This window comes from Chlorocebus sabaeus, chromosome 8, assembly GCF_047675955.1.
Source record: "Chlorocebus sabaeus isolate Y175 chromosome 8, mChlSab1.0.hap1, whole genome shotgun sequence".
Classification (NCBI taxonomy): Eukaryota; Metazoa; Chordata; class Mammalia; order Primates; family Cercopithecidae; genus Chlorocebus; species Chlorocebus sabaeus.
In genome coordinates this window covers 25,398,127-25,686,484 of record NC_132911.1, presented here as the reverse complement: position 1 = coordinate 25,686,484, position 288,358 = coordinate 25,398,127, and the positions used below count along the sequence as shown (strand labels likewise).

Sequence of the window (288,358 nt, the reverse complement as noted above, 5' to 3'; positions counted from 1 at the left end):
TGAATTGGGTTATTTTTGTGATTTTTGTTGAGTTGTTTATATAGTCTGGAAATTAATACTATATCTGATAAAACATTTCCTCCCATTCAGTAGATTGTCTTTTTTGCTTTCTTGATAGTATCTTTTGATGCACAAAACTTTTTAACTTAATTGAAGTCCAGTTTATCTATTTTTTCTTTTGTTGCCTGTGCTTTTGGTGTCATATCTAAGAATCCACTGCGAAATTCAAGGTCATGATGATTTACTCTGTGTTTTCTTCTAAGAGTCTTATAGTTTTAACTCTTAATTTTAGGTCTGTGATTCATTCTGGATTGTTTTTTATGTGTGGTGTCAAGTAAGAATCCAATTTCCTTATTTTGCATATGGATATCTAGTTTTCCCAACACCCCTTGTTCGAAAGATTGTCCTACCCCATTAAATGGTTTAGACATCCTTGTTGAACATCAGTGAACATATATGTGAGGGCTTATTTCTGGGCTGTTTTGTTCTATTGGTCCATGTGTCTGTCCTTATGCCACTGTTACATAGTTTTAATTACTGTAGCTTTGTAATAATTTTTGAACAGAAAGTGTGCGCTTTCCAACTCTATCTTCTTTTTTAGGATTGTTTTGGCTATTTGAGACTTCTTGTAAATTGTCTCTTTTAAATCATTAAACCAACCTTGCATTCCTGAAATAAATGTTATTTACTCATAACATATTCTTGTAATATATTGCTGGCCTTGTTTTCTTGGATTTTTTTTTTTTTTGCATATTTTATTGATGATTTTGCATCTAAGTTAATGAGGGATAAGCTGTAGTTTCCTAGTGTTATGAAATATTTGTCAGATTTTGGTATATGGTGATACTATCCTTATTGAATGATTAGGATATATCTGCTTTTCTTCTATTGCCTAGAAAAGCCTATGAAAGATTGGCATTATTTCTTCTGTAAATGTTTAAAATAATTCACCAAGGAAGCCATGCAAGCCTGAAGTTTTCTTTGTAATTTTAAAATTTTGAATTCAATTTCTTTTATATATAGTGCTATACAGATACTCTATTTCCATTTGAAACAGTTTTGATAATTTTTGTCTTTTAAGAAATTTGTTCCATTTTTCTAAGTTGAATTTATTAAGTTATTATCCTTTCTATACTTTTAATTTTTGTATGTGATTTATCAACTTTATTGAGCTTATAAAAGAGAATCAGTTTTGCTTTTATTGATTTTTTTTCTGTATTATTCTTCTGCTTCTATTTCATTGATTTCTGCTTTTTTATATTCTATTCCTTATACTTACTTTGGGTTGAATTTGTTCTTCTTTTTCTAGCTTTTTAAGATGGAAGCTTAGACCATTGATCATATTACTTTTTTTGCCTTCTAAATTAGCATTTAAAGTTTCAAAACTCCCTTGGAGCACTGCTTTAGATGCATCCCACAAGTTTCGTGTCTTGTGATTTCATTTTCATTTAGTTCATTTACTGTGCATTTGAGATTTAGAAGATATCTTCCTGTTACTGATTTTCATTTTCTTTTCTGTCATGGTTAGAGAATATATTCAGTATGGTTTTAATCTTTAAAATTTGTTGAGACTTATATTATAGCCCACATATGTTCTATCTTGGTGAATGTTTCAGGTGCACTTAAACAAAAATGTATGTTCTTTTGTGGTTGGGTGAAATATTGTATAAATGTAGATTGATGAAATTGCTTCATAGTGTTGTTCCAGTCTTTTATTTCCTCACTAATTTTTCCATGAAGTTGCTCTATTAATGACTGAAGAAGAAATAATCAACTCGTTTTCTCTAATTGTGGATTTCTTCTTTCAATCTTTTTTTGTTTGTTTGTTTCATTTATTTTGAAATATCTCTTTAGTGCAAACACATTTAAGTTTTTTTTTTTTTTTTTACAACTGATTGATAAATAGTTCTCTTTATTTAATATGAATTTTCTCTTTTTCCTTCTAGTAATAGTCCTTGTTCTGAAATCTACCATTATTTTACTGTAGCCATTCCAAGTTTCTTTTGTTTCATGTTTGTATGATATCTCCTTTATCCTTATGTGAAGGAGTATATTAATTTTTGAATGTGAAACTTCTTTATGTTCCTGGGATAAACCCTACTTGGTCATGAGGTATTATCCTTTTCTTATATTTCTGTCTTCTATTTGCTAGTGTCTAAAAAATCCTGGTCTGTAATTTTATTTTCTTGGAATGTATGTTGGATATTAGCCTATGGTTTTCTTTGCTTTCAATGACTTTTTTTTAGGTTTTAGTATCAGTGCTATGCTGGTTTCACCAAATGTATTGTGAAGTGTTCCCTCTGGCTGGAAAAGGTATTAAAACTAGTATTAATTGCTCGAGTTTACCAAATTATCTGGGCCTAGAGTTTTCTTTGTAGAAATAATTTTCATCACAATTTCAATTTCAGTGATACCAGGCCATTCTTTCTATATCTTCTTGTGTCTGTTTTGGCGAGTCATATTTTTCAAGGAATTTGTCCATTTCATATAACTTGTCAAATTTGTTGTCATTTAGCCATTAATAATATTTTCTTATTATCACTTTATTATCTCTGAAATCTTATCGTGTCCTCTCTTTTTTCATTGCTGGTAGTAACTTGTGTCTTTTTTCTAATTTTCTTAATCAATCTTGATAGAGATTTATTAATTTTATTGATGTTTCAAATAACCAAATTTTGGCTTCCTTTTTTTCATTTCATTAATTTCTACTCTTTATTATTTCCAGATTTATACTTGTTGTATTCGTCTGTTCTCATGCTGCTAATAAAGACATACCTGAGACTGACTGATTTATAAAGAAAAAGAGGTTCAATAGACTCACAGTTCCACATGTTTAGGGAGGCCTCACAATCATTGTGGAAGGCAAAGGAGGAGCAAAGTCACGTCTTAAATGGTGGCAGGCAAATGAGTGTGTGCAGGCAAACTGAACTTTATAAAACCATTAAATCTCATGAGACTTACTCACTTTGAGAACAGCATAGGAAAGACCCACCCTGATGATTCAGTTACTTCCCACTGGGTCCCTACCACACGTGGGGATTATGGGAGCTACAATTCAAGATGAGATTTAGGTGGGAACATAGCCAAACTATATCACTTGTTTTGCATTTAATTTGCTCTTCTAGCTTCTGAGGATGGAAACATAGCTCATTGATTTTAACTTTTCTTGTTTTCTAATATAAGTCTTTAAATTTCCCAGGAATCAGTGCTTTAGCTATATCTCACAAGTTTTTATATGTTGTATTTTCATTATCATTTAGTTAAAAGTTTTTAAAACTTATTTCATTATCTTATTTGGTCATTGAGAATATGCTGTTTAATTTCCGACACTTAGGAATTTTCTAGATATCTCATTGTTATTTATTCCTAATTTTAATTTCATTGTGGTCATAGAACATGTTCTGTATTTCAATCTTTTGAAACTATTGACACTTATTTTATGGCCCAGTAAGTGTTCTACCTTAACATTCCACATGCACTTGACAAATACATATATAAATCAAGTGGTTATAAGGTATATGCTTCTATAAATGTCAATTAAGTCAAATTGGTTGATAGTGCTGTTCAAATCTAAATCCTTACTAAACTTTTGTCTGCTGCTTCTGTCTATTACTAAGAGATTGGTATTAAAATCTCCAACTATGATTATGGATTTGTCTGTTTCTTCCTTTGGTTCTGTTAGATGTAGCTTATTTTAATTTTAAGATCTGACATAGATACATACATATTTAGGATTGTTTGTGGTCTTGATGAACAGAACCTTTCATCATTATGAAATGACCTCCCTATCCCTGACAATATTCCTTGTCTTAAAGCCTACTTTATTTTGTAACAATATAGCCTCATCATCTTTTGCTTTCTGGTTACATGTTCCTTTTTCTCTATCTTTTTACTTTTAATTTGCTGTATGGTGACCTCATGGAGGGCAGGATTAACTTCGCCCCTCAAAATAGGTTTGGATGTCAAGACTGATGAAGCCATTCATATCAAGAGGGTATGAAAAAATTTATTACTTGCATAATGGGACTTTTTCAGGAGAGCAGGGTAGGTACAAAGGGGTCAAGAATGGCTTGAGCCAAGAGGGTGAATGGGACAAGCGAATTTGGTTTATGTTGTGGCTGGGGGTGGGCCAGTGTAGGAGACTTGTGTGGTTTGAACTTTCAGTATCAAGGGGACAGAGGAGAGCCTGTGGGCTTTCTTCCTGGTTTGCCTGTATGTGGGACAAAAGGGGCAAGGGTGGGGCTTGTAAGCTGTCAGCAGTCAAACATCAAGAATGGAGTCAAGGCTGAGTGTGGTGGCTCACACCTGTAATCCCAGAACTTTGAGAGGCTGAGATGGGCGGATAAGTCAAGCCAAGGATTTTGAGACCAGCCTGGGCAACATGGCGAAACTCCATCTCTAGAAAAAAATACAAAAATTAGCCAGGCATGGTGGTGTGCACCTGTAGTCCCAGCTACTCAGGAGGCTGAGGTGGGAGGATTGATTGAGCCCAGGAGGTCGAGGCTGCAGTGAGACATACGTGACCATGCCACTGCACTCCATGCTGGGTGAGAGAGTGAGACCATGTCTCCAAACACACACACACACACGGAGTAAAGACAGTTCATTGCAGGATCTAAGCGTTATATTTAAAACTTGTCTCTTGTAAAGAGTTTATAGTTGAGTTCTGATTTAAAAAAAATTTTGTCTGGCAATCTCTGACTTTTAATTACATTGTTTATTTACAGTTAATAGAATTATTGATATGGTTGGATTGAAGTTTACCAACTTGCTATTTCTTTTCTTTTTTTTCAATCTATTATTGCTTCTTTTATTCTTCCTTTTCTGTCTGCTTTAGGTGAATCAAATTTTGTTTAGCATTCCATTTTACTAACTTGAATAGGTTTTGTTGTATTTCTTTGTTTTTTTTTTAGTGTTTAAGGATTAAACTATGCATCATTATTTATTGCATAGTTTATTGCATAGTTTATTTATTGCATAGTTATTTATTAGAGCTACTATAATTCTCTTTAAAACTCTGTGGGCTTGCTATGAATTTATTAGGGATCCCATTGTTATACGAAAGTGATAATCCCAAATTTCCTCAAGATAAGATCCCCCTCCTCTCTTTTGTAGAGAGGGATCTTGCTATATTTCCCAGGCTAGTTTCAAACTCCTGGCTTCGAGTGATCTTCTTACTTTGACCCTGCAAGGTGCTGGGATTATAGTTGTGAGCCGCTGTGCTGAGCCAAGATAAGCCCTTCTCTATCATGAGATTTTTGGAAGGCCGTTGAGGGTCAAAACCCTTACAATTCTTAGAACCTCTGTTGTCAGAGAAGAGGCTGTCTGTGACATGCTAAAATCCTTAAAGAGCTTTTGGTCCAACTGAACAGTTCTTGGAGGTGCCTGTTAAAATCTTTCTGAGGTCTAAACAGACCTCAGAAATGACCATAGAATCCCATAGTAGATTTGGTCTTTGCTCTGAGGGCATTTTTAGATTTGAGAATTTTGGAAAGATTGGGAATAAAAAACAGATATTTTTAACCCAAGAATTTCCAGCTACTTGATATTTTCTATAAACTTTTAAATGGAATAATTTATTTTTTGGCTCATGTTTCTTCTTTTCCACTTTGCTATCTGGAGCTAGAGAATCCAGGCAGTACCTTCAAAACTCTTATTTGGAATTCTCCTTAGATAAATCAGCCAGATTACTAGGTACAATTTATAATTTTACACATTATCACAGATAACATTTTGCAAAATATTCTACCAATATGTAACAAAGCTTCCTTTCTTCGATTTTCAATAATATTTCCTTCACTTTTCCTTAAGCTCATACTGACAATTCCTCAAGTAATTTGGCTTGTGCTAACAGTTGTTTTAAAGCCTTTCACACTTTCATTATTAACACTTTTTTTTTTGAGACAGGGCCTCGCTGTGTTGCCCAGTCTAGAGTGCAGTGGCATGTCCATAGCTCACTGCAACCTCCAACCCCTGGGCTCAAGCAATCTTCCAACCTTAACCTCCCAAGCACCTAGGACTACAAGCATGCACTGCCATACCCAGCTAATTTTTTTGTTTTAATTTTTTATAGACATGGTGTCTCACTGTTTTGCCTGGGCTGGTCTCAAACTCTTGGCCTCAAGCGATCTTCCCAACTTGGCCTCCCAAAGTAGTGGGATTAACACTCTTTAAAAGGTTATTCCAACTTCTCTACCCACTTCCTGGTTCCAAAGTCATTTCCACGTGTTTTAGGTTTTTTTTTGTTGTTGTTGTTTTTGCTTTTGTTGTCACAAAGAACCCCACTCTCTGTTCCAGCCTGTATGGTTGCGTACATAACAAATTAACCCAACATTTAGTAGCCTAAGCAACCATTCATTATGCTCATAAATTCTGTGGGTCAGGAACTTGGACAGAACACAGTAGAGACAGCTTGTTCTTGCTTTTGGTATTAGGAACTCAGCTGAAAGACTTCAAAGCTGGGGTCTGGAAACATCCAAAAGACTGTTCATTCAAATGTCTTGCAGTACATGCTGGCTTTTGGCTAAAATGTTAACTGAGGCTGTTAGCTGGAGTCTTTACATGTGTGCTCTCCAAGTGGCCTGGCTTTCTTTACAGCATGGTTTCAAGGGTTTAAGAATAAGCATCCTGAAGAGACAGTGAGAGAGAGAACCAGGTGAAATTTCTATTGCACTTTATGATCTAGCTTTGATTGGTTTGCAGCAAGTCTTTTGCTACATTCTACTCATTGAGGAAATCATAAAGGGCAAATCACAAGGGTTTCGTCATAATTAGACTCCAACTTTTGAAGGAAGTACAATCTATTATACCTATCCTTTTTGCTATTGTTGTTGAGTATTTTACATATATATATTATAAACCCCACACAGTACTATGCTATTATTTTTGCTTTAAAGAGTCAATTATCAGAAGTCTAGCTAGAGCAACCAGACAAGAGGAAGAAACAAAGAGCATCCAAATTGGAAAGGAAGAAGTCAAATTATTCTTGTTTGCAGATGATATAACCTTATATTTGGAAAAACCTAAAGACTCCAACAAAATACTATTGGAACTGATAAACAAATGCAGTAAAGAATACAACATCAACATATAAAAATCAGTAGCATTTCTGTGTGCCAACAGCAAACAATTTGAAAAAAAAAATCAGACTCTTACTAGGTGTTTGGGGATCTAAATTAGGATCTTCTTTTTTGGACAAGACCATTTAAAAATCCTTGTGATGGCAGTGAAACAGAAGGTACTAGACACTGGAGACTTGCCTTTTATTCCTGTTGTATACCATGCCAGATACGAGCTACATTTCTTCTGGTTCTTTGTTTGTGAGTAGTAGTCTACCCTCATTCAAATAGTTTCTGAGCCCACAACAGGTAGGAAACATTGATTTTGTGATTGGGAAAGCAGGTGAAGGGTTTTATCCCAAATCTTGACCTTTATATGTATGACAGGTGACTGTTCTGAGATCAGGAGAGATCTTGAAATTTTTTTTCATTTCACTTATGGCAAAAATTAAGGGCCTATTTATTAACCTAATTATGATCTCCTTTAATCTTATTTGAAATGCTGACAAAAACTTTTCCTCCAATCTCTCATATAAACTATATGTATATACCCAGTAATGTTTTATTCATTCTATCACCCTTCCTTCCTTCCTTCCTTCCTTCCTTCCTTCCTTCCTTCCTTCCTTCCTTCCTTCCTTTCTTCCTTCCTTCATTCCTTTCCTTCTTTCCTTCCTTCCTTTCCTTCTTTCTTTTTTCTCTTTTCTTTTCTGTTTCCTTCCTTCCTTCCTTCCTTCCCTCCCTTCCTCCCTCCCTTCCTCCCTCCTTCCTTCCCTCATTCCTTCCCTCCTTCCTTCCTTCTCTCCTTCCTTCCTTCCTTCTTTCTCTTTCTTTCTCTTTCTTTCCTTTCTCTCTTTCTGCTTTCTTGCTTGCCTTCCTTCCTTCCTTCCTTCCTTCCTTCCTTCCTTCCTTCCTTCCTTCTTTCTTTCTCTTTCTTTCTCTCTCTTTCTTTCTCTCTCTTTCTTTCTTTTCTTTCTCTCTTTCTCTCTTTTCTTTCTCTCTTTCTCTCTTTTCTTTCTCTCTTTCTCTCTCTCTTTCTTTCCTTCTATCTATCTATCTATCTATCTATCTATCTATCTATCTATCTAGAAAGGGCCCAAGGCCATCTTGGCTTTCTGGTTTAAGAATGAGCTTAATAACTTAGTTACTGATTGCCTTATCTTCCTTCCTTCTCCCCCAAGAATTTGGGTTTCAAGATCTCAGTCCAAATGCCCTGGAGAACATGGACCTGGCTTTCTTATTATTTCCCACTTTGCATCACATCACCATAAATATATTTCTGCATCACTGTTAACAAAGTGAGTTGGTTTCTTGAAAATAATTATGCTCCTTTAAATAAAGAATGTGAACAATAAATAGAGATATGGTGAACAAAAGACAACATTCAAAGTCTTATATCAATTTTGTTTGATTCTCATGAGAAGAAAAGATGCTTCTGTGTTGGAGTTGAGGTTGGGGGAAGATCATACTCTACGTGGAGGTAATTTTCCTGAGGGCCTCCCCAATTCCAGGTTATCAAAATCCTTTCTTAAACATTATTTGAAGTGACCATATGGAATATCTATAGATGCACTAGAATTTACTTAATTCATCCATTAATAATGAACATTTAAATAGCTTGCTTTTGTTTGTTTATTTTGGATTTATATATATATTGCTTAGATGAACACCTTCTGGCAAGGGAGGCAGGAAAATGTAGTTTCCAACATTCTAATCTCTGGTCTACAGGAGGCACCGTGGGAGGTGGGAGACCATGCTGGGCAGTTAAACCTGAGTGTTTCCACCCCTGTACATCTCCTTTGCCTGATTATCTGTTCTAGGCATGGAAGGCTTTGATCCTTTGATTATGGTCATTCTACCTTTGTCGTAATTGTTGTAAATATATTTCCCAGTTTGCAACTCGCCTTTTAGAGTTTTGAAAAGTCAAATGATGAATTTTTTTTTCACCATTTGACAAAATGAAATTGGGATTTCTTTTTAATTGCTTTTATGCGTAGAAAGTTCTTCCTCATTCAGAAATAAGATATTCTCTCTCTGTCTCTTTCCATATATATATATATATGTCTGTCTCTCTCTGTCTCTCTCTTTCTCTTTAGTTTTTAGAGGATTTTTAGGTTCATAGCAAAATTAAGTGGAGGGTACAGACGTTTTTCATATACTCCTCTACCCCCACATGGGTACAGCCTCCCCTACTGTCAATATCTCCCACCAGAGTAATACATTTGTTATAATGAATGAACAATTAATTGACACATCATTGTTACCCAAAGTCCATAGCTTACATTAGGGTTCACTCTTGGTGTTGTACATTCTATAGATTGAGGAAAATGTATAATGACTTACATTCACCATTATAGCAGCATACAGAGTAATTTCAGTGCCCTTAAATTCCTCTGTGCTCTACCTGTTCATCCCTCCCTTCCCGGTAACCCCTGGCAACTGCTAATCTTTTTACTGTCTCCTTAATTTTGCCTTTTTCAGAATGTCATATAGTTGGAATCATATAGCATGTAGCCTTTTCACATTGGCTTCTGCTGCTTAGTGATATACATTTAAGTTTCCTCCATGAAATATGCATTTCAGTTCACTTTCTTTCTCTCTTTCTTTCTCTTTCCTTCCAAAACATTTAACTCTTTAATCTTTACAGAATTGATTCTGGTTTATGATATAAGAGAAAGGGTTATATGAGTTTTTATTTTTGTTAACCAAACAATATCTTAGCAACTTTTATTGAATAATTAAAATCCTTAAAAGATGAACTTTTTTCAAAGAGCAGTTTCTGGTTCATGGCTCTTGACAACTGGTATTCTCAGGTTAAACAGAGTGTTCAAAGATTAGTTTCAATTTTTCAAAAGACCTATCAGAAAACAGTGCATCCATTAAAAAAGTTTATTTATGATAAAACTCAAAGGAATAACTACCTTTTTTTGCTTTTGATTAGAATTTGATCAACTCAATTCCATGTAATCAAATATTTATTGAACACCTGCCATGTAACATGTTCTATGCAAAGTCCTGGATTCTTCATGGCAGTAACATTGGTTAGCTCTTGGAAAAATAGAGAATAAGCAACAATTGAAGTTTTATGAGTAACTTCTTTCAAGACACAAGGTCTATGGAGGAAAAGTAATAAAATGAGAGAACATTATGAGGTTTCTTGAAATCGTGGACTATTGAAGCAGTGTAGGGTCAATGAAGCAGTCTCCTTGTCCGAGGTGTTAACTGAGCTCTTTGTCTCATGACCAAGAAAATTAAGGAGCGTGGACACCAAGAGTGAGGTTGGAGTGAAATTTTAATAAACAAAAAAGGAAAGATCTCTGCAGTGGACAGGGGGCCTGAGAGGGTTGTCAGCTATGAGGCTGAGTCTGGGATTTTTATGGACTGGAAGGGAAGGAGTGTGCTGACTGGTCTGCAGGCCATCTTGGAGAAAGCACCACTCAGAAAGAGGTATGATAGTGTGAAGAACCAACTGGAGGCAGAGGTGAAGTCTTGGCCCAGGACCTTGGCCCAGGACCAATCAGGCTGAAGTGATGATTCACCCTATGTAAATGAAAACTTAGCCCCAGACAGTTACAAAAAGGTAGGCATATGTAAAATCGGTGAAAAGTAAGAGAACAGTAGGTGAAAAGTAAGAGACTAAGATGTGCCGAGGAGAGAGAAATGTGTCCAAAAAGGGATGGAATTTGTTCATCTGGGTTCACAGAGTAAGCATTTCCATTCAAGGATGGATGTGGGCTCTTTCTTTCTTTCTTTTTTTTTTTTTTGAGATGGAGTTTTGCTCTTGTTGCCCAGGCTAGAGTGCAATGGCATGATGTTGACTCACTGTAACTTCCACCTCCCAGGTTCAAGCAATTCTCCTGCCTCAGCCCCCTGAGTAGCTGGGATTACAGGCACCTACCACCACGCCTAGCTAATTTTTGTATTTTTAGTAAAGATGGGGTTCCACCATGTTGGTCATGCTGGTCTTGAACTCCTGAACTCAGGTGATCCACCCGCCTCAGCCTCCCAAAGTGCTGGGATTGCAGGCGTGACCCACTGCACCTGGCCAGCAGGCCCTTTCTTATCTAGGGACTGCAGTTCGATTGTCAGGCTCTTCTTTGTTGAAGGAATTTTGTCAAGGACCCACCTTAGTTGCCTGCCTGACCGGTTTCTTACTTTCTTCTCTCTCATTATGTCTATTTATTTTTGTGCACTCAGCACGTAACTCAGTGCCTGGCACCTGGCAAGCATTCCAGTGATTTAAGGAATAAAATTGAATTGAAAAGAAATTCTGCATGATGAAAAGGCTATGACCCTCAGCATTACCTACACCCTTTCTCCAGTGATAGAGTTTTTAAGCTTTTTGGGGGAGACAGTGAACCAAAATGTTGTATATTTGAGCATATTTTTCTAGAGAGAGGATCCATATTTTGTATCACACTCTTAGAAGATTCTAAAACCTGCACTCTTCTTAATGAAGAAACACTGCCTTTACTCAAATGTACTCCTGTGAATAGGATTTTGCAAGAAAACCCCCGCATTTTATTCACTGAATTACTCCTGAAGACATAGATTCAGGAAGGCAAGAGGGTATATTTTTCAGAGAAATATCACCTGGTTCTTTTCAGAGGTTCACAAAAGTGCTTACTCCCTTCCCAAGTGCTTCAGAGGTTATTGGTATGAAAAGTACCCCAGATGGAGAATCTGTGCTAATAAAATTCACCACATTGATTAACCAGCAAGAGGTATCGCCTATTCCCCAGTGTTCTGAATGTTCACATTGTAATTCACAGTACACTGTATTCGCTGCCATGGTAGTCTAGAAATGTCTGGAAACTTCCCTCTGAGGTGACATACCTCTGTGAAAACAGTCCCTGGCAGTGCCACAACCACTGCAGGGGATACATGAGCCTCTGGAAAGATCCAACTAGGTCCATGTCAGCACTGGCTTGAGAAAATGAAACACATCCCAGCATCCCAGCCCCCACGCTCGGGTGGGACAGCCGCCATCCTGGGTGGGCTGTCTTAGGGTGGTCCGGTTTGCACGAGCTGCTCTGGGCGCCGTAGCCTCCTGGTCACGCTGCCATCTGTGCACATGCACACCCGGAGCTGCTTGGCAACTGCTGTACTAGGAACAATGGGCACTTCTTGTAAAAAAAATACATAAAAACTCAGGAGTTAGAGCTCATAACTGAAGTTTTAAGGACAGCAAGTCCAAATGGTCTAGGTTATGCAGCTACATCTTCAAAGTTATGAAAAGAAATACTAGAATGGGCTTTCCTATGAAAATCAGTTTTTACCGCAAAAGCACCTCCTGGAAAAACAGAGACTGAGCAGGCCATCTTGCGTTCAGGGTCGGGCTGGGCTCTGCGGCGCGACCGAGGATGTGGAAATGGCCACTAGATGGCGCCCCAATCCAGGCAAATTATCTCCAATCTTGGCAAAGGGACAGATTTTGGTATTAATGCCAATATCCCGGAGGCAAATTAACACAAGCCCTATTGATTCTTCACCTAGATATTTCAGTTTCTACTAGAATAATTCCCGTCTCTCTGACACCCTCTACTTAGCTTTTTTTCCCCCTCAAACAGGCAGCGAAAAAGAAACACCTACATTCCCTCATTTATTTCACGTTTAACTGTGTTCCTAAAAAGATGTGTATAAAGTCATTTAAATTAATTACAGCACATTTAGGGAAATTATTTTTACATTATTGGCAGTGATTCCTACCATGTTAGCTGTGGAGTAGAAACAGCCCTGAGTTAGGGTTCGGAAAAGCTGTTTGGGGACTTGGTTCTTCCCATACTCTGACATTAGCCAGGTCTTGGGAAGGTTCAGGGAAGGTGGTCTCAGTTTCTTCACTAAAGTTAATAGTAACAGTACCTCATTAGCTTTAAAAAAAAAAAAAAAACATGCAAACAAAAAACTCTCATTAGCTAGTGACACAGGCTGAAATAATGACTAGTGAAACAAGATGTGGAATTTATGTTTTAAAATTCCAGGAAAAAAAGGGGATGAAAGAAAAATTAGCAAAGTTTTAAAGATGAGTAAAGGTTTATTATCCTATGGAGACTACTTTTGTGTATGTTTAAAAGAGTCTGTAATAAAAAGTTAAATACTTCTACTGTAAGCTTGTTGTTTTAAGTATTAAACAATTACTTAAATAATAACAATAAGTTACTGTTCATCTTCTCTGACTTCAGTAGTCTGCAAAATGAGGGGTTTGGACTAAGTGAACTGTAATACCCTTTGGCCATGTAATTTTTGTGAATTTCTACTCTCAGCCTGTCTTGTAAGGGATGCACCAGTCAATACAGATCCTCCGGGTCAGGCCTCAGCTGTTCTTGGAGAGGGCTCGTTTGACCACCCTGTCTAAACCCTTGTCCCATGACCTCACTATTGATCTTGTATTTATTTTATCGTAATGTTTATCACTACCAGCGTTATGGACCGAACTGTGTCATGCACTTTCCCCCTCCAACTTCACGTCATATGTTGAAGCCCTAACCCTCAATGTGACTTGCATTGGAAGTAGGGTTTTTTTTTTTTTTTTAGGCGGAGTCTTGCTCTGCCGTCTGGGCTGGTGGAGTACAGTGGCACCATCTCAGCTCACTGCAGCCTCTGCCTCCCAGGTTCAAGCAATTCTCCTGCCTCAGCCTCCAGAGTAGCTGTGATTACAGGTGTGCACCACCATGCCTGGCTACTTTTTGTATTTTTAGTAGAGATGGGGTTTCATTGCATTGGCCAGGCTGGGAACTCCTGACCTCAAGTGATCTGCCCGCCTCAGCCTCCCAAAGTGCCAGGATTACAGGCATGAGCCACCGTGCCTGTCCAGAAATAGCGTCTTTAAGGAAGTAATTAAGGGTACATAAGATTGTAATGGTATGGCCCTAATCTTGTAAGACCGGCACCGTTCTAAAAAGAGGGAGAAATACCAGGGGTACACACACAGAGGGAGGACCATGGGAGGACACAGCAAGAAGGTGACCATCTGCTAGCCAAGGAAAGATGCCTTGAAAGAAGCCAACCCTGCTGACATCTTGGTCTTGGACTTCAGCCTCCAGACTGTGAGAAAATAAATTTCTGTTGTTGAAGCTGCGTAGTCTGTGGTATGTTGTTCTGGTGGCCCTAGCAGACTAATATAACCAGAAATTATCTTCCTTGTTTATTTCTTTTAAATCCAACTCCCCAACCAGAATGTAGAGGCTGTGTGTCAATGCCTGGCACATGGTAGATTGCCAATGCACATATGCTAAATGCATACATGAATGACCTTTCGAATGCATTACAAGCACTCATTCTACACGTATTTATTTTGCAAAGAAAAGTCCTTTTGCCAATTAGAATGATCCTCCTTGAACAGTGAATTTTATAAATGCTAAGTAGAGAGTCTTAAGTCAGAAGGCATATATGCGGGAGGGGACAGTGCCACTACAGACGGTCCCCAACCATCCTACTTATCGGCCTCTCCTCACGAGAGGCACCTTGAGTCATTTAAACAGCTCAGCTCTGCTTTAGAAACCAGGATATTCTTCTCTGGGGACGATGCCAGGCTGCAAATACATGCTCTAGCAAGGCTGAGCTCCTATCCTGTTTGTTATAACCTACTAGATACTTTCATTAAGAATTTACATTATCTGAAGCTAAAAGTGAAACAATTCAAAACCAGGACAATCCTGTTCACACTGCTGCCAGGGTGTTAGAGGAGAGTTCCCTAGGACCCCAGAATGGTCTCCTCTGGAAAAAAACAAAACAAAACAAAAACGTTAATTACAGTTGCCATTTTCAGAATTAAAAACCAAAACAAAACTGCTTACCATCACATTTTATGTTTTCTTCTACATCTTGATTTTTATTTTTATTTCGGGGGTTTCGCCATGTTGGCTAGGTTGACCTCGAACTCCGACCTCAGGTGATCCATCTGCCTTGGCTTCCCAAAGTGCTGGGATTACAGGTGTGAGTCACTGCGCCTGGCCTATTTTATATAGTTTTTGAGATAATATCTCACTCTATCGCCCAGGCTGGAGTGCAATGACATGATCTCGGCTCACTGCAACCTCTGCCTCCCAGGCTCAAGCAATTCTCCTGCCTCAGCCTCCCGAGTAGCTGGGGCTACAGGTGCACAGCACTGCACCCAGTTAATTTTTTTTTTGTAGAGATGGGGTTTCAACATGTTGGCCAGGCTGAATTCAGGTGATCCGCCAGCCTTGGCCTCCCAAAGTGCTGGGATTACAGACATGAGCCATCATGCCTGGTCTATTTTTATTTTGTTTGAAAATAGGATCTCACTGTGTTTCCCAGGCTAGTCTTGAACTCCTGATCTCAAGCCATCCTCCTGCCTCAGCCTCCTGAGTAGCTGGGATTACAAGAGTGAACCACCATGTCCAGTTATCTTGTTTTTTTTTAAATAAAGTTTTTATGTTGGATTAACCCGAGATTTACAGAAAAGCTACAATGACAGCAGAGAGTTCCCATGTACCCTTTGCCCATTTTCACTAATGTTATCATCTTGCGTGGCCATGATACCTTTGCCAAAACTGAGAAACCAACATTGACGGATTACCATTAACTGAACTTCAGACTTTGGACTTCACCAGTTTTTCCATTTGTGTCCTCTTTCTGTTCCATGATCCAGTCCAGGGGACCACCTTGCATTTATTCATCACGTCTCCTTGGTCTCCGTTGGGATGTGACAGCTTCTCAATCTTTCCTTGTTTTTCTTGACCTTGATGTTCTTGAGGAGTACTGGTCAGGCATTTTGTAGAATGTTCCCGTATCTGCGTTGTTGTAGGCTTTTGTCATTATTCAGCTGGGGTTATGAGATTTTGAAAAGGATACTGCTGAGGTGAAGCACCGTTCTCAGTATATCGGGGGTGTGTGATGGCCACACAACATCACAGGTGATGCTAATAGGATCATTTGATTAAAGTCACATTTGCAAGTTTCTCTCCCGTCACATTACTCTTTCCTCCTTTTCTTCAGAAGTTAGTCACTAATTCCAGCCCATCCTCAAAATCATGGAGAGTTAAGCTCTACTTCCTAGAGGTGGTGGCGTCCACGTGTGTTATTTGGAATTCTTCTGTAAGGAGAATTTTTTCTTTCTCATGTACTTCTTTATTGAATCATTTATTTATATCAGTACAAGCTTATGTAAAAAAGAACTATTTTAAACCATTGGCACGATCCTATCCACATGTAAACAGATGCTGATTTACTAAGTGGTTAAGAACTAAGCATTAACTGAAATGCTTCTTAAGGTGAGAGCAGGACCAGTCTGGCTGTCCCAGGGGGTTCCAGGCCTCAGCAGGGCTGCCCTCTGCACTCTGCTCCTGGGGCCTTGGGGCTGAGCTCTCAGTGGCCCCCTTTGCTACACATCCTGGCCCAGCTGATCTTATATCCTATGATGTGATTTAATGCTACCCTGCCCTCACTGGGGGTCCCCAATCTGCCCTCCTTTCTGATTCTCTTAAGTTAAACTTTGTAGGGGGTTAATTTTAGATTTACGGAAAAGTTGCAAAGATAGTAGTGAGTTCCATTGTATTTCTTCCGCGATGCCAGTGTCTCCCATTGCTGTCATCTTACATTATTCTGCATATTTGTGAAAACTAAGAAGCAAGAGATACAGACGCCCAAAGGATGGGCCCTACGTGAGTACCCCAACAAGTTTCATGTTCAGACAGGAGCTGGTCCCAAGAGACAACCATCACAAGGGGCTAACGATTGTGCCCCAGATACTCTTTAGGTTTAAGGAAGTGCTTCCTACTTTAATACTTTTTTCAATGAGGAAAAATTGATTTTAATAATTTAGATGCTTCAAAACATCAACCCTCTTAATAGATATCTGCATTCTTGGATAACATTTACCTTTAATCCAGGACAGATTTCCATTCTCCAAGATCCTGACACTGCTTCCTTTTCTGATTTTTAATATTTTAATGAACACACACACACACACACACACATATATATATATATATATATATTTTTTTTTTTGGATGGAGTCTCACTGTGTCACCCAGGCTAGAGTGCAGTGGCACGATCTCAGCTCACTGCAAGCTCCGATTCCCAGGTTCAGGCCATTCTCCTGCTTCAACCTCCCGAGTAACTGGGACTACAGGCACTCACCACCACTCCCAGCTAATTTTTTGTATTTTTAGTAGAGACGGGGTTTTGCCATGTTAGCCAGGATGGTCTGGATCTCCTGACCTTGTGATCCACCTGCCTTGGCCTCCCAAAGTGCTGGGATTACTGTTGTGAGCCACCGCACCTGGCCACAAATATGTTCCTTTAAGTTACTCTTGCCCTTTTTGGCTTTATAGTCTATAATCATAGAGTTATTAGCTTTCATTTTTCAGAATACAGTGATTAAAGATATTTTATTTCCCAAATTCAGTACTACTAACATTTATTAATTACTGCACCTGCTCTACCCTCCACATTAGGTCAAACATTACAGGGGCTTAATAAAAAGGCATAGACCCATGTACAAGAAAGTTAAAACCAAATAGGAGGGATGTTTCAAGAATGATAAACTGACCCTGCCACTTTTCAGTAAAGCCCTTTAGTGACTTCCAATTACTGTCGAGATTAAAATAATGTCCTTAGCATGCTTTCCAAAGTCCTTCGTGCTCTGAGTTTTCTTATTGTTGTCCCTCTCTTCTTCTTCTTCTTCTTCTTCTTCTTCTTCTTCTTCTTCTTCTTCTTCTTCTTCTTCTTCTTCTTCTTCTTCTTCTTCTTCTTCTTCTTTTCTTTTTGGAGGCAGAGTCTCGCTCTGTCACCCAGGCTGGAGTGCAGTGGCATGATCTCAGCTCACTGCAACCTCTGCCTCCTCTGAGTTCAAGCAATTCTCCTGCCTCAGCCTCCCGAGTAGCTGGGATTACAGGTGCGCCCCACCATGACTGGATTTTTTGGGTATTTTTAGTAGAGACAGAGTTTCACCATGTTGGCCAGGCTGGTCTCGAACTCCTGACCTCAGGTGATCCACCCACTTCGGCCTCCCAAAGTGCTAGGCTTATAGGTGTTAGCCACTGCGTCCAGCCTGGTCCCTCTCATCTATTGTGTACCAGCCGTGGAGAACCTTCTTCAGACCCTTGAACGATGACCCGCCTTATCACGTGTCATCTGGGTCTCAGGGTAGTGACGCTTCTTCAGGGAGCTGCTCCTGGACCTGGGCCAGGTTAGACCCCTCCTGCACATCCTCTCCAAGCTTCCTGGAGTTCTCCTTTGCTAACTCTCAACCCATTTTTATGGTGCTGGCATTGAGTGCCTACACTCCCTGGGTGTCTCCAAGCTCCCTCCTCCTGGCAGGGGCTCCATGCCTTGTTCTCTGTGGTGTCTCTGGTGCCCAGCGGGGACCCTGGGCCAGTGTGTGCCTTTAAGAAATATTGTGGACTGACTGACCGAATGAATGAGTGAGTGAATGAATGGATAAATAGACTTAGGGATATGTAGATAAGGAGTATAAACGAAGAAGTTCTTGGAGGTTTCAAAAGAGAAGGAAGGCATTTAGTTGGAGAGAATGGGAAAATCCCAGGTAGAGCTGGTGTCTGCACTGTCTGGAGGGAAGAAAAGGCTGAGCTGAGGATCCAAGATACTGCTGATGAGAATCAGCACGAGTGTGAGTGCGAAAGCAGGAGGGGAGGGACGGTTTCAGGCAACAGTGAGGAACCATTGAGGCTGAAGTCCAGGAAAGATGTGAAGGAGAAGAGGAAAACCAGACCACATTACGCCAAGGGACCCTGGTTTACAGGACCAATGGGAGATGAACATAATAACCAGTTAATAACTATGTTAATTTAAAAAATAATTTAAAATTTTTTAATAGAGATGAAGTCTCACAATGTTGCCCAGGGTGGTCTCAAGCTCCTGAGCTCAAGTGATCCTCCCACCTCAGCCTCCCAAGGTGCTGGAATTACAGGCATGAGCCACCAGACTCGGCCCAATTAATAGCTATTTTAAAATGGAACACGACACCTCATGAAAAAGTGAGCTTCCCATCAGCACAGACATGTAAGCAAAGACTTGATGACAAGCTGTCCAAAAATATTGTGATGGGCACTGCTACATTGGATCAGAGTTTCAACAAGATAAGAATCCTAAAGTCTCCTTCCAACTTCAGGTTCCCAGACTCCGCAATCCCATTCTGTTCTGTGGGCGACAGGAGGAGCTGCAGGTCACTGAGCACGAGGGGAACGTGATGAAACTCACCTGCAGGGAGGCACCAGTGCGGTGGCTTCGGGAAGGAAGGTGCTAGGCTCCATATTTGGGGCCGGGGATGGAGGTCAGACCGGAGGTATGAGCAGGGCACCATCTTCCTAGGGAGAAGAGAGTGGAACCTGTGGATTCCATGGAGAGGGGAAGAGGGTTGAGGGTGGGAAGAGGAGGTGCTTCCCTGAAGGCACCTGCGGAGGAAGGAGAGGAGCAGGCCGGGAGAACGGAGGCATGTTCGAGGGGCGCGGAGAACCATGGCCACACGGGCAGCGGGGAGAGCTGCTCACCAAGGGATGTCATTCCTAGGGGTCAGGTCCTGGGGAACAGGCAGGTGGGTTGCAATGAGATGACGTGCCTTTCTGAAAGCAGTCCCAGGAGAGCTATAGGTGAGAGGCCAGATTGAAGGCAATAAGGAAGGGAGGGGGCATGGAGGGTGATTCACTTCTGGAAGCTGAATGGGAAAGAGCAGAAGCTGGAAGAAGCGCAGGAAAGGAAAGAGGAAGCCTGCTCCTGTGTAGATACGCAGTGAAGCAGGTGGAATCAGGCAAGGGGAGGCACAGGGGGCAGGGCAGAGAGTTAACAGCTCGCGAGGTCCCAGAGGAGGGGAAGTGCTGGATGAGGGTTGGTTTTGGCAAAGGGGATGCTGGCATCTTGGTCACGTCTGCCAGGCTAGAAGAGGATGCAGGAATTGGAGGGTAAAGATTCGGGGACTGGAGGGAGGAGGGAGGAAGGCAAGACTCATCTATCTCAATGAAATAGAAGAGGAAGTTATTCCTAAGGGTGAGGCCAGGTGCCTCTGGAGGAGGGGACAGGGTCTGAAAGAGTTTAATAGTCAGCAAGAAATGAATGAAAGAACTACCGAGCATCACTGAGAGCTTGGCTGAAGTGAGCATGGCCTGGGAGTGGACGCGGCGGCAGGGTTTAGTGGCATTTCCTCGACAGTGAGAGGCAGCCAGGGAAGGAGATGAAATAAGTCTCCAGAGGCTTTCCCTGGGTTGGGAGTCATCAAAAAGGAAGGGAGAGGTACAGACATGAGTGAGTTCAGGAGACAAGTGAGTTCAGGAGGGATTGGAATCTGCAAGGAGGAAGACAGTGCACTCACAGGGTGGAAAGCAGGAAAGGGCATGGCCATGGAGTGGCACCTGCAGCACTGAGTCTGGGGCGATGCAGCCACACAGGCCAGCGCTCTCCATCCCAGCATGGGGACTCCCCAGCACGCTCAGCAGTGGATGGACACTAGGACTTGGGTGGTGACAGGGAAGATGGTAGATGCCACGAGGATGGTCTGCAGGGTGCAGGTAAGCCACATTTTGAGGGGATCTCTGAACTATTTGGGGAAGGTGGTATCTGGGATTCACAGTGAGGCTGAAGTCAGGGATGACAATCTTCTAAGAGTTTAATTGTGACTATTTTTATTGCCTCGCCGGTGTGGCCTGGAGGATATAGAAAACAGTGACCTTGCCGAGGAACTGCCATGACAGTTAGTATGAGAACATGGGTGAAGCATTCACCTGGTGTCGGACTCATGGTGGATGCTCTGTAGATATCAGTTTTCTTTCTACCATGTGGTCAGCATCACACTAGATCTCATAGAGAAACAAAAGAAAGCATACAGCTGGTGCAGTGGCTCACACCTGTAGCCCCAGCACTTTGGGAAGCCAAGGAAGGAAGATTGCTTGAGGCGGGGTTGGAGACCAGCTTGGGCAAGATAGCAAGACTCTGTCTCTACAAAACGTTTTGAAAACAGCTGGGCCTACTAGTGCACATCTGTGGTCTTAGCTGCTTGGGAGGCTGAGGTGGGAGGATCACTTGAGCCCAGGAGTTTGAGGCTACAGTGAGCTATGATGGCACCACTGCAGCCGGCCAACAGAGTGAGACTCTCTCTCTAAAAAAAAGTAATCAATTGGTTTTTAAAAATAAAAGAACAAGTGGGCTCTGCTTTCATCAGATGCTCACATTCTAGCTGGGAAGAGAAAGCCCGGGTGGAACACACAGGACGATCCCACAAGGCAGAGAAGGCTGTGCTGTGTCCAGCTCTACATCCGTGAGCAACAGCCCGGGTCAGCGTGGTTATATCACAGTTGTATGCCACACAGGTAACACTAGGACACAGGGGAGGACGAGAGTTCAGCAGAGAGAGGTTGGCGAGGGCACAGTGATTCTCAAGGGCTTCTGGGGTGGTTTGATCTGAGGTGGGCCCTGTAAGAGGGAGGTGGAACTTAGCTAAAGCGAATGATGGTGTGTGTGCACAGCCAGAGGATTGGAACTGGTCAACATGCAGTCTGTTTTGATGCATCAATGTGTATTTAACAGCAATAATCATCATAATACTGAAGACAATGATGATGGGCAGGTACCCAGTGCTTCCCACGTGCTCTGTGTGCGCAATTACACCTCCCAGCAATCCTGGGACATGAATCACTGGGGTTCTTTGGTTGCAAGTAACAGAAACCTTACTCAAGTCAGTTGGAAAATAAAGCTTTATTCCGGCTTGCAGGGCAAAGACTTGCTGAAGAGTGGGATCCTCGGGCAGAAAAACCAGGAGGATGAGGAAGGGGGGAAGGAAGACACCAATGCCACCCCCATAGATGGCTCTCCCATTGACTCCTTTATGTGAACATCCATAAGCCTATGAATCTAGGGCCTGTCTATTCCTGGGAACCTCCAGAACTGGCAGGGGCCAGCTGCATTTGGCAAAGGCGCGTGCCTCTGGCAGCAGAAATTCACAAGCTCAGTGGCACTGACCCAGGGCCGGGCTCCCTCCCAGGATGCCCCGTTACTGGCACACGCTCGCAGCCTTGCCAGTTGTCAGTCTCCCCAGGAGAACCAGGCATAAACACAGGCTTTGGCTGAGGGGACCTGCTTTCTGAGCTGAGGTTTGTGGCCTTTGGTTTTTGTGTTTTCCCGGTTTGCATGTCTGTAGTCTTAGCCTGGCCGCCTTCTTTCATTTCCTTTCCACAAGTAAGTACAAGCCTCTCCTGCGTGTCCAGCCACATGCAAAGTGCTGGGAACTGGCAGAGAGGAGCCTAGAGTGGGCAGTGCAGCATCCCTCACCCCTCCCTCTCCGGGCAGGCGATTCAACTGGGAGACTTGTGTGTTCTGGTGTCGGCTGGAAGAAAATCAAGATACAAATAATCCAGTTTCTTACTGTTCTGTCTTTGGACTCTGGCTAATGGTTCCAGAAGCTCTTATAGCTACTGAACCAGTTTTTTTTTTTTAAATTTAAATTTTATTTTTAGAGTTATGTTCTTGCTCTGTTGCCCAGGCTGGGCTGGAGTGTAGTGGCATAATCATGATTCACTGCAGCCTCAAGCTTGAGCTCCAGCAATCCTCCTGTTTCAGCCTCCTGAGTAGCTGGGACTACAGGTGTGGGCCATTACACCTGGCTAATTTTTAATTTTTTTTGTAGAGATAGGCTCTCACTATGTTGCCTAGGCTGGTCTCAAACTCCTGGCCTCAAGTGATCCTCCTACCCAGGCCTCCCAAAGTGCTGAAAGTACACGCACGAGCCACCAGTCCTGGCCAAACTACTGAAGTTTTTGATAAGCCACAACCTAGCTACTTTTGAGCAGTTGATCTACTACCCTCACTCCAAAGTAGCTGTATTTGTCTTTTGTAGTTTTGCACTGTTGCATTGAGACATTCTCCAGAGCAAAAGGAAAGTGGGGCCTGGTGGCAGGAGGTGGGACAGAGCAGGGGGCAGGGTGTCACAGAGCAGTGAGGATAGTGGGGGCTGTCGCAGAGCAGGGGGCAGGGTGTCACACAGCAGTGAGGATAGTGGGGGCTGTCGCAGAGCAGGGGGCAGCGTATCATAAAGCAGTAAAGGTGCTGGATGCCGCCCCCATGCCCATCTCTGGTTTCCTGAAGTCCAAGTTCCAGGACTGTTAAGAGTGGCCTCCCTAGACCCCTGCATCACACACCCTGCTTGTCCCTTGGCCCAACGGACAGGCTGGGGCTAATTACCTCTGCCCCACACATGCTGCATGACCTTGAGGGAAGCATTTGACCTCTCTGGGGCTCTTCCACTCTCTGTAAAATGGGGTTAATAGCATTGACCCATCTCAGAGAGTTAGCACAGGAGGCATCACTAATAAAACTTGTCATAAAAGCCTTTGTTCCCCCAAGGCTCAGCAGTTCGGGAAGGAGCCTGGAGGCTTGAACAGCAGCCCAGGGGAGAGGGGGCTGCTTGGAGAGCAGAGGTTCACTCTGTGAGCCACAGAGCAGGGAATGAAGTCCTCCACTGCCACACAGCCTGCACCGAGCGCTCCTCCCTTAGGGCTGCACAGAGAGGGACAGGGTGGCTCCGGCCTCTGACAGTGGCTGGTGCCGATGACCCACACTTGGTACCTCTGCAGCACTCACAGGGGAGGTGATATGAGCTTCTCACACTTGCTGTCTGTCAAGTCCAAGAGTCTGTCCAACAACATTCAGCTGGAAGTTACGTGCACGAAAGAAAGGCCAAACTTGTCCGGGAGTTTGTTTTTGTACAGAGAACAATGATCAGAGAATGCTGAGCTCTGTGGTGAGCGACTGAGCTGACCACAGCTCCCTACAGAAGGCTGACCTGCATTAGAATTGTGTGTGTGTGCATGTGTGCGAGTGTGTACATATGTATGCATGTGCATGTATGTGTGTAGGTGTTTTGTGTACATGTTGTCTGCATGTGGTTTATATGTATGTATGTATGTGTGTGTGTGTGCGCGCGTGCATGTGTATGCGTGTATATCTACGTGTGTGTTTGTGTGTGCACGGGGATGGCTAGAGGGAGCATATGTTTGCATACCCTATCTCAGGCCTTCGCAGGGTTGTGTCCAAGTCAGTAAAAGCTCCCACGACTCTTCCCCAGCAAATGTTGCTGACTCTGAGATGCGGGCAGTGGGTACAGGGGTATGTGTGCTGGGATGGTGTGGAGAGAGGTTGCCACTCGTGAGTCAGAGCCCTGCGATCCCTTCCCCAGAAGACTGCTGGACAAGCCATTCCATGCTCATAAGCCAACAGTTGCCCATGCTGGTCACCTTTTGATGCTAAGATTTTAGACATGCCACAAGTGTGCCGGAACACATCTTAGTTTGTGTTTTATATTTATGAAAACTAGGAAAATCTTTCGAGTTGCATTTTATCAAGATAGTTTTTCAAAATACGTATTTCAGAGTAGCCTTTTGAATCTTTCCTCACATTTCCAGCCAATAGACACGTTGTCTTCCTTGCTACTTTTTCTAGTATTATTAATTGAAATTCAGTGGATGAAGCCCAGGACTAAAAGTTGGCGGGCTTCGGAATGCGGTCCCTGAGCCAGACAGCTGTGTTTGAATCTAACAGGGTGCGTGCGTATCTGCATGCCTTATCTCAGGCCTTCGCAGGGTTGTGTCCAAGTCAGTAAAAGCTCCCACGACGCGTGCCCAGCAAACGTTGCTGACTCTGTTTGGCCATGGGGAGGTTACTTGGCTGTTCTAAGTCTTCATTTTCTCATCTACAGAATGGGGGTGCCTCATAGGATTGTCATGAGGATTAAATGAGTTGTTGCAGAGCTTCCCAGCCTATGTGCTGATGTGCAGTTTACGGTGAAATATGCACGCCCTCCAAGGGGACAGGGTCTGCTACAAGGCCTCAGCTACCAGTTTTAGGTGGTGAGCAGTGCTGGGAGGGCTGGCTACATAACCTATGGAGCCAAGTGTGAAAAGTAAATGCAGGGTCTCTTGTTAAAAAATCATTAGGAATTTCAAGTCGGTGACAACCGAGACAACAGAGCATTAAATAACTGCAAGGCCCTTCTGAGCACGTGGCCCTCTGCAGTCACACTGGTTGCAAGCCCACGAAGCCAGCCCTGCCTGCAGGTACTGAGCATGGCGAGTGACACTGGCTTCGTTGCAATGTGCTGAGGGTAGTCCTGCAGGCTGAAGTCCTGAAATCAATGACAACAGCTGGTACTGAATGCTCCTCTGCCCCTTCTAGCCAAGGGTCCCAGGGGCCACATGGCATTTGTGCTTTAGGTGCCCAAGGTACAGGCAGGGGACGCAGGTGTCCTGCAGGTAGCCTGGCAGGGGACACAGGTATCCCTGGTATGCCCAGTTCTAGGTGAGAGTCAAAATTTTCTGCCTTGGCTGGGCAATGATGACATACATTTGTAGCCCCAGCTTCTCAGAAGGCTGAGGCAGGCAGTTTGCTTGAGCCCAGCAGTTGGAGGCTGTAGTGAGCTATGATTGCTCCACTGTACTCCAGCCTGGGTGACACAGCGAGACCTTGACTCCAAAAACAAAACAAAACAAAACAAACAAACAAAACCTCTGCCTTTGCAAATCAGATGCTTATCTGTCTGTGGTCTTTGTGCCCTTTTAAAATGTCATCTAAGCGAGCTGCAGGGTAACCACCCTGCAAATGCACATACGTTCTACAAATTACAGTTTCATCATGAAGTTTTTCTTTGAGAAAAGTTTGATGGAATTCTGCTGCTCATAAGCCAAAAATCACCAACACTGGTGGCCTTTTCATGCTTCATATTTTATAGATGCCACGAATGTGCCAGAGCATGTTTTAGTTTGTACCTTATATTTACGAAAACTAGGAAAGTCTTTTGAGTTTCATCTTACCAAGATAGGTTTTCAAAATATGTATTTCAGAGTAGCTTGTTGAATCTTTTCTTACATTTCCAGCTGATAAATATGTTGCATGTATAGACCTGTCATTTGTGTATGGTTTGTTCGGCCTCACCAAGTCTCATGTGGAAATTTGATCCCTAGTGTTGGAAGTGGAGTCAACGGGGAGGTGTTTGGGTCATGAGGGCAGATCCCTCATGAACTGCTCAATGCCATTCTCGTAAGTTCTCATCATTTAGCTCCCACTTATAAGTGAGAACATGTGGTATTTGGTTTTCTGTTCCTGCATTAATTTGCTTAGGATAATGGCCTCCAGTTCATTCATGTTCCTGCAAGAGCATGATCTCATTCTTTTTTATGACTCTTTAGTATTCTATGGTGTATATGTACCGTATTTTGTTTATCCAGTCTACCATTGATAGGCATTTATGTTGATTCCATGTCTTTGCTATTGTGAATAGTGCTATGGCGTAGGTCAGGGAATGAGTGAGTTCTCACTCTTCGTTGTTGAAAGGAGCCTGGCATCTCCCCCTGTCTCTTTGCGTCCTCTCTTGCCACATGGTCTGCACACACCACCTCCCTTTACCTTCCGCCATGAGTGGAAGCAGCCTGAGGTCCTCACCAGCAGCAGATGCAGGCATGGTGCTTCCTGTACAGCTTGCAGAACTGTGAGCCAAATAAAACTCTTTTCTCTATAAATAACCTAGCCTTGGGTATTCCTTTATAGCAATGCAAACAGACAAACACAGCCAACATTATTACAAAAATCCCAGTGTTAAGGCCAGGCACGGTGGCTCACGCCTGTAATCCCAGCACTTTGGGAGGCCGAGGTAGGTGGATCACAAGGTCAGGAGATCGAGATCATCCTGGTTAACACAGTGAAACCCGTCTCTACTAAAAAATACAAAAAGTTCCAGCTACTCGGGAGGCTGAGGCGGAGAATGGCATGAACCTGGGAGGTGGAGGTTGCAGTGAGGTGAGATCGCATCACTGCACTTCAGCCTGGGCGGGCAACAGAGTAAGATGCCGTCTCAAAAAAAAAAAAAAAAAAAAAAAAAAAAAAAATTCAGTGTTATATTTGTCAGTTCAAGACTTTATGGATTCTTTAGCTATACTTTATTAGATTATTATTTCAACGTGTACATTTCTGAATGGTTGTAAAAATGGCATAAAACTTGTTACCTATTTGAGTGAACAAAATTTCTCCCCAAAGGTGAACATCAAGAATTCCAGTGATCATCCTTAAGAACAATTGGGTCAGGGATTGTGCATAGCCAATTCTTTTTTCTTTTTTCTTTTCTTTTCTTTTTTCTTTCTTTCTTTCTTTTGAGACAGAACCTCTGTCTGTCACCTAGACTGGAGTGCAGTGGCGCGATCTCAGCTTACTGCAACCTCCGCCTCCCAGGTTCGAGTGATTCTTATGCCTCACCCTCCTGAGTAGCCGAGATTACAGGCACTTGCCACCACGCCTGGCCAATTTTTGTATTTTTAGTAGAGATGAGGTTTCACCATGTTGGCCAGGCTGGTCTCAAACTCCTGACCTTAAGTGATCCACCTACCTTGGCCTCCCAAAGTGCTGGGATTACAGGCGTGAGCCACCGTGCCTGGCCGTGCACAGCCATTTCCAGCATAAAATGTAACATTAAAAAGATATGGTAAAAGAAGCAAGCTCCAGTTTGAAACATTTGAAAGTTTTATACAACGTCAACATTGAATATCTACCCTGTTACTCTGCATTTTATTTTTGTCTTAATTATAAAATGTAAATTGAGTGTAATGGATTGTTTCAGATGGCACACTGGAGGGGAATAGTTTACCCCAGCTTACCCTGGTGTGCCGTATCTCTGGTTTCATTTTCTTTGAGTGCCACAAAGTGGAAACGGCTGGGAAGCACAGAACCACAGATGTAACGAGCTTCCTCGTGTATAGCAAGCAGTCCATAATATTAATTATGCCGTTAATGCATTATTGTCATCATTATTATACAGATAGCATGGATAAAGCTCTGAGCGGGTTGTCAGAAATTGTGAGTTGGAGGCATGCTTTTCTCATAAACTACCTAATGACTATAAATGAGTCCGTTTATCTTCTTTATGTCTGCTTAAAATGCAGATAATATTGCCTGCTCATCCTGCCCAACTTGTGATGTTATGAGACTCAAATGAGAAACTCTACATCAAAGATCTCTGAGAAATATGAACTGTTTTGCTGGTTCTGTTATTTCTCTTTTTCAAACTCAGTGCTATCCCATCACAGATGTCTATTTAAATTTAAATGGATGAAAATGAAATAAGACTGAAATTCAGTTTCTCAGTTGTGTGAGCCACATGCCAAATGCTCAAAGCCACATATAGCTGATGGCTACTATGTTGGACAACGTGGCTTAACTACTCATTGCCCCTTAATGCACAGTGGTCACCCCTATGTTTCTACTTCCTGCCCATCTTGTGAATCAGATAGGGAAGATTTAAGTTCTTATATAGTCTCAACCTACAATAGGTATAAAGTATTAAAGATCCTGACCTCTGTCACAGCACATGTCATGCATGCACAGTCATGCAATTGTCTATTCACAATTGCATAGACATGGAATCAACCTAAATGCCTATCAACTGTAGACTGGAAAAAGGAAATGTGGTACATATACACCATGGAATACTAAACAGCCATAAAAAAGGATGAGATCCTATCTTTTGCAGGAACATGGATGGAGCTGGAGGCCATTATCCTAAGCAAATTAATGGAGGAACAGAAACCCAAACATTGCACGTTCTCACTTATAAGTGGGAGTTACATGATGAGAACTCATGAACACAAAGAAGAGAACAACAGACACTGGGGTCTACTTGAGAGTGGAGGATTGGGAGGAGGGGGAGGACTGAAAAACTAACTATAGGCTGGACATGGTGGCTTACACTTGTAATCCCAGCACTTTGGGAGGTGGAGGTGGGCAGATCACTTGAGCTCAGGATTTCAAGACCAGCCTGGCCAACATGGTGAAAACCCATCTCTACAAAAACATACAAAAATTAGCTAGGTATGATGGCATGCACTTGTAGTCCCCGCTCCTTGGGAGGCTGCAGTGGGAGGATCTCTTGAGCCTAGGAGGTGGAGGTTGCAGTGAGCCTAGATCACGCCACTGTACTCCAGCCTGGGTGACAGAGTCAGACCCTGTCGCCAAAAAAAAAAAAAAAAAAAAAAACAACAAAAAGCCACAAACAAGCAAGAACAACAACAACAACAAAACCGAAAACAAAAATAACTATGCTTATTACCTGGGTGATGAAGTAATCTGTACAGCAAACTCTCAAGACACACAATTTACCTGTGTAACAAATCAGCACATGTACCTAAAATAAAAGTTAAAAAATTTGATCTCTGCTTCCTGTGGTATGGGAAGATGCCATTGCTAGCAGGATGTGCACCTTGATGGGTTTGTTTTGACTTCCCTGGCACCTCTTGCCCAGATACTTGGCATTTTCAGGTGGCAGAAGGGCTGGAGAGTTATCAGCAATATTAGTGGAAAAGAAAACTACCAGGTACAGTGAGGATTAAATCCAGGACTGTGGTCTCCTTGCTTGTGATGTTTTAACCATCTTGACTGCCGTCTGATCTTTACCATGACTAAATGTCACCGTCAAACTTTTTATTTAAATAACTCTCAAGGACTCTGATTTTTTCACACTAGTTAAATAAATACCAAATGATGGTAGTTCAAAATGATTACCATCCATCCCCCTACCCACACCTAGAATTGGGCATCTGTTACCCAAACTATATGTGAGAACTACTTTGCTGAAATTTTGGAACATAAGGTGGCTAGCCAATCGATTTTTGGAGTCTGCTAGAGTCATGACTGTTGCTACAAGGACCCAGTGGAGAAGAAATATGGGACAAATACTGTGTAGTGCCTTCAACTGTGGGTAAAATATATTTGTGTCACTTCCCTATTTCCTCTAGGACATATCATTGTGGGCCAGGGTGTATTCGCATGACTGCCTTGAGGGGAATCTTTTCCCTGATCCATTCTGGAAGAAAATTGTGTTTCTTTTGGCTGTCAGTTATTAGTCAAATCTGCTGGGGCAGTTTGGAGAAATGCTGACTTTCCTCATTACCTTTGGAAAAGGCTCAAAATAGAATCATAGACTCCATGAACTCCCAATGACCACATTTTCTTTTACATACAGACAGCAGTTGCAAAGACAGAAGTGACACAGTGCAGGTAACTACATAACCGAAAGTTCTCTTGCTGCTTTTTAAAAATCATGGGTTAGCAATATTTGCTACAGACAAAAATTTGACTCATAAGCTTTTTTAAAGTTTAGTAATGTTTAGAAATCAAAGCTGACTTGGATAGTATTGTTTAAACATCAAACATACCTTTTGGTATACCTTTTGCCACAGACAAAAATTTGACACATAAGCCTTTTAAAAGCCTGGTCAATATGGTGAAACTGCGTCTCTACTGAAAATACAAAATTACCTGGGCATGGTGGTGCATGCCTATAATCCCAGCTACTTGGGAGGCTGAGGCAGGAGAATCGCTTGAACCCAGGAGGCCAAGGTTGCAGTGAGCGGAGATCTCGCCACTGCACTCCAGCCTGGTTGGCAAGAGTGAAACTCTGTCTCAAAAAAAAAAAAAAAAAAAAAAAAAAATAGCTCAGTAACATTTAGAAATAAAAACTGGCTTAGATATATGTTTTAGGAAATCATAGATTTAGAAAAATTAGCAATTCTCTTCTTACCTTTCTAACTGACATCTATTAGGTTGACAGAAAGCACAAACTTTTTGTTTGTTTGTTTGTTTGTTTTGTTTTTGAGACGGAGTATTGCTCTGTTGCCCAGGCTGGAGTGCAGTGGCGTGATCTCGGCTCACTGAAACCTTTGCCTCCTAGGTTCAAGCGATTCTCCTGGTCTCAACCTCCTGGGTAGCTGGGACTACAGGTGCGCACCACCACGCCCACCTAATTTTTTGTATTTTTAGTAGAGACAGACTTTCACTGTGTTAGCCAGGATGGTCTTGATCTCCTGAGCTCATGATCCACCTGCCTTGGCCTCCCAAGCTGCTGGGATTACAGGCGTGAGCCACCACACCCGGCCCAGAAAGCACAAACATTTTAACATGAATCCCGGAAGTCATTATTTCATAATACAATGTGTTGTGATCCATTGTTGGGGTGTAGAATTGCTGGTCTAAAAGACAGTTCAACTCTTTCAGCATACTTCTGCTAGTTGTTTAGGTTTGACATACCCTTTTAATTTCTTTATGATCCAGTGTTTCATTTGCTAAATGGAAATCATTCTTCCTTCTGTAAGTTATGTGGCTACTGTGAAGTCAAGATGGGATAATAGATGAAAAAGTGAAGTGCTCTGCCAACATTACAACCCACAACCCACATACAACTTAAGTTTGTTCTCAATTTTCTGTGCTTTGCAATATCACCCATTTTTCTTGGTTACTTAATAAATAGGGATCTAAGAAGTGGTTCTTTCTGTCACTGGAATGTGGCTTTGTTTTACTTGGAGAAGCTGGAGAGGGTGGAAAAGACAGTATCTGAGGTGATGCCAGTGCCTTCTCATTCCCACAGTGAAGAGCTCGTGCTGGCTCTCGACTTCATAGAACCCCTGCCCCCAATGCCACCCACTTAATGGTGGAGAGAGTTGAGGAACTTGGTGGGCAGACAAACTCCACACTTACTGCTGTCTGAGGACTCAGTTCTCCAAGGTAGTAACATGCTGGCAACAGATGTCTTGATAAGAGGGAGTTGTGTGCAATGGCCCATGCCTGTAATCCAAGCACTTTGGGAGGCTGAGGCAGGAGGATCACTTGAGCCCAGGAGTTCAAGACCAGCCTGGGCCACATAGTGAGATCTTGTCTTTACTTAAAAAAAAAAAAGGCTGGGTGAGGTGGCTCGTGCCTGTAATCCCAGCACTTTGGGAGGCTAAGGCGGGTGGATCACTTGAGGTCAGGAGTTCAAGACCAGCCTGGCCAATGTAGTGAAACCTCATCTCTACTAAAAATACAAAAATTAGCCGGGTGTGGTGGCATGAACCTGTAATCCCAGCTACTCAGGAGGCTGAGGCGGGAGACTTGCTTGAACCTGGGAGGTGGAGGTTGCAATGAGCCGAGATCGCATCACTGCACTCTAGCCTGGGCAACAGTGCAAGACTCCTCCTCAAAAAAATAAGAAAGAGAGAGAGGGAGAGAGAGTTGGATGAGTGTGAAGGCCCTGCCCTGCCCTTCCTTCTCTCTCTTTTGCATAAATCTTTGCATTCTTGAGGGTCCCACAGCTCACACAGCACTAAGGAGCGTGAGAATATCCCAGAGTGATGCCCCACAGGCTCACTCGGGAGCCTACTCTATCAAACACACCCTGGGCACAGTTACCTATTACTCTGCATTTCAAACCAGACAAGTAAAATTGAGGATGTTGCGCTCCTCCTTCTGGTTTTGATAGAGCCACTCACTGGGGGAACATCCCAATCTGTTCCCCTCCTCACTCTCTACATTGACTTTATTTTCTTGCTGCAATCTTGCTGTACTCATTTCCTGTGGGTGCCATAAAAAAAGTACCATGCTGCTGGCTCATACAGCAGAAATGTACTGTCTAGAATGTATTGGCTGGAAGTCTAAGATCGAGGAATCGGCAGGGCTGATTCCTTCTGAGGTCTGGGGAGAATCTGTTCAGTGCCTCCCGCCTGGCTTCTGGCAGTTGCTGGCAGTCCTTGGTGTTTCTTGGCTTGCAGAAGCACCACTCTGCTCTTGCCCTCATCTTCACATGGCGTTCTCCCTGTGTTTGTGTGCATCTCGGTGTCTACATTTCTTTCCTTTATTTGTAAGGACATCAGCCATATTGGATTGGGGCCTACCCCAGTGATCTTACTTTAATTACATCTGCAAAGGCCTTATTTCGAAATAAGGCCACATTCTGAGATACTAGGGATTTAGACATTCACCATGTTGTGGAGTGGGGCAGGGGAGTCAAATGCAACCCGTAACACTTGTCTTTAACCAAATAATGTTTATTAGGAGCAAGGGTGTGAGAGGGTTAAAAAAAAAAAGGGAAGAGATGAGGAATAAGGCTGAGGAATATGTGGAAGAGAAGTGGTATAGCCAAAGGAAATTAGAAGAAAGAGATACAAACAGGATAACTACTCAAGGGCAGGGTTAGTGCTCTTTTTTTTTTTCCAGATAGGGCCTTGCCCTGTCACCCAGGCTAAAGTTCAGTGGCTCATAGCTCACTGCAGTCTAGAACTCCTGGGCTCAAGAGATCCTCTAGCCCAGGGGTGTGCAATCTTTTAGCTTCCCTGGGCCACATTGGAAGAATTGTCTTGGGCCACACATAACATACACTAACACCAATAATAGCTAATAAGCTAAAAAAAAATTGCAAAAAAGAAAAGAATCATAATGTTTTAAGAAAGTTTACGAATTTGTGTTGGGCTACATTCAAACCCATCCTGGGCTGCATGTGGCCTATGGGCCACTGGTTACACAAGCTTGCTCTAGCCTTCCCCTCTCTAGTAGCTGGGACTACAGGCATGCACCACCATACCTTGGCTAATTTTAAAGTATTTTTGTAGAGATGTGGTCTGGCTATGTTGCCCAGGCTCGTCTTGAACACCTGACCTCAAGCAATCTTCCTGCCTGGGCCTCCCAAAGTGCTGCTCTTATAGGATTATAGGTGTGATAGGTGATTACAGGTGTCCCTGCCATCCCCCTGACCAGCAGGAACGTTTTTATCTCTTTTTTTTTTTTTTTGAGATGGAGTTTTGTTCTTGTTGCCCAGGCTAGAGTGCAATGGTGCGATCTCAGCTCATTGCAATCTCCGCCTCCCAGGTCCAAGTGATTCTCCTGCCTCAGTCTCCCAAGAAGCTGGGATTACAGGCATGTGCCACCATGTCTGGCTAATTTTGTATTTTTAGTAGAAATGGGATTTCATTCACCATGGTCAGGCTAGTCTCGAACTCCAGACCTCAAGTGAGACATCCACCTTGGCCTCCCAAAGTGCTGGGATTAGAAATGTTATTTGAGGGTGGAGGGAGCATAGAATGGAGGGAGATGATGTGTGTCAGTTGTTGCCTTGAGACCAGCCGTAGCAGCAGACCTATCGTTTGGCTCATTCCTCTTCTTTCTGTGTTTCCCTTGAGAAGGAGACCATTCCAAATCCCAGAATGGTGGGGGGGGATCTTGCTCCATGAGAGAGGTAATCGAACGGCACAAGGAGTGGACAGTAGTGGACACTTTAGTAGGCCCTCCCAATGCTCCTTTGGGACCCCAGCACTCATTGTTCCAGGTGCTGGGTGTGTTGGCTGTTGAAGGTCTGCAGCTGCCTCCCTATGAGGGAACTGACCTCCATGGAAGGAGGCTGCCTCACCCAGGGTTAAGCTGCCTTCTCCTGGTCAGCTCACATTCTGTGACCAGTTGATGCAGGAGTACAAAGGTCTAGGCTTTTTGCCTTGATTTGGAATTTCATTGCAGGGTCATCCCCATTTCAGTTTTCTTTGGCCCATCACAGTTAACTTCTCCCTGTGCCCAACCTGACTTCTCTCACTCTCTCTTATTTACTGTTGACAAGAGCAGTCCACAGTAAACTTCCTGCATGCCAGTCTCTGGCTCTGAGGTTTCCCAGGGAATCCAGGCATGGTATTATTGTTATTATTATTTTGAGACAGAGTCTTGCTCTGTTGTCCAGGCTGGGGTGCAGTAGCATGATCTTGGATCACTGCAACCTCTGCCTCCCAGGGTCACGCAATTCTCCTGCCTCAGCCTCCCAAGTAGCTGGGTTTACAGGCGCATGCCACCACACCCAGCTAATTTTTGTATTTTTAGTAGAGACAGGGTTTCACTATGTGGGCCAGGATGGTCTCGAACTCCTGACCTCAAGTTATCCACCCACCTCGGCCTCCCAAAATGCTGGGGTTACAGATGTGAGCCACTGCACCTGGCTGAGGCATATTTTTTCTCTATCATTCTTTCGCCCTATCACTTCTCTTTCTTCTCCGTTTCCCTATGCATAGGGTGATGATATATCCTGGTTTTCTGGACTGTCCTGTTTTACTCCTGTTAATCTGTTGACCCACCTGGCCAATAGCCCCTTTCATTCTCAAAAGGGTCCTGATTTTGACTATAAATTATGTGACCATCCTACTAATTCATCTCTTCATCACAGATGTTTTCTTTATACTTGCTGCATTTTACTAGGTGCTGGGAATACAGAGTTGAATATGAGATTCCAATCCTCTGAGCCCATGCTCGAAATTCCTGTTGAAATTGCCAAAAGAATGTAATTTTAAAAAGTCTATTATTGCTGGAAACTAGAGAAAGGTGCCATTCTCAAATCATAAACTTCAAGCAATTTCTCCAAGACATATTATAGGCATGAATGAATGAAGGAGAGGGTCTGCCTAGACAGGTGTTTCCTTTGCTTCATTTCACGCATTTTCTACAGATGAGAAGCTACCCAGGGACCAGTGGGAGTCACTCCACCAGCATGCCCTAACTCAGAGCAGACGGACCTGGAGATGGCATGGGGAGCTGAGTTCTACCTGTGCCTCCCAGCTGTGCACTGGGCATAGGGAGAAGCTCAGGGTGAGGGCCTACCCTGATATGCATAATATTCATCTGTTTGGGGATGTATCCTAAACACGGTATGGGTGCTACAGAGATTGGCCCTAAGGAGGGCAGAGGAACCCTAAATAAAACAACACTGTTCCAGTTAACATTAGGTTGCCCTAAAAAACATAAAGACAAAACTCTCAGACATGGGCTGGGCATGGTGGCTCATGCCTGTAATCCCAGCACTTTGGGATGCTGAGGCAGGTGGATCACCTGAAGTCTGGAGTCCTAGACTAGCCTGGCTAACATGGTGAAACCCCGTCTCTACTAAAAATACAAAAATTAGTCTGGCATGGTGGTGCACACCTGTAGTCCCAGTTACTTGGGAGGCTAAGGCATGAGAATCACTTGAACCTGGGAGGCGGAGGTTGCAGTGAGTAGAGATTGAGCCACTGCACTCCACTCTGGGTGACAGAGTGAGACTCCATCTCAAAACAAACAAACAAATGAACAAACAACAACCAAAAAACCCAAAACCCTCAGACATGAAGATGAAGCTCCTTGGTACAGCTGCTTGTAGTTGTAGCTGCCTTCCCGTTCTCCATAGGCCATTGGAGCTTAAATCTAGAAAAGTAAAATGCATAATAACCTAAAGCTTCCTATCCTTTTTTCATTAAGGCCTGGAGGATCTGAATAAAAATCCATCTGGGACTCAATCTCAACTCCCGTTACCTGAAAAACAATAAAAAATTGCTAAAATATATCATCATCATGTTTTATAGATGAAAACAGTGAAGCATGCAGATGTTAAGTAGCTCACCCCTAATATTCAAATTCACTCCCTTCTGTAGGAAGACCACTGAATATGCAAAGTCCTTAGATGTAGAAAGAGAATTGGCAGTTTAAAGAAAGAGATCAATTTTATGAACCATTGTAGAACTACTGGAAAATAACACTTTAAACAACTTAAATTGTCATTTCAATGAGAGCAAAAATACTGGTAATTAATACTTAAAGATTCTAGACAATTCTTGGGAATTTTTACCAAACAGAACTATAATGGAGGCAGTGATACTGTTGTAAAAAATGATAATATCCACGTCATTTCCAAGAAACTTCTCAAATACTGAGAAATATAATTTTTAAAAGCCCATTATTGCTGGAAACTAGACAGAGGTGCTATTCTCATATAATAAACAAGGAATTTCTCTAAGACGTATTACAGGCATAAGTGGATGGAGGGGAGGGTTCATCCATACAGTCTTCAGTTCTGTCTAGAAGAAGAGCGGAAGGCTATGTAGGCTGTTGTTAAAGCACCCTTTCCGAAAAAATTATCACAAGCTCATGTCAAAGCTTTATTTCAGATTTGCCCTGGGGAAAGAAGGTCCTGAGCCATCCATTGCAGATTTTTTTCTTGGAAGAGGAGTTTGTAGAAAAATACAAGGCAGTGCCAGTTATTATTATCAGACCCTTCTCAAGACTGACAGTTTAGCAGAAGATGCTCTTGAGTTCTATAAAGTCTACCAAAAAATCACACAAGAATGCTAATTATTTCCCAGAAGGAATTATAAATTATATCACATACATAAAGAAAATTCTGTCCCAGACCATATTTGAGACAATTTTCTTTCCTGCCATGCTATAAAGCATTTGGTGGTATAATAGTTCAATTATAGCTCATTTAATGGAAAAAACAGAATCTGGACCACTATTTTAGACAATGTTGCAAGTTAATCTCATGTGCATGAAATTAAACGTGTGGATGTAAAAGATGAAATTAAAAGTGTAGGATATTTTGTGTGATTTTGAGGTGTAGAAAAACTTCTTAAGTAAGATTCCAAAGCACAAAAGTGGACGGAATTGATCAGATAAAAATAAAGCATTGCTAATCAGCAGAGAACAGCACTGACCAAGTTATAGACAAATGACAGATTGAGAGATATCTGTAACATCTAAAACTGACAATTAACATGTAAACATATAAAATCCTTCTGCCAATCATCAATATCAATAGCAGCAGAAGCAGCAGCAACAACCATCTCCAAGGCTGAAAATCCAGTGGAAAAATGCTATCAGTAAGTGGTTAATTGGAGGGAGAGCAAAATGGTTAAAAAGCGTCTACAGAGATGCTCAGCTTCACCAGCAATCAAAGAAATGCACATTAAAACAACAGCAAGATACATCTTTATTCCCATCAGATCTGCCAAAATTAGAAAGTCAGATAATACCAAAGTTTCTGGTGCACTGTTGATAGGAGTATAAATTAGATAAGTCTGGAAGAAAAAAAATAAAACAGGACATTTAGGTTGGTTCCAAGTCCATTGGGGGGTGGAAGGCTAGGGAAGGGATAACATTAGGAGAAATACCTAATGTAAGTGACAGATTGATGGGTGCAGCAAACCACCATGGCACATGTATACCTATGTAACAAAACTGCACATTCTGCACATATAACCCAGAACTTAAAGTATTAAAAATAAATAAATAAAACAGGATGCAAAATGAAAATATTCAACTCTGGCAATGGGAAAAATTGTTTCAGATACAGAAAATTAAAGTTACAGCAGAATGCAAGGTACAGCTCTAGGTAATGCATTTAAAAATATTAATGATATAGATTGTTTTATATAAGAATAAAAATTATCCAAATATACTCAGTGATAGAAAACCTGAATAAATCATTAACCATCAAATAAATTAGATAATTTATCAAAGGCTCCATGGGAAAGTTCTGTTAATTTTTTTTTTTTTAATAGAGACTGGTGGGGGGGGCGGTCTTTCTATATTGACCAGGCTGGTCTCGAACTCTTGGTCTCTAGAGATCCTCCCATCTCGGCTTCCCAAAGTGCTAGGATTACAGGTGTGAGCCACTGTGCCTGGCCAAGTTCTGTTAATTTAAAGAAAATATAGATCCTATGCTATTTAAACTAAACTTGTATATTACAAAAATTATAGAAATTATTTTTACAGAGCTTGTATAACCCCGATACCTAAATCTGATGCGCTAGTTCGAGTTTGGCATAAGAAATAGAAACTCTTCCAAACATCATAGAAGAAGAGATTTTAAAAAGGGGGGCTGGAGTTTGTAAAATTGTTGGAAGAGTTGGAGAGGCAAACTTCAAGAAGGGCCTTCGAAAATGATCCACAGAACACCAAAGAAGTAAATCTCCAGGACAGAAAGGCACAGAAGAGGAGATGAGAATAAATGACGGATGTCAGGTGAATAAATACACAACACACCTACAAAGACAGAATTAACATGAGAAAACTGCAGATCAATCATTTTTTCCTTGGAATATAAATTTCTTAGGGGTGTGGACTTGGTGTTGTTTACCACAGTGTCCCTGGTGAGTGTCTGATAAATTTGTAATGAATGCATAAATGGTTAAATGACCATGTTGGGCTTATTATAGAAATTCAAAAATATGTCAATATTAAATATATTAATATCATTAATAACAATAATAGAAAGATGAGGAAAAGTCTATAATCACCCTAATAAGTGCTAAGAATATATTTGATACAATTCAACATCTATTTGTAATCAAAGTTCTCAGTAACCTGAGATAAATCTGTACTTTATAATATCAGACACCAATCATCAACAACACATTATAAAAATATCCACAATATGCAGACACAAAATAAAGTGTATCTCTGATACTTCTACTCTTCGCCATTGTATTAGAGATCCTAGCCAATGAAACTAAACAGGTAAAATAAATCAGGTTTACTTTACTAGAAAGAAAAAGACCAAACTATCATTAAGTAGGTGATATAATTGTCTACTTGGAAAGTCTAACTGAATCAATTAAGAAACTAGGACAACTAATAAGAGCTAAGAAAAATGTCTGTGTGTGTAATAAATGAACAAATTCTCCATATTTCAGTAATAATCAGGAACTATAATAGAAAAAAATACTCACAAACTACCTAGGAATAACTCAAACAAAATTTGTGGTGGACCTATATGAATAAACTACAGGGTTTATTTATTATTTTTATTATTTTTATTTTTTATGTGGGACACGCTTTCACGATGTTGTCCTGGCTGGTTTTGAACTCCTGGGCTCAAGCAATCCTCTTGCATTTGGCCTCCCAAAGTGCTAGGATTACAGACATCAGCCACCAAGACTAGCCAATACTTCAAGTTTTACTGCAGGACATAAAATAAAATGTATAAACTAAAAAGCATGTGGTTTTTCTAGTTTCTAACTGAGTCATAAATTTTCTGTTCTAATTTAAAAATCTCTATATATATAATGTGTGTGTATGTGTGTGTGTGTATATATATACACACACATATATATACATATATATAGAGAAATTAAGGATTATTTAATAAATGCTATTGGTACAACTAAGAGTTTAGTGACAGAAGTTTGATTTCCACCTCTTAATGTAAATGGAAATAAATTTCAGATGAACTATAGTTGATAAACAAACATAAAATATTTTGAATAAAAAGGGGCCGGGGGTGGTGGCTCATGCCTATAATCTCAGCACTTTGGGAGGCAAGCGGATCACTTGAGGCCAGGAGTTCAAGACCAGCCTGGCCAACATGGTGAAACCCCGTGTTTCTACTAAAAATAAAAAATTTAACTGGGTGGTGATGCATGCCTGTAATCCCAGCCATTCAGGAGGCTGAAGCACGAGAATCGCTTAAACCTAGGAGGTGGAGGCCGCAGTGAGCCAAGATTGGCAACAGAACAAGAATCTGTCTCAAAAATAAAATAAAATAAAATAAAATAAAAGATTTTGATTTTTCAGTATCTACAGCTAATCTATTTAAATTAGCCTTCTAAAACTTAGTCTTTATTGTTGAAAAGGGAACCAACCAAGACCGTAATGAACAAATCTATTTACTTAGGGCAAAAATTTTAATGAAAATAGAGAAATAAGAAAATATACATCAATATTTAATTTATCTTGGAATGGGGAAGGATTACCTGTGAACAACACAAAAGGAACACATTATGCTTTAAAATTTTTTATTTTTAATTATGGGTACATAACAGGTGCTAAATTTATTTTTATACACAAAAGATATTATAAAGAAAAACATGGGTGGAGTTGACTACATACAAGTTAAAGACCTATTGCAGGACATAAAATGGGCTTGTCTAAGGCAGGCACGGTGACTCATGCCTGTAATTCCAGTACTTTGGGAGGCTGAGGCGAGCGGATCACTTGAGGTCCGGAGTTCGAGACCAGCCTGGCCAACATGGTGAAATCTCATCTCTACTAAAAAAAAGTGCAAAAATTACCCAGGCATGGTGGCACACGACTATAATCCCAGCTACTCAGGAGGCTGAGGCAGGAGAATCGCTTGAACCCCGGAGGTGGAGGTTGCAGTGAGCTGAGATGGCACCACTGCACTCCAGTCTGGGTGACAGAGCAAGATTCTGTAAAAAAAAAAAAAAAAAAAAAAAAAAAAAAAAAAAAAAAAAAAAAATTGGGGGGAGGGGAGCTTGTCTATTTGCCTAATCCAACTGCCATTCTCAACCCACCCTGAAGTGCCTCACAAAGGAGGCACTTGCTTTCCCAGATAAACGTCTGACTATGGATGGCCACATGACTCAGTTATGGCAAAGGAGGCATAAGGACTGCTTCTGGAAAAGCTTCTACTTTGCAATCCACTGGGACAAACCTGCTGGTGGCTCTGTTCCTCTTGCTTCCTGCCTTGAATGTGCGCCACTATTGCTGCTGTATCCTCCGCTAGGAGGCAGTGAGGGTGAGATTGAAGCTCAACATGCGAAGCAAATGAACCGGGTTTGTTTGTGGCAACCTAACTTGGGGCCATCTACCTCCAGGCTCCTTGGTATGTGAGACAATTAAATGATTTTATTGCTTAAATTGCTGTTAGTCGCTTATTTTGGTACTTGCAGACGAAAACATTGTAACTAAAGTACATCTATATTTCTGCCACCAAAAAATTATAAATAAAATTACCAACAAGCAAAGATGGAAAAAAATATTTTCAACATACATGATAAATTAAAATTCAACGTCCTTAATAAAATAATGTTTAACTCCCCAAAGATGTACACTGGCCAAATAGTGTACAAAAAACAATTTCCCCTTACTGGAAATTCACTAAATATAAACGAAATACAAATACCAAAGGACATTTCCAATCTATCAAACTGGGAAATTTTTAAAATAAGACTATAACTTCAAAGATTCAGGAAGGTTGAGGGGTGAAGGCAGAAGGGGTAACCTCAGGTATCGCTGGCAAAACTGTACATTTAGTCTTTCAAGAGACCAAATTGTCAATCTGTATCAAGGTGTAAAAACATGCAAAGTGTTTGATTTTGCAATTTCACTTCTAGGACTTTATCTGAAGGAAAGAATCATAGTTATTGAAAAAACTAAGCTACAAGGATGTTCATCATAGTGTTGTTTATAACAGTGAAGAATTAGGAGCAACTTAAATGTCGAATCCAATAGACTGGTCAAACAATTTGTGGTATGGATCGTGAAATACTATGCAAATATTAAATGTTACTGTAGAAAAATATTTAATGGCATAGGGAAATATGCTATATTAAGTGAGCCAACAGGTTACAAGTCGCCATATAGTCTATGCTCCCATTTAGAGAACTGTATATAGAAATCTGTTTAAAAGAAAGGCTGGGAGAAAACCCATCCAAATATTAGCAATAGCTGTTTATGTTGATGCCATTGGAGTCGGTTATAAATTTCTTTTGTTTTTATTTGTATATATTTTTCTGCAATAAACATGCATTGCCTTTGCATAAAAGATGGTGCAAGTTTTAAAGGGGGTTCTAGTTCTGCGGAATGGAAAAGTTTGGAACCTCACCCCTTAACACCATCCCCCCTCTGCCGCGCGCCGCAGCCTCCAGTTAGCCACCTCCTCGCTGACAGTGTCTCGGTTCTTCCGCCCGTCAGCTTTCCTTCCTCCCAGCTTCGTTTAATGCGGGCTCAGGAAAGCGCCGCTCGGGGAGCTCGGCTCTCGGGAGACAGAGACCGGTAGTGTCAGGCGAGCGGTGTCTCTTCCTAAGGAGGGCGCAGGGCGGGGAGGGGCTCCCTGAGCTCTCTGTGAACCACTCATCGACGGGTTTGTCGTAGAAACAGAAGACCCATTCCAGAGCTCCTCGCGATCTTCTTCAATTATCTAGTGAGTTCCGCGATCCATCCCGGCATGCGGCCGCGCAGCGAACCGCACTTGTGTTCGGGGTGCGCCCTACCCAGTGCCACGCGCACCGCGGAGCCCCCAGCGCAGCCTCCTACAAATGAAGTCGCATTCCCTCCGTGGGTAAGACCCCGCTCGGTGACCGACGGTGCCTTCTGACGCCTGTGTGCACCAAACAGCTTCCAAAGCAAACAAAAAGCTGAGCACCCACTGTGCGATCCAGTCCCTGTGGCAGGCAAAGGAGCTGCAAAGACAAGCGAGTCAGAATCCCTGCCTCAGGAGCGTATAGGTCGGGGGAGAGGAAACCCATCCCCATAGGAGACTCAGGACCCAGTGAATTCCATAAGCAGATGTGATCATCCTCATCTTACACCTGCAGATGCTGGAGGAAAGCAAGCGTTTATTGAACACTTACTGCGTGCCAGACACTTTCACCTAAGCTGTCTTATCCGTAAGGCAAGCAAAGCTCTGGGGAATAAATATTCCCATTTTACCAGTAAGGGAGCTGAAATTCAGAGGAATAACATTCCCATTTAACTGGCTAGGAAACAGGTTCAGAGGAGTAAGATCAAATGCCAGAGACCTTATAAGTAAATACCAGCCTCTAACCTGGGTCTGCGGAAAAGTGGACCTCACGGCTTGTGAGGGTTTCTGGGCGTTTAGTCCAGCGATCCCTACGCGGCGAGGCCAGCATTGCCCTATAAACGTTGCTCTAAGTACTTCCCTCGCGGAGGGACTGTCTGAAAGCGGTGACCCCAAGCCCCGTGACCCCCGTCTGCTCTCCTTTGGGAGAAAAGAGTAAGTGGAAGTTGTGTTACCCCTTCGAGGGCGGTAGGGAGCTGCCTGGCCAGGAGAGTGATCTCTGTTTTCCCAGCTGGCTCTGAAAGTTTCCGCGGGTGCCACGTCCCGTGCGCCCTGGACCCACTCGCCCCGAGATGATTGCCCGGCTGCTGGCAGGTGAGGGGGGGTGGGGATGGAAGGTTCCGTGAGTCAGAAATGGAATTTCTAGGCCTTGGGCTGTGTTTGGGGAGATCCCATGATTAGAAGTCCAGTTTGCACCCTCAAAGACGTCTTGAAACCGGTGCACTCTATGCAAATGACTTTCCTGGATTTTCTCTCTTGCCACCTGAGTGAGGTGTGCCAGTGTGGGTGGAGGTGATCATGGTGGTGTGCGAGTACATGTGTGTGTTGGAGGAGGAGGTTACCTAGTGCTAAATGGAATGAAATTCTAGATGGTACCGTATTTGCAGCTGGCCCCCGCCCCTAAAGTCTCCCCCCTCCTCAGATCCAGGAGGCGGGAGTCGCTGAGACTAGTATATTATGGAAAAGAAAGTTGGATCTGAAAGCCAAGGATGTGTTTGTGGGGGCTTGGAGGAAAAGGCAGCTGCGTTGGCGGGGACGGCAGTGAGTGGGAGCCTTTTGTCACCCCTCCCTTATCCGAGGAGGGCCCCGGGCGCGCGGGGTGCTGCGTGCGTGCGGGCCCGGTGAGCGCTTGTGCATGTGTGTACGTCACTGTACGTGTGAAATGTGCCGGCGCCGGCCGCAGCAGAGTGTGCGCTTGGTAAAAATATGAATAATCAACACATCGCTCACACCTCCGCCGCGAGTCGAGCCGGGAAGGAGCTGGGAGGTCCCTCGGGCTTTCCCCTGCCGGCTGGCGGGCACAGCCAGTAAAAGGGGTGCATTTCAGAGTAGCTCTTCGGTTATCACTGAGCTAAGAAACCAGGGGGAAAAAAAAGAAAAACACTCACATTTAACTTTTTCTTTCTGAAGGCCTTCTGTTGCACCCTATTGTTATTAGAAGTGGAAGACGGGGAGGATCCTTGTTCCCCATTCAGCAGCTGGGATGCCACTTGTCATCTCTCACCCACATTTTGCTCATCTGTAACATGTTGGGGGCAAACAAATCAATAACTTCCACTTGAAGTGTTGCTGTGAAGTTTAAGGGCGAGAAAGGGCTTGGGCAGGTCCTGCCTCTGATCGTTAGTACCTTCCTCTCGGTCTTCCCGTTCACGGAGACCAGCGTGATCAGGCCCTTTAATGCGGGTCAACTTGCCCCCATCACTGCACCTTAAGTAGTGATGACAGATGCCACCGCCTTGGTGCACAGTTCCCTGAAAGGGGCTGCAACCAGCCGATTTACCCCAGCACGGCCCCCAGCAGGGGTTTCACGTGAAAGTCACCCCTCCCACCTGGGAAATCAGGTCCCCAGGTTCCCGTGGAAGCTATCAATCACTTCTCTCTCCAGACAGCCTGCCCCGCAGCATACACACCTCCCAGGCCTCTATTTCCGCGTGGACACCCGCGCTCCCCAAGCTGCTGCTGCGAGAATTTGTTCTCTTGACCTTTCCGCTTTGCTTCCTCGCTCCTTCTGCACGCAGAATAAGGGGATGGGAAAGAGGGATATTTCTGAAGGAGAATACTAGGGGGAGGAGGAGCAGAGGAGAGGAAGACGAGGAGGAAGACTTTCTGGAGTTGCCAAGTGTTAGGGTAGAGTTGAATCTGGTTCCTCCAGTCTATTTTAGGTAAACTCACTGCAGTGCCCCGACTGGCCTCGATACAACCGACATCAAGTGTCTCTAAAACGTTCCTCCACGACTCAGTACGACTCAGTATTTCTGCAGCTGTTCCCGCTCGAATCTCCTTCACTATGTGAAAACAAAAGAAGCGAATCCACTTCTTACGTAAATTGTCCTATAAGAGAGCTGTTTGGTGACGGCGGAGTCCCCCTGAGATATTTGTCGTGCTTTTATGAATAGTTTCTTTTCTCCCACCCTCTCTAGGGAATTCACATTTATAGAACATACAAATCTAGTTACCAGAAGAAAATGCCAAAGTTGCAATTTGGTGTGAGAGTTAATGAAGTTAGATATTTTTTTAAAATCATAAAGAATTGTGAGTTAAATATTTGGCAGATCTCTGATATGTCAAGTAAAGCTATTTCTTTGTAGTCGAACAAAGAGTAAAGGTTCCAGTTTAAAAAATAAAAAACCCAAAATTGTAAAATTCACGTTCGAAGAGAGGCCACGGGGACAGCCACGTTTTCCATTTATAAAACCCAGACTGGCTCTCCCTGTGAATCGAATTCCCCGGTTACTGGTCTGGCTCTGTGCTTCGGCGCAGGGGGTGTGTGTCTGGAAGTGGGGGTGAAGGTCGTATTAGGGGGTGTGTGTCTGGAAGTGGGGGTGAAGGTCGTATTTAGGGGTGTGTTCTGACATCTCTGAATTCACCCCAGCGTCCCGCCAGACAGGAACACAGCCAGGAGAGCAGTTGCTAAGTAAAATTTCCGAACCTCTGATCGGGAGGAGAGACTTGGCGCCCAGATGACTGGACCGGATGAGACTGGGCAAAGGGGCTTAAAATCAATTACGAGGAAATCGAACATATCACACTGGGTTGCAGACAGGTTGAAACAGGAACACGAAAAGAAAAAACGGGGGTGGGGGTCATTTGGGAAGAGTAAATGAAGAAGAGGACAGGGTAAAAGAAAGATACCCCCAGTTTTGTATAAATAGATTGTGAATAATTTTAATCATAGTGTTCTTTTTGGATTTTTCTTGACCAGGGCTAGAGGCAGAACCGAGCTCGTTGGCCGGAGCCTGAGAAGCGCGTGGGCTCCGCAGCCCCGCGGGACTCCGCTTCCCGGGGCCGCAGCTGCGCCTGCCGGGCCCCCGCGCGGCTCGGGGCGGGTTTTGTGTTGCACGATCGAAAAGGAGGTTTGTTTGCGTGTAGCTGGGGGCGAGAGAGATGGGAGCGACCCTCCAGGCGCAGCTGCCGCTGCTCACTCCCCGAACCAACCCATGTTTCGCGCGAGTGACGGGCTCTGCGCCCATTCCTCCCCAAAACCTACACAGACACAATTAAGCCCAACTGGACTGGCCAAAATGCTGCCACGCTGGGCCCAAGGCAGTCCTTGTCCCCTCACGCTCGCGCAGGAACTCCAGCCTGGCCAACAATGAACTTCAGCTCCTTCAGAGAGCCACACAGGGAGCCATCCCTGGAGCTCCCAGCAGCACTGTCGCGGGGGGCGCCCTGAGCGCAGCCTGCGAGTAGTGGTGAGGCCCCACTCTGTCAAAGTTCGGGACCACAGCTCCCCCAAATTGCCTCCCAGCAGAGGAGCACCGTGGCCCTTGAATGTCTGGGAGGAGCGGTTGGCTGGGAGGAGGGGCGCCCGCCAAGCGCGGCCCTTCTGTTTTGGGGCGGGCAGCAGGGAGCTGGGAGAAAGGAACAATTCATTCGCTTCCTGAGGGGGCATAATTTGGGTGGCAGCTGTTACCGCCGAGAAAAGCTGGCGCCCTCGACCCTGACTTTGCCCTTTAACCCCAGCCAACCTGAGCCTGAGGGGTAAACCTGGGGCTCGGCCCAGTCCCACTGCTGACCAGAGGCCTCTCCGGGTGCCCTGCGCACCTTTCCGGGCAACGTGAAGGTGCAGACCATCCAAGGCCCCTTGAAAAAAAAAAAAATCACCGGGCTCATTGGCGTGTCTTGAAGGGCTCACGGCTGTTCCACACTCTCTGCCAAGGAACTCAAGGCTTTGACCCCGCTGGGCGCAGACCCCAGACGAAGGAGGTGGGGAGTTGCTTGAGGTTTGAAGAGATTTATAAAGAGAGACGGTGGAAGACTCCGGGTGGTCAGTTTTTGCTGGGACCGAAATTCTCCTTAAAACCTGCATGTAACATAGAATTGCCGAGTTGAAACAGGGCAGTGAATCTCATCCGTACAAATTTTCCTCCCCGCCCCTTTCTTCCTTTGGACACTCCTGTCTTACTTGGCTTTTTACCAGCCACCCGATCCATTTCCCAATCGCCCAGTATGGCTCTCCCGCCCCTTCTAGTCCAACAGGGAGGACCGAGCCAGAGCTCTGGGGTCCAGGTACCATAGTCAACACAACCCAGAGGCGGGGGTTTTATCTTCTCTACCTTCCCCCAAATCAATGACCCCAGGCCCTGGATCCTGGGGCCTATGCGGAGACGGTCCGTGCACCCGCCCCCCAAACTCCCTACCCCCCTATCGGGTTTCAAGCGAATCTCCGCAGTTCGGACCAGCGCTTCCTAGGCTCAATCCCGGAGGTGGAGGCGCGCACCAGTCCCTTTCTCAAGAGAGCCGAGTTTTCTTGAAGTGCAAGCTTCCTGTCAGCCCAGGCAAACCAGTTGCATGGCGCTGTGTCCTCTAGCGGCAAACTCTAGCAGTTCATTTGCGAGCGCTCACCTACACCTAAGGGATCTGGTCTCTCAAATCTGAGACTTAAGAGGGGAGAAAGTGCCCTGAACGCAGCCCAGGCGCTCGCAAATGCCCTCCCAGTAATGAGGCCGGGAGACTCGGGCGTAATCGCTCGAACTACGAACAGCTGATTGTCTCCTCCACAGCAGATGGTCTTTGAGCACAGATTTGCATTCATTGTCTTCAAATCTGTTTTCGCGCTGGTGTTCTAGATTTCAGCAGCAGATCTATGCACAGATCAGAATACAAAAGGAGAAGCAAGAAAATGACACCCAGCCAGGAGGATGTTTAATAGGCACCTCGAGCAGCCCCGCGCAGCTAAAAAGCCGTCTAGGGTTTCAGCTGTTCGGTGAGGCTGCTGCCACTGCCTCCCGGCCACCAGCCCGCGGCCAGCACCGTAGCGACCGCGCGTGGTGGGCGAAGTTTCCGCGAGTCCCCCGTCCCTTCTCACCCACTCCCGGTAGCTTCGGGAACGGAGAGGTGGGGAGGGAACTGGAGGACCCGCGGGACTACGCCCGGCCGCTTGCGCACTCAGGCCGCCTTGATCTGTCAGCAACCTCTCCTCCACACGGGTGTGACTGCTGCTCGCGCCCGATCGCCCGCGGGTGTTTTCCTTAGCTCCTGGACCGTTTTCCCCCGCATTGTATTTGAGCAGCACTTGCGCCTCGCTTGTCCACCCCACTCCACCTCCCGCCTTCATTCAACTGTTCTCCACTCTCAGCAACGTGCAAGCCACACACATCTGATATCACTATGGAACTCCAGGAGACCTGCGGGAGCCGTTCAGGGAGCTGGGTGCTCTGGGGGACGTTTGCACAAAACATAAGCATATGTGGCCACGCTCACAAGCATGCACACAGATCCGAACCCCGGGAACGAACGTGCCTCCTGGCAGACTACAAAACCCTACATCTAGAGGCAAGATTCAGGGAGGCTTCCCTCAGCCAGGCCGAACCCCTGCGTCCCCAGCCTGCAGAGCCCCGCTACCCTAAGTCAGTGCAGGGTGTGGGGGACCCCCAATCCTGCGCACGCACACGGGGTTCGTGCAAGCACTCGACGCCTGCAGCTTTCTGTCCCCTTTCACCTCCCGGAGTCCCGGCAACGCAGAGCGTGGCGCGCGCCGCCTCAGGACGTCGGCCCGGCTTGCCCGGCGCCGGCCAATCCCGCGCGTCCATGCAAATGAGACTCCTTATCGGACCGCGGCTCCGCCTCCCGCGGCCAGGGCCGTAGTAACCCATTCATGGGGACCGCGCGCGGCTGCAGCCGGGCTCCGTGGCGCTCGCAGCCACCGCCTCCTCTCGGCTCCGGGTCTTCCCCTTCTTTTACAACTGATCCTGTTGGGGATTTTTTTTTTTTTTTTTTCTAAATTGGAACGGTGGGGAGGAGCAGGGAGGGGGGATCTGGAGGAAGGGCAGAGATTAGGCAGCCATCAATTTCTTCCAGTTTCTCGCAGAACAGGTGATGCTTCTAAATTGTGATCACTTTCAGGAGGCAGCGCTGCAGCTGGAAGGATGCGAGCGACCTAGGGTGGAGGGGCTGAGGCAGCAGATCTGAACTTACGGAGGATAAGAACCGGAACTTTGGCTACATCAGTCCGCACCTCTCCAGTGAAGCAAAGGACGGGTTATTTTTATTTTTATTTTTTTCCTAAGACTCAAACTTGGGCACTTGATCCCTTTTCTTGGATTGCTTTGGAGGAGACGATTTGCTGGCAACGTTGGGAACAGTCAGGACTGTGTTGCTGTAACTCTTACTTTTAAAGCGACAGTAGAGGATCAGACTTTTTAAATGTTTGGGATTCAAGATACTTTAGGAAGAGGACCAGCTCTGAAAGAGAAATCGCTGGGCGCCGAGATGGATTCGGTCAGGTCCTGGGTCCGGAATGTCGGAGTGGTGGACGCTAATGTCGCAGCGCAGAGGTAACGACACGGCCGCGCAATTATTATGCTCTCAGTCTCTCGCTCTTACGGTCTGTCTCTCCCTGTGCACCCCCACCCCTGCTCCCCGTGCCTTTCTCTCTCCCTGTCCCCCCATCTGTCTCCCAGGCCCTGCGCTCTGGGGCTCGCCCTCGGGCAAGCAGATCGCTGCAGTCAGGGGAACGCTCACCCGGCAGCCAGCACTCGAGTTTCTGAACTGCCTGGGTCGTAGGCGTTTCTCTCCTACTCCTTTACCGCAGTCCACTCTTTGCAAGGAAAAATAACAAAGTAGCACCCAACATCTCCCAGTTCAACCGCTAGTCTTGCAAGCGGAGCCGGCCTGGCCCCGAGCAGAGCGTGAATACCGGAGATGGCAGTGGCGGCGCGGGAGAAAAGCTGGCTTCCTGGCCGCTCCCGGCTTCGCCACGCCGTCTGCAAGCGCCTGCCTCCCGCATCTTGCTGGGCGATTCCTGGAGCCCGGGAGGCCGGCGGCCAGAGGGTGGCGGCGGGGAGAGGAGCGGGAGAAGCCGGAGCGGCTGCCGGGGAAGGCGAGGCGGCCGGGAGCTCTGGGAGGGGGGACAGGCTGGAGGGTCCCGGCTCAAAGATAAAACCGTGAGCCAGACGAACGGAGCTGGGGAGCTGGAGAAAAGAAGAGATTTAAAAGAAGAGAAAAGACGGAGTCACAGTAGAAAGAGTTGCGGAAGAAGAAAGAGGCGAGAAAAGGCGACCGGCAGCCAGACAGGCTCAGGGATCGCCAGCCTCTGGTTTTGCGGATCCCTGAAGGTGACTTTGTGTCTAGGCGTCTGCGTGCTGGGATAGTAAATACCATGTCCGGGGTGCCACCCTACGAAGACATTACGGTCCCATTCTCTCATTACCACTACTGAGTTGGAATTTGTGGCCTCCAGGTCCTTGTCTGCGAGAAGGCAGCCCTTTTACCCCAAAGAGCCCATGAACTTCTTCCAGGACCCTCGCTTCCCCGGCTGCCCTCCTGGCCACCCACCTTTAAGTGCCAACATCACACGGAGAAATGAGCCCTTTCCCAAACTGGCCAGGTGTCCCGGGTAGAGCGAACTGGCCTCCATCCTTGGAGGAGAGGAAGCAGAAGTCTCATCGCTCCGGGACTTGGGCCGGCGGCCGCTCCCTCCCTCCAGTGGCCCGGGGCGCGCGGATTTCCCTCCGGCAGACCGCACAGCGCAGCGGTGGCCGCAGTTTTCCGCAGCGCTCCGGGACTGGCCCGCCCGCGAGCTGAGGGAAATAAGGCAGCACCGCAGAGTCCGCTGCGCCGCGCATTTCCTTGGACTGACTCCTTAAAGAAGCCTCCCTCGCTTTCCTTCCTTCCCGGCATCGAAAAGTTTGCTGAAGCTGAAACAGGCAGAGTGGGGGAGAGCTTAGCCAAAACATCACTCCTTTCAAAAGAGTGAATGGAGGCGCTTGCGCACCGGCGTTCAACGCTGGGAGACCCCAGCGCCGCAGGGCAGCTCCCGCAATCTGTGTGCTCGCCTGAGCCCTAAGTCTTCGGTGAAATGGGATCTGATGGCCAAGTCGGCTGTGACTGCGACCGGTTGGCTGAAAAGTGTGTGCACACACTTGACACACTCGAGGGCGCCTTCCGGGCCCCCCAACTTGGGTTTCACAGTCACTGGGTTCGACTGGCACCGCCGGAAAAACGCAGCTTGAGTGGGGATCGCGTTGGCCCCAGGAAAGGAGGTTCTCGCCCTTTAACGGTTTGGTTTTTCCCCACCTAGCACCTCTGGGAGCGAGGGTCCCCTATGTTGGTCATCTCATTTGCGGTGGCCAGCGATCCCCGGGGCTGGTCACGAGGATTCCGCCCTCTGTCCCAGGCACAACTTTTCGGAAGAGCGAGGCAAGCAGCCCAAGGACCCAGACTTGGACTCTGTGTTGCTCTCCCTCCTGCCCCTTGGGGTTCTTACCCACTACTTTTCCCAGTTAGCATTTGGGCGTTGTGGGCAGTGGGTTCAGGACGGGTAACTCGAATTAATACGAAATAAAAGGGTCGCTTCTTCCAAAGCAAAGGAGGCACTTATTCCCCTAACCCTGGGCCCCAGCTCTGCATCCTGATACACCCAGCAGTACCACCTGAGGGAATGGATGGAGATAGCCCCACGGTATAGGACGCGAGCCACCTCCTTAGGGGACCACTCTGGGCCTCTGTCGGCAGCCTGGGTCTTTCAGTTTCCACTAAAGACGGGATGGTGAGTGGCCCAGCGGTGGGATGCCGGACCACTGGGTGGTGTCAGAGACCCCAGGCATCAACCCTGCCACCCAACCCCCGTGGCCACGGTGACTCCTTTAAGGAGTCTCCTCTTCCTTATCCGAATTGGAAAAAAGGCCCGAAGGGTTCAGAACTCTGGACCTGGGAAGTGGACGCCTTACCCTTCTGCATGTTGTGGGCGGTTAGTAACATTGCCTTTTTGTCCTTCCCCGTGTCTTGTGTCCCCCGTTTGTCTCCCTGTGCAGTGGGGTCGCCCTGTCCCGGGCCCACTTTGAGAAGCAGCCTCCCTCCAACTTGAGGAAATCCAACTTCTTTCACTTCGTCCTGGCGCTCTATGACAGGCAGGGCCAGCCGGTGGAGATCGAGCGGACTGCTTTCGTGGACTTTGTGGAGAATGACAAAGTAAGCGGAATGTACCCCCCAAACCCCGCAGTCTAATAACTCCCTCTTTGCGAAGCACTAAAGACTCCCTCTGTCACTCTTGCGACACTTTTTCGCTCGCATCACCAGGGATGATAAATCGAGGCTTCTCACCCCCAGCCTCTAAATCAGTCGATTTCCCGAACCTCCTCTCACCCCCACTCCCCCCACCTGGTGCTGGAGGAGCGCTCCCGGCTCTGCGCACCGAGCCCGGCGCCCTTAGTAGCGCCTGGCTGTGGACTGACGGAGGAGCAAACGCCCTTCGAACTAGTTAAAAAGTACACCCAAGGCCGCCGCTCCCCTTCTCTGGGTTAATTTGAATTATTTTGCACCTGTGAGTGCCAGGTGGGCTGAGTTGCAGTACTAAGCGGAAACCGGGAGCCCAGCCTTGGCCCGCCTTCGGGCTGTGCCTTCTCTCCGTTTCTGTTCTCCAAGGCAGCGCCTCCTCCAAACTCAAGCCTGGAACTGGGGCTGGATTCGATCTCAAATGAAGGACAGTTCGCTGAAACTCATGTGTGACCAAAGGAAAATCCCTTGCCCTTTCCGGGTCTCCGTGTCCCCAGCTGTACAATGTGAGCTTTAGAGCAGGCCTTCCCAAAGTCCCTCCTGAACCTGGAACTCAGTCCCTGAGCTCGTGACCCTGCGGGCGCAGTCCTTGCGGGATAGGCCCGAATGCTGCCTTTCCAAATGACAGGTCCTTTCCCTTTTCTGCCAAAGGAAGCCCTGGGGCTTCCTAAGGACAGACAGAGCCCGATGGGTTGGGTGGTGCCTGTTTACAGGCAGCTTTGGCGAGTTATCCGGTTGTCGCAGGCTCAAGGGTCACACTTCTGAGGACATCTTTAAGGGAGACAGAGGGCTGGAAAGGGTCAAGTGGCTTCGAGTCTTGGCAAGTTTCCGGGGGCGGCCAAAGACAGGCAGATGCTCGTGCCCTTTGACCTAGGGCTGAATAGGGGTTGTTCGAAGCTGCCTTTTGATGGGGAGAAGGGATGTGGGGTGGGGATTCACTGTCTCCTCTTTCCCTCATTTTGGGGGACTGGAAGGCAAGGGAATCGAACGCTGCCTGTCTTTTCAGGAACAAGGCAACGAGAAGACCAACAATGGTACTCACTACAAGTTACAGCTCCTCTACAGCAACGGTGAGCTCCTCTACAGCAACGGTGAGCCGGCGCCTAGCAGCCGGCTTCTGGGCCGCACGCGTTGATCTTGCCATGATCACTCAGGAATGGCATGGAGCCCAGGGCGGCGGGAGGCTTGCCTGGGACAGGAGATTGGGAGGTCACCGTCTCCAGGGCGGCTCAGCCTGGAGAGGCTGCTTGGGCCTCAGACTCACAGCAGAGACGGGTTTGGGGTGCTTGGAAGGGGCTCCACGACCCTTGACTCGTGCCTGTCCGGTCCTCGCAGGTGTCCGCACGGAACAGGACCTCTATGTCAGGCTCATCGACTCGGTCACCAAGCAGGTGAGCCCAAGGCCTCTTGGCTTCTCTTCACCTGTCTCTGACTCGTCCCCCCAATCCCCCCAGTTTGTTTCTGACCTGCCCCTCCTCCACTATTTCCTGGATCAGACTCCACAGCCCCCCTCCAAGTTCCCCTCCCAGCACCTTGTCCACTCGGGAATTTTTTTTTTTCTGTCTCACCAAGTGACCTGTTCTGTCTGACTCAGGGAAACCCTGGGGGCAGTAAGAGGCGAAGAAAAAGGATGGAGAGGAAACAATTATTGGGAGATTCAGTTCCCCCAAACATTCCATTTTGCTAAGAATGATGTTCTCACTGGGGCAAACTTCTGTATGCTTTCAGTCGAGTTCAAACTCGGCAACCGCTCAGGTTGTGCGGCGGGCGGGAATTCCTAATGCGGTGGAAGGCAGTGGGAGGGAAAGCGATGTTGTGCTTGTTCTGAAGTCCCTTCTTTCCTTGCCCCCAACCCCTTTCCACATCTTCCTTCCCTGCTACTACCTCCTTCACAGCCCATCGCGTACGAGGGACAGAATAAGAATCCGGAAATGTGCCGAGTTCTCCTGACGCACGAAGTGATGTGTAGGTAAGAACCGCCTTTTCCCAGGTCTTCCTGGAGAGCCCGCAGGTGCTCCAGCCCGGCCTTGGTGCGCCGCGTTCCCGGGACCAACTTTCAGGAGTGAGGGCTCGCAGCTGAGAGGCCTCGTGGGCAGACGGGCGCAGAGTGTAGATCCACGGAAACCCTTTCATGCAAGTGTCTTGAAGCATAGCCGTTAGGACTCAGAACGACTCGGGACTCCACCTCTCTGATGTCGCAGGAGTTTCCTTCGGCCACGTGGAAGGTCTCCACTGTGCCCTGGTCAGTGGTAGTGGTGGAAGCGGGCTGGGCAACCCCGGGCCCGGTTTGGGATCAGCTGGAGTTCCCGCTTGGCCTCTAGTGGTAGATTTCCAGGAGGGTCACTTGTGGAGTTAATGAGTCAAAGCCCTGGAACGACTCCTCATCTGGGCGAGGGACCACCAGAGGGTCCAGCGGCTCATTTCTGGGGTGCTTCCTGGCACCCTGGCACCTGCGGTGATGCGGGGGCGTTTCTTCCTCCCGGGAGGTTGCTCTCTTCGGAGTTCACGTGTTAGGGGAGTTTCTCAGGTCAGAAGGAACTACCTGGAAGAAAGATCCGTCCAGTTCCCACCAGTGCCTTAGGAGGGGCAGGGAGAGGACCCGCTGAGAGATCTGGAGTGTGGAGCAACAGCTGGATTCTGATGTTCACATCTTGAAAGATTCAGTCTACTGGCCTTCCTGCACCTTTCCCATCTTCCTTTCAGAGACCAATCCATTCCACCTTGAGTCCTGTGCATTACTCCCTTTTTTTTTCTGCCTGACTGGAAGAAAATTTAAAAAATCAGAAGAATTGCATCCACCCTTATTATTTCAACAAATGTTTATTGAGTGCCTAGAATGTGCCCGGTATCAGCTGGGTGCTGGGGATCCCACTGCAAACAAGATATAAATAGGAAACTCTGGGAAGAGTGTGGCTATTTTATTATGAAAATTTAAATGTCTATTCCATACATGCTTTTCTTCCTCCAAAAATCTCTGATTGGAGGGAAAACCTCAATTCTTCCTTACTTGGCTATTGCTTTAGTGAATGTCTCCCAACTCCAGACTTACTAGTTTTGGGTAATTGCAGGTTATCTGATTTAGTGTGTACTGTTTTATGGGCAGCTCCCTGAAGCCCTGTCTCCCTCCCCAACCTAGTCAGGAAGAAACCATAACAATCAGACATGTTTGTTTTGGTTTTGACCAAGTATTAAAAAAACAAGCTTTCCAAATGCCAGTGGCTTCAGCTGAAAGCAATGGAAGCTTCCTTGCTGAAGTAGCTGGGGGAAGGCATTGGAAGGAGTAAGAAGATAGATACTCCAGTATGTCAGGGACCGTTGATAGATTTGTTCAGAAAGAAAATACAATTCTGAGATGTGCTTTATATAATACCTAGATTTAAATAGAATGCTTTGATTAGGCTGGTTAGTTGAAGGGAGGTTTTTCTTTTTATGCCTTTGTTTGGAGAGATTACTTTCTGAAAAGGAAAGAAAACAAAACCAAAAACTGATCCATTGTCTAATGAATTATACCTATCATTTTAAATAACACTTGCATGCCCCATCCAGCTGTAGTTAAGACTGACATTTTTATTTTTAAGCCCAATCAAATCTTCCTCATTTTATGCTGTTTAAGTAGCAGCATCAATTTTTAAAGCCTCTAGTTTAGTCTGCATTAGTAACACAATATAAAAATTTAATGTACTGTAACTTCTCTGCGTTGGAGACCTGGGAAGATGCTCTGCTGTTTTCTTCCCAAACTAGAATTTAAAATAAATATTAATTATGTGTAAATAAATGATCCACTGAATGGATACTGTCTGCAGCATATGCATGTGTGTGTACACGTGTGCAGACGAGATATGGGTGATGGCAAATATTAGATGCATCCAAAAGGGAAGTTCTCATTCCATCTGTCAGTTAGAGCTGGTTGATACTTCAGGAAGGGTGAAAAGTTCCTTCTCTTACATTTTAAGAGCCACTTGTAGCAGTCAATGATTGAGAGATGAATCAGGTGCCCTGTTTCCCGAGGGTTATTGCATATACTTAGTTTCATTTGCATAGTGTTATTTGGCATACCTGGGCACTTCCCCGGATGGTTTTATGTTCTGTAATCTTTAGTAAAAGGCTCATAAATCGGTGTTTAGCTTTGAATGGGGAACAAAGCAGAGACAAAATAAATCTCTTTAGGAATAACTTTTTCTCCCTTCCCCAATGGTCTCTGCTCCTCTCTTCCCTGCTTTGGTTCATTTTGCCAATTATTAGCAAGGAGAAATCTAGTTGTTATGGCGCTGCCTGCCACCCCCGAGCCCTCAATGCTCAGAGGGTTAAAAGATATTATAATTTGAACAGAAGTCGTCTCAAGGCCTACAGCTGGCTAATAACAGAGTTGTATTGAGCTCGAGCAAACCCCACAGCTGTGACTTTTCGCCACAAGGCGCAGGCTAGACAGGGCCCTAATCAGATGGGCCAGCCGGGCAGTGGGGCCAGTGTCTTTATCGGCCAGATGGTGTGAATTTAGACACTTTTGTTATGCAATCGCAGGGAGGAGTTGGGGAGAAGAAAACAAAACAAAAGCCACCATGCTGTGCGCTTATTTGAGTTTGAAATTAGAGACAGATTTTTGAAAGTTGAAGGTTGAATTTTAAAAACTATTTTGGAGGGGGTAAGAGACACACTCACTTGCCGTGAGCTGGAGTTTGGCTGACTGGACACCCTCTGTCCAACGCTGGGGCTTTCTCCCCTTCCTCAGCCATCTTTTCTCTTTCCCTTTCTGAAAAATGCAAGTATGATTCAGGATTGTGATAAGAGTTCTCATGTTTCCCCCCCTCCCACTTCTAACTTGTTTTATTTTTTTCTCTCTCCTTCAAAGACTCCGGGTGGAGATGGGGAGAATAAATTGAATGTTTCAAGTAAAACGTTTTCCAAATAAGTACTAGAATAAAATAAACCAAACCACGCCAGAGAGAAACAGTGGAACAGCTTCCATTTTCATTCATTAAGAAAAAAGAGCACCTCTGAGTCTCTCTGGGGTTGTTACGAACACAATCTTAACCTATTGCCAAGCTCAGTTTCCTCTTCTCTTTGTTTTATTATTTTTTATCTTAGGGTCAGTTTTAGAAAACACTTACTGAGAACGTCAGACTTGCTTGTTGAATAATCCTAGCCTTTTAACTAAAGTAGCTGAACCTGAAGTTGGTCACTCAGGCTTTGTCTACACAGCAAAGGGAAGGCAGAATTAAGTTTATCTGAGTAATTCAGGGACCTGGTTTGTTAGCTGTTCCACACTGGGGAGTGTAGGTTCACGAACATCTCAGGTTCTCCACTTCCCATTGCTTGTGCTAATATTGCTGGCGGGAGGACTGAATGCCGTTAAAAACAACGACTAGAACATATTAATGAGAACTTTTCTCTAAAAAAAAAATAATAATTTGCTTTGGCCAACTCACAGACCTAGAAAAATTTTAAGATGGGCTCAAATGGGGCTAATTCAACCAAGTTCTATTATTTTTATACCTTTACTATTATAGTTCAGTGGCCAAGTGAGTGTCTTCTATGTATGTTTTGTGCTGAATATCAACATTAGAGATATCTAAATATGTTGCTGTTGGAAAATGGAGGATTGGATCCTAAAGTTTATCTGCATTTTTCTTTGAATATCATTTCTCCCAAGTTCATTCCCTACGTTATACTACACTGGCACCAGGCTTACATTTTTATCTGTTTTTCTTTTCCTCCAGAGGAAATCCCCACGGAAGGCAGCTGAATTGAGCTGAACAATTTTGCAAACTTACTCAGCCCCCTCAGAATCATTCCTACCCAAACTAAACAGATTGGCACATTCTGACAGTGTGTGCTCTTGTAATTAAATTGTACCCGGCATTGCACACATATTTGGGGTTAGGTTGACATGCTGGTGATGTCAAAGGGGAGAGTCTTGCTTGAAGGTCTGTAGGTAGCTAGCATGTATGGGTCTTTTGAAACTGTGTTGCTAAGAAAAATGGTTTGCCTTAACTGCAAAGGTATTATGTTGACATAAGCAATATTCTAGAAACAGGAAAGGTGGGAGAAATGGGTGGGGGCGTAGGGATTTGGGAAGAGAGACAAGGGCTTTAGGAGGTGGGAGAGCAGCTGGCCTGCATTTTTATTGGTGTTAATCTTGGGATGGATTGAAATTTTAAAAGTTAAGACCTAATATAATTTCAAAGGCCAAATATTATTTCAGAAAGTCCCAGTGGCAAACTCTAGTATTTAAGAAAGTTGAGACCATTTTTCTTTTCCTTCCTACTTATTTGATTGAATTTCTTAAAACCTCATTGTGCCCATTTGCTGCAAATGTTTAAGCATCTCTCAAGTATATTTCACTTTCTGAGGATGGTAGACTTATTCACTGGCGAATCCATACCCATGAAAGAGATGGGTTTAAAAAGTTTTAAGATATTTATGTTTAATTCTTGGAGAACCAGAGAGGGCAAATGAGCTGCAGAGAGCCACAGAGCTAGGACTGGGGCTGGGCATGGTGGCATATGCCTATAATCCTAGCACTTTTGGGGGGCTGAGGTGACCAGATAGCTTGATCCCAGGAGTTCAAGACCAGCCTAGGCAACACAGCAAGACCCTGTCCCTACCAAAATAAAAAATCAAAAATTAGCCGAATGTGGTGGTGTGCACCTGTGGTCTCAGCTACATATGGGAGTCTGAGAAAGGTGGATCATTTAAGCCTGGGAGGTTGAGACTGCAGTGAGTCATGATCATGTCACTGCATTCCAGCCAGAGTAACAAAGGGAAACCCTGTTAAAAAAAAAAAAAAAAAAAAAAAAAAAAAAATCTAAGACTGGGTTGGTGTTAGGCCTTTGGGTTCCTGCTGTCACATGACTTCCCTTTTTTCCTTATGCTATCACCACTTTCAAAGGGTGCTCATGGAATCCCCTAGCGTCATGAACTTAAACCTAGAAGAGACTCGAGAGAGAATCAAATCCAACACTTTCACTTTATTCATAAGAAAGAAAAAGCCCAGAGGGGTTAAAGACATATGACTAAATTTGTGAAGCTGGCTGGTGACAGCTTGGATATCAGAACGCTGATTCTGAGTTCGGCAATCTTCCTAAGGTATCGTGTCAAACTTAGGCTACATAAAAACTACCATGGAAAGGGCAATGCTCACATGTAGTTTGGTTATTGTTAGCGTGCTTACTTCTTAGGCCTATTCTCCAACCAGTACGGATAATAAGGATTTTTTTAAAAAGCCATGTCAAGGCTACATCCTTAGCCAACTATAGTTGATAGTGGATCATGTGCCTGAGATGAGCTGAGAGGTATTCAGAAGTCTGTACCTCTGATAAGCAGCAGATGGGCTACCTGGTTGTAAAGAAGTGAATTCCCAGTGCTTCTTACCAGCAAGCTTTCTTTGCCCTTCTCACATTGGTCTAGGTTTTTTCGAATAGATACCTTTGGATTGCAGTGTTTTGCTCCCCTCTCAGGTCCTAGGGAGTACTTTCTGTTTGTTGTCATTGCCCCAGGGGATCTTCTTTATCTCCGTCTCAGCTAATCCTATCAGCATTTATTGAGGTCTTTCTACCAGGTACTCAGCACAAGGGGGACATCTTGGGAAGCCGAGTTTTCAGAACAGGGACTTACAAACAGTGGGATACCATTTCTGTTTCTGACTTGGTGAAAATTATTGGAACTATCATCCTGCAGCTCCTTGCCTCATTTTCCTCCTATTTTAAAATGTATACCATAGTTCTGGTCTTCCTCTTTAATCTTTGAAAAATGATGGAAATAAGTGAATGAATAAATGTTTATAAAGTATACCAAGATCTCTGGAGAAAGAAGTTATGTAAATAAGGTTTACAGTAATCCAGGCAGCTATTTACAGTCTATTTTATATATTTTCCTTCTTCCCCTTTCTTCAAATATTTATTGAGCCACAAAGACCTAAAATAATCATAAAATCATTGAATATCAATCTGGAAGTGACCTTATTGATCTTAAAATCCAACCTTCTGTGGTTCTGATTACAAATATGGGTCATAGGAAAGTTGAGAATTAGCTTCTAAGTCATAGAGTGAGAATTTGAGTATATTTTGGCTTCGGGTTCAGTGTTTTTAATTTTTTATCTTATAAAACATGGTCACAAATCCTGCCCTCAAGCAGCTTACAGTTGGGAAGCTACCTTAGATTCATTTTGTTTTTCCTTCAACTTTTACTTTAAGTTCAGTGGCCCATGTGCAGGATGTACAGGTTTGTTACATAGGTAAACGTGTGCCATGGTGGTTTGCTGCACAGATCAACCCATCACCCAGGTATTAAGCCCAGCATCCATTAGCTATTCTTCCTGAGGCTCTCCCTCCTGGTACCACCCCTCTGACAGGCCCCAGTGTGTGTTGTTTCCCCCCAAGACAGATTTATCTTTGTGAATGTTCTTGTGGCCAGGTGCTACAGCTTATGCCAGTAATCCCTGCACTTTGGGAGGCCGAAGTGGGCAGATCACCTGAGGACAGGAGTTCAAGACCAGCCTGGCCAACATAGTAAAAACCCATCTCTACTAAAAATAAAAAAATTTAGCCGGGCACGGTAGTGCACACCTGTAATCCCGGTTAGTCAGGAGGCTGAGGCAGGAGAATCGCTTGAACTCAGGAGGCCGAGGTTGCAGTGAGCCAAGACAGAGCCATCGAGTCACTGCACTCCAGCCTGGTGACAGAGCCAGACACTGTCTGGAAAAGAAAAACAAAAACAAAAACAAAAAACCCCAGAATGTTCTTGTCATGTGCTCATTGCATTTTCTTGATGTAATATATTTCTTTCACTCTTTTGGTTCCTTCCCAATCTACAGTCGATGCTGCGAAAAGAAAAGCTGTGGAAACCGAAATGAGACTCCATCGGACCCGGTCATAATTGACAGGTAGGGGGAAAAAGTGATTTTTCAATCATTTGTGGTTCCTTTTCTTCATGAACCTTTTGAGTACTGATCCATGGAGCTTTGCTGTCAGGTTGGTTTCATGTTATTTCAAGACACTAAACTTGTCCAACAAGGGCCTTCTCATGCTGGCCTTTCTTGCAAGAAGCTAGAATCTTCCTTTGGAACACGTTTCTCTAAACCTGTGGCGGAGTCTTTTCCAGGTGCACCAGCTTCAGCCTAAGAAGTAGTATGTGTGGTGCAGGATGTAAGCAATGGCACCTCTCCTCTCGGGCAGGGTATGGTCTCAATCAGTTTTCTAGAAGAGGCAGTGTGCCCCAAGTTAAGTGGCACCCGCTTCATTATTCTCCATGATTGCTGTTTGGCTGGAAGATTATCAATTTAGATTATGGTTTAGGGGATATGACAAGCTTTCTGTTGCGTTGAGGGAGATTCCTCTCTACTACGGAGGATTGCATTCTGGGTTCTATGTTATATTCAGAATGGGAAAGATTCTTTGGGACAAGACACTAATTCACTGAAATGTGATTTAGGCATCCTCAGCTGTCTGTTTTTGTGATTGGAAACAGAACTTACAAACCAACGAAGAAATACCAAATTAACTTCCAGCAATCATGTAATTTTTAAGAAACCCCATATTCCCACCCCTAATTTTTTTCTCTTTCGTTAAAAAACGGAATAATTCCCTATTGCTTCTTTCTTTGGGTTTTCACATTTCTAGCCAGGTCCTGAAATGGATTGGAGAGACCACAGTCTCCAAAGTTGTTATTCCAATATTCCAACGAATTCTCAGTTGGGAGAATGGAACCTTTGGCATTCTTCCCAGAAAGCCTGCTTGCTTTCTTGGTGGAAAGTATAGCATAGCCTAGGAACTGAGGAGGCTGGAACTCTGATCTTGTCCTAGCTTCTGACCTCGGACAAAGCACTCAGCATCTCTGTTCTTCAATAATGTAATGATGGGTTAGGGAGTGCTGTCACAGCTGTAGGCTTCAAGAGGCTACTGAAATATCAGTGGCAGCTTTGCAGTGTTCTCTGAGATGCTTGAAGAGGATGATAGGCAGATATAAAATGTTTGTTGGATGTGTATAGTGTCTTTGCCATTTTAGAAGTTTCCAATGAGCTGCATTTTAGGGAGCTATTGGGGTCGCTCTGGTCTTTTTGAAAGTACAGAGAGGCTTAAATATAGAGAGTTGCAAAGACTATTTGGAGTCAGTCATCTTCCTCATCTTATAGATGAAAAGTCTGAACCCTGAGTGGTGGCATGACTTGCCCGTGGTTGCGCAGCTGGTTGGGCAGAACTGGCATTAGAACACAGCTGTCCTTACTTCCAGGCTGGGTGCCATGGCTCATGCCTGTAATCCCAGCACTTTGGGAGACCGAGGTGGGCAGATCACTTGAGGTTGGAGGCTTGCGACAAGCCTGGTCAACACAATGGAACCCTGTCTTTACTAAAAATACAAAAATTAGCCAGGCATGGTGGCACATGCCTGTAATCCCAGTTATTTGGGAGGCTGAGGCAGGAGAATCGCTTGGACCCAGGAGGCAGAGATTGCAGTGAGCCAAGATCATGCCATTGCACTCCAGCCTGGGTGACAGAGAGAGACAGTGAGACTCTGTCTCAAAAAAAAAAAAAAAAAAAAAAAAAAAAGAATACAGCTAAGCTGTCCTTACTTCCAGACTGTGCTCTCAACATGGCCACAACCTCGTTCTCCCAGCAGTTTTTCTGTCCTGATGAGTTGGATCTGTTCATTTCTGTTTCCCAGGGATTCTCTGGGAGACTAGAGGCATATGAGAGCAGCCTAGACCCTGTCCTTTCCGGCCTGTGGACTGGGCTCACTAATCTTCATCTAGTCTTTTCTGCTATCTTTAGCTTCTCTTTTAAGAAAGTAATCTCATGACTGTTACATCCTTTTTCGCAATAAACACCCTGTAAACCAGCTTTAGAAATGTTTGCAAACCTGTAAATACTCATCTGAACCTTGCTTCTCATAAGTACACACCTTAATGACTCTGCACTAAGCAGGAGCTCCTACTTTAAAGAACTACATCTAACTGCATTCACCGATAAAGTTGAATATGCTCATGTTTTCTTCCTATGTAATACACACACCACATGAACAAAAGAAAGTATCTTTGCATCTATAGAAAGAAAAGATTTTCATATCAGGCGCTTTCATAGTTTGTGCTAGCGTGCTTTAAATTCTTCTGAGAAAGTAGAAATTGTATCTTGGCTGCAGATTACGAGTTTTATGTGACTATGGCCTTTATTTTTACTATCCTATGCACAACAAAATAGCCCAGTGATGTCTCTGCATCACTCGATATATGCGTTACTTCCTAAATGTTGCATGTCTACACATGGAAACATACATACCAAAGGGTACTATAAATTGTCCAGTATCAGGTTTTAAGGAAGCCTACTTTACTATAAACAGTTGCATTTGTTTAGCTTGCTTATGGTAGGGCTTTTGTTTGAAGATAACTGTTCTCTCACTGAAACCTTGTCTTATCGCTCCTGAATGTCTTTTTGGGTTTACCTTAGCCTTCTTGCATTCATTTTCAGAAGTAAAATGGCATGAAGCAACCTGAGCACCGTAGTGGGATCCAATCTTTACAGAAACTAAAAAGGTTAGCCAGGTGTGGTAGTGCACACCTGTGGCCCTAGCTACTCAGAAGGCTGAGGTAGGAGGATCACTTAGGCCCAGGAGGTGGAGGCCGCAGAGAACTTTCATCACGCCACTGCACTCCAGCCTGGATGACAGCGCGAGACCTGTCTCAATAAATAAATAAATAAATAAATAAACAAACAAATAAATAAATAAATAAAAAGAGGTAAAAGGCATGAAGTCAGGTTTCCATTTGTTGAAGGTGGGAATGGTGCTCATAGTATCCACGGGTTTGGATCAGCCTTGCATCTGGTCTCTGCGTCCATCTGCCAACTCAATGAGTTCCCTCACAAGCCCCAAATGGGTGCAAAGTAGTCTATTTTGGATTTCCTCTGTGTAAATATAGAATTCTGTTCTTTGCCCTTGTTCCTATAATGCCAACTAATTATCTCCTCCCCCTTCTCACCTAACCTCACCAGATGCAGTTAATTTACACTGTCTGTCTTTGCATTTTCTCACACAACAGGCACGCTCCACTCTAGCTCAGAAGAAGTCTGTTTATTCCCTTGAAATGTGCATGTTCCGGGGAGAGGGAGAGGATGATTCCCCAACTTTTCACCACCAAGGACCCCTTAAGCTTCCTCCTTGGTGAACACAGGGTTTTGCAGGACTTTGCCTTCCAAACTACTATGGACAAGTAACAATGCAGCTATAATTCCATTTTTATTAATCAAAAACATATAACAAAATGGGAAGGAAAAACATCTCCTCTCAGAAATGCCCTTGATACCATCAGTGGCCAATTAAGCGTTTTCGATTGGGGTGAGATAACCAGGGTAACCACACTGACTTGGGAGGCTTCCAGCTCAAACACAAAACAACTTGACTTTCTGGTGAGGCCATGTGACCATATCCCGGCAGATCTTCTGTTTCCAATAGGCTGTTTGCAATATGAAAAATCACTTTGACTACTTTGTGGCCCTTTAATTGAAAACCATTGGAGTTTACAATAGGAGATCCCCCATTAAGGACTTAGTTCTCCATTTCTCAAGACTTAGCCCCAGACTTGGAGTTTTTTCCCCAATACTACATTTATTTCCTGCCTTAATCTCTCTCTAGAAACATCAATTTATTTTCTATCTTCAGTTTTTTTTTTTTCAGTATGCTTGTGTGAATTCTTGGGCAACTATGCCCCTCTCCAAAAGCCCAGGCCAAAACACAGTACAGCAGGACTTGCTGCTGAATCAAGGGTCTCCTGATTAAGTTTTCGTGTAGAAATCCAAAGTCCCCATCAGGGGAAGAAATCCCCAAAACAGAACAGAACAAGCCAGAAACAATAATGAAACATCATCCTTACTGTGGTCTTCAGCTGAGCTCTTGTCTGTAAAGACCTGTGTGGTGAATGAAAATAAAAGGCTCAAATGGATTTGCATTTGTGTTTTGGAGGGAAGCTCTAATTCAAACTTGGTTGTTATGGACTGTGTTCTCTTCAGACTCTCTTCTCTATCTGGAAGGTTCTCTGATGATCCGGTGAGCCTCTGTGGGGCTCAGGATAATCTGGTGATCTGTGAGAAGAGGACTTTAGGGATACTCTGACTAATGTGGGAGAAGGAAGATGAGTCCCTATTGTTCCTGTCCTTGTCAACCCCATAAAAAGTCAGATGGATAGAGAGGGCAAGAATTTATTTTGAATCTTTGTAGGCTATCCACGTGTGTACTGGTAGGATATTTTCTAGTAAATAAATAAAAAGGAGGCCCAACCTATTTCTCACACACTAAATATCCCAGTCTTTTGTCCCTGGACATTGGTCTCATATATTTCTGAGCTCTGTTCCCAGGAGGACCATTTTAAGCGTTGATGTGTTTTTGTTTATTTTGTTTCTTCAGAAACCAACCAAACAACAGAATGACCTTCATTCAAAAGGTTTATTCAAAAAGATCTGAATAAACTGAGGTTTAGCTGCGCATGAAGGGATTTCCAGACACCATTTTCTTTTTCTTTTGAATTAATTATGGTAAAATACATATAAAATTTACCATCAGTCATTTTAAGTGTATAGTTCAGTGGCATTAAATACATTCACGTTGTTGTGCAACTATCACCACCATTCATTTATATAATTCTTTTCATCTTGCAAAACTAAAACTCTGTACCCACTGAACAATTCCCCACTACCCCTCTCCTACCCCCCCGCCACCCCCAGCAAAAGCACATAGAAACCACCATTGTATTTAATGTCTCTGTGAAGTTGACTACTCTAGACACCTCACGTAAATGGAACCAGGTAGTATTTATCTTTTGGTTTCTGCCTTATTTCACTTAGCATCACCTCAAGGGCTCTCCATGTTGTAGCATGTGTCAATATCCTTGCTTTTAAAGGCTGAATGACATTGCATTGTATGGATGAACCACATTTTGTCTATTCATCTGGCAATGGGTTGCTTTGACCTTTTGGCTACTGGAAATAATGTTGCTGTGGACATGAGTATCTGTTTGAGTCTCTGCTTTCAATTCTTTGGAGAATATACGCAGAAGTGGAATTGCTGGACTATGGTAATTACATTTTCATTTTCAAAAAGAACTTCCATATTGTTTTCTACAGCAGCTGTACTATTTTACGTTGCCACCGGTGTAAAATACCACTGCTATTTTACATTGCTGCCAATGTAAAATAGTACAGTTGCTGTAGAAAACGATATGGAAGTTCCTTATTATTCTTCCATATTGTGCATAAGCACAAGCAAGGCTTCCAAATTCTCCACATCCTTACCAATACTTGCTTTTTTAAAAATTTAAAAATTATTTTTTTGAGAGTAGTCATCCTGACAGGTATGACTCTTGTTTTAATGATGTTTTCCTCTTCCACCATCTTGGTGTGAGCATTGTCATCTGCTGATCTCATCTTTGCTCCAGGCTTGTCACTGGCCCTTCTCCTGCTGTCTAACATAGTCTCTTCCTGCCTCTCTCTGCTTCATGGAGTACCTTGTTCTACTGAAGCACACGTTTGGATCTACTTTCCCCTGGGGCGTACTGGTTCCTCCTCTCTCTCAAGTGTATTTCTTCACTCCAGTGAAGTGCGATTTGTGGGATGGAAACTTTTAGAGAATCACTGCAGAGATGGAATTTTGGTAGTAGTTGGAGGTGAGCTGCAGGTGAGATTTATATCTACAAGGTGACCTACGTCTGCAAGGTGACCATTACCTCCCTTTCCTCCGAAATGGGCAAACCAGATATATCAGTAGTGTTATCTCCTGAATGAAGACTTCTGGCTCTGAGAAGGATAGATAAAACCAATAATAACATTTATCTAACAGTTAATTGGCACTTATTGTATGTTGGGCATTGTGCTATGACATTTGTGCTAGTAAAATAATCTGAATTCTCAAGGTTGATGAAAGTCTAAACTTTGAAGGAAAGATCAGCCTTAAGGAGTTATGTCACTCAGCCAAGGTCACATAGTCAGTTTGCCAGTGAAAGTGGAATTTAGTCAATAGGTAGAAATTACAGAGAGAAAGATTTTGGTATAATAGGAAGAAAAACTGCAGAGTTAAGAGCAGTGAAGATGGTAGGGTCTGGTGGGTGTGATCTGGAAGAACTGATAGGAACACTGGAGGGGGAATCTGTTATTGTAGAAGGAGTGGGCCCTGTTGGCCCCTGAAGTAGCATTTAACTTGAGATTGTGTGAGTCACATTCAATGGTGTGACAGATTTGACAGAATGTCAGTCCTCGGTGTGACTGAGGAGTGGGTAGTGCAGTGCAGCAAAAAGGGCCTTGGATTAGGACCAGGAGACCTGTGTTGGGCCCCAGAACATTCACTAGTTAGCTGTCTAATGTTACAGAGGTCAAGAGTTGCCACTCTGTGCCTCAGTTTTCCTATTTGTAAAATGAAGTGCCTTGGGTTCATGGGTGACTAATATATTACCTTCCAGTTCCACTTTCTCTGATTCTTGCTGAGGCCTCAAGTTTGGGGGTCAGGTGTGCTAATTCATCCCTGCTCCTCAGTAATTTACTGGAGTTATTAATATATATGTCTTCTCTGTCCAGACTCCTCATCTCCAGTATGGGAGAACCCAGTACTGTGAAGAGCCCACAGAAACCTGGCCCCAGGCTATTAAAAAAAATTTTTTTTGAGACAGGGTCTTGCTCCGTTGCCCAGGCTGGAATGCAGTGGTGCAATCATAGCTCACTTCAATCTCAAACTCCTGGGCTTATGTAATCCTCCCGCCTCATCCTCCCAAGTAGCTGGGACTACAGATGTGCCACAATGCCTGGCTATCTTTTAAATTTTATTTTTTTTTATGGAGATAGGGTCTTACTCTGTGCCCAATCTGGTCTCAGGAATTCCTGGCCTCAAATGATGCTACTACCTCAGCCTTCCAAAGTGTTGGGATTACTGGTGTGGGCCGCTGCACGCAACGTATTTTTTTTTTTTTTTTTTTTTTTAAGTGAAAATTTCATTCCCTCAGGAAGGGTTTAGATTTTCTCAATAAAAACCACAGATTATTTATCCAATATGAATGCATCATTCTTCCATGATCTCATTCCGTTGTTTCCTAGCAAAACCATCATTAGTTTCTTGGCCATTTCAGGGAATTACAGGTAAGGTAAAGGACTCTGTAGCTGGGAAAGAGTGTCCCTATGGATTGAAGCTCTTCACTGGAGGACACTGCAGCCAAGTGGTAAAAAAGAAACAAAATTTTGTTTGAGAAAATGACTCTCCTCCCCATGATTGCAGAGGTGGTGCTGCAAAGTTCACTCAAATAATTGGGTTAGTGTTTAAGAATGACACTTATTCTGCTTGCCTGGCCAGCTTCCTGACACTGGAGCTTTAGGATTTGATGCAAACTAGCTTAGTCGTGTATAAATGGGCTCGTTGCCTCATTTATTCACTTGCTAAGTCCTTGTGTTGTTCAGTCATCAGGCAAAAAATATTTGTGAATGGCAGTGAGAGATCAGGGAATACAAGAGGCATGGTTCCCGCTCTTACGGAGCATACAGCATAATAAGCACCCAAATAAATACATGGAGCATACAGCGTAAATAAGTACCCAATAAATACACATTCACAAAATACAAAAAGTGCTCCGAAGACCAAGTCAATGGATGGTAGTTGGGTCCCAACATTCTTTCTCTGTGAATCCCCCTGTCCAGAACACAGATCTTGAATTTTTCCTCTTTTCTCCCTTTGTATACACTATTTCCACCTGGAATACCCACCCCAAGCACTCTGCCAATATAAATGCTATCCCTTTTTCAAGACTTAGTTCAGATTCTACTTCTTCAAAGATATTAATTCTTGTAGTGAAAATCTTTTTCCTTGACCCTTATCACAAATACTTACTGTTGTTCAGGGGTATGGGCATTATTTATTTATTTTACCTATTTCGTGCTTGCTTTACATTTCCAATTGTATTACAATTCTTAGATATCAGACATCACATGCCATTTAAATCTTGACGCCAATATTTATTAGCTTTGCGATGGTGTTAATAATACCTCTCTCCTTGAGGAGTTGTGCTACATACATTAATGTAAGGTGCCCACATAGTGCATGATACAACAGATGCTTTAAAAAAAAGTCAGTGCAATTATCCTGTATCTCATGTTGCATCTTTGCAGTGGCTTGGATGCTACAGACACTCCATAGATATTAATTCACAGATTAATCTCTGACTGCCAAGCATTGAAGAGTTTGGGTGATTGAGTCTACTGCCAGTTCATATAGGACCATTCCTGTGACTTCCTGCATTCTACAGCCTCTTAGGGTCTTATGTCCAGTGGCAGATAGGTATAGAACAGGCCCAAGAACAGGTATCTAGGGTTGTGAAGCAGAGTGAAATTCTTACTTATATTTAGTAAATATTTATTAAAGGCCTATTGTGTCATGGACCTTGCAGGAGGTCTTAGGGATAATAAGATTGAGTAAACAGAAACCTTTCCCATTAAGAGCTTGGGGTTTATATGGAAAAACAAAGGAGGTGCAGATATGAATATGATGCTATGCAAAATGCAAAAAGTACCATAAAAGAGATAAAAGGATAAGCACTCTGGAAGATCTGAAGTGCAGAGATAATTTCCATCATGGCAGAGATAGGTGGGGTGATGGCTATACCTTAAATATTTACAAATTAGAGCAGAATGGCCTTCTAGGAAGAAAGTGTGTTGGAAAAGACACCTGGAAAGGAAAGAATTTCCTAAACCTGCACATAGTTTTAGAGGTACATGGGTACATGTGAAGGGAGATAGTAAGAGAATTTGGAGAGAGTATTTGGGCCCAGATTTTGGAGGACTTTATATGCCCATACAAAAGTATTTTGACATTACTTTGTTGGTGATGGAAGATGTAGAAGGATTTTGAGTTGTGCCATTTCATGATCAGGCTGGTATTTTGGAGAGAGAGAACTCTGAAGATGGATTGGAAAATGGAGAATGAAGTAGGGGAACCTGCTAGAAAGTTTTTTCCCTGCCAGATACTCTGGTATCAGTCACTGGAGGGAAAAGGTCCTTTTTCTCACCTCTTTACACCCTGCTTCCCACCCCCCCCCCCCCCTCCGTGTACACTCACAACTCCAAAGCTTTTGCTGATGTTGCCACTTGTCCCCATGAGTACGCGTCTTCTTTGTTCACTGGGAAGCTCAGATTCGTTGCAGGGAACTGCTGTTATACCATCTGGCAATCTGTGAATTTTTTAGTAGCCTGGATGTTTGTGAGAAAGCAGAAACTCAGGCCAGAATCCAAACCATTTATAAGTAATTCTTTAGAAAAGAGGCAGAAAGATGAAAACCAACTCACCATGACTGGCATTCTCTCATTCAAAGCGCTTGCCCAAGACCTCTGGATCAATTCCCAGTGAAAATCCGAGGACCAATTGGATGTACATCATTATTAGAACAGATGATGCCATGCTTCAACTTCCAGCTTCTTCCTTATAAAATTGTGTGTTGTGATTAAATAGCAGATTTGCTAGGAAGTGGATGAGTCAAGGAACAGAAGAACAGTACTCTAAAATTGTGCTATGCTGGAAATAAGAAGTAGGTATTTCTTTTTAGAAAAGGCATCTCTTTGCAAACTTATCCAGTTGGCTTTAGGAGGAACAAAGGTCCTGGAGCCTGGGAAAGATTAGGATAAGACTATATATTTACCCAAAGAGGACTTCCCAAAACTGCCGGTTATTATCTTTCTTCTTCTATTGGAGTGAACAGGGCTGGATAAGTTCTTTGGGTCTATTTTTGACCCAGCTAAGAGACTGGCATGTCAAATGGTTGGGAAATGAGACCTGTATACCAAGGAGAGAAGGAAGTTATCCACAGATGATTCACAGATTTAGGATTCTACCCACTAGGGATTGACTAGATGATTTGTTTGCAAATTAGAATCTTGTCAGAATTGTTCTCTGTTGCTGTCTTCTACACATTGACCTAGAGTTGCAATTGGAGGGGACATTTGATCAGAAAGAGAAGTAGCTGAGTGATGAGAGGCTCCAAGTTTGTCAGCCAGCCTAGACCAAAGCTTATAAGGAGTCAGCATTTCATCATTCTGGACTGGGTCACTGATGAAATGGTTGTCCTCCAAGAAGTTTTGTTCTAAACTCAAAATTTCCACTGAAGGCAAACTTTCCTGGTCCTCTCGAGACCACCAAGGAGCAGGAGCTGGTGAGAAATGCAGCCGCTGCCCCCATTTAACAAGAGCCTTTGAGAGGGAAATAAGGGGAGAAATTCCTAACTCCACTGACGTGATGACAGAAATGGAGGAATTTGCAGAGATGGAACCAACACTTTGGGACTAGCATCTTAAAAAGCCGCTAAGTAGCCACGACTTTTAAAACAGAGAACTCTCAAGATGGCAATGAGATGAGGGCTGGGGCTCTTTGTCTCTGAATGCTGCTACTTCTATGTAGCCCCTCCAAAAAAGCCCCACGGTGGGTCTCTATGGAGATAAATGGTGAGCTGTTTTGGTGCTTTATGCACAATTGTACAGTACGTTCTTCTAATTAATTGAAAGCGATATGCACAATTCATTTAAGCTAGAGACTGGAAATGCTATCCCACATTACATAGTAGAAAACCCAATTGAAGGTCAACAATTTCAGGAGCTGTGTAGCTGGTCAAAGACTCAGCTAGGATAAGAGACAAGGTCTCCAGCTCCCAGAACAAAACTGGGGTGGTCTCTGCAAGGAAAGGGACAAGAGAAACAGCGGGTTTCACATAGAATAGAGTGTGGCTGAATTACAAGGCTTCTAACTGGACTGAAGGCTTGGAGGATTTACTGAAGGTTTGAGGATTCATTACCTTTCAAGCACATGGCTTGGGGCAAACGGATGGCATTTCACTTTACTACAATCAGTGATTTTATGTAGATCCCATTTCTTACATGCAAAAAGTATTTTCTCACTTCAGAAGATACACACAGGAAATAGATTTCTTACATTTGAACTGAGGACTCAGAGTGGCTGTTGTTCTCATAGTAGATAATAACCACAGTAAAATTTGACATCAGCACTGGTTTGCTCACTCCTCTGTCATTCATTCATTCATTCATTCATTTCTTCCCTTTCATTGAATCTAGAGTTGCCATATTTAGCAAGTAAAAACTAGGATGCTATTTAAATATAAATATCAGATAAACATGAATGATTTTTTTAGTATGTGTATCCAAGTTAAATTTGCATTTCAGATAAACAATGAATCATTTTTCAGCATAAGTCTGTCCCATGCAATATTTGGGATATACTAATACAGAAAAATAATTCGTTGTTTATTTGAAATTTAAAATGAACTGAGCATCTTGTATATTATCTGGCAAACCTATCTGAATCCTAGTTTCTTATGTGAGGAGTTGGAAAGTAATGGTCCTTTCTCAAGTGTGGAAGGGGAAGAGGTGTTGTGTGGCCATAACTGACCTCGGCCAATCAGCATATGCTATGGTTCCTTTATTTTAGTGATTTTTAAATCTTTATCTGGTGCTCATAACCTTCGCCTTCTGATCTATGCAGAAGCTGATTCACACGTAGGAGATTCATTTAAAAGGCAGACAGGTGAGCAGAAAGCATTATTGGGATCCATCAGCATTTCCCTCTCTTCTTTGTCAGTTTCTCCTCACAGACTCACTCCTCATGTTCAGTCTCTTCCCTCCTTTTTTGTCACCTCTCAATGCCTTGGTCTCATGGCCTGTCTAGACCCTGCTTTATGGACTTGTCACCTCCCCTGGATTGCTTTTGCTTAGTGTCCACTGTCCAGCCCCTGTGCACTTTAATTCTGACTTCCCTAAAAGCCTTTGTTTAGCATTCCCCAAGTCTCCTTCTCCAGTGCTTTAAACATGTGGGATTGTTTAGGCTCGAGTGATAAATTGCACAGAGTTAAAGGTGAAGGAGAAGCTCCACTCTCCCTTCTTGGTTGTGGCTGACGCTTGAACAAGAGCCAGACTTTACTTCGATTTAACGCTAACAGTCTGCTTGATGCTTGCCCAAGCAAATATAGAGTGGCTAATGCATTTTATCCTCCAGCTGGCGAGGCACAGGATGAAGAGTAACCACCCTTTAGACCTGTATCTGGATAATGTAGTGAACTGAAGAAAAAAAATCTGACTTTGAAAATGTGATGTCATGTAGATTCAACCTACATAGAAAAGGATGGCACAGTTAACCCTACCCCTGCTTCCTTTACTTGCCTTTAATCCATCACCCTTGTCTCCATCCCCTTTTCTTTCCTTTGTTTACCTTTCCTCTTCCTGCCTTCAGTTTTTGGGCCTCCCTTGCTTTCTATCCATTGCCTTGCATTTCTAGTGGTGTCTAACCTTGATTCCTACTCAGGCAATCAGAAACATTTACCTTAGTGACTTGCACCCCAATGCCTTTCTCCTAAAGAACTCCCTTTCTTCTTTCCATTCCCTGATGAAGAATAAAATGCTAGTTTCACTGTAGGTGTCCCGTTTATAACTCTGGGCTGGCGGTTTTCACTTCAAGTGGCGTCCATTGAGCTTGTAAATTGTATTGGATCAGTGAACCCATAATGAGACCTCCAAACCCAAACACTGAAAGTCTGCTGGGATTTTATTGTTCATAAAGCTTCTTCCCTGGGGAGGGATAGAGTCATTAGGTGTGCACTGTGTTTAATATTTGGTCATGACAGGAAGCAGCAATTTTCTGTTTTTATGGTGGCTTCTGAGTTTTTAAAGCAATTGTCTAATTCCCATCACTGAGACAAGAAGCAAATTAGACAGTGAGGAAAGCCTGAGTGATGGTGGTTTGGGTTGGGGCACATCTTTCTTATCTTTCTCCATCCTGTGCCTGACCTGCTCCACCCCGATGGCCGGCACCTGCCTACACATGGGCCCACCTTATCTTTCGAGCCCCCTGAACTCTTCCTGTCAGGTAGAAACATTCCTTCTCTGCAGAGAAGGTGGAGCTGTGCCTCCCCACTTCTTAACCCCTGGGAAAGTTAGCAGTTTTGAACGTGATGTCCATTCTGAAGATTTTCAACTTAATCCAGCTTAAAGGTAGCTCCAAGTTGCAGTGTAAGGTCTCCCTGCCTCTTGGGGTGGGAGATGGCTTTGGCTTAGAAACTTCTGAAACAGAGACAGATCAGTTGCTCTCAGAAACCAAGCACCCAGAGACGAGGAGAGAAAGAGCTGTTGGTGAGTTTGCGTGGTCACTATCAGTTGACCAGGCTGACCTTGATGCCAGAACAAGAGGTGGGAATTTCTGAGGGCATGGGTTCAGCTGCTGTCTACCCACATCTGTACAGGGTCATAACCAGCAGATGACCCTATAGGTCCTAGGGCCAATGATCTATTGGATTCTGGCTGCTGGCGTACCCTGACTGTGGGATTTGTAGTGCTATGGAACCAAGATTCTATGATGTAATTCCAAGGACAAGGAGGAAGAAGCAGAAGCCCAGTTGCTTGGATTGAGATCTATTCTGTCTGTAGAATATCTTGGTCTCTTCAGAGCGTTTTCCCTAGTAGAAAACTAACATTGAGGCTTCAGAGACCTGCTTCTTTGGGACGCCACAGCCAACCTTTTTTTTTTTTTTTTTGAGTTTTACAGGCTCAGTGGGAACCAGCTGAGCAAAATTATCATGCTGGATCTGGCCCTTAAAGCTGTGGAACTAACTCTTAGCTGTTAATCAAATGGGATGACCTTGAAAAATACTTCCTAAAAACTTCTTGGCATTTGATGCCTAAACTTGTTGCACATTAGAGAATTCCAGGGAAAGTTAAGAAACCTTGGCCTGAAGGCAGAAAGCCTGACCCAGGGAGTAAATGAAAGCCTCTCCTTTCCAAACTGAAAATCATGCATACTTATCCTCTGAAGTACGTTGTCTGCAAAGTGAGAGGATGCCTAATACCTTCACAGTGTTTGGAGGTTCTTTGCCTTTTTTTTTTTTTTTTTTAATTGCCGTAGATCCCATTGATGGTCCAGTGACTCCTATGGACCCATAATACTAATGTGGCTTGTCTACATTTAAAATGGAAGGAAACGGTAAATGTTGGTTGGGGGTCAGTGAAGATAAGATGTAATGTTTATCCAAGTACATGGACCTCTTCACACTCTAAATGCCTGGGAAGTGCTACCAACCATACATCAGCACACGGTGCTCTTTTCCTTCCTATTCCATTCCCAGCCCTTTGTTTCTCTCTCACTTCTTTACAGTCTCTCTACTCCCTTCCACTTACAGGCTTCTCTCTCCTTCCTTTCCTCTCATTTTATGTCTGTCTTTTTTTCTGTCTCTCCTCCCTCTGGCTCCCATCTTCCCCTCCCTAAGTTATCCAGAGCTTCTAGGGGAGCCAACTGACAGCGTGTTTGTCAGTAACTTAGCCTTGGCTGTTCTGTGGCTTTCAGTGGGCCATTTGTTTGCTCCTGCGAAGGGGGGATTAAAAAAAAAAAAAAAAAACTTTTCCAACCTATGAGGTCCGTTGTCTCCCTAGGGATCCTTGTTTGAATCTTTGCTGTAAGATTTTCTTTTTTCCTTCTACGAAGTACCAAAGAAATAATTGCCTTATCGTTAACAAACAGAACCTGGCTTTTATCACCCCATACCCCAGAGCCTTGGTGCGAAAGTTGGGCCGTGCCAAGTGCATGCATTAACCTGATACGCGAAACCCCCTTTCAAAGCCAGTCCTTGGAGGATGCTCATTGAGGGCGTTTTTGTCGAGAGGTGGCACAGTGAAACCACTTATAGCTCTAGGTGCCAAAAGAGATTGGCTGGCGTTTACACCCCTGTTACAACAAAAAAGAGTGTATTTTTCTGGGAGGAACATTTTCGGATTGTTCTAATTGTCACTGGCAGTGAGCAATACTTGGAACTTGAGTCTTGCAGTGGCCTTGCTGGAGTTTCCAAGCATCCTTTGGCACAGGAGATTTTTTTGGTTGTATGGGTATGCTGTGTCTGGTAAAAGCAAACAGATTATAAAAAGGATGAGGCCTGGCTGCCCACGTGGCCCTGTGAGAGGAGGGAACATGCCCTGGAACTCAGACCCAACTGTCAGCATGGTTCTGCGTTTGTTTTGGGATCCCAGAGACGTCCTATGAGGGCTCATGTGCATCTAGGAACAGCCCCTTTGCTCTGACTTGTTCATGGTCTATTTTATCAAAAACAGGGGTGTTCCTCTGGAAACGTTAGATTGTGGCATCTCACTTAAATCAGTGGTATCATTTTCAGGCAAACCGACTGTCAGGCTGCTTTCTTTCTCTTGCCATCTAGTCACAAAGCAACACAACTCCTGGGGTCTTTTGGGTGTTTAGACAGGGTGGGCACCCGAGGGACCTGGAACATCTTCACTTTCAGGTCAACATGAATTGTGATCCTTTAAAAAAAGTTTTCCCTATTGTGTCTTTTTTATTAAAATAAATAAGCGAACTGCATGGCAAAACACACGTGTAAAAGATGTACAATATTGTATAGGCATTATATACTGACAATGAGTCTGGAAAGATCCTAGGGGAAGGTTATGTTTGGGGTAGGGGGAGAAATCCTTCTCTTCAGCATTTCCCAGCATTCCTTCTAGACATCTGGTTCTCTCATTTTCTGACTTCTGCCTTTTAAAAAATATAACTCCACTATTGTCATTATTTTTTATTATTTTTAACCATTTAACTAAACGTGCTGAATAGTGATTCCACATGACATCTTGTCTAAAACTCATTTGACCTTCAAAAGTGATGACCTTAACCAATTTTTACTGGCAAATGTCTTGACTTTATTACTCAGGAGACAGTTTATTTTTGTTCCTTAAAGAGAGAGTGAGCAAGAGAAAGTGAGCTTTTCTTGAGATCAAAAGGAGGGAAAGAGTGAGGAGGTTCTACCCACCCATCTCTCTACTGGAGCAACATTTTTCTCTTTCCCATCCTGTTTTATTATTATTCTCAGTGTCCTTATAAAAGCATAAATAAACAAGGTGAAATCTCACCCATGCCACCTGTAGCCACATTTCCCTCTTAAAGCATTCAGGCCCTCCTCTGCATTTTGAAATTGGATTGCTGAGTTGGAGTATTGTCTAATGTAACCATTGTATTATTTTCTTTGGCCCAATAAGTAGAGGCCAAATTGGTTAGATTTTGAAAAACGAATGAATGTGCAAATGAATGAATGCAAATGGGTTGAGTAGTTCTGCAATCCAATTTTAGTAGACATAGGTGTGAGTTAGAGGAATTAACTTTGCTGATATCTGCCTCCTGCTGGTCTATATCACTAAAAGCAAATATGATGAGGCACAGTGGTGTGCAATTGGTAGACTCTGGGTAAAGAGGCCCCAAGTGGAATGAGCACAATGAATGAATCGCTGTTCTATGCTTAGATGGGGTGGAGTGAGAAAAATCAGTAGAATAGAGTAAGACTGTGTTACCCCCTTCTCCCTGTACTAAAGAGCTGGTTTAGGTTTCTGGCATCATAAATCTCAAAGACCTGTGAACTATTGGGAGACAAGAACACTTAAGCTTTAACATCCTACCTGGGAATGAAATAATTTTAACCTTTCTAGGTTATTTGAGGTGATGTGTTGGGAAAAACATTAGGGCCTTGATCTGGAGCATTTTTTTTTCTTTTTTTTTGAGTGGGGCTTCTTTAGGTGGCAGCGGGGGTGAGGGCATTGTGATGTTGGGGAGGGACCACATCAGGTCAGGGCTAAGGAGCTGCTGCAGCTATCTGCTTAAAGCCGCTGCCCTCAGGGTCTCTTCTCTCTTGGGAATGTAGGCTTCATTGGCCTAGGCTTTGCCACGTGTCAGGAAATGCAGTGATGGTTGGACAAAGGATTGACCAAGTCACCAGGAGTTTGTGCAGAAGCAGCCTTCCTTATAGACCAGGCTAAAAAAGAAATCTCTTTTACATATGTAGATTAAAGTCTGGATTGCTAGAGCATTAATAAATACCATTTATACCATTTGCAACAAGAGTGACTGGCTTATAGCTTGGAGCCTCAGATTTAATCTCCATGTCGCCCTATCCCAATGTTCTTACTCTCATACCCTCCCAAGATATTGAAGGCAAACAAGGCTGTTGATTCAGTTAATCAATCAACTACTTGGTCAACCCACAAATGCATAGCGAGCACCTAGTTGCACTCAGCACTGTGGTAGTAATGTGGGGGTGGTGAGGGGATGTGAAAACTGCCGGTTAAAGATGAAAGGGCATGCCCTTGTGGCAAGGAAGAGGTGAGGATTTATGCATTCTTGATTCTATCCAGGTTTATTTGTGTGCCTATGAACTCTTAAGATACATTGCATGTCTCTGGGGCTCAAACTTAGCAGTCAGTTCTGGAAGTCATGTTGATAATGTTGCTGGATTGTTTTTTCTTCTGTGGTCACTATTATTTTCTTGGCCTACCCATCACAAAACAGAGGTCACAGCACCATGACCTTTTCCTGGTGGAATGGACTGCTTTAGAAGTCACATGGCCAAGTTTGTATCGGGGGTCCACATTTGTTTCCTCCACTCTTTTAATCAGAATGCTCATTTAATTCTATTCCAGCACCTGTTCAGCAATTAACACCCTACGATTTGCATCTTACCCTGACATTTGCTATCTTTCCAATTAGTTTTTATATCAGTATAATTAGGTAGGGTTATTACAGTGCATCAAGCAGGGTCATGGTTATTCCCAAGCCTTTAAGTGCTTTCCCAGATTTGTTTAGGGAAGCCACTAAGGGCAAATGGTTGATTAGGATCACTGTTTTTCTTCTTCATTCAGATCAGGAGAAAACTGTTTCCCCATGTGGCTCATGAAAGATCAGGGAAATATGTCAACCTATAAGAATTAGTATTATGTAGTTCATGACTTTTGGGCGAATTTACAGAGGATTATAAATAAGGTGTACAAGGTGAATGTACTGCAGGCGTTTTCTATGCTGGGGCCATGACAAGGTCCTCTCATTGCTTGCTTTGGGCGATCAGTGGCAAGGACAAAGAGAAAATGTTAAGGGAAATCGAAACCCTCAAAGTCAACTTTTCAGTATTCTTGTGTTTCTGAGAGAAAGAAATGCTTTCTTTCTAATAGTGCAAATGAATAAAGGAAAGGCAAATTCACATTCAGCCAGTATTTGTATTTAAACTTAACTTTGATTTTGTAATTTTTACCCACCTAGGGAGTACCTGAAGAAACAAAACCAAAAAGTCTCCACCAAAATAATACTAATAAGTATAAAGTCAGAGGGCAGAAGCTTTGCAAGATCCATTGGTATATCTCCTTATCATATCTCGGAACTTGGAACAATGCCTATATTTATAATATAAGCAGGAGAGAATTGTTGCCTGTTATTAAATGGAGTGTCCAGAAGTGAATCTTTGATAAGTTAAGATTTAAAATATATGCCATTCATTAATATTATATATTATAATGTGTATATATTATTTCTCCACATATACCTTATCAAATTTATAGAGTTTTCTCATGTAGGTATAGGTTATTCATAAAAGTAGAAGTCAAATTTCGTTTCACCTAATATGAAAGTCCTGGAATTTTGAGAGTTGATGATTGTTGGAAACAGACGAGGGCTTTGAACTCTTTTGGAAGAGCTTAGGTTTTGGTGGGCCCAGTATTGTCTGTAGTGGTGTCTGACTTCCATGGTTTGAAGGAAAGCGCTTGATGGTTTGGGAAGGTGTTATAGCAATATCCGGATGCTGCCTCTGATACAGTTGTTGGAGAAACAATGCCATGATTGATGGGGGATGTAATAATGCCAGATTCCTCGGGGAGAGAATTTTACACTGTCTGATTTCATATCGACAAGGTTTTCTTTTACCTGTGATACAAGATTGCATGGAGTCATCTTGTTGTGTCTTGCCTTGATTTTTTTTTTTTAATAGTGGGTGAAAATGTGATTTTAGGGTAGTGTGAATCAGAAAGCCAGGGAATCCACGTTGTTATAACTGGAGCACCTTGATTTGCTATTTGGGGGTGCCTGAAATGAAAAATTCCAAGTACTGAACTGGGATGCTCTGAATGTTTCTGCCTTAATTAAGGAGAGGAGAGAGAGGTGCAGGATGGAGGGAAAAGACAGATGATTAGAACCGCCTGATATAGCAGAAGCGCTTCCACACTGCCTTGATATTCCTTCTTCAATGCACTCCACTTAGAGCAGGCACCCAGCAAATATTATTTAAAGGAATGAGAGAGCCACTGGGAAGACCACAGGAACTCATGAGGGCAGGGTCAGTGGGAGAAGCAGCAGGAAAGAGTGTGGCAAGGTGTGATCTGGTCTCTTGAAGAAATATGGGAAGAAATAGAGCTGTTTTGCCCCTGGCTGTGATGGAAGTGATAAAAACTAATGCGGAAGTCATTGTCATCAGTTAATTCACATCTATTAACTGGGACTATATATTTCAGTGTGAAGTTTGGGGTCAGATGTCCTTTGGATCTTAATGTCCCTTTAGTGAGACACTCCTCCCAAAGCCAGCACTTCTTAACCCCCTTCCCGACTTAATTTTCCTCCTAACACTCTTCATCAACTAGAATGCCATATATTTGACTGATTTACTTGTTGATTGTCTGTATTTCCAACTGCCCCCACTAACTCCCACTACTCTGCTACAGGCGGGCAGGGATTTTTGTCTTTGTTTATCCTTGGCATCTAGAAAAATGCCTAACACCGAGTAGGTATTGATGAGTATTTGTTTAATGAATGGATAACAGACGGCCTGCACCGTGGAAGACTTTGTTTGATGCTTCATAGAAAAGGTCAGCGGTACGGGGCTGCTGAGTGTACACGGCACATGCTGTGAGCGAGGAGACAGGGACAGCATTTTCTTCATCTGTGTGCCTCCCTAGGATCACCTGTTTGAAATCTGGCAAACACCGCAAATATGGAAAATGTCTCAGAGGCAGAGCATGCATACATGCATAAAATGGTAACTGTCCATTAGCAGAAAAGCTAAGAACCTTATCTGCCCATCTCTGCTCACACTTCATCTTTGTCTTCATAGATTTCGTCTTGGAATACAAATGCTCTTGTTATAAATGCAAGGGCCTGTTTTATATAGGAGATACCCACTGTAAGAAGAAGGCAAGAATAAGAATGAGAGAAATAAGCTTAGTATGCGTCAGGAATTACTGAAATTATTTTTAATTTAGGGTTAAGGCATGTTTCTCCAGCTATTTCAAGTTAGTTATTTTTGATTGCATTTTTCCTTGTGTAATATTCCTATAAATCCCTGTTTTCATATAAAGTACACTTATTTCGATGTTCCCTATACTAGTAAGTATAATATGAACCTTAATATGCATATTTATATACACTAAGCAAAGGCAACCTTCCACAGAAAATCTCTCTCATATGTTTTACCTGTGGCTTTCTCTCCCCCAACCCACCTTTGGACTTTAAGGACAAAAATAAAATCTCATTCCTTTAACCAAAATCTGTGACACAAGAACTCTAGGGAAATGATATGCTTGCAAAGAAGTGAAAAAATAAACAGGGCATGAATTTTTCTTTTCTGTCTTAGGATAGGAACGAATGGATTGGCTTCCTAAGGTGATGAAGTTTCTCTCCCCGCTTCAGTTTTCTCAGACTTCGGGGTCTTTCAAGGCTCTCTTTGTTAAGTTACTGCAGTGAGGTGGGAAAAGGTTAACCCACTCAGGAGGAGGCATTCCAGGAGGGGACGCTTGCCCAGGCATCCGTTTATGATTGATGTCACCATGCTCCTGGCTGTGCATGTGTCCCAGAAATATGATAACGTGATGCTTTTTTTTTTTTTTTTTTTTTTTTAAAGTCCAAATAGATGCTATTCTCCCTTAAGACTGCTGACAGTTGGATAATCATACCAGGGAGGGGTATCACAGAGTGGTAGCAGTGAATGAGGACTTGATTCTGCAAAGACACATTTCCAGGTCTTGCTCAGGGTCCTTTTAGTCAATGGTACCATCCCATGTTTACTTATGTGTCAGTTTACTAAAGACCTCCTGGGAAGCAGATCTGCATTTTAGCTGATGTCTCTGGCTTTGAGATTGTGGCATGGTCCCGGTTACAGCATCAGACCGAAGGAATACCTGGTCATTAGTATTTATTATTGGCAAACTTGAAAAGTTGAGGCAAGGAGAAGAAAGAAAAAGAAAGGCTCCTGAAGAGAAATGTTTATTGAGAATCCAATAGGTGGGGACAGCATTTAAAGCTATTTAAAATGAAATTTAAAACCAGGGAACTAGAGGCATGTTCCCCACACAGAAAATATGAAAGGAAAATGATTCTTGTCTTCCTCCTCCTTCTCCTTCTCTTCCTTGGTCGCTGCTATCGCTTTCTTTTACTAGAACAAGTTAGTTGTTTCATAAACGCAACTTAAATATAAGAAACCGTATCGTGTATGAGTGAGAGCAAGATTAGCAACATAATCAATATAAACAATATTTCCAACTGTATGCAATTTCCTTGGGAACAACCCCAAGTTACCGGGATGCAATTTCAATTGCTTTGATAAATGTGGTTTGCCTTTATCCATAAAATGCTAAGCTGATCAACTGCTGAGCTGTTGCTTAGAGTCCAAAGCAGTGGAGTTATTAACTTTTGCTGCAAATATGAAGGTAAGACTACCTTAGAGATATGTGTACGTGTGTGTGTGTGTGTGTGTGTGTGTGTGCTGGTGCATGTATAGGCACACACACATACGCACGCATATAAAACAAAAGTTTATGCACTTACTTTAAATAATAATGTTTATGGACATTTTTAGGGCAGGTAGGTAAATAGCTACACATCGGTGCCCATGTTTGTCAATATCTTTTCAATATCCATTCATGGAACGCTCGGTGATGAAGGAGAGAAAGAGCCGCTCTTTGGGTCTGATGTATCTGCAGGCATCAGGGAACGTTCCCCTCAGCACGGTGCCCTTGTATCGAGGGAAGGCATTCCAAGATGTCATAAATAAATAAATAACATTTGCCGTTGTTTATAAATCAATTAATTTGTAAGTTGAAAGGTCATGCAAAATATTTAGAGCTTTCCGAGGCAGCTCTCAAGCTGCAGCACGGCGGCCCAGCAGCAGCTGTCACGATTGTGCTCCTCTCGGTGCTCAGCTGCGCGTCGCTGGGTATTTTCTGCCGGGAACGGGTGACCGCTTGATTAGCCGCTACTGGGTTTTGTTCAACGGAGAGCTCTGCATGGTTGCATTTTAACACCTTCTCCACTAAGCAGGAGGCCAGCACAGGGTGCTAAATTCCTGTCTGTGGCTGTCTGTGAAATAAATCTGTGTGTTGTGCCGTTCCAAGCTGTCAGCAGTGGTTCGCCCTGATGGGCCCCTGAAAGGAGTTTCCTTTCGGTCTGTGGAGCAGTGAGCAGCCACTAGGGAGCTGTCTTTAGCTCAGATTTCAGAGTTAGCTCATTAGACCAATAACAGCAGACACTCTCTTAAACATATTCACAAAGTTATATTATGAGAAGGCGGAAAAAATGCCACGGCCAGACAATGCTAATATTGGGTTTCCCCTTCCCTTTTGTACCAGCCCAGATAGGAGACAGGAGGACTCCATGACCTCAGGCTCCTTTTCTTTCTGTTCCCCCCGACTTTCCGTTCTGATGTGTGGCCTATCTCCGTGACAAGTTTATTTATAAAAGCAAAGTTTCTTCCCTTCCTGGGTAGGCAGTATCTCTCATCCATTTTCTCCATTCCTTCTTAATAGGAGTTCGAGCCAATGGTATCTGAAGTGGAGGGCGTTCAGTGAAATGATTATTCCATGTCCTGGCTTCTCTCCTTGTTCTTTAAATGCATGTTTTTCTCTTGGCTTAGGATGTCAGCAGTCTCTTCAGATATTTATGTGAGATTCATGAAATGAAGCCAGTCACTGAAAATCTAACTGGGGTGTTTCCCTGCAAAACAGTTTTGTCTTCTACCCTCTATTTAACTTGTTCAGCTCTTCTACTTTAAACATTCCAGAATTTCTCTGCCCAGCTGTTATTGGCATGCGATCACTATAATGTAGTAGATACCACACAGATGCCGTTTGCCAAGAATCTCGGATACTTTTAATTTGCGGGCAGTATTTCTTAGAGAATCATAGCTGGAAGAAGCAAAATAGAGTCGCTACCCAAGTTGCCCATGTTTTGCAGTGTTTGCATTTCAGTAAAGGCTATCTACCTTTTGCATAATTATTCAAAATAATTTTAAAAATCAAATTCTTTTTGGCTGATGAGTACTAAGCACATGCTTGCTTTCTTATTCTTGCAGTTATTTGTCATTATGATGTGTGATCTGATTTGTGTCTGGTAATGCTAGTTTTACGGTTACGCATAGATCTGCCTTAAGAATTCCCTGGTGCTCACTTGGATAGAACATGCTGAATATGTTTATACTTGGCTTTAGCACAAAGGTGATTCTCTCCTTTCTGGGGGAAAAAAAAAAAGGAAAACTCAGGCAAAGTATGTTCAGCCATTGTGAAGTAATTCAAGGAAAAGGAAAGAAAGAGCAAAATAACTTTTTTCCTCTTTTATGACAAACTCAAACACCCACTCCATGGTGGTTTTTTTATTTTTTATTTTTATTTTTGCTTTTACTCATGGATAACTTAAAAATGGCTCAACTTGAAATTTTCCATGTGTCCACGAAAGCTCCTGGGACTTCTGAGGATATGTAGGCAGGAAACACTTCAGAATATATAAGCAATCAAAATTTTGTTTTCAGTTTGTGAGCACGCTGTCTAAAACATCACAAACTTTTTGGCTTAACAACTTTTCCTACAATTTTACACACACGTAGCATGTGTTGTTGTTTTCATTTCTGCTTTATTTTTGGTTTTTTTTGAGAGGTTGATAAACAGGGGTAAGAGTAGTTGGGTTATTCTAGGCATGGACAGTTAACTATGTATTTCTATGCTGAGTAACTTTTTTCCTCCTTTCTGTTTAGTTTCTAAGGAAACAAAGGCCTGGGATATAAAAAGCAAACATGATAAAAGGCTGCTAATTTAATATTGGCAGTTAAATTTCAGGCAAAAGGAAAAAATCAAATGGGAAGCTTTAATTCTCCTAACTGCACTTAGCACTTTGCAATAGAGAATTTTTCTCTATTAATTACAGTGATCTCAGTGAGTACTGCGTTGGTTAATGTAGTAGGTTGATGGGCTAAATACCTGTCTTGGAGTCCTTGGGTTCCAACACTGTGTGTCTCTGTGGCACCACCAGGCTGACGTTTTGCTCTTAAACAGTCACTTGAACATTTATTTAATGGGCGCGGAACATGACCTTACCAGGTCCTTCCCAGCTGAGGCTTCTCACGGTGATCAAGGCAGGACGTGTTTTGCAGTATTGTCGGTCACATGCAGAATAGAACAAATGTGAAGGGAATTGCAGGAAAAGAGGGAGAAAATATGGGAAATGCAGGTATGATGCAGATTATGATTTTTCCATAGACTTCTCGAAGACTGGCCTTGTACTTACAGCTGAGGAGAGGTTGTGTGCTGTAAACACTGCTTGGGAAAAATAGAGCCATACCCGTGTATCACTGAAGTCCATCTTGTATGCAATTGGTGAAAACTCATATTGACCTGGAAGATCTCCCAGGCCCTGCCGGTCAGGATGATTGCATTGGAATTGGGGACAGAGTCTCCCAAGTGGATTCAAATATTAGCCTCTGTGAACAGCCCAAATGTAGGACATTTAAAACTATTTCACTTGGAAACTATGCAGTGATGTCTTCTTTTTTTCCGGGAAAAATGCTGAGATAAAATTATTATTATTTTTTTTTAGGGAAACCTGCTGTACTTTTCAAGTTATATTAGGCTAGTTTATATCTGTAATTGGGAGCTGCTTTCTCTGTAGTGTGTGTGTGAGTATGTGTGTGTATGTGTGTGTGCACACATGTGCAAAAGGTGCAAGTGTATGGGAAAGCGATGGTTCTTTAGGGGTCAAAATCTGTGTCTGATCTGGGAATCCAGGATGATCGCAGTATTGCAGCCTGGCTCCCGCTCTGTGGTTTGAAGGCTTGGTGTGAGCCTAGGAGCTTCATGCAGGGGTAATGAGTGTTATTGTCTTTTAGACTTCTCCATATTCTCAGTGAAACCCTTCCCCAGCAGCCTTGACTCGTGCTTTTGTTTTCTAAATGAGACTGTTTTAGTTTCCATCCATTTCTTTAGCTGTTTGTTTGTTTTACAAATGGACCGTGGATTAGATGATTAAAAAAAAAAAAAAAAAAAAAACAAACTCAAATGAAATAGAGGAGAACAAGCAGTAAATGACAGTATTGGCAGGAAAACATGATGAAGCAAATTGCATCTCTAGTTTCCCAATGGGGCTCGATACCAAAGTGATTCACGTTTCGTGAATGAAGAATGTCAGAGGCCACAGGGGGTGTTCAGGGGCTCCCTCAAGGCTGTGGAGTGAGTCAGTGCCCAAGGCAGGACACACGGCCTGGCATCTTGTCCACTCACCAAGAGGCCAGGCTCTCTCCCTGTTAATCCAATAATTTAAAACATCAGGGATGGAAATGATCGGATTGCAGAAGAAAACTTCACTGAAGCAACGTGGCTCCAAAGAGCCAGGAGAAGCAACAGTTCTCTTTAAGTCACACTTCATCTCTCAGTGAGAATATTTCTTAAGGATTGTGTGTATTACCTCCATCAATTTATTTGCTTCTGTGGCTGTCTAGAAGGGCCTGCTCCTTCAGTAACCGAACAACTTATTTATCCCTTCTGTTGAGGTAGACTATGCAGTCATCTGACAAAAAGGTGAAAATGTAAATACGGCCAGAGGAGTGTTTTTGATAGTAGCTATATCGGATTATTGACCAAAAAGTATGAACCAAGTGGGTCCTGCTGTGCTCAGATTACTCAGTCCCATGGCCTTTAAAGGGAAAAGAAATTACTGTGGTTCTGAAGATTCACAACACAGAAGTTAAAATCCTATTTCCAGTCTCTTAAAAAGGAGGGATGGGGACTTGGCAGTGTGCCTTGTCTCACTATAGCCAGCATCAGCCTAGCTAGTGGGCTTCTGATTTTTGCTTTGAAAAAATCCCTGCTGGGCACTGGCAAGGAGACAGTGTCATGGAAATGTAATTAACTGAACAACGTAGTTTTCTCATCAGGAAGAATATAGAAGGTTGTTTATTTAAATATAGACTCATAAGGAATAATGCAACAGAAAATTGCAACCCCACATCCATGAAGATGTTCATTCCATTGCTTATTATCTAGAATAGCAAAGACCTGAGCAACCTAACTGCTTCATAAGAGAAGAATGACTAAGCAAATGGTGGCACAGAGATTTGATGCACTGTTTTACAGAGTCATTGAAAAGAATTATACAGGCTGTCTAGCAATATGGAAAAATAAATGTTTGGTGAAAAACTAGAACACATGTTGATCTCTATTGTAGATACGACTCTGTGCAATGTGCCTACATACGTGCCTGCAGGAAGCAAAGAAAATCAGAGTCAATGGTGAGGGTGGTTTGATGATGGCCCTGGATCTCTTTGTTACTTTCTGTTTTTATTTTCTATTCCTAATGTAATTATAAGCAATATTTCAAAGAAGGATCACCTGGATCAGCTTTTTGAGAACCTGCCTTAGAGTATGTTTTAACTTTTTATTCCCACTCTGCATTTGTCTCTGTCCAAGGATGTCTGGCTCCTTGTGAAAATGAATGTTTGTTCTGCAGAAAGGGCATTTTTCTCTTGTGTTGGGGAGGGAGCAGAGTGCCAATGGAGACATGCTACATGGATGCTTCAAAGCATGAGTCTTTCTTTCTATCATTTTAAATTTTTTTTTTTTTGAGACTCGGTCTTGCTCTGTTGCCCACGCTGGAGTGCAGTGGTGCAATCTTGGCTCACTGCAGCCCCCTACCTCCCAGGCTCAAGTGATCCGCCTACCTCAGCTTCCCATACAGCTGGGAGTACATGCACACACCACCATGCCCAGCTTATTTTTAACATTTTGTAGAGATGGAGTCTCACTGTGTTGCCCAGGCTGGTCTTGAACTCCAGGGCTCAAGTGAGTCTCCTGCCTTAGCTCCCAAAATGCTGGAATTACAGATGTGAGTCAAGGTCCCCCACCTGTGGACATCAAGATAGAAAATACCTCTCTCTCTCTCTCTATATATATATATCTGATATATATCTCATATATAGCTATATCATATATATATAGCTTTCACATATAGCTATATCCTGGATATAGATGTAGATATAGATACATCCCAGCTCTTCTTTAATATCTAAGTAACTTCTTAGCAGTGTTCCGTAGGTTTTCCCATGACTGGTAGGAAGCACAATAGACAAGAGAAAATCCTGTACTTTAATTTGATATTTTTGCCATTGAACTTGTGTTTCTGGGCAAGTGGTTCTTCCCTTTGTGCCTCAATGATCCTCTTTCTATTTCTTGTCTACCTCAAAGGAAGACTAGCCACCATGGGACTGTTGTATATGGATCCCATTGTTCTAGATAAATGAAATTAAAGATAATTCTGTTGTATTCTTTAGGAATAGACTCTATTTTATGGAATGAGGTGGGGCTCAGTTTGAGCTATGACACCCATCTATCAGCCCTGGTTACGAAGTTACCATTTGGAAGTTGAAGGGTTTAAGGTGCCTTTTAGGGGACTGTTATATTTTTTAAAATGATGTGATTAATTTTGGTCATGGAATTGATTTTATAGACAGCATTATAAAAGGGACCACTTTGATTTTAGCCTTGTTTTTTTTTTTCTGTTTTTGTTTGTTTTTTTGAGACGGTCTTGCTGTGTCACCCAGGCTGGAGTGCAGTGGGGCGATCTTGGCTCACTACCACCTCTGCCTGCCTGGTTCCAGCAATTCATGTGCTTCAGCCTCTCAAGAAACGGGGACTACAGGCATATGCCACCACGCCCAGCTAATTTTTGTATTTTTAGTAGAGACGGGGTTTTACCATATTGGCCAGGCTGGTCTTGAATTCCTGACCTCATGTAATCCACCTGCCTTGGCCTCCCAAAATGTTGGAATTACAGGCATGAACTGCTGCGCCAGACTTATTTTAGCCCTATCTTAATAGTCAAAGTAAATTATACTTTGAGTACAATTTGGAAGTTGGGCATCAATGTAAATCATGATACATTGTACTCTGCTCATCTTTCTTGCAACAATTTTACCAAATGTAGCCGGTTTAGCGACAGATCATTCACTGGGCTTGAAATTATGGTACAAGAAAGGCCATTGTTTAAAAGATTTATAATATTGGAACCGATGGTAACAAACTCCACATATAGATTTTATTTTGAGTAGTTTTAATCCTTTTTTTTTTTTTCATGTCAGTCTTGTCCTAAGGTCTTTGGACATGGGGAACATACAAATTCAATAATCAAACGACACCTAGAAGTTAAAGTCCTCCACAGAGTGGAAGGAAAACGCCTCTCCTAATGAGACAGAAAACAAAGATGAGAGAGTTTCAGAGACAAAGAGCTTTGCTACAAACTACCCCTGGTCCCCCAGGAGCCCAAACTCTTGCTGGCAGGAGAGAGCACTTTGGTTAATCCCTAATTGTCCTCCTGGTGCTTTGCCAGAGAGGTGATTTTTTCAGGAGAAGGCTATAATGGTTCAGCTCAGAGAATGTATGAATTTGTGGGGTGGGTCGGGTCAGTAACGGTTGCCCTCTGGGTTCTCAGCAATCCTGGCCATCGCCTCTTCCCTGTGGAGGAATGATGGCCCAATGTTCTAGGCATAATGACCTCGCAGCTCCTCAGTCAGTTTTCCTGAACACCTTCCAGGTAGAGATTACCTCTTAGGGCATCAGATTTCAACCTGAGCTTGCCTCAGGCCAGGGAGAGGAGCCCACCACCCCACCAGTGCTCCCATAGGAACCACAGTGCAAGCTCCATTCTCCTGAAGCGGGATCTGATTCCAGAAGTTCCAGTGCAGGAGTCTACTTACCTGCTGCCTTACCCACATAAAAGTCATTGTAAACAACCTTCATCTCCTTTTGGAGACAGGGTTGGGAGTAACAAGAAAAGTTGAAGCTGTAAGAAACATTTTGCAAACTCTTGCTCACAGAAAATAATCTAGTAGCAGTGATGGAACACGGATGGGGAAGACACAGCAGCTCTCAGGGGACATTCAGCTCCTTTCTAAAAGGGCCTAGAAGTTTTGGCCACTTTTTTTGCAAGTTTTCCCAGAGGCCCAGGGCCCAATACATACTTAGGTATCCATGGAACCCTCCCAGTCCGATGTTACCCAAAGCTCCCAGAGACTCCCAGGGTGGAAGCGGAGGAGCAACTCTGGATTGCCTCTCGGAGGACAAGCGACCCATTCTGCTTTCCACATGACCGGTCAGGAACTTCCTGTGTTCCTTGGGATCCTTGTCTGCAAAATGAGGCTGAGGACAGGGATGAGACCTTCCCCAGATGAAAGCTGTCTGGGAGCCGTCCAGGCCACGTGCCTGCCTGCCTGCCTATCCCGTTGGCTTCAAGATCAAATCTGCAACCACAAGCAGCCACATTCAGACTTTAGAAGAGGTTCCACACCCAGGGGGAGAGACGCAGCCGGGAAGAATCGGGCCATTACTACCCTCATTATTTATTTCTCACCCAGCACTCCAAAGCCTGCAAGGAAAAGAAGGCTAATTCCCTCCGCATTTCCATCCTGCAATATTTACTCCAAGCCTGAGCCTCTGCCTGTTAATGTTCTCTCTGAGGAACTCTACTTGCTTTGAGGGAAGGGCCATAGGGAAATAGAACACAAAGGGAAAAGGAGGCAGAGAAGTGCTCAGCCCCGGGCCCTCGCCGAAGAATTGGCGCTGTCATAATTTACACACCTTGTCTAATGCACAGCACATGTCTGGGCTACAAAAGGCGTTGGGTAGGCTCGGCGCTGGCTGCCTCGCAGTGAGCCTGCTGGGAATGTGTCAGCAATACTCTTAACGATGACAAAGTAGTTCATCAATAATTTTTTCCCTTACACCCTTATCTAAGAATGGAGCAACAAAATAAAATTCGTCTCCCATCCAGCCCTCCCCTCTGCGTGGTCCTACCCATCCCTCACCCCACCAGCAGATTTCATGTTGCCTTAGGCAACATGGCCACAAGCTCAGTCCCAGAAGTGGGATCCTGGCCCTGGGCTGGCACCTTTGATTCCACTTTCAGGCAAGCAAGGGGCCTGGGATCCTCACGTTCCTTTGCCTGAACTCTCTGTTCCCTTTGTCTGTGCTAAAGCCAGGTGGTACTGAGGCCTTTCTGGCTATTGTGCCTCAGAAAAGGAAGCTCTCTTAGTTTTCATCACGATCCTAGTGAGTTTAGTGCATTTCAGTTCATTTTTATGTGTCATCCCCATTTTGGGGTTCCTATGTGAGCAGGATTGTTAGGATCCAGAGGCTGTGTGGGAGTGGGCATGGGGGAGGAAACTTAGGTAGAGCAGTTCTTTTTAAAAGTGCAGGACTGGGTGTGGTGGCTCACACTTGTAATCCTAGTACTTTGGGAGGCCGAGGTGGGCAGATCACTTGAGGTCAGGAGTTCCAGACCAGCCTGGCCAACATGGTGAAACCCCGTCTCTACTAAAAATACAAAAATTAGCTGGGCATGATGGCATGTCCCTGTAATCCCAGATACTCGGGAGGCTGAGGCAGGAGAATCGCTTGAACCTGGAGGTGGAGGTTGCAGTGAGCCAAGATCACACCACTGCACTCTAGCCTATGGGACAAGAGCAGAAGTCCATCTCAAAAAAAAAAAAAAAAAAAAAAAGCAAATAAACTTATTTTCCTTTATATGTATGCCATGTTTAATGGAGAGATTATTTAGAATTATAGATATTGTAAAAGAAAAGAAAGCACATCTGCTAAGACTAACTGAATAATATTTGGCAAATATGTAGATATCTGTTCAGCTAGATATTGATAGATGTCTTCATAGATGTCTTCCAAGTATCCATTTAAATCTCTTTCCATCAACCTCTTTTTCTTCCTCTGTCTCATCCTTCCTCCTCCTTCACTTCTCTTAACTTTTTTCAAAGGTGGGAGCTGGTCCTGTAAGACACAGACTATATGTCCCTTCCCTTCCCATTCCAGTGCTGGATAAATGTCTTGGCAGGATGACACCCTTTGAGGGCCCAGTGAGCTGTTGCCAAGCACAGTGCCTGGCACTTAGCATGCACTTGGTGCTCATTGGGTTACCTTTTAGCACATCTTTTTAGGTACCCCAAAGGCCATAAGATTGCTTCCCATGCTAGGAGTCATTTGCTAAAGACTGCATTATATCTCAGGCTTTTGTTAACAGTTATGGCCCCTTGTTGAGGTAGGTTTGATTTTTGTGCCAACCTCTACTTTCTAATTTCAATTCCTTGCTCGCTTCCTGCAGTGTGACCATTGGCAGTCTATCCATAATACAAGGATTTTCCTTTATTTATTGGGTTAGCTCCTCGGCTGGCATTTTTACGGTTATGTTGCGCCTGTTGATTGTTGTTGGCTAAAGAACAAACGCCTGGCTAATGTCCACAGGGAAGAACAATTTGCAAATTTATTTTATCCTTTTGTTGATATTTCAGTTCCAAAGGCTCAAGGTTAGTTTGCTTAACTAATGCGTTATCCCTTGATCCCAGGTGTTTCCATATGACAGTGTTGTCTAGGCTTGGCTCCCTCGTGTGACATTCAGGAATTGCGAGGATGCACACATCCTTATGAAATACTAACAATTCCATTTCTTAGGGGTTACAGAACCAAGATATAGCCAGCTGATTAAAGCAACAAATGAATAGTGAGTTTATTTATGCGTCAACAGGGGCTAGTTACTGAATTTGTCTTATTTTTCTCATACAATATGGCCTCAGTACTGGTGATCATGGCTGTTGCTGGTGGTTTCCGGGCTGTAAGTGCAGAGACAACAGGGACCATGTCTTCCCCATCTTCCCCAAGACTCACCACTGGACCCAAAATATGTTTGAGCTTCATAAAGGCCACTTAGTGATATTGATGATGATGGTGTAGCTAGCATTTGCATTGCTTTGTAATTGAGCAAGCCAAACTGTGGTGCCCAGTAACAAATATACACATCACTCCGTATCTCCCCTTGACAACATAAAGCCAAACAGAAGGTTGGGCCTCTCCCAATTCCCCTGTGTGAGGAGGATTTGGGAGTAAGGACTCAAATGCCAGATTCTCATTTGACTGTAACTTAGGAAGTTCTAGGACTCCGGAAATACCCTGGGACAATAAAATTGTAATTTCTAGAATTTTCATGGCCCGCTGTTATGAGTTTCTAGCTGCTCAGGAGTTTTCTGCCGGGGTAGTCAGGTCCCTTGTTTTTGAGTTGCTGGTGCTACTGCCTTGAGTTCTGAGGTCCCGTGGACTGTGGCAAGATCCATTTCAGAGACTTTTGATGTCTTGGTCCAAGTGGAGAAGGGTTTTGAGCCACACAGCTAGTACTAGAGAAATTTAGTGAGCAGCAAAGAAAACGATGAGGAAATAGAGAACTGCTGAAATGTGATGGTAGAAAAACTAACAGAGAAGAGCTGAGTGGACAGACCGAACACGATGATAGAAAGAGAGAATGGAGGGGAGGAACTTTCACAGGAGAGGGTGTGTGTGGATATGGCAGAAGGTTTGGGAAGATGGGAGGCAAAGACAAAAAAAAAAAAAAAGCCCCCCAAAAAAAGAAAAACTGAAAGACAAGATCCAGAGTAAAAATGTGAAAGAAAGCAGAAGACATGTAGGGAAATAGGGAAATGCAGGAGGAAATTAAAAACCCAGATGTAGAGAGACCAAGACTGCAGAGGGAAGAAAAGAAAAGGAATGGAAAATGAGTACAGGAAAAAAAAATTGCAAGTTCTCTTTGAGGGAGGTAAACAGGGCATTCGTCAGATGAGAGTTTTCATGAGACATGCTGCATTAACAAATGACTCCAGAAAGAGAGGGCTGGAAAATTCAAATACATCTTTATCTGATGAGTTTTTAAAAATAATATTTATTTATATTTTCATTGGCCCCCAAATCCACAGAATGCGAACCAAATCATCATGAATGTGTGTCTTGAGGAGAAGAAAATAGACAAAAATGATGGTGGCAATAGATTGTTTTTCATTTTCCATTTCAGAGACAATTTAATAACAATTTGGCTCCGATGGTTTTATTTATTTTGCTTTCTCTTCTCAAGGGCCTATTGGGTACGTGTCTGTTTTTCTCTAAGCTTGTTTATAACTAAGAGGGAACCTAATCTTTCACTTCAGTAACATCAATTTTCTCTAGGATCCTGAGTTTCTCTCTTTCTTCTCCAGCCCTTGTACAAGAAATTGGCCACATGTCAATCTTTTCCTTTTCTTGAAAAGTTTTTTCTTTCCCTACTAGTTACTCAGTGGCACTGGCAAGTGGGACCCGGTATTTGTTTATTCAAAGAGAGACAGTGGTGACGAGTGTATTTCCTGTATTGTGAAATCTGAACTCATCTGTGCTCTTGTAACAAGATATCAATCTTTTGTGTAATGCCAGGTAGTGTGCTTAATTGCCCTCTTGTAATGTGTTATCCCTGAGATGATAATTTGAGTTATTTCTTTGTTAACCTTTACACAGCCAATAACAAATTAAACATCATTATCTGAGTTTAAAATAGGCTGTAAATCTCTAAGCCCTGGTAATACTCAGACACTTACAACCGGGGAGTCATAAAATGACATTAAATGACACTCTGAAACACAACCCAGAAAGTACTACAAATAAATGGGAAGAAAGTAGAACGTCACCACTGGAGTTTACATGGAAGGACCCATCTGAATCACCATGTGGAGATAATTCAAATGACAGCAGTTTCGCCCTAACAAAACTGCCCAAAATGCACTTTCTTCATCTTTCTTCCTATGGCTGGTGTCCCTTTCAGAGTCGGACATTCCTTCTTCTATGGCTTGAAATAGCACGAGAAAGATTGAGTTTGCTTCTCCTGTGCCATCAGTTTCTCTCTTCTCCTGATACTGATATCCTTGTCTGTTTCCTTCACACCTATTGCTTGAACCACCCATCTGGTCACTTCTCTTGTTTTCCCTCCCACTGCCTGACATTGTCAGTCATCTCTCCTTCATGACACTGTGAGCTTGCGAGTAGAATTATGTCTTGCTCTTGTTTTGTAGAGTAAGTGTGCCACGACCCAGGGATGGTGATAGCAGCTAGGAGGGATGGGGAAGAAGGTCTAAGAAGGCCTAAAAACACAATTTCATTAATGTTATTCACATCTTCTCCAACTTTATTTTTTAGTCTATTTTGTTTGCCAAAGAGCAAGAGGGATAAAAGTCTCTAGTTATTTCTCTGCCAATTTATCCTTGGAATTCTATGTATTTTGATGTATATTTTTATTTTTGATTACTGTGTATTATTATTAATGTTAGCTGTTTTTATTATTATAAAATGAGCGTTTTTACCCAGTTTCATGCAGAGGAAACTGCTATTTGAACCAGTATTGCTGTTCTTTTTCTCAGATTTGTTTGAAAACTGGTTCTATGGGATTGCAGCATAGTCTAACTGAGCCTTGTATATCCACTAATGGCCAGAGAAACTGCCTTCTCAAGATAGCATTGAAACTATAGTTAACAGTAGAACAGGTCTAGAACTCTAGCTTCCAGTCCCCAATTTGAATGTTCTTTCTGCTATACTCGATGTCAGATGGAGATGGTTAGAATGGGTCTGTTTGATTAATTATTATTATTATTTTTGTTTTGAGAGAGGATCTGGCTCTGTTGCCCAGAGCCAGAGTGCAGTGGTACAATATTGGCTCACTGCAGTCTCAACCACCTGGGCTCAAGTGATCCTCTCACCTCAGCCTCCTGAGTATCTGGGACTACAGGTGCACACCATCATGCTTGGTTAATTTTTGTATTTTTTATAGAGATGGGGTCTCGCTGTGTTGCCCAGGCTTGTCTCAAATTCTTGAGCTCAAACCATCTGCCTGCCTTAGCCTTTCAAAGTGCTAGGATTACAAGTGTGAGCCACAGTGGCTGGCCTCATTTTTTTTCTTAAATATTGCATGAACAATGGTGATAATCTGAGAGAATGTGTCTTTGGGACTTACCAACCTCAGTGGACTGAAACCATAGCATGAAAGAGAGTGGATTTTAGCACAGAATGGGTGGGAGGGAGTGGGTCACACCATACCATACCACCTGTGAGTTCTGCTCCAGCTGTGCGGTCTCCAGGATTTCATGGTGACCCATCTCCATGACCTCCTATGCTTTTTGTTTTTTTCCGTTTGCTTGCAACACAAAATCTTTGCTCAAAGGCTGCCTAATAAAACTTGCAGTTTTATGAAAATTATTGCAACATCTTGAAAGTTTTATTCTGAAATTTAGTATTTTCCTAAAAATAGTGGATTTAGTCAACATTTTTATACTTATTAACACATGATTATATGTAGCATTCTTCACAATTTAAAAACATCTCCCCCTTTAACTATAAATTCTGAATGTTTTTCATTCCTAATGAGGTACTTGCCTTTGTGTTCTCTCTTTCTCTCACTCTCTTACCCTCCTTCCTCTTATCCTTGGCAGAAGTTTTTCTAGTTTATATATAAACTATTTAATTTTATTGTCAATTCTGCTTAATTATGGTCTACTTTCATCTTTGTTAATTTCATTATTCTGCTTTCTGTGGGTTTATTTCATTTTTAAGTTTCTTTGATTGAATTCTTAGTTTATTTTTTAGTTTTTCTTTTTTTTAAAAAAAACAAAATACTTTGGGCTATGCATTTTCCTCTGTGTGCAGTTTTGGCCATGATTTTTCATGAGTTTCAGTAATTATTTTTCTGGTTGTCATTTTTTTGTAAGTACTCAATTTGCAGTTCTGATTTTTAAGTGATTGATTTGTTAATTTGTTAAAATTTAAGAGATTACCTTAAATTAGTCAGTTTGGTTAGAAAAGTGATTTGAACAATTTTTGCCTTTTAGGATGCTGGAAAAAAATTTCATTTCACATCTTCTTCAAACTTCCTAATTTTGTTTTGTTTTGTTTTTTTTGAGATGGTGTCTTACTCCATTGCCCAGGCTTAGAGTGCAGTGGCATGATCTTGGCTCACTGCAACCTTTACCTCCTGGGCTCAAGCCATCCTCCCAGTGCAGCCTTCCCAGTAGCTGGGATGACAGGTGTGGCACCATGCCAGACCAATTTTTTTACTTTTTTGTAGAGATGATGTTTTGCCATGTTGCCCAGGCTGGTCTCAAACTCCTCAGCTCAAATGATCTGCCAGCCTCAGGCTTTGGCTTCCCAAAGTATTGGGATCACAGGCATGATCCATTGTACCTGGCCCTACCTTGTTTATTTTTTAGTCTATTTTATTTGCCAAAGAGCAAGAAGGATACGTTAAAATCTTTAGCTATAATTATTTTTCTGCCAATTTTTCTTTGGAATTCTAATACTTTAAAATTTATATTTTTGATGTATTTATATTTATGATTACTATGTATTATTAATATAAATGTTAGCTCTTTTTATTATTATAAAATTAGCTTTTTTACCCAGTTCATGCATTTTTTTACTTTTAACTTTACTTTGCCTACTATTAGTTTTGTGACCTCTGCCTAATTTTGGTTTATGTTTTTCTCATAATCCCTTATATATCTTTTTGCTTATGATTTTTTATTTGGGTGTTTTTAAAAAACTGTTTATTGAGGTGTAGTTTACATACCATAAAATTCATCCATTTTCAGTGTGCACTTCAGTGATTTTTCATAAATTCATGGAGTTATGGAACATCTGAGTGTTCTTTTAAATAGCATACATATTTTCAATCTAACATGAATATTTTATTCAATTCCCTTTTAATGGGAGAGCTTAACTTATTTACGTTTATTGTTATAGCAGATATTTTTGGTCATGGATCTGTCATCTTGTTCTATTTTTTTATTGTTTTTAATTTCTTTTATCTGTTGTATTTTTGTATAAAGATGTTTGCTTTAAATCTTTCAAAATATATTGGAATGTATGTATCTTCCTTTTTTTTTTTTTTTTTTTTTTGAGGCAGAGTTTCGCTCTTGTTGCCCAGGCTCAAGTGCAGTGGCACGATCTCAGCTCACTGCAACCTCCGCCTCCCAGATTCAAATGATTCTGCTGGCTCAGCCTCCCGAGTAGCTGGGATTACAGGCATGCGCCACCACACCCAGCTAATTTTTGTATTTTTAGTAGAGATGGGGTTTCTCCATGTTGGTCAGGCTGGCCTCGAACTCCTGACCTCAGGTGATCCGCCCACCTCAGCCTCCCAAAGTGCTGGGATTACAGGCGTGAGCCACCACGCCCAGTGTATATACCTTCTTTTAAAAAAAATTTTTTTTTCATTACAAGGAATTGAAATTTTATTCCAGGTATTTATTTATTTAATTTTTTTTTTCCTTCTAACTTTTATTTTAAGTTCAAAGGGTACATGTGCACATTCATTAGATGGGTAAATTGCATATTCCTGGGGTTTGGTGTATAAATTATTCTGTCATCTAGGTAGTGAACATAGTACACATAGGTAGTTTTTTTCCCTACTCTCCACCCTCAAGTAGTCCTAGTGTCTGTTGTTCCCTTCTTTGTGTCCATGTGCACTCAATGTTTAGCTCCCACTTATAAGTGAGAATATGCAGTATTTGGTTTTCTGCTCCTGTGTTAATTCACTTAGAATAATGGCCTCCAGCTGTATCCACATTGTTGCAAAAGACATGATTTTGTTCTTTTTTCATGACTGCATAGTATTCCATGGTGTGTAGGTATCACGTTTTCCTTATCCAGTTCACCATTTTGGGGCATCTAAATAGTTGGTTTGATGTCTTTACTATTGTGAATAGTGCTGTGATGAACATACATATCCATGTGTCTTTATGGTAGAATAGAATGTATATCTTCTTTAATATTATTATTAAATTTTCTTCAAAAAGTTTTTTTAGCCTATATTTCTATTAGCGTCAGTCATAAGTGGAAGCCCTATTTCTGTTTGACACAATAGTTTTATAAAATTTTGCCTTACATCATTCCTTTACTTTTCTTTGTTCTGTTGCCATTTCTTAGTCTTTTTAAATAATAAATTTGGCTACTATATCCAGACTAATATAATTGTATCAATTTTTCATATATCTTCCATTTTGATCATTATTTTTAATATTTAAGTTTTATAGTCATATTGATTATTAGGCTTACCTCTATTTTGATTGGTTTTAGTGTTCCTCACTAGTCCCCTTTATATTATGATATCTGCATTTGAAGTTTTTAATTTTGCTTTATTTTTCTGGTGTTGGATTGCATTTTTAATAATCTTGTCAAGAAGGGTATATACGTCCTATGTTTTCTGACACTTTGAATACCTTAGAGTCTTTCTCTGAGGTCTTCCTTTACAAAATAGTGGCTATCAAACTCTTAGGCCATACCCTTTTCTAACTATTTAGACATTGCTCAGTATATTCTAGCATTTAATGTTGGGATAGGAAAGTTTGGGTATACCTATAGTTTCATCAATTATTCCTGGAACATTATAAGCTTCCCCCACACCCCCAAAATACATAATGGACATATAAAATTTGCATACATTTCTTCAGCTCAGAAAAATGTTCCTGTATTACATTTTTAAATGCTTCTTCTATTATATTCCTTTGTCTCTCACCTCTGTGTTCTAGGGAGCATCTCAAGCTTGCGCTCCACACAGTGGTTGCAGTTTCCCCCTGGTTGCTGTGTGAAGAATGGACTGGAAAGTAGCTTGAGATAGAGTGTAGCAGAAATGCAACTGGGAGAGCAGTTAAGGTGGCTCTTACACAGACATGAAAAGGAAATGAGCATGGCTCAGACCAGGAGGGTGGCAGTATAGATGGAAAGAAGTGAATGAAATTGAGATGCATTTTAGAAGTAGTTTTCAGTGTTGCTATAAACGTGTTTCCTTTATGTTGCCTCTCTAGGTCTTGTAGTAAGAGGCAGGGGAGGCTGCATAGGGGCTGTTAGCAGAAGGTCATCTTTAACTGGAAGTCTGCTAACAGATGTGACAAATGTATAGGGAAGAGGAATCCTAATAGCTGGGCATTTGCAAAGTGCTTAAAAATTTATACAGTGATGTCTCATTTGCACCTCTTATTCAAAGGTGGTTGACAGTGCAGACAGAGCTAAGAAAACTAAGGTTCTGGGCAGTTCACTGACTTGCTTGAGGCCACTAGTTAGTAGAAAAATAATGACCTCATCTTCTGTTCTTCAGGGGAGTGGATTTTCTACTTTCCCAGTATACTGAGAGCCTTTTTTGTCCATAGGGACTTTGGAATTATTATGTCATTGAAGGAGGTGGAGGCAGAGAAAGGTGGTGGATCAACTCAGCACACAAAGCTGGGCCCCTTTCCCCCACCCATTGACCAGCACAGCTCTGCTTTTGCCTGTGATGTTTTTTAAATTTCCAAATATGATTTTTTTTTGGAGACAAGGTCTCATTCTTGTCGCCAAGGCTGGAGTGCAGTGGGGCGATAGCTCACTGCAACCTCTGCCCCATGGGCTCAAGCCATCCTCCCACCTCAGCCTCCTGAGTAGCTGGGACCACAGGCATGTGCCACCAAGCCCTGCTAATTTTTGTATTTTTTTGTAGCGATGAGGTCTCACCATGTTGCCCAGGCTGATCTCGAACTCCTGAACTCAGGCAATTTGCCTCCCTTGGCCTCTGAAAGTGCTAGGATTACAGGCATGAGCCGCCGTGCCTGGCCTTAAATATGAAATTTTTGATTTAAAGAAATTCTGTTGCCTTTGGGTTTGATGGGTCTGTGGCTTTAATACAAAAAGCACTTGAATGCTCTCCACTCTCTTAATCTAGATTCTGACCAAGCACACCACCAAATGGAAGTGGCATGACAACCATGAGATATGTTGTGCAGTTCCTAGTTCAGCTCCACTGAGCTGGTGTTTGGAAAAGACTTTCTCCACCCCTGGCTTGCATCTGTCCTTGGCCTATACACTGCCTTTTGCTTTTTTTCTTTTTTTTTTTTTTTTGAGACAAAGTCTTGCTCTGTTGCCCAGGTTGGAGTGCAATGGCGCGATCTTGGCTCATTGTAACCTCTGCCTCCCGGATTCAAGCAATTTTCCTGCCTCAATTTCAGCTGGGATTACAGGCACCAGCCACCATGCCCAGCTAATTTTCTGTATTTTTAGTAGAGACAGGGTTTCACCTGTCAGGCCGAGGTAGGAGAATTGCTTGAAATCAGAAGGTGGAGGTTGCAGTGAGCCTAAATTGCGCCATTGCACTCTAGCCTGAGTGACAGAGTAAGACTCTGTCAAAAAAAAAAAAAAAAAAAGAGATTCATCATATTGATACCTGCATCTGCAGTTGTTCCTTTTTGATTGCCAAGTGGTATTCTGTTGAATGACTCTGCCACAGTTTGCTTAGCTAGTCTATTGCTGCTCAGTGTCTGTCATCATGAATTAAGTGGCTGTGAACTCTCCCTTTTGTTTTTGCTGTCCCTTATTTATTTTTTTTGAGACAGAGTCTCACTCTGTTGCTCAGATTGGAGTGTAGTTGTGCGATCTCGGCTCACTGCAACCTCGGCCTCCTGGGTTCAAGCGATTCTCCTTCCTCAGCCTCCCAAGTAGCTGAGATTACAGGCGCCTGCCAACCATGCATGGCTAATTTTTCTATATTTAGTAGAGATGGGGTTTCACCATGTTGCCAGGCTGGTCTGGAACTCCTGACCTCAAGTGATCCACCCGCCTCGGCCTCCCGAAGTGTTGAGGTTACAGGCGTGAGCCACTGCACCCGGCAGTCCTCTATTTTCTGCCCCTGTTTCCAGACCCCTCCCCTCTTTGTTTCCAGAACACCTTCAGAATGCACGAGTAAAATGGAGGTGATAATTTCCAACTCACAGGATTGCGGTGGGAAGAAACTGAGACCATCTATAAAAGTCTTCCAGTTCAGTTCCTGGCACACAATGGGCCTTCAATAGGTGGTGGTTCTTATTAGACAGAATACACACAAAGGCTTCTCTCTGTGAGGCTTTTTGTGATTGGATTTCTGTGATATATGCTTGCTCCCTGGCTTTTCCCAAGTGAACCCCCACCTATGTGCCTTCATTTATTCCCCTAAAATCTCACCCTTTCCTCATGAATTAAATAAGGATACAAATATAAACTTTCCCAGTATTATTGGAAGAGAATGCTGAGGAAAAATGATAGCAGAAGAGTTTGCAAAAGAAATAGCATCTTCTTTTTTTTTTTGTTTTTTTTCCACACTACTCGAGCTTTGCAAGAAATTGCTTCGAGATCCTTGGATGAGAAAACTGTATTCAAAAGCCAAAAGCTACAGTTTGAGGGATATCCTTTTCCCAGACCCATTAGCTGCCATTCAGCTAGGACTTAGCAGTTTCCACTGGAGCATAAAGAAGTTTATTTTACTATTTTAATTTGGTGCTGCTTTATTTACCCTGTTTGTGCTAACCCAAATTTGGCAACCCCTCTGTACTCCAAGTGCTAATTTAAGTGACATATTTCCGTTCTGCCTGGGAAGAATACACAGAAGAGCTGAAAGACGTGTGTTTATAATTATAAGGTACCGTGTTGGCTCAAACAACATCGCATAGCATATGGGAACTATGTGGGCTAGTTAGCAAAAGTTTATGCTGAAGCCTGATGCTGTTTGGCTGAGTTTTGTAAACTCAGAGTTGTTAAGTTGTATCTAAGAAGACATGGGCTGAGTCAATTTAATATTTCCAGGCTGGTCCGTTGTGGTGGTAAGGACGGCCCCTTTTCTTGGCTTGAAAGCTCGGAGGACTTGGATTCTGTGCTGTAGCTAGTAGATTTTGTTGGGATAAGAGAGGCAGGCTGTTTTCTTCCAGCACAGTCTTAGAATCTGAACATGAGTGCTTGGCCCCAAGCTGGCTAAATCTGGCTTTTAATTTTTCTTCCCAGATTGACATTGAAGAGGGTTCTTGGATTATACTGAACATTGCTCATTTTAAGCTTTCTGTTTAAAACAACATTACATATGATCTTGTAAAGTTTTGACTTAACAGATCTTTCTTATTATTATATAACAATCCACATATAAAAGGGTATTTTCAACTCAGAAGAAGGATGTGCTGGTATAGAAATGGGTCTATTGATTATGTGTGTGTGTGTGTGTGTGTGTGTGTGTATAACCCATAGTTCTGTATTATATACATGCAGGTGTATAAGGACATTTATTTACATAACATGACTGACTGTGTAAAACTGGAGTTTCAGTAAGATGTCGTTGTACACCTACTGCGTGCAGGTAAATTAGATCTTGCTTCCTGATCTCAGGTTTCCTTTTCTACCACAACCTTCAAGGCTGGGAAGAGGAGATGACAGGAGAGAGCCACTAGGGACGGAATCCCCAAGCCAATCCTAATGCAGCTTTAGACTCTAGAAGTTGACCCCTAGGCCAAGTGAACGAGTAGAGAGGAAACCCATTAGCTCTCAGTGGAAGGCTTCCTGGTGAGGCTGCCTTGCTGCTGCTGTTGCTTCTGATGTTTACTCACTGGTGAGTTTAGGAGCAAGGCCACCCATGGCTCTCTTAGCCAGAAAGCCAAATCCACTTAGCTTACGGAACGGGAGCCTCGTGTGCCCATCTTCCCATTATTTACATGGAATACACAATGTCTTTCTATTGCAGGCATACTGGAAAGAGACAAGCTCAGAAATTTAAACTACTTGTAAATGTGGGAGAGTTGTCTGCAAGCCATTTGCGTTGTCATGTATCTGAATCATGTTGATTCCCAAGCGCCTCTGGCATATGAGGCCAAATGGTAAAATGTCTATAGTCGCTGAAACCGCCTGTTTAAGTGGATATTTATTTAAAGAATCAGAGCTTCCTATGCCAAATAACATGCTTTATAAATCATGTCTTTTTTCATCTTTAGAGTGGATTAGATGAGGTCTTGCCCTTTTACAAGTTTGCTACGACACAGATCTTTATAACCCAGATTTGAATGTATTGCAAGCCAAAAGCTTGCCTTGATGTCACATGGGAGATGGTGAAAGCTGCTGTGATGTGGCATTGGCCCATCCTATGAGTTTGTTATCTGTCAACACCCAGCAGAGAAGGGCCTCTTCCTACTACTTCACCACCCATTCCTAATGAGTCACATTTAATTCATCCTTTTCCGTTTCTAAAGCATTCTCACATGCATTTATGCCTGTAATAACCTTCTAGGGAAGCTACCATTAGCCTTATTTTATGGAACACTGAGGCCCAAAGAGGCTAAGACGTTTGTGCGAAGCCAAATATTTTGTCAGCAAGTGACAGAGCCTAGGTTGCCTGACTCTAAGTCCAATGTGCTTTCCTCTACACCACAACCATCCCTTGTATTTGGATATCATATAATTAATTTAGTATAATAGGATGATACAATGTTCCTAGTTTCGTTTTCTGTATTAGTCTTGTTTTGCAGAACCAACGTGGTTGTTTGGAACGAGCTGTGGATTTGGAGTCTAAATAACTGAGTAGGAGTTCTTGCTCTTCCACTATTTAGTTATGCGACTTGGGGCAAATCAATTCTGAGCCTTGGTTTTCCTCATCTGCAAAATGGGGCTAGTAGCAAATGTCTTGTGAATGCTGGAGGATGGTATCTGATAAAGCATTCTGTAAAATAGAAAATATTATGCAAAATGTAAAATGTTGCTCTTATAATTATCTCTCCAACTAGATTCTAGATTCCTGGCTGAATTAGATCACACTGCTTTTCTATTTCTATACTTAGCATAATGGCAGCTACATGGAACTTATTCAATAAATATGAGCAGATGATTTATTCATTGATCAAAGCTGAGATCATGCCTCCTAGTTGCCTTGTTTCTCATCCCCAGCGCATAACGTGGTAACACCCCAGAGATAAGTTTTGGCAGATTAAAATATGTTCCTTAATACATGTATCAACATTCATATTTGTGTACATGGACTTTTAAAACTCATTTAAACATGTGCATGTGTGATCACCTGGAATATTTCTGCATGTTCATGGGGAATTCTCCATTAGTAGGGGCCCACTAATGGCTGGAGCATAGGGAATAATGGAGCCTTGGGAAGATCAAAGCTTGTCTGCTGGTCTCTGGTCATCGTGGCTCTGTGGGCAGCTCTTTGATGAGCCCAGGGCTCAGAACTGTGTTAAGAGCCCCAGGGTGGGAGCGTGTGCTCTCTCCTCTTTATTTCCCTTCTATCTACACTCCCCAACCTGCTATCCAGTGAGTGGCCAAATGGATCCATGGGCAAGAAGTGCTAGTCTGGGAGGGACCAGCAATCCTGAGGGATTAGGTGTTTTGAAAAACCACTGGACACCACTAAGCTGTCCTTGGAATGTACCTATGTTATGAAAAAATTCAGTGAATTATGAGAGTCTCTATAAGAAGCCTAGCAAATTGGTAGATCTCCTCAAGACATGACAATGAAGATGTTTATGAGTTTGTATATTACTGTAGTATATACCCGTGTGGTTGTGTGTCTGCGGACATACGGCTACTACCTGGATCCACATGAATTCTTAAAGCCCCTGAGGGCAAGGGCTTCTAGGGAACACATTGAAAGCCTTTTGGAGGGCATTGGAATGGGGGTGGGTTCTTACGCAGTTTGTGTTAGAGCAGAGTAGCACGATACAGAAGCATTCAACCTGGAAGTTAGGAGACCTGGGTTCTGGTTTGATTGTATTATTCTGTTAAAACTTAACCTTTGCGTGCTTCAGTTTCCTCAGCTGAAAAGCCAAGGCAGGAATCTTCACTCATGACTGTTGAAAGGCATGGATATGATACCATTCATAGACGTGCTTAGAAATCTGTAAAGGGTTGAGCACACAAAAGGTGATATGATGGTTGTGTTTTGAAGGCGTAAATGACTTGGAGAGCCAGCCGTAGAGTGAGGAAGAGGAGGACTCTTGAGACTGCTTGGGGTCATCTCCCATACTGCTTACAACTGTGTGACCTTGAGCAGACTACTGAGCCTCTCTCTGTGCTTCAGTGTCCTCATCTGCAAAATGGGGGGAAATAATAGTACCAACCAGTGTTTGAGCACACAGTTAAGGTCTCAATATATAATATTTATATCATAAGATACACCAATAATAACAATTTTAAAAAACTGACTTTTAAATAAAACATATTATAAATGTTATTATTGATGTATCGTATGATATAAAACAATACAAAATGTTTAATTTTATTTAATATAAAAACATCTCTATATCTGTGATGTTCATATACGTATCATATTATCCATATCATATATAACTAAGATTATTATCCAATAAATATGACTCTTTGGTAAGTCAGATTCTAACATTGTTGCTCTCTCTGTCCTTACCCTCACCTCTGCTTCTTTAGCCTTATCTTCCTCTTCTACTTTTATGAGAAAGATGCAAATTATCATTTTTTTTTTTTTTAAATTCCAAGGTAAAATCTAGACCAGTGGTTTTGGGATTGTGCTCAGCAGAGCCTCATGGGTTACAGAAAAGTGTCACAGAGCTGGTGGGGGTGGTGTGATGGCCAGGTAGAGGCCTGGGCTCCCCATTTTGCCTTTGGCAGAGCCTTTGTCCACATTGGGCTTCTTTATATGATTTTATTTAACAAGAGAGTTCAGTTGCTTAAAAAACTTGGAAACTGCTGGCTTACAATCAACTCTATTCTTATCAATTCAGCTTTTATCTTAGGAACCGTCTCCACCCAAGTCTATTACAACTGACAGAGTATTGTTAGTGATGTTGTTGAACCACAGAGTATTGTGCCATCCCCCTAAAAAGTCAGTTTTTTTATCACACACCGGGGCCTATCATGGGGAGGGGGGAGGGGGGAGGGATTGCATTGGGAGTTATACCTGATGTAAATGACGAGTTGATGGGTGCTGACGAGTTGATGGGTGCAGCACAACAACATGGCACAAGTATACATATGTAACAAACCTGCACGTTATGCACATGTACCCTAGAACTTAAAGTATAATAATAATAAAAAATAAAATAAAATAAAATAAAAAGATATTCGTAATTCCATCAAAACTATAGCCTGACTCTTATTATAAGTTGGGCTTTATACAAGAGCTAAATTATCAATTAATGTGTTATAATATGCTTCTTTGAATAAAGAAGAAATGGTAATTACCTACTAGACCTTTTCTAAAAAAAAAAAATAGTTGTTATTATTGGTGTATCATATGAGGAAAGTAGAATAATCCAATTGAAAAAGATTTATAAAATAAAGGTTGACATAAAAATGAACTCTCAAATAACCAGTAAACAGCCCACTGAATTTAACCAAGATTTTCACACAGCCAAGCATCAAGTAAGGTGTATATATTGAGAACCTGGTGAGTTTGGTGCCATGGTGGACATGACAGAACTGCCCCTGTCTTTGGGAGTTTATAATCTAGGGAGGGTGACAGTTTGGGGGCACTTAACAGCAATTCAAAAGACATGTGATTTCACCTTCAACAATGCGTCTGTAAATACGACAGCCCAGTGAGAGAGAAGTTAGAGTAGACCGCGTTAGTAGTAGAAGAAAGCTTCATGAAGGAGCTGGGAGTTGAATATGGGTAGAATTTAAGTAGGTGAGGGGCATTTTAGGTGAGGGCTATTGTGTGAACAAAGGCAAGGAAGGTAGACCCAGCTTGATAAATATAAGCATCCAACAAGAGACTTGATAGAGTCAGAGACAACTGTTATCTGAAACATAAGCTTCAAGAAGGCAAGAACCATGGCATATGCCCAGCATATAGTAGTTGCTCAACAAATATGAGTTGTAGAAACGAATGCATATCTTAAGCCTATGTCACACGTAATCATTAAGCTCATGAAACCTTCCCACCAACACCTCATGTACTTTTTTTGTCTTTTTTTTTTTTTTTTTTGAGACAGGGTTTCACTCTGTCACCCAGGCTGGAGTGCAGTGGTGTGATCATGGCTTACTGCAGCCTCAGCTTTCTAGGATCAGGTGATCCTCCCACATCAGCCTCCCCAGTAGCTGGGACTACAGATGCATGCTACCATGCCCAGTTAATTTTTGTATTTTTTGTAGAGATGAGTGTCTCCCTATGTTGTCAAGGCTGGTCTCAAACTCCTGGGCTCAAGTGATCGGCCTGCCTCAGCCTCTGAAAGTGCTGTGATTACAGGCATAAGCGACTGTGTCTGGCCTCACTTACTTGTTTAAATAGCAAGATTCTCACACTTCCTGTCTACCTCAATTTCTCCTCTCCTGGCTGAGCCATGAATAATCTTTCAGTGAATGTCAGGGATTTGAGAATGACCTTTACTATATATCTGGTCCAACACTTTGTTTTACGGAGGAGGAAACTGAAACCCAGAGAGGTTAAGTGACTTACCCAAGGCCACACAGCCATTTAGTGGCAGCACTATAGTGTTTTTTTTTTTTTTTCTGTTCAGAAGTCTGACTTCTCAAGTATGTGCCTGGCGTTGTCATTAGGGCCAGGTTGACTCTGGAAACCTCTCTACTTCCCCAGAACATTGGTTCTACATTGCTGTCTGGAGGCCTCCCACCTGGGTTTATTGATAGGGAAATTTTATGTGGATATCATATGCAAGTAAACCTGTGGCACTGTATATTTTATATATAGCCACTGGGTATTTCAGAGACGGCTGCAGCTAAATTCCCAGCCAATTCTAAAGGGCACTCTTACACTTGGTATTGGTAGAGAAGTGAGGGGAGGCCTAGATGCATGGAACCCTGGAGGGCTTTGAGACCTTGTTGGAGGCTTGAGTTATCCTGGTTAATTTCCAATTTAGTAAGGTTCTTCCTGGTTGCAGCCCATGCCTTGCTGAGTTCTGTTTTATCACTTTTCAAATATACAGTAATCCCCTGTCTCCCTTAAGAGCAGAGTTTACGGTCCCTAAGATCTTCTGGAGACAGAAGAAAGATACCTTTTCCTTTGCTTATTGTAGAGCCATGATTTTTTTTTTTTTAAATTCAGAAGCTGAGTTTTTAAAGAAGTTTCTCAGTTTCAGGAGGTGGGTGGATAAAAATCTTTGAGAACACCCAGGAAGGGTAACTGCGGATCTGAGCTGTGCAGATCTCACTCTATAAAAATCTCAAGGCCTCCATTGGAAGGAAAAACCTTGGGCTGTTCCCAAAATGTAGATATCAAAGAACACCGGGCAAATTTCATTACCTGGAAGCTGGGGGTTTCTGAGGTGCAATCAGGCAAATGGGTCTTATGGATTTTTTTCAGGCTCTGTGCCTTGTAAATGTTGGAAAACCTGGATTTTGGGGTATGTTTACATATGCTTTTAATTATATAGTGAATGCAACTGTGTGCTAATCTGACATTCTCATTAAGTCAGCCAATATTGTTTCAGTAAAACAGTGGTTCACAGTGCTCTGTGAAATGCCTGAGTTGTTACAATCTTCCTAAATTTGGGAGACCCAGGCCCTTCTCAGTTTCACATTCCAGAAATAATTTATTTGGATTCTAGTTTACACACGAGTACACACGGAATCACACAAAGGTACGCACATTCTGGTTTACTCTTTCCTCTCTTTGACCTTGGTACCCGCAACCCTGTGCTGTTACAGGAGAAAGCCCCGCCTGTGGCAGGGTGGCCAGTGTTGAGGGAAGGCCGCTATCCACTACTAAAGAAATGCTTAGCTGTAATTTTTTGGGAAGCAGTCATTGAACAGTTATTTTGGGGTATCTTTTAAATAGCACCCCACTGACATGGAAGGATAAAGTTCGCAAAGCAAAGCTTTTGATTTTTAAATCGACATTGATACCAAGCAGGGAAGTCCTTTGTTATGTCTTCAGCACTCGGGTGTCAGCTGATCCATATGCACCGGTGGGCACACCCAGCGAGTTTTCATAATTCATAAGCAGAGAGGCCCCCGATGAGCAGAGGCTATACACAGCTAGAGCCCGGGGTTGTACTGAGGAAGCTGGGGCCGGCTGGGGTAAATGCTGGGGTTTGGAACTAGGGAGTCCTGGCTTTCCCTGTCATTCCAGCTTCCCCGGTAGTGTTAGGAACCCACAACCTAGTACCAAATTAGTTCCCGGTAGACGGCTGGGGATGAGGGCGGGAGAGTGAATGACGCTTTCTCATTGGAGGCAGTGCTGAGCCTGGAGTCAGAGAACTTGTGTTTAAGGTTTTCTTTTAGATTATAAAATGAAATAACAAAAAAGTCTGAAGCATAGAAGAAGAAAAAAGTCGCTGTAACTTTCAGCCCTTTAGCATCATTATTTTCACTTTTGTGTGTCCCCTTCTGTCTTTTTCACAGGCGCATTTTAACATGTTTGAGTCCACACGATTTTGTGGTGTTATTTTAACTTTCACACTGAATGATGCACATTTTCCATGCTCTCATAGACTCTTCATCTTTTTAAAATGAGAAATACTATTCCATTGGGTGGGTAGATATGACATAATGTACATGACCATTTCTACACTGTTTTTGATATATGGGAGTTCCGCCTTTGGCTTGTAAAAATGCTGTGATTTGAATGTGCTCGTGCATGCGGAGAGGATGCGTTTGTGATTCCTGGTTCCACTGGAGATTGGCTAAGTGATTTGTAGAAAGCCATTGGACCGCTTTGAATCTTATTTTTTACCAGATAATTGAGATTATTATACCTATTTTACCAACAAATATACGCCTTATCCATAGAAATTTATAAATTTAACATAATTTATAAAAATATATTGATATATAATTATACATTTGTATATACTATGTTTACATATGTTATAAAATAATAGAGCGCAAATTTTTGCATAGGCCACTCTTGTATGTTTCTGTTTAATTACATGGTGGGTTCTATAGTCTGAAAACCAAAATAATTTAAATCACCCTGAACTTTAAAAAAAGAATATAACACTTTCCCCCACCACCTCCCAGAGGTAGAGCGGAGAGAAGGTGCTGGGAAAATCGGGCAGCACGGCTATGTTACCATTGTTAAAAGGTTAGGGGCCACAGAGTAGCTTTCATGGTCTTGGAAGGTGGTATAAACGCAGATCAATGAAATTGGCATACAGTTCTCCAACCTCCTTTTAGATAGAAATTTCCTTCAGTGTCCTGCCCATGGAGTCTTACATTAAAACTCTTCCCCTGGGAATGATCTGATTTTCACCTTTCACTCCCCATGACCACTTTTTGGTGGAGGTTCAAGGGGCAAGGAGTGAGGAGGAGGGTGAAGGGATGAGGGGGCGGGGCCACAGTTCTCTGGCTGAGGCCTGTGCTGTGGACTCCAGCTGACATAGTGTTCAGGCTCAGTCCCACCCAGCCAGTGTTCTGGGAACTGGGAGAATCAGCAGTTCAGTGTGGGTGTTCTAGGCAGTTTTCTCACCACTTCCCATTTAGCAAATGTCTGAAGGAATAGCTCACAGAATTGGCAGTGGAGTTCAGAACATTGGAGTATGGGAAAGAAGAACTTCAGCTGTTTTTGAAGTGTAAATGGGAACTGAAGCCCAGGTGTCTGAGAGCAGAGAACTAAAAATGCCCATCCTAATCCAAACTCGAATTGGGTCAACTTTATATATAATATAATTATATTATAATATATATATATAATATATATAATATATATAATATAATATAAATAACTTTATATATAAATCACAGGAAACCTCTCTCCGTGACAAATGCAGCCAGGTACCTTTTGTAAAATTTAGTTCATGAGCTATGTTAGACTCTACCAGACAGCCTTTGGTTCACAGAAAATTTTATTCTATTATCCAGTCATGAAACCCTTAATTTGCATTTAACTGTCAGATTATTTGGAAAATTTACATCTAGATCTTTCCATTTAAGGAAACGAGAACTGAGCATCTATTCCATATACTGTTTTGCTGGATGAATAACTGCACAGATTTTTTTTTTTTTTTTTTAAGATGGAGTCTCACTCTGTCACCCAGGCTGGAGTGTAGTGGTGCCATCTCAGCTCACTGCAACCTCTGCCTCCCAGGTTCAAGTGATTCTCCTGCCTCAGCCTCCCTAGTAGCTGGGATTACGGGCACCTGCTACCACTCCTGGCTAATTTTTGTATTTTTGGTAGAGACAGGGTTTTGCCACTTTGGACCAGGCTGGTCTCAAACTCCTGACCTCAGGTGATCCACCTCGGTTTCCCAAAGTGCTGGGATTATAGGCATGAGCCACCACATCGGGCCTTGCACAGGTTTTTACACTGGAAAATGCAGATGCATGTTGTCTGACTGCATTGGTTCACGCATTTCCCTCCCACTTCTATTGCCCTATCCATTTCATTTTGGAACCCAGATGCTTCATTTTGCCTTGCAACAATTGACATGAATCACAGAGCATCAACTTCATACTCTTGATACAGTGCTAGGTGAGGGAAGATGGGATAGGGGCAGGAATCTGGCCAAGGTCTAGGCCACTCCTGCTGGCTAGAAGTTAGAAGCAAGGAGATGAAAAGAAATGCACGTGCAAAGAGAGTGACGCAAGACAGCAGAGCATTGAGACCTCACTGTGTGGTTGGCACAAGGTGGTGGCAGTCAAAGCAAGGATCATCAGGGAGGGTGAGAAAGGAGGCTTCTGAGGCAGAGCAGGGAGGAGCAAGGCTTAGAGAGGAACAAACAAGAGGTGTTCCTCAAGTTTCAGGCAGAAGCAAAGCCATTCCTGGAGCTGGGAACCAAAACTGTGTGGTAGTTGAAGTTCTCTGCTCATGGACTTTCTACCACTGAGCTGGTTACACCTTCCCCAGGACAGGTCGCAGTTACTCCAGGGGTGAGGGGGCCACCCCCCACCACAGTGCTGGGGTTGCAGTTTTCTCATGGGTTCCCGATGACACTCCTCCCCCACTGCTTTCCTCCAAGGCATTTAGCATCTTTTTTTTTTTTTTTTTTTTTTTTTTTTTTTTTTTTTTTTGTGGTGGTGGCCTCCCAGTGTCATTAGGCAAGTCAAAGGTCATCGGTCTAGAAATTGACACACTTGACCCATTTCCTTTCTGCGCTGGACCTGGAGTCTGGAGCAGCTCCCCCTGGGACCATGTGAAGGGCTTGAAGCCGAGTCTTCAGTGCTTTCTTCCCATGAGATGTATAATTCGATATTTATTGCCTCTCTCCCCAACAAGGTCTATGGTGCCACTGGGATCCATTCGGTAAAGAATGCTGATCCCCTTTATGAATTTTTGATGGTGGAGGAGGAGCATTGGAGGCCACTGGGGAACCTTGTGAAATGGAAATGTTTTTTCTTTTTGATCTTTCTTTTTCTTTTCTTTCCTTCCTTCTTTCCAGCATGCTTACTGTTGTTGCAATGTCTGGACTTCTCTGAATGTCCTTCTCTTTAAAAGAAGGAAGAATCATAGTTCTTTAAAGCAGCAGCCTCAACACCTCCTTACACATTTAACTGTGTTTGCAACAACAGTGGAAACTTTATTCAGGAAGAGAGATGTTCAGGTCAAGAAACAAAAATTCAAAATAAAACAGAGCAACAAATAAGGTTCACTCTGGAATGGGAGAGGATAAAGGATGCCCCTCCCACCCCCGCTGTTCCGTTTTTTGGTGGTCTGAGGGGGTAGCACTCAAGGGACTGAGAGAATCAGGATCTGTATTTCATTGCTGAGAATTTGACAGCTACAGTGCAAAGCAATACAGTCCTGCTTTTTATTAGCCTGTGTGAGTCCAGCACAGAATGAAGCTCTTTTTTTTTTCTTTTCATTTTTCAGAGGTAGAAGTTTTTGCCAAACTATGAGATGATTTAACCACAATTTCCTTCCTGAATTTTTTTTCTAAAAGGGGGGAGGGGATAGTTGGGTGGGTGTTATTGTTTAATACGATTTAAACAGGGTCTCTATTTTGTGGCCGGAACAGCCTTTCATGCCCTTTATCTGTACTGGGATTTCAGCTGGGTTTTTATTTTGGTGACATATGGCCCATCGTATAATAAAAAGAGACGAACCATTCAGATTTAATTTGAGCGGCTAAGGACGTCAGAAGGGCTGCAAGGGGAGGCTGTACCTGAGCTTTCATTTGTTTAAAAAAAATTGTGCAGAGAAGTTGAGAAGGTGACTTTTGGAATTAGTTTGGTTTGGAGGCATTAAGTCCCAGATCAAGAGAGAAGGTCAATTTGTAAGTTTGGGAGATATGCCAGCCCTGCTCGCTCTTTTATTGGAGAATTGCCTGTGGGGCCTTTCAGAGTATCTGCCCTTCAGGGGTCCTGTGTTCCACCTGCTTCCCCCTTAAACAGGGAAATGGGCTTTTAAAAATATTACGCAGCACGCCACAGCCATCTCCTGATCCAAATGCCGTGTGGCATGACACAATGTGACTCGAGGGCCGGGGGCAGGGTGAGGGTTTGCAGCTGCCACACGGAGCCCGTCCGGTGCAGGGACCATTTCTTAGCCCAGCGTGCAGTTCCCTCGGAGGCCACGGCCCACCTGGCCTCCACATACCCTGGCAGCCTGCCCAAATCATTTTCTCTCCTTGCAAACCCAAACACTGTCGTGGAGGAAATGCTTTTTGCATCTGCGGGACACACAGCAACTTGTGATGGTTTTGTGCGCTTTGGGTGTGACAGTGACAGAGTCAGCAAAAAGATTCGTGCAGTCACACGGGAATCTCACCATCGTTTTCTATGTGGATCCTTCACACGAGTGTGTTTTCAGATGAGCTACGGTATTTGGAGAACCCTCCGTGTCACAAGATAAGGGTGCTGCGTGGTTTGAGCAGCCCGTTTTCCAGCCTGAAGCCACTGCAAGCTTCAGAATGAACCCTACCCCTCCTCCCCGGCCCGCCAACGTCAGACCCGTTATTTACCTTCCATGTCTTAATGCGCATCTTTGGCATCGTCTTTTACTAGCTTTCATTACTCCATGGATTGTGTCCACTGTGCACTGAAGGGCCCCTTTGTGTTGCTTCCGATTAACTGCAACGACAGCATTTGATACCACTGCATTTGATACGGCACACGGAGGAAGGCGCCTTGGTTATGTTTCCTTGGGCAAAGCACATGCCATGGTGGGGTTGAGTGTGGGGGTCCCATTTCCTGGGTGCGCTCAGGTTCTGAACCTGCAGCCACAGGGCTAAGTGCGCCTTTCCTCTTTCATTCATGTGGGGCTCAGGAGGGCTGCACCTTGTTTTCTTTAGTTCCCAGAGACAGCTTGGTTTGGACCATTGCTGCGATGCCCCTCATCGCCATCATGGGATAACCAGGATGACCATCTCGGCCGCTCTTCTAGCCAGCTGCCAATAGCATTGCTGATTTATTTGGAGCAACTTGGAGATCCGCTGCTAACAGCCATCTTGATGGGAAACAGCACTATAATTGCTTGGGGAGAAAGGCAGGCATTTAGCAGTCGTAAAAGAAAATCTGCCCACCACCAAACCAAATGCCGCTGCTCTCTGTCCATGTGGTGGCCACCTTACTCCCCACCGGAGGCCCCTGGAGGCGGGCCTGGGGCTTCCCTGGCTTTTTAATCCTCTCCATTTTGAATCTGGGGTTTGCGTGATTCTTTCTTGTTCCTCTTGGGGTAGACCAAGCGCATGGGGAGGGGGCTGCAGTATTCAACGCATGCTTTCTGGGACTTCCAGTGTGACGAGGGTTCGGTGACAGGAGCTTCTGACGCCTCTGGGGCTGCCCAGCAGCCTGTGACCACAGTTGATCAGCTGGGGGTTTATGGTGCTCTCTCCTTCTTCAAAGTGACAACGGGATAGGGCCAAGAAAAAAAAAATTACAGTAAAGCTCAAATCAAACCAAAAGTCAGGCTAGAGGGGAACATAATGAAATAATAACGATCCCTAACTTTTTCCCCTTCTGTGGGCATCACAGAGGTTGCTTTCTTCCCTCAGGTACTCATGTTGTCTTAGTCTCTGTCTACAGTCCCCAACTCACCTTATATTTCTGTAGCTAGGAAAATGTGTCTTTGACACGTGTCACAGAAGAAAACTGTCAGCCAATAGTATTTGTACATCTGCACTTCAGGCAAGGAAGTCAAAGCTGACTTGGAATGAACCCTGTTCATGCCAGGGGTCAGATCAGAGAGGACCACCACTTCCTTGCCAGGGAACAAAGGCATAACTAGCTTGTTTGAAGAAGGTGCTTTCTTCATGCTCCTGACCTCCTTTCTTTCTCTTCTTCCTCCTCCTCTTGCTCTTCTACTTACCTTCTTCTATCGTGGTCAGAACACAGCTAGGGGCAAGAGAGAAAATTCAGGGTTTTGTGGCTTGGCAAATCAATGATCACTCCTCATGCATTTATCAAGCACCCCTCTTCACGTGGGGTGCTGTGTAGAAAATGTGCAAAATCACAGGCCTTACCCCTTTAACTGGGGGAAGGAAGCTCGTGTTTGATAGAGGAATTGGGTTCAGCTGGGCTGAAGTGTCTACTGCTCTGTCCGGGATTAAATGAGACAAACTATGGGGAAGTACCTGATCCACTGGGGGCTTGCGATGTGCACGTATTAAGGGGATAGCTCTGAGACCCCGCCCTGCCCTTCGCTGCACCCCCGAGCCACCTCTCCCTTGCACAGAGGTGCCTGATAGTCAGAGATCCGTGCCAGGGAATGAGGGCAGGCTCTGGGTTTGGAAATGCCTCTGCTGTATTCCCCAATCAGATCTGAGTCAGATAACAGCTCAGACCTGGGAACATGAGATTTTAATGTGAAATGAATAAGTACCCTGAGACTGAAGCTTGTCACTGCTGCACATCTGGAATCACTTACAGCTGGGTAAATTCACTGGGAGCTGCAACTCCAGAGAACATGGAGTTTAAAAGGAGGTGCACAGCGCGTTCCTTTTAATGTCTAAACAGTCTGATGTTGACAAGCCTTTCACATTAACCCCAAAGTGGCAAAGTTTAAACCCTTTATTATCCGATTCTGTTTGGCAAATCATTTAGAGGCTTAAGAGTCTGTGTTTACCGGGAAAAGGCCAATCTTTATTTTTGTCTTCTTCCAACACAAGCAACCCTAATGTGTACACATTTATGTTTACTTAGAAGGTTTAAAAGACCTTCAGCATTAAGTAAGAATCAGGCTAGAGAAAAAAGTTATTTTTTATTTATTTATTTATTTTTAAGAAAGCTCCTCATCTCTTTAGAACACAAAAGGCATGAGCATTGCAAACTCTGGAAACTAGATCAGATTAACAAATAAGTAAAGAAGAAATAGAGGAAATCGTTTCCAAATATTATTAGTCCTCAGTCGAAATATATTGTATCTTGGCAGCTCACCGCAACTCTGTGTCATTTTCCTAAGGATTTGCCCAGAATGTTATGAGTGACTCTAAAGATGGTGAATGGTAGTTTGGGTTCTATTGGGGACTACAAAATATTATGGAAGTTAGAAAGCTTAACAGTCGAGCAGTGCTTAATAACCATCTCTTGGACCTGTTTCCAAATTGGCAAAATTATATAGATCTGCATTACAGCATGTGAAAGAACATGGAAAAAGACTGCAAGTGGTTTCAAGACCTAGATTCAATAATAATTTCATAATTTTAACCACATCCATGAAAAGCGATGAAGACGTTTTAATTCATCTTCATAAAAAGGATGATGCAAGACAGTTGAATTTTTAATTTTCATTGGAGGAGGGTTTTCATAGTAATTGAATTTATTATTATTTCATTTTAAAGAAGACCCCAAACTAAGAACATGGGTAAATCTGACTCTACAGAAGGGATCTCTGTGGACGTTTCTGGCATTGGTTTGAATCCTATCGAAGAAGTTCATAAAGATTAAGATTGCAGCATAGTTTTGACCACAGCTGTTCATCCTTTAGATGTAGTTTTTAACTTTTCTTTGGCAGCTGCTCAAATTCAAATCTGAAATCACCAGTTATCAACTTTGCTGAAACAGAATTTTCAGATTCTGGGATAATTTTCTGCCTATTAACCCTCCTCGGTAATCGTGTGCACTGTGTCATTTTTTACCACTCGGGATACTGTAGAGTTGCTGTAGAAATGAAAATAAAACTTTTTAGAATGTTGCTTGGGAACATAAATACTCATTTAACATAATCCTGCAGGTCTGGGTTAGGCAAGCAAAAGATGAAAGACTCTTAGAATCTTGTTTATACAAAAATATTTCCTATAGCACAGTTTTTAAAACTGAAAATGAAATCAGGTTCTGTACATTTCAAATATTTCATTTAATAAAGCCAGTGCATATGATCGCATATTAAGAACTTGCAAAGCATATTATTCAACTTATAAAGGCTTAGATGTGTACTTAACCCTATCGCACTATTTAACCTGGAAAAATGTGCATCTGAATTTTATCCTAAAGAAGTGATAAGAAAGGAATCTGACACTGCTTTCAGTGTCTGTCTACATTACATTATGTGCCTGTGGTGTGTTTTACTGAGCCCGTTGATTCTGTACCAACTAAACTTCATCGAGAATGAAACCTCCAAGGCCTTTTCAGCTTTGCATGATGTAAACTGCTGTAAAATTTGAAACGTGTATCGTTTCTTTCATTTTCCCCTGTAGTCCCTGCTCCCCGGGCTGAGCAGAGGATGTGATTTTCAGCGCAGTAGCTCCTGTGTTAACAGGAGCTTCTGAGGCCAGGATGTGAAGTTTCATTTTATTTTTTCTGACTTGGGTGTATGGTGTTTTAGGAGTGGGATTTCCAGCCGAGGCTGCAACGGCTTTAACTTTGTGGTCTCTGATTAATCTCTTTGCTTTGTGTTTCTGGTAGAAACACCACCACCACCGAAGGTAACGCTTATTTGAGAAATTGATGTCAGCTTAGTAACAAGAGGGGCGGGGCAGCCGGTAGCTTGATTGTTCTGGATGAGCTATCAGGGATCTGCTGGGAATACTGGTGTTTTGACCCTGATGGCCCTCAAAGTGCTGAGTGTGGAAAATGGGAAGTCTCCTCGGATCTCAAAATGCACAGGATGTCAGAAAAATGCAGTTCTTGGAAAACTGTATTTTTTTGGCTAGAGTAGGATGGGGGGCAGGGGGAGTTTGGCAGGAAAGAAAGCAGGGACTCATAATTATTTTGCTGTCCAAGTTCCAGTGTCTTTATTGTTACTATATTTGTATATCGTCAGAAATATTTTTTTAAAATACTAACTAAAATATGTTCTTTTTTTTTTTTTTTTTTTTTTTTTTAGTAAAGACAGAGCTTCACCATGTTGGTCAGGTTGGTCTCGAACTCCTGGCCTCAAGTGATCCTCCTGCCTCAGTTTCCCGAAGTGCTGGGATTACCAGCATGAGCCACTGTGCCTGGTTAAAAGATGTTCTAAATCACTTAATTGAAGAGCAAAATTTTAACTCAGTTGTTTGTTTAGTCCACACCACATTAAAAGTTCAAACTAAGATTTTACCAAGTTTTCTGGCTCTAGGCACTAATTGATATCTAAATCAGCTTTTCCCAGTCAGGTAAAAGGATAGAAGTTTTCACTTTGATCACTGAGATACTTCTCCAGCAATTGTTTCAGCTATAGTCAGTGTAAGGGGATACAATGTACTTGGATGAAATCTTTCATTTACTCTTACTTTCTGGGGATGGTCAGGCCTGCAGGATGAAGTCACTGGTTGCTCAAATCAGCAGTGGGATGACCAGAAGTCAGTAGGAGATGCTGGCAAGAGCACTAGGTGAGGAGTCTTGGGTCCTGGAGCCTGGTCTGGTTTTGCCCACTCCATCTGTGACCTGTGCCACTTCCCCTTGGTGCTTAGTGAGCTCATTCGTAAAATCAGAGTCAGACAACATGATCTCACCTGCCTCTTCCTAAGATTTGTGTGTTTGGTGAGAACTGTAAAATCTTTTGCATTGTTTCCATTTGGAATTCTCATAGACAGAGATGTGGTACTCAGATCTCACATTTTCTGGAAATGAGCAGAGAGCCCTATAGGTTTTCTAATAGAAATGAAAAGCTTAGGCTGGGTGTGGTGGCTCACACCTGTAATCCCAGCACTTCGAGAGGTTGAGGTGGGTGAATTGCTTGCTCCCAGGAGCTTGAGACCAGCCTGGGCAACATAGTGAGACCCTGTTTTTATAAAAAGTACAAAAATTAGCCATTTGTGGTGGCGCATACCTGTTGTCCCAGCTACTAGGGAGGCTGAGGTGGGAAGATCGCTTGAGCCCAGGAGGTGGAGGCTGCCGTGGGCCGTGATCACATCACTGCATTCCACTTGGGCGACAGAGGGTGACTCTGTCTCAAAAAAATAAAAAGAAAAACAGACTAGCTTCAAGGGGGAAAAACAGTCTAACAAAGCAGACAGATTTGAGGATGGAAATATGATTTGAGAGTTGTTATTTTCTTTTAAGTTAACTTTTATTAGCATGTAGTTTGCATTTTTAAAAAGTTAAATTTGTTCCTTCGCTGACTTTGCCCACCTTTGGAAATTCCACCTCCTCCTAAATTTTCAAAGGGAAGTCCAAAATATTCTTTAACTGTGCATTCAAGCCAGTCCAGTGTGGTAGGAAACAGAAGATCTGCCCTGTAAATATGATCCGGAGTAGAACAGGATCAAAGGCACTGAAACGGCTTCAGTAATATTCTGTTTAGGGGACTGAGGCCGGGCAGGGGAAAGAAAGGTAATTAGCTAAAAGGATGGAATCAGCATTTAAAAATCCCCAAATACGTATCTTAATGTTAACTTTTTATTTTTATTTTTTGAAGTCTGCCCAAGTTCATATTTACCTGTGAGACCAGTTGGCACCTAAGGACAGCCTGGTTCTCTCAGGTAAATAACAAACACTTTGCAGGCCGCCTAATTGTGTTCCATACCCTGGAAACTGCAGGCCTCCCGGGTAAATGCTGTGCTTTGGAAACTCAATGAAAAAGGAACACACAAATGTGCATCCAACTAGAGCCCAGGGCAGAGCCTGCAGAGGAAACCAAAGCTCCCACTCTTGGAGTGGGACAAGGGTGGGTGGGAGTTGGGGAGAGAGGGACTTACTTTGAAATGTAAGGCAAGCTCAAACATGATTTATGAAAAAGGTTATTTTCAAAAAATAAAAATAAAAGCCAAACTACATTGTATTGCATATTGTACCTGCTTGTTTTCATATGAAATATCATCTCCCCTAGTCTTTGAAATATAGCTTGTATTGCCTGTGATTTTACACACTGTGGCCCACTCGGCCCCCATCGCCCCCACGTATACTTTGAGCATGAGGCACAGTGCCTGGGAACATTGGGCCTGGGTCCCGGCTTCCTCATCTTCCTGTGTGACCCTCAGCAAACCACATTTCCTCTCTGGCCTCCTTTTTGTTGGTCTGCAAAATGAGGCAGGGGTTTCCATAGTCTCTTAAATCCTTTTTTTGCTCCAACAGTCTATGAAATAATCCAGGGATTTTGCGTCAGGTTTAAAAGTCGTTATGTGTCCATTAGAAGTAATCTCACGCTGCCCACCCAGGTTCTAAACTTTACTTCCACTGATGTCAGAGGCGGTTCATTCAATCCTCCCAAACCACACCACCCCCATCCAAAGTATACCACCCCAAAGCCACCCCCAGAGGAAAGTGCTGTTTGCTGGCGGAAGTCAGAGGCAGCTCTTCCCATCTCAGACCCAAGGCGAGGGACGGTGCCTCCCTCAATCCCTGGTCATGGGTGAACCAAGTTTGTAATTTTCGGCTCCCTTGGGTTCTGCAAAGGAGGGGACCTTGTGATGTGTGATTGCTGTCATCAGGGAGAGCCTGTCTGACGTGAGGCCTGGAAAGCCTCTCTCCAGGTCAGCATGCTCCTCTCTCTTGATTTCTGCAGCCTAGCTCTCCCCTTTGCATTCCGGGGAACAGCCACGCAGTCCCCACTCTCTGTCCAGGATCCTTGTCTGTCAGCTGGAGCCAGCTCTGCCACCCCCTTGAAGAGCACTAACCTTTTGATTTAACTTTATTTGCCACAGCAGGACTATCACCGAAAGGGGAACAACGCGCCCTGGCCATCTGGCCTTGGCCGCCCGAGGCACCCAGCCTTGCAGCCCAGGGTTCTTGGAGGGGCCGCTGTGAGCTGTAGAGATTCCCACCAGCCTCCCTAGACGGGTGCCCTATTTTTGTTTTTTTGCAAATCAACCTTTTAAAATCCAGATGCAGGCTATAGCCAGTGACTCAGAAAACCATAAATAATACAGCAGCCTTAGCTCAAGGAAAAAAAAAAACAACCACACACACACACACACACACACACACACACACACACACACACACACAAAGGTGTATCTATCATTATACTTAGCCAGTAACAAGCCAAAGGTAAAGTTTTGTGGTTTTTTTTTTCTTCCCCATGCCCCTTAAGCAAGTGTGACAGGCATTAACCTATCAATATTAGTGAATGATTTAAAATACCAACCAACATTTGCCTGCAATAATTTCTGTTGTAAACGGCTCCTTCTGGGCCCTCCTACCAGTAATTCAGCGCTCATAAATCAGAACCCAGAACGCGGTGCTTGGCTCTTGCCCTGGGCAGTTCTCGAGGTCTTTTTTTGGGGGGTGGGGTCTGGAATCCATTCACATTGTAGTGTTTCCCTCTTGTCTCTGCTGCCACCTTCAAACGGGGCACTGAAGAGAACATGGGTCTGCGAAATGAGACTGAACTCTGTTGCCCAGGATGCCTCTGAACTTTATTCTGGTGACAGGAGGTACTGGCTTCTTTTTTCATCACTCTTTCTGGACACACTGCCAAGGAGCTAAGCTGGCTTTTGGTGGAGGGAATTCCATCTAGATTTTTCCACATTAGTCAGGTGTGTTGGAAGGTCCACTCCAAGATGGGAATTTTTGTTGAGGTGAAACTGCTAAGAGTGGAGGTTGCCGGGTGCGGTGGCTCATGCCTGTAATCCCAGCACTTTGGGAGGCTGAGGCAGGAGGATCGCTTGAGCCCAGGAGTTCAAGACCAGACTGGGCAACATAGTTAGACCCTTTTCTACAGAAAACATAAAAAATATTAGCCAGGCATAGTGGCATGTGCCTGTAGTCTCAGTTACTCAGGAGGCTGAAATGGGAGGGTTGCTTGAGCCCAGGGGTTCAAAGCTGCAGTGAGCTGTGATCATGTCACTGTACTCCGGCCTGGGTGACAGAGCAAGATGCTGTCTCTAAATAAATAAATAAATAAATAAATAAAGTGGAGGTTGCAGATACAAGAACAAGAAGAGACGGAGAAGAACAGCAGCAGTGAGTGACCCAGCATGAGGGAAGCAGGCACAGGGAAGTAAGAGGTGATGGAAAGTTCTGGACAAGGCGTAATGCAAGCACCAACCTGGCCAGAACCAGCAGGCCTCATTTCTGCAGGCTGCATCCTTCTGACCCACATTCTGGCTCGCAGAGGCAACTTGGGTACAGTCATGCAACCAAATAACATACCCACTTCAAGGAAGGTAATTTCTTTAGAGTTAAGAGATTTATTAGGGGAGCCTGAAGAGTGGGGAGGGGGTGTCGGGGAGGGACTGAGACCCATCTGGTTTGTTGTGGGTCTTTTTTTATTAGAAGAGAAAAAAAATCGCTCTGTGGGTTCATACGTCTAAGGAGAGCTCAATTAAAGTTATTTGCTGGAGCTTAAAATATGCCCGCACCTGCTTCAGCGCCAGGCTCTGAGACCGACACATGCTCCCGGAAGGCGGAGCAGATGAAGGCTCCTGTCGAGGCGAATGGAAGAGCAGGGGACAGACTTTCACTCATGCTTTGGTACCAGCCTAGGATGGGGATACCAGCAAGCAACCCGGAGGCAGCGTCCTGGTTCATCTGGAAACCAGAGCCTGTGGTCAGCCCTGCCTGGCTGCAGTCCTCTGCAACTGCCTCTCTGGGTCAGGAGGATGCTTCTCTTTCTAAGCAGACCGGAAAGAATAGATCCAGCAGAGGGAACGACATAAAGAGACTGCATTACCTTAACCAAGTCACTTGCATCTCTGGGTGGCCCTTTCCTCTTGATACTAGGAAAGTCATAAAATCTGTTCCAGAACTTCGTGGTGAGGATAATAACTAATAATGGCTAACATTCGCCATGCATCACACACTGTGCTAAGCCTGCCTTACACATCATCCCGTTGACTTTTCACCGCAACCCCAAGAAACAGGTATTGCTGTCAGGCACGGTGGCATATGCCTGTAGTCTCAGTTACTCAGGAGGCTGAAGTGGGAGGGTCACTTGATCCCAGGAGTTCAAAGCTGCAGTGAGCTGTGATCGTGCCACTGCACTCCAGCCTGGGTGATAAGGAAACTGGTGCGAGGAGAGATTTTGTCTGGATCCATCTGACCCCAAACCTGAGCTTTGAGCCACCCTGCCTCAAAGGAGACTCATGAGTGAGAAAGAAATTCCGAATAATACAACAATAAAGTTACTTGCCCTAAGATGGGCTCTAGTGAAACAAACATGCTCTCATTGAATATGCTCTTTGCCCTGTTGCCATCTCAGTTTAGAAAGTGTCCTCCCAGGATGGATGCCCAATGGATGTGGGTACTGCACTTCCTGTCTCCCGGAAGGGAGTCCAGACCTGGAAGAACTCAGAAGGGTCAGCAGGCCTTCACCCCTGCTCTCAAAAGCACAGGAGAACTCTGGAGACAAGAGTCTCCATTATCTTCTATTTTCTGAAACAGGTGATTGATCTCAGAGCCTCGCTTTCTAGCTCTCAGGGCTTGATGAATTCTTTTATTCCGGATTCCTAGGCTTTTCACAAGAAATGGAGCCAGTTTTAGACACCAAGGAAGGAATTCACGAATGGGACAGAGAGGAATTTGCTAACTCTCATTGATGGAGTTTGTCATTACACAGACCTGAACCTAAATCTTTTTAGACAATTCCTCCTTCGGGGTTTCGCTTTGAGATGTCTTAAGAAAAGGTGTCTCCAATCTGGGGGAGAGAATCCAGAGATCAATGACCATTAATCTCCATTTGAAGGGGACTTTTTGATTGTGTGATTCACTGAGATTCTTTTTTTCTCATCAAAAATTTTTGATCATTTTAAGTTTTTAAAAAAATTATTTGTGGTAAAATATACTTACCACCTTAACCATCTTTAAATGTGCAGTTCAGTAGTGCTAGGTACATTATTGTACAGCCATCAGCCTCATCCAGCCTCAGAAATTTCATCTTATAAAACTGACACTCTGCTGGGCGTGGTGGCTCGTGCCTGTCATCCCAGCACTCAGGGAGGCCTAGGCGGGCATATCACTTGAGGTCAGGAGTTCAAGACCAGCCTGGCCAACACAGTGAAACTCCGTCTCTAAAAAAAAAAATACAAAAATTAGGTGTGGTGGTACATGCCTGTAGTCCTAGCTACTGGGGAGGCTGAGGCAAGAGAATCACTTGAACCCAGAGGGGTGGAGGTTGCGGTGAGCTGAGATCATGCTACAGCACTCCAGCCTGGGCGACAGAGTGAGAATCCGTCTCAAACAAGCAAACAACAAACAGACAAAATCACCTCACAATCTGTACCCATTAAACAACAGCTCCCATTTTCCCCTCCCCCCAGCCACTGGCAACCACCATTCTGCTTTCTGTGTCTATGAATTTGACTGCTCTATGAACCTCATGTACATGGGATTATACAATATTTGTTTATAACTAGTTTATTTCACTTAGCGTAATGTCCTCGAGGCTTATCCATGTTGTCACGTATGCCAGAATTTCCTTCATTTTTTAAGGCTGAAGACTATTCCACTATATGGTTATACCATATTTTTCTATCCTTTCATCTGTTGATGGACACTTTGGGTTGCTTCCCCCACTTGGCAATGGTGAATCATACTGCTTTGAACATTATACAAATGACTCTTCAAACCCTGCTTCCAGTTCTTCTGGGGAGATAGACACCCACAAATGGAATTGCTAGATCATGATTCACCGAGATTAAGTAGCTGTGAAGTGTCCTGTCCTTCATTAAATAGCCCACCCATGTGCAGAAAAAAATACTGACTACAGCCTATACTTCGGGGACATTTAAAAAGTTTTTATGCTGATTCTTTCAGTTAAGCTGCATACCGTAAGTGCATATTGTATGCATGTACAAACTCTTGAGTACATGCTGTGTGTATAGATGCTGTGTGCACCAGGCACTGTAGTAAGTGCTTTATCTGGCTACTGGAAACCTCATTTCATCTTCTGAATGACACTCCTGTTTGGCAGGTTCTATCCTTACCCTTGTTTTACATGTGAGTTTCCTGAGGCTGAGAGATTAAGAAATTTGCCCCTGTTTTAAGTGGAGGAACATAAACTCAAACCTAGGCATTCTGACTTCAGAGCTGCAGTCTGAATTGCTACTCTTTGCTGCATTCATGGAGACAGAGTAAGGAAACTAGTCCTTCAATGCGTCCTCACTCTTGCCCCCAACACACATAGATTTATGATTTTTTGATTTTACAATGGTGTGAAAGTGATATGCATTCAGTAGAAGCTGTACAAATTCCCATACAACCATGCTGTTTTTCATCTTCAGTACAGTATTCAATAAATGACGTGAGCTATTTAACATTTTATTATAACATAGGCTTTGTGTTAGATGATTTAGCCCAACTATAGGCTAATGTAAATGTTCTGTGCACATTCAAGGTAGTTTAGAGTAATAAGCTATGATGCTTAGTAGGTTGGATGTATTAAATGCATTTTTGATTTGTGATATTTTCAATTTATATTGAATTTATTGGGATATAACTCCATTGTATGGTGAGGAGCATCTGTACATGGATCCAATTCTCTACCCAAAAAAGAGCTCCGTTTTTCTTTGTATCTTCTAAAACTTAGCTACAGATTTTGAAGCTCTTGCCTTAGCCTCTGTTCTTAGCAATGGTTTAATAAACATTCATCTTTTCCTTTCCTGCCTCTCCCAATGTCAGTTCCTCTCTAGCAACATGCCGTGTGCACCATTAGTTGGAGGTTTGATTTCCCAAATACATAGACCCATCTGCATTTCATTGCATCATCTCTGATGATGAATTTGTTCATTAGCCTCCTTCTCTCCATTTATTGTAGCGGCATGCATGGCAGCTTTTCTATGGTTACTTCTATGCATTGTTGACATTGGCTCTAGGATTTATGTATGTTCAGGGATGGTATCTGGGCAGGCCCTCTAGTGACAGTCTATAGAAGAGGATCTCTGGCCAACCATGTGGCAGGAAGGGCACCACAGCTTGTTGTGGCTGTAGCTTTGTTGCCTTGGTCTGGAGAATTTCTCCTTGCCTCCTCATACACCCCAGCATGCTGGCTATCTGGATTTGGAGAGAAAGGTATGTGGGCTGCCTGGCTTTACTGCCTCTCTTACTACCCAAATGGCAAGAAGGTTTGCAACAGGAGAAGGCAGGAAGATCAGGCTCAGTCTTTTCTGAGGAACTCAGAGAGGAGAGGGGCCAAGGTGCTGTCTCATTAGGATTTTGAGAAAGAACTTGGGCTTGTTCATAAAGACCGTTCAGAAACCTCTGTCCTATGCTTTATGTAATAGAATAAAGCCCCCTCAGAGTTAACAGCAAATCTCTCAGGTTGCATTTACCTTCTTGCATCTACGGTTCCCTTTCTTTCTGCCTAAGTAGATATGCTATTGTTGTTTGCAAGGGTGTGGATGAAGGTAGAGTCCAGGAAGTGATTTCCTCTGAGTCCCAGGAGCTTCTAGGAAAAGGCTTGGGATGGTGTGGGAAGAGTAGGGAAGAAAAGCAGTGCCCTGCAATACGTTGCAACCACACCCCTCCTTCCTTCCGGAACAGGGTTGAGTGACTTATACCACATACACCTGTTCTTAAATTGCCAGGTGATGAATCAAGATCTCCAAAAGCCTAGGCAGCCTCATCCCTGACTTGGAAAACCATGGATTGTCTCTAAGCCTTTAAATGCTTTGTCTCTAAAGCCTCAGGCCTTGAGCAAAAGCCCTCTTGCCCTTTGAGAAGGAGCCAGCCTGACCCGGAGTTGGGTTGAATGGGTACCTCTGGTTGGATGACTGAACGTTACCTGTCCTTTTTTTCCTTCAACTTCTCCCACCTTGCACTGTTGCAACCTCTGCCCCAAATGATCAGTTGGGGAGGTGACAGTCCTCCACATTTGGTCATTCCTGGGTGAGAGGCTCCTTGTTCATAGAGTGCAGGGGCCAACTGCAGTCAGGATAACTGAGGGCAGGATGCGCTTTGCTGATGCTCTAGCAGAGGAAATTGCAGCTTTGCTGCCCTTGGCCAGGTACGGATTGTTGGGGTTCACTCTGCTCTACTTGATCTGCTGTTTGCCGTTCTAGTAAATGCCCTCCCCATCTTTCACCCTGGAGGGCTGTGGTGACTGCCTCAAGAGGTGACTCTAGGGCCCTACAGTGAGTTCATGGGTGAGGCATGTCTCCTTCAGCAAGGGACCCTAATGTCCTCTGGTGGCCCTCATAGCAATGGTCCGCCCTTGTGTCTTTAGTTGGAATGGCAGGGATCAGACTACCCACAGTCAGTTTGAGTTTGTACCATCTCTGGTGTCTGTCATCTCCTGCTGAAAGTTGACAGATAGGATTTCTCCCTGAGTGCGTGCTTACGTTTGTTACATTTACTTTTCACTTCATATATTATTTTTGGCAAGTTAGAAAATATAGAGGACTTTCAATCTCCAAAGTCGTTAGCATTTCCGTGCACACTGGATTTAGACTCAGCCTTGCCCTCGTTGGTGAGCTAGAGGAGATCAAAAGCACCCCAAATCTGCATATAAGCAAAGCAGTCTAACCAAGATCTGTCAGCGAGTGCTTTTAATGTTGCTTAACAAAATATGTTACACAAAATCTTTATAGACTGAATAGGTACTTTGAGTTCCAACAAAGTAAAGCAAAGTAAACATTGCTCTTATGGGAAATAAAGTTCTATGTGGTTAGGGGCAGGGCTGTGATTAATTCAGTGGCAATGAAAAGTCCATGAAAATATAGTAAGGTTACTAGCTCTGCTTGAGAAACAATTTAATATCTGCTATGTATTAAATATATATGTGTGTATATATGTTTTAATACCAAATGATGGGTGGTGGGAGAAGAACTGGTATTTCTCATCTTTAATTATAAATTAATGTGCTGATGCTCTAGATATCATAGCTCCATCAATTATTGATGTTGACCTCACTACAGAAATCAGTAAGGAAAACAGAGTGATGAAAGGCAGCATTGAAGAGATGAGGACTAAGTTTCTATGACAGTCCCTCTGTGTGTGCACGCATGCGCCTGTGTGCAAACATCTGCATGTGTATGTCCATATAGATAACTCAGTTTACCTTTACAACAATTATCTACTGAACTGCAGATTTCTCAGAGCTCTCGAACTGTAGCCTTGTCCAAAGTGCATGCCTTCATCATGTGCATTTTAACGTTAAATGGTTTTTAATATTCTACATATGGTTTCATGGTTTTAACTCTCCTCTCTGGGAATGAACAGGGCTGTGGTATTATGAATAGTGGACCGTGTCCAGGACACCCACTTACTTCCCTACATATCAAACATGTGGCGCTCCCATTAAACATGGAACTGTCTCTAGAGATTACAGTTGTCCTATCTAATCCAGTCCTGTTTTGTTCCCTCGACCCGGATTGAGAAGGATACATTGTTCTCATACATTCTTTTTTTAATTAAATGCAGTGGACATGTCACGTCCATGAAATATTCCAGGTCTGTTTTCACATCTGTGGTCATTTTCTCCTCCTCTCCTTCCATTTGGCTTTTTGGAAAGAAAACCAACCCTAATGTATATTTGGATTAATTGATTGGTTGTGTGCAATTTGCCAGGACAGTTTAGATATGATCTTAATTTTTTGTTTCTAATCCCAACAGAATGTTCTCTGTTGCTGCTCTTTCAGACACTCACCAAAGCTCTCGTCATTCCTGTCCAATGATTGTTTGAGTATGATATTCTTATTCAAATTGGTTCATCCAAATTCACTTCTCCCTCCCCTTGTACTGGGGTATGCAAGAGAACCTTTAGGTGCGAGGTATGCCTGTGTGTGTTTTAAGTTGTAATTGCTGGGATCATTTGCTAATTGATCCTATTGATACAAAGTACAAAACCTTCTATATAGACAGCACTTCATCAGCAGGAAGGTAACCTGATATCCCATAAAATTCTCCATTCAATTATAATTTTAAAATACTGGAGTAAACTCCTAGCAATTCACAAGAGGCTAAACTAGAGCCCCATTAGAAGGGTACTACAAGTAAACATTATTAATTATAAAAAATTGCCTAAATTAGATTTTTTTCACACCTGCTTCTTGCTTAATTAGCTAGCAATCCACATATTCCATTCAATTGAACTCTTACTATTTATTCAAGCATACTTGACATTAACATACTGTTTGATGTTTGATATCCTCAGTTTTAATTTAACCACATGACAACAAATGGTGTTTATGAAATACCAGTGAGCTGGAAAAATATCCTGTGTTGTAGTCGCACATGGGAGTGAATAGAGAATTTTTCTTTTGGAAGGGCTTGATGGCAGTAAGAAAATGAGACCCTCATTTTGTTTAATTTTTGAATGTTCTCATTCCTGTTCTCTATCACACCCTGTAAGAGGGCTTTGGAAGGTCCTGCAAGGACAGCACTGGGGCTTTGTTGCAAAAATATCCTTGAGAGCATTAATGATGGAAAAAAGTACTGTGCACCTGCTGGCACTTGGGAAGAATTTTACAGAACTGCCCTCATATTAAAAACACCATGGCCATTCTTTAGGCATTAAAGAAGAGGGTGGCAGGTACATGAAGATCTTACAGCTAAATAGGGCTGTCTGGTGTCAGGGAGGAGAAAAATGAAATGCAGAGGCCAAAGGCTAGAAAGAAGTTGGCCATTATCATGAGTCATTTTCCCTATGCCTTGGCTAAGCCAAGGTAACCAAGTAATTCCTGGGGTGGACCTGACACTAAGGACCTCCTCACTGTGTTGCTTTCATACCTGAGAGTCCAAACTGATGCCCTTGAAACTGATATCAACAGGAATGAGATACACAAGTTCAAAATAAACCTGCCAACAAAGGCCTTGGACTTGTTATTCGGAGACTCCCATGTCTAATTGGATTTATTCCTCAAACTTTTCCCCTGCCCCTCCAGAAGAGCACACGAGGGAGTTAGTGGTTGTGATTCCTGTCAGCCACTTTGTAATGCGAGTACCTTGCAATCTGGTGATGAAACTCAACTTGGAAAATTCCCTGGGCCAAGAGACAAAAGAGAAAATTGTCTCCATAATGTATTGATTCTGACTAATGACATAACTTGTTGTAGGGGATTTGGATTGATAGCCACTGGCTTGTCTCCAGTAAGACACCATGTTACATCTGACTCTGATCAAACTGTCTGTAAATCACTTTTAACTTGGGTCCTGTAGATTTTGTGTTCACACCACAAGTACGGCTTGGGTTCGACATCATTATTCTTCGCTTGGACTGTCTTTGTTTAACAGCCACTTAAAATTTTTGGCTGCTGGTGAATAGAGAAGCTTGTTAGCTGAGGAAAACATGTTGATGTCACACACTTGCAGGATTTTTTTTTTTTTTTTTTTTTTTAATTTTGGTCAGGCTGTGTGGATCCAAGAAAGTGTGTGGTGTTACCTGTAATAGATGGATGGCTTTAGGTTCAGAGGCTAGATTCAGATATCCCTGGATAATAGTTGGAAGTTGGAAGCCATCTCTTGGGACCCGGCATATTTACATTAGGGCTGATACTTCTTGCTTCTGGACGGGCTTGTTATTCTGGGATGAACTTGTTATCCGAGATAGCCCTCTTCGCAACTGAGGTCCACAAAAAACCAGGTGTGTCAGAGAGCCACCACTACCAACACCCTGCACTCATATTGCTTACAATCTTCAAGGAAATGGATCTTGGATAGGATTTGGAATCAAGATTTCGACTCCTTTTTTGCTTTTTTATTTTACTCTTGATGCACAGAAACACATGACCTCAAAATACGTGTTTGAATGGAGAAGAAAACAAGCAAGACTTGTACGTGGCATTCAGAATGCATGTTTCTCCCCAGCCCCCTCCTTGTTATTTGTGTTTAAATTAGGCTACTCTAATAAATTTGTATTCCTTATGCCCAGGTCAGTTGGGCAATGGGTAGAAGGGCATTCTACAACTGTGGAAAATATGGCTTGGCTTATATATTTTTAAAGGACAGTTTGGAGAAGCTGTAATCTCCAGAAAGATAATTTTATTAACATTGAGCTTTTAACTTGATAAGAATAATGGCAAATGAATTTTCCACCTGAAGGGGAATTAGGCACCTCCATTTGGTTCATTTCCAACTGTGGGTGCCCCTGGTGTATGAGCCCCTTCCAAAAGTTCTCATAATTCATTTCTGTTAAAGAAAAATTCACAGTTTAGGAAAACCAGCATTATGAGGAGTCATCTCCAAGTTGGTGATTATTTGAGTTTTTCCTTAAAATCTCATATTAGGGCTGGGCGCGATGGTTCACACCTGTAATCCTAGCATTTTGGGAGGCCAAGGCAGGTGGATCGTGAAGTTAAGAGTTCAAGACCAGCCTGGCCAAGATGGTGAAACCCTGTCTCTACTAAAAATACAAAAATTAGCCAGGCATGGTGGTAGGTGCCTGTAGTCCCAGCTACTCGGGAGGCGGAGGCAGAGAATTGCTTGAACTTGGGAGGCAGAGGTTGCAGTGAGCCAAGATCGTGCCACTGCACTCCAGCCTGGGTGACAGAGTAGGACTCCATCTCAAAACAAAAAACAAAAAACCTCATCTTTGAAGTGAAATTGTTTGAAATATCCCATAAATAGCAAATTATAAAATTTATTTTAATTATACCAGGGAAATGGAATTCCTATCTTTTACATTTAAATTTTAAGCCTTCTGTTATAGAAAATTTTAAGACACATGAAAGTAGGGAGAATAATATAAATGATATGTACCATATAATTCTAGCTCGTTTCACACACTTTTTGGTTTTTACTTGTTACTTTCTGCTATTTTTCTTTTTCATGCATATGTGCAATGCAATATAGGGTACAAGATGCAGTTCTTCCCCACCATGTGCCATACATATAATGAAAGCAGAGCCTTGGGGTGTGTTTTTATGTTGATCAGTATAGGTACTTATGAATACACACATACTTAACACTTTTATACACATATGGATAAACACATTTTTATATTTATGTGTGTCATTTTTATATTTATGTGTACTGTTTTCACCCACAGGTTTAACAGTCTAACACAGGGGAATTGAAAGAGATGAGAAAGACACCTTTAAGTGGACTTAATTAATTACATATTATAATCTGGTTTTCTAAAGAATTTAGCAGTGATTTGTCACTGTGAGAAATAATTCTGACCACCCCAACAGCTCCATCTCTTGAGACTTTTTGATAATGCTCTAGAGATGAAACAGCATCAAAGACCAAGGGCTCTTGAATATGCAAAACAGTATCGGTGGGCCATTTTATCTTTCGTTAATTCATCTAGTGTGAGGCGCATCTACAGGTGCCCCCAGCAAAGCAGGAAATGTACAGTAACTTGAACGTTTTCACTGGGGCCCATATTGATTGTTGATGTAACTAGTGGTGCCTCTATAATTTTAATCCCTCATTCAATATCTTGAGATCTGATAGATATTTATTCTGGTTATTTGTTCATGTGTACATAAAGATTGTTTTCCAAAGCAGTGGTTTTGCTCTGCCTCCCATGGTTGGGATGATGGGCAGTACATGTTTTACAAGCTTGCTTTTAGGGGCTCTGTGCTGAGTTCTGTGAAGACAGCCACCGCTGACCCTGAGGGCACAATTGGTTCTTCAGTAGGAATCCCATTTCTTTAGAAATAGACTGCCCATCTGACAATAGACTTTCCTTCACTCAGGCACTCAAGTAAGGTCATGATGTTGAGGACTCTTGCATCTTTGAGCAAGGGTGGAGTCTGCCTATCCTGACTCAGAGACCCCCAAAGCTGCAGTAACAAAGAGTGGGTGTTCATTTTCTCTGTGTGGCCAGTGAAGTTCTCCCTGCTCCTCCCCTCCTTAGATACATGAAGATCACTGCTTTAGGGAAATAGATGCATTCAAAGGTAACCCCACCAGAACCCAGGAAAGGTGAATAGGCTGGGAATTGGATTATTTGTGTTTATTCTGCTCTAGATTTACCCTTGGATATGCCCCTGAGCTGTTGGTGTCTCATCCATAGAATGGGAGCGTACTACCTAATCCTTTAAACATTTGGGTTGATTTTCTTTTCTTGCCCCTGGATGACATTTGCTTCTGAGACCTCCCCATTCCTGACTGTATACCCTTCCATTTCGGATGCCATGTTTTGGACAAGACTGTGGAGATGTAATTCTAGGCAAGGAAACCCAGATGGAAAGGGTAAGGAACAGAACTTGGGGGCAGACACATCAGGACCTGGGGCAAAGATATTTGTGGCAAAATGGCTATAGGGCCGACACAGCTGGCTGCTGAGCTATGGATTTAGGAAAAAGAAAACCCAGATCAAACCCTCCCCCAAACAACAAATGAGAATCAGTCCTACTATGGGAAGAAAAATGGCGGTTACCATTTCACACCACAATTCATTTGCTTATAAAAAGATACCTTAGGCTGGGCCTTGCGGCTCATGCCTGTAATCCCAGCACTTTGGGAGGCTGAGGCGGGTGGATCGCCTGAGGTCAGCAGTTCAAGACCAACCTGACCAACATGGTGAAATCCTGTCTCTACTAAAAATACAAAAATTAGCCAGGCATGGTGGCAGGCACCTGTAATCCCAGCTACCTGGGAGGCTGAGGCAGGAGAATCGCTTGATCCTGGGAGGCAGAAGTTGCAGTGAGCCGAGATCACGCCACTGCACTCCAGCCTGGGCGACAGAGAGAGAGTCCATCTCAAAAAAACTTTAAACAAGCATTGTCTCTCCTTAGAAGCCAGAAAAGCAACCTTATGTTGCTCCTGGCTTTGTAGAACAACCCAACATATTGAAGAAATTCCTGAGCACCAGAAAAATGGAATGGCCATTCCTCCACCTTTACAAAAAGTCCAGCCTCAGCTCATCCTCCCTTCAGGGTCTGTGTCATTTGTCCTTTGGCTCAGCCTAACCTGGTGAGGTTCCCAAAGCCCTAGTCCTGACAGCAGCCGTTCAGCTTTGACTGAGGCTGATGGTGGCACTTAGAGCTGGGTAAACAAAGCTTCCAGACTCGATTTTATTTTTCCTGTCAAAAAGAAATGGAAAGAGGCTACTTCAGATTCTACTGAAGTCATAATAAAACTAGACCCACTGGGTCACCATATGTGGGGAAAAGTTCTCCTGGGCCTTAGTGTACACACTCAGGGAGGGAAATAAAGAAAGGGAAAGCCGCCGTTCTACTGGCAACTGTCGTTAGGTAGTATAAACAATGGCCCGTCACTGGCATGGAGTGGAGGCTCAGATTCCAATAGCACTCAACAGGGAGCCTTCCTTAAAAAATTAGAAGAAGCTGGGCTGGAGTTGGTCCATGCTGGGAATGGCAGAAGAAGCAAAAACAAGAGTAAATGAATGGAAATTAAGCAGCAGGAAATGAGGATTTGGCACAAAGCTGGAATTTGAAACTGCAGAGAGGTGTCAGTGATAAGGTTGTATAAAGTTTCTGGCCAAAAAAAGAGAGAGAAGGAATGCAGATGTGTTCATTGAATAAAGTGCAGATGGAGAAAGAGGCAGGAAGAAAAAAAAATGCCGGGGAAATCATAATGAGTGGAGGTGCATTTCTGTTTAGCAAAACTTTAAAAATTATTCTCCCTGCATGTCTGGATGAAATTACAGGTTGGTTCAGATTGTTCCAATCTACTGGAGAGACGAAGGCCACGTTTATTTACTTTTACCTTTTCCTGCTCTGGGCAGACTGGGCTGTTTGTGCTGGGAGGCTCTGGGCAGGCAGAATCCAGGTGTGAGTCTCTGTTTGGAGTCTGCTCAGGAACTGCGGCCATCAGTTCCTCTTTAGATAGAAATAACTGGGATGTCTCTGGAGAGCTTGAATCATTGTGCGGGTTTGTTATCTGTCTGGGAGGCTCATGAGAAGACATGCAGCAAAGAGATCTGACCCCTTGCACACATGCGCTTGCACACAGTTACACTTCTCTTTGGCTAAAGATAGTCTGTGCATCACAGGGCAATCCTGTGTTTAAACATCATCTTATTTGGTAACTAACAGGCTGAAATTGGCCTCTCCAGTTGTACTTTGGTCATGAAATCATGGCTCACTACAATCTTGAACTCCTGGACTCAAGTGATCCTTTCATCTCACCTCCCGAGTAGCTGAGACTACAGGCGCGTGCCACCACACCCGGCTAATTTTTATTTTTATTTTTGTAGAGATAGGGTCGTGCTATGTTGCTTAGGCTGGTCTTGAACTCCTGGGCTCAAGCAATCCTCTTACCTTGGGCTCCCAGCTTGCTGTGATTACAGGCACGAGCACTGTACCTAGCTGGTCCCCTCTATTTCTTGTGCAGCCTTGGATGTAGTTAAATAACTCAAGGGACCCATTCCAAGCACAAGTTGTTCCATGGGCAGTGGGGATGGGAGGCAGTGGAAGTGGTGAAGAGGTGGCCTGTGGTGGAGGAGGAAAGGTCTCTAACCCTGAACTAGCAGATGGGATGCTGGCCCAAGTCACTCTACCATCCTTAGATGTCAATTTCTCATTTTCCCAATAAGACGAACGCCTACCCAATGTATTTCAGAGCCTTTGTTTGGTGAAACTCTTGTGAAGACGTGTATGAAAGTACTTTGTAGAATACTCTGTATTATCTTATGCAAAGCATCATCATCTTCGTTATCTGTGGGAAAGCAAGATTTGCTCTTGGAGGAGAAATGGCAGTTTTAGCAAAGAGGTGAGGTGTCTTGAGACTGGAAGGCAGTCTGGACATACAATTTTCAGAGCCTTCCTTCTTTCAAACCGTAAAAGAGGGTGCTTTTGGATGTACACTTCTGACCCCTCTGTCCCGGGGTTTTAAAAGCAATGTAAGGCACAGCAATACATGTGGCCCTTGCCAAATATTCTCAATCTGTCAGTGTGGATATTGGTAGATGCACAATGGTGGGTAATGCGTCAATCTGGCTTCCTTCCCTAGATGAGTGGTGTTTCCTTGGGGACAAGCACAAATGTCATGTTTTCTATATCAATGCTGTTGATATAATAGTCTGGATTACCTTCAGTTCTGATTGTATGTCATCTTGGGAGAGGATACTGTTTAAATGTTAGCGTTGAATAATGAAAATTAGGTGAGCAGTGGAGGGTGGGTGAATATTTAAATGTCGCCATCACAGTGGCCCCACCTGCCCTGTAAGGCCCTGTCCCTGTCTGTCTACTTTCTCTGCTGATTCTGGGTCAGAAATACAGCATGTTCTCCCTTATAAATGGGAGCGAAATAACTTGTACACATGGACATAGAGTATATAATAATAGTCATTGGAGATTTGGGAGGGCGGGAGAGGGTGAGGGATGAGAAATTACTTAATGCATACAATGATACAATGTACACTATTGAGATGATGGCTGCACTAAAAGCCCAGACTTCCCACTCTGCAATATATCCATGTAACAAGAGTACTTGTACACCTTAAATTTATACTTTATTATTGTTATAATTATTATTTTTATTATTTTGAGAAGGAGTTTTGCTCTTGTTGCCCAGGTTGGAGTGCAATGGTGCGATCTCAGCTCACTGCAACCTCTGCCTCCCAGGTTCAAGAGATTCTCTAGAGTAGCTGGGATTAGAGGCATGTGCCACCACACCCAGCTAATATTGTATTTTTAGTAGAGACAGGGTTTCTCCATGTTGGTTAGGCTGGTCTCAAACTCCCAACCTCAGGTGATCTGCCCACCTTAGCCTCCCAAGGTGCTGGGATTACAGGCATAAGCCACTGCACCCGGCCAGCATTTTTTTTTTAAAGGGATAATGCTCTCCCTCCCCATCCCTGTGCAGACCTACACACCTGCCCATTTGGTACCACACCTATTAGGGGGGACAAAATGTACATTCATACTCCAATTCCTTTTTTAAAAAAATAAAGATGGGGTCTTGCTCCATTGCCCAGGCTGGTTTTGAACTCTTGTCCTCAAGCTGGGCTTACAGGTGTGAGCCACTGCACCTGACTAATACCTCAATTCTTGGGAGAGCAGCGTTTCCTTGGGGACAAGCTATATTCCCAAACACAGAAGGTAGTCTCCTCCAAAATATTAACTTATATTCATCAAACACAGAAGGTAGCACTTAAATGTAAGCAAGAATGGGAGTTTCAAGGGGCAAACCTAGGCACAACTGTAGTTAAGGACAAGTGCCCCTAAACATGTCTTGTGGCTCAAGCTGTTGGGAACATAAACAGGTGACTCCCCAAGCTCTCTCCTTTTTCCTTCTTTCAAATCCTTTATTTTTTTCTCCTTTTAAAAATATCAATAAGCTATATAAAAGTATAGAAAATGTGTTAAAATAACAATCTTTTAAGACTATCTTTAGAAAAATCCATTTTCTTTTTTTTTTTATATGTACCTGGACACCGGAATATTTACATTTATATACTGGTAAAATCTCTATTAGGTTATTAATTTTTAGGCCCCTCTAAAATGCTTAGAGTCTCACAAAATACATAATGCTACCCACAAAATACCTCTGGAGCTTCTCCCTCTCCTCTAATTCTCAAGGCTCCCGCCTGAATTTAGGGCCTTCCTCTCACCTTGGTGAATAGAATGACTTCCAAACTGGTTTCTTGCCTCTAGGCCCTTCTTACACCCGCAGAATTAACTTCCTAGAGCACAAACTTGACCCTCTGCTTAATGCCTGGCAGCAGCTCCCAGCACCTTTGGAGGGAAGCCCTGTCCCCACGGGTCCTTGTCTGTGGGCCCAGCCAGGCTCCGGGAAGTGCGGCGCTAGCGTGGTATGCTCTTGTCGCTGTGATCAGCCCTGGCTTCTTGTGTCTGCTGTAGTCCACGCTGTTCTGGGGATGCGCTCTGTGCCCTCCTCCAACCCTCTCTGATCCTCCCAGCGCCGACGGCCCCGGGGCGCCTTGTTGACAGCAGCTGCACAACCCGGCGCGCTGCGTTTGAGTCCTTGCAGCACAGACCCCGGGTCCCTAGCCAGCCGCAGTCACTGTGGTGAACAAATTAGGCACGGCTCCTACCTTCGCAGAGGCAGCAATCCATTCGGGGAAGGCAGCCGTGGTATAATTAAAAGTGCAATGAGTATCCATGTCCTCCAGCACTGCGGGGTGCCATGGCAGCAAATAACCAGGGGACCCAGACAGGCTTGCGGAGCCATGAGGGCTTTCTGTGCCGAGGGAGGGATGTAGATGAGCGTCCTGAAGGCTCCCTGGGGGAAGGGACGGGGGCGGTCCTGGAGGTGAGTGGGGGCACTTTCCCTGAGAAGAACCTTAAACTGTCAGTAAGATCCAGATAAGCATGTGGGAAATGGTGGTGAAACACGACGTTTCCTCCTCATTGATTCCCTTCACTAAAGGCCCTCAAAATATGTAATTTTTTTTTTTTTTTTTTGCTTAATGCCTTAGAGCTTAAGGCATTTCTGAAAGCCAAGACCCATTGCCCTTGGCTTCTGTCTTTCTCTTTGGACCTGTGTTCTCTGCACCTGGCAGAGATGTACCCAAAGAAGTAGGAATGGGCTCATCTGCCTGCACGCGAAGCTGGGGGCGCTGAGCGGAGCGGCAAGGTGCCCTGTGGCTCTCCAGACTCAGGTGGTGCATTTAGCAGCAGGAAGCCACCAACGGGCAGCCCTCTGGGATGCTGTGGATGCCAGAATGGAGGCTCCAGGAAAGCAGTTTGGGTTCCCACGTAGCCCGATATCACTCTTCCTCCGCCTGAACTATTTTGAGACATTCCTGCCATCCTTCTCTCTCCCACACATACCCTTAATATGACTAGAATATAGCTAGTTCGAGCTAGCATATGTTCTTATAATTATGTTGCTAGCATGATAGATTATTTATTCTATTCACTTTTTTTTTTTTTTCCTGAGTCCCTGTACTGTGTAACCAAGACTAAGGAGCTTATTTAAATAAAGAGATACTAACACACCTTGACAGCAGCCTATAAAAAAAAAAGGAAAGCCCCAACCTTTAACAGGTCTCAAATCTGCATCCCATCTGTTTAATATGCAACCTAATGTGCTGCTGGGAGGCTCAGTTTCCTGGCAGCCGAAGGGAGAACCAGAGGCTCTGTCTACTAAGCCGCTGATCTCTGACGGTGGAGAGCCTTTGAGTGTCCAGCTCTGTGGGATGTTGCCCTAACTACACACTGTCATTCACCTGGAGGGGTGCTCAGTGAATGGGCTTTGGATCCAACAGTACTGGAGCCAGAAGGAGCCTCCACAGCCCTTGGGGGCAGCCTTCTCTTATTGCTGATGGAGAATCTGAAGCCCCAAGCACAGTGTCTTGCTGATGGTGACACAGAGACTCAGTGAAGGGTCAGATCCTGAATCAGCTCCTTGACTGCATTCAGTGTCTTTTCCCTCTGCGGTGTGGGACTGGAAGATCCATGGAAATGGTTTCCACCACCCAGTCTGGGAGGCAAGCAGAAGCCAGGAATTAACCACTCCATCCGTTTCCTATGACTTCTCTGGGGAGGAGTTTATTATCTCTCTTCTTTCCTGATTAATGCTTAGAAATGAAATGAAATCCAATAAAAGCCTATATTACCACCTTAAGGAAAACCATGTTTCCATTCATTCCTTTAATCATTCATTCAACTAACATTGACTGAGTGTCTGTTGTGTGCCAGCCATTGAGGACATGGTGATCAATCCAAGAGAGCTCCTGTCCTCCAGGGCTTTCCAATATGGTGAATGAATAGCTAAGTAAACAAGGTGTTATGGTCCACTCACCATGGTCAAGAAATGCCACAGTGGTGTGTGCAGAGCTGTGAAGCACACATGGTCTCGTGGAGGCACAGAACAGGGGCCCCTACTCCAGGCTGTGTTAGAGCTATGGGTCTTAGGGAAAGCCCCTTTCTTTTGGAGATAAGCTTCTTGATCTCCAAACTGGACCAAATGGTCTCTGCGAAGTTTGTTTGTTTTTCTGTTCTAACATCTTGAATAAGGTGTGATGGGAAAGAAGAGGATGGGAAAGAAGTACAGGAAATATCTCAGGCTTCCATAAGTTTAAAGCCTAATTAGGAAAAGAACCCAATACTTATAGAATAAGTAGGAAAAAAAATCCCAAAGCCTCATTCTGTAGTTCAAAGCTATGTTATTTGATATGTACAATAGATACTAAAAAAATTCAGAAAGTGGGGAAAGTAGAATGAGTTGGAGTTGGCAGAAAGAGCCGTGTGGGAGAGAGGGACATTCACTTGGGTTTGAAATAGAACATAAAACTTGCATAGATGAAGGGCTGATTGGGGAGGATATCTAGACATGAAGAGTGAGCAGAGGAGATTAGCAAAGCCTGCGAAAAGGAGTGAGCAGGGCAAGTTGGGCATGAGCCAGAAGGTGAAATGATTTGTAATAGCTCCTAACCTAATGACTATCCGGCCACATTGCAAAATCCCCATGTAGACAGGGTGAGTACGTGTTCCTGTTCACCCTGGGCAGTCCTGGTTCACATTTCTGTTGGCCTACTGTAATTATTTTCTTTATAAACTATTTATTATAATTTAACATTTATTTAAAATAAATAATTTATAAATGAATAAATAATTTATAAATAGATAAAATAATAAAATAATTACATTAGGCCAACAAAAAATAAATAAAAATGTATAAATAAATAATTACAGTAGGCCAACAGGCATGTGAACATACCAGAGTCTTGCTCTGTTACCCAGAGTGGAGTGCAGTGGCCAATTATGGATCACTCTAGCCTCCAACTTGTGAGCTTAAGCGATCCTCTTGCCTCAGTCTCCTGAGTAGTTGGGGCTGCAGTCACGAGCCACCATGCACGGCTAATTAAATAATTTTTTTTTTTTGTAGACACAGGGCCTCACTATGTTGCCCAGGCTGGCCTGGAACTCCTGGCCTCAAGCAATCCTCCTGCCTTGGGCTCCCATAGGGTTGGGATCAGAGGTGTGAGCCAGTATACCTGGTCCTTTTTGTAATTTTTAACAGAGTCCCCTTTGAACACTTTTCAACATGTTCATATTTAAAAATGATTAATATGATTGAAAATGATTAATGAAATATGAATCAATACATGATTAATGAAAAATGATTTCTGACGAATTCTGAATGTTCATCTTGACCTTGCCTGTTTCTCTTAGAGTACATTCTTGAAGTCACTGCTTTTCCTTTCTGTGCTTTTCCTTACCTGTCTGTAAAATGGGGGGAATGCTTGGTGCTTTCCCTTCTTCCTGGGAACATATGGAGCCAAAAGACATCTTCAACCTCATTCTTTCCTTGCTAAATTTAACAGTCTACCCTTAGCTACAGAGAACTAAAAACTCTCTGATCTTAGCCCTAGCTAAGTGTGTGTATTCTCTCCCTTCCCAAATGAATTTCCAGGTTCTCAGAGAGTCCTCTTTGTCTAAAAGGGTTGGAGCACTGAGTTGGATGACTTGGAAAGTATTTAAAAATTATTTGGACAGAGCCATCATGAAAATACCAGGTGGCCATTGGGAAGTGAGGGGGTGGATTCTATCCAGTGGTGCCACCATTTATCATGTTCAATTGGGTGGGCCAACTAGCATTCTGGAGCAGAGAATAAAGGACTGTACGTTGTGGGACTTGGTTTTGCTCTCCCAGCTGGTAATCTCAGCTGGGACAGGCCTGGGCTCCAGCTCATGTAATCACTCCTCAGGCTCCTGTCCAGCCAGCAGGGAAGATTCTAGTTGCTGGCACTGTCGATCCAACACCTATTTATGAGTACTAAATTTGCAAAAATAATACATGAAAATGAGGTTGTGTGTCATTTCAGCATGTGTTCTATATAATGAAATAAGATGGTGATATCAAATTACTGGCTAATTTAATTGCCTAGAAAAATTAATTTCTAAAAATGCCAAATAATTTTCAAATCAGAAGGATTAGGGAAGCAGCATCTATTTTTGATTTTCATTTGGGGAGAAAGCTATGCAGAGATTTTACTTTTTATCCTTTAAAATCTATAAACATTACTTTGTCCTGGGCCGGGGTATCAGCTCATGAAAAAGGAGGAGAAGAAAACCTTTTATCTTCATTTTATTTTGAACTGTACTTATTTTTAAAATTCTGCTTCCTTTTTTTTTTTTTTTTTTTTTTAATCAATTTGTGTTAAAACTGTAGAGGATTTGCCTCATTGGTTAACAGCTTTACTGGCCTGTGAATTACGCATTTATGGTACAATTTGAAGTACCAAGGGATGAAAAGATGGTCTAAAGTTTGCCCATACCCCAAGATCATGGTTCCATGACTGAGGCAGAACAACTGGGAGAAACCTTGGACCCTCGGTCAGTGGGTTAACAGACTTTAACCCATTCCTCCTTGAAGGAGACCCAATCTTTTTGTTTTTAGTCAGGCTCCAGTAAATCTTACCCCTGTGCAACCACACTTAGGTGCAGCAGTGGTTCCCTTTGTCACCTCTTTGATGCAACTAGATGAGATTCTCAAGGCAGTGGCCAGTGGTGGCCTGGGTATCTGCCTCAGCAGCCAGGAACTTTCAGGAGCCTGGAAGCATTTAGATTCTGAGGACCTCTGCACTGCAGATGCATTCTTTAAGCAAAGATTCCACTTGTGCTTTCCAGCCTTTTACTGGAATTGAGAGACAAGTCTAATTTCATTGTACATTTCCATTACTTTTTTAAAAAGTGTGTAAATCTAATACGAGGTAGGCATCAGTAATGGCAGCCATCTTGTTTTAGGAAAATATGGAATTTGAGAGCCTGCTGCAAGAGCTTAAAAGAAGAGAGGTCTTGGCAAAAGTAATGTAATCTAGCAAACATTCTGTTATTCCTCAGTGAGTGATCAAAGGAGGAAACAGCTCAGTGGGGCACCTCGTTTCAGATGCTCTGATTAAGGGGGCCATGGTTTATCGAAGCTGGTCTTTGGATGATGATCATTAATATGGCTCTAGACTGAGACTGACAATCTCTGCCAGTGTTGTCTTCCTCAAGTAGAATCCCAGATCTTCTTGGCCTCGTGCTTGCTGGCATGATTTTCATTTCTAAAGGTGATGAGGTTAATATTGCTAGAAATAATGATTTAGCCCTTACCTGATTTAAAACATTTCACCAAAACTGTCATCCTGTGTGGTACTGATGAATGCCCGCAGGTCAGCCCGAGGCAAAACTGTGAAGTAGGCCAAGTTTATTTTCCACCTTCCTGACTGCCTCCCCAAGTGGTCACCTTCCATTCTTTTCAGGCCACCTGTCTCTCCTTCTTTTCCCTCACTCCCATGAGTTCCCTCCCTCAACTTTCAATACTATTTTTCTCATGTCCTTACTTTGTTTTTTTCCTGATAACGAAGGAATGATTTGGAAACCTCATTCATACTAAGGTACTAGTGTCTTCTTATATTGCCCTTCTTAGGGATACTTGCATTTTAAAAGGACCTCATGGAGAGGACCACGTTCAAACCCATGGAAGGGATTTTTGGTGGGCAACTTTTGAGCATTGGTAGAAAGGATGTTTTGTCAGGGCACGCCTCTTGTAAACTTTTTATCTAGCCCAATTAGTAGTTAATGAATGGTTAATCTTTGAGTGGTTTGGTTTTTTCCAAACCAAAAGAGGACCTATGTTAAATATAACAAAATTTAAAAAAAATGATCAAACTTCCAATGTGATTATGGGGGTCCTCTTAGCAACCATTCGCTGAAAAGGGGAAGACAGCAGGATGTAGTAGTTACAGAACGTGCTGGAGTCAGATTGCCTGGCTCAAATTGTAGCTCCACTTCTTTCTAGCTGTGTAACCTTGGGCAAGTTACCTGACCTCTCTGCACCTCAGTTTTCTCATCTGTAAAACAGAAACAATAATGGTTATGAACCTCATGGGGTGGTTATGAGGATTAAACAAGCTAATGTATAGGTAGTATTTGAGAAGTGCTTGGCATATGGTAGGCATTTAATAAATGGTATTGATGATGATGGTGGTGATGATGCTGACTGCAAACATTTGAATAGTAGAAGAGTATATCTGTGCAAGACCTGTTATTTTTTCAGCCCATGATTTTTGGCATGTATTTGGATTCCTGGATGACTCACACGCAGTAACACACAGCCGCCCAGGGGTCTGCAACCATAGTTAGAGTTTGGATTAAAGCCACACCCTTGCTGGCCTCATTTTGCAGAGATAAGGAAAAGCTGAGGCAGCCAGCATCAATGTAGGATTAGACGTTGGAGCTCCCAGAGTTCCCCAACCTGGGAGTTCTGAGAGATATATTCATCTCTCAGTTAAGGCTCCGTTTATTTCCCTTGTGTTCAGGGGCTCAAGGAGGGAACCACTGTTTCCTTTACTTTATGAGTCATGGTTCTGTTCTGTCATTTTGGGAAGGGCCTCAGGCCCCTCAACAGTGTCACCACTGTGCAATTATCTTGAGTGAAGGCACACAGCAAAGTGCATTTCCTTTTTAATGTAGTTATAAATGTCGCGTCACTTGGAGATTTAGAAATCCGATCAGGAATTCCATTTCCTAGTCAAATAGGGTATAATTAGAGTGGGACTCTGGGCCCATCCCTCACCAGGCACTGTAACTGGGGAAGAGGAAGCAAGGAGCGATTCTGCTTCCTTTGGATCCGAGGGGCATCTGGAAAAGGAGAGGCATCATCTAAGCTCAAAGCCATAGAGCTGGTTTGCTTCCCCAGAGCAATGAGGCCTGCTCTCCAGAGAAATAACAAGTTACAGTTTTCATTCATCCACAGAGCCCTTGCGCTGGGGTGGAGGTATGCGGCAGGAAAGACAGTGCACCTTGTCATTTTTGGTTTCTTCAAGACAGGCCAAGGAACAACCAAGTCATTTAGAAACTTGTTCCTTAGGATTAGCCCCTGATGAGATCCTATGTCCAATGTACAGGAGGCCTATAGGATGACTCTATGAAGGAATGAATGAATGAATGCTTGGCCACCTAAGCCTTTTGGAGGAATCTTCTGGCAATGTGCATGGCCTTAGGACACATTTATTATGCATCTTCCATGTATCAAACCCTGATCCAGGGATAAAGTTGTGTGTCATTGTTGCTCTGCAGCTGGGGAAACAGACAAGGAACCGAAAATGACAAAAGAGAAGGTCAATGTTTATCAAGGTCTGCACTGAATTTGTAAGAAGGGCTTCTATTTCTGCCTGGGTAAAAAGTAGAATCCTGGGTAATTTTCCAGAGTGGTTGATGCCAGACTGGATGAAGATGAAAAAGGGTTACCTGGGCAGGGAAGAAGGCAACAGCAGCCCAGGGAAAGGAACATACTCTCCTTGTGCATGTGCAAGAAAGAAAGGGAGTGTGTCGTGTTGCAACACTTCCAATAGGGCACACTCAGGGGTATGCAGAACACTGAGGCTGCAGAGGGTGGCAGGGACCAGACCATCAAGGGACTCCTAGGCCAAGCAAAGGTGTATGGATGCTGGTCTGAATGCAGTTGTGTTGGATGTGAGTGGTCAAGAACTGAAAGTCTGTACATGGAGATGTGATCTGATTGAACTTCCCTATGACTAGGGCTACAGCATGGGTGTATTAGTCTGTTCTCACACTGCTAATAAAGATATGCCCAAGACTGAGTAATTTGTAAAGGAAAAAGGTTTAATTGACTCACCATTACACATGGCTAGGGAGGCCTCACAATCATGATGGAAGATGAAGGAGGAGCAAAGTCACATCTTACATGGCAGCAGGCAAGAGAGCATGTGTGGGGGAACTCTCCTTTACAAAACCTTCAGATATTCACTATCATAAGAACAGCATGGGAAAAACCCACCTCCATGACTGGATTACCTCCTACCAGGTCCCTTCCATGACACATGAGGATTATGGGAGCTACAATTCAAGATGAGATTTGGGTGGTGATACAGCTAAACCATATCAGTGGGTCATGGATTGAGCATGGAGGAGACAGCCTGGAGGCAGGACAAACAAGTAGGGGACCATCGTCAGTAATCCAGGCAAGAAGAGCTGTGTGAGGACTAAAGTGAATCTGATCACATTATTGTATTAGAGATGTTTGTTAAATAAGTAGAATTTAGCTGTGCTAGTCACAAAAAAAGTAACTCTGTGAGATGACAGACTAGCTAATCCTCTCTACTACAGTAAAAATTTTACCATCTCTGTGTGTCCCATAGTATATTGTAAGCCTCAAATGGATGGAATAACATGTATTGAAAAACAAAAAGAAATGATGGAGACCTGAACAAAGACAGTAGCAGCAGGGGTTGAGACTAGGGAAGGAGTTCAAAAGAGATTTTGAAGTTGAATCAGTAGGATTTGACTGGATATGAAAGGGAGGCAGAGGGGCTTGTCTGGGCTGCTGTCTAGGTGTCTCCTGTGATGCACAGGTGGTCAAAGAGGGTGTTGTCATTCAGTGAGGATAGTTTAGGAGCAGGAACTGGTTTGGGTAATGGAGATAAGGTGCATGGAGGGAAGAGAAGGATAAACGTGATGCCATCTCTGCAGAGTCCAGAAGAATACATCTTTACCATTAGTGACAATTGCCTCTCACCTGCCATCCCAGATGACTGCTGGGAAAACTGGGAGGTCTGTGGTACTTTTCCATTTTCTTTTCAGTCACTTCACTCTCAGCAAGCATATCTACATCTGGGGTAAGATACCATGCTAGGCATTAGAGATACAGTTATGAAGAAGGTACAGGTTTTGCTCCCATGGTGTTTGCATGCTGGTCTCTTTCCCGTGCACACTCCTTGGCCTGCTCATCTGTGTGCACAGTCCCATGCCCCACTCCCAAAGTGATTTTCTTCTTAGTTATTGCCTCATTCCACATACAGTGATTGATGAGAAAGGCATAGAAGATTTGGCTGTTCTAAGTGAGTTTAGAGCTTTAACAGGAGATTCTAGAAGTTGAAGAACTCATTATCAGAAATGATTACTTCTGACAGTGGCATTTCCCCCTCACACCAGGCAGTGAGAGAAGTGGCTGTAGTCCGGGATAACTTCCTGTTGCTCTGACAGGCAGACTGCCTAGGTGGTAGCTACTCTGCCACCTTGGAGAGTCCTTCCAGTTCCAACCCCTTGCTCATTCTGAAACCAGACCTCAGCATTCTCTATTAATAGTAAAAGGCTCTCCCACCTTTAGAATGAAAGAAAGACCATTTCAGTAGGTTTAGGAGTCCTGAGTGCTTCTAAACCTCCCCAAATATAAACTCTCTCTCCCCTGATCAATTTAGCCACCCTCCAGCAGCAGTAAAAATTTAACAGAGCTGGAATCACAACCACCTTCCCTCCAACTCTGCATTTTCTTTTCATAATTTCAGTGACAGACCTATTATTCAGGCGCCTTCAAAGGATTGCATCATCAGAAACAAATTCCACAGGTTCTCATTGTACCCCCGAAACCAAACAGACCAAGCAGAAGAGGCCTACAGATAAAGAGGAAGAAAGAAATAGTTGGTTCTATGTGAATGATGCCATTTCTCCCATGTATTGGTACTTGGGACAAGAGACACCCTCAGTATTGAGTGAACCTAGGGAGGCTCTTTTTACTTCCCTAACCAGGTGATACAAGATGCTTCATTCAGGCCAAGAGCCAGAGGAATAAAATAGAAAAAATGCAGATGAAGGAGGCATCTTTGCCTGGGTTCCCTTAGCCCAGCTACCCACAGAGTTGCAGAGGGAAGAAATGTTAGAAATTTTCTGGTCTGAACTATAGTACTACATAAATATAGAAGGGGGGAGATATAGCTTAATAGAAACTCATGTGAAATAAAATACAGGTATTGAGTTCAGCTTGGGAGATATAGCAGAAGAATACTGAAAAATTGGGGGAGCAGCTGGAATCATGCAGGCTATGAAGTCAGGTGACAGGAACTGTAGCTCTGCTCACAAGGCCTGAAGAAGCTTGGAACATAGGAGTCTGGGGTGGGAAGTGGCGGGAGGAGGGGGGCAACAGAACAATCTTTTCACGCTTGAATAATTGTCCCATGGAATAAGAGCAGGCATCAAACCCTTTGGCTTTAAAATCTACTTCATTGCTTTGTTTTACTTTTGAGAAATCTAAAGCCTAGAGGGTTAAACAACTTTGTCAAGAGCAGGCCTGAACACTGGTATCCTGTCCTACCAGAGGCCACTTATCAGATACCACTGACTCCATACTTGGGTATACAACTGCATGTAATAATTAAATCACCATATGTGTGACTAAATAATAATTAATAATTATAATAAATAAATAAATAATAAAAATAAATAATAAATAATTTAAACACATATATACATATATACTTATACATACAATATAATATATATACACAATATAATTGTTATTACATACATATAATCATGTGTGTATATAATTATACATAATATAATTTATAGACTGTATTTAATATTGTAATATAATATTCAATATATAAATCGTATATATATTCTATAATATTATATACTATATAATTTTCAAATATATACGTATTTGAACGCCTACCATGTAGAAAGCCCTGTGCTAGATGCCAAAGGGATTTCAAACCGTATACATTGACCTCTGCCTGCAAAAACTTCTAGTCTTATCAGGGGAGTGAAGACTGAGGCCCACGAGGGATGAGCTGCCTCCACCAGGCAAGACAATGGCCGTCTAAAGGGAGATGTAGGTAAGAAATGCTCTTATGAGTGCAGAGATGAGGGAGATCACTTTGGTGGAATGCTAGGTTATAAAGAGATGTTTATAAACTTTAGGATATGAGTTCATTCTAGCTTGCTATCATCTATGTCTTTTCCTTCCGTTAGCTCGTAGCTCCTTCCAGAGCTGGAACACTGCTCTTTGCTTTTTCTCTTATCTCCATAGAGTACCAAATACAAGTCATACACAAGTGCTTAGCATAACTTAAATAGAAAACTATAAGGAGTTGACTTTTTAAAATGGAGATTTCCTCTTTCATAAAGCTCATCTGTTCAGATAAGAGCCCATTTCCGGGGATGGTTGGAGACCAAGAGTCTGGGACACAACTGGGACCCTGTTCTCACCTAGGTTTTCTCCCTCTGGCTGAAAGCTGACAGACATTTGTGAGGCCTCAAGCTATCAGGGGAGTCTTGGGGATTATCGGGTATCTTATTCGGCTCTATGTATTTCCAGCAAAAAATGGGAGGGAGGAAAAGGATGTTCCAAATCAAAATAAGCCCGTCTGATAGTGTTTTGGTGTTTCAGCTGAGAATTATACTGGAAAGAACTATATTTTTCTGGGGTTGTCAAGGCTCCCCAGCTAACCTCCACAGTTGCTGTTTTAAGGGATGAGGAGTTTTACCTCACCCGTGAGGAAGGTCCCCGTAACTGAAGCAGTCACCATGTTTTCTGAGGGTAAACCAGGTACAAGATTCTGTGCTAGCAGGGTGATATAGAGGAAAGGACATAGAACTAGGAGGCAGGAACCCTCAGGTTTTAAACATTTATTTAAAAAAAATTTTTTTGGAGAGACAGGGTCTGGCTCTGTTGTCCAGGCTGGAGTGCAGTGGCATGATCATAACTCACTGCAGCCTCAAACTCCTGGGCTCAAGGGATTCTCCTATCTCAGCCTCTGAAGTAGCTGGAACTACAGGTATGCATCAGCATGCTGGGCTAAATATTTTTCTTGTACTTTTTTTTTTTTTTTTGTAGAGACAAGGGTCTTGCTATGTTGCCCAGGCTGGTCTCGAACTCTTGGCCTCAAGTGATCCTCCCACCTTGGCCTCCCAAAACACTGAGATTATAAGCATGAGCCATCCCGCCTGGCCTTGTTTTAAATAAGATGTTTCAACTAGGTGACCTGTGAAGTTTCTTCTAGTTTAACAATTTTGTTCCATAGGAGAAACAAGTATTTATTCACTCAATTCAGACCCTGCAGAGTTGCGACAACGTGCTCAGCCTTGAAGGGAGAAGAGCCCTGGGAACTTCCTCATTAGGGAAAGCTCTAGTTTTCACAGAGAGAAATCCTGAGCTCCAGGAGGTTACCACTGCACTGAGGTAGACCATGCACCACGTACTCATCAGTGACAGGTCCTATAGTTCATTCCATGCAAAAATCTGCAAAGAGGCCTGCGAACAGCAGAAGAGCATGGAAAATGCTCATTAAGCTCTATGGTGCCCAGGAGGGAGCAGGCCCTAGGTGGGGAGGTGGGTGAGCCCACAGGAGCGAAGGGTGTTCCGGTTTTCACAGCTGCTCTGCACCTTGGCCACCCCAAACTCCTCACTTTACTGTCAAGAAAAAAAGATACGTGCAGAATCTCCAATTTAGGCTGAAGTCTAGTTAGACAAGCCTTTCAGTTTTCATTGCCAGAATGACTTTGCCATATATGTCACTCTAAAGCCGCCTGAGGAGGGGGCTGGAGTTAGACTCTGCCCTGGTGACCTAAGATAGTAGTTAATCTCCATGGAGCCTCTCCATAAGGGGGATAGGCCCCACGGGGACGTTGTGTCCATTTACTAATGACTGTAAAAGGCTGTGAAAATCCCAAGTACTGGAGGAATGCTGCTCACAGCAAAGGGAGAAGGAAAACAATGTAGTTCCAGGACACTGCAGCCTGAAGACTTTCTCTTTGCTGGGAGGAGCAATGTGGACACTCTAAGTACCCTAAATACACTGACTTAATCACTGTGCATTATATACATCTGACAGAATTGCACATGTACTCCATACATTTGTACCAATCAAAAAAAAAAAAAAAGAATACAGGTTGCTGGAGGTAGATTTAAAATGTCTAGTTTTCCAACGGGAAGGCATACGAGAACCATTACGTGTTCCCAGATGGGGCTTGTGGTTCCCCCTGCGTGTTTCTGGTGCCCTCTATGCTCACCTCTGTCTAGGGACTCAGTACATCATCCTCTTACAATTTTCCTCCAGTGTTTATCTTCACTGGACAGGGAGTTCCCTGAGGACAGGAACCAGGCTTTCTATTTCCAGCCTCTAGCACAGTGCTTCAGGTAATAGATACTCAAGTAAATGTTTGTTGACTGAAGAAGTGATCCACAGCATGGACTAAAATGGACGAGAACCCTGGGCCATCTTAGGAATGGGAATGGTTCCCTTCGAATATCCACACTGCATTTCCACGTGTTTATCAGGGTGTCATAAATAATGATTTAGTGAGAGCAGGAGGTTTTATAAAGCAGGGGAGGAGGAGGAGAAGCACCTGTAGGGGCAGGTGTGGGTCTGGGTCGGGCTCTCTGACGCAGCCAGTGGTCCAGGACCGCTGAGGAACCCTTCTAGTCAGTCTGTGTGTCTTTCACACTCCTCCATGGCTTAGGGCACAGACTAGGGGCTCAGATGGAGGAGGAGTCATGATTCCCATTGCCCCTTCTTTTCTGGACTCCTTTGCTACTCTGTGGTACTATCATTCCATTCCCCAAAAAGAGTCAGATGGGAAAGATGAGCAGAAAGGAGGGGAAGCACAGCTGGGCACAGTGGCTCACGCCTGTAATCCCAGCGCTTTGGGAGGCTGAGGCAGGTGGATCACTTGAGGCCAGGAGTTTGAGACCAGCCTGGGCAACATGGCAAAACCCTGTCTCTACTAAAAATACAAAAATTAGCCGGGTGTGGTGGCAGGCACCTGTAATCCCAGCTACTCAGGAGGCTGAGGCAGGAGAATCACTTGAACCCGGGAGGCAGAGGTTGGAGTGAGTCAACATTGCTCCACTGCACTACAGCCTGGGCAACAGAGCGAGACCCTGTCTCAAAAAAAAAAAAAAAAAAAAAAAGGAAAAAAAAAGGTTGGGGAGCAGCAGTTGCTTTGGGGTTTGGGGGTGGGGAGGCCCCAGGGACTGCAGAGGAACGGCTACTACTGCTGCCATTAGTTGCCTTCCACTCTCCACACCCATGAGGTTTGGTGTCATACTCCATCAACGAACCTTGGAAATAATGCACGAAAATATGTTTTAGACATAGAGTGCCCTATCAATAAAAAGGATCCTTATAATTGTTATTAAATCTTGCCAGAGTGAAATATTTCCTCTAGGATGAAGTTGTTTGGCACATGGGAAAAATAATCCCTGCTGTCAGCCTTGCAAATAGCTAGCAAACATTTACTAGTCTACCGTGTTTTGGGGGGAGGGGGAGGCACTGGTGACTGGGGGTCTCTCTCTGTATATACATATTCCACATGCCTTCCCTCAAGAGGCACATGGAAAATGTAATGAATGAAATCATTCTTGCATTCACCTGGTTTAAATCATTACTTGCCAGATCAAGTGGGCGGGTTGCCTATTTTAAGATCTTTGAGGAATCAAATAGAAATCAAAGTTTTCATTTCAGATGGCCCACTAAAAAGATGACTGCTCCAAGCCTTGGTTTCCCTTTTTTTTTTCTTTTTGTAAAATGAGGATGGAAAGAAATAATCACAGAGGTTCCTTTCTATCTCTGGTAATTGATGAATCTCTATGGCTAATAATGTTACATATCTCTGGGATGTGGCAGGAAATAACTAAGACTAAGTGAGAACGATTCAGAGATCCTGGAAAGAAAAGCGTCAAAGGAACAAGTCTCCTGCATGGGGTCTGCCCTGAGTTACAGCCTTGACTCTTCAACTTGCTAACTGGGGGGATGTAGGCAAGTCACGTAAACTCCCTGTCCTTGGGTTCTGCATCAGTAAAATGTGCAGCTAGTAATTCCTACCTCAGAAGACTACGGTGAGGCTCAGAAGAGGTATATGAAAAACTTCTGTGTGAAATATTCTTCAAACATAAGTCATGGCAACCCTGGTTCTGCCACTAGCTTTAGTAGAATGTAGGGGCTGCCCAGATCTTTTTTCCCCTAAGGTCTCTTCCAGTTCTAATAGTCTATTCTTTCATCATGATATTTCCAAGGGTTTTTGTGAAATACCCTATTGGCTTGCTATATGTTTATAATCAACAAGTGTATAATATATTGGAAGGGGCTTAGATATCATTTGCTCCAGCCTACTAAGTCACGCAAAAATTCCCTTTATGGCATCCTTGACAATGGGTTCTTTATCATGATGGAGAACTCATGCCTAACAAGGCAATCTATTTCGATTTTGAGCAGTATCATACTTTCACAGGTTTTTTTCATATTGAGTCAGATCTGCTCCCTGGTAAATCCTACCTACTGGCCCTCATTTCTGTTCTCTGGAACTGTGAACACTCCAAGCAATCAGTAGTCAGTTTTATCTCAAACTCCTCTATTTGTTAATTATTCTTTCCCTGATTCACAGATACAGAGAAAGAACAAAAGTTAAGTGATTGGTCTCTGGTCATAGAGAGAGACACATTAGAGTATGATGGGAACTTGGAGCTTTAGGGGTTTGAGGTTGTTTCTTAACCCTCCTGAGCCACACAGAAATAGTTCTTGAACTTCTGCAGAGAAGCCCCTGTTCCATTTTGCCAATAAACCACAATTCGTTGCTTTGTTTTGGAGTCTTCTGTTCAGTCAAATGTTTTCATTACATTAATTGTAAAAGGTTTTCCGGGCTGACCCAGACTGACTCGCTATCACACAAGTGCACACATACACATGCAACACACACACACACACACACACACACACACACACACACAGACCTGACATGTAACCAGAGTGCTGTGTCAGGAAACTCTAGGAAAAGCTGTCATATGTTAAGTTTTTTCCATTAAGCTTCAAACAATATCAGGAAAATAGATTATATGTAAACATAGAAGAAATATCTCTAAATTTTAAAACAATGTTCTGAACTCAAGTAAATCCAGTGATGTAAAAGAAAGGAACTAAGAAAAGAAGATCACAGAACGGAAAAGTTTGTAGAATTTGAGCTTTGTTTGGATAGGATATGGAATATCATCCTTGGTTGCTGATTTTTTAGTTTTTGAATTTTGTCTTGAGCATGAAGTCACCACATAGAAAAATGCACAGTAGTGAAGTTTGTGTAGGACAACAGGGAAAAGAGAGAGACTGTCCCATTTCCTAACTGTCCATGGAGGGGTTCCCAGGTCTCTGGGAAGCTCAGCTGTAAGAGGAAGAAGAACAACAGTCCTTGACTCCTTGATGTGAAGGATGAGCTTTGCGCTTTGGAAGATTCTGTAGCATACTAGAGAGAGAGCTATGTGGGTGACTTAGGAACCCCTGTCCTTCTCCCAATACCAACCATATTGTCCAAGTAATGAAATTGAGGCCCCCAAAATCACAGGGACTTGTGACCCACCATTCAGCAAAGCCAAGACTAGAATCCAGCCCTGGAGTCTTAGTCCAGGGCTCTTTTTACTGCATCTGTGAGCAGAGTATTTGACTTCCTTCTTACTGCCCGGAAGACGGACACCCTAAAAATAGTGGCCGCTTCCATTCTTCTGAAAGCATGAAGAATGATGCCTTTCATTCAGGCACAAAGAAAATCATATCATGATTTCTGTCAATGATCATAGTTCAAAGTCACAATTGTTTCAGATCTATTTCTCATATTTAGACTTAGAATCTTACATGGTTAAGGTATTTGTCTTCTATATTTGCTATAAATAAAGGAAGAATTTTAACAGCTGTCCAACTAGAGCAAGAAAAAAAAAAGAGAAAAAACTAGGCTTTTTTTTCAAAGTAAGAGAGGAAAAATAACATTAACACAAAGGAACATTCTTACTAAGAGTAGGTGGAGAAAGGCATCTGAAAAATAATACCTCAAGATGCATTGAAACATTTTAGGGAATTAGGGAATTCTGATCTCTTGAAAAAAAAAGAAAATTAATATTAAAGACAAGCTGTGAGTTTCCATCTGGCCTTGCTGCTTTCCACTAACGCTTCCATGACGGAATTCATCTGTCCATCAACTGTCAAAAATTCTCCTGTCAGTAAATCCCACGATACCCCAGCAAGCCCACCCCGCTCAAAATATTCCATGCCACAAACTATTCCGAATTCTGAATCCTTTTTTTTCAGATCTCTGTACTATGAGACATAAAAGTTGCTGCTTTTTTTTCTTCCCCTTTTCTCTTCCTTTTCCCAACATCTCTTTCACCCCCACACTCTCTAGTATGGGGGTAAAGGGAACTTGGGTGGAAAATTTGGGGAACCCTCAGCTATTGAAGATTATGTTCCCACCAAGTCTCTTCTAAGCTTTTTCACTGGAGTCTGACAACAGACAGCCCACATCTGTTTTAAAACACTGAGTGCTTGTGAAGTGTGAACTCCCCACTGTTTAATGTAACTACATGACTATTTAATGTACACAGTGGTAGAGCCACTCAGAATGCCAAACTGTTGTGACATGCCTGAAGGACGTATATAAACATAATATACTGTGGTTTATTGTGACAAAGAACATCTATGCCACAAATAGGAAGATCTGTTTGCTTACCAGTGTAGTCCAAATGAGGAAGGAAAAACATATACAGTACCCTCTCCCCTGCCCCATCACCCATGTCAATAGTGAAATTGATACTGGATTGATGAAACAATACATCCAGAATGGGCATTTTATAATGCCCTATTGTAAGACTTTTAAGTCCAGGATTTTGAAATGAGTCATTCATTAAATTAATCTGAATATATAACGCAGAGGGAATAGAGGGGAGGTAGAAAGTCACTAGAGGGAGGGCTGCCGAGAGTTTGGCCTCTTCTAGAAACTTTGTTCCCTTGTATGGGTATAGGAGACATTTTCGGATGGCAGAGACTTGGGGAACATGTTGGTGCTGCTTTTGGCCAACTTGGAGATCATAACTTTCTGTACATTGTTACCCATGGACAAACAGCCATGGTTGCTGCTTGTGTTAATAAACTAAGAGAAAAGACATCATGGCTTTGCAAATGCATTTCATTTTTAATATTTCCCCCAAAGGTGGATGCTTATATCTTCTGACATCTCATGAATCAATTGATCAGAATCCGTTCTCTTACATCTCATGGTTACAATTCTAATTAACCTTTGCTGGTTAAATACTTGCCAAAAATCAGCTCCAATTGTCATCCCGTTTCCTCGAACCCAAGCATTTCAGTAAAAGCTTTTCTTTCTATCGGTCTTCAATAGGAATTAAGTGGAGAAGAACTATACTGTGTGTGGGATCTGTTGCTTTTTAAGGGATTTTGAAATTCTAGAATAATGAGGAAGGAAATTCTAGGATAAAATCTTTAGGCATGAAACACAGATGAAGATGATAGTGAGCCTTCAGAGTGTAGACAAGGGTATTCTTATATATACGTTTAGGAAAGTAGTAACCTTTTTAAAATTCAAAGTTACCATTTCTCAGAAAATAATTACTTCCGTGGAAGACAAAACATCCCCAAACAAAACAACAACAGCAACAAAACCCTCTTGTAAATGATACTGAGAGAGAGAACAGAGATCTAGTTCTAAAATAAAATGTAAACTGCTATTGTTGTTGACATTTAAGTTATACTGTTTTGGTACAGACTAATATTCAACTTCATCCAATATATCTAGATTGAAAATACCAGTGCAAAGTCCTGGTCATTAGGAAAACTTACTCCTGCCTCTGATTATTACAATTTGGGGTTCCCGTGGTTTGGATACTGCTATATCCTGTGGCTCACATAATTTCCCTTAATAACTTAGCAGTCACTAAGGGAACAAATCTGAGAAGGCCTTTATAAAAAGCGGTACCCGCTTTCCTGTTTGCCTTAGAACTGCAGCCCGCGTCCTGGAGCATTGGGGGTGCTAAAGATTTTTCTTATAATGGAAAATTTAAAAGGACAGTTTAAGGAAAGCTCAGTAGAGGAGCCAAAGATGGAGACATTCAGCAACACGGCAGTGAGGAGCGAAACCACTTTTGCAGAGCAGGGAGAGTTTTGGTATAAGGTCTTTTGGGATCAGATTGTTGCTTTAAAAATGTGGTGAATGAGCCAGTTTTGCTTCCACATGATTTCATAGCATACTCTTCTCTACTCCTCTGCTGCTGCCTTTAACCACACTGAACGCTGCCATTCCTGCGCAACACTTCACATCGGCTCCTAATACGGAGAAGTTTCTGGTTACACGGCTGCAGTTACTGTCTAACGTTACCACCCTTCCACAGCCGAGCGGACTTGAACAGGCTTTTATTTTAATTTCCTTTCTCCCGCCGGTCACAACTTTGGAAAGCCACGCAAGCCTCGCCACACAAATAGGGTTAGTGCCTCTTTAAGGAATATTTAAATTGCATTTCCTACTGTCAGTTAAATCTCATCAATCATGTTTTTAATTAAAAAGAAGGACATCTACATCCCACTTTCGACTCAAAGTGCATAATGAAATCGTAGATTGGGGCCGGGCTGGAGAGTTTCAGCTTTGCTGGGTGCGTTCAGCAGAGATGCGGGGAGGTCAGCAACACTGGTGCATATGCAAGTGGCAAACAAATAACACTCCTGATAGGGCCGGGTGACATGTGTCAACCCTTGTCATTGAGAAACAAGAAAGGCAATGTGCCCAGACAAAGGGTAGGGTGGAATCTCTACACACTGGCAGAACCTGACCCACGCGTAAGGGCTTTGTGTAGCAGATGCCGTTTCTCATTGTTCTGTGCCTCCCTCCCCAGTACCCCTGACAACAGCCACTGCCGCTGGCATTCCACCCTGACATCTGTTCAGCTTTATTGATGCGGCCCTGGAGGAATTCCCAGTGTAAACAGGGAATTCTCTAAGGGAACCCCATGTTGTAAAGGGATGAGCTGCATAATGCAAAGATTTAACCACTATTTAAAGGTGTGACACTTGATTGAAAGTGACTTGCTTTTTCCCCCCTTTCCAATCCCACCTCCCTCTCCACCCTTAACTGTATTTGGCACCAACTGGCTGCAGCAACACCCCCACAGCCCCCTCCATCGCTTTGTTTTCCTGATGCATAACTGTTAGGAAGAATGAAGGATGGGGGGCCTTGGGTACCACCGTCCAAAAAAGCCACTTAAAAAAAATTTCTGGGTTACAGTCAATTGAGTCTAGTTGTCGCGTTGGGATCCTGCCCGCTGCCCACCCACACTCCTGGAGAGAAACAGCTTGCAAGTCGCTTGGTCCTGTGGCTGAAGCTAATGGGGTGGGCTTTGTGCTCCTTGCTAGAAGCAACTGTGGCAGTTTGCAGTCCCTGAGCAAAGTCTGGTGGTACTAGTTCTGGCAGTGCTAGAACGTAGGGGATTTGCCTTTGGGATTTTGTGTTTTTGGCAGTGATGCCGAAAGATATTAAGAAGGATTTTTTTTTTTTTTTTTAAAAAGCAGACCTGATGGGATACGCGATGCATCCGTCATTGCCCCGGCAAACGTACATGTGCTCTAAGGCACCTCTGAAGTGTCACACTCTCACTCAACTTCCTGGCCAATGTTCAAGGACAGGGTGTGTCGTGCGAGCTCCAGCCACGCACATTGTGTCACTTCGGTTGAGCATGCAGAGATCGGTGAATAGGGCCCTGTGCAGCAGGACCACCTCTATTAGCAGTGCACTTGACTTGTGATACGACATGGACAGGGTCTCTTTGTGAGGCCGTGGGCTGAATTTGGATTCGTGTGGTTCCAACTCTCTTCCCTTCCAAATGACTGGTGGAGAGACAAAATTTGAAAGCGGCAATGATGTCCTCCTGCACTGTTGCAGAATAAATGAGGTTGTGGGTTACCATCATAAGGGCAAAATAAAATAGAATTATCGGAGGATGAAGTCAAAAGTCATAAAGGGAAATTCGTCTTTCTAAAGGCCTGAAGTATTGCTGACCTATGTTTTCAGAGAACAGATATCAAAAGCAAGATTGGGGTGTGTGTGTGTGTGTGCGCGCGTGTGTGTGCGCGCACACGTGCAGATGAAAGTCAACAATAAGCTGCAGCCTGCTCCTTTACCTGGAGTCCTAAGATTTGCTTTTAGCTGGCCATTCTTTTCCCCTCAAAGGGAGGTGCACTTCCATTGTATAAGGCAGTGAAGCTTTAAGAAGCCAGCACATCGCTCAGGAATGCAGCCTTTCCTTCCCATTGCCACAGATTGAATTTTTACTTAAAACAACCAAAACCCTCTAGAGAGATTTTATCTTTAAAATTAATTTATGTATTTTCTTCTGACCCAAACAATGTATGGTCGTTTTAAAAAATATGGACAAATAAAATAAAATGAAAATGGCCCATTAACTTACCACTCAGAAATAATTGGTAATTATTCCAGGTTTGTCTCTTCTCTCTCTGTCTGTATTTAAACAAAAACGTGATTATCTTATGCTGACTGTTTCGCATTTTTTTTTTTTACTAGACTATCTCTTGGTATTATTAGATGTTATTCTATAACATAATTTAAATAATTATGTAGTATTTCTTAGTATATCATAGTCAATTATCCATTTTGGGACAAATTTGTTTTCCACCATTGTATTTGTTATAAACAATGCTGTAAGGAACATCTTTTGTAGATAAAGCTTTGGGTATATCCATGGCTCTTTTTTTTTTTTTTTTTTTTTTTTTTTTGACAAATTCTTAAAATAGAATTCCACGGTCAAAGGCTGTATGCATTTTTAAGACTTTTGATCTATATCGCCATACAGCCAGAAAGATTGTACTAATTTATACTCCCACCAGCAGTGGATCAGAGTTCCTCAAATGGAAGTCTTCAGGGCATATTCCTCTGTGTCCCCATAAGGTGGAAGTCTGTGTGGTGAAGCTACGGTCCCTTTTCCACAGATGCATGGCAGCATCTCTAATTAATGTGTCCATTCTTAATGCTTTCCCATCTGTATTTCTCTGCATGCAGTGATTGAAAAATACCATCAACAGCTAAGTGCTGATAGATGGTTCAGAGTCCAGCAATGTCCTACTTTCCTTCACGTCCACTTTAGAGTGAAAAATAAGTTAACTTTGACATTTTTAGCAGTCGCAGATTTAAAACAAACTGGAAATAGAATCCAGGCCCAGTTCTAAAAAGGACACGCGAACTCTCCAGCGTGCCTCCAAGACCTGTTGGAAGGGGGAGAAAACAAAGCAACTCACAACGTTTCCAGTGAATGCACTTCCATCAGAACGTGCTATTGATGGGCTGCCCCTTTAAGCACAGTTTGCCTTCACTGAGTTTGAATATACCTTTTGGGATTCAAAATAATTTTGCAACAGTGGATACAGACCTTCTTTATGTGTTATTGGTCTGGGAACAGCAACAGATTAAAAAAAATATTACCAGGTCAAATAACAGCTGTTATTATTAAGTTCAGCTTTTATTATCAATTTTGCCAGTAGATTCCGGCAGTGAAAAAAAAAAGTCTGCTTCTGAGCTTTTTACTAATCAGTACTCTCATTTTGCTAATATTCTAACGACTGTCAATTTACTTCAGTGCCGCCATTTGCAGAATTTTCCAATTAGCAGCAAACCTGTTCCACCTTCTCCTGTAATTACTGAGGACTCAGTTCAGATCAGCTGCGGCCAGACAGCATATGATGTAGTTGCCAAAATCTGTGCAATGTTGTTTTTAACCTTTGCATGTGCTGGCACAGTTTTAACATCTCTGTTTATAGGCAGGAGGCTTCTGCCGTAGTGGCATGTGTCAAAATATCAAAATTATTTTTAATAAACACACAACGACTATGAAAACACAAATAGGACCATATTTGGGTTTTGGATCAATTTAATATCTGCTCCAGATTCAGTAGCATCCCCCACTCTGCCCTTTCTTCTTTTTTTTTTTTAATCAAGAGACTTTTGATAAGGAACAATTGAGAATTGCTGAATTGTATCAATTTCAACCCATTTCCTTTCCTAGTTAAAAAAAAATATTAAAGAGTCTGACAATTTAGAATGGAGGGGTCCTAACGATCATTTATCATAAACCTCTCATTTTTATAAATGAGGAAACTAAGCCTTAGAATGGAGGAAGGACTTACCTAAGGTCACACAGCTACATATATGCAGATCTGGGACTAGAACCCAGGTCTTCTGCCTCCAGTCCAAGGTTTGTTCCACTACAGCATACATTTTCCCCCTTCTCCTGGTGGCTTCTAAATATGGCAGAAGACAGAAGAGGGAAGCCTCACCCAGATCCCTTGTTTCATAGAATGCCTTGCTAGCAAGATCAAAGCCAATCAAACTCTCTGAAAGCCGCCTAAACAGCTGACATTGCAGTAATAACAATAGTGCAGCAATAACTATTATTGCTACATGAAAAAAATATATTTAATAATAAGCTCATTGATTTTTAACAACATATCTGTGTTGCCTAATTGATGGGAAGTTGTATGTTTGTGTAGCCGATGGGCGTTATGAATTAAATATGGCCGTCTTTCCTTGAGGGGTTCATGTCAATGCACGAAAGACGGAAGATCTACATTTCCCCCAAGCAAAACAGTCCCCTTGTACCAAAGCAGGGAAGGCTGAAATGCGAACAAAAATAAAAACCATCCATCACTGTTTATTAAGTGCTGCTACTTGAAGGTAAAAGGGATATTGAACTGTTTTTAAATTGGAAGGAATGTAGCTGGACAAAATATTGATGGTAATATTAGCTAGGTGACAAATTTTATTCTTTTGTCCACATTCATCAAAGGAGCAATTTGGAGTGAATTATTCTCTCCATGCCCATAAACCAATTTTTCTTCCCTTTTTATTTTTTAAGCACACATGTTTATTAAGGAACATGGCATAGGAAGGATGCTATCTTCTGGTTTAAGTCGTCCAAGCCTTGCTGCATGAGTCAAAGGCTCCACAATTGCTTTAGACCAGGCCACGCATTGATCTTCAAGGTGCTTATATTATTATTAAATTTTATATGTGCTTAAAGATTGAGGCAGACTGAGTCTGTTCCCACAATTTAAAAGAAAAGGGGTGGGTCAGATTTGATTTCATTTTTAGCTGTGGTTTTCAAGTGGAAGTTCTGAAGCATTTATTTATTTTTCCAAATTTATAGTGTGCCCCTTCAGTCCAGTGTTCACTGGCTGCTATTCAATGAAAACATCCAAGTTTCTATGGCAAAATGGGCTGAGGCAGGGAAATGAAAATTGAAAATGTCGGCTGACAATGGGGAGAATTTCAATAAAAATTTAGTTTGAAGTTTCGTTCGCTTCAACTCTGTTCGACTTCAAGTCATGTTTGTTTTTGTGAGGCCATATAATCTCTGAGATGTTTCATGAAAATCTTACCAGGCAGTCCATCGTACTCAGTGATAGAGGGGGACTGCTGGATTTAAGACTCAATCCAATCCTCAGTGTTGTTCTATATGCCTACTGTGTGTCCAGAGCTGGCCGGGAGGTTGGCATCCCTAACTTCTTCATTTGGATTTCTGGAATCAAGCCTCTTTCATCCTCAAATGTGCAGGTAGCCAAAATGACAGTCTCTTTACTTCTGACAGATCTCATCATCCCAACCAAAGTCAGTCACTGAGCATCAGAAAGAAGTTTGTTTGCAAGTACATTTATAAACCTAAAAATCCCTTGGATGAGGCTGCTGTCAAGCTGAGTGGATTTTCTTGGATGTCATTGACTTCCATAGCTATCTCTTTCTCAACTAAATGAGGACACTTTTAAGGAAGCTGGCTGGAGTTAATTAATCAGTCGATCAATCAACAAGATTTTAATGAGTCCCTGCAAGGCACTAAGCAGTGGTGACATTTATGTAGCACTTTACGGTGGCTAACGCACTTTCCCACGTATTGTCTTATAGATAGATATTCTTATAGGTAGATACGAGTGAGGCTTAGAGAGGTTCAGTGGCTTCCCTAAAGTCACACAGCTATGAAGTAACGAGGTCTACTTCAGATCTTCCAGAACTGTTTTGCCTACACTACTTGAGACAGTGCAGGTGACCATAAGATGACCAGCCAGCTTCCTTAAAAGTGTCCTCATTTAGTTGGGAAGGAGATAGCTGAGTCCCAAATGAGTAGTACAGTCAAGAAGTATACCTGATCCTGGATGAGCCTCGGAGATGTAACCTGAATAAAACCGGAAGTCCATATGTCCCTGCCACAACATGATGTCACGCCCAAACATTTCAGCAGCTGAAAGTAATTGAAAGCTGTTCTAGTTTTTCTCTGCATTTTTCATAGAACAGTGAAGTAATTATAGAAAATTCACTTCCTAAGATATTGCCTCATTATTTTGTTCTCCATTCGGCTCCCGCATCAGCCACCGTAAAGTCTATAACTCTCGTTCTCCATTGTTCTTCCCCAGTTCTCACCCTTCCTTTTTCCCTTCTGTTTTTTCCCGTCTCTCGTGTGTAAACCTTAGCCCTTTCTACCACAATTCCACCATTTTCCCACTGATATCCTGCTCTGAGCCAGGCCTGCGAGCTCAGTGGTGGGGAAGTGGGAGTGTGGAGAACAAGACTATGAAGACTCAACCAGGATCAACATTACCTTCCTCGTGTGTGTTTAGACATCCCGAGGAGGGAGTCACTGTGGACCAAAGGATTCTGACTGACAAGGCAGATGGCATTTGTGTGTGCTCTGAAAGAGGAATAGAACTTAGAAGACTTTTTAAAGCACACATGCTTATTAAGGAAGATTTCAAAAGTGGAGAAGAAAAAAAAAAACTACCCAATAGGAAGAAATGAAGGCACATAGTGAAAAAATCTTGAAATAGAGAAGCTCCTTGCCTTAAAAACAGAAAAAGCCCACAATAAAAAGCCTCGTCAAGTGTTTGCTCTCAATAAACATCGTACTAAGTGCTGTAAGTCACCATAGACCCTGATAAAATATTTTCGGAAGGGAAAAATTTGCGCTAATTACTTCTCTCTCTAACAGGAGTTGGATTAGGACAGTGTTTTTTTTTTGTTTTTTTTTTGTTTGTTTGTTTGTTTTTTTTGAGACGGAGTCTCACTCTGTCGCCCAGGCTGGAGTGCAGTGGCCGGATCTCAGCTCACTGCAAGCTCCTCCCAGGTTCACGCCATTCTCCTGCCTCAGTCTCCCGAGTAGCTGGGACTACAGGCGCCCGCCACCTCGCCCGGCTACTTTTTGTATTTTTTTTTAGTAGAGACGGGGTTTCACCGTGTTAGCCAGGATGGTCTCAATCTCCTGACCTCGTGATCTGCCCGTCTCGGCCTCCCAAAGTGCTGGGATTACAGGCTTGAGCCACCACGCCCGGCCAGGACAGTGTGTTTTAAACAGCAAAATGCAGAGCCAGGATGCCCTGTTCACATCCCATCTCCACCATCTGGTAGCTGCGTGACCTTGTGCAAGTTCCTTAATTTGGGTTTCCTCGTCTGTGTAAAATAGGGACATTGATGTGATAATATCTCACAGGACAGTCGCGAATATTTAAATGAATCAACATGAGCAGATCGCTGCTCAACACTCAAGAAGCATTAGTTGTATTCTTCACTATTATTAGTTGTAATATTACTTTCCATTGAAATCTGTCTGCGTAGTTCTTTTTGAACTGATTATAATAATATAATACAACTCCTGGCTATTGAGTGTGGAGATAGAGGCACCTCACTATGTCAGCAGTTAATACATGAGATTTTGTTTAATCCTTGAAAGCATTCTGCATAGTAGGGCCCTCCTGCCTAGCAAGGAGGGACTCTTTCCTAGTCTGTTTGTAGTTTGGCCAAACCTGGTCCACTTCCTGGTGGAAAGGGATGTCCTCTAGTTCCTTTCTCCTCTCCATCTCCCTGTTTTTGTTTTTTTTTCCATTTAAAAATCATTTTATTATTAATATCATTATCCCATGTAGCCTAGTGCCTGTCATATGTAAGGAATGTCGGTAAATACTCCATCTGAAGCTTCTTTGTGCACATTTCCATTGTTAAATAAACTCTGAATTCACATAAAAAGCTGAACTTAATAACTCGTATTTCCTTCTCTTGTAACAGGCACGTATTGGTAAAATATAAATATTCTTGGGCTCAGGCTTTGTTCTAAGGTCAGTAATTGATCACATGGTACAGCTATTGACAATAAAACCATGAAAGTGTCAGCTGGTGTTCCTGGCATGAACTAATGCTGAGGTGGGAAGCAGAAAATTCACATGTGGTTTCTGGGCCAAGGTGGGGCAGGAATGGTGGTGGGGAGAAGAGGACAGGGAATGAGTCAGATGGGCGCAGATGAAAGATCTGCATGGGTTCTCTTGCTGTCTCTTGTAGCTAACCCAGATAAGTCTTAAGTTTATGAAGACCAGGTTTCTAAGAGGTTCTGCTCTTCCTGCAGTATGTGGAAATCTAGCACGTGCACCTTAGATGCTAACAGTCTAAAGAGAGCGGGTGCATGTCTCAGGAATACACACTAGCTGTACTTTTAATTTTTTCAGTATGAATTTCGGAAGGAAAAAAATTGCGCTGATTACTTCTCTCCCTAACAGGAGTTGGATTAGGACAGTGTGTTTTGAACAGCAAAATGCAGAGCCAGGATGCCCTGTTCCTGAAGAAAACTAAGAAAAACCTAAAGAAAAACTTTTACTCTTGCAAGATTTTAATTTATTCCTTTTCTCTTTTAATTAGGGGAAACCCATTTCTAACAGATTCTGGAACTTTTGGCTACCTTAGTGTGGAGGATAGGATAGGAGACAAGCCTTATTCCTTATTTGATGGACTTTTTTTTTTTTTTTTTAATATATATATTTCTATTTTCATCAAGTGGAGTAAATACATTCTGGGCTTTTCCTGAGGCAATGTAGGCCAGCTTTTATTCATGACAGGGCTTTCTTAGTAGAGTTATGTAATCCTTGTAGAAGAGTAGAGGATTTCTCAGAGAAGATTTTTAAAAAAATGCAATACTTGACACACTTTAATTATTTCTGCACTATAATAACAATATCATATAAACACACACTGTTTAGGACTTCAGTTCCAGTTGAGTACATTTTAGCCTGATATGTACAAATAAGAGTGTTCTAAGGCCATAGCCAAGCCAATCACAGGACTCTTCTGCTATCCTCTCCCTCGTTCCCTGCCGCCTTCTAACACTCAGAGAGAAGGTCCTATGAGGTTTCATGTGCACTAGGAACTCCAGCAGGAGTTGCCCACCCTAGCAGAAAGGACCACATTGTTTGGTGGTTTTAGGTTCTTTTGTGTTTTCAAGTTTCTATAGTGACAGAAGTTCTCTCTAGAGAGGACATTTCCTGTTGGTCCTTGTATGAGCCAGGGTTCTCCAGAGAGAAAGGACCAATAGGAAATGTATATACATCATATATATGATATATAGTATACATGATGTATATATAATATATAATATACATACGATAGGCATATAATATATAATATACATATGATAGGTATATATTTATACATATATAAATATATATATCTAGATATATATAATACATAATATCTAGATATATATGAGATAAGGAATTGGCTTATTGTGGGGTGGGGTGGGGTGGGAGCTGGCAAGTCTGAAATTCATAAGACAGGCCAGCAGGCTAGAAACCCTGGCAGAAGTCAATGCTCCAGTTTTGAGGCAGAATTTTTTTTTTTCTCCAGGAAACCTCAGTTTTTGCTCTTGAGGCCTTCAACTGATTGGATGAGACCCACCCACATTATCAAGGGTAATCCCTCTACTTAGAGTCAACCAATTTGTAGATGTACCTTCAGTGTAACACCTATATTAGTGTTGGACTAAGTAACTGGCTGCTAGAACCCAGCCATGTTGACAAGAACTAACGATCACAATCCTGAAACTCTCTTTCATCTACGGAATCCTTGGACTTCTGAATCTTCTTGCTGGCCCAGAAAAGATCATGTGGACTTCCTCCTTCATTCCAGGGGGATAATCTGATCTGTTGGAGGTCCTTTGCTGAGACCTTCAGGGCAGTTTGGTAATTTAAATTGCCTCAAAGGTGATGAATAGAACTCTCGAATGTACTTTCAAAGTCTTGCTGAGAAATAAATCAACTCCTTTTTGTGTTGAATGGTAGTAAAATCTCTTAGGAAAGAGCCCGGGAATGTGGAGGGGACTCATGCTTCTGGGAGTTTTTATGCCTGGACTTTGACAAAGTGGAACATATGGAGGAATCAATGAGTATCATACAGATGGGATCAATATGCAGACTTTCTGACTAAATGGACACCCTCAATACGGCACACTCTGAGTCAGAGAAGGTGAAGCATAGAGACAAAGATACATCCACATTGTGAAAGTGTAAAACCCATGTCCAGCTCACAGAGGCAAGAGTCTTCACCTTTCTGAGCCATTTCCTAAGAGACTGGATCATCATCTCATCTAAGCAATAGTTTATTATTTCTTAGCCAACTTGGGAAGATTATTAGAAAGGTGAGGGTGAGGGGAGACACATCCCAGGCCCGACACAATGTCTCCAAAATACCCTCTTTTCCCAGTGAAAGTCGGGGAGCCAGCCTGCCTTGGATTCAGGGCCAGAGAATACACAGAAACCCTCGACTTCTCATTGAGGCCACCATATGGCGAGAGCAATGAGATCCCCCTCCCATGTTGTATTGTGGTCCACTGGTACCTGGGGACACAGAGCCCTCACGTGGTGGTCTTGCTTCATGGTAGAAGGACTCATAGTTCTCTAGTTCTCTTAAGCCCTTTGAGCTGACCACGTGTTTGAGGCAAGACTCTTTAGAACACCTATTGGGACTGGGGGACTGAGGGATAGGCAAGAAATAGACAAAGGGAGCATATCAAGGAATTGGCTGGTACCTGCACATATCAGTTGCACTTCAGGAAGATTTATAACCAGAATCTGTGAATTTCCAAACCCAAATATAGTGATAGTCACATTTGACCTTTAAAAAGCATTCCCCACAGGGGCTATAAGGGCTCTGCAAAAAAAATCTTCCTTTCTATCATGAAAACGAAAAGCTGCACGCTTTCTCCTTTGCCCCAGATCAACTGTGAAGGGATTTGAGGCCCCACAGCCCATCGTGACTCACAGGCAGCTGCTCTGACCTGAAGTTTGCACAGACCTCCAAAGAAGACCGTCCAGAGGCTCGGCTGCCCAGTGATTAGGCCCCAAAGAGTGATTCTGTGTTCCTGGCAATTGACACACACACACGTGCAGGCATACATGCACGCACGCACTGCACAAAAGCAGGTGAAGTGCCTTCACGAGGATTGGCCGAAGTGATGTGATGGTGGGTTGGGGGGTGACAGTATACACTCAGGAATTAGAGAAACGAAGGCTGACAAATGATAACTTCCTTGGAGCCCCCTCTGCAAGGTTTCAGGTGCTCTGTTGACACTTTACTGTATGTCCGCATGATACACTCACTGTAAGGCACCTCAGGTTCTTGGTGGAACCCAAGACTCTTGACCATTGCCCCATTTTTGTCCTCACAAGTCACACTGATGACTCCTCTCAGCTCCTTCTGTGCACCCCGGGTTTTCTGAAGTTCTCAGGACTATTTAGGGATAAAATATATCATAAATATAACTCTTCAAAATTGCAGGAGTTACAAGGGAAAAGATATGTCAGAATTTCCAAAAAAAGGAGAAGAATATTCTCAGGACTGAGGTGAAAATACCACCAGGCCCCTGAGTGTAGTGCCCCGCTCGGTTGTGTAATCCCAACAATAGGAAAACGACCAGGGTCACAGAGCTGCTGGGGAGCTGTGAGAACAGGACTGGCTTTTGAAACCCCTGTTAAGATTGTCTCCCCAGGGCCAAAGCAGGTGTTTCCAAAGCACCCAAAAACAGGTCTGGGAAAAGGCTCAGTCCTCTGAAAAGTGAATTCCTTATTTTCTGTGCATCTGGTGTGTTTTCGGGCACCAGTGGGTACAATTGTAGCTATATAGGTGCTTCCAGGGGCAACTTGCTGCTCTGATATTCAGCATGGGTGTTAAAGGTGCAGAAATAGCTGGACTTGCAATGTCTTGTGCCAAATCATGTATTTGCAAGAATCAAAATTCAGGTTTAGACATCTGATTACCAAACCACAGAACTTCAGGATTAGTCATGCTAATGAAAGCCATTTGGCCCTGTTTTCTCTGCGAACAAAGCTGTCTGTGTTGGTTCATTTAATCTAGCTTATATCTGGCAATTATTGATATTAAATTGATTTAGTGTTTCCAAAGATGTTTCAGACACCCAACACAAAACTCCCAGTTTATTTTACAGCTGAATACAGAACACGAATTCCTTCCTGATGTAATCAGCTTTTCGTTTAACCCCTAAAGTGTAAGCATTGATCCCTCCTTAACTTGGTGGCTTAATTACCAACCATCGCGCCCTCCTTCCGTGTAATTTATTTTCTGGAAATAAACAGAACCCTGTGGGTGGAGGGGTCACTTGCCTAAGCTCTGGGGAGGATCACTTTTACTGAGTAGGAAGACATTTGCTAAGTGTGTCGTGGTTACTTACCAGAGGCTGAATCTATGATAGGAATATTAACGATATCTGCTATTTCACAAGAAAGTTCTAAAAGGTGTTTTAAGTTGTTTCCCAAAGCACCTAGGTAATTCTCCCATCATCTCTCAGAGGCATTACCCAATTTTACAGGGAAGATATGTGAGGGAACTTGTACGAGGGATGACAGTAGGCAAGTGAGACACAGAGAGGTGAAAATATTGTCAGTAATATAAACTGTAATTGAACATGAGTGCCTGCCTCTTAAGTTTTATCCTCTAGGTCACACTGCCTCCTACATTACATTATCGGTATTAACATAACCATGGGAGATTAATTTTATAGATCACATGAAAAGCAGATGACATTTATCTTCACTTTTCAATGCATCATCTCATTAGGAGAAGCATAAACATTCAGCCCAGGTTAAAAGAGTTAAGAACAAAATTAATCTGCTAACTGCTTTATTATTAAAAAAAATCAAAGTCAATCAGCCTTTATCTACCAAAAAAGGCTTTGTTACTATTGTATTGGGTTAGAAAATTTTCCTAACAGAACAACAAACTTCCAGATGAGGACAAATTGTGAAAAACCATGAGCTGGCCCTCACTAGGCCTGTTGGTTGAATTATATCAAACTTGAATAAAAAAGTGCTCCTGTGCCCACGACTTTGGTTAACAAAGCAGGGAGATGGGCACACCTTTTGATCCGTTTAGAACTTGTATTGCAAAACGAAAAACACAAAATAAAACTTGAAGCAAGCTTATCACTAGGAGTGATGAAATCTGCTTTTTACATAGACATATATATGTGTGTATGTTTACAAATAGAATCGTTGCCTGGTTGTGTGTTCAGCATGATTTTGATGTGATCATCCTGGCAAGCTGAGAGATAGTAAAGAAAACAAAACAGCCTGATTTTTCAGGTTCTGTCTTAATTCAAGGCACGGTTCTATCAGGAGGAATGGTGGAATGGTAGCTTCAATTTGGGTTGAATGAGGAGCTCATAAATTCTGACTCATGTATGAAACTAGACGATTTCCTTGTCATGGTGTTGGGCCACAGGCCTCTCCGGGCCATTTCTGGGAGTGCTTATCCTGCCTATAGGCTTGCCAGGGAGAGCCTGATGTCAGATCCCTGCACAGACTGGCCTTTCTTCCAGCGCCGCTGGAGCGACTCCACTGTGCGCCTTCCCGAGGGACCAGTGGCTGTCTCTTTCCCATGCTTCCGGACCGTGTCCTGCTGCTCACTTGAGTCCTGGCAACTCCCTGAGAAAGCAGAACAGGCTCTGTGGCCTCTGAGGAAAGGGCTGAGATGTTTTACTTCCAGGTCAGCTGCTGATTCTCCAAGGGATGCATTTTTTTTTTTTTTCTTTTTTCCTTTAGTAGTTGTATTCCATTATTCACTGTGTAGGGAGAAACCACAAACCCAACTCTAAACTCCAGGGTCAAGAAGAATCATGTCAGTAAAATGGTCTCTGGCTTTTGCAGATTATTGGATACTGAGCATGTCAATTAGGCCTTTTCCCACCACTGATGTGAAAACATCTGTCATTTATTTAATTCTCTGCCTCATTCCAAAAAGAGCTTGAGAAAGTTCATTTGGTTTATCAGCGCTCCTTTCAAAGGCAGTGGAAGATGAGAGAGCCAATGACACTGAAAGTTCCAACTTTTGGGGACTAGATGCAACTTTTATATTTTTTGTGTTACCCTGCCTTTTATGATATATATGGATGTGAGTGTGTTGACTTAATAATGATATCTGTTCTGGCAGAGGAAATGGATGGCTGAACTACTTTAAAGTTTAGGATCCATGTAGATATCTAAAAGCCCCACATTCTTTTCCTCAAGAAAGGTTTTCTTATTTGACTCATCCTTATTATATGATCTTAAGTGAACGTACTGTGTAGAAACACATTTCTACCGTAGCAGGCTTTGAGAATCAATCTCATTTGATGAAGGGTAGGAATAAGTACCTAAAATAAATGCTAATTTTTAGAAATTATCCAGATTTATAAAACATGGTGTAACATAAAACCAGGTTTTTGTGTGTTTTTGTTGTTGTTGTTGTTGTTGTTTTAAAGAAAAAAAGCAAAAAACAGCCTCATGAATTTGGAAGTTATTTGGAAAGCTGAAGTTTGGGCTGGGCTCAGTCAAGCACTTTTGAAACTTCAATATAAATTCAGGTTCTGGTTTTCAGCAAAGTGGGGCTGATTTTTGGGAGTCCCATGAATCTGCCCCCTTTACATTGAGCCTTTCTTTGAACCTGAGTGAGAAATCCTCGTGACTCCAAACGGGACGGGAGATTTCATGCCTAGCCTCCATTTTTGAAATAAGATGGCTCAGTTTCACCTTGTTCTAAGAATCCAGCATATTTCTGAGCAGCAGTGTAATATGGCATGGAAGGAAAGATTAGAAATTCCAGGTACACAGGAGCAGTGCCCAGGGGCTGCGCCTGTTCTCACTGGGCGCATCCTGGGGTCTGGTGTAGGCTCTGGTTCTCCCATGAGACTTTTCGTTTGAGCAGCAATTTTTTAAAAAGAAAATGAAAGAAGAGATTCTGGACATCTACTTAGGAGCAAAGTAAAAATTAATTAGGTAGTGTCCTCTGCAAGATGACCAGAATCAGCACAAAATGCAATGGTATTACAGAGAATAAAGAAACGTGAAACAGCATTCTCTTGCGGTATATTTTTTTTTAAAAAAAGATTACATTTTTGGTACTAAGATGTGGAAACCTCCAAAAAGTTGATAATTCCCATAGGGTTAATAGAGGCTTTAGGATCAATAAAGTTCGAATCACAAAAAGAACAAATAACTGATTACTGATTCCTGGAACATTGTATAGATATAGGGGTTGGGTAGAGCTTAGACCGATGTGATCACTGTCTACTCTATTGACTATACTCTGGAATATTATTAGCCTTATCTGAATGCCTTTTGTATCAAATTCTTGACCTGATTTTTGTCCCAGTTTCTCTTTTATATCATCTAGGTTTAGTTCTTCTTTAAGGAAAAAAAAAGTTAAAAAAGTTCTAATGAAAGCCGGCTGACTCTACTGTGAGTAGTATAAGAAAATCTGTTTTGCTTAGGGAATGACAGAATATTGAAATACCTGGTTTTATATTTTTATGTGGGTTTGGCAAATGTGGTCTGAAAGTGGCTAGTACGATACCTGACCCAGTGTTAGTAGCCAATGATAATTCCATATGTACCAACTGCTACCTGTTAGCCTACAGGCGCTTTCTTTTTTCCTTTTTTTGGCACAAAGGTGTATGCACTGTGAATGTGGATCTTCATGGCTGAAGTGGCGGCAAGCCGCCATAGTTTTCAGATAAAATTGAGCCTAGCTGTAATTACTGTCTCGGTTTCTCTATTTCAGTCATCCCTTCTTCCCAACTTACTGACCCCCCGCCCTTCCGACCAACTTTTAGGTAGCACATAAAAAGCACAATACATCACTCAGAATTTGCAAACTGGGGAGAGAGCAAAGATAGGCGAGAAAGAAGGAGGCACAGAGACTGAATCACAAGAATAAACTAGAAGTGAAGTGAATGGAGGAAAATCCTCCTGCCAAAATAAAAATTAGAGAAATTTTCCAGAATGTGTATATTAGGTGGAAAAAAAAAAAAACCATTAGCTAAAGTGCAGCTTTGTTAACTTACTGCTTTACACCTTATTGCTTAAATGCCACCAAATTTCTCTTTCTCCCTCACAGCTGATTAGGAATTACTCAAAAGCTGACTAACTCTGCATGGGCCACAATCACTTTCTCTCCACCTGCTCTCCCTGGTACATAGTTTGAAATTGGGTAGGCAAAGCTGAAGAAAATAGCCAAACAAAACACAACCCCAAACATAAAACCTCTTGCCTGTCAATAGGTGGGACTTGCTTGAAGGACCTGCCTAGCTCTTTCTGACTCAGTTCTGCTCCAGTCTCAGGCCAGTGCTTTATGGAGGAAGTGGCGAAAGTCACCATTTCACCCTGTGAGTTTAACCATTAAGTACTTTCTTGCTTTATAAAAACAGACGCGCACGTGTTCCTGACTACAGGGAAACCAGGCCTCCTATTATAACCACTCAAAACGGGATATGGGGAATCTGAAAGAAAAGCACAATAGTTTCAAATGACTTCCTTGAAAGGTGAGGACATTATTAAAGATTTCCATGACCCTTTGTGTATTCTTTTGAAAGAAAATAATTTTGGCCTCTTGTTAGTCTTATTATTCCAGCTGTTGTCATGTTCCTTCCGAGAAACTACTAGAAACACAGAAAGCTCTTTTTTGTTGAAGCTTTAAAAAAATTCCTGAACCATTTAATCTCTTTAGATGGGTACTGATGCAAAAGCTATGGTTTGGCTTACAAAAACTCTCCGAAAGTGTTATGTTTCCAGACTACCCAAGTGATAACATTGCTTAACTCTGAAAACCTGTGACAGCCTTTTCCAGGTGCTTTCAAAATATTTTTTGCACTTGAGTTAGTTGTTGCAATAGATAGCCCCAGGAGGTAGCTGTCCTGGGTTCTCCTTCCAGATAAGGAGAAGAGAAGGCAGCTCACACAAACGTCTTTCAGGGAAGAAGCAGAAACAGTGTCCCTGGCATCTGCTCCCAGCTTTGGCCAACAGCCTCCGAGGTGCTGGTGTACTTTTCAACTTTCTTAACTCCCAAGCTAGCTTATCTTGTAGCTTTGTTTATTTAAAAAAATTCTTTTTTTTTTTTTTTGGCTGCCTGGTATTGAGAAGGTGTGTTTAGTACGGTAATGAGCCTGGGAAAATGGTTTCCATTCTTCAGAAGTTCCTATTTATAGACTCACTATAAAAAACTGAGTTAATAGAAGGCTAGGCACATTTCAAGTGGCTTCATCTTTTTGACTTAACAATCTTTTGGCCACTGATGGCACAGTGATTTAGCTGAGTGGAAGGGCCAGGGAGCTCTCTCTTTGCCCTAAAATTATATTTCTCCTCTCTTTGAAGGTTGACTGAGTTCTCCTTGCCAGAACATGCATTTCCCACTTTCTTCCTGGAGTCTTCCTCAACTTGCATGACCACTAAGCTTCCCTTGCCCTTCCAGATTTCCACCCTGCTCTGAATTTTCTAACGAGTCACCTACCCAAACCTTGGGCTCTCTTGATCCTGGTTTATTTTTGGGAGTCAAAATGAAGCTTGATGCTTGGTTGGAAAACTATAGTTTTCACAGTGCACAGATGCATACTTTTCTTTGAGACTCCACTCTCCAGCATTAAAGAGAGACCCTTCATTGTAATAATTACCGAATGGATACAGTCCTAATGGAACTTAATTGTTTCCACTAGATGGATCTCGGGTGTTTTTGGCAGCCAAAATGAAAATGATTCCAAATACCATCAAAGGAGCTTATAAGCACCCAGCATGCACAGAGTGTTTTGATATACAGTGGAGTGTTAATATCATTATCTCTCCTAATACAACATACGGTTACTTTAATCCTTTCCCGCCTCTGTGATCTTGGAAGATCCGACGGATAGAAGGCAAAGAATAAAACATTATATACAAGGAGACAAAGGGAGAATTAGTCCCCATCCTCTGGATATGACTTTTTTTGATTGTTTGAATGTTGGCTTCAAATATGTACCTTTATCAATACTGACTTCTGTATCTTCCACGCTAGTTTGAGTTTGTATGCGACATCAAACATACCTTTTCACACATGTTCTTTCCAGATTTTTTTTAACACTTACTTAGCAGTTTATAGAAGGAAGTGAATGATCTCCTCAAGCTGCTTACAAATTAAAAAAAAATCTGTGCTTATTAATTATGCAGGATTAGTCTAATTATAATTCAGCAAATTAATTAGCGACAGAAGGTGTTCTGAAACATTGGAGTACATTTGCATGTTAAATGGAGAGGCTAGTCTGTAATATATGTAAATTTATGCATGGCTTCATAGTTTAATTTAAAAATTTGCAGCTGCATATGGTATGGGAGCAGGTGAAAAGTCAGTTTTAGTTTAATGATGCTAACAAACATTGGATGGTGTCCTGTCTTAGCAAGAGAATGCACTCATATCTGCTAATCTATGAATCTGTCATAAGAATATAACGTTACATAGAGGCACAATCTCAAGATCCTTGGAGAGTGAACCCATAGGTGCAATAGGTATAAAGGTGAAAACTGCAGAGAGAAAATGATGCCAGGAGAAGCCCACACTCTGAACTTTGTCTGCCACTTTCTCCAATGTTGCATGTTGAGTCATTCCGCCTTAGTTCAGGGAAAGTAATGCTCCAGCCTGAGTAAATAGGGGTATCTTTTTGTCTCACTGGTATCTGTTCTGGCAGGTGTGAAATAGTTGTCCAACCTTGATTCCCTTTCCAAATCTCCACATTTGCACTCCATTTCAATTTCCTGGAGTCGTGGGAAAGTTATTACCGAGTTATGAATTAATGGTAGGGTAGAGAGTTTTACACATTGGCCTCAACCATCTGGCAAAACAGTAAAACCAGCAGACCAGGCAGCAGCAAAGGGCTCTGGGTGTAATTGGTGTTCACTGCTCAGCCTAGCATAGATGAGCTCTGTCGGGAGGGCAGAGAATGGGAGGGGGAGGGGAAGGATAGGAAAGGCAGGATGGGGAAGGGGTACTAAGGAAATGGGACGGTGAGGACCCATTAAGCTGATGGCTGACTAATAACTTCATTTCTCTCCTTCACCCAAGAGTCATGGTACTGGAAAGGGAAATAGATTTGTATTCTGATTCTGAAGTCTCACGGAAAGATTTTTTTTCTCAGTCCGTAGTATGATTCAGTTTTGCTGAGTTCTTTTTTCTTCTCTGGATGAGAAGACAGAGGAAAGGATAAGGGCAAAGAAGAGGACATGGGTTGTTTCTTTTTTAAAAAAGGAAAAGATGGAACCTTGTGCATTGCAAAGAGCCCCTCCAAAGACATTTTATGAGAACAATTAGAATTACAAACATGCTCTTAGTATGTGTTTCATTCCAATTCAAGCCCAAAGAGTTCGATTATTATTTTCATTAATGGTGTCAGATTTTTATCTGAGTACAAAAACAAGGACTTTTCCTTAGAGATTTTTTTCCCTGTGAGCCTCATGGTGTCGAGGAATAGAATTCAGGAGAATGAAGATGCATCTGAATATAGAAGGGGGAAAAAAAACCCAAAACCACAAACACACAAAAACCTCCCAACATCTAACCCCAGGTTCTCAGAAACTGTAGTGTGTTACCAATCAGAAATAAATGGAGAATCAAAGTGGCCCCTTGTTTTTGCACTTCAGCGGCCTTTTACAGTCAACTGCTTGCCATTTGGGATATGGGAGATGTTCCCTTCAGAGGAAATCGTGAAATTCCTTTGAAATGAAGTCTATCGGTATGGAGTCAGGGAGTCAGATTTACATAGTGGGGGAAGTAGCTCCTTCCTGATATCTAAATGAATGCAGCAGATTCTACTCGGGAGGCAGTGTGTTCAGTAATGAAGGAGCTCTTGCCAAACTGAAACGCTACTTCCAGGGACTTGAGCATGGAATAGAAAGTGACTCGATGGGGCCTGTTGCCAGTCAGAAGCCAGCATATTGTGTGGGTAGCTCTGAATTCTTTTACTGGCCAGAGTTGACTGAAAGCAGGAATGAGGACTCCCATCCACCACTTTTTGTGTTTTTGTGGTTCTTTTTTCCCCTACTATCTGTGAGAGCAGATTAATTACGTGTGTGTGTGTGTGTTTTTTTTTTTTTTTTTTTTTTTTTTACTATCTGTTTCTTAAAAATTAAGGGACGTTCTTCCAGTGGAGTACATATTAATATTGGAGAGATAAGCAGGGTAGAGAGGACCAGATTTAAATTTGTGGCAACTCCTTCTGGAATAATGTTGTTTGCAAAATTGTCTGTTTTAAAATGTGATGGGGGAGAAAGGGGCAATACATGGGAAGGGATCATAAGGATGTGTAGCAAACGGTGAAGAAGCAGACTTACTTTGTACCAGGCATTTACCCAAACACTTTGCATGAATAACTAGTCCCCCCTATTGGCCTTGAAAGGTGTTTTTTGTTTTGTTTTGAGATAAAAGTCTCACTCTGTAGCCCAGGCTGGAGTGCAGTGGCATGATTTTGGCTCACTACAACCTCCGCCTCCCAGGTTCAAGTGATTCTCATGTCTCAGCCTCCCAAATCGCTAGGATTACAGGTGGTGTGCACCACCACACCTGGCTCATTTTTGTATATTTAGTAGAGACTGGGTTTTACCATGTTGGCTAGGCTGGTCTCAAGCTCCTGATCTCAGGTGATCAGGCTGCCTTGGCCCCCAAAGTGCTAGGATTACAGATGTGAGCCACTGCCCCTCGCCATAAGGTCTTTAATTGTTACTGAAAGTAAAAATTAAATCATCATCATCACCATTGTAGAAGCTGTGGAATCACATGGGCTAGGTATGGACACCCCAATTAGCTGCCGCATATAAGACTGAAATTATCTGCTACCAAAGGTATTCGCTTGTTGGTCTATTTAAAAATCTCCATCATGGAGATCCTGCTCTGTCCCTTGGGTAAGTGCTTCCAAAATTTAGCCTTGGTGACTTGATTCCCAAAAAATGTTTTCCAAGATTTAATTCAACTTCTTTCGTTCCACATTCGATTTTCAGCTTTTCCCCTCCCATTGTCTTGATAGACAAATGGCCCTGAATCTTCCTCATGCACTTGAATAATCTTTTTTTTTTTTTTTTTTCAAAAGGCTAAAGCTATTTGGGTTATGCCATCTTTGGACAATTTGGGTTCTTGAGAAGTTTTGTTTTCTGAATATCTGATAGATTTACTTATCTTTTCCTTTGTGTCCTCCAAAATAGTCACAGAACTTCTAGAGAGAGCACTCCCCAATAGGAATGGTAGATATTTTTATTCGTTTGCTTATTTTGTTTAGCAACATGAAGGGCTGCACTCTCATTCCAGCGGAAAGGGAAGAAAATGGCAGGATTCCCCTGTGTGGATCAGTAAGGCAGTTGTCCCGTGAAACAGTGTCATGTGGCAACATGTTCAGCCTTTTTTTTCCCCCCAAAGCTTGGCCAAGCTTTCACCAGACCAGCATTTTGCTAAGACTCAGACAGACTGACTTCCACTCTTATTTTTTCTGCTTACTAACTGTTTTGCCTTGGGTAAGTCATTTAACCTTTCTGAATCTTGTTTATCTCCACTGTAAGGTGGGGGTGAATTTTCCTACTCCCAAAGTTGAGAAGATTACATGAAATCATGCCTGGCAAATAATATAAGCTCAATGAATATAGGCTATTATTAATTATAATTATTATTTCATCATAGTCTTTTAGGCAAGAGGAATTTGAGAAGTTGAGTGTAGTTGGAAATAAGAAAATTTATTGCTTAAAACATTTCTGTAAAGTTAAATTTTTCAGATCTGAAATGGCCTTTTATTGAAATAATCTGGGTGAACAAGCATTAATGGTAATAAGTCCCTGCCTTAGGAATGTCTGTGGAGATTAAAGATTCTATACCTCTTCTGTTCATGTGTTTATTTTTACAGTTTGAGGGGTTGTTTAACTAAATGGATTCGATAGAACATCAGCTTACAAAAATGAGTTTAAACTTCATTTCGTTTAAGCCTAAAGAAGCCAGTAAGTCAAAACTATTAAGTCACCTTTCCTTTTCTTGAATCTTCTTGGGCTTTTGTGCCAGCCACCGGCCATCTTGCCAAGCAGATCTCAAATACTAAGCCAAGTGTTCTCAGATGCGTCATCACCAAGTTACTGTAGGGTGTAACAAGAGCCCACTGGGAGCTTGACCTCCTGGAGTCTTTTCATTCTTGTGGACTTTAGTCAGAGTCTTCATAAGATCTCTAAAGCTTCAGGGCCCTTTGTAGCCTGGGCTGACACCTCAACAACCAATAGATGTATCCAACGTACTTATCTCCAGGCCAAGGCTGGGTCCCACTGCTAACCTTCACCTTCCCTAGGGCTGCCTGGGTGTAGACTCTGCTAGGAGATCTTGAGGGAGGAAAGAATGTTCTCTGTTGTTGGAAAGATCAAAGAAGATGTTACAGTGAAGATCTAGATTGCAACTAGAACATCATCGTTGAGATTCTGTCTGGTCTCAGATGGAAAGCAATCACTTGCGAGTTTTCCTACCATACAAAGCTGAGTGAGCTGCTATGAGGGCTGTTCTTAGAGTGAGAAAATGAACTCATGGGTGTGGACACCCAGTAGGCTTCTCCGTCTGGTGTGAGAGCTTGGATTGCCTAATCCCCCAAAGGATGTAAACTTGTGGAGAGGATCCTAGAAGAAGAGAGGCAACTGCCCATTCCTTTCAAATGTGATTCTATGACCCAGCTATCCCTATATTGCATAGTTCTCAGAAATGGTATGAGAGTGTTTTAAGGGAAATAGGCTGTCTCCTTTTCAGAAGCATGCACAAACAGTGAAACTCAATTGTATTTTAACTTATTGGGCTGAAAACAAGGAGGTTTAACAGCTAATCCAGACAAAAAGTGTCTTCTGCAAAATCAATGAACACACGTGGTTAAGTCCCTATGTGGTTTATGAGGCCATATCAACTGTATGTTTGACTCAGTCTTTAGTGACTTAGCCTGCTTATGTGACCATCATGGCAGAGAAAGAGAACTAGATACAGCATCCCCTCTCTTGGTCTTTGGAGAGTCTGGGGTGTTCTCATCTCTGTGGTGTATAAAATGTGGCCATATCATAGCAGAAGTTGTTTCTAGGGTAGACAGAATTAGATTCTTTTTTAAGGGAGTAATGAACTAAGTTTTCAAAGTGAAAGGCATTTTGCATATTATTTTGTATACAGTGAAACTCTGTATAATGGTAGCTGTTGACTACTAAGTTCACATTCCTTCGATGCGAATTACCCTTTTTTTTTTTTTTTTTTTTCTGATAGGGTCTCACTTTGTCACCAGGCTGGAGTGCAGTGGCATGATCTTGGCTCACTGCACCCTCCACCTCCTGGGTTCAAGCGATTCTCCTGCCTCAGCTTCCTGAGTAGCTGGGACTACAGGTGCATGCCACCACGCCCAGCTGATTTTTGTATTTTTAGTAGAGACGGGGCTTCACCACGTTGGTCAGGATGGTCTGGATCTCTTGACCTCGTGATACCCCCACCTCAGCCTCCCAAAGTGCTGGAATTACAGGAGTGAGCCACCGTGCCTGGCCTTATGGACTTTTTTTATATTAAAATTTTTAAGGAGGGACTAGATCTTGTATTCCAATTTGGAGGTAAATTGAATGACTTCTTCCATAAATCCCAGAGAAATGTTGTGCTGGGTTTTGTGATAGACCATTGGTGAGAATTCCAGAGTCTGTCAAGAATATTAAGTAGTTACCTTTCCTGTGATTTCGAGCCTCCCGTCCCCACCACGGAATCTTAACTCTGCACAGTATTTGTGCATCTACTTTGAGATTGGTGGGATGACGGAAGACGTGTGGAAACCACCTACACACTTTTACTGTATTCCTGAATAGTACAGGATATTCTAGTATTTTAGAGATTGGAGAGGAGGGTATTCAGTAATAGATTCAGGGGTCTTCAGACTCATTTCAGAATCTGGGGAAACATATTTGAATAGTTTGGGGGATCCTTGGGGCCAAGGACTTTGTTTGCCACTGTGCCTGAACTTTCTGGCATACAGAGCACAATACATATTGATCAAATGAGTAAATAAATGAATGCAGCAGATATTTTCAGTATTAAGCATTTAGTTCCATGTTTCCATATGTCTATCTTTGACCTACCGATTTCGACTTGGGACACTGCAGTCTCTTCAAGAAGCCAGGATCTTTCACTTTTTTATTTTTCTCCTGATTTATTCTTCCTGTTACATGTGTGTGTGTATGTGTGTGTGTGTGTGCCATTTTTAGACCATTTTGAAGTATTTGTTTTTAACAGGTTTATTGAGATATAACTTACATATTACAAAGGGCACCCATTCAAAGTGTGTAACGCAATGGTTTCTAGTGCATTCACCAGCTGTGCAGCCATCTTCACAGTGTCATTGGTGCAGGAAACATGCAACACCACATGGAGCTTGTTGCCACAAAGATCCAGGCTTCAGTCCTTGTGTTCACCACTTACAAGCTTGTGATCTTTGGCAAGTTTCTTAAATTCTTGACGCCTTCATTTTTCCCAGCCGTAGGATGATTCGTCACTCATGGGGTTGTTGTGAGAATGAAATACGGTATTGTGTATTGGGCAGAGAGTGGCTACTCAGCAGACTGTGTTTCCCTCCACTCTGCGACCCCTGTATCCTTCAGCTGCTGGACCGTGCAGGATGACTAGAGGGGACGTAGGTGGCTCTGATCTGTGATATTCCTGAAGCACCCTCCCTGCCTCAGAAGCAGAGAGAAAGAGTCCTAAAGGGACAGTGCAACTCACCCAACAATCTGCCCATCAGCCTCAGGGCACCGCCCTCTCTGGACAAGGCGTCACCCTGGATGTCTGTTTCCAACCAGTCAGCTGTCCCCACTTACTTATTTTTCACAGTTTTATCTCGATGGGTTTGACCTACCTCTCAGAAACCCTCACTCCCACCTCTGCCACACCCACTCAGATTTCAATAAGTCATGGTCTCTTGTTTTCAGTGGTTTCTTTCCCCACTCTAACCTTTTTTGGAAGGTTCTCAACTCTGCACATTTTTCTTTGCAGTCATAAAATATTACGGTTAGAAAGAACCCTAGAGATCCCGTTCAACTCCTTTGTTAAGAGAACAAATGTGAGGTAACTTGGTCCCGTGGTCAGTTGGTAGCTACAAGTCAAGGCTAAACCTTGGGGCATTTCCGACGATCTGTGGTGTAAAGGAATGCTCTGGTCCATTCTCCTGCCCCACTGACCTAGGGACCAGATTGCTATCTGAAGGTTTGAGTTGATGCGTTGACTCCTCTTTCGATCCTCTTCATCCCTAAACACAAGGATAAACCTGTGGTTGTTAGTGTTCGCTCTTAAGGAATGGATCAGAAGCTTTGTCGTGTGCAGCATGCTCCGTAGTTATGATATTTACGTCGTCAACATTGTTTGGAGAAAGTGGAAATAGACTTCATCCTGATGAGAATCTGCACATTTGGTCTGAATCTCATAATTTATTTGGGTTTCCCGTTTCTTAGTGGAGAGCACTGACATTTTCCAGGCAGCTCTGGCTTTGGAGGGATCTAGACCCAGGGGATTCGGAGAGAATTTGTTCCCTGTAAGTTACCCTGTGGCTAAATGGATGGTATGATTAGTGAAGGTTTTGTATCAAGACACTGAACATGGTGGATGGAGAGGGTGGAGGGCAGAGAACCAGAAGACACCAGTTAAAGGAAGAGAAAAAAAAAAATGGAGATGTCACTAAGCCCCAGAATTTCTTTTAATTAATATCTAGATCCATATATTTAAAAATCCAGGCCCTAATTTCTGGTGCAAGCCATTTAGAAGTAGCAATACCTTCTTTTAGAAGATATTATATAATGCAAGAGAACTTTCTGCCTCTTTCTGTCTTCTCTCACTCACCTCCCTCGTCCTCCTTCCACTTAACCTCGCCTTCTCCTTCGTGAACCCAGTGCTAAGTCCTTAGAGTGCAAGGGGCTGTGTAGGTTACAAACTCAACCCCCCAGACAAGCAAAAAGTCAAACTAGGTGTTTTCCACCCAAATCACTGTTAAGGGTCCTAATTTAAAATGAATAAAGCCTTTCAGCAGGCTCCACGGTTCCCTAAATCAATTTGATTTTATGTAAACATTTATCTCTTTTGCACTTTTCCACCTACCACACCATTCATATAATAATGCCTTCATGAACATTAATGTTTTCACCAGATACGTTTTGGAGTGGGGAGTGGGGGTACTCTAACACACACGGAATGCATTACAAGGAGCCCAGTTGTGGCAAAACTTTCCAGAAATCAAGGGCTAAATGAGAAAAAGCACTCCATTTGGGCTTAGTAGGGGAAAAATGTAAATTGTAAATTGCCGCCGGGAGTGGTTGAGGGCCAGTGTGGGGTGCAGTGGGGGCTATTGTTCAGAAACACACACGAGTGGGAAAAGGCAATATTTGCGTGCATTGTGAGTGTCCGTGCCTGGCTCTGAACGAGTGTACAAACAGAGGGGATCTTTACCCTTTAGGAAACAAAATGCTTGAATTCTGATCAATCTTTACTTAGATAAAAGCAGCTCTCCTTTCTGACGCACTCTGATGACCCGGGCAGAGAAGCCACTGCCTTTCAGAAAGCAGCGGCAGGTTGTGAATTTGAGCACTGTGGTCGGACAGCCATGCACGACATTTTCTCTGCCTTATCCTTCCACAGATCTCTTCCATAAAGACCCCAACACCTCCGGGGCACAGGAAGCAAAGCCCAACCTCCCACCCACCCTATAAAAGATTGAAAGAGAGAAGTGAAAAGCAGATGTTATAAAATCATGAAAAAAATATTTAGCTGTTGCTTCCAAATTTTCACACTCAACCTTATTCATGGGAGCATGTGGCCAAACATTTCTAGCAAACACAGTAAAAGAGCCTCAAATACAGAAAATACTCTGAAGAGCCAATTCCCCTTCTCCCCTCCTTTGTCATTTACTGTTTATCTCCTCATCAGTTTTTTAAAGTGATAAATACATTTAATTGGAGAGCTATCTAATTCTTCTGTGTGGTTGTTAAACAAAAAATAAAAATCAGAACATTGCAATGAGAACACTTCATCAACCATTGCTTTAGAATAGAATTTTTGGAAGCAGTGTTGATTTCTACTTATTTTTGTTTGTAAATCCTGAGGAAAATGTATATCTTTTCCTTTAAAGTTCTAATTCAAGGCATGGATGTGAGAGTTCTGAAGGGACTTTGGGACTGCGGTAAAATTTCGTTGTCATAGTAACAGAAAGGGAAATAGGCCTAGCTCACCTGGGACTTTAACACTGCAAAAGCTGGAATTTTTTTTTTTTTTTTAAGGAAAAGGGCTTTGCAAGTGAAATAAATGAAAAACTTACCGTATTTGGAAACAAATTTTCAAACATTAACTAGGTGAATTGCTGGAAAGGCCACTTCTGCCACTTTTCTTGGTTAACGTAGTTGCCGGATGAAAGATGCCCAATTTTAAAATTGTACAGATAGGTCATTTAAGAGAGAATATTGGCTTCAAGAAATATGTCTGACAAATGCCAACCTCAGACCATGATTCTGTGCTTTCGTGTTTCTCTGAATAATCTATACATGATCTGAGAGGGACATTCACACTTCTTATTAATCATAAAAACTCTGGCAGATACCTGCACCGATGGACTTTCTCTTTGGAGGATAACATACCATTTTCTGATTTTGTAAACATTGGTTGAATATATCAGGCCACCTTCACGTATGAGCATGAAGGTGTCTGGGGCCAGTGGAGAGCCATACAGACGAGACTCTCGCCCTGGGATTCTGGGGTCAGGTCCTGCCATTTTTAATGCTGGAGCAAGACTTTCTGTACAGCAGGGGTCACTGCTGCATTTGAAGCCTTTTAAAAATGTTTTTCCAAAATGAGTGCTCTAGAAACTCCGGGGGCCAGTGTACAAACCAAAGCCCACTTTGTGAGCCGCTTAACAATCCCCCACAGTGATGGGGAAGCGGGTGCTGGGCATCAGATTGAAAACATCCAAATTTGCAAATTGCAGAGGGTCAGCAATGTTCCTTCACAGGCAGGGCAGGTTGAAATTCCCCAGATCTGAAATATAATCGCTTTCAAATCAAATCTAATGGAATGCAGCTATATTCTCCCTTAAAAAATGTTTACTGAAAAATGTAACACATTGCTTTCTCTTCACAGATTCTTTTTAAAATTTTTCCTCAAGTGCAATCAGAATTGTTTGAAAACAGCAGGAAACCCAAGGGACATGAGACGGTTTCAGGTAAGGGGCCCTGCAGATCTTTCCTGTTAAATAAGTCATCCTGTTTTCTCTCTCCTTCTCACTCTTTTTATTTTCTTTTTCTTTAAAAATTATTATTCACTGCTACTGCTAACAATACAAAAGATAATGGTAAACGATGACCCTCAGCCACTAGCGCCGAGAGTTTCTTCATCTTGTAGTGTTTAAGCTTTCTGCCCCCATTGCCAAAGCCCTACGGGGAGAGGCACCAACCGGTGCCGGAGACTTGATTTTCAGCCCTCGGGCTGCCCACTGCACACACAGCTGCCCACAGCAGGAACCGTGTTCTTGATATTCAGCCACCTTGGGATTTTTCAAAGCAGCTTCTCTGTATTTTCTGCAAGCAACAGCCCCTGTCTTCCCTTTTCCACCGATTAACTATTCAGTGGTCTCTCTCTGAGCCTTCTGGAAGGCAGCAGCCCAAGCAGTGTGGTCACTTTAAGATCGCAGCGTGACAACAAGACCCACGGGACGGTGACCCAGCTGCCTAGCAGTTAAATCTGCCACCGGTTTCATCACCCTTGCCACTGATGTACTGAAGAGACGAGCTGATAAAAACAGAGCGAGGCAAAGTGTATCAGGCTGGAGACGAAAGCAAGAGCAGCTCCTCTCGGCCCCCTTCCTTGAGCCTTGAAGGACCCGTATTTAATTCACCAAATGGCTTTCCTGCCACTCACACCCCGTGCTAGATATGTGGCACCTCCTCCTCCACAGAAAAATTAAAAACAGGTTAAACGATAGTATGCAAGCCTGAGACTTCAAAAAATAAATCCTCGCAGCAATGAGAGAGATGGGGAACCTTAGCCTCATGTTTCGGGTGAGGCAAGTGAGGTTCCGGAAGGTTGAATAACTCGCCCCTAATCACAGGGAGTAGGTGGGAAAGCCCGGAGCCAGGAGCTGGGAGAGTTTGTTTGATCAAACTCTTTCCAGTACACTATGGGCGTGTGACACATTGCAGCTGCTAGGTTTCTGTTTTGCTGCTGTCTTCTTGAAATTCTGAATTTTATATATATATATACACACACACACACACATATATATATAAAATATATACATATAATATATTAAATATATATATATATGTATTTTGAGACAGGGTCTCACTCTGTCACCCAGGCTGGAGAGCAGTGGTGTGATCTTGGCTCACTGCAAACTCCGCCTCCTGGGCTCAAGGGATTCTCATGCCTCACGCTCCTGAGTAGCTAGGACTACAGGTGTGCACCATCATGCCCTACTAATTTTTGTACTTTTTGGTAGAGACGGGGTTTAGCCGTGTTGCCCAGGTTGGTCTCGAACTCCTGACCTCAGGTGGTCCACCCGCCTAGGCCTCTCAAAGTGCTAGGGTTATAGGTGTGAGCTACCGCATCTGACCCTGAATAAATTTTGAACAAGGAATGTGACATTCATTTTTTATTGAACCCTACAAATTATGTAGCTGGTCCTGCTGGAGAGTTTCTGTGGTTAGGCCACAAGCAGACAGATGTTTAGGAGCAGAGCCATTCAAGAGTTAACAGGGAAGATGGCCAAACACAAGGCTACTGAGAGTTACTTTGAAAAACAATCTAGTATTATTATTTTTTAACCCCATCATGGCTATCAGTCTTGCTGTGACAGGAGCATTTTTCGTTATAACACTTAACACTACTAACAGTCTCCCTTTAAAAAGTTGGAGACTTCTTCTCTCTTGGGTAGGCTCTTTCCCTGCCTTTTTTTTTTTTTTTTTTTTTTTTTTGAGATGGAGTCTCACTCTGTCACCCAGCCTGGAGTGCAGTGGTGTGATCTTGGCTCACTGCAACCTCCGCCTGCTGGGTTCAAGCAATTCTCCTGCCTCACCCTCCTGAGTAGCTGGGACTACAGGCACACGACACCTTGCCCAGCTAATTTTTGTATGTTTAGTAGAGACAAGGTTTTGCCGCATTGGTCAGGCTGGTCTCAAACTCCAGACCTCAAGTGATCCTCCCACCTCGGCCTTCTAAAGTGCTGGGATTACATGTGTGAGTCATCGCTCCTGGCCCTACTTTCTTGTATGGAGACAAACAGAAATAAAATCAGCCTTCTTGGGGGATCAAACAGGAGCCTCGTGTATGGTGGAAGTTCACTGTGCTCAGTATTCCAAATAAAAATGTAAATAATTGCAGTCCAAAGAAGAGTGAAATTCAAAAGAATTCCAAAGTGCCTCCCTGACCAAAGCTTAGCTTCATTTCTGGAAGATACAGAGGCAGAGAAAAGAGTTTGGCAGTTTGGATATTTGTTCCATCCTATTTTCTACCAGCACTTTCAAAGAGTTTTAAATTTGAGAATGTGAGGATACTCATATAAATGTGAAGAGGCTTCTATTGTAGGAGAATGTCTGCTCATTTTCTTTCTCCCAAAGTTTAGAAATATATTCAGAAAGCAAATGCATGCTAATATTTCCTCTGCTTCTTTAGTTGTTTATTGAAGTGGGGTTTTCATGGTGCCTGAGTTTTTCACTGGCATAGAATAAATATTGTTGATCTCCAAATGATATAGAATTGTCATCCTATGTGAAAGTGTTTGACTTTTGCAAAAACAAGGGGAAAAAGAATTGTTTAGACTTTATGGATTCTGTGATTCTCTTATTTCTAGGGTAGAGCTAAAGTCAACTGGTAATTTGTTTTCATTTTTTATTGAGATAAAATTAATATAACATACAATTCGCCATTTTAACCATTTAAAAGTGTAGAGTCCAGCGGTTTTTAGTACATTCACAGTGTTGTGCAACCAGCACCACTGTCTAATTCCAGAATATTTCTATCACCCCCAAGAAGAAAACTCATGTCTCCCAGTTCCTGTTTCTCCCCATTTGCTGACAACCACCAATCCACTTTCTGTCTCTATGGGTTTGTCTATTCTGGAAATTTAATATAAATAGAATCATACAATATGTGGCTTTTTGTGTCTGTTTTTTTTTCTCTTAGCATAATGTTTTCAAAGTTCATCTATGTGATAGCATGTATCAATATTTCATTCCTTTTCACAGCTGAATATTCCATTGCAGTTAGTGGACATTTGGATCGTCTCTATTTTTTGGCTATTACAGACAATGACACTGTTAATATTTGTGTACAGTTTTGCTGTGTGAACATATGTTTTTAATTCTCTTGGGTATACAACGAAGAACAAAATTTCTGGGTCATATGGTAACTGTTTCTTTAAGTTTTCAAGGAACTGCCAAACTGTTTTCCATAGTGGTTGCACCATTTTACACTTCCACTAGTAATGTGTGAAGGTATCAATTCCTTGCCAACACTTGTGATTTTCTGTTTTAAAAAAATTCTAGTCATCCTATGGGTGTGAAGAGGTATCTCATTGTGGTTTTGATTTGCATTTCCTTAATGGTTAGTGATTTTGAGCACCTTTTCATGTGCTTATTGCTCATTTGTATGTATTCTTTGGAGAAATATCTATTTAAATCTTTTGCCCATTTTTTAGTTGCATTATTTGTCATTTTATTGTTGAGCTGTCAGAGTTCTTTATATATTCAGGATACTGGCTCCTTCTCAGACATGTATTTGAAAATATTTTCTCCAGTCCCATGAGTTGTCATTCACTTTCTTGATAGTAGTGTACTTTGGTGCACAAAAGAATTGGCAATTTTTATACTGTACTTAGATTCTACTAAGAATATAACCTTCAATGAAAGCTCTATAATATAGAGAAGGTTATTATTAAGAAAGGATTAGCAATATGCTATCATAGTCAAGTAAGAAACTTAGTTCAGGTTCCAAATATGAAACAAAACCAGAGAGAGTGCATACTCATGGTGGTGGAACAGTCATCTGAATGGATGGTGACTTTCAGAAATTCCTAGAATATGTATCTCACTCAGAAGGACAAAGATAGTCATTTAAAGCCATATACACATTCCTTCAATTCTCTACTTTTGTGATATGATCAAACATAAATTTAATATGAAAGATTCTTTCTTGAAGATTTGATCTGAATGGAATAGAAATATGAAACATTTCTAATCACATCCTGAACTCAATAAAACTCCCTCCTCCTTCCCTTATCCCCCAAACACTGGTGAAACTTGGATTCTTTTTACAAAAATCATCCAATCAGCCCAAAATTGTTACATCAAGATTATTTTCAAGCTTGAACCAATCCTCTCTTTAATTCCATTCAAGTCCTAAGTATTATAGGACATAAAAAATACTTAGTGAAACACAAAGGGTTTTAACCCTTTTTTACCTTTTTATGGGGGGGAGGGCCAGACCCCATTAAGAATCTGGTAAAAGCTATAGTCTGTATCCCATCAAAATATTGCATTTAAAGTTTTAATTAAAATTTCAGGGGTCTCCATACCACTTGAAACATCTCAAGCTTCCATGGACCTCTAATCTAAAGAGATGGAATTCATTTAAAACCCAATAGGCATCCTTCATGTAAGGTAACCTTTAACAGTGGGGATCTGTCCACTTAGGACTTTTCCTGGTGATCTCTCATCCACTCTCTTGACTTCAAATGCCCTCTGTTCCTGGATGATTTCTATATCCATATTCTCAGACTTCACCAGAGCTGCAGGCATATAACGCTAGCTGCGTCCTGGGCATCTTCCCTGGATGACTAATGAGCACGTGTTCAAAACAGAACTCAGTGCTTGTTCCCTGATTCATTCCCTCCTCTTTCATTGTCAAAGTGCTGCTTCCTCCTCCTAAGTATCTACTAAATCCACCTCTTTCCTGAAAAGCTGCCATAGCCCCTGTCTTTATTCCTCCCCTGTCTAACCTGTCCTCAGCATGAATGCCAGAATTACCTCTTAAAATACGTCATGATGCTGGGGAAAGTGGCTCATGCTTGTAATCCCAGCTCTCAGGAAGGGAGAGGCAGAAGGATAGCTTGAACCCAGGAGTTTGAGACCTGCTTGGGGAATGTAGTGAGACCCCGTTCTTCACAAAACAAAACAAAACAGACAAACAAAATGTCATGAGGATGCCCCATTTATCCTGAGGTGATTACTATACATTGTATGCCTGGATCAGAATACCTCATGAACCCCATAAATATATACACCTGCTACATATCCATAAAAATTAAATATATACACCTACTAAAATGCATCATGGATATCAACTGTCCATGGACACAAAGCTTGGATTTAAAAAGGCATGGCTGAGAAGGCTGCTCAGCCTCTGCCTACCTGGAAAACCTGCCATGCCTGTCCCAGAAGTTCTCATCTGCCCACTGCTCACGACATACCCATCTCTGATTTCTGTTCCATCTGGGAAGCTTTCCATATGTTCACCCCTCTGCCTGGGAACCCTTCACCCCTCTCCAACTTGTGACTCCTTTTCATGCTTTAAGGCTACAGCTGAATGTCACCGCCTTAGTGGTGCATTTTCTGACTCTTCCAAGTGGAGTTGTTGGTTCCTGGGTCCGTGCCAATGCACCTTTCCCTACAGGCCCCTACCCTGCCAGTTATCACATCATCTTGCAGTTCTTGTTTGTCTCTTCAATAGACTGTGTGCTGCTTGAGGGCAATCGGTATGTTTTATTTATTTTTGTAGGTATTGCCAATGTCTAGCACAATGGCAGGCATTCTGTAGGGCTCAATAGATTACTATTAAATACATTTTTAAGAGAGCAAAAGAGAAAAGGAAAAAAGAGAAAAGAAACTTAAGATTTCCAGGGCTCTCCAAGTATCTAAATCCATGGGTCATGCATGCGGAAAATCACTTCTGCCCTCCTTGAAATGGAACAATTAGGTGAAACACCCAGATTAACAGCTCAGTGAAGGAAAGGAAAAGAAATGTATGTCTAGTTTAAGCTGACAGGCCTGTTACGACATAATGAATCCCATTCTTTATTTCTTTCTGCTTGTGTGGGCAGAGAGCAGGCAGTTTTAAAATCCGAAAGAAAATCAAGCTAGGAAGAGAAAGTCAGGCACACAGTCATTTCCCACGTCCAAATCCTAAAAATCACTAGGAGTTGACAATAATTTAGAGATTTTTGTTGCTAATTCACTGTCATAGACGGGCTGGCTGGGTCTGTTCCAAGTCATAGTGAAAACATAGAGGTACTCATTCATTTATTCATGGACGCAGCCAATATTACTGATGAAATTCTGTGTACCAGGCACTATCCTAGGTGCTGGAGATACAGCAGAGAGCAAATCATAAAATTCCTGCCCTCGAAGGTCTTGCGTCCTAGTGGAAGGATATAAAAAATAAATGAGTGGTTTGCATAGCTCAAGTCTGCTTCTCTGTGATGTTCAGGTGACTTTCCTGGAAGCAGTGGGCTTCTGCACAGTGCCAGCTGTGTTCTTGGTGCTTGTTGGAACTCAGCGGCTTGGTCAAGTGTAGATGTTTGTGGAGCTAAATGATACCCACCATTACAGTGACAGCAGGTGCTAAGGCTCTTCTGAACAGTTTTCTGAGCCTTCCACCGCATCACCTATTATAGGACACAAATGTCATCAGATCTACTCGAGATTGGGAGGCTTAGAGGCCTGAATGCCCAGTTTCTACCCTCTTCTTCAGAAGGACTTCATTTTAAAAAGACATGATCACTGGGTTGTTCTCCATCCTATGGGCAGCACCAGCTTGTACATTAGGTCATTGTGGACTTAGTAGCATTCTGGAATTGATAACCTTGACACATATCCAACCTTAAAATCATTAATTTTTTTCTTTTTTTGAGAGCAGATGTCACTTTTTTGCTCAAGCTGGAGTGCAGTGGTGCAATCTTGGCTCACTGCAACCTCTGCCTCTCCAGCTCAAGCCATCTCCCCACCTCAGCCCCTTAAGTAGCTAGGACTACAGGTGTGTGCCATCAGGCCTGGCTAATTTTTGTATTTTTTTATGGAGACAGGGTTTTGCCACATTGCCCAGGTTGGTCTTGAACTCCTAAGATCAAGTTATTCACCCATCTTGGCCTCTCAGAATGCTGAGATTACAAATGTGAGCCACCACACCCAGCCTAAATTGTTTTATTGATACATACTGTTTGTAATCTTTATGGGGTACATGTGATATTTTGTTACATGCATTGAATGTGTAATAATCAAGTCAGGGTAGTTAGGGTGTCCATAGTCATTATCCATCATCATGAGAATTGATCATTTCTCTGTGTTGGGAATATTGCAAGTTCTCTCTTTTAGCTAGTTTGATATGTACAATACATTGTTGTTAACTGTAGTTACCCCACTCTATCAAATATTAGAACTTACATCTTCTAACTGTTTGTACCCATTAACCAACCTCTCTTCATCCTGCCAAATCATTTTTAATGAACTTCACTCTAACTGAGAGCTTACTTGTAATTAAGATAAAGGTGCTTGCTTCCATTTGCTGAACTTCCCTGAGAGACCGTTGGGTGTCTCAAATTTACCCCCTAAATTACTCCCTTTTTAGATTAGGTCCACCAGAATAATCATTTTTAATTTACAGAGTCATGCTAGGGAGAGGACTGAGATATATGTGCAGGTCGTGCCATCCTTGGCCTCAAGAGATATGTCAGTAGATATGGAAGGACAGACATATTTCTTTTTCTTTCCTTTTTTTACAGACAGGGTCTCACTCTGTCACTGAGGCTGGAGTGCAGTGGTGCAATATTGGCTCACTGCAGCCTTGGTCTTTTGGGCGCAAGTGATCCTCCTGCTTCAATCTCCCAAGTAGCTGGGACTACGGGTGCATGCAACCATACCCAGCGAATTTTTGTGTTTTTTGTTGAGACAGGGTTTTGCTATGTTGCCCAGGCTGGTCTCGAACCCCTGGGCTCAAGTGATTCACCCACCTTGGCTTCCCAAATTGTTGGGATTACAGGTGTGAGCCACCACACCTGACCAGACAGACACATTTCCAATGAAAGAAAAGTCATTCCAGGAGTCAGGCTGGGGAAGGCTTCAGTGCTGAGTTGGTTCCAGGTTGCACACAAGCCCAGGATGGGCCTGCTGGAAGGGCATCTTGATGGGGATTTGAAGGGTTTGAGGGAAGGGGTTGGAGCTCTGTGAAAACACACCTGGCACTTCTGCTGGGCCTGTGAGAAAGCAAGAAGAAGCACACGGTGGGGCAGAGAAGGGAACCGAGGGCAGAAAGATCTGCCGGATGGGAATGGAGAAAGGAAGTGAGGTCCCGTTGGGATTGACTGGCATCCACGGGGTGGTTGGATCATGTGAGAGGCCTCATGCCTGTTGCTGCAACATGCTGGATGCGACGACTGCAGAAGAACGATGGGGGAAATGAATGGCTCTGACAAAGACACCTCGTACACACAGCTGGGCACGAGCCATTAGTCGGGTTTACTAAATGACGCGAGAGCAAAGGGCACGGCTACTCATGTCTTGGAAAAGAGCCAAGCTCCATCCAGCAACCCCTTATGATTTTTAAACCCCCAGCTCTTATATAAAACTTTTTAATGGCACCACCATCTATTTTCCTTAAATAAAAAATGTTGAATGTTTCTCTCACACCCGTTGGAGAGGGAAACGAGAGTTTAAATTAACTCCAAATGGTAAAAATTTAATACAGCTCCAGCTGCCTGCAGGTTTCTTCAGTTCACATCTTTCTGTGTGTGAGAGCTGCTCCAGCTGCTCTGTGATCTCATCTACCATTTGAAATCTGCAGTGCTACTGAGCAGCAGTTTTAAAGCACATAATGGAAATCACTTGACTTACGGCCTCTCTGATCAGCAGGTGAGTCTATTATCTGATGATAAAACAAACCAGATAGTCTGAGTTAAGAAATCATAATTATCTATTTGGAGTCAGAAAAAAAAAAAAAAAACCTTGGAGGGTCGGAGGATCTTTCAGTCCAATGCTGTAAGCTTGGGGAAGGCTCTCTGGAGTGACTTCAAGCTTTTATCTGATGTTAGAACCTTCTGCCGCCTCCACCCCTAAATTTTGATGCCTTGAATGGGAACAAGAATCAGGGTGACAGAAATCTTGACTGACTTACCCAGGAAATGAGTTTTGAGTTCTTTGTAAAAGGGCAAGGTGAGAAATGAAAACCAGTAGTTGCCTGGGGAACTTTTGGGAGAGGATATGTCAGACTTCAGTTAGCTGGAAACACAGTCTAAATGCTCAAATATTTTAAGGGACTCTAATTTGGACACAATCTGCCCCTGAACCCATTCCAGGGCTATCGAATGCAGAACTTCCTGGAAAGCAAAGTGTTCTTAGTCCTGCAGTAAGAGTGCATAGTTCCTCAGCTGCTTCCAGGGCCTGTGTGCTCCTGATTTTTGATAGGCCACAGGTGATTCAGGCTGTCCCTGAGGCTAGAGCTTCGTAGGCAAGAATGCCCAAGCCAAACAAAGAACTGCATCAAATATGTTATGGCTCCCCTGTGGCTCTCAAAACTTTCGCTAGTAAAATATTGCCCTTGACCATAACCATCCCACTTGGCACAAATTTTAGATGGGAAAAGCAATGGGTTAAATGGAATAAAATGAGGTAGGGAGGGATTAGCAAGTATCTGTGACCTTTAAAATGAAGGGACATTCAGTATTGCAAAGCAGATGAATGATCTTCACACTCCTCACTGACATGAAAAGTTGATTTTTTTTTTTAAGTGCCACTGGAATTCTCAACTGGGTTTTAAAAAGCAAGCTCTGAAAGGTGTTTACTCTAAAGCCAAATTGGCCAAAATACACCAGCAGAGAGCTCTTGGGCATACTACTTCCTTTATGCCAATTAGAATTTTTTTTGGTGCCAGAATAATCATCTTAGTAACCTCAAGTTGTGTAACTCCCCCAATTCTTCAAGGCCTGTTCTTAAATCTCACTTTCTTGATGAAAATGGCTGTGATTGCCTTCAATTCACGCTGATTCTTCCCACCATTGGGCCCCTACAGTACACAGTGGCCACACAGCTCAATCCTCAATGACAGATTACCATGCAATAATATTTTCTGATTATGTCTAGTGTTTGCTATGCTTTGTCCACTGCAGGGTGAGCTCCTTGAGGCTGCGACAATATTTTCTATAAGCTTCCATTGCATGTAGCAGAGCACCTAGGGGTCCCAAAAAGTACCCAATGACTGACAGAAACACAGTGCTGGTTGGTTCCTTAAGAAAGTATCTTCTCTAGTTAAAATGAAAAAAATAAAATCGAACTATCATTCAACCCAGCAATCCCATTGCTGGATATATACTCAAAGGAAAGGAAATTGTTTTACCCAAAAGACACACACATTTGTATGTTCATTGCTACATTATTCACAACAACAAAGACATGGAATCAACCTAGATGCTCATCAATGGTGGATCAGATAAAGAAAATGTGGTATGTAGACACCATGGAATACTACACAGCCACAAAAAAGAATGAAATCATGTCCTTTGCAGCAACATGGACATAGCTGGAGGCCATGATCCTAAACAAATTAACATAGGAACAGAAAACCAAATATTGTGTGTTCTCACTTGTAAGAGGATGTCCATTGGGTACCAATGGACATAAAGATGGGAGTAATAGACACTAGGGATTACCAGCAGGGAGAGAAAGGGATGGAGAGGACTGAAAAACTGCCTATTAGGGATTATTCTCACTACCTGGATGACAGGATCATTTGTATCTCAAACCACAGTGTCACACAACATATTCATGTAATAAACCTGCACAGGTACTCCCTGAATCTAAAATAAAGGTTGAAATTACACACACACACACACAAAGTAAAATAGTTAAATTATTTTAAAAACTGAGTACCTTGACCAGTGTTTAATTTATATTCTTGTCATCAAGTGTATCAGTTTAAACTTGACAGAATTAAAAATATGTATGTTTTTTAAAAAAGGAAAAGAACACATCTTCTCAGGAGTAATACCATTGATGCCCAGTCCCCTCTCTGCTGGAGTAGTCCAGAACCTCTCACAGCTGTCTCTATGGCAGTCAACTCTGTGTTCTCCTGTCTGGGACTTGATCCTTCACTGAACAGAAAATTTAGCCTTTGGGAATATGAAACAACAACCATTGCTGAGAATTCTGGGAATTCCTTTTAAAGAAAATGACAAAATCCATGCTTGTGGGGTAGGTGTTTAAAGGTAATTTTGGAGACTCTGGAGTCCCGTAACAAAGAAGAATCTGGGCCTTAAATCTGGCTTGAAAATATGTGTGCCAAGAATAAAGTGGTAGGGCGGAACAAACTGCAGTAGCCCATTTGTTTGTTGTTAGCCTGGATTGAATTAATGGAGGCTTAGACAAAACTGTGTCATTAGACTCACCTTGTCCATGATGAGAATTTGGGATTGTGTAAAAACCCGATGTGTATTTCTCCTTGCAATATGGACTTGCAGCTTGGTTGCCCGCCATAGCCAGAAGTCTGTCTTGATTTTCTCTGTCCCTTTAATGGTTTCTGTGTCCCTTTCCTCCTTCCACAGGTGGAAAATAAAATCCCACATAACAGTTATGCTTTGGGAAAGCTGAAATAACATATATGGCAACTGAACAGTTATAAGGGAAAAGCACATCATGAATTTAATTCCATTTCCAGATGTAAAATGTCATAAAGAATTTTTTTTTCCATTCTTGGCAAAATAACAGGAATTTTTGAGACCATTTTATTTAGCTGAGTGTATGCACATTCATAAGTAGGGTATCAGAGTCTTCAACATGGAGTGTGCTATAAATGCGACGTGTTATAGCTTTACTGAGATTAAACTACCAAAGGCCCCACATTCAGCTAGGAGGTGCATGACCCTCATTGAAAGGGTGGGGAACTGTGTCTGACTAATGGTAGAACTTGGTGTGTTTTCAAAGCAAGGACTCTGGCCCATATGGGGAGGTTTCTAACCAGTGTAATTATTCTCTAGTGACTGCAGACATTGGAATTGTCGTCTGTTTCAAAGAGCAGATCATTTGGTCATTCCACACATTTTTCATTTTGACTTCTCTTTTTCTTTTAGCCTCTTTGTATGAGACTTGGGGTCTTTGTAGAAACACCTGGGTAGGAGCTGAAAAAGCCTAGCTGGGAGTAGGGCCCAACTGGCCATTCCTCAGACTTATGTAATTCAACTAAATCATAAAGTTAGAGCTTTGAGAAGGATAAGTACTTAAAACACACACACACACGTGCTGGCGCGCGCGCTTGGTGTTGCAAAAAGCCAAGGACATTTTAGAGAAAGGCATAAAAATAACCCAAGGGTGGGAATAAGTCAGTTTGGTAAAAGCCTCCATGGCACATGCTATCATTCTGATAACTAAAGAAGTAACTCCTCTATTGGAAAATTAGCTGTTCAGGCAGATTAACAGATGTGTCCACCTGAAGGGTGACTCCCACTGTGACCTTTTATGAGCAGGAAAGGGCTCCTTTACAACTCAGCTCCTGCTTTGTATAAATTATTGGAGTGAGGAGAACTTTTGGGTAATGAGAAGAAAAATAGAATTTGAGAAAACCGATCAGTTTTCTTGAGTACTGGTAGAAGACAGCTAACGTATTTGTAGATTCCATTCTTAAAACTTTCTTGTATTTTTCAAGGGAAGATACAGACTTTTTATTCATGTTTCTATTTCTGTATAACCAACTAACACTGCCATATAATTAAATGATTTAAAATGGAACCTACCACCGTCACTCTCCAATTGGTCTGTTTATTGAGTTGGTGTTAATAAAAATGAGAGATCACATCAAAACAAAATAGGGAATGGCAGAAAGCGAAAGGCACTTTTATTTAGAAAAAAAATGCAAGCAATTTTAATTGATCCTGATTTCTCTCTCTTGGAACCTTGGGTTGAAGGTACTTTGTCCTAAATAAATTGGTTGTTGCTTTTGCGTTGAAATGTATCAGTTGAGGAGAGCTGTTATTTACCGTGACTTAGTTTTCAGATCTGCAGGCTTTGAGCTGTAATACAGATATATCAACTCTAAGAAATAAATGAAAACTGTCACCAGTGTCAGCAGCAGAAACTGGGGGTCCATCCCACGCAAATTATGGACATCTGTATTCCTAATTGGCATTCTTTAGGGCCATGCCAGCAGAATGGCAGTGCCAATAGAGTCTGACAGCCTTAGAAAAGACGCGTTATCAGGTCTAGGTGACCGGAGACGATGAGGCATAGAAGTTCCTTTGTATGGAATACTCTCCGTATGTTTGCTAATATAATGCTGGTGATTTTCAGTTTCAGGCACCTCCAAATGGCACCTTTTATCCATACGCATTTGCTTCTTTTAAATCAGATCAGTTGATCTTAGGTGAATAAGTGGTATTGATGGTTATATGATCAGAAGATCCTTGGCAGAGATGCATACAAATAGTTAACAAGGTAATGGTAAGAAATGTTGACCTTGATTTGTTTAGCTAAGATGTAAAGATTTTTGAAGGTCAAAGGTGTCCTTGTGTAGTGTTTTGGAGTCTAACTGTGCCTGACCCTCTAACATTAAGCTGCTGTGGCCTGCAGTTTTGAAGAGTGAAGCAAACCAGGGGGAAAACGAGAAGGGGGAGAGAACAGGAAATGGAGTGAGGTGTTTCAGGAAGTTGTCAGGGGTTGACTGATTGATTCCAGATGGGAAGGGTCAGCCTTCGTGACCCAGGAAATACTCACTAGGGGAAAGAAGTTGGCTTGTGGAAGGGGAAGGCCTGGGAGTAAGATGATGTTGGAATGCGCATTCCACTTCCTTTGGTCCTAAAACATTCAGAAATCTTAACTTCTCCAAATAGACGAATATCAGCGTTGTCATTGTTCATCAGTAAACAGTGAAGGAATTTAAATTTGAAGTTTTGACTGTACCAAATATATCTTCACCTGTATAATGTAGTTCATTCTTCCAGAAGTAAAGCAAATGTATGTAAAAGTCAGTATTTAAGTGCATGTCTCTATGTATAGAAACAACCACCAAACAGGTCTGGTTTCCTGTTGCGGAGTTTATGAATTAAATCCATCGCATTTTGCAAATTCAGTTGAATTGGCAGGCTCTTCCAGCTACCTCACCATCTAAGATATTTGGAATATTAAAACCTGGAACTTGCCTCATATCTATATGTACAGATGCACACGCACATACATTTGGACATAATTTAAAATCTTGTAATAAATTTTGCAGACACTGACATAATTCAGGTTAATTCCCTAGCTGTCATGAGAGGCCAGCGTGAGCCAGCAAGAGATTAAAATTTATTTCTATTGTTAATAGAAAATAATGAAGTGCATCTGAACCATCAGGGTATGTCATTCGGGAAATGTTCACTTTGGAACTAAGTCTCACTCCACCCAAATGGACAATGATGAAATCAGCTGGCTCGTGAAAGCCCCATATTTTGTGGCAGGAACGCGTAGGGAGTATTAATGGATGGTATGACAAGGAGCTTGTGGAGTGAATTAAAGCAACCTCAGAGAGAAGGCTGTTTACCTCCACGCAATCCTCAGAGAGGGCCCAGGTTCCCCTTAGTGTGCCTAGGAAAGCTCATTAAGACTTAATGCCCACAACTGGGAGCGGTGGCTCATGCCTGTAATCCCAGCACTTTGGGAGGCTGAGGCGGGAGGATCACACGAGGTCAGGAGTTCTAGACCAGCCTGCCCAACATGGCGAAACCCACAAAATACAAAAATTAGCTTAGTGTGGTGGTGGGTGCCTGTAATCTCAGCCACTCGGGAGGCTGAGGCAGGAGAATCGCTTGAACATGGGAGGCAGAGGTTGTGGTGAGCTGAGATCAGGCCATTGCACTGCACTTCAGCCTGGGTGATAGAGCAAGACTCTGTCTCAAAAAAAATAAAAATAAAAAAAAAAAAGAGAAAAGAAAAAAAGGAAGAATTAAAGCCCAAAGCGCCCTCTCCTTGTTTTCTCTCTTTTTTTTTTTTTTTTCCAGAGATGACAGTTATGTCTTTGAAAATGCATTCACACACACAATTTGTAAGAGTGGTTTGATTCTTCTTTCTTCTCTCTCTTCTCCTATTATTTTCGGATGGTAGGCAATACTATCTTTGTGTTCATCTTAACCTCGTGACCATGAGGCTCTGCCTCTCCCTTCGACTGTGACATGACCTTGTGTTTTGCTGAGATCACTTTGATAAGAACATGAGAACTTGCGGGGAGTGACGGATGCCGCCATCTTAATGTTTGCCACTGTGTGATAGGAACTTTCTGGAAGGAATTTCCCCAGATTGTAACATGTTAACATGGACACAATTGAAAACAGACCCAGCACTAGACAGGCTGTACTCCTGAATTGTGAGCAATTATATTGATAATTTTCTGAATGACAACTGAGGTTCCTTTAAGTTTATTCTTTGAATCTCTGGGGCCTGTCACATAGTAGAAGCTCAGTCAATTATCTGTTGGGTTTGATGACTGACACTCACTTATTCATGTAAAATTTTGCATAAGTTATCACCACATTCAAGGTGTGAGACTATATGAGATGATTTGTGGACTCATGGGTTTTAGGGATTTTCCCAAACCTATTATGCTAAAAATATGTAATAACTTAAAAAGATGTCATTGAAAAACTCTTTAGGGCAAAGAAAAAATCAGAAGAGTATTGCTTTGCTGGTGGTGGAGGTAGGATGGACTGGGAGGGAACTCAGGATAACTTTTTTGGGGAGATGGAAATAGTCTTACTTCCTGATTTCAGTGTAAATGGGACAGCTAAGATTTGTGCATTTCAATGCATGTAAATTTTACCTACAAAAAAACCCAAATCTGTGATGATTATCATTGTTGAGTAGAGGGTTGGGAGTGGGCGGTGGTAAATAGTAGTCGCCCCGCCCACTTTTGAGGTTTCACTTTCTGTGGTTTCAGTTACCCAAGTTACAGTACAATAAGACATTTGGAGAGAAAAAGAGAGAAACCACCTTTACATACTTTTATTTCAATATCTTTTCATAATTGTTCTATTTCAAATATTAATTATTGTCATTAATGTCTTACTGCGCCTAATTTATAAATTATACTTTATCATAGGTATGTATAGGAAAAAGCATATTATAGGGTTTGATATTCTCTGAGGTTTCAGACATCCACTGGGGTCTTAGAGCATCGACCTCTTGGATAAGGGGTCTACTGTAGCTGAGATGAGAATGGCGATATTTTGACAATTCTTGAAGCTGAATGATAAGTACTGGGGATTCATTATGCTATCCTGTTTCTTTTGTTTGCTTGAAATTATTCATAATAAAAGGTTTTTGAAATGCTGCCTCATTCCTTCATATTCAGAGGTAAAGTAGGGCTGGGCACTGTGACTCACTTCTGTAATCCCAGCACTTTGGGCGGCCAAGGCCGGTGGATCACTTGAGGTCAGGAGTTCAAGACCAGCCTGGCCAATACGGTGAAACCCTGTCTCTACTAAAAATACAAAAAGTAGCTGGGCATGGTTGCAGTCATCTGTAATCCCAGCTACTTGGGAAACTGAGACAGGAGAATTGCTTAAATCCGGGAGGCAGAGGTTGCAGTGAGCTAAGATGGTGCCACTGCACTCCAACCTGGGCAACAAAGTTAGACTCTATCTCAAAAAAAAGAAAAAGATATGGCAGGATCAAGCCCCCTGCCCTCCATTTAATAAATAAGAGAGGACAAATACAAGTAGAATATCAACAGTTTTAATTTGGGAGTAGACAGGAAGAGTCATTTTTAAACACGACTCTTCATTTTGTACCTATTTAGTGCCCTTTCTCAAAAGGTCCATACGTGTGTGAGTATGTATATAACAAGTTATTGTTCTTTTCTCAAAAATAATAATAATAATGGCCAAGCATAACCGATGTGAACTGAGAAGTAGACCCATGTCTAGGGTGGCTCGTGTTCTGGATCAAGTGATTCTGTGGGAGCTCCACCCAGGTCCTCTCCCTTCTGCTATGCTTGGTCAGCCTTTGCTGATAGCCACTTCTTTGAGCTTCTCCCCCACCCGGATCTGCAGTACACATGCTGTAACTTGATTCGATATCAATCTTTGTGCTACTTGTTTCCTGTGTTAACTATGATTCTCCAGCCAGAAAATGAACTCTTTGAGGTTAGGGACCATGCCTTGTAACTGTTGGTACCTATTTCCTATCTGCCTCTTTCTAGGACTTCCCCCAGAGGTTAGGCCATGGCATAACCTCTGTGTGTGAGTAATGTCATCTGTCTTATGGTCTGGTCAAGCCCAGCATGGGCAAGGCAGTTAGGACACGAATGCATCCCAGTTTGGCACACACAAAGCACTGTGCTGAAGCCTTTCTATGTATTGCAGGTCGAGTATTCCTTGTCCAAAATGCTTGGAACTAGAAGGGCTTCTGATTTGGGGTTTTCGAATATTTGCATCCTGTATTTACTGGTTGAGCATCCCTAATCTGGAAAATCCAAAATCCAAAATGCTCCAATGAACATTTCCTTTGAGCATCATGTCAGTGCTCAAAATGGTTTAGATTTTGGAGAATCTTGGATTTCAGATTCTTGGACTAGGGATGTGTGCCTGTATCTCATTATACCTCATTTAGGCACTGTGAGATACACATTGCTATTTATAGCTTACAGATAAGAAAAACTGAGATTAGACAAGATTAAGTAAGTTTTTCATGGTTGCAAGTTAGGCGACAGCAGGCCTGGGATTTGAATTCAGTTCTTCCTGACTCCAAACCCATGTTCTCCCACTGCTCCACACCACCTCTCCCCTCGCCCTCATTAGATGCTACACGTCCTGTATTTTCAACACTGAATTATGGCAACCTTATCTTCTCAGCAAAAGTCGAGGCATCACTGCCACCACTCTTTACTGTGCAGCAACACCACAGACAATCCACCAGCCAGCATCCCAGTGCTGGACGTGATGTCAGGACCCGTCTGAAGTGCAAGAACCCATTCCGGAGCTTGGAGAAGTGACTTTACAGCTGGTGTGTAGATCTTAGCTTCCACGTGGCACACAACCAGTTTTCTGTGGTGGAGGCTCTACTGGCAGTGGTGGTCCAGGTCTTTTGATAGAGAACCAGGTTTCTGGAAGCAGCAGGCAGATAGCCATTGTCTCCACTTCATTACATGGGTGTGCTTTGAGCAAAGATTCTTGACAATGCATGGATGAAGGGCAGTCACTTTTTCTGTAAAGTTCTGACATAATTACAGAAGGAGAAAACTCTGTTGAGTCCCAAGTTCTGTCCCGTCTCCCCTTTGCTATATGGAATTGTGGCAAAAAAGAATTTTGGTGCATTTGCTACTTTATGTGAAACTAATTCCACTGCACCCACTTTCTCCTTTTTCCTTTCAATATGCAGGTTGTGTTGTCAACAACAGTGAACGTGGATGGACACGTCCTAGCTGTTTCTGACAACATGTTTGTTCATAACAACTCCAAACATGGACGGAGAGCAAGAAGACTTGACCCATCAGAAGGTAGGGCTGCCTGCGCTCAGCATAGTAGACACATGAAATTCTCTACGAATTTCCTTGTTCGAACTTCAAATTTATGTCTCGCAGTCACAGAAGAGAAAGTACACAGGACCATGTGGGTTTTTTTCTTAACGAAGTTGTAAACACGGACTCCAGCCTGCTCCACTGTAAGCCCCACACGTCTACCAGCCCGTGCCAAGTCCTCATGCCCCCCACTCTCTTCCATTCTGTTCTGTGTTTTCCTTTTTGCGAGACGGGCATTTCAGGCAAACGTAGGCCTATGACATCTTAGTTAAACAGGAACACCGCAGTGCCAGACATATATGAATAAGTGTCAGATGTGCCCTTAAACAGATTGTAGGCAAAACAAAACAATGTTTGGAAAGAAACTGACGCTAATTGATTTTTGTTTGCTTGGACAAGAGGAAATCATGGTCTGTTCTGGGTAGTTTTCCAAGTGCATTAAAGTAATTAGAAATACTGGTAACTGTTAAACTTCAAGTTGTCCAAAAAATTAAAGTATATCGATGAAGATAACTGACAAATCTAAGTAAATTCCATTTTAGTTATTCCCCTTCCTTCTGCACGCCCCAACTCAGTGGTATAGAAAGACCTTATAAGACAGAATGTATGGTCAAATTAGGCTACTATTCTAGTGTGATGTTTTGTTATATATTACCACCCAACCCCCACCTCCTACGCTAACTCAGCCTGAAAATGTATCTTGTATCATTGTAAACAGGAATTAATGAACTGAAAGAAAATGATTGAATCAGTAAAGAATTTGGAGTGGTGTTAATTCTCCCACAGTGAGCACTGAAAGGGGAGAAGAAAATCCCAGAGTTCAGGACTAGGAACCCATCCAGTTTCTTTTGACTGATTGGATGTGATTGACTGGCTGTTCAAAGGGGGCTCATGTTTTTGGAGTCCTGCCAAAGTTCTCTTCTACCTTTGACCCTGTCAACTTTGGAAATGGAGTGATGGATTGACTTTAGTTATGGCCTGAAAACCATATTGGGTTCCTGTTGGGATATAAAGTCCAGAGGCCTGGAGCATATGGAAGAAGTGGGGAAAATCCTTCCTACAAAGTTAGTAGAGTGATTAGAAATTGTCTCTTGATAGAGCTGAAAAAAGCCTTCAACTATGATAGATTTTGCTTTCTCCCTCTCTCTCTGGCCCATTAACAGGCCTTGTAAATCTTAACATCTTAGGGCAGAGGAGGTGGGGAGAGAAAGGGGATTTACACATTTCCAGTGTGATCAACTTATAAAAATATGGGCAAAAACAACAGGGTTTTTCAAACACCCTTTGCACAATTACCTAAGTGTTTTACTTTTTCATACATAATGGTCAACTCATTAGGCTTTAATGACTCGGTGAAAACCAACAGCCAATTAGGGAATGATGGCAAGTCAACAAATCTCAGCTTGAACTTCTTGGAATGACCAACAGCTTTCAAAAGCAGCCCATCCCCAACACTCTAAGCTTCAACCATATATGGTGTCCAGCCCTTTGAATGCAAGGACATTTTTGTTTATTTGTGGTTGTCCAATCCTTTGAAGGCAAAGATTCTTTTTCTTATCTGTGGTGGGGGATATCACAAAAATTATACATGAACTTTTTTGTTTGTTTGCTTTTAGCTCATCAGTTATTGTTAGCATTAGTGTATTTTATATGTGGCCCAAGACAATTCTTCTTCTTCCAACGTGGGCCTGGGAAGCCAAAAATTTGGACACCCATGAAAGAACAAACCTGACTTTTTCTTTCCTGTCTTCTCAGCTACCCCCTGCATCAAAGCCATTAGCCCGAGTGAAGGCTGGACCACAGGAGGAGCCATGGTCATCATCATTGGGGACAACTTTTTTGATGGTCTCCAAGTGGTGTTTGGGACCATGCTTGTATGGAGCGAGGTAGGCAGAGGCATCAGGCTTACTCTGATTTCCTTTCGCCCAAAGATTGTTTTGATCTGGGAAACTAGTCATTCCTAGAGCATCAGCAGCACAAACACCAAGGGTAAAAAAGCATAGAAGTCATAGCAAATCGGGCATGAGTTTCTTAAGAAGATAAGTATCCACTGAAGTATTATTTAAAATGGTGAAAACTTAGAAATCTAGAATTGTAAAGTGATGGAATATCACTCCACCGTTAAAAAATGTTTTGAAAAACTTCAAATGATACAGGAGGAAGGATATGATCACACTGTAATACTAAGCAGAAAAAAAATAAGGATAACAGTGCCTATGGATGTAAAATCTAGTTATATAGCACACATTTATAGAAGGGCACTGGAAACATAACAAATGTTGATATTGATCATCTCTATGATGTTAATTTTTTGAAAATATTTTTCTATAATTTCCAAATGTTCTAAATTGGATGTGTTTGACTTTCATCATAATATAAAACATTACAAAAAGATCAGTGACAGTGCTAAGTTGGAGTTGGAACTTTCCAGATCAATATTTGAAGTCATAAGCAGGATAGGAGTTCAACAGAGGAAAGGATTCCAGGGATGAGGGTGGGGTTGGTAGCAGGAGGTGAGAGGGACTTGGGCTGGGCTTATAGAAATAAAGGACCTAGATTGGTTGAGTTGAGAGGAAATTCCAAGGTTGTGGGGCAGGGGGTGGGGCGTGGAGAGAGAGACACACACACACACACACAGAGGGACAGACAGAGACACACACACACACAGACAGACAGAGACAGGACAGGGATGTTCAGAGTGCATTTGGAGCTAGAAGTACTACAGTCAGAGTAGAGCAGAGAGAAAGCAGCCCCTGGGGAGCAGTAGTGGGAGATGCTATACACCGTATGTCCTTGGTGATGGCTTGTCTAATGGGTATTTTATTTCCCTGCCTATTCATTCCTCAGCTAATAACCCCTCATGCCATCAGAGTACAGACTCCTCCCCGGCACATCCCAGGCGTGGTGGAGGTGACATTATCTTATAAATCTAAACAGTTCTGCAAAGGAGCCCCAGGAAGGTTCATTTACACAGGTAGGTGAGAAAATGATGCCAAGAGAGGCTGGCTTCTGGTTTGCCTTTGTGCTAATTCCCAGTATCCGCACTTTATAATCATCCTGATGTTTTTGGTCTTTTTACTGGTGTGGAAAGAGTGAGCTGAGTGATAGATGTTGAATGGTGATGTGAAGGTTCACTTCTCAATCAGTATTTTACTTAAGCAACTTCTGCATGATCTGGGAGATCACAGCAGCTCATTTCAGGAACACACCTCTACAAATTTAACTCTGTTGGAACCATGCTAGAACCATCTTTTATCCACATGGTCAGATTAAACAATGGACAGTTATTGGCTGTAACTACATTTTCTTGAAAAGATTCAAGAGAGTTGCCCAGTGATGTTGGAGAGCAATTTGAAGTATTTTAAAACTTCAAGAAGGTAAAAATCATATATTAGTCAATATTTGTTGAATTTCTACTTTGTATCAATTGCTTTTTCTAAGCGAAGGGTATGGATGACATGTAAGACATGATCCCTTCCCCATCTGGAAGTTTAGAAACTTTTGAAGGAGACAACGGTATATTGCGAAGAACAGCTGGTGAATTCATAAATTTGAAATGTTTGGTATTTCCAATGAATGGACTATGAGTTTCAGAAAGAGAGAGTTTAGTATGGGCAAGAGTAATGGGGTGAGGTGCCAAGGAAGATATGAAAATTGAAGACCATATTTAAGGACAGGGAGAATTCGGATGGGCAAAGAGAGAAAGGGAGAATGTTCTCACTATGGTAATCACATAGGCAAAGGCCACAGGGTGAGGTGAGCACATTCCTACAGGACCAAAAGCTCGTCTGACAGCTGTGGCAATGCATTTTGTACTTACACTGGAACTTATCCTACATGTGCTAGGCATGTGTATTAGTCCGTTTTCATGCTGCTGATAAAGACATACCTGAGACTGGGTAATTTGTAAAGAAAAAGAGGTTCAATGGACTCATAGTTCCACATGGCTGGGGAGGCCTCACAATCATGGCAGAAGGTGAAAGGCATATCTTACATGGTGACAGATGAGATAATGAGAACCAAGCGAAAGGGGAACCCCCCTGTAAAATCATCAGATCTCGTGAGACTTATTCACTACCATGAGAACAGTATGGGGGAAACTGCCCCCATGATTCAACTCTCTCCCACCGGGTACCTCACACAACACATGGGAATTATGGGAGCTAAAATTCGAGGTGAGATTTGGGTGGGGACACAGTCAAACCATATCAGCATGGGAGGGAAACAAAGCATAAAACAGCTTAAAAACCTTATGTAGTACCTAGTATAGTCAAATTCCTAGAGACGGAAAGTCAAATGGTGGGTACCAAGGGTTAAGGGAGGGGAAATTGGGGATTTGTTTAATGGGTCCAGAGATTCAGTTTTGCAAGACAAAAAGAGTTCTGGATATGGATGGTGATGGTGGTTGTACAGCAATGTGAACTACTCAGCCCAATTGAGCTGTACACTTAAAAATGATCAAGATGGTAAATTCTATGTTATGTGTATTTTACCACATTTTTTTAAAGTTAAAAACAAAAGAAGCTTTGTAAGGGAATTTAGACTTGACTTGCCAGGAAATAAGAAGGCAATGAGGGTTTCTGTGCAAGGAAGAGTAACTCAAAGATATTGTCTTCAAAAAAAGAAATGGTGTTGATATAAAGACTGAGTTAATTGGGGAACAACCAGAGTCAGGAAGATCAATGAAGTATTATACTTTGACAGAGAAAATAAAGAGTATAGAGAAAGAAATACATAAACAAAAAAATATAGCAGGCATATTATAAATTTTTAATAATATTATTTTATAGATAGTATAGTCTCTCATTTGCGCTCTGATTCCTACTCTTGTTAAAATGTCAATGTCTGGCTAGCTACCAATTAGGAATAGATGGAAAGAGGTAATGTTTAGGTCTATTTATTTAAAATTTAGCCTTTGAATTTTCTGTCCTGAGATAAGCACATCTCAGGTGTTATTTTCTGTGGATCTATGGGAGATTCTATTGCAGTTACAATAAAAAAATTACTGTTCCAACTCCAAAGGGATGTAGTTCATTCATTCAAACTAGTATTTATGACCTGCCTGCCATGGGCTGGCACAGCTCTAAGCTCTGGGGTATAGAAGGGAGGAAGGTAAAACCCCCATCTTCATAAAGCTTATATTATGCAGGGGAAGACAGACAAGAAAGAAAATAAGTGACATACTTTCAGATAGTGAGAAGTAAGGGAAGGAGAGTGAGGGAGGGTTGGGCAGGCTGGTTAGGGAGGCCTCTCTGAGGAGGGGACATGGAGCAGAGACCTGAATCCCAGGATGGGGCCAGCTGTGGAAATCCATCCCCCCTTCTCTCCTTCCTCCGTCCTCCTCTCCATCCACATTCCCTCCTCCATCGCGGGAGCTCCCTGGGGCTGGGTTTTCTGTTTGGTCCACTGGTATTCACTGGAGAAGTGCCTGGAAGTCCATGAATCTGGGGGAAGGGGTTGTCACAGGTAGAGGGTAGAGCAAGATTACAAGTGGGAGGGAGCCGGGTGTTGATGGGGAAGAGCAAGAATGCCCGTGTGGCTGGAGTGGAGTCAGTGGGGAAGAGAGTGATGGGAGATGAGGTTGGAAAAGTCAGGCAGGGCAAGGACTTTGGATGGGAAGACATGGAAGGTGTTGAGCAGATGAGCAACCAGCATCTAGACAGGATTTAAAGCCACAGGACCGGATGAGATTACCATGATAGGGTGGAGAAGTCCAAATATGGTGCTTGGGAACACCAGTATGCAGGATTAAAGATGACAGGAGGAACTTGGGAAGGAGCCTGAGAAAGAGTGGTCAGGGTAGGAGGAAACCAGGAGTGTGGGCTGTCCCTGAAGTCAGTTGGGGAGTGGGTCTTGTTCCAGGACACTTTTTGCATGTAGAGCTTCTGGTATCTCTAGTGTTTCAAAGACACCCGTAGATGTGGGTGATGGAGCTGGCCTATAAGGAGATGGGTAGGTATCATAACAGGCACATTGCAGTCAATCCTCAACTCTCTATTGAAGTAAAGAACAATTTCAATAATAAGTAGGGCCATTGATGGAGACATTTGGAACCAAGTGTTGTGTACGTGTGTGTGTGCGTGTGTAAAAGATGTCCTCACCCTTGGCCACACTTTAAATGATCAGTGCCTAGGTCAAACCCCAGACCAATTAGATATGAATTTCTGAAGGTAGGACCCAGGTAGAAGTGTCACCCATTTATTTACTCAACAAACACATGCTCTGAACACACAAAATCAATAATATCAGTACACCTCTATCAGCTTACAGTTCTAGAATGGGAGATGACAAAAGTTAAAAAAAAAAAAAAAGGGGAGATGGCTACTGTTACATTATAATAATTAGATTCAGCCCCTAAAATAAAAACAGGGTTATAGTGGCACTATGCAGGGAGTGACTAGCTTTGGGCAATCAGGGAAGGCTTCCCAGAGGAGGTAATAATAGATGACATTTTTGAAGCAAAGTAGGAATTTGCCGGACAGAATGAGGAGGCTGTGGTCAACAGATCTTGGAAACACAGTACCTAGCAAAAGAGGAGCCCATACACCTGTGAAAATAACAGATGTTATGTTATATGTAAATTCAAATAATTTGAGAGATTAAGGCACTATGCAGATCATCTAGTCAAAGTCCTTCTTTTGCAGAAGAGAAAACTGAAACCTAAGCAGAAGTAATTTGCTAGTAATTGCCTGTTGAATTAAAGATGGCGTTAGAACAAAGATTCAGGCTTCTGGCCATCGTGCCTGGTGTCTTTCTGATGCTACTTTAGCAAGTCATATCAGAAAATATCTCTGTTTTCTTCATGTGCTGAGACATTAACAACTTTTCATGAAGTGTATACTTATTGAGCAATGCTCGCTGTGTCAACATTGAGCTCTATGCTGGGGCTATCGGAGAGAAGTCAAACCAGTGTCTCCCACCTTCCTGACATTACAACGTGCTGACATAAAGGTGAACTGCTCATGCTCTGGAATTAGATACCTTGGAGTCATAGCGTGGCTTGCCTCCTGAATTGTTCTTGAATCTTGGGGAAGTGACTTAACCTCTTTTTCCTCCATCTGTAAAATGGGCTACCTACAGAGCTGAGGACTAAAGGATACAGTGCATGGCAACTGTGGTGGGCTGGCAAAGGTTTAACAACTGGCTCTTCAGGAAGAAGGTGATTTTCTTTTTTAAAGCATGGGTTTATACCATTTACTGATTTCCATGGTCAAATACTCTCACCATGGCAGATTGCAAGCTACCACTCAAATAGCTCACAACGTTCCTGAAAAACTTCACTGCCTGCCTTCACAAGCTGGTGCAGCCAGGTCTCTTCATGGAAAGTACCTAGGATAGAGAGAGAGTGGACAGAATGGCCCATATTTTATTAGTCAAAAAGTGGTTTATTATTTATATTATTCTTCTTATTACTGAAATGGAAAAAGTCCCCTTGTCCCCCTCACAGGGTATGCGATGGGGCTGTGGCTCACTTCTTCGGTGCCCCACTGCTCAAACCTCTAGGGGAGCATGCAGACAGGCAGGCTGTGGGGCTCTGACCCCATGGCAGTGTCTAGGGGTCAATGTTTACAGCTGAAGCCCCAGTGGGGGTGTGTTACAGGTGTTCTTTTAATTTAGCTTTCCATAGGCGGCTTGTGTTACTCAGCTCAATTAGACCCCTGTCTTATCACAAGGACAGAGGGCTTTCATATTCCAGGGTTCTTGCTTTGGTGTAGTGGAAGAATGGGATCACACCTGGGCTTGGAGAATGAGTGCAAGGTTTTATCGAGGGAAGGTAGCTCTCAGCAGATGGGGGAGCCACAAGGGAGATGGTTTTCGCCTGGCCTCTTGGCAGCCCAGGTTCTCCTCCGACTGCCCCAGCCACATTCTGTGTTGTTCTGCCGGACGGTGGCCTGCCGGTGCCTGTCGGTGCGTTCCTCTGGATGTCCAGCTGGCCAGGTGTTCCTCCGCTGATGTATGTCTGCCTTCTAGGGTCTTGGGGTATTTATAGGCACAGGATGGGGGCATGGCAGGCCAGGATGGTCTTGGGAAATGCAACATTTGGTCAGGAAAGCAAAAATGCCTCTCCTCACTTAGGTCCTTGGGCACAGGCCCAGGGGTGGAGCCCTAGCCAGGGACCACGCCTTCCCCTCCCCAGCACTTCCGTTCCCCACTTCCGTATCATTTAAAGGTACCATACCCTTCCCTTGCCAGCACTTCTGTATCATTACCTTTAGCCTTATCAGTATGGAGACTGACTTAAACAAGGAATTGCAAACCTGATGAGGACTAAAAGGAGTTGTGTAGGATGCTGGGAACATATGCCAAGGGAATTGAACCTCCTTAAACTGAGTTGATGGGGAGGGATTTAGAATAGACGAGAGGAAACAGTATGTGCAAAGGCCCTGGGGTAGGCAAGAACATTGGATATATTTTATGAACAGAGCAGAAAGAATAAGTTTAAGAGAGGCCGCATTCAAGCTGCAAGGGAGGGCAGGGGCCAGGTCACGTCAAAGCTTGTTTTTTTCAACTCTTCTTCAAGCGCGGTGGGAAGCTTTGGGAATATTGCCACCATCAGATTTGCCTTTTAAAAGATCATTTTGGCTACAGTGCAGAGGATAGCTTGGAAGCCAGGTTGGACGCAGGGAGGTCACTTGGAGGCCAGTGGGGTGGCCCAGGCCAGAAATGATGGTAGCTTGGAGCAGAGTGCTGGCGGTGGGGACAGGCAGAAGTGGATACAATTTAGGAGGTAGCATTGACACAACTTGATTGATTGGATGGGGTGAAGGTTGGGGAGGGGAGGGAGGGGACGACGCTCAGGTTTCAGAGTTGAAAAATTGGGTGGGTATAGTTTAGAAAGTGATTTTTTTTTAAGGTATAATGTGCTAAGGGAGTTCAGAGGAAGGACAAAATACTTCCAGCTGGTGGAGAGGTGGGAAGATTTAATATTGTAAAGATGTCGATTAATGAATACATTTAACACAGTGCCAATCAAAATACCAACAAAATGTTTGGGGAAACTTTACAAAAGTTCACCTGGGAAGGAAAGGTGCTAAAAGAGGATTTTGAAAAATGAGAGGCCCTTGCCCTGCCAGACATTAAAACCTATTTTAAGTTTCAATAATTAAAAGAATATGGGGCTTTGTAGGAACATACAGAAATGCCATGCAACAGAAGAGAACATTTAAAAAATAAACACTTTGCACACATTAAGGGTATAAATACTTAGGTATTAGTAGGTAAGGGAAGCCAGGTCAGGTCAACGCAGAAAAGATGGAATGCTTAACAAATGTGCTGGGCCAACTAGTTAAGCATTAAAAGAGAAAGTTAGATTTTAAATTTCATAGCATATAAACTAAAATGTATTCAAATTAAATATTTTTATTAAAAATGTAGACATTTCAGAATATCACAGATTTAAAGAGTAATTATCATTTTCAGACTTGTGTACATTGAGGCTAAAGACAGGCACCATCAAGCAAAAGATATGATTACATAAAAGGAAAATGTTTGTGTCAATATGCCAGGCATTAAAGGGAAAAGACAACCTGAGAACATATTTGCTCTATGTGGCCTATTATCTTAATTATAAAAAGATTTTTTCCTTTATTCAGAAAAAAATTTATTTTGTGCCTATTGTTTGTTAACTGCTATGTTATACATTGTGGAAAAAGAGGAGAACGTTAGGTATTTTAGAAATTAAAGAGGAAAAGACAAATACCCAACTAGAAAGCTAGCAATGAACATCAAGAGTTAAATTCAGGAAGGAAGACAAGTAAACAAATAAACCTTTTATAATAAAAAATCCCAACCACATTAATAAATAAATGCAAATTAAGACAACAAGACCACCTTTTTTTTCCCTATCAAGTTGGCAAAGATTTTCTTTTAAACAAATGAAAATACTCAGGTTGACAAAATTCAAAGACAATGGGGACTTTCTAAGATACTACTGCAAGATACTACTGAAGGATACTCTAGACAGGATTTAAAGCCATAGGACCAGATGAGATCGCCATGGAAGAGTAGAGAAGTCCAAATATGGCACCTTGGGAACACCATCATGCAGGATTAAAGATGACAGAAGGAACCTGGGAAGGAGCCTGAAAAGATGTGGTCAGGGTAGGAGGAAACCAGGGCTGTCTCTGAAGTCAGTTGGAGAGTGGGTGTTGTTCCAGGACACTTTCTGCATGTAGAGCTCTGGTATCTCTAGTGTTTCAAAGACACACCTGGACGTGGGTGATAGAGCTCTAAGGAGATGGGTAGGCATCAATAACTAACTAAGATACTACTGCAGGAGTGTAAATTTCATAAGAGAACACCTGAAGATGTATGTGCCCTTTGACCCAGCAATTCTACTTCTAGAAATGTCTACCTAGGAAATAAATGAGTTTGCTGGAAGACCGTTCATGGGAGTTTATTATAATGAAAAATTGAAAGTATCCTCAGTGCGAATCTTAAAACCAAACAAGTTGTAGTAGGGAATTTCTGAAATAATCCTGCAACCGAGGAAACACATCTAGACTAATACGGGGAAGCATACAGTTCTGGCGACTAGGAGGAACAGAGGCGTTGACATGCTGGAGTCAGCTCACACAGGCTCACAAGAACTAGCAAAGTTTCAGCAATTTTGCTGTTAAATTATGTAAGCAAATTGAACATTATGTTAAAAACAAAGGTAATAAATACTCAAGGCTTGTCCTTTCATACTACATTAAAAAAAAAAGAAAATATCTTCATTGTACATTAGGGGATTCATTAAACAAATAAGAGAACATCTTCTACACCGTTTTAGAGACATTAAAAATAATGCCATGGATGGATATTTATTTACATGAAAGGCATCTGTGATACGGGTTTTAAAGGAGCTTTAAAATAGTCTGCATGGTATGACCCAATGTTTAGACATATGAAAAATGAGTAGTTTTACAAGCAACCCTAGCAGGGTACAGAATTCTGCATGCGGAGGTGTTAACAATGGTGGTTTCTCAGTGTTGTTGTTATTTAAATTTTTTTCATGTTGCTTACTTGTATCTATTTTCTAGTACAATTAAATAATTTAAAAATTAGAACCAGTCGGGCGAGGTGGCGGGCGCCTGTAGTCCCAGCTACTTGGGAGGCTGAGGCGGGAGAATGGCGTAAACCCGGGAGGCGGAGCTTGCAGTGAGCTGAGATCCGGCCACTGCACTCTAGCCTGGGTGACAGAGCGAGACTCCGTCTCAAAAAAAAAAAAAAAAAAAAACTTAGAAGAATAAAGTATGGCACAATATAGGGTCACACGTTTAAATACTGAAACAATGCACATTAGTAAACTTGATTTTTCAGGTACAAAGTATTTCTAGCCTGATAGCTGGTGGTACTTCTTCCAGAAACCGCCTTTGAGAAGGAAGGGCCTTCAGGGGCAGTCGGGGTGAGGAGGGGAGGGACTCAGGAGTTTGTTCGTTCACGAATAAAGAAGAAATCAAAACTACAAATGCTATCAGGGATGGCTCAGGAGTCTGGCCACTCTCTCGGTAAACTTCCACCCCGAGGCTACTGAGCGAAGTACCGCCTGAGTTGGCGGAAACAGGAAGCTGATGTCATCCATGGAGGGTTCTAGACCCCACAGGAAATGCTTTGGTGGCCTCCTGTCTTTCCCACTGAACTGGCAGCTACTGACATGAAAAGCCAATTGCGTCTTAATCCACCATCAGTGCTTCCACAGGAACCTGCTGATGGGCTGTTCCACCTCAGAGCTGAGTCTTCACTCTGGTCACCTGGAGAACCATGGCCTCTTCCCTAGGAGGAGAAGGACAACGCCCTCCCGTCTTTCCAGCCACCCTGAAGCACTGACCCACGCACCCTGGGCGCCTGGGCCGCTTCACTGCAGGACAGTGCTCCTAGGCTACCGTAGGCCTAGACGAACCACTCAGCTCCAATGGCAAGGTGGACAAAAAGTCATTCAGGTTCTGGAGGAAAAGGCAAAACTTGAAACCTAGAGGGTTTTAAAAGGTGCAGAGTGAGTGCTGTGAGCAGGACAGGATCTGAGAGGAGATGCATTGGACCAGCCGGAAGCGCTGCCTTCAGGGGCTGGCCTTGTGGTTCACTGCTTGTGTCTACTTTCACCCGATCACTGACCTCTCTGAGCCTCATTTCCATCATCTGTAAAGCTCTGGTGCCAATTATGCTGTTACCCAAAGGTGTTTCCCTAATTTGGCTGATCATAAGAATTATGCTTGGCACCATTCCAGACAATACCAAATCATACTCTTCTGACAGAGTCTGGGAATCTGTATTTTAAACAAAGAAATGAGTTTGAGAAACCTGAGTTCTGCTCCTGAGGCTGTTGGAGAGGCTTTCTGGCCTATAAAGCACTCCACTCATGGGAGGGTTCTTATGAGACTGGGTCCGTTCACCAGGAGCACAATATTAGTGTTTACTCTTATGTAGAACTTTCTAGAGGGAGAGTCCTGCAGGAGACTCCAGAAAACCTTTCCTCCTTCCACCCGTGCCCCACTGCGCACACTCTGTGGTCTATAGTCCAACGGTTGACATTTTCTGTATCCAAGGATACACCACCATGACAGAGCCAAGCCCATTATTAGGTGTACCTGGTTAATTAGCCACACCCCCATGGTTGCCACTGCCAACCACAGCACAAACAACCTCAGGGCTCTGAAAAACAACACATTTTCTTTGCACATGTGACTTTGCAGGTCTATTTTCCACCAACCATGGTTTACTAACGTGCAACTTGCTGCTGCACAATTGTGAGAGCCACATGAGAACAGGGCTCATTAGGGAAAGTCCAGTTGCGTCTTAACTGGTTTGAGACCTGGAGGAAGTATGCCAGGCTTGGCAGAGAGAAGAGGAGAAGAGATCCTCTGTTTTCCTCACAGACTTTTCCATAGAGAACTGGCAATGCAGAAAAATAATCCTAGTAGGGGCACCCAATAGAACCACAGTGACTGGTTGTGCAGAGACTTCTTGGCTGTCTTGACTTCAGGTGGCAGCGAGTATGCAGGGAGAGGATATCAGAGCATGGTATTTGGGGGTGGAAAGGTCATTGTCTCTAACTGTCAAATGTGCACCAACCACAGAATCCAGGGCAAAACACAATGTGTGAGGACATAGGGGTAAATGAGCATAGCTTTTCACTATTGTTCCTGTGGTTCTTTGCAGAACCTGGGCTACACATTAGACAGCTGGTTAAGAAGTCTTTTGTAAGTTCTATCATAAGACAGAATAATAAGCAAAAACGACAGTAGTTCAATAATCACATCTGTCATCTATTAAGTACGTAAGGCAAGGCTCTGTCCTACAGGCTCGAGTATCACCACCTTTGTCTGTGATGACAGTTCAATGAGTATCTCAACTTCATAGTTGAGATCCTGCTACTTAGAGAAATTAAGTCACTTGCCTAATGTCACCAAGCTATGATGAATCCTAGATGTCTTATTCCAAAGTTCTGCTCTTAACACCTAACCTGTTCTGCTTCTCAATACTGTACAGTTTGTTAGAAAAAATGATACCAAGGCCATCTGTTTGGTCTTGTCTTATTTTACTTGGCAGATGATGCCTTGGCTCTCGGGCTGTTACTCTGGAGAGGTGCACAGGAAATAGGCTGTGGCCGGTGAGCATGAAGGGGGTCTCAGAAGGCGCCTTACCTGGGCCCTGGTTTTCAGATTGCAATATGGGAATATTTTTGCTACTCTCCTGAGAGGGTCTGAGAATCTGTATTTTATTTTATTTTTTATTGTTATATTTTAAGTTTTAGTTTACTTTAAGTTCTGGGATACATGTGCAGGATTTGTTACATAGGTATACGTGTGCCATGGTGGTTTGCTGCACAGATCGACCCATCACCTAGCTATTAGTTATTATAATACACCCTGCGTGCATTAGCTATTTGTCCTGATGCTGTTCCTCTCCCTGCCCAACCCCACCTGCCAACAGTGCATGTTGTTCCCCTCCCTGTGTCCATGTGTTCTCATTGTTCAGCTCCCACTTATGAATGAGAACATGCGGTGTTTGGTTTTCTGTTCCTGTGTTAGTTTGCTGAGGATGATGGCTTCCAGCTTCGTCCATGTCCCTGCAAATGACATGCTCTCATTCCTTTTTATGGCTGCATAGTATTCCACAGTGTATATATACCACATTTTCGTTATCCAGTCTATCATTGATGGGTATTTGGGTTGGTTCTAAGTCTTTGCTTTTGTGAATAGTGCTTCAACAAACATATGTGTGCATGTATCTTTATAATAGAATGATTTATATTCCTTTGGGTATATACCTAGTAATGGGATTGCCAAGTCAAATGGCAGTTCTGGTTCTCGATCCTTGAGGAATTGCCACACTGTCTTCCACGGTGGTTGAACTAATTTAGGGAATGTGTATTTTAAAGAAATGAATTTGTGAGACCTAAGTTCTGCTTATGAGGCTGTTGCAGAGACTTTTTGGCTTATAAAGCACTCTACCCATGGGAAGGTTCTTATGAGACTGGGTCCTTTCACCGTGAACACAATAATAATGCCTGCTCTTAGGTGGAACTTTCTAGAAAACTCAAAAAGCAGAAGTCATGAAGGGGAGGCTCCAGTCAGTATGATGTGCTAGACTCAGAGCCTGTGAAGTGCCTTGAATTCTTTAGAAGTCACAGAAATTATCCTCTCTACAAATAACTGAAGTTGCAGGAGGCCAAGAAATATGAACTCCACATTTTTATTAAGCTTGAGAGAACTTGGCGCCGGGGCAGGCTGTTGTATAGAAGAGAGCCGATGACAGAGTGAAGAGGCAGGAATTTGCATTCCAACTTTCAGGAAAAACAACTATTCTTTGTGCCATTTTTCTAACCTAAAAATGGGGATATACTTACCCCATTAGAAAGATAAAATTATATACATATATAAAGATATTTACGTATATAAATATAGAAACACAAGCACAATTCACTGTTGTAAGCATCTGGTGGGAGGATACGTGCAGCTCTGGGAAGCTCTGGGCAGCGTCCTCCCTCATTGCTGTTGCACCAGTGCTGGGCTTCTTTGTGTGTCTTTTGGAAAATGTGGATTCTTCTTGAAAGACCTACCACATCGTGCCCTGAATATCTCGATCTAGATTAGAAATCAGGTTTTTGCAGGAGACAGAGAAGGCCAAGGCAGCCCAAGAACATGGACTTTGCAGGTGAGGGGCAGGGGGTCACAAGGAAGCAGGTATTAAAGGGTGGAAGCCTTTCAATACCTGAAATTCCAGTACTTTGGGAGGCTGAGGCCAGAGGATCACTTGAGGCCAGGAGTTTGAGACCAACCCAGGCAAGATCCCATCTCTAAAAAAAAAAAAAAAAATTAGCCAGGCTGGTGGGGTATGGGGACTATAGTCCCAGCTCTTGGGAGCCCAAGGTGGGAGAAATACGTGAGCCCAGGACATCAAGGCTGCAGTGAGCTATGATTGCACCACTGTACTCCAGCCTGGGCAACCAAGGGAAACCTTGTTTCTTAAATAAATAAATAAATAATTTTTTAAAAAGAACCTAGAAGTTCTTGTAAGAAATAAATAAATAAATAATAAAAGGTGGACCAAAGGAGCAGAAGAGATTGACCATGCCCCAGTTGGCCCAGGTACATGCAGAGTAGGTGCTTGATAAGAGGTGTGCAGGAGAACTTAGAGGTCTACATAGACGACCTGCTAATTGAGATGCACCAAGAAACCAGAGAATTCATGCCAACTAACCCTCTCTCCCAGAATACTACTTATCTTCTACTTTAGCAAAAAAACAATTTTTTTTTTCCTGTTCGTTATTTGGGGGAAAGTGTTCAACAGGATTAAGGCAAGAACAGGCAGCAGCTGGGAGGAAAAATGAGAGACTGAGGTTTTTCCACATACCCCCAAATCATACCCCAAACAGCCTCCTCCCCGAGGCTCGGTGCGAATTGTGGTGCCTGCCTTCATAAAGCTGTGCTGCACAGATGTGCAAACTGGATTTCAAATGTTAATAGCTCATCCACTTTGCATTTTTTTCCCCATATAGCATTATCCTGAAAAAAAAAAAAAAATCCCATTGAAGAAATGAATCTGATTTTTAGTTAAAAATACCCAATTCAGACATCAGAAACTGGCCCGAGTACAACTATTCCCTGTTCAAGCTGGAGACAGGTTGAGTCAATAGCCCCCCTGGTAGCCTACACTTTTACTGAAGTTGTCTCCACTCCCACCTCTTGTGAAATTCAGATACATCATTCAGCTGAGTCTGAGGAATGATGTCTCTGTTGTTAGCCCCAGAATAGGGGGCTGTTGTTTCACTAGAGACATCCCAGCCCCTTAATGGACTGGTGCACTCGGTTGTAATATTCTAAATACACATTACAGAGAGCAAGAACGTATTTATAACTGCTCCGTTGTGGCATTTAGATTTACCCTTGAAATTTATCTTTAATTTTTACAGTTGTCTCCTTAACCATGTATATTATTCCCTTCTTCAAATAATCTGTCTTGCTGCTGCAGTTTTTCTGGAAACCAAAGTGTAATTAAATATTAAATTAATATTTCATTTAAAATTAAATATCAGAGGCTTCAGTCTAATCTTTCGCTTGTGCACTGTTGGTTCTCTCGTCGTATTCTTGTTCCTGTGTCCACAAAGGCAGGTACCGTCTCTTAATAATGTGTTCCTATATTATCTCTGTTCCTTTTTGTTTTTAAATTGGTGACACTGAACTTTTGCTACATTGAAACAAATGGATATGGGAAGAGATTTCAATGTAGCCAAGGTTAAAGACAACTTAATTCAACAACTCTTGACTTCAGCTTTACCCTGCACTCCTCAGAGAAGAAGACTGCTGCTCCAAATCAGTGATAGCCTTAGAATCATAAAATGTAAGAGCTTGAAAGGGGTCTTAGATGCCATTTACCCCAATCCTTTGTCTTCACAGATAAATAAACCAAAGCCTCACCTGGCCAAGTGACCCAATAAAGGTGGTGTCATTTGTTAGTGTCAGGAACTAAGGCAGCTCCCAAGCTAGGACCAGCTTTATCCCATCACACCATCATATGCAATGAAAAACTTAGGAGCATTTAAGTGCGAATTTAATGTAGCCTTTGCATGTTGGACACATGAGGAATAGGGCAGAAGGGAGATGATTGGACAAGGAAATTGGAAGAAGGATGAGGGAGAGAGAAGGGAACCCAAATCCTAGCACATGGAAGACAGACTTTATGGGAATGAACATGTGGGAACAAAGTACTATGTAAGGAAAGAGGACGGAGACGTCCTAAAGTGGTATGAGGGCAGGAGCTCGTCTGTGTTTATCTAAATTCCTCCCAAAGCCAGATCATTTCATGCCTTCCTATGCTGTCAACAGAGAGTAATTCTCCTTGGCCAAAGCCACGTGGCAGGTATTGTTAAAGCATGTTTTCTCTTCCATTGCCAGTCAATGTCTGTCTTTTGGTCTTGTGTTTATATGGCAGTCACATTATATAGATTTAAGGTTTTTTGTTTTTTGTGTTTTTTTTGCTTTGTTTCTTACCGTGCAAAGAAAACCTTTCAGTGGTTTTCCTTATTCTTGAAGAAAGTTGGAATTTAGAGTTAGGACTGTAGGGATTCTCTAGTTCTGTGGGCTGTCACCGTTAGGAGACCATGGGCTCTGTGAACATCTGATGAAATAAAGCTCCCTTTCTGCAGATAATGCACAGATGCAGAAACACATGGCTAGGCTTAGAATTTCTACTTTTATTGGCCTCCTGATGACCATCTGCAGACTCCATGGTAATCCTAGGATCCAAGGGAAGACTCACTGGTGAGTAAAGCTGCAACTGAGGACAGCGGTGTGATCCGCCAACATCCCCAGAGTGGCAGCCCAGTTGAGAACTCAGATCTTCCCTTACCCATCGTCATCCTCTCTCACATTTTTGCAAAGAAAAGCGACCAGGCCTTGATGTTGCCATCTTTGCGATCAGTACCCTTGCTGGTCAAGAGCATAAATGACCTCCAACCTACAGTGTCAAGGCCATAATTGTTAAGGGCTGAACAGGGTTCTAACCAAGGGTCCCCTTCATTTTTGTGAAACAGAAGTAGAAGTATAAGATGGGGTAAGCATTATCTGCTCCCTGTGCCTCCTCTTAAGGAAAGAAAATTAAAACCATGTAGAATTTTATATCTCACTAATCCTTTGGGAAAATTAATATTGAGTACCAGCCAGCTTTTTTTTTTTTTTTTTAAGAGTGGTTCCCAGTAGATATTTTTAGTTAAATACTATTTACTTTAAAAAAAGAAACCATTCACACATTGCTTATAGTTTATATCTATTTATTGGGTCCAAGATATATGTAAGTAATCTCATATATTATACCCGCAATCAAAATGAGAAATGGCACATGAGATCCAGGCTCTCTAGAGAAATATTATGAAATCTCAAGGTATTGATGAAAGTTTTTTAAGGCTGATCCAAATGGGATTTAGATTCTGTGGCAGTTGAAATGTGTATTATTAAACTCCTTAAGCAAACCCGAATGACTCCCAGTGGAGGATTAAGACATTCTATGTATAGCAAAGACGAAATTCTCATGTCTGAGTTTTCTCTCTTGAATTCCCTCTTGATTAGCTTCTGTAATATTTAACTTCATGCCATGCCATAATTATTTAATAAAAGGTAAATATAAATTATATTTCAGTGGGGCTATGACCTTTTACCTTAATGTTATATTACTAAAGAAAGACATAGATAAATAGAGCCTATAGATTGAAGTGTATTTTTAATTTACTCTGTTTTTGCCTTGCCAGCACTTCTCCGTATCCCTGTCAGCCAAAGGGTTGGCAGAACTTCACAGCATCCCCGCACTCCCTGTGGTAGGCGAGGTTGTAAATTTACACTGATGATGGCAGTTAATGGCCTGGTTGGCCCTTGGAGACGGTCTTGGTGCTGGTCTTGGGCACCTCATTAGTTAATTGAGCTTTGCTTGGCTCACACCAGGGCTGAAAAGCCAGAGAACGCCCAGGGAAGTAGCGAGGGGGAGGGAGGAAGTTGGGATTCAAGGTGAAGCTGAACCTAAAAGACGCAAAAGCAACTGGTCAGTTGGGAAAGTCAGTCTGGAACCAACGAGTTGTCAAACCCGGCTGTGTGTTAAAGGCTGAGGTCCCTCTTATGGTTTACTGTTGGCTAAACAGAGCTGGAGTACTTTCAACTTCATGCTTTCTACTTCCAATGTGCACTTGGTTAAATGAAATTCTGTGTGTGTGTATTTGTGAATGTGATTTTCCCTGTCTATGTAGACAACTGTGCTTTACTGTCCTCTCTCTCATTTTGATGCACACGAGATGTATCCCATAGTTTGTGCCTATGAAGTCTGGCAGGGACCTGCCAAAAAACAACATAAAAATAGACAATCGTGCCCTATCTACTTATTCAGTGTAAAACATGAATTGCCAACCCAGTGTGGTCAAGATACTCTGCCGTGTCTAATTTGGGAGCTGGGGAAGGGAAGGCAGGCAAAAGAAACCAGACATGACCCTGTATCCTGGTGGTTTGCAATCTGGTTGGGAGAACAATGGGTGCAAATGTGTGATAAATTATATTTTTAAAAAACTCATCTCTATCCCACCTCTGTGCACTGATTAGAGCCCAGCTCCAGAAAATTCATCTGCGAGCAGCAGGGAGGGCCAAGGGATAAGGACGGTGGTGTTGGGGGTCCCTGGCTGGACCCCCACAGTGCTCTTGGGAGAGGGCACTTGCCAGGGCGGGGTACAGCCACGCAGATGGAAAGGGACAAAGACAGAAATGGAGACATGGAGGGGTTAGATTTTCTGCCTTATGGAATATCTGTTTAGTTTGCATTCAGCACATTGTGAGTGTACCCATATCAATACTTTTCCTGTTTTCTCTAAGAAAATCTGTACTTTGGCTAGCAAAATGGTGCATATTTCTAAAAAAAAAAAAAAAATTAGGCAACAATGAATTTTGAGAATTTCATCATCAAGTCTGTTTGCCCTGCAGCACCGGGCAGCTGTTTGTGTTTGCTGATCGATACCGCATGGGGTCTCCTTCTGGTCTCAGTGACGAAGTCAGGCAACACAGGCTGGGTTTCATTCATGCTCTTGAATCTATAGCTCTTGAAGCTGAGGAGGATGCCCAGAGCGGGATGCAAGGATCATCATCTCTGGTTCTGCAGCAGGAAAGGCTAAGAGCACAGGCTTTGGAGTTAGAGAAGCAGGATACAGATCCCACCTTTACCACTTGGGACTGCATTGAAAATGGGGATAAAACCCACATCATAGGATTGCAATCAGAATCGAATGAGCTGATGTGCCTAAAAGGCTTAGCAGAGTACCCTTAACGTAGAAAGGCTTCAGTACATCCTAATGGTGGTAATAATGGTTTTCACTATTGCATATTACCACCACTAAAAATCACATTATTAAAGAAAAAGTCTGCCCAAATTGCTGACATTATAATGCTAAGTGGAAGCAAAACATTTATGGAATGATTCTACTTAAACATACGGCTATTCTTGCATGTGTTTCTAGGTAAGATGACCTTGTAAGTGCAAGTGTTTAATCGCTCCCCACTCCCAGAATATATCAGAGATACTTTCAGGAAAACATAAAAATAAAGGAAATCTGGTAATAATGCATGAAGCTAGGCTAAAGTCATTAATATGCCAGAAATTTTGCACTGTTGTGCTGGTATGTGCACACAGGGTCGTACTGGTGGACATGTGAACTCCAGCTGGCCTCCTCATTCCCCCTTAGGAAAGAGCAGCAGGGCAGGGAAGTGATGGAAGACCCCAACAATCACCCTGAGGCTCTCCTGTCTCCACCTTGAGGAGCGAGAACCAGTGGCATAAGCAGAAAGTTGATCTTGAATGGGAGAGTATACTTAACTATTCTATATCCAGAGCAGCTGCCATTTATGTGTGAAAAAACCAAAAAGATACTCCCTTATTTCAATGGCCCAGACAGCATTTACCTCTTATTCTTATTGATAGCACCTGACTGCAGGAGAATTGAATCAATGAAGAATGCAAGATGGGAAAAGTTGTGCTATGGCAGTATTGGTGGTTGGCCGAGAAAGCAGTTAAATATAGAGTGTCTAAAAAATTATTGTTAATATGGTGATGAGACTTAGTGGAAACATGAAAATTAGTTTCTAAAAATATAGATCATAGAAAAGCTAAGAATAGTAAATCAGCTTGAAACGATAAACTGCCAACAAAAATGTATAAGTGGAGAGAAAGAGGTGGGAAGATTGAAGGCAAGAAAAACTCCTTATATATGGAGCGACTCAACACCTCAAATAATTAGGAAAAATAAAATATTTTCAGAGAAATCTAAAGACACTTCTGTAAATTAAAATAGTATGTACAGACCAGGAGCAGTGGCTCATGCCTACAGTCCCAGCAATTTGGGAGGCTAAGGTGGGCAGATTGCTCGAGCTCAGGAGTTCAAGATCAGCCTGGGCAACATGGTGAAAACCCATCTCTACCAAAAACACAAAAATTAGGCATGTGATGCATGTCTGTAGCCCTAGTTAGTCAGGAGGCTGAGGCAGGAGGATTGCTAGAGCCCAGGAGGTGGAGGTTGCTGTGAGCCATGGTCGTGCCACTGCACTCCAGCCTGAGTGGCTGGACTTTGTGTCCCTGTCTCAACAACAACAACAACAACAACAACGTGTGTCTATCTCTCAAATCACTAGAAAAGCGTGTATATATATATAAAACTATTAGAAATGAGAATGTTGGAAGACAAATTTATAGTAGCAAAAATGGACATGTTAAATAATGTGATCAAAAAGATAGATGAAATAAGACATTAAAGCATTGCCCATGAAATGCAGACAAAACTAATATGTATTAATTCAAAACTCAATAAATTCCAAAAGGCAGATACTGTGCAGGACACCTTTTTTAATCCAGGGCAGTTGACTACAATAAGCAATTAACAGTTTAGTACTCAATTACCTAGAAATTTTAAGATACTCTTCCTGGAACTAAACGAAGTCAAAATTATAAATGGGACTAATCAGAAAATTACAACAAAATTGTGAAATACAGTAAGTTGTGGCAAAGGTAAGTACTTAATGTTACACAACGAAATAAAATCCAGATAGGTTAAATAATTTAAACGTTTACATATATTTGTGTACATTTCAGTGGGCGGAGGGGGAGGGGAACTCTAGATAGGTTAGAAATTTTAAACAAATACAATATAGATTCTATGCTAAAACATTTACAATCTTGACGAAATGGATGATTTTTTTCCAGAAAAAATACAATGATATTGAGAAACAATGAATTCGAGGTTTCTGATTGGCAGTCAATCATTTGGATGATGGTGCAATTCAGAGAATCTCATGAGCTTGGGTATCTTGGGTGAAAGGAATCTATGGAACATCTGAGTGGAATTTTCTAGCCAACAGCTGGATATTTAAAGCTGCATCTCAGGCCAGGTATCTAGTCTAGAGATCAAGATTTATGACGATTAGCATGTAGCCGCATGTGGAAATCATGGGGAACTGATGAAGTTGCCCAGGAGAACGTGCAGCTAAGCTGAAGGCTGCCTGGCAACCATCTTGAGGAGCATCATTTACAAGACAGGCAGAGAAAGAACAGTCCGCAAAGTAGTCTGACATGGCCAAAGAGGCAGGAAGGAAGCTGGGCAGTGTGAGTTCAGGAAGACAGTGGGTGGGAGGGTTTCTAGAAGTAGAGAATATGAGTGATGTCAAATGTTAACTTGGGGTTAAGATAAGAATGGAAAAGTTCCTGTTGGTTTGGCTAAAATGCTATTGGTGACCTTAGTATGAGCAATGTTACTATGGTTCTTTCAAGTGCTTAGCAAAGAGAGCTACTATCTATGCTATGTAAGATTTATAGAGCATAGGATAAAATATAGAAAACTTCTCAATATAGTTTTCAAAACCGGTATAAAATAAAAATCATAAGTTGGACAGATCCATACACACAATCCTAGTTATTAATATAGACAATAATTGACACCTGCTTGCTCACCAAGTGCCAGGCACTGTTCTTATTAACTTAATTGATTTAATCCTTGTGCCAGTTATATTAAGGAAATATTAATCTGGTATTAATGGTTGAATCTGGTATTAATGGTTATATCTGAATTTAGATATATACTAAGAAAATGATACATTACATCCATGAATGTTTAATTTTGAAATATTAGAAAATATAAAATATAGGCCAGGCATGGTAGCTCATGTCTGTAATCCCAGCACTTTGGGAGCCCATGATGGGTGGATCACTTGAGGTCAGGGGTTCGTGACCAGCCTGGCCAATAGGGTGAAACCCCATCTCTACTAAAAATACAAAAATTAGCCAGGCATGGTGGTGCGTGCCTGTAATCCTAGCTACTAGAAAGACTGAGACAGAAGAATAGCTTGAACCTGGGAGGCAGAGGTTGCAGTGAGCTGAGATCGTGCCATTGCATTCCAGCCTGGGCAACAGAGCAAGATTTCGTCTCAGAAAAAAAAAAAATCTATATCTGTATGTGTCTTTTATATATATTATATATGTCATATATATGTCTTATATATTTTATATATATATCTCTTATATATACAAAAATTTGGCCAAAGGAGAAAATTCATGTGATTGTGATTTTCTAAAACTCCAAGAAGTCCTGATAACCCTTATTGAACCATGATAAATAATATCTATCTCAAATAGCCAACACCACATTTGCTAGTAAAATATGTCATTCCCATTCAGAGAAAAACAAGAATATCCAACTTTATCCTCATTTTGGGGCATTGTTTGGGAAGTTTTAGCCAACACAAGAATAGGATTAGGAGAACCAAATGGGATTAATACATCTATCAAAAGGAGACAAATTGATCACTGTAAGTAGGTGATATGAATGTACAGGCCTAAGAGAAGCAATAGAAAAAAGTGATATCTGTCAGAGGTTTGGGCTACAAAGTAACAGTACCTTTGGTTAAGATCTTTTATAGGCAAGGCGCAGTGGCTCACGTCTGTAATCCCAGCACTTTGGGAGGCCAAGGCGGACTATTGCTTGAGCCCAGGAGTTCGAGACCAGCCTGGGCAGCAGGGTGAAAACCTGTATCAAAAGAAAAAAAAAAAATGACATTTTATATGCCAAACTCCACGCTGGGGACATTATAGAAATAGTTTTGATTTTGACAGCCAACCCATAAGATGGATTTTAAACTGCTCACATACATTGTGGAGCTGGAATTCAGATGCTAGATCTACTCAACTCTAGAGCTGATTGTCTTCATCTCTATGCCATGGACTTCCTGCACAAATGTATAAAACATAAAAGTGTTTCTAGACTCTAATAAAACTCTTGGACAGTATGATTAATGAACAGTCATATTCACAGTAAAAACAAAAAGTGAAATACATAGCAAAAAAATTAAAATGGTAAAGAAAAAACTTAGCACCAACATGATGAGCAGTACACAGTTTACTGAGGGATCTAAAGAAGGTGGAGTGTTGCTATTGTAAAGCCATCCGTTTTCTCTCTAGCTGTAGGTTTAATGCAACTGAAATTGCTTTGGAAATTTCCCTAAGGTTAATCTGGAAAGAATAAATGGATAAGAATAATTGAGAAGGCTGGGTGTGGTGGCTCACATCTGTAATCCCAGCATTTTGTGAGGCTGAGGCGGGCGCATCACGAGGTCAGGAGTTTGGGACCAGCCTGATCAACATGGTGAAACTCTGCCTCTACTAAAAATGTAAAAAAAAAAAAAAAAAAAAAAAAAAAAAAATTAGCTGGGCATGGTGGCACGTGCCTGTAATCCCAGCTACTCAAGAGGCTGAGGCAGGAGAATTGCTTGAACCCAGCAGGCAGAGGTTGCTGTGAGCCGAGATTGCACCACTGCACTCCAGCCTGGGTGACAGAGTGAGACTCTGTCTCAAAAACAAACAAACAAACAAAAAAACCAAACAAAACAGAATAGTTGAGAAAATGTAGTTTTTAAAGACTGTGTATTTGTGGAAGGATACTTACACTATCAAATATTAAATATGTATTACAACCACAATAGTGTGACTTTTACCCAGAATAGATCAATAAAACAGAATATATGTATAGAAACCATTCAATAAATTGTGAAATACAGTTAAGTTGTGGCAAAGGTAAATTCTTAACATTACATGGCAAAGTAAAATCCAGATAAGTTAAACAATGTAAGCATTCATATATGTATACATATGTGTGCACATATACATTTGTGTGTGTGTGTGTGTGTGTGTGTGCGTTTGTGTGTACCTACTAGTTCTTGGAGTAGAGGTGGTCTTTCTATACATAAACTACTTAAGGACAAATTGGGATGTGATATTGCAACATGATGCCACAGTATGAAAAATCTCAACATATAAAGTATTTTTACAAGTGAAAGAAGAGTGCAGAAAGTATTAACATGCAGTTTATAAAAGAAGAAATTAACATCAGCAAATATATGAAAAAATTCTTCAGCCTCGCTGGTGAGTAAAAAAATGTAAGTTAAAATGAGCACACGCATTGCTGGAGGGAGAATAAACTCATGCACTCTTCTGAGGAGTGATTTGACTGTATGTCTGAAAGGCCTGAAATATAAATCATAATTTTTGGTCCAGTAATTCTAATTCTTCGAATTTTCCAATTGAAATAATGAAAGTTATGCACAAAGGATAATTATTGCTCTGATATTTATAATAGTGAGAAATTAGGATCACATTAATTGCCCAATATTAGGAAGCCATTTAAATAAATTATAGAGCATGTCATAGAAAAATATGCAGGAACTTAAAATAATGTTATAAAAGAATAGTTAATCATCCCGGGGAAAGTTTACGATATATTGTTAAGTGGATGAAAAGCAGGTTATGTAAGCAAAAAATGTTAATCCAGCTCATCTCTTAAGTGGGTTTACGGTAATTTTTTACTTCTATATTTAATGTTTTTAATAGTTTTTTAAAAAAAGGCATTGTTTTCATAGAATAATAGCAACATATATATAAAATATATATGAAAAAATAAGATTAAAGAGGAAATACACATTACTGTGTTTATTGATGATAACAGCAATGCAGGTGATTACTATGTTATTCTTTGTATCTTTTTCTTTAATCATGCATTAATTTTAAAGCCATGACATTTAAACAAGAAACTTTTTAAAAATAAATGAAAGGGAAGGAGGAGGAGAAAGAATAAAAGCAGCATGTGAAAACTCTAGAGTAGTGGAAATGCTAAAGTATGCCATTCATTAATTCATTCACTCACTCGTTTTATAATTACTGACACTAAGTGCCTACTATGTGCCAGGCCCTGTCTTAATAGGAACATAGTGGTGAAATAAAATTTGCAGTATTCATGGGGTGGGGTGGGGTGGGGTGGGGAGGTTGACATTTACCAGATGTGGGTGTAATTAAATAGAATTGAAAATTGTGGAAGCATATTATGCATAAAACAGGTTTTATGAGAATAAGCTCATAGAAGGTTTATATATGTATAAATGTAAATAAGAGACTGGTTAAGAAAAATATTTAGAAGAATATTTAGAAGATATTTAGAAGAATAGTCAATACAGTCCTACTTAGGAAAGAGACAAAGGACAGAAAGGAAAATAATATAAAAGTAGTTTATTATCTTCATAAGAAGTTGAGATATGGTTGCTTGTGTCATTTTTTATTTTATAGTGAGCAGAGAAGTTTATGTACACTTAAAGCAGAAATGATCATTGTAATCTGAAATTTTGAAATGTTATTCTAATAGAAAAATATAAAAGTACTATAAATTCCAAATTTACGTGTGAATTAACCAATGTTGATAGCAAAAACCCTGATTACATCCATTATGCATCCAGAACCTTCTTATTACCTGTGGAAGAATTAATTAGAAGGTTTGCTTTACGGCCAGGATACAAACTTAGAGAGAGGATTTTTCTCTTTCAGCATTAAATGAACCCACCATAGACTATGGCTTCCAGAGACTGCAGAAGGTCATCCCTAGGCACCCTGGAGATCCTGAGAGACTAGCTAAGGTAATGTGCTTTGGAAATGGACATGTGAAGCCATTTGTGTAGAATTTCAGCAAACTTAGACAAATGCAGGCATTTACATCCCATTAAAATTAATTAGGCCTTGAAATTTAGCTAAGCTTTAGATACAAGATGCACATAAAATATCTGCTAACTATGAAATATATTACGGTCGTATTTATCTCTGAGGAAATATGAAATCTGAACATTTGAGCCAATAAAATAGATACACAACAGGAGTATTCAGTTTTAAAAACATTGCCAACTTTATGAAAATAAATATCTACATAATTGGTTAAAAGTATAAGCTTCGGCGGCCAGGCGCGGTGGCTCACGCCTGTAATCCCAGCACTTTGGGAGGCCGAGGCGGGTGGATCACGAGGTCAGGAGATCAAGACCATCCTGGCTAACACGGTGAAACCTCGTGTCTATTAAAAATACAAAAAAAATTAGCCGGGCGCGGTGGCGGACGCCTGTAGTCCCAGCTACTCAGGAGGCTGAGGCAGAAGAATGGCGTGAACCCGGGAGGCGGAGCTTGCAGTGAGCCGAGATCGCGCCACTGCACTCCAGCCTGGGCGACAGAGCGAGACTCCGCCTCATAACAACAACAACAAAACAGTATAAGCTTCCACTCCTTTGTATTTAAATGTTTCTATTTACCCATAATTTCAGGGACCCATTAATCCCCAACCAGTATTAATCGTTGAGGGCCTACTGTGTACGTAGGTATCTAATGAGGAGAAAATTGCTTCTGTATAAAATTACTATGAAATACATCACTTTCAAGAGAACTTTCTTATGAAAATTACTTTATGAATTTGGCCCATGTTGTTGGCTTTATTTAAAAAGTACATCAATTTATTAGTTGTCATTTAGCTGATGAGAAACTATTAAATTTTCACATTTATATTTGCACTTTAAACATACAAATTATAAAATGCCGTGTTCTCTTTTCCATACTGTGAATAAAATTTAAGTACCACAGTTGCTTCTACATCACACCTTTATTTTCCTCCTGGAAAAATCCCTAGCCCCACCATTAAATTAGATGATATCTGGAAAGTAGGTTAATAGCAATTTAAAAGGCTGTAAAAAACAGGAGGTGGAAAAGGCAAAATGAGAGGAAAGGGATTTGTGATTACTAATTCTCTCTGGTTAAAATGTACAGGGGGAAATATTATTGAAAGAATTCATCTTTATTAGAATAAAATTTTGCAGAAGGCATTGCCAAGATCATTTCAGTACTCTGGACAACTCCTTGGCAAGGCGCTAAACTCAAATCCATCAATCATTTTAAGAATATTTGGTTAATTAGAGACCTAGATTTTTAAAACAGAATGGGCTGAAAGTAGCATTTAGTAGAACTTCCATGACATTATTAATTTTAATCAACTTCACTCTCAATTGGGTTGTTTTTTGTTTTGGTAACACAATCATTTATAAAGCCATTTTATAGAGGCAAATTTCAGATAGATAGGTATTTATAGAGAGATTTATATGTATAATTGTATTTTACCTGTCAAACCAAATATAGGAATATAGGACCTCTTGACTAATTACTTACATTTTGGGAGGGATGTGTGGATTTCTCATTTTTGCCTATAATTTTCTTTTGTTTGCCATTTTGGATTTTGCCTTTGACAATACCCCACCCTCACTTGTTTTCCAGGAAATGCTGTTGAAAAGAGCTGCAGATCTAGTGGAAGCTCTTTATGGCACACCACACAATAACCAGGTGAAATACTCACATCCTACCCTTTCGTGAGTTTTGCACTTTATGCTGGATACAATGCTCACATTAACCTGCTGTTTTGTAGGACATCATTTTGAAGCGAGCCGCAGACATTGCTGAAGCCCTCTACAGCGTCCCCAGGAATCCCAGCCAGCTTCCAGCCCTTTCCAGCTCCCCAGCACACAGTGGCATGATGGGAATCAACTCCTATGGCAGCCAGCTTGGGGTCAGCATCTCAGAGTCAACACAAGGAAATAATCAAGGTACCACCTTTCTTAGAGTCAAAATCCAAATATGTCTAATTTTAAAAGTTCTCCTGGAGTAGATGGAGTCAGAGGTTGAGTCATAATGATCCAACAGAGTGCGTCCGCAGATAGGCAATACAATCATAGATTGCGTTATTTCAAGATTATAGATGGTACATTATTAGAGTTTGAACTTCTTAGGTACCAGGTAGAATGTCTGGAAATATTTAAGGAGAAGATTGAGTATTACTATCGGGTGTGGTGGCTCACATCTGTAATTCCTGCACTTTGGGAGGCTGAGGCAGGTAGATTGCTTGAGCCCTGGAGTTTGAGACCAGCCTGGGCAACATAGTGAAAACCCATCTCTATAAAAAATAGTCAGGTGCAGTGGGCAGATGTAGTTCCAGCTACGTGGGAGGATCACATGAGCCTGGGAAGTCGAGGCTGCAGTGAGCAGTGGGGTGAGCTGGCACACTGCACATGAGCCGAGGCTGCCTGTGAGTACATGTGCAGTGTGACAGTGCACTCCAGCCTGGGCAACAGAGCGAGACCCTGTCTCAAAAACAAAAACAAAAAAAAAGGATTATCAATTTAGAAAGGTTTGGGCTTATAGAAAATAGGTTTACAGGTATTAATTGAAAAGAAATTTATGCTTCTGTTATTGTGATGATCAGATTGAATACTGGAAAGAAGCTGATTATTGCCATTATCATTTATGATACCCAGATTTCTCTTCCTGGTAGCCAAGAGTGAATGGCTTGGTTTTATTTGGTAACTTCTATTTTGTATTATCTCATATATATAACAACAAACAAATATAAAGACAACTGTGCTTTTACATGTAAAGCAGACCATGCAAAGATCTTTGCATTGAGATTGATTATTGAAGTGCTAAGTCGAAATCTGTCACAAATCATTTTTAAAAGGAGTAAATGTTCCTAATGAGGTCCTTAACATTGGGAGAGGTTTTTTTTTTCTAATTTTATTTATTGGAAGAGAATTCCTCATTTTTTTGCCCAGGGTGAGTTCTTACAAAAGAGTAGGTGAGCCGGGTGTGGTGGCTTACACTTGTAATCCCAGCAATTTAGGAGGCTGAGGTGGGCAGATTGCTTGAGCTCAGGAGTTTGAGACTAGCCTGGGCAACATGGTGAAACCCTGTGTCTAAAAAAAATACAAAAATTAGGCAGGTGTGGTAGTGCTCACCTGTAGTCCCTGCTATTTGGGAGGCTGAGGTGGGAGGATAGATTGAGTCCAGGAAGTTGAAGCTGCATTGAGCCATGACTGTGCCACTGCACTCCACCCAGGGCAACAGAGTGAGATCCTGTCTCAAAAAAAAAAAAAAAAAAAAAAAAAAAGACAGGGCATATTATTACTTTTGTTTTTGTAGACATGAGGCCCATAGACCAAATGTCAAATTGTTTTTCATTAGGTAACAAATTTGGATTGTTTCCTAAATAGTTAGAGAGACAGTAATCCAAAGTGGTTTATTCCAGGACACATGAGATGTTTCTGAGCTATGGTTTCTCACTCCTTCCCCTGTTTCAGGCATAGGCTGGGTCCCCCACACTCACTGCTGATGCCCCAAAGTCCTAGGTCAAAGAATAGCACATTTTAGGGGAACTCATCAACACTTTTTGAATGAAATTGACCTCCACTTGCACCTAGGGCATGGCAACAACTTTGAACTAACATTTCTAAAACTGTGTTCCATAGAATACAAGTGGCCCCAGAGAGGTTAAGATACCTTTCCCCTCCAGGCCCCACCAAAAGATGCTATGGCATGTTAAATTTGGCAAACACTTAAGCTAGTGAAGTTAAACCAGTTTGTTTATTCTCTAGGCCTTCTGTATATGAATCATCAAGAAATGGCTAAAGTGCATAACATCTACCCAGCCTAACTTGACCACAGAATGCTTTTCTCAGTGACACCAATCATATCTCATTGGACTCCAGTGTCATATGAAGTATGATTTGGGAGAGGGAACTCCACACTGCCATTAGCCATTCGCTCCTTGGTGTGAGCTGGAGGTGCTGAGTGCAGGTTTGAATGAAGGGGAGTAGCAAGGGCATGGCCTTGCATAGATGGGGAAGAGAAAGGAAGGTATAAAAGGCTGAAGATGGGCCAGGCACACGGGCTCACACCTGTAATCCCAGCACTTTGGGAGGCCAAGGCAGGTGGATCATGAGGTCAGGAGTTCAAGAGCAGCTTGGCCAACATGGTGAAACCCTGTCTCTACTAAAAATACAAAAATTAGCCAGGCGCAATGGCAGGGTGCCTGTAATCCCAGCTACTCAGGAGGCTGAGGCAGGAGAATCACTTGAATCTGGGCAGTAGAGGTTGCAGTGAGCTGAGATCGTGCCACTGTACTCCAGCCTGAGTGACAGAGTAAGACTCTATCTCAAAAAAACAAAAAACAAAAAAACCCAACCAAACAAACAAAAACTGAAGATGGACTGCACACTTCCCACAACTGCCCAGGGCACCTGGTGGCATTCTATAACCTGGGGCCAACGCAGACCTGTGCTAGCCACATGTGGCCTGACCGTGCACGCCTGTTGATTTACCTGGGATTTTTTCTTTGTTGCCAAGGGTACATCCGCAACACAAGCAGCATCTCTCCGCGGGGATACTCTTCCAGCTCCACGCCTCAACAGTCTAATTACAGTACCTCCAGCAACAGTATGAACGGCTACAGCAACGTCCCCATGGCCAACCTGGGTGTTCCAGGATCACCAGGATTTCTAAATGGTTCACCCACCGGCTCTCCTTATGGAAGTAAGTGACCTCTCTATACCTCCGGCTCTCCACGCTTTTTTGTCTCTGGGTTTTACTATTCGGCCTTTTGGGAGAAAGTTGCATTTGTAAATCTTCCTAAGTCGTCGGGGAGCAGCCTAGTTTCCTGATTAAGCGTCCTTCCTGCCTTTCGTTCTTTTCCCTTAGCTGGACTTTGGCTCACGTGGTTACTCAAGGCCTTTTGGGGAAAGAAAAGGATTGAAACAATTCCCTTTTTATAGAGAAAGAGCATGTGTGGCCTGTGTTAAGTGGGAGCAAGGAATTAAGATTCCATTTCTGTTAACAATATGTGTACTCTTAGGCACTTTCAGATGTAATATTTAATCCCCATAAGAACTTCCTGATAAGAACATTATCTTCATGTTATAGACAAGGAAGTTTGGCTTTGCTGCAGTTTTCTGACTTAATCAAGATCACATAGCTAGAACAGAGCAGAGTAATAATTTAGGCATAGTCCTGATGACTTTGAGTTATTTTGTATATCGCACCATGCTTCTTTTTGACTTTGCAACCTGGTTTTCCCCTCCCTTCAGTACCTCCAGAGAGGTGGAAGTTGACTGCGTGCAATCATGTGATATATTGAGACAGAACTTCTTTGTCTTAATCTGTGGTCTAGCAGCAAAGTCCCTGCTCTGTGAAGTTGTGAAAACCCCATTTGGGTTGCTTTGGGAGGTATGCCGGGAAGTTACACAATGGTCCCAGGAGCCTGAGAGAGTGCATTTTTCAAACCTACCTAGGGAATACTTTAGGCCAGGGGACAAGATGACATGGAGAGGCTGAAGTGATTGAGTAGAGTGTTCTTGAAATGCTGGGTCTTGTTGCAATTCTCTGCACCTTGCCCTCTTTTTACCCCATGTGGTTCCCTTGTGCCAAGAGCAAGGACATGTCAAGGGCAGCACATAGCCACGTCACATTGACATGTCACAGAAGCTGCCTTTCACAGTCTTTGGACTTTTGGTTCCCTGGGGAGACACACCTATGAGCTATTTCTGGATTATCAGTTCGATGCATATACTCTACACTACACGGCAAGACAAAGACATAGTACCAAGCAGCTAATGGTAGTAGAGGTCAGTTCTTCTAGTACAATGAAAATCTTGTTACTGCAAAGACATGAGTTCTATGTTGTGTCTTGTCAGGTGGCCCAAGTTCATTAGATAACAGTTAGTCTGGAGAAACAAATGATTGCTTGATTTGTTTCTACCTTATCTTGGTCCAAAAAGTATTTGGAGGGATTATTGCAGTCAAATAGGTAGTATGAAAGTATAAAACAGAATCTAACAAGAAACTGAGCTAAAAGAAACAAATATGGTTCAGCAAATTAGGAAATGCCAGGGCCAGCATGAATACCATTTGGTCTGTTCAAGGGAGTCGTTTACTTCGTTCTGAGTTTACAAGAGGCTAAAGCAAAGAGAGAAACACTATTTGTTGTAAGATTTTATGTCCACACGTTATTTTTTAAAGTAGCTCAGAAGAAAGGTGGAATTTCTGTTCCTGAGATGTTGGAGAGGTCTTTCCCTTGCTTTCTCCTGGAGAAGGTGTCTGGTGTGGTAAAGAGATCACATCTTTAACAACCCCTACAAATAATGCAGTGCCAAGAGATCCATTGTGTAAACAATGTTATAACAGTGACAATAATAAGATGAATTAACAATTACGTTCCGCTTTACCGCTTAAAAAGCATGTTGACATCTAGAGTCCAGTCAGAGCCTCACGACAACCTTGTGACATGGATACTATCATTTTTATCATTATCCCTTGTAAGAGATGAAGAATTATTGACTTGAAAGTTCATAGTAAGTAGCAAAAAGGGGACTAGAATACATCATCACACTCAGAATACCGCGTTTTTAAATTAATAATGTAAGAATTATTTAATGTATTTATAGTGTAATATTAGGTTAAACCATATGAAATTCCCTCCATTTGACCATTTTTGATTTATAGAAGTGGCAATTTCATATTACTCAATCATAACTTATGTAGGTATGAATAAGGTTGAATCATAATACTTGTTTTTGTAGATAAAAAATGATCAGTTTTATAATACAGTATGTAGTGGGGTAGTCAAGAGGATGGAGAAGAAAGAGAAAAAAAAGAGGAATGAAAATGCACAGTTAGGTGTTAATTGCTTAATATTTCTTCCTAAATAATTCATTTGGTAGAGAGAAACCCTTCCTACTCCCACCAGAACTTCCTTCTGTTCTTTCATGATCATCCAAGCCTACTGCCAGCAGAAAACTAATAACACCCCAAATCTTCAAATTACCCATTAAAATGAGATGGTAGACACAGAGCAGGGAAAAGAGGAAGATAACCTGCCCAATTGGGAGAGAGAAAGAGAGACTGGAGAAGACCTCCTCCCTGTACCTATTGAATCTGGTGTGATGGTTTGCACCTTCACTTTTGGAGGGAGGGTCTGAATGAGTTGCAGGCTAGGAATGAAATTCCAAACAGTGCATTCATTACAATCAAATTCCCCTACTCCACAAATACTGACTACCCAGTGGAGTTCATTACAATAGCACCTGACCTGTATTTCTAGCCAGCCAAGTCTTTACTTCTCTGGGAAATACAAAAAAAAAGAAAAGCCCCGGGGAAAACATTTTGTCAATTCAGTTGCTTGTGTCTGAAAACACAATTCTATGATTTTTTAAAAATGCATCTGATGTGGCTGGGCCATGCCATGGAGCAAATATTTGCCAGAGACTCTAAGAAAGAAATAGAGCCAAGCTTCTTGGTCAAATTTGACTTGCATGACAGCCAATGCAGAGTATCAGAAACCTGCATCTTTACTGTTTTTGCTCTCACACTACTTCAAAAATGGCCAAACAGATGTTTTTTCAATTTTACATACAAACTTCACTTCCTGGCAGTAGCAGTGTGCCAAGTTCCAGCTCAGTGCAAGTTTTTATGGCTGAATTCTAAACCCCTGACAATAGGGGGTTATAATGAAATGCTGACAGACCCCTTAGCTCCAAAAAATGCAATGGCTCAATGCAAAGGAGGATATGTGCCCGGTGAGTTCCAGCTGAGACTACGCAAGCCAATCAATCCTTTTACAAAGAAAAGTGGTTTTTCCTTAACTCCCCATGTTCACAGAGATTTCTGGGCCAGACGTACTTGTCTTTACTTTGGCCCCTATCCATAGAGAGATAGATGTCCAGAGAAATTCTCAATTGGAAGTACATGCAATCAACTTTCCTAAAATGGTTCTCTCTGCAGTCCCAAAAGATTGTCTATTTAACAAGCCTGTAACACCCATAGGGACCACTTCTTCCAAAGCAGAATAGCCACCAAGCCTCTGCAGAGATTGGGACAGAATCCATACAGGCAGGAATCCAACCTGTCCTCATAGATTCCTACATTATGTTCAGAGCCTTAGACCATGCTCCAGGGTTCAATTGTTTTATAGTGTCAAAAACAAATATTAAGACCTTCTCTATTGTAAAATATTAAATGATTATTACAGAAAATGTAGAACATATAAAAATAGTTTTTAAAAGAACGCATATTCCCACCATAAGAACAACCTCTTTGAATTCTGATATATTTCTACTTCTTCAGAAAAGAAAAAAAAAAAAAAAAAGCCTATTAAAATAATAGTATTCTCATTACAGACAACTTGAAAAACATGTATAGGTAAAAAGGAGGAAAGAAAAATGGCACATTCTGTGTCTACACGGAGGTAACCATTGTTCATTTTTAAAGGATAGTCTTCCAGTCATGGATAGATACATTTTGAAAATTGCAGTGTCTGCTCTGATGCACAACTAATGAGATTCTGCCATAAGATCAATGAAAGAGAGGGTGGAAGGAAAGCAGTAAAATTACCAAAGTCACAGATATGAAGCTGGGCTCCATAAAATCCTTCAGTGATGCAGACCCAGATCGTAAGAATAGGGAACAGAGATATGAGGAGTGGTGTTTGCTTTTAAAAGTTGACTATAATCATCAGGTGTTTCCCAGGAATGTGAGGATTTATTCATCTCTTGCTTTTTTTTTTTTTTTTTTTTAATAGGTGGGGTTGGTATTAGAGTAACAGACAACTTTGTTTATAGGCAGTACAGCCTTAAATGAAAGAGGAAAGTTAAAATTATTTGTAAATGCTAGTATGTCTATTGCTAAGGATTGTATTATTTATTTCTTCCCAAAGAAATCGAGATTTTCCCTTTTTAAAATGTAATAACCTTTACTGGTTTCTCCTACCATGTATTAAAAGTAACACAAGTTTGTTGTAGAAAATTTTGAAGATATGGACAAGTGAAAGCACTACATTTAAGGATATGCATAATCCCATCAGCCAGAGATACCATTGCTAAAATTTTGGGTGTATATCACGTCCTTCTAGACTGTTGCTATTTGCATTTCTAAAAATTAAAGGGGGCTTAATATGTGTTATGTAATCTATTTTTTTCATCTGAAGAGGTGTATATTTCCATGTGATTAAATATTCTACAACACTAGTTTTAATATTGGCATAGCATTCTATTGTATACTAAATACAATGTACCCTACTGCAGGACACTTAACTTATTTTCCAATTTTTCATTATTATAAAAATGCCCTTGGACCTATTATTTTTGGCACAGTCATGACTATCTCCTTGGGATTAATTTCTAGAGATTAAATTAGTGGGTCAAAGGATGTGCACATTTTAAAATACTTTGATATATATTGCCAAAGACCCTCCAGAGAGGTTAATTCTTCCCTCAGAAAAGAAAGAATATTATATGTTTCCCCACCCTGTTAATTTTTTTTTCTATTTAGTAAGTGGAAAATAAGATCTTGTTACTGTTTTAATTAGCATTTTATTATGAATCAGTTTGATTGTTTCTATATGAGTCTCTCTTGGTCATTTTTATTCCTGATTTTCTTTTTTTGTGTCCTTTGCTTATTTTTCTCTTGGGGCGTTTTTCTTTTTCCAATTAGGAAAACTTATGAGCTATTGAGGATATAAGCATATCTAAATAAGTATTGCAAATATTTTTCTTAATCCGTCATTTGCTGTTTGTTGCAGAAGTTTTTCATCATGTGGCAAATCTATCTTGTAAACTTCTAACCATCCTAATAGCTTCACTAGCACTTTTACAATTTTGCTTTTAAAAATAACTCTTTACTTAAATTTATTTTGGTGTTCAACAGGAGAAAGTACTCTAAACTTAGTGTTCAAATGGTTAATGTATTTTTCCATGCATTTATTTTCCTACTAATATGAAATGTCACCTTTATTAAGTATTAATTCCCGTCTATACCCAGGTCTGTTTCTAAACTCTGTTTTGCTGTAAAGATTTGTCTGCCTATTTCTGTGCTAGTACAATGCTGATTTCACTGATGAAGATAAGTGCCCCTTACTACTTAAAAAAAATTTTTAAACAAAACTTCCTGTCTTTTACAGCGTTATTGTTTTTTGAAACAGATAAACATAGTAATTGTGTTTGCTGAAATACACAAATTAAAATTCCTTTCAGTATTTTTATTATAGTTGCACTGAATTTTAAATTCATTTGAATGCATTTTGGCATTTTTACAAAATTGTAAGCAATATTTAAAACGGACATGTGCTTACTCAACTCTCCAACAATTCCTCCACGTCACTTAGTAAAGCTTGAGGTGTTTCCGCTCCCACTGCAAGGGAACCATTTTTGATCTAATGGGCCCTACTTTCCGTTGAAATCTGTTATTAGAAAATAATTATCTGTACTAGTGAGTCATTTGCTGAATATAAATGGAATGGAGTATGTGTGAATGCCTAATTCACATTATACAAACCTCTTCAATGATGATGTCTGAGAGGAGGTTCTGCTGCTGTAGACACTATTTGGGGGACCGCGGTAGAATAAGGGCCCCCTAAGTCCCAGCATTTCTTTGGCCTCTAATTCTGTACCTTAGAGAAAATGAAAAGTTGGGGATTTTTTTGCTTGTGGACTTTTTTCTCTTTTGTTTTTCTATTTCACTAATGCCAAACCCAAGGCTAGAAGAGATTTTGCTCAGAACCACGAATAAGACCCACTCCTCATGCTTAACCCTGTGTCCTATCTTCTTATGTGAATTAACCCAACAGTGTTTTTATTCATTTACATATTCAAGTATTACATGAGATTCTTCCAGAACTTTGTTCTCCTTTCCAATTTTCTTTTAATCCATATTTGAGGAAAGACAGATGTACTCAGATGCACAGCTCCTTAAATCAAGACTACTTTAAGGATAATAAGTTTTTAGAGAAAGCTCTCCTTTTGAAGTCTTTGGATTTCAGTTCAGCGATAAAAGACATCATGTGGGACTTGTGCTATTTAAGTGTTTATACAGGCAATTGGGTGGACTCGGCCCAAAATATATTTTTATAGGGAGGGAGGGGAAATGAGGGTGGAGTCGTCCATGGACATCAGAACATTTGACCTTCAATTCACCTTGTACTTAGTTGTTCAGTCATAAGTCTCGCCCATGTCCTCACTTTCAAATTTACTTTGAAGGACTGTTGGTACACTGAAAACACAAAGCAAGAAATAGCACTGCTGGGCTTGGTCATTAGGCTCCAACAATACATTTATCAAGTCATGTGACTCGGACAGTTCAGACTTCTGGGAATTATGCTAACACAAGTGCCTAAAACTATAAGGTGCTATATTTAAGAGTTTTGCCCTTGTGTGCTCTAGTTTACCCCTCTTAAGTTGAACACAGAAGGTAAAATTATCGTCTTGCATGATGTAACTTGGTGGAGTATCTGACATGAAGATGTGGGGTACTTCATCGTGTAAATTGCTTTTATTTTTCTTAGAAATCACAACACTTGGCTTTAGTCTTCCCTTAAGTCATTTTAATGTTAATACCACTAATATTGGTGTTTTTTTCTAAACATTATGTCAGGGGAGGCCAACTTGCAGCTATATTTCCCAAGAGCACTGAAAGTACGGGAAAGGGAGACAATTTTCTGAATGTTAATAAACTTTTACATTTAATGAGGACGTGGCCCATAGAGATGGCACTCTCAGAGAAGATGTTAACCCTACAGACTAAACCTCTGGAGCCTTAGGAGTTACCAGGAAAGCACATAGCTCCCAAATAGGACTTTCTTTGTAGGGTGTAAAAGTGATTTCCATTGTGGGGTAGATTTGATGATTTTTCAGGCACGTTTGGCCTCAGTCTTCTCTCTTGCCAAGCTGCTGCTTATGAATGAAGACCTGTTCCAACATCACTTCCTGAAGCTGCCTTCCCGACTCTCCCAAGCATTGGGTACCTTCCTCTAATAGCATCATTACCATATTAGTTGTTTTATGTGTCTGTTCCTCCCACTGGACAGGGTGGCAATGTTGTCACATTCAATTTTTTTTTTTTTTTTAATCCCTGCAATCTGGAACAATGCCGGGAAACTAACAATTTCTCAATAAAGCTGTGCCAAATATGTGAACTGAAGGAAGATCTTAATTTCTAAACGAGGATTGTGCTTTGCTTTCCAGTCATGTCATCGAGTCCCACTGTCGGGTCTTCCAGCACATCCTCCATCCTCCCATTTTCCTCTTCAGTTTTTCCTGCTGTCAAACAGAAGAGTGCCTTTGCCCCTGTCATCAGGCCCCAAGGCTCCCCTTCACCTGCCTGCTCCAGCGGCAATGGAAATGGATTCAGAGGTAAGCGAGGGTTCTATTTTGGGGTTACACATGACACAATGTACCACAGGGTTGGCAAAGTAAGAGCAAACAGCACATCATTGTATAGCTCAGCTGTTTACCTGCAAAGAGATGCTTTGCTGTTCTCATCATGGGACATAAATGGCTTATACAGTCAGGCAACTGCTCCATCTAAAAGCAAGATGGGGCCAGGCATGGTGGCTCATGCCTGTAATCCCAGTACTTTGGAAGGCTAAGGCAGGCGGATCACTTGGAGGTCAGGAGTTGGAGACCAGCCTGGCCAACATGGTAAAACCCTGTGTCTACTTAAAAATACAAAAATTAGCTGGTTGTGGTTGTGGCTTCCTGTAATCCTAGCTACTTGAGAGGCTGAGGCAGGAGAATCACTTGAACCGGGGAGGTAGAGGTTGCAGTGAGCCGAGATCACGCCATTGCACTCCAGCCTGGGCAACAAGAGCAAAACTCCATCTCAAAACATAATAAAAGTTTTTTAAAAAGCAAGATCGGGGAAGACAGACATCAGCAAACTCTGCAGGCAATGGAATTAACCATGGTAGAGCCATACATACAATTGAGGAGTGTCTGGACTTCCCAGCCCTATGCTGTCCACAGGGCCATTCTGCTACCTCTCAGAAAATGCCCAGTCACCCCATGGGATACCACGTGGTGCTTTCTGCTTACCTAATCCACTTGCCATCACGGCCTCTTGGCACACATGGACAGGAGCCAGCAGGAGCAACCAACAAGTTCTGAGAATTCTGGTTACATGCAAGTCAAATTGATAGCAGGTGCCTGATTAGGGGGTTGTGGAGAATAGAAAGAAAAGACATACCATTTCTAAGAACAAAAATTATCCATCAAACCCATTTTGGAGCAATGTTCTAAAATATAATATGGCATGATATAACACAAATGTGATGAATATATGAAAATCAAATCATCTCATCATGGATTGGGGGCAGCCGACAGCAAAAGAACAAATTGGAAACTGCTGAGGACTGGGGCTCACCGGCAACACACACTATTTTTAGGCTGCTCCTCTCGTGTCTTGGCAAGAAAATATTTACAACAAGCAGGGTTGGGTAAAATGAAAAAGGGAAGAGGTTTCATTAACCCCTCATGGATCAAAGGCTGTGAGGTCAGCAGTGCTTTATGGGGAACCTTGGATGGGCTGCACTGTCCTTGGGATGGCATCTGCCTGGTGGTTTGAGGATAGTAGAGTGTGGGTTCTTAATTCTTTTGGGACACCTGTGAGAAGTCGTTCTCTTGTGGCTGAGCAGAGCTCTGGGAAGTACATTAGGTTCCTGAGCCATCCAAACACTGGAAATGGTGGTGTCTTCTGGAAGTCAAGTGACTCGACAGAGAAACTGTCAAAACCAGAATGGAAAACCCAGCACTCAGAAACATTGTTGAAAATTATTTTACTTCTAACTAGATGAAGCAGCTGGGGTCTATATGCCACCCAATGTGTGGGTAGTTGGAAACATCTGGAAATTTCATGGATTTTTTGGCAGGGATTTTCACCCAGATGTCTAATTCATAGAGAAATAGGCTGAGCCTGTATCTAAGTGTCTCCACCTGCCCCGTCTTTCATCAAAGACCAGTGATTTCCATCCCATCCTTAGGGGATGTGCCCAGTTTTCTCCATGATGCCTTCATCTCCAGACAGGGAAATGAAGACGATAGCTGAATATTCACTGTACTTTCCTTCCTCTTCCCCGTGACCTCTTCAGTGTTGATGTTTCTTTTTAAGTTCTCTGGTTTTATTCATTGACCTTAACCCGAGTAGAGGCCCAGCAAGTCTAACTGGCAAAATGCAGATTGAGACAGACAAGGAGGGGTGCAGGCTTTCCTCCGCATTGGACGGGAGGAAGACAGGATGGATGCGGCCCTTTCCTCATTCTTGGCCACTTAACACATAGGTTCAGGTTTACTTAAAGGAAAAAAGGATACTTGACTTCCACCTGTCACCCTTTCCCCACCTCCTCTCTCAATGTGGAGCTGGTTGTCTCAGATCTTCTGTTTTACCCAGCTCTCAGCCTACAGTGTGGCCAGGACAAGTTTCTTACAGACTCCAGGGCCTGTCGTCCCCTCCCCACCTCTTGCTGCATGCCCAAGGCTCCTGTGGTGTTACTGAAGTCAGGTTTGAGTCAGCCCAAAGAGCTGGAAGGAAACCTTGCTTAGTCTTAGTGAGGCTCCCTCTGAGGGCAGCTGCAGCAGAAACAGAAGACCCTCTCCAGGGTCCCCAGCCACACAAACTTCTGGTCACCACCCCTCAGGGTGCTCGGGCTGAGCGGCACATTCCTGATAGGTTTATAGGAGCAGTGAATTGGTGAGTTGCATGTAGGCACAGGCTCTAGGCTCTAGCTTCATTTCTAGAGTCATTGCAAAGTTCCAAACCTCATTTGAATCCTTCAGTTCCCTCCACATTCCTCTAGTGATTTGAACCTTTAAAAGAAGAAGGGGCCAGGTGTGGTGGCACACACCTATAGTCCCAGGTACTTGGGAGGCTGAGGCAGGAGGATTGCTTGAGCCCAGACTGTGCAACATAGCGAGACCCCATCTCCAAAAGATTTTTAAGTTTGTATAGGTTTTTTTTAAAAAATTAATTTTGGGGGTACAGATGGTTTTTGATTACATAGATAAATTCTTTAGTGGTGATTTGAGATTTCGGTGCACCAGTTACCTTAGCAGTATACACCGTAGCCCATATGTAGTCTTTTTAAAATTTTGGAGTAGGTTTGAGAGGAGGAAAATAGAAGCACCTGTCGATTTAGGGCAGTAGCCTAAAAAGAAATTGCAAAAAAAACTATGAAAATATCAAGTGAGGTGTGGAGAAGTAACAGAATCCTGAGGACAACCTCAAAGAGGATTAGCCATGGGAAGAGCGCCGGCCACAATCTCACCAGTCGTGTGTTGAGTTCTAGTTCAGCTCTTTCCAGGCTGTGTCAATCTGTGCATGCCCTTATCCTCTCAGAGCCTCAGTTTCCCAGTCTGTTAAATAGAAAATCGACAGCTATCCCCAAAGGTTGTTGCGGACTAATTTGTGTAAAGAACTAGGCAAGGTAACAGATATTTCCTACAGCCTGGCTGAGAGGAGGCGAGGGTTCACAAAGGATGCCCTCAGAGACCTTACCTTCTGCTCTTCCTCATTTTAGACCAGGTACGTGGAAGCTCAGTGTCCAGCATTGTGAAGTTCCCTTGAGTAGAGAGAGGGAGAAAATGAAGCTGACATTTAATGCACAGTCACTGAACAACAACAACAAAAATCCTGGGATCTCAGAGGCCTGCTGGGCAGGGAGCTCCGTCTCTTTAGAGATACAGTGGGAGGGTGACAATGTGGGCTGAGTGCCTGGGTGATCTCAGGCTGGGGAGGGGCCCTTCTCTAGACTTCATTGCCTGCAAAGGCACGTGCCGCCCACACTCTCTGAGGCTTGCTAACTATCCTGAGCACTACAGGCAAGGTGCCGAACTGAGTGCCTTAAGAGAATTATGTCTAAGTCATGCCATTATCACCATTCTTAGTTAAGCAGTTTACCCAAGGCCACACAGGAAGAGTCTGATGACTTGAACCCAGACATGTGGACTCCAGAGCTTTTGCTTGGCAGCCCACTGTGTCTCCAGGGACAATGAGAGTGAAATTCTTATCTTTACCCTATACCCATACCTACTTTCCACCTGGTTCAAAGGGAGATAATTACTTTCTGTCTGTTGGCTATGGTTTCTACAAGCAAAAAGTCAGAGTCCCCACCTAGCAGAGATCAAGCCTACCCAGTCTGGATGTCAGACTAGGAGGAAGGGATATATCTCAAATCTGTTCTTCTCTGTCATTCAGGGGATCTTGTTCTTTGAGCACCTCTGCTGTTCCATGAGCCCCTTTGGTATCTCTCTGAGCATGCAGAAAAGGAAGGGGCTGAGGATTTTTCTTTTTGAGACAGGGTCTCACTCTGTCACACAGGTTGTAGCACAGTGGTGCCATCATGGCTTACTGCAGCCTTGACCTCCTGGGCTCAATAAGAGATTCTCTTACCTCAGCCTCCTGAGTAGCTGAGACTATAGGCATGTACCACCATGCCTGGCTAAGTATTGTATTTTTTGCAGAGATGGGTTTTCGTCATGTTGCTCAGACTGGTCTTGAACTCCTGGGCTCGAGTGATCCTCCCACCTCAGCCTCCTAAAGAGCTGGGATTACAGGTATCAACCACCGTGCCGAGTCAGGAGTTTTACATATAATAGACAAATTGAAGTTCAGAATGTGACTCAGAATTGCATGCCAGACAGCTCCACATACAGCATGGTTCCACCTTCTACCTCATTTATCAGCTGCTACCAGTTGATGAGTATAGATTGTCGAGATAATATTACACACTATGTGTCTGATTCCTTTTCCAGCTCCCTCCAGGAAAAAAAAAAAAAAAAAAACCTCCTACACTCTGGGATAATTACTAGGGTTGCTATATCTCTAAGTCATCAGGGAGTGTCCAGAATTGAACCGCCTTTATTGAAAAGTTACATTGATTCAATATATAGTAATACAGGCAAAAATAATTAAGGCTTTGCTAGCTGTGTAAGACCTTAATCCAGATCTCACAAACATTCAATAAAGGCTGTATGGGCAGGGAAATAGACGGCTGACAATTTTGCCCGAGAGGACTAGCTGATGTGGAAAAAAGGGGCAGAGAAAGAGATGGAAGCATTGAGAAAAGCAGAGAGAATTCCAGCCATTTGCTTGGAAGCTTAGTAAGCAACACTCAGCAAAATGCTTCTATTATATTGACTAATTCCTTAGATGCAATGTAGATAGTAAAATGCAAAGGATCAAATTCTAGATATGATTTTAAAGGTTCTGATGCAAGGAAACTACTCTGCCATTTTCCAAGAATGTGAAAATCCCATGGGCTCATCCTCTGAAAGCCAAGGCTGGCGGAATACATTTTGCTGTGGGATTTTTCCACATTGTGCTGGTGCTGCTTTATTTGCCACATCTAGGGAAACCCTGGGAAGTGATTCCACCCAGAGAGGCATTGTCTGAATCCTCTTGGCCCAATGGAGGGAGAAAGAATTGGATTACTCCATTTATATAGGGTGATGAAGAGTAGGAATTGGGGGCTGAGCATGGTGGCTCATGCCTGTAATCCCAACATTTTGGGAGGCTGAGGTGGGTGAATCACCTGAGGCCAGGAGTTCAAGACCAACCTGGCCAACATGGCGAAACCCCATTCTCTAGTAAAAATACAAAAATTCGCCAGACGTGGTGGCATGCACCTATAGTCCCAGCTACTCAGGAGGCGGAGGCTGAGGCAGGAGAATCACTTGAACCCGGCAGGTTTCAGTGAGCCGAGATGGCCCCGCTGCACTCCAGCCTGGGTGACAGAACAAGATTTCACCTCAGAAAAGAAGAGTGGGAATTAAGGAACTAAATGAAGTCTTCTATTCCAGTAATCAGCATTCATTTGCAATGAGCATCAGACATGAGCAGTGAGCACCAAAGGAAGATGAGCTAATTAAAAAAAAAAAATGCACTCACCAAAGAAGTGAAGGGTAGATAAAAAGCTTCATTTGTAATCAATGATGCCCTGGTAAATCAACAGGCTCAGCACCTGGAAGTTCCTTTCCTGTTCCAACTAAGTGATTTGGAGGAGTATAATCTGGAAATTATTTTAGTAGAATAAAAAAATATATCATGCATATATTACAGTTTAGTTTACATGTTTACATCTGTTGTCTCATTTATACAACCCATTAATATAAAACAAAACATAACTCCTGGCCTCCCAGGCAAAACTTCATCAAGGTTTCCTTGTACTTCAGTGATTCCATAAGGTTTCAGTACCTTTAATGGGCTGTCTGCTAGGAGAACCGGTCCTCATATCAGCTGAGGGCACTGTGTCCTTGAATGGCATCAGACTCTATCATTCCCATCCCCTGCCCCTCACTCTGTGTCATAGCCTTGAACATAAAAAGTCCCCAAGTCTCATTCCTGTGCCACTCTTTCCTTGCAGCCATGACCGGACTTGTTGTACCCCCGATGTAAAGAAGAACTGCTTTCTTATAGCACAAAACTACTTACCCTGATGGACCAATAATGAAGAAAGCACTATGAGCTCTTATGGGGGTGTAGTGGTGCCCCCACATGAACACGATGGACACCCTTGGGTCTGCAAGGAGCTGGCATCTTACTTGGTCCCACGTCCTCCTATAGCTCTGATGGTGGCTACACAAACGGACCCTCTTGGGGACAAGGACAAAAGGTGTCATTGACGTAGTCAGTGCTAAGAGCAGAAATGCAATTCTTTGTTACGAACATTATGAAAACCACCTTCCTATGTTTGTAAAATATTTAAGAAAAAATTGGCAAACAATTAATGCTTAATATTTTGGATACTATTTGTTTTTCTTTGTAGGAAAAAAAAAGTTGAAAGTTTCTATTTTCTATGAAGCCTTTCAGATACCAATTTAGTTTATGCAGAAAAAAATTGAACAAAACAGGGTACCAGCATGGAAGACTTTCTTAAAACGCAACCTGAATTGAATGATGAAATGTTGTATGTGTGTTTGCTTATAGCTTAATCTCTAAAAAAAAATGAACAAAAAAAGGGAAAAATTTTAAAATGTTTTACAATTATTTAAATAAATAAACGTGTAACTTATTGTAAGTAGAGGTAGAAATTAAGACCTTTTTTTTTGGAAGAGAGAGGGATTTCTCTTCCTGATGTAAAATGAAAATGATGCAAACATGTAGTAACAAGTTTTAAAGGTGTGTGATTATTACTGCAGTTACTTACTAGACTCTTATCCCCTGTCCTGCACCCCCTCCTTTTCCATCATTTTATTGACCCAAGGGCAAGAACATGTAGAATCCCACAGAACAACCTAATGCAGAAACAGAGACTCTAGCACATGCACACACAAACACTCCAACCCATCAATTCATTCCCAGTTCCGTCTGATTTCTAAATAGTCCACACTCTGTGAATATTTTTTAAAAATTCATATTATTAGTTTTCAACATTCTCCCCTGAGCAATCCAGAGAATTCCTATCTTCGAGTGTGTCTCAGGCTTTCAGCATCCCAAGGAAAGAAGCGTCTCACCTTCTAGCAGAGCCAAAACCACAGACTTTCTTAACCAAGGGACCCTTTGGGAATTCCTCACCAGAACCCCACCACTCCCTCCTCTTTGGGTGCCTGGTTCAGTACAGAGGTACACAGCCCCATAGCACTTCAGAAACAGGGTTTGGAGAAGATGATAACTGTGTTTGATGGACTGTTTAGAGTCAGTCTTAGAACATCCAAGTCCTTTTCTAAATTTCCTCTTGTATGGCATGAAAGTCTCTTGAAAAACAGCTATCCCACTCAACACTGTTTCTAGTCAAGAATGACATGGGATGTGCGAGAGGGATATTAAAAGCCCTAATTCCCTCTTCTGATGTTCAAAGAAAGGCAAGACCAGATTCTTGGGACATCCAGAGATTAGAAACGTCGGTGTTCTATGCAGCACAGTTACCCAGCCCTTTGATGGGCTCTTCATAGCTGTTAGAAGGGAAGAACCTTGCCTTAGCTGCTAACAGTGGTTGATTCTTGAAAGCCTATGTGATCCTAGAGACACATCCAGGCATATTTGGATTGCCAATAAGGATGTCACTTGTTTCCACACTGGGGTTCTCCTTATTGACTCCTGAGCACCACAGTAGAGTCTATACACAGACTTAGTTTGGGGATCTTAGTTGGGACTTCAGCGTTAGAAATAGATGCAGCACTCATGGAAAAACATCATGAGTGCATCTGAGCCAATCTTAGATTACTTCATTAATTCTGCATACCTTCTCTTTGACCCATTGAGGCAGGCCCACACCTATCCAGCCCCCACTGTCTTATTTGCCTTTAACCCATTCTGGAATTACCCAATATGACTTATACTATTTCTATGCACATGAGAATTCAAGGTTTTAGAAACCTGGCATGCTTATAAGTACTGCTGACAGTCCCTCATAGTCAGGGCTTAATGCGCCAAAATACACGGAAACATAAGAGAAAAAGTCCCCCAGTGAGAAACCTGATTGATGGAAGGGGAAGAATGTGTGGAATACGAACGTTACCTTCCAAAAGTGAAGGCAGAGCAAAATTAAGCATGTTTAGCCCTGGATTTGAGCCAATCCAACATAAGGAAATTTTTTTTTTTAAAGTAGCATTGCTTTTAGAACCTGTGAATTTTCCTCTTGCATGAAGATGAGTGCAGTACTGTCTTCAAAATGATTGTAGAATTTGTTGGTAGCTTTACACCGAAAGATGCGTGTAACTAAATACCAGACATCCTTGACCATTCAGCTAGAACCCTGGCAGCAACAGAGCTATTTAATTGTACAAATGTGTGTAACGATTATTTTTAGTGTACTAATAAATTAAAAACAAAGCTACCCTGTCCTTGTTAGTCATTGCTATTCAATCATTCCAGTCCCAAGTTATTTTTGTGCCACTTGGAATACGAGTATTTCTATTGGTAACTAGAAACTCTATCCTATGTTTGTAAGAGGAGCTGTGTAAGATTTTTTTTCATTTAAAGGGACAATTTACTTCATTATTTATCTCATTCTTTTGTTATAGCATTGTAATTCTTCTCAGTTTTTCTTTGCACATTTCAATATGCATGGTTTAAAAACCATTAACTTCTCTACCTTTTGTACAGTAAGGTTTCATTTTCAAACTGTATAGTTTCATTTTATTGTTTTGCTTTGTCAGTTATATACAGTATAAAGTTGCTATGCACAGAGCTTTTTGTAAAGACAGCTTTTTTGTTTACTGTTTTTAATGGTCTTACTTAAAGAATATCTTGTTTGTAAAATGAATATGTCTACTTCAGTTTTAAACTTTAAATTATCCTAACAAAAAAATAAAATTTTTGTACTGTAAAAATGAGTGGACCTTTGCTTTTTATTTTTTTTGGAGTAGTAGTTTGGAATTTGTTCTTAATGTTGGCAATTTTCTCATAACTGCTGGTCCCTGAGTTCTATTTGAGGAAATCTTACTATAGATTTTGTTTAAATGGAATGTATACTAAGTTATTCCCTTAAAGGAGAGCATATGACTTTTGTTCATTTTTCTGTATATATTCATCTATATATCCATCTGCTCAAATTCATTCATAAAAAAATATCAAAACTCAAAGGATCCTGTTTGCTCTGTCGGATTTTGGCTATATAGAATTCCTGAGGCAGGTGGGCAGTCTCCTCTGATTTGAAATTGCTTGTTGAACAAACGTTAAAACTTGAGCTGTCAGACACCTGGTGAAGAATCATAGGCTAGAACACAAAGACTTGACGTCTCTTCTTTTTTTTTTTTTTTTTTTTTTTTTTTTTTTGAGACGGAGTCTTGCTCTGTCGCCCAGGCTGGAGTGCAGTGGCCGGATCTCAGCTCACTGCAAGCTCCGCCTCCCAGGTTCACGCCATTCTCCTGCCTCAGCCTCCCGAGTAGCTGGGACCACAGGCGCCTGCCACCTCGCCCGGCTAGTTTTTTGTATTTTTAGTAGAGACGGGTTTTCACCATGTTAGCCAGGATGGTCTCGATCTCCTGACCTCGTGATCCGCCCGTCTCGGCCTCCCAAAGTGCTGGGATTACAGGCTTGAGCCACCGCGCCCGGCCGACGTCTCTTCTTAAATCAAAGGAAAGGAGGGAGATGTATACTCATGGAAGAAAATAATACATAGACGATAGCTTACTCAAGAAGATAGGGCGCAGAGGCTTGGAGAAGACACCCAGACAGAGGGTTAGAGCTGTCAGAGAGGGTTCCTTCGTGGGAGGCAGGGCTGGACCAGGGCTCTGAAGACCAGCAGGAGTTTTGCAGTAGAGGAGGTTAGTAGCGAGCCCTCCAGACGGGAAGGACAGCACAAAGGCATGCGAAGGGAAATTCACAAAGCAACTTAGGAGAACTGGATCCTATGTGTGATTTTTCAACCAGAGTATTCACAAGTGTACTTAAAATTAGATTAGTTCATTTCTCTCTAGGAGGGTACAGATATCTTCAAACCACACGCATTGCCCTCCTCACAGAAGTGGATGAAATGCTGCTTCTAAACACTGAAAAAGTCACTGCGTTTTTTACTTTCTCAATGAAAACCAGCTCTCTGCCTAGTAGGACGTTCTTCCCTTTGATCTCTGCATGGCTGTTGCCTTCTCATCCTTCAGGCCTCAGTTTAAATATCACCTACTGAGGGAGGCCTCCGGTGACCACCTGCGATGCAGATTCCCCTTCTTATTCTCCGTAATTAAACTCTGTTTGTGCCCTTGTCACACTTTGCATTCATTTGTTTGTTTCCTGCTGGCTGCTCCCTCCACTTTAGACAGAAAGCTCATAAGGACAGGGACCGCATCAGTCTCAACCCCATATGTGACCAAGGTTCTCAGCACATGCTTGTTGGATGAGTGAACGAGCGGACTCAGTTCGGACTCCCAGAGGCAGCCCTGCCTTGTCATGTGGGAGAGGCCGCTGATTTGTTACAAACAACAGAAAATGGCATCATTGGCAGAATCCACTCCTTAGGGACTCTCTTGTCAGTCAACTAATCAAAAGAATTATGAAGTGTGTCTATAATGTAATGTGGCTGGATGTTTAACAGAGAAAACTCAAAATGGGAAGGAAATGAGGAGGAAGCAACCTCTGGCTGGTCGCCTGTTGGAGAGGTGGTTCAGCCCTGGAACTTACCCAGTGTGGATTCTCTTACTCAGATGTGATTCTAGAACCAGAATCTGGGTCTTTTAAGGGAAATGTACATTCCATTCCTGTTCCAGGTAGGACAATGTTAACCACACACTTGAATCTCAAAGAGTCTTTGGTGCATTTACCAAATGGCAAGAAGTCCAGAGTGGCTGTTGGGCACTGAACATGAGAGTGTTAAAATTTGAAACTTTAAGAATTAGGTGGGGACTATGTCCTAAAAGACTTTGTTCACAATGCCAAAGACTTTAGACTTCATGCATTGATCTATACTGCAGGTAATGGAACTAAAAGAAACTTATGGAGTGACATGATCAACTTTAGGCTTTAGATAAATCATAATAACTACAATATGGTTGATGGATTGGAGATTGTAGACATTAGAGGCAAGGAGACCAATTAGGCAAGGACCAAAGACAGTTGATGAGCACCAGTGTGCTGGGCCATTGTTTATGACTGGTGTACTTTCTAATTGCTCAGCACCTGTGTGGCAACGGTTGTGAAATGTTTTAAAATTGCTCCTGCAATTAAGATACTATTGCAATAGTCTAAACACAAATGACTCATACCTGAACTAAGGCATGACAATAGAGATGGAAAGCAGAGGAAAGATTTGAGAGAGAACATTTTACAGTTTGATAAGAGTTATCCACTAATGAAACGTTGGAATGAAGAGAATGGGGTGACTAGAATAAATCCCAGTTTGCCAGTTAGACAATCAGATTTTGGGATATCATTAACTGAAATAGGGAGTACAGAGGGGGAATATCTTGGGAAAGGTGGAAAGAAATGATTTTAAATTGGGGCACACATCTTCCTCTTCCTTCTTGGTTTGCTGAAGTTTGTTTTCTAGCAGTTCAATCAAGAAGGACTTAGAAGAATTATGCTCCTTGGTTCATGCACACCAAAAAGAGATTATTTCTATTTGAATGGCTATTTGGTTAAGTATTAAATCTAAAATTGGGGGGTTTATACTTTGAGGATTCACAGGAGTTTTTGTTTATTTGCTGTGTTGCTGTGGCGATGTCTAAAGTCATGCTTTTCTTTGCCTCTTATTTTCCTTATTTAAGCAAGGCAATCCTATAATTTTTTTGTGTAAGTCATGACACTTTTGAGAGTGAGGGGAAACACAATACATAATTATGGCTGGATAACAGATGCAAACTGAGACTAACTCATGGTCTCTCTATTTACAAGTGACTTGATCTTTTTGTCTGCCAGCCCCAGAGGCTTTCTATGGGAAGCCAGTCCCTTTACCAGGATATAGCTGGATGTTGATTGTCCTGTGTCATTTTTTTTCCCAGTGTTCTCTTTCAATGTGTAGATTCAAGTTGTCTTTTATTTCTGGAAACATTTCTTCAATTATGATGTTAAAATATATTCTCTGTTCCTTCATTCTGGTCCTTCTGGTTTTCCTTTCTGGTCTTTCTAAAGACACAAGTGAGGCTCTCTAGTGTCCATCGTTTCTGTCCGTCACATCCTCTCTAAATGCTCAACGTTTGCTTGCCTTTCTCACTCTTGTCTGCCTTTGTGTTCTAATTTCTCAGTGGCTTTTATTTTTTCTTTCACTATTTTCATGAGTTGTTCCAGGTTCTATTTCATCGTTTTCATTGTGTTGCCCAGTTTCATGGAACTACTGCATCTCTGCATTGAGCTACTGTTTCACAGAAATACTATTTTTTAAAATTATTAAGGCAATGAGCTTGATCAGAATTACCACCAGCTCCATGAGAACCTTTTTCTTTCTGGTGAGTGTCCATCAACTATCCATTGTTTTCCTTTCCTTTTTCCTTCCCCACTCCTTCATAGTGTACGCATATATATCATATTATGATACCTTTTTGATAGTATTTATCTTTGATTGAAGTGAACTTTTCCTGGACCAGCTATTTGCCAGAAATTTGGGAGGGGAGGGTCAGGGCTATGTATTAGGATAACAAAAATTCTTATTTCAGAATTCTTATGTGTATGCATGCGTGTGTGTGTGTGTGTGTGTTTGTGTGTGTGTGTGAGAGTGAGAGAGAGTGAGAGAGAGAGAGAGAGAGAGAGAGAGAGAGAGAGACAGAGAGAGAACGCTTTTTTTTTTTTTTTTTTTTTGAGAAGGAGTCTTGTTCTGTCACCAAGGCTGGAGTGCAGTGGTATGATCACGGCCCACTGCAACCTCTACCTCCTGGGTTCAAGTGATTCTCATGCCTCAGTCTCCCAGGTAGCTGGGATTACAGGCATGCATCACCACACCTGGTTAATTTTTGTATTTTTTAATAGGGACAGGGTTCGCCATGTTGGCCAGGCTGGTCTCAAACTCCTGGCCTCAAGTGATCCTCCTCGGCCTCCCAGAGTGCTAAGATTACAGGTGTGAGCCACCGCACCTGCCAGACCACTCTTCCTTGCCAACTGGCCACTTCTTACATCTATGGCTTGTTTGGGTGATTTCCTCATTCAGTTCTGCCTACTGAGCTTCATCTTTCTGCTAGATGAGGCCCAGAGATATGTCTGCAGTCAGACTACATGCTCATCCCAGTGGCTACAAACAAGAGGCTGCTGGTTTGGGCCTTCGAGATAGTCCCACTGTTTCCCCCTAGCTTTGTCTGACATTAGCAGCTGAAGCAGCCTTTCTCAGTCTCTCCACATTCCTGTTTGATTTTCACAGCCATTGCCACCCCTTTCTCATACATTGTGATTTGGGGTAACCTGTTTTCCCAGTTTCATCAAAAAATAAATTCATGCCTCTCTTTCTCATCTCTCTATTTTCTTTTGAGTGATTCTGAGAGGGAAGTGGTGGAAAGGTCGTAGAATGGCACTTTAGTCTGGATGTCAGCATCATGGTAATTCAAGAAAAAGGGAGAACTACATAGCACCGTGAACTTCATTCTACCACCGCGTATCAGCTTACCTCTGACCTCGTAGACTACCCTTGATAACCAGCTCTGTGGCCCAGCTCAGTGACACTTTTCACTTTCTCCATTGGATCCTGCCAAATACAGATAATACAACACAGGCAATTTCCTAAACAACAAATAAAAGCGATCATCCAGCTGAAGTTTATTATGCTGAATAATACATAGAAAGGAATTCATTGCCTCACTCTTGGAAATCTGTTGAAGGGCACACAAACTGTCACACCATTGGGAACATTGAAGGAGGTGGTTTTTTGTTTATTTCCCTAAAACTGAGCCCACCTTTTACAGCAAAACCTTATTTTCAATTCATTTTATGAATAGAAGACAGTATCATAATGTGGAAATATCTAGGACTCAGAGATCTGGATTCAAATTCAAGTTCTAGAATCTTTATGCAATCATGAATAAATCACCACATTCTTCTCAAATACAAAACGAGGACAAGGACAACTACACAGGCATATATGTATACGTAGATACATGCATATGTGTGTATACATATAACTACATGCATACATAAAATAGTTATTAGGATGAAATTTTAAAAAATATGTATTTTAGAGAATGTAAGCTCAATGAAGGTTGAATTCATTTATCTGGCTATTTCCTTCACTACTATATTCCTAGCACCTAGCATAGTATAATACTTGACAAAAGCAGGCACTCCATTAAAAAATTAACAATTTATTGAATATGTAAAATACTTACATGTGACAGAGATTCGGTAAATCCAGCAACAAGAGCAGCTTCAACATGGGCTTTTGGAGACACAGACTTGGATTTGAATCCCAGCTTTCCCACTTGCCGGTACTAGCAAGGGAATGGAACAAGCAGTGACACAGCATTCTCTGGTTCATCATCTTTGAAAGAGCAGGACATCAGCACCTGGTCCTGCCTTGGGGGTCAGTTAACATCTTCCTCTCAACAGCCCCGCTTGCTTATCTCATGGGTGCTAAAAAGAAAAGCAGTCAAGATACGGTTTCACTCTAGTTCATTTGTGGACAAAAGAGTGACTAGCAATAGGACCATTATTTGGCCATGGATATTCTTTGATCCAACAGTAAAAATTAGGTTAGAACAATGGGCCCCATACCCAGGAAATAGCTCCCAAGCACTCAGAGTGCTTGGAAGTGAGTGGCACAGCCAGGAGAAACCACAGTCCCAGGTCTTTGTAAGCAATAGAAAAAAAAAAGAGTAAAAGATGTTTCCTAACCACCAGTCCATTTTCTTCTATTAAAAGTTAACAAGAATTTTTTATCAGAGCCTAGAACATCTGGTATGTCATGGCTATGACTTCTGAGGACAAAGCAAACATTGTTTTCAATCCCAGATTTTCACAAGTCCAAGAGTTTGAACCCATGAAAAATTGCTCTTAAAACAAGAATGAGACCAAAATGAGTTTTAATATAAAATCCAAATATCACCACTTCTGAACTGGGCAAGAGCAGAATAGTTGCATAGCACTCTAAGTGTCCCAAAGATTAGGGCTACATACATTTGAAATATTATGGTCATTAAATATAAATAATACTTGTTGATAATAATGATAACAACTAATACAGTGGAAATGCTAAACTTCCATCTTTGCACTGTGGAGTAGCAGAATGAGTGTGAGCATTGGAAACCAACAGACATGAGTTCAAATCCTACCTCCATCCCTCACTATAATTACTTTACAAGCTGCAATTTCACCATCTGTAAAAATGGTGATAAGAAGACCTTTATGCCAAGAGTCTTTGCCTGCCAAGATTGTTGTGAGGTTTAAATACAATAATGAATGTCATAGTGGCAGACACAGTAAATGTTCAGCTCTATATGTTTGTTTCTTTCCCCTTAGCCTGGGATAAAAAATTAACATGTGTTTATCTGGAAAGCCACTCATCACTCTTTCCTTACAACTCCTCCCTGGCAGCACAGAAAAGAGGATTATTAATTAGCCAGTGTTTGTGAAACACTTAGAAGATGAAAGTGCTGAGTGCGGAACAGCACCATTTACATCACAATACATGGGTTGGCTGCTCCTTCAAGTGGATCCACTTACAATGTAAGGCAGGCCTAATGGATGTGTTCCTGTCATTCAAAAATCAATGTGGGAGTCTCTGGAAAAGGCATGTGTCTGCCTGCTGTGCTATAGCCAGTCCAATGCAGTAGGCAGGCAATCTTGAAGAGACAATAGATGGATAATGCTCTAACACAGTGATCCTTAACTTTTATGGCACCAGGGACCAGTTTCGTGGAGGCAATTTTTTCACGGACCAGAAGAGGGGGATGGTTTTGGATGATTGAAGTGCATTACACGTATTGTGCACTTTATTTCTATTATTACATTGTATTAATAATATATGATGAAATAATTATACAACTCACCATAATATAGAATCAGTGGAAGCCCTGAGTTTGTTTCCCTGCAAGTAGATGGTCCCATCTGGGGGTGATGGAGACAGGGACAGATCATCAGACATTAGATTCTCATAAGGAACACCCAATATAGATCCCTCACATATGCAGTTCCAATAGGGTTTGTGCTCCTATGAGAATCTAATGCTGTTGCTGACCTGACAGGATACGGAGCTCAGGCAGTAATGCAAGAGATGGGAGTGGCTGTAAATACAGATGAAGCTTTACTCGCTCACCTGCTGCTCACCTCCAGCTGTGTGGCCCTGTTCCTAACAGGCCATGGATTGGTACCAGTCCATGGCCTAGGGACTGGGGACCCCTGCTCTAATAGCCATGGTAATGAGAAACCAGAAAGGAGGTAAAAATTGTATGTAATTGAAACCTACAAATAGCCCTAAATTCCCTTTAGCAACAACAAGGGTATCTGGTGGATTTTGGTTTCACATTGTCTCCTTTCCCCGGCAGATCTTAGGAGAAGAAAATCAGTTCTACATAAATGGCAAAAGCAGTGTTCCCCAAGCTGGGGCCGACAGACCCCTAGGAAAAAAGCATTATGTCCTAGTGGAGGAGCTGGAAGTTGTGGATCTCCAACACCGATTTCCAGTATTTGGTTCTCCACTGCTCCTGATCACGTTCCCCTGTTGTTTCAGCAAAACATCACCCATCACTGTAAATTAATGTTGTTAATATTGAACTTATTGATTTTGTGGTTTTCATGGTTTTTACTTTGTGAATTATTTTTATTAAAACAAACATATATAAAAGCATTTGAATTGAATCTTAAATTTTAGCTTTGTGCAAATTTTAATACAATTCCAAATAATTTACAAAAATTTAAGAAACACCACAGCCTTTTAAAGTTTAAAAATTTTTTTTCTTAATCCTAAATTCTTAATTTGGAAATATATTACTCAGATTTGAGGATCACTGAACTATGAGAATGAGAAAAGGGAGGAAAAGTCTTAGTAATCGACAAATTGGGTCATCATTACTTGAATACTCAAGGCTTGGCTGCATGTTGATTCCTGTGTTCTGCACTTCTGCACCAACAGAAGAAACCTCCATGTATTATTCCAGTATTTTACTTTTACCTCTGAATTATGTTCATATCCACAAATCCCAGCCAAGGGCCTATTGAATAATTGTCCCCACATGTAACATTTTCCCGGTGATGTTTTCCTTTCCTTGGTCCTATGAAATATAGAAATGTGTTTCTAATTATTAGCAGAACCACGTGGTAACTGCACCGTATCATCTCAATAATACGACTCATTTAGTATACAGTTTGGTAGAACTCAGTCATGTTTGATGCCATCCAAGAAAAATTAGGACAATAACCTCACATAACACAGGCTCACCTGTAACCAAGGTGATCATATTTTGTTAGCCAATAGTAAGAAATTATGACTTGACAAGTATAAATATATCTGAAATTGGAGTTGTCCTGGAAAATCCAGGACATACAGATTTCTATGGCATAAGGCACAAAAATCACCTATGAAGTGATGCTGTGGTGTCTTCGTTTTCTTAAGAACTTAAAGCAACTGGTTCTTCTATCCATTGTCCTTACACCTGTACATGTGGGCGGAGGCCCAAGAATCTATCACTTCCTTGAATTCACTGAGTGTGAAGGAGGTGAGCAAAGAAATTAACCAGCTCTTCTGGGAAACTTACCTCTGTCTTTGCAGGGAAACTGAATAGAAATCTCCTCCTGCATAATAAGGATTTTACAAAACTGACCTCTTCTTTAGACTTGGTAGGGTTGGCATGTTGATGAGGGAAGAGGTTGTCCAGATGCCTAAGAAAATGCTTATATGTCAGGCTAAATTTTTCTTCTATGTTGAATCATGGCCTAAGGACCCCCAAGTTTGTAAGCCTGTGCTAATTTGCATGGATAGCTTCCATACTCTTTCTTAATTCTTTGTTTTTATTCTTACTGTTTTAAGTAGGAATGTCAGAGAGTGGAAGAAGAGATCAAATGAAGAGAGGGCATGGCATAGATTTGATCTTCCAATAGAGAATAGAAGAAAGATTTCCGAGTATAGCAGTCCATTCTGGCATGGAACTGAGTACCATGGAAAGTTCAGTTAAGGAATTTTAAGAGACCTTGGGCACAGGAAGGAGCAGTCAAAGAGAAATCAGAAGTAGCACCAAAATTCAAACCTGTAGGACATATTTTGATATTGGGAGTGGACGGGGGCTATAGGTTCATTAGAACACAGGAGATAAGATTGATGGCATCCACCCACAGGAAATGATAGCAGAAAGTGGAACCGCACCTTGAGGTTCATCAGAGTGGCAGAGGAGAAGGCGCCTGTGGCACAGGCAGCAGCTGGAGGAGGTGAGAGCTAAGAAGATGCAATAAAAAGATGAGGGATAGGCCTGGGAAGGATGATTTCCCCAACATGTTCCAACCTGGTTTCCAAAAACCAGTGACTCCAACAATGGTAACAAAGAAAACGACATAAACTACATGAGTACTAAGAGCCAAGCCAGGTTGGCACACAAAACCAACATAGAATACACAATTTAATAGTTGCAGTCTACTTATGAAAGTTGTGCCACCACCATCCCAACCTAATTTGAGAACAGCTTCATCACCCCAAGGTCTTAAATGCCTTTTCCCTTGGATCTATCTTTCCATATTTCTTTAAGAAGTGCCCCTTTTTGGTGTCCTGTCTCAAGCATGGGTGGAAATGCCAGGTGAGCCTGCCTGTTGTGCCAACCTCCATGCAGTAGAGACCTTCACAAGGTATCCTTTCCCCCAGCAAGGCTTAGTCACGTGCACACGACGCTGTATGGGGCTCTTTTAAGCACATAGGGTAGCTTATGTCTGAAGCAGGCAGCTGGGCTGCAATGGAAGGACTTAGAATCAGAAGGGCTACCTTCAAATCTCAGTTGAACTCTTGATTGTGTCAGCTCTTGACCTCTCTGAGACTCCATTCCTTGTTCTGCAAAAATGGGCCAACTTCTCCTTATCTTGTGAGGGTAAGAATGAAATGAGGTGACTCCTATGAACACAAGTAACACAGAGAAGGAATCAACACACATCAGTAGAATTCAATGTTCTTGAACGTAAATGAAGAAATCAAACTTTGTTAAAAAGGGATTGTTTTTCAATTCTCCCACACAGATAAGTAATAAATCATCAGTAGGCAATTATGTAGAAGTCTTCCCAAAATGAGATTAGGGTGGGGGCAGGGCCAGATGGCCGACCAGAAGCAACAACGTTTGGAGGCTCCCATTGGAAAAAAAAAAAACATAGTAAGTGTGTGAACCCTTCACCAGCAACCAAGGTATCCATGTTCTCTCATCAAAATTGACTAGAGGGCTGGTGTCACCCACGGAGAGATGGAAGAACATTGTGCTGCAGCGGCACACCTCAGAACCACACAGGGAAGGGGAACCTCCTCCCTGCAGCCAAAGGAGGTGGTGAGTAAGCATGCTACCCATGCTACCCAGACACAGAAACTATGCTTTTGCCATGGACCTGTGCAACCCATGGATCGGAAGATCCCATTTGTGAACCCACACCACCAGGGCCTAGCATCCCAACCACAGAACACACAGATGCTTACAGCCTCTCAGCTGGAATCTGCTTAAGCCTAAATGAACTCTCTGGGGGAAGGGCGACCAACATCAGCTATGGCTGCCTGCTATCTAAGCCAGCTGAGCTCCTTGGGGGAGAGGCAGCAGCCAGCACTGGGACTCACAACTGCCTAACATGCTAAGCTCCCTGGGCGGGGGAAGGGCAGCACTCATTTCTATAGCTCCAGGCTATACTTTTCCCCTGTTGGAGCCAGGGAGACTGGACAGCTTGGCCCCAAGACTTGTCCTCACAGCCCAACACACTGGCTGTGACAGTCTGTGGCCAGAGTGTCTCTTCAGAGCTAACCCTGACCCATCTTTCCTCATTGGGTGGGGCTTCCCTGCAGGATTTCCAGTAACTCCAGCCACAGGATCAGGGACACAATTCAGATCTCCCTGGGCATGAGCCCCCTAGCGGGAGGGGTGGCCATAGTCTCTGTGGACTAGCAGACTTAACCTCTCCTCCTGGTACTTCTGAGGAATCCAGGCAGCCCAGATGAGCGGGTTTCCCCCCAGTGAAACACACCCTCTCCACCAAGAAATGAAGAACAAAGTGCTCCGTTAAAGGGGTCCTGCTCCCCGTGCTACCCAACTGGGTGAGACCCTCCAACAGGGGTTGTCAAACACCCTATATAGGAGCAATCCTACTGGCATCAGGTTGGTGCTCCTTGAGGTCAGAGGTCCCAGAAGAAAGAGCAAGCACCCATCTTTGCTGTTCTCCAGCTCTGTAAGTGACATCTCCAGGCTTGGGAAAGAATTGGATGAATAGGGCCTAAAGTGAACCCCCAGCAAACTGCGGCAGCCTTGCAGAAGAGGGACCTGACTACTGAAAGAAAAACAAACCAACAGAAAGCAACAACAACAGCATCAACCACAACAAAAAGGCCCCTACAAAAACCACATCCAAGGGTCAGCAGTCTCAAAGACCAAAACAAGACAAACTCACAAAGAGGAGACAGAATCAATGAAAAACTGCTGAAAACCCAAAATGCCAGAGTGCCTCTTTTCCTCCAAATGATTGCAATGTCTCTCCATCTAGCATACAGAACTGGACAGAGGATCAGATGGATGAATTGATGGAAGTAAGCTTCAGAAGACAGGTAATAACTACAATGAGCTAAAGAAGCATGTTCTAACAATGCAAAGAAGTTAAGAACCTTGATAAAAGGTTAGAGGAATTGCTAACTAAAATAACAGTTTAGAGAGAAACATAAACAACCCAATGGAACTGAAAAACACAGCACAAGAACTTTGTGAAGTATACACAAGTATCAACAGCCTAATTGACCAAGCAGAAGAAAGGATATCAGAGTTTGAAGACCACCTTACTGAAATAAAACATACAGACAAGCACAGAGAAAAAAGAATGAAAAGGAATGAACAAAGCCTCCAAGAAATATGGGACTTCACAAAAAAGACTGAACCTATGATTGATTGGAGTACCAGAAGGAGATAGAGAGAATGGAAACAAGCTGGAAAACACACTGCAGGATATTATCCAGGAGAACTTCCCCAACCTAGCAAGACAGGCTCAACATGCAAATTCAGGAAATACAGAGAACACCATTAAGATACTCTACGAGAAGATCAACCCCAAGACATGTAATCTTCATGTTCTCCAAGGTTGAAATCTTCATTTCAACTTTGAAATGACCTAAGAGGAAAACCTCTTAAGGGCAGCCAGAGAGAAAGGCCAGGTCACCTACAAAGGGAAGTCCATCAGACTAACAGCAGACCTCTTAGCAGAAACTCTACAAGCCAGAAGATATTGGGGGCCAATATTCAACATTCTTAAAGAAAAGAACTTTCAACCCAGAATTTCAAATCCAGCCAAACTAGGTTTCATAAGCAAAGGAGAAATAAAATCCTTTCTAGACAAGCAAATGCTGAGAGATTTCATTACCAGCCTGCCCTGCAAGAGCTCCTAAAGGAAGCACTAAATATGGAAAGGAAAAACTGGTACCAGTCACTGCAAAAACACACAAAAATATAAAGACCAATGACATTATGAAGAAACTGCATCAATTAGTGTGCAAAATAATCAAATAGTATCATGAAGACAGGATCAAATTCACACAGAACAATACTAACCTTAAATGTAGATGGGCTAAATGCCCCAATTAAAAGACAGAGACCAGCAAATTGGATAAGGAGTCAAGACCCATTGGTGTGCTGTATTTAGGAGACCCATATTATGTGCAAAGACACACAGAAGCTCAAAATAAAGGAATGAAAGAAAATTTACCAAGTAAATGGAAAGCAAAAAAAGCAGGACTTGCAATCCTAGTCTCTGACAAAACAGACTTTAAACCAGGAAAGAAGGGCATTACATAATGGTAAAGGGAACAATTCAACCAGAAGAACTAACTATTATAAATATGTATGCACCCAATACAGGAGCACCCAGATTTATAAAAAAAGTTCTTAGAGACCTACAAAGAGACTCAGACTCCCATACAATAATAGTGGGAGACTTTAAAACCTCACTGTCAGTATTAGACAAATCAATGAGACAGAAAATTAACAAGGATATTCAGGACTTGAACTCAGCTCTGGACCAAGCTGACCTAATAGACATCTACAGAACTCTCTACCCCAACTGAACAGAATATACATTCTTCTCAGTGCCACCTGGCACTTATTCTAAAATCAACCATATAATTGGAAGTAAAACACTCAGCAAATGAAAAACTACTGAAATGGTAACAGTCTCTTAGACCACAGTGTAATCAAATTAGAACTCATGATTAAGAAACTCACTCAAAAGCACACAATTTCACGGAAATTTAACAGCCTGCTCCTGAATGACTCCTTGGTTAAGAATGAAATTAAGGCAGAAATCGGCAAGTTCTTTGAAACCATTGAGAACAAAGAGACAATGTACCAGAATCTCTGGGACATAGCTAAAGCAGTGTTAAGAGGGAAATTTATAGCACTAAATGCCCACATCAGAAAGCTAGAAAGATCTCAAATCAACACCCTAACATCACAATCAAAAGAGCTAGAGAGGCAAGAGCAAATTAATCCAAAAGCTAAAAGACAAGAAATAACCAAGATCAGAGAAAAATTGAAGGAGATAGAGACATAAAAACCCCTCCAAAAACTGGCAAATCCAGGAGCTTAAAAAATTAGCAAAATAGGTACACTGCTAGCTAGACTAGTAAGAGAGAGAAGAATCAAATAGACACGACACAATAAAAAATAATAAGGGGGATATCACCACTGACCCCACGGAAATACAAACTACCATCAGAGAATACTATAAACACCTCTACATAAATAAAGTAGAAAATCTAGAAGAAATGAATAAATGTCTGGAGGCATACACCCTACCAAGACTAAACCAGGAAGAAGTTGACTCCCTGAAAAGACCAATAACAAGTTCAGAAACTGACACAGTAATGAATAGCCTACCAACCCAAAAAAGCCCAGGACCAGACAGAATCACAGCTGAATTCTACCAGAAGTACAAAGAGGGGTTGGTACCATTCCTTCTGAAACTATCCAAAAAATTGAAAAGGAGGGATTCCTTCCTAACTCATTTTATGAAGCCAGAATCATCCTGGTACCAAAATCGGGAAGAGACACAACAAAAAAAGAAAACTTCAGGCCAATATCTCTGATGAACATCAATGCAAAAATCCTCAATAAAATACTGGCAAACCGAATCCAGCAGCATGTCAAAAAACTTATCCACTATGATCAATTTGGCTTTATCCCTGGGACGCAAGACTGGTTCAACATATGCAAATCAATAAATGTAGTCCATCACATAAACAGAACGAAAGACAAAAACTACATGATTATCTCAATAGAAGCAGAAAAGGCCTTTGACAAAATTCAACTCCCCTTCATGTTAAAAACTCTCAATAAACTAGGTATTGATGGAACATATCCCAAAATAACAAGAGCTATTTATGACAAAACCACTGCAAATATCATATTGAATGGGCAAAAGCTGGAAGCATTCCCTTTGAAAACCAGTACAAGACAAAGATGCCCTCTCTTACCACTCCTATTCAACATAGTATTGGAAGTTCTGGCCAGGGCAATCAGGCAAGAGAAAGAAATAAAGGATATTCAAATAGGAAGAGAGGAAGTCACATTGTCTCTGATTGCAAATGACTTGATTTAATATTTAGAAAACCCCATCACCTCAACCCCAAAACTCCTTAAACTGATAAGCAATTTCAGCAAAGTCTCAGGATACAAAATCAATGTGCAAAAATCACAAGCATTCCTTTACATCAACAATAGGCAAGCAGAAAGCCAAATCATGAATAAACTCCCATTCACAATTGCTATAAAGAGAATAAAATACCTATGAATATAGCTAACAAGGGATGTGAAGGACCTCTTCAAGGAGAACTACAAACCACTGCTCAAGGAAATAACAGAGGACACACACAAATGGAAAAACATTCCATCCTCATGGATAGGAAGAATCAATATCATGAAAATGGCCATACTGCCCAAAGTGATTTATAGATTCAATGCTATTCCCATCAAACTACCATTGACATTCTTCACAGAATTAGAAAAAACTATTTTAAATTTCAAATGTAATCAAAGAAGGCCCTGTGTAGCCAAGACAATCCTAAGCAAAAAGAAAAAAGCTGGAGGCACCATGCTACCTGACTTGAATATACTACAAGGCTACAGTAACCAAAACAGCATAGTACTGGTACTAAAACAGACACACAGACCAATGGAGCAGAACAGAGACCTCAGAAATAACACCACACATCTACAACATCTGTTATTTGACAAACCTAACAAAAACAAGCAATGGGGAAAGGATTTCCTATTTAGTAAATGGTGCTGGGAAAACTGGCTAGCCATATGCAGAAAACTGAAACTGGACCTCTTTCCTTATACCTTATACAAAAATTAACTCAAGATGGATTAAAGACTTAAATATAAAACCCAAAGCCATAAAAACCCTAGAAGAAAACATAAGCAATACCATTCAGGGCATAGGCAAGGGCAAAAATTTCATGACAAAAACACCAAAAGCAATGGCAACAAAAGCCAAAATTGACAATGGGATCTAATCAAACTAAAGAGCTTCTGCACTGCAAAAGGAACTAGCATCACAGTGAACAGGCAACCTACAGAATGGGAGAAAATTTTTGCAATCTACCCATTTGACAAAAGTCTAATATCCAGAATTTACAAGGGACTTAAACATATTTACAAGAAATAAACAACCCCATCAAAAAGTTGTCAAAGAATATGAATCCTTCTCAAAAGAAGACATTTACGCTGTCAACAAACATGAAAAAAGCTCATCACTGATCATCAGAGAAATGCAAATCAAAACCACAATCAGATACCATCTCATGCCGGTAAGAATGGCGATTAAAAAGTCAGAAATCAATAGACGATGGTGATGCTGTGGAGAAACAGGAATGCTTTTACACTGGTGGTGGGAATGTAAATTAGTTCAACCATTGTGGAAGACAGTATGGTGATTCCTCAAGGACGTAGAACTAGAAATACCATTTGACCCAGCAATCCAATTACTGGGTATATACCCAAAGGATTATAAATCATTCTACTATAAAGACACATGCACATGTATGTTTACTGCAGCATTATTTACAATAGCAAAGACATGGAACCAACACAAATGTCTATCAATGACTGATGGGATAAAGAAAATGTGGTACATATATACCATGGAATACTATGCAGCCATAATGAGATCATGTCCTTTGCAGGGACATGGATGAAGCTGGAAACCATCATCCACAGTAAACTAACACAAGAACGGAAAACCAAACACCACATGTTCTCACTCATAAGTGGTAGTTGAACACTGAGACGACATGAACGCAGAGAGGGGAACATCACACACCAGGGCCTGTTGCGGTGGTGGAGGTCAGGGGTGGGAACTTAGAGGTTGGGTCAATAGGTGCAGCAAACCACCATGGCACATATATAACGATGTAACAAACCTGCATGTTCTGCTTATGTATCCCATTTTGTTAGAAGAAATAAAGAAAAAAATAAAATGAGATTAGAAGAACAGAAGAAATAGACTAGAGGTGTCTAGTACTCTTGTACTGATGACCTTAATGGTAAAAAAGAAACACAGAAAGATAGATCCAAAGGAAAAAGTGTTTAAGGCCTCGGCATCATGGGACTGTTCTAAAATTGGATTGGGATGATAGTGGCACAACTTTAAATAAAAAGATTCCCCTCAGTAATGTGGATGGGCCTCACCCAATCAATTAAAGGTCTTCAGAGCAAAATCTGTGGTCTCCAAGAAAATAAATTCTATCTCAAGACTGTAACATCACCTCCTGCCTGCGTTTTCAGCCTGCTGGCCTGCCCTACAAATTTCAGACCCCACAATTTTGTGAGCTAATTCCTTTACAAAATTGAATATTTTCTTCCCTTTCTACACACACACACACACACACACACACAAATTCGTTGTTTCTCTGGAGAGTCTTTATGAATATATATACTTAAAACAAGTGAAATTTATTGTATATAAATTACACATCAATAATTTTTAAAACACTAGATACTGTATGATTCTATTTATATAAAATTCTACAAACTGAAAACTGATCTATAGTGGGATTGGGGAAACTTTTTAGGGTGAAGAACATATTCCCAATCTTGATTGTGGTGATGGTATCATGGGTGTTTACACAGCCCAGACTTACCAAAGTGTGCACTTTACGTAGGTGCAGATTATTATACATCGATTCTACCTTATTAAGTGTTATCTTTAAGAGACACAGAAAGACAAAGCCAAAGAGGAAACTGTCTGAGGCTCAGTACAGATGTGGCTTATGTTGCCTCCATGGTTCCTCTTCCTCCTGCCCCTGCCCTGGTGTCCTTAGGCTGCCCAAAGATCGGGGGATGGAAAGGAACACCCTGCCCCCAATGGACGCGGGCCCACCCTCAAGGACTCTGGGGGCATCCTGCTCCTCCTCTACTTCAGGTGAAGATGCCGGCAAGAAACTGCTTCCCAGACACACAGTGAGCCCATACATCACTGGAGATAAAGTAGGAAAACAGTGAAAATCCAGTCTTCTATCAGCAGAAAGAATGCTGATAGAGACAGTGTTGTGGTATCCTTGCTTGCAAGCACTCAGGAATCAATTTATCTTGGAACCAATGTTTTGTCCTAAAGGAGTGGGACACAGAGCATCTGTCCTCTCCCTATAGCACAAGCACAGCTGGTCAGAGAACACAAGCTTCCAGGATCAACCAAAGTGTAAAACTATAGGGTCGAGAGTCAACAGAAAGAGCTGTTTCCCTCTGAGAGATGGGTAAGGAGAAAGAATTTCTTAGCACAGGGGTGTCAACCATGCTTCTCTAAGAACTCAGGCAGGAAGCTTCTGCTCACATGGAACCTTGAGCAAGTCCATCCATCAGCAAAGGCTTAGGAAAAGCACCCAGGTATGTCCCGGTATAGACAAGGAGGACAACATACATACATAGTGGAGAACAGGTGAATGTACAAAAAAGCTATGGTCCAGGTGAGCATGAAGACCAGCTTGTTATGTGCACTTGCTGAGAGCCGTGGGGAAGAGAAAGCGTGATGTCATGTCAGGAGCCACCATAAGGATTTATTCATGGCCATGGACCAGGAGTCTGCTCCAGTGAGTGGCTTCAGCCATTCTTAGCTATACTTTTCTCGTCTACATCATGTTTGGGAGTATAAGACCACTCAAGATGTTTCTATAGCTACCACAGAATTATTTCAGACAAGGTTCTGGTGCCCAGAGTTAGCCAAGAAGAGAGGCTGGCCAGGCTCCCAGGGCCAACCTGGCACTCTCTGGGCAGGTCATGGTCTTGTACCCTGATTCCTCCATCAGAGCTGGCAGCAATGTGAATGGCACTCCAGGAATTCACAAACCCGGGGATTACTGGAGCTTCCAGGTTACCTGGAGATGACGGTTTTTTTGAAGCTAAAAGTACAGAAATTTATTTTCTCATGGTTCTGGTGGCTGAAAGTCCAAGATCAAAGTGTCAGTAGAGTTAGTTTCTTCTGAGGCCTCTCTCCTTGACTTGCAGACAGCCGCCCCTTCACTCTGTCCTCACCTGGCCTTCCCTCTTGCATCTCAGGCCTACCTGGGGATGATTTAAGCTCCTGGCTACAGAGGAGGGTGCTGAGTTTGTGTGTGTAAAAGAGATAGTGCCAGATGTAGGAAACAGAGAACCCTGGGACAGTGGGGCTGAGAGGTGTCAGAAACACAAAATTCACCTTAAAAAAAAAAAAAAAAAGCTGAGATTCACATTCAAGTGACTTAGTTCATGGGCTTTTTGACCATGGAACAATGACTTGGTTTTTCTGAGCTCATTCTATCATCTGTAAAATGGGCCTAAGGAAGTAGCTCATGACATTGCTGTAAGACTGAAATGAGATAATAATGTCACAGTGCCTGTGAACATGCTTTATTTTTTAATTTGTACAAATGTATGGGGTACAAGTGCAATTGTGTTGCATGCGTAGATTTCGTAGTGATCAAGACAGGGCTTTGGGGGTATCTATCATCAGAATAATGTACATTGTACCCACTAATCAATTTCCCATCATTCTCCCCCCTCCACACCCTCCCCCTTTCTTGTCTCCATTATCTTATTATACCACTCTCTACAGCCATATGAATGCACTTCATAAGCGGCAAGGCCAGCACACAAGTGCACAGAGGAGTGGACGGCTCGACATTGCTTGGAAAGCCTCACTATGCATGGAAGAGGCAGGTTTATCAACACACAGCTACAAGATGACCCCTCCCGGGGAACAGGCATGAGCCAGGGGCTATGGGAGCTGGAAGGACAGACTCAGCCCTGCCTAGGAAGGGCTAGAAACTAACAGATGCAGCACTGTGTACACGACTGCTGTTTATGAAAACCATGAGCCTGTGCATTTTAATTCATAAAAAGACAATAGGATTCAGATATTTTTAATTTTCTATTTAAAAAAAAAGAAATCAGTAAGTGCAAGGAGCCTCCCACACTTAGCCTCTAATGCTCCTACCAAGCCCATAATTGGCTGTTACTATCCACGTTTTACCAGCAACTGAGGCTGAGACAGGTTAGGGACGTCGGCGGAAGTCCCAGAGTCCGGTGGTGACAGAGCCAGAATCTAACCCTGCCACCAATACTCTTGTTTCCCACTGTAACTTAAAAATACTATAAGCAAGACATTATAGTTTTTGAATTTAAAAATCTTTTAAAATAAGATTATTGTTTTTCTGTGCTAGATTCAAGCTGAGCTTTGGAAATGAAGAAAGAATTGAGAGAACTTGGAAAGGTTTGGGAAGGACATGGCCAAAAGAGCAACAGCTCTGGGGAGAAAAAAGACAACTTCTCCTGCTGGGGGAAAAAATGGAAGAAATTATTCACTAGATGGCACGTTCCAATGAGGCCAGGGGCTGCATCGTCCATCCTCCCTCAGTGGCCTCCTCCTCTTCCTTTCTGCTCCCCAGCAGGGAACACAGTGTATTCTGCTCGGTCCGTTGCTCATTTTAGTCTGAAAAGGAAAAAGCCAAGGGAGTGGAACCAATGACAACCTCCGAGAATCCTGCATGAGGAATCAGAAGAAAGTGGAGATGAAAAGAGGTTTCACGCTCCACGATAGCAGAACAAGAAGAAAAATTCTAGAATGCACTTGAAAAATAGCTGTCTTTTTCTGAAACGGGTGTGAGACACTTGAACACGCTACCACAAATGTGAAGCCTCTTTCTTTGTAGACCTCAGAAAGGAAGGCTCAGGCGCCAACATTTTGAAAAGGTGGATTGCGCACCTATAGTCCCGGGGGCGACATCTCAATGTCACTGTCTGAAAAGCCAATGACGCCCGTGACTTTGCCGATGTCAAAAGGCTAATTCCAACATCACTCCGTGAGCTAAAACGGCTTCTCCATCCATGGCAAGTTTTGCGAGCACCCCGAGGATTCCAGCGACGTGGTTAAGCCGCCGGGAAGACCAGGAAGCGCTTTTCCAATATCATCCGAGGCTTTGTGGGAGAGCGAATGTCGAGCCCGTAATAGATGCTTTCTGATCCTCCTCACACTGCATCTGGCTCTCCTAAGTATTGGTCCTATTACGTTTTTAAAAATAGCTCAGAAGTAATTTGAGTGCTGAACTGGCTACAGGATAAAAAAAACCCACCTGAATACATTCTAACTTGTTCCTATCAGCCAGAGACCAAGAACCGCAGTCGCAGTTTCCTCGGAGCTAATTTTCAGCATTAGGGTTTATCAGAACCTAAATTCCGTTCTAATAAACGATGGAACAGCAGCCACTCTTTCAGCCACTTATTTGGGCAACCAGGGAATTGGCAGACGAGTTAAAAATTTCCATTGGTGACAACACACAGCTGTTGAGGTGCAAAGATCTGAGACTCTAATCAGACCAGGTTATATACGTAGCACTGTCTCATTATCTCTGCTTGGGGGATAGGGTTCACAGGCAGCTGTGGCTGCACGGGGGTGTCAACAGAATAGCTAATGGCAAGTTGACACACAGAGATATCAACTTGGAAGAGAGAAAGTGGGTAACCCTATGCCCCCATCCAACCTTGAAGAACACAGAATAGGAGTAGCCCCTGCCTACAACTCTCCTTGAATAAGGCAATAGCCATAACAAAAGTGACCCCTTTTTTTGATTTATGGAAAATGGTTAAAAATGACAACACCCAGGGCCTCCTGTTGGCCTCCATTTCAATGTCCTTCCAGGAACTTCATATTCTTCCCAACATTCTGAGAAAAGTTGTGATGTTGTCAATAAAGCAAGAAACGCACAGAGTGAGAAATTATCTTGAGTTTTCAGCGCAGAACAGGAAGTCAAGACTTGGGAGCTATTCACACTATGAATACACTGCAGTGAGCAGTGTCATTTTAAATTCTCATTTGCAAAGTAGGTGATGATTATCTTAGAACTAATAAAAGTACCAACAAGAATTGACCAAACTATGGAATGATATGCAATTCATAAAATACTTTTACATCCATTATCTGCTTAACCTTTCAATACAGTTGTGTATGATGGGAGTAGCGGTGGGGCTTATTATTCAGACTTTAAAGATGAGTGTTGTTAGGGGCTCTATAGAGTAAACAAACTAATATGCCTATTATTGCCCAAATTCAGAACCACCACAGGATAGAACAGGAGTCAGGCAAGTGAAGAGGAAAATGCTGACTTTATTACTAATACACATTATTGGGGAGCATGGCTGAGGTATGCTATGAGCCTGTTAACAATCCCTGCCCAACCCACTCCCCATAGGCACACACGACACACACTAGTGTAGACCCTGGGGCGGCCCATCCAAGTGCAAGTTTGGGACCACAGCAGATGCATGAACTAAGAATACAAGACAAGAGGGATGAGAGCAAATCCCTCATGTTGACAGTCTTTCGATTGATGAACTCTACCCAACAGATCACATATGCCAAAGGCTACAACTCCCTCCTTCTCTTGGGGATGTGAGGGGTAGAATCCAAGGAGGCAGGAGTGTTACTCATGAAAGCAAATGGAAAGGATAAAAAGTGATTTCTCTTAAAGTATCCCAGTTCTTTGTTCTCCTAGCCCACTGGGTTTAACCGTTAAGCTTATGGTCACCCAAGGTTGTGGCTATTTTCTCTGGGGGAGCTCTCTGTCCTAACAGTGCCACTCCCATGTTTCTGAGGCTAGTCCCATGACACTAGCCACAGTTCCTTTGGAGAATCCTTCTGGGATTGAAGGCGGACAGTTGAGAAATTACTCTCAGAAGACTCTGGATGGATCCAAAGAGTATATTAATTTAACTAATGTAAGGACAAATTCACTCCCTAGTCTTTTTCTCCCTCCCTGCCGCCAAAATGTTCTGCTACATTGTCTAATATAATGTTTTTTTTTTTTTTGAGGTTCTGTGATGTAATTAAATAACAATATAGAATACTCAATAATTGAATTCCCCAACACAGAGGAGACCAAATTTGAATACAAATTCCCTTTCGTCTGGAAATTCCAAGTGAGATCTTGAAGTCTAAAAATCAAATCTTCTTCTAAGGAAAGTCCAAAGTTTAGGTTCCAAAAAATTAAAGCCCAGAGTTAAATTTCCTTAATGTACAATTAAAATTCCAAAGAACGTCAAGTCCAACACAAATGGCTCCTCTTCTAGACATTGGCCTCCCATGAGCCACATTTTTTAAAGAGTTCAAAGAGTTAATAGGACACTTCAGATTATTATAGCCTCAGCCTCATATTCCACGCAATTCAGAACCACAAGAAATCCCTAGCCACAAGAACAGGTTTTTGAGCAGATTGTTTTTTCAGAATCCAGTAATGAGTATTGTCAGAGGGCCTGCAATATTTGAAGGAAGGAGAAGGATCTACGGGGTAAGCCACAATTTGGGTCCTGAAATCTAAAATTTCGGTCAGTGCTGACATATTTAACAAACTGAGAGCCAAATTTGGGGTGAATTCTCGAATGTGCAAACAAGCCATGTGAATCCAACCACATTTTTCACCCCTCCAGACAAGATACAAAGCAACAGGAAGGGGAATGGCACCAGGACACCTGAGCCCACACTGCTGGCCCAAGGCAGGCATGACATCTCTATGCTCTGTAGATCATACGCTGTCCACGCCATTTACACTCTTGGCTGCAGTCCTGGCTAAGATCCACATCACTGCCAGCATACCTCTGCCTACTGATGCCTAAAGACAACAATGCCACACTGTGCCTAGTTAGTTCCAGGCAAATCTTACAGTAGCCATCATGAAGTGATGAAGACACCAGCAGCCTGTTTGCTCACTCTAGCAGTTAGAGTTTGCTAAAGTCCACGTTTGTTTAAAACTACCTAAAAACAGCCATTTTTTTCTCATGAACAAAGCTGCCATGAGTGGGGTGACCACATCAACGCATTCCTTAAACTAGGAGACTTGGAGACTTTGGAGAGTGAAAAGGGAAGAGACGAATAAATACAATGTGACAAAAAGCATTAACTGTCCTGGGCAAATTGTGCTGCATGGTTGGTAGAGGGACAAGCTGCAGGTGACATAAGATGAAAGTCCTATTTCTCCATGGAAGCCCCTTAATGTGGGAGACATGAAGAATGGGGAATAGGGGTATTCCCCAAAGGAAACTGGGCCCCCCCCCCTTTTTTTTTTTTTTTTTTTTGAGATAGAGTCTTGCTCTGTTGCCCAGGCTGGAGTGTAGTGGCGTAATCTTGGCTCACTACAGCCTATGCCTCCCAGGTTCAAGTGATTCTCCCGCCTCAGCCTCCTGAGTAGCTGGGATTACAGGCGCCCACCACCATGTCCAGCTAATTTTTGTATTTTTAGTAGAGACCAAGTTTCGCCATGTTGGTCAGGCTGGTCTTGAACTCCTGACCTCAAGTGATCCTCCTACCTGGGCCTCCCAAAGTGCTGGGATTACAGGCATGAACCACTGCACCTGGCCATTATTAACATTTTAATGTCTATTCTGCAGATTTGTGTGCGCGTGTGTCTGTGCGTATATTATGTATATTTATATATACACATATTGTATATAGGTACAATATAATATTTTTGAGCTATTTCTAGTTTTTGTTTTCTTTCTTCCTAACGCACCTCCCTTTTCCTTCTCTCCCTCCTTCAAGCAAATAATAGGTGGTGTCTCATTGCCTCAGGGATGAAATAAGACCAGGCAAAAGCAGAAAATAAGGAGAGTTTGGTTTCCAAAAATTCAAACTCATCAAAGATATTGTCTTTGTCATCTGAGGCAAATAACAATTTTTCTCTTCTTTCCAATATTTATACTTCATGTTTCTTTTTGTTGAGTTATTGTTGACTAAGAATGCCAGGAAAATATTAACAAGTAGTAATAACGATGACAAACTCACATGGTGAGGTCTGACTTTAATACCCAGGTTTCCCCATTCAACATGATATTGGCCAATTTGACATAAATATTCTTTATTTGGTTAAGGAAGTCTTCTATTCTTTGTGGCTAGGAGGTGCCTTTTTAGAATTTTTTTTATTAAAAGTCAGGAATGATATTGAGAGTTATCAAATGTATTTTGGCATCTAGTAAGAATCATGATTCATTCTCCCTTGATTTTATAGAGATGATGAATTATATCAATAGATTTTTTCACCATCAAGTTATTTTTACATTCCTGATTATGCTGTATTATTTGTTTAAATAAGCTGCTAGATTTGATTTGCTAGTCAAAAGTAAGATTGGTTTATATTTTTCATTTTTCGAAGTACCAAGCTTGTGTTCTTGAGAGACCTGCAGAATCATAAGATAAATTGGAATAATTTTGTTATTTTCAAGCTTACATAACAGGAGAGAATCATTTTTCTTGAAAAAAATTTAAAGCTTGCTCATAAAAACTTCTGGGCTATGAGACCTTTTGGAGATAATTTACTGACAGCAGTTTCATTTTTACCCATTTTTATTGAATAATTAAGAATTTTTACTTTACCTGTGTCAATATTATCACTTTAAACTGTTCTGCATAAATTCAAATTTTAAAATTGAATAGCATAGAATTAGACATGGTTCCTGTTGTTTTTGTCTTGTGGTCTAATTTATGAATATCATGCTTTTTTGTTAGGTTTTTAGTAATTTGGTACCAATTTATACTTCTCACTAGCAATGTGTGAGTGGTCCCATTTCTTCACATCCTTGCCAGCATTTGGTCTTGTCACTGTGTTTTAAATTTAGTCATTGTGATTGGTATGTAGTGATAGGCATTTTGGTTCTAATTTGCATTTCCCCAATTGCTAGTGAGGTTGAATATCTTTTCAGGTGCTTATTTCCCATCTAAATACCATCTTCAGTGAAATATCTCTTCATGTCTTTAGCTCATTTTCTTTTTTTTCTTTTTTTTCTTTTTTTTTTGAGATGGAGTCTCGCTCTGTCACCCAGGCTGGAGTGCAGTGGTGCGATCTTGGCTCACTGCAAGCTCCGCCTCCCGGGTTCACACCATTCTCCTGCCTCAGCCTCACAAGTAGCTGGGACTTACAGGCACCCGCCACCACGCCCGGCTTTGTATTTTTACTACAGAGGTAGTTTCACTGTGTTAGCCAAGATGGTCTCCATCTCCTAACTTTGTGATCTGCACGCCTCGGCCTCGCAAAGTGCTGGGATTACAGGCGTGAGCCACCGCGCCCAGCCTTAGCTCATTTTCTAATTGGAGTTTTGGATTTGTTTCTTTGTTTTTTTTTTACTTTTGAGTTTTGAGAGTTCTGTATATACTCAAAATAGTAGTTCTTTGTTGGGTATGTGGTTTGCAATATTTCCTTCCAGTGGGTAGCTTGTCTTTTCATCCTTTTAACAGGATCTTTAGCAGAACAAATTTTTTAATTTCAATCAGGTCAATTTATCCATTTTCCCTTTTACAGATTATACTTTTGGTATCAAGAACCCTTCACCTAACCCTAGATCCTGAAGATTTTCTCCTAGGTTTTCTTCTAAAACTTGTAAAGTTTTATGTTTGTCTTTAAATCTGTGATCCATTTTGAGTTAATTTTTATGAAAGACATGAGGTTTAGGTCCAGGGTCATTTTTTTTCTATGCATTTCTATTTGAAATATCTTTGGAAGAGGTGATGTTTCAAATTTTGGTAAAGTCTCATTTATCAATCTTTTAGATTTTATGAATAGTACTTTATGCATCCTAATATTTTTGTACCACAATGTTTAAAATTTTTTATTAAAAGCCAGGAATGACATTGAAAATTATCAAATGTATCCTAATTATCAAATGTATCCAATGGTATAACATCTTTTTCATTTTATTCTAGAACTTTTGAAGTTTTAGATTTTATGTTTGAATTATGATTTCAAGTGATTTTTCTTGTTTGGACTGAAATAAGGGTGTAACCACTTCTCCTCCTTCCCTTCCTCCTCCTTTTTTCTTTTTTCTTAATAAAGATATTCATTATTCCAGCACAGCTTAATAAAAAGAATATTCTTTTCTCACTGAGTTACCTTGGCACATTTTTCAAAATCAATTGAGAATATATTTGGTGTGGACCTATTTCTTTTTTTTCAATTATCTATATATGTAACTTTGTGACAATACCACACTGGTCTTAGAGAGCTTTATAGTGAGTCTTGAAATCAGTCTTCCAACTTTGTCCTTTTTCAAAATTGTTTTGGCTACTTTAAAACTTTGCATTTATATACACATTTTAGAATTAGCTCATCAATTCTATCAAAACACCTTCTGAGATTTGGATTGTATTGAATCTATAGAATAATTTGAGAAGATGAGCATCTTAATAATATTGAGCCTTCTGATAAATAAATATTGAATATCCCTAACTTAGATACTTTAAAAACTTTCTCAGTAATGTTGTGCAGTTTTCAGAGACTCTAATTACATGATCATTTGATGGTATCCTACAAGTCACTTAGCTCTGTCCACTTTTTTCAGTTTTTTCCATGCTTCAGTTTGAAGAGTTTCTGTTGCTCTGTCTTCAAGGTCATTGATACTTTCTTGTACTGTGTATATGATACTGAGCTCAGTTAATGTTTTCATTTCAGATCACACGTTTTCAAGTTCTAAAACTGATCCTTTTAACATCTTCCTTTCCCTATTTGCTGATTTCCTCGAAATCCTTGAACATATTTAGAATAGCTGTTTTAAAGGGTTGTGGGGATTTTTTTGCCAATACCATTATCTCTATAATTTGTGATCTCTTTCTGCTGACTCATCTTGCTCCTGGTCATCGATCATATAGTCCTGCTTCTGTGTATGTCTAGTAATTTTTTATTGGATCCTGGATACCTTGAACATAACATTGCCAAGTGTTTGAATTTTGTTGTCTTTCTTTAGAGTATTGATTTTTGTTTTGAAAGGCAGTTAAATGACTTGCTGATCAGTGTAATCCTTTGTGGATTTCCTTAAGCTCTATAAGGGAAAATCTAGAATAGTCTTGATTCTAGAGTTTACTTAGTCCTATCACTAAGATGTGACCTTTATGGCATCTCTACTGAATGTTCAGGTGTTCAATGCTTCTCCACTTTGACTGGCTAGAACTTGAATCTCTCTCAAGGTCTTTGTGAGCTCTGCCAATTTTTCATCTTTACAGCTCTCCAGTAGTAGATTTTTGTGTGGCCTCATGGACTTGCACCCTATATATGTGTGGCTTAATATTCAGCATCAGACTCAAAAAAGCCCTGATACAGGTTTCTGGATATATCTCTCTGTGTCTCTGTCTCTGTCTCTCTCTTTCTCCAACTTGTGTCCAATAGTCTCTCACAACTCTTAGCCGCCTTAGACTATCTAAACATCAATCTGTTTCCTCATCAACTTGCTATGTTCTGCTTGAATTCCTCCATCCTGCACTAAAAAGTGCCTCTAGACAGAAAGCCACAGCAACTGTGGGCTTGCCATTTGTTTCCTTTCTCATGTTGTGATAGTCCTTCTCTGCTTGTTTCCAATGTCTAATAAAGAGATATTTCATACATTTTTGTCTAGTTTTCTTGTTGTTAAAGGAGGGAGGACTAGCCTAGTGCCAGTCATTCCATCCTGGCTGAAACCTTTTATTGCTTTTAATTTTGATTTTCAATTTGCAGTTTGGGGTGTGTGTGTTATGTTTCTTCTTATTCTTACATGTCACTCTTCTTATTTAATTTCAGCATAATCCTTTAGTAGAATTTTTTTCTAAATTATTTATATATTATTTCATTGAGACCAACTTTTTATGAAGTTTTGAGATTATAATGCAGATACCATATAAAATTTGTTTTTATTTAGAAAATCCTTCTTTCAACGTGACATGCTCTTTCAATGACTCTTGGGCTCTATGTCCTTAATCTCCGTGTTTGCAGAACATTTTTATAGACCCATGTGGTCATTTCCTGGTCACTCATACATAAGCAGGAAGGAATCTCTCCCCTTCTAGTTTCTGCTGGTTAGAATTGTCTATGGAACCTCTTTGCTGGTTGTCACTATCCATCTGGATGCTAAGATACCCCTTTCCCGGGTATTAAATGGGACTGCTGGTTGACAATATTTTGCCATCTTTCATTTAGTGTCACTCTGTTCATCTGGGAGTAGGCATCTTGGTTACCATACATGAAAGTGGATACTATTTCTGCATAAAGTAATGCATTTGTAGTTCTTACAAAATACTGCAAGTCCCATAATACATTTTTTTGTATGGATTGCCAAGGTTTAGCTTGACTTTTTTTTTTATTGATTTTCAATTTTAAATGAATGGTTTATTTTTTTCTTGAAGAGGTAATATTTTAACATGATTAAAGATTCAAAATAGTCAAAAGGGTAAAATGAAAAATTTCCTCCTGACAACTGTCCCATAGTCAACTAATTTCCTTCTTTGGAGGCAATCAATATTACCAATTTCTTGTGTTTTTTCCCAGAGGTAGTTTATATGTGTGTTATAAATTTTAATATTTATATTTTAATATATGTTATATATTTAATGTAAATATTTTACTTGAATTTCCTCTACCTATTGACATTTAAGTTGTTTCTATTTTTCTACTAATATTTAATAAATGTGTCATTTTGAACATATGAGTATATTTGTAAGACAAATTCCCAGAAGTGGGTGAATGCATTTGTAACTTTCAGGTCTTGCCAGATTACCTTCTATAAAGAGAATGTCCAATTGCTCTAATTTGCCAAAGACATTGTCTCAATGTAGTTATCAATAATAACAACACCTTTTGCTCTTAAAAGTGTCTTGTTTGGATGAAGTATATGGTTGCCCCTCTCTAGAGAGGTTGTGCTAATTTATACTGTCACCCTGAGCCTGGTTTTTAATACTCATTTATATGCTGACATCTCTCAAATTTATATTTCTTCTTCTGAGGTTCAGACAGCTGCTGACTTGGGTGTTTCCCAGAAAGCTCAATTTAACATGTCCAACATAAACTTTTGAATTCTCCCCCAAAACCTTCCAACCTGAGTTTTTTGCATCAACAAATTGCAATGCTGTACACTCTTCTGTTCAAGCCAGAAAGCAGGGCTCAGTGCATGATTCCTCCACTTTCTTCACTAGCCAAGTAACCATAAGTAAGCCCTCGTCCTCCCCAGTCTTAGTCTTCTCACTGGCAAAACTGGAACAATATTACCTGCCTCATGGTGGGTTCCTGGAGATTAAAGGAGGTAACATAGGTGAAAGCAACCCCTTTCATTTTCTGGCATATATAAGGAATCACAAATATTAGTTCTTTCTCCTTTCAATCTTCAAAATACTGCCCCCTGTATATCCATGATCTTTTATACCACATGATTGGAATACATGTGATTTTGGGGAATGAGTTGTGCCAAATGACTTTGATGAGGTCCTTGGCAGAAAACAGAGTTTATTTCTGTAACGTCTACACTGCAGACTTTCTTCAAAGTCCCCAAAGCCAGCCTGAATATTGAAGAATAAAATACACACTTGTTTGAAGTGAAATTATCTGTAATGCTATAAAAAACAGAATGATGACCATCAAATCTTAGTTACTTCTTTTCAAACATCTTCCTAGTCAAACAATGCTGTGTTGAGTCACTTTTCAAAATGACTTACTCATCTCTAACCTTTAATTTTAGGAGTCTTGGGACTTATTGAATAATAGGATTTTAGCTTTTTGCTTTGTGCATGTGTCTCTTAAGAACATCAACTGTGGAACAGGACTGCTGCAATGTACTGGGAAGAGCATCTGGTCTTGGAGCCATGATACCAGGGTTGAAATAATAATTAGGACACTTCTGAGCAGGATGACTGTATTAGTCTGTTTTTACACTGCCGATAAACACATACCCGAGACTGGGTCATGTATGGACTTACAGTTCCACGTTTAATGGACTTACAGTTCCACGTTGGCTGGGGAGGCCTCACAATAATGGCATAAGGCAATGGGGAGCAAAGTCACCTCTTAAATGGATAGCGGCAGGCAAAGAGAGAGCTTGTGCAGGGGAATTCCTTTTAATAAAACCATCAGATATCATGAGACTTATTCACTATCACAAGAACAGCATGGCAAAGACCCGCCACCATGATTCAATCACCTCCCACCAGGCCCCTCCCACAACACGTGAGAATTCAAGATGATATTTGGGTGGGGATACAACGAAGCCATATCAGTGACTTAAAGTAAAAAGTGGGAGTCTGTGAGATTTGGTGTCCTCATTCTTTGTTAGATGCTTTTGTGAATGTTGTCTCATTTTATCCCTATAAAGTTGTTCGGAAGATGAGTTTCCATGAAAAAATTAAAAAGGCGTGTGAAAATACCAAGCACCTATCAGGATTTATTCCAAGAGTCATCAAACCTCTGATTCACATGAGCAAAAAAAATTGTAGTTGTGAACCATGATATTTCTGTTTGAGAAATACAGAAGCTGAAATTGTGAAACTCAGTAAAGACTGTCCAGGACAAAAGGTGACCTGTTCTTGGAGCTTTTCCATGGAACTAAAAGGAACGAATATTCTTTCCTAGTACAGTTAAGAAAAGTAAGGTCCCATGAGTTCACTGACCAGCCCTGGCTTACACAGCTTATTGTAGTAGAGTCTAGACTGGAATTCATTGAAACTCCAGATGCAAATTCTGTGTGCTTCTTCGAGAAGGCCTCTTGCTCACAGAAATTTTCTTGATTCACAAACTAAAAGTGATCTCTCCACTGCACCTCCTGAGGGGTGATATCTCCCAGCTCCCATGCTAGAATTTTAGGTGAAGGTTGACCCAAAACAGAAAGTGTTGAAAAGGGGAGGAAGCGGTGAAAAGGGTGTTGCCATTTATGAAATCTGTCTCAGGGGCCTGATGGAAGCTACTTTGGAACAGATCAAGAAGTGAAATGCCAGGGCAGAAACCCACACGCTTCTTTCTCTCCCCTAAAGAAGAGCAGGCTGGGAGTGGTGGCTTACCTCTGTAATCACAGCACTTTGGGAGGCCAAGGCAGGCAGGTCACTTTGAGGTCAGGAGTTCGAGACTAGGCTGGCCAACATAGTGAAACCCCATCTCTACTAAAAACACACACACACACACACACAAAGCTGAGCGTAGTGGCATGTGCCTGTAAATCTCAGCTACTTGGGAGGCTGAGGAGGGAGGATTGCTTGAGCCCAGGAGGTGGAGGTTGCAGTGAGCCACGATCACCCCACTGCACTGCAGCCTGGATGACAGAGTAAGACTCTGTCTCAATCAATAAAAATAAAAATAAATATAAATGAATATAAAAATAAGATAAAATAAAGAAGAGCAGACCTGAAGGCAACAGTAGACTGCCTACTGGGCCAAGCCTGGGAATGGAGGGCTGTGGCCCCTTCATGTCCTGCTGTCCACCCTATTCTCTTACTTTCAGCTCACGGCTTATTCCTAAAACCAATGGAAATAGAGAATGTGTGGACAGGGAGAATCAAAAGAGCTGCTGCTGATGCAACCCCATTCCCCTGTCCTCAACCCCTTCCCTTCACTGTGGCCAACAGGCTGCTCCATCTTCCTCCATCAGGTGATGAGGGAACCGTGACCTGGCTCCTTGGGATGACTCCTTGGAACAGCCATCTGCAGCCAGCCCACCCTTCAGGATGGAGCCACCCACTGGAAAGAGCTGAATGACAAAAGCAAGAGAGAGAGCAACAGAGGAGACAGACAAGGGTCAAAGACACTGTGGGCAGTCCTTGTTCTTCTCCCCTTCCACTGAAATCCTAAACAACCCCCCCAGCCCCCCAGTGGCCATCCTCAGGATGCCGTGGTAATGCACAGATCACTCTGGCTTTAGTCCATGCATTTATAAAACAGAGAAAATCGATTGTCCTCTCATTTCCCTCCCCTGCCCAGGCAGGACCCTCAAAGGAACAGGGATGCCCTGAGTTCTACGAGTACTTCCTCTTGCACATGGATAATAAACACAGAGGTGTGTACCTCTCAAAAAATTCGAACACGTGACCTAACACAGGTTTATTGATTGATTGATTGAGATGGGGCCACTCTCTGTTGCCCAGGCTGGAGTGCAATGGCACAATCTCGGCTCACTGCAACGTCTGCCTCCCAGGTTCAAGTGATCCTCATGCCTCAGTCTCCCGAATAGCTAGGATTACAGGCATGTGCCACCATGCCTGGCTAATTTTTGTATTTTTGTAGTAGAGATGGGGTTTCATTATGTTAGCCAGGCTGGTCTCAAACTCCTGACCTCAAGGGATCCAGCCACCTCAGCCTCCCAAAGTGCTGGGATTACAGGCATGAGACACCGCCCCCGCCCTGACACAGGTTTTTATTCTCATGAATATATTTGGAGAAAAGTCTTTCAGAGGCTTAATAATTTCAGTAGACTTAGTTAGGAATTTAACAAATCACCTTGGCTGTGAAGACTAGAACTATGTGAAATCAGCACCATCCTGGAAAATGTAGGCCATATGGTCACCGTAGGTATAGGTGACAGGCTACACAAGAAAGCACTTTATAGATTTGCCAATCTGCCACCTAATTTTAATCAAACACTTGGGTGATATTGAAGGGGAAAGGCTTTCCTGTGTAATGGTAATCATAACAACATGCAATATCTTGGATAGCTCTCTAAAAATTTCAAAGTGCTTTTGCATAAATTATCTCATTTGATCCAATCCATATGTGTAACAACAATCACACATACTAAGGCAGAAATGTCAGGACTGATAAAGTTCAAATTCTCCCACATCCAACTCCCCGGCCCAGCCAGGCCCTGTTTTCCTCACATACGTGCTCTCAGTAAACAGAGGAAGCTGACCCAGGGCTATGGGGAGGGGAGAGGTCAGGAGGACCTCTCACACTCTCCCACTGTCTGGGGAGCTTCTCCAGTTTCAGGTCACCAGGCCGGGGTCCTAGGGACCAGCATCTGCTGCTCTGTCTCCTCACTTTACCCCATCCCCTCCATTCTAGCAAGTGGTAGGCCAGTGGCCAGGGCACCATGAAGGTATACAGGGGCCTGTTTCTTGAAGGTTGGAACTAAACCAGGGCAGTGTCTCTGAGGCTACCAGGCTGGCTCAGCTAGGGAAGCAGAAATAACCCATAAACCTGAACCAGTGCCAGGGACAAAGGGGAGCCAGGGGCTGCTGGAGAGGAATGCAATCAGCTTCAAGTTTGTGGAGCTGCTTCATTACAGAAAATAAGGCAAGGGATTAGAAAGATGCAGGGAAATTATGCGGGCATGAGGCTTTGAACAAGTTTAGTGAATGAGGGAGATGTTCTAATGTAGTCCAGCTGAGAAGGGCAGGATGGGTTGGCCCCTTAATGGGCACAGGGCTTGGGGGATACAACAGAGTCCCCAGCTTTTTAGGTGTGCAGGTAGATGTGGAATTCTGGTGTTTATTTACCTGGCTGGTAGATTTAGAAGTTACCAGAGCTGAAAGGACTTTAGAAATATTTTGTTTACTGCTTCCCATGGCCTCTAACACTATGTCTATATACATAGTATCTAAACTTATACCTCTAACCAAGATTTCTCTTCTGAACACCATGTCTATGTGTTGACATTTGACTCATCACTTGACGTTTCCAGGATAATTCCAATTTCACGTATTGAAAAGAAATACTTAGTTCTTCCACCTTCGCCTATTCCTCTTTTCTTTTTGTAATTTCAGTAAATATTACCACATTAGTCCATTCTCACACTGATATAAAGATACTCCCTGAGACTGAGTAATTTATAAAGGAAAGAAGTTTAATGGACTCACAGTTCTGCAAGGCTGGGGAGGCCTCAGGAAACTTACAATCATGGGAGAAGGTGAAGGGAAGCAAGGGACTTCTTCCCATGGTGACAGGAGAGAGAGCATGCCCTGGGGAAACTGCCACTTATAAACCATGAGATCTCATAAGAACTCCCTCACTATTACAAGAACAGCATAGGGAAAACTGCCCCCATGATCCAATCACTTCCCACCAGGTCCCTCCGTCAACATGTGGGGATTACAATTCAAAATGAGATTTGGGTGGGGACACAGAGCCAAACCATATCAATTACCTATGGAAATTGAAAGTCATCCTGGATGCCTCCTTTTCCCTGCCTCCACAAAATTACTTATCACCAAGGTGTGTCAATTCGATACCAATACATATCCCAAGTCTGTCCCTTCTCCATTTTCTTGGCCAGTCATCAAGACCAAGCCAGTCATCCTCCCATCTAAGCTGATAGACCGCTGAGTTATCTTCCTGCTCCAATTCTCACCCCATCCTACCTGTCTCCAACAGACTAGCTTGAGCTGCTTTTCTAAAGTGTAAATTGGATTATATCCCTTTCCCTCTCAAAACCGTCAATGGCTTCCTGTTGCACTTAGAATAAAATCTAAAATCCATATCATTCCAAAGTATGGGCAATCTGTTACTGCGCCACCTCTCCAGACTCATCCTATGCTGTTTTCTCTTTCACTGCTAGAGAAAGAGCTAGACCCCAGTTAGACAGGCTCTCCATGTCTCAAACACTACAAGCTTTTTCTACCTCAGGCCCTTTGCATAAGTGGCTTCTTTTGCCCTAAAAATAATTTTCTCCACTCTTTGTCTGATTAACTCCAACTTATGCTCCACTTACCAGCAAAAATACTACTTCTTCACAGAGGCCTTCTCTAAACCTCATAACCTAAATTATACCCCTATAATCAGTTAGGTTATTTGGCTGCAAGCACAGAACCAACTGGTTAACCCAGGAAGAGAGGAAATTAATCGGAACAATTTGAGGTCACGCAGAGATTCAAAGGGAAAGCTGAAAAATAGGCTCAAGAGGACAGGAACTGAGATACAGGGATCCAGATGACAAGAATTGACGGTCTGTAGCACTTTGATGGCAGTGAATCAGATCCAACCATTTTTGTGTCTTTGTATCATTCCAGTTAAGGTTATGGTCCAAGGAGAGAATCTAATTGGTCTTAATCATACCACATGCCCACGTCTGATGAGAGTGGGGTGAGGTAGAGAGTAACTTAAATGACAGCCCCACCAAAACTACAGACAATGAAGGAGAGTCATTTCCCTAAGGCAATATGGGCAGTTTTAGCAGAAGGCGGAATGAGTGCTGGATGCAAAATTAGTGAGTGGTCCCATTGCATGCTGTCATTGCACTACTTATAATTCCCTTACAGCACAGGTCACCATTTATAATTATGCAGGATAGCCGGCACTGGGTAAATGCTCATTTCTCCTTTTCCTCTACGTTTTCCAGCCTTTTATGCAACAAAGCAGCAGCACTGTGACCAATTTTAGCCATGGAATAT

The 288,358-nt window shown here is 42.2% G+C and overlaps 1 protein-coding gene across 1 annotated transcript; it reads left to right on the top strand.

Moving 5' to 3' along the window:
• The first annotated feature begins 48,992 nt into the window (after positions 1–48,992).
• Positions 48,993–252,525, top strand: EBF2 (EBF transcription factor 2). Its single transcript, XM_007961970.3, has 16 exons — positions 48,993–49,691; positions 52,170–52,326; positions 53,417–53,480; positions 53,746–53,801; positions 54,306–54,379; positions 61,223–61,291; positions 185,900–185,981; positions 204,136–204,253; positions 206,030–206,160; positions 207,122–207,248; positions 231,134–231,222; positions 232,889–232,954; positions 233,037–233,214; positions 235,787–235,972; positions 243,448–243,615; positions 249,618–252,525. Exons 1-16 carry the CDS (start codon positions 49,561–49,563, stop codon positions 249,647–249,649), a joined length of 1,728 nt encoding a protein of 575 aa, XP_007960161.1. The 5' UTR covers positions 48,993–49,560; the 3' UTR covers positions 249,650–252,525.
• Positions 252,526–288,358: the final 35,833 nt, after the last annotated feature.

Excerpts from the sequence above, each read along its gene's own strand:
- EBF2 (XM_007961970.3), top strand. The coding sequence starts at position 49,561 with ATGTTTGGGATTCAAGATACTTTAGGAAGAGGACCAGCTCTGAAAGAG. Across the intron at positions 207,249-231,133 it reads AGGAAGGTTCATTTACACAG|CATTAAATGAACCCACCATA; the intron begins GTAGGTGAGAAA and ends TTTCTCTTTCAG. Across the intron at positions 233,215-235,786 it reads AACACAAGGAAATAATCAAG|GGTACATCCGCAACACAAGC; the intron begins GTACCACCTTTC and ends TTTGTTGCCAAG.